Source organism: Leptidea sinapis, chromosome 17, assembly GCF_905404315.1.
Source record: "Leptidea sinapis chromosome 17, ilLepSina1.1, whole genome shotgun sequence".
Lineage (NCBI taxonomy): Eukaryota > Metazoa > Arthropoda > Insecta > Lepidoptera > Pieridae > Leptidea > Leptidea sinapis.
The window spans coordinates 11,146,779-11,387,297 of NC_066281.1; the positions used below are offsets into that span (position 1 = coordinate 11,146,779).

The window sequence follows — 240,519 nt, forward strand, 5'->3', positions numbered from 1 at the left end:
TTTTAAATGAATAATATAATATTACGTCTCATGTGCCTAGTTATTTCACTAGCTTCGACGCAATTCTTGCACATTACTTCTTGAAGTAAAAAATGCCGCTGTAACAGTTCTCCTTACCTCTCTCTATCGTAAATGGCTTATTACGATACTCTCAAATTTATGTATAGTATTATGATTGACAGACAGTCAATATCATTTACTTTGGAAAGTGTTTCCTATTGTAAAAAATAGTATATTATGCACCTAGGGAGAAAGTAGGTCATTGTCATCCGCGCAATATTGTCACCCGGGCTGAAGGCGAGGGTGCCAATCGCGGGTGGCAATGTCCTACTTATCGCATGTGGTGCGTATACGATTTTTGTTAATGTGCGTTATAATTTAAAACAGCTGTCATTGAAGAATTTTGTTTATAAAAATATCGACTCTTAGAATTAGAATTAGAATAATTTATTGCAGTACCATATTAGTTACATAGATTTACAAAATATCTGTTACAATGTATACGTTGGTTTAAAGTAAGTAACTTTAATTTTACAAGTATTCTGGCCTCACACTAGGATTCCCTGTGTCGTGAGTCTGTCAGTCTCTTACCCTATAATAGTACAAAATAAAAATAAAATAAATTTGCGTGTATGTGTGTGTATGGAAGCATGTGTGTGTATGGATTGACTCTCCCGGCAAGACGCCTTTTGTCCCTCGTACCAGGGACTTAAAGCGAGCTTTTATCCAGGTGGAAAAAAAATTGTATTTTATTTAAAATAATTTAAAAAACAGTCGATATTATAATAAACAAAATCCTTCAATATTAACAGCTGTTTTGAATTATAATGCACATTAACGGGCATATTGCAATATTTGTGCGCGATCTCACTTGCATCGTATTTGAAAGCGCTCGTAAATATCGTTGAGGGCGTATTCATAGTTAACATGAATTCGTTAAAATTTAATGATATTTTGGATTGTTATTTTTTTTTTCGTTGATTTATATTATAATAACTCAGATGTATATCTTAAGATACCACATTAGAACCACTGAATGAAGTAGAAGGTGCCTACCTTTGCACAGTTTGCCGGCAAGATTATGGGTACCACAACGGCGACTATTTCTTGCAGTAATGTGTAAGCATTACTGTTATTCGGTCTGAAGGGTACCGTAGCTAGTGAAATTACAAATGAGACTTAACATCTTATGTCTGAAGGTGACGAGCGCTGTTGTAGTGCTGCTCAGAATTTTCGGGTATATCAAGAATCCTGAGTGGCACTGCATTGTAATAGGCAGGGCGCATCAATTACCATCAGCTGAACGTTCTGCTCGTCCCATCCCTTATTGCCATAAAAAAGATACTTAATATACGTTTACTACAAAATCTCCTAAGTTTATGGCTGCTTAAATATAAGGCATTAAATGAGTATTTATGTGTTAATCGTTGGAGTTTTTTAATTACCCCAAAAATATTTGTGTTTAAACATAAGCTATTCACTGCATGGTTTCGATGATTTATTTTTTGTCACAATTCAAAACTTGTCTTTTATGCCATCATCATATTTTCTTCTATGAAATATCGACAAAATTGTATCGTGACCCACTTTAATATCATTTTTCCTACAGTCATAATAAACAAGTAGATCCAAATTCGCTTGAAAATACATCTTCTTAGTAACTGTTATCATTTTATCAGACACTGAGAGTCCACAAATTTTTCGTGCAAATATAAACCTGTTTTTATTATTTTAAAAATATTTTTAGCAAACTAAGCACTGACATCTACCACTATTTACCACTGGACTGGCGGCTATCAAAGTGACTTTGTGCCTGTTTGATATTCGCCATTTTGGCGCTGTTGGCGATGTAGCGAGAGTCAGCGGTAATAAAACTAATGATGACAACCTCAGCAAACATCGGTAGATGCTGGGAAACTATTTAAAAAAACTTGTGTACTTTATTACGTTGATTATTGAAGAAAATAACACGAAAAACGAATGAAATTAAGTCAAAATGCAAAAATACTTCAGAGTATTTGTACGGTCCTTCGCTGCCATTTGTATTGTACGTCAAAATTAGTTCTCTGGACGCTCGCTAGTGGTGCATTAAATAAGCACAATTTTTTTTTTGTAGTTTTAAAAGTGACAACAAAATCTGAATCTGCTTCAATATTCCAAAACCGATTCGACTCAGGGGCCTTCAAGTCTCATGAATCGTTTTAAATAAAACGTATTTACTTACTCCTAATATTACTGTATTACTACTTGCTTTGTGCGTCTCATTATAAACGTTGTAATAACATTATAGCTAGCTGCTATTTTTACCTACGATTCTGTTAGGTATACATCACTATTGTAATTGGACGTAATTCCAGAAAAACGTTCCAAACCAAAATCATGGCGAAATTGAGTTACGAACACAAAACTGATCACGTGATTCGTACTAACGGACTGGCAAAAGATGGCAGCCCTACTGTCACTCTTTAAATAACATCATGACTTAGTAGCCCAACCCACATGCATGGAATACACTAATATTTATTAAACTTTAAACTCGAATTTCTTAAAATGTGATGTTTGTGGCTTGGAACATTTTTCAGTTGTAAAAGTGTCCTTTTAAATTATTATATTTTTAATTAATCATTTTCAGGACATAATTCTTCGTTTTTTGCGTTATGAATGTTATACACATCAAATACGATTTTCTCAGACGTAAATGTTCACACAATAGGTGGTAAGTGCGTCATTAATGATAATTCAGGATTAATAGTTTATCACGAAACACTAAGCTAGATAAATTCAAAACACCAATCTGATCTAATAATATTCTGCAGGAACATGGCGTGTTAACGTCTCTCTAATTGGGCTATCTGTTTTACGAGGGCTATGTTACCCAACAATAATCATAAACACTCGAAATAATTATTGTTTACAAGCCATTCCCGTATCTCTAAGTGCCACAGGTCAAATTACATAACAAGATGTATCTTAGGTGAGTATATCAAAACTAGACTAGAGACTAGATTGTGATTATTTTATAGCAATAACAACGACAGAATAATATTTATTTATTTATGAACTACCAACAGAATTACATGTGATACATTAACATTAAACAAGTCTTAGGTGCTGGATACACATAATCTATACTAATATTATAAAGCTGCAGTGTTTGTTTGTTTGTTTGAACGCGCTAATCTCTGGTACTACTGGTCCGATTTGAATGATTCTTTCAGTGTTGGGTAGTCCATTTATCGAGGAAGGCTATAGGCTATGTTTTTTTTTCAAAATTATAAAATTGCTATTTTGTAACACAAGCTGTAAAATCGAAAACCTATTTTCGCGTGCGCTGCAAAAACTATTGACAATAGAACAAAATGATGTACAGGCTATAATATAGGCAATATTTTATTACTTATAAAACTATCGCGTGAATTATACTTTATATGGCAAAACAACGTTTGCCGGGTCAGCTAGTTATATTTATATGTAGTTACAGCGTGTACACAAATACAAGTCGTACAAAAAGTTGAAATTTATATTATAAGCAAAGGCTAAATAAAGATATGTAAATGTTAAATTTATATTATGAAAGATATATGAAAAATAGAAATACAAGAATAATAATAAAGAAATAAAATATTCACAATTTTAATATCTATGTTATATCTACCGCTGCAGAAACGAGTGTCTTAATTAATTTATCTTTAAATTTTCTTATATTATCGCTGAACAGATCACTTGACTTATCTCTACTAATGAATTCATTGTATAGTCTACTTAATTTTCGATTAGGGAATGATGACCGAGATTGGTCCTGTGGGTTGAGTGCGTAAAAAGTGAAATAGGATGCCGTGGAGTGCGGGTACCTTGATGCATATTTGACTCAAAAGATCAGTGTTATTTATGATGCCGTTGAGGCGCTTAAATAAAAATACCGTAATACCATTGTATATTTTATTAAAAAGAATGCTGGGAGAGTTTCTTGCGCTGCTTCAACTCAGAGCACCATTTGTTTCCGAAGCGGTGGTAGTCTTAGAAATGACATCAGAAAGAATTTAAGAATCAATTTTAAGAAAATAATTGCCTTTATGCCTTTAACAGAATACATATATTTAATTTAATAACAGCATGACTCTCGAACATGTCTGTTAATCAGAAAATCATGCATCCGTTGAGTTAATGCTGCCGCGTACAAAACTGATGAAGTTTTACGAGATACAAGATTAGCGTTCATTTGCATTGACACGAATTCTAGTATCGGCACAAATAACGATTGCGCCTCTAATGATGTACTTTGTTACCTCGGGTGAGTTAATTAAAGTGCTATCAATGGAAGTAACTTTGCTTACACGAAGTTAATAAGGCACTTTGTTCGTTCTAATGGGATATTAGAATCTGACGATGCAACTGTGTTGTTTCTTACGAAATGTTACCCTTGTACCGGCATTGTCTCTTATATTGTTGATTTTCTTTATTATACGAACGTTTTATTATTTTAGTTATCCTTTGTTTCCGAAGCGGTAGTAGTATCTAGTATATTAGAAATGAGATCAAAAAGAATTATAAAGGAATCAATTTTGAGAAAATAAATGCTTTTTATGCCTTTTATGAAGTCTACTAGAATTAGTTACAAGCAATCCCTTATTTCTAGTGTTGTTTTAATAAAAATCACTATTAAGAGCAAGAAGGTGACGATTTTTGTGAACGTATATTAAATTTTCATAAATGTACTGACAATATAGTCATTATATTTATTTCTTTAAATTTTTCAATGAGTTGTGAGTGAGTTTTTCTTTTGTTTATGGAATAGAAGGACAAACGAGCGTACGGGTCACCTGGTTAAGTTAAGTGATCAACGCCGCCCACATTCTCTTGCAACACCAGAGGAATCACAGGAGCGTTGCCGGCCTTTAAAGAAGGTGTACGTGCTTTTTTTGAAGGTGCCCATGTCGTATTGTCCCGAAAACACCGCACAAGGAAGCACATTCCACAGCTTCGTAGTACGTGGATGAAAGCTTCTTGAAAACTGCACTGTGAAGGACCGACACACATCCATGGGATGATATCCTATTAGTTTGTCAAACATAAGAACTACTATTAATATAGAGTATTATATAAATTTAGACTAGCAATTTGATATTAAGTAAGATAATTTTTTTTTGCCTATTACTAAGCATCATTTATTTTGATTATAATTTACCGGCTGACCTGACAGACGTTGTTCTATCCATAATAAAAAAAAGTTCATTAATCTCAACTCCCCAAATGGAATATTTCTATCAAATTTCAAGTCTCTGAGCTTTATAGTTCCGGAGATATCATGATGAATTAATACACAGGTACAATAGAATCTGAATTCAACATCACTATCAGAATTTCATGTAAATACCCTCAAATAAATTGAAATTTCTTATTTTTTGTTTCTTACAGTTGAACTTACAGCGCTAAATTAAAAACTGACACGAAAATAGTGAACTAAGGCCAAATACAATCTCACAAATTTTTTTTCTATGTGTCGGCCGTGTCGTTATGAGTATTTTTTTATGATAATAAAGGACGGGACGAGCAGGACGTTCAGCTGCCCATTACAATGCAGTGCCGCTCAGGATTCTTGATCAGCTCATAAATTCTAAGAAAAACTCTGATAATATTATATTAAAGAATAATTGATTACTTTTATAAAACTAAAAAGCGTAATATAGGCATTTGTGTGTGTGTATTGTATGATATATAATAGATTCTAGATCATAAAGCCGCTTAAATTCTTAGAAGTGTAATCGTTATATTTTTTGTCACTAAATCCTTGCTGATATTTGAGTGATTCCGGTGACGTCGAACTTGAGTGAATGCAAAAACATTAACCGCAAGCTTTCATTAACAAATATAAATGCATCTCATCAATCATTTACATTTGCAGATAAAAATGTTTTAAGATGTAATTGGCCGACTGCAAAATTATGAAACTCAAGCCGAGAATTCGGGTCGTTTTCGTACAGATAACTCGACCAAGGCAGTTTCGCTACACAAGCTGTAATTACGGATAGCATATTAATTTTTACGATGTATTCATTGGCAGAAAATAAGTTTTGAAAGAGTTTTAACACTTTTCAATCGGCGCTATAAATGTGATCTCGTTTTGTTATCGTCTACTTCACACCTTTCGATTAATAATATCATTTTGTACATTATTATATTTAAAAAAGTTGTTAGCCGTGAAGCTTACTGGTCTCTTGAAGATTTTTGATCGGTAACTAATGTGAAATTTATATTTATATCAAACTAATTGATGGGATTGGTAATATTTATATTTTTTTTATTTATTTATTTCATAAAATCTAGAGCACATTACATCTCTTATGAGATAGATAATAATATAGTACAAAACATTATCCAACAGTGATTTTATATTATTATAAGCAAAACAATAAAAAAAAATCATAAATGCATAAATAATCTATTCAAGATAAAACAAACATAGCAAAGAGAGGCCTCCAAAGCCCCCGCCCGGCTTCGTTATAAAAGCCTTTACGGCTATCAGCACAGAGGAGGTTTTTAGTCGGTAGGGGGTGTTTCACCCGAACCCGATATTCTTCAATACGTAAAAGTATTTTCCTCCTCTCTTAAAAAAAGCAAAGAGAGTAAGGAAAAAAATGTACGCATAATATCATGTTCTCTGTGTGTGTGTGATCGGGTGAGTGTGTTGTTATTAAGAGTGTTTTTAAATAATTAAGGTGGTTTGACAGGTGTCATTATTGTTTAATATTTAACATTCGGAATACATTTATTTTTGGTAATGTAGAAAATATCTAAGCCTGGGAAAAACGTTTTATATAAGACGTTTAATATAATTAATAATATGTAATAAAAGCCATTAAAAATGCGTTGGTGAAAAAATACAGATTGATTTTAAATAAATAAAAAAATACTTCTTTTTTCACTTCTTTACACTCACTGCCAATAACTTAAATTACAAAATTAACTTTGTTTATTATAAAACACTAGGTAATTATTAACTGGAAGGTTTTATTGTTAATTGGAATTAAATTCAAAAACGGTTTTTGCAGTGATATCAAAAGGGGTGGACCTATTTGAATATTAATTAAAGGTTCTTAAAAAAATCAATTGTTTTCAAAATATATTTCGTTTTAAGCTGAGTCATTCTTTCTGTGTCCTTATTGGTATTGATACTAACATACGCCGCAGTACTGCACGCATAAAAACCAAGGTCATTTGAAGAACAGAATTGGAAGCGAAAGCCAGTAATAATATTTTGAACGGGCAGACAGTCCAGACGGTATTAAACTGCATATATTTGCATTACTCGTAGAGCTGATTATTCCATTCCTTTAATATAGCAAATTTTTTTTTTGGATTGCTGATCTATGCGTCATGCTCGTGAACGGATGCTGCTTTTGAGTGACTGATTGATGATACCAGTGGGAGGCTCCGTTGCACAGGATGCCAGCTAGATTATGGATTGCCGTGAAACAATAATGTGTAAGCATTATTGTGTTTCGGTCTGAAGGGCGCCGTAGCTAGTGAAATTACTGGGCACTTGGGAGTTAACATCGTATGTCTCAAGGTGACGAGTGCAGTTGTAGTGCCACTCAGAATTTTTGGGTTTATCAAGAATTCTGAGCGGTACTGCATTGTCATGGGCAGGGCGTTAATTACCATCAGCTGAACGTCCTGCTCGACACATCCCTTATTTTCATAAAAAAAATCCTATCGTTGCTATACTTTAACAATGACAAAAATCTAACGTGGTACCTCATTTTTAAATATGGTTCCATATAATATACAGTTAAGATGTTTCTAGCAGGGCATCTCACCCACTCACTAGTGGGAGGCTCCTTTGCACAGGAAGCCGACTAGATTATACCATACCACAACGAACGGCGCCTATTTCTGCCGTAAAGCAGTAATGTGTAAACATTAGTACTGTGTTTCGGTGAGACTTAACATCTTATATCCCAAGGTGACGAGCGCAATTGTAGTGCCGCTCAGAATTTTTCCGTTTTTCAAGAATCCTGAGCGGCATTGCATTGTGATAGGTATCAATTACCATCTGCTGAACTTCCTGCTTGTCTCGTTCCTTATTTTCATTAAAAAAAAAAACAAATTTTTATCAATTAGCACAATCACACCATATTCCTACCACTATAAAAACTAACAGTCTCGATACTAAGACCTATCTAAATCTATCCCACAAATATAAAACAAACCAATTGTATTAGACACCTGCTTACTTTCACATGCGTCCACCTCGACCACAGAATCAATGGTGATAATAGTGTACCGGTCATTTGGTAAACCGAAACTCTTCGCTCCAGCACACGTGTTTAATAAGCATTAAAATAATTGTGAGGCGGTTTTATATAAAGTTAATTATCATAATAAGCGCTCGTTGTGGTCACCCGTTACGCCTCACTGACTTCCACTAATTTGTAATGTCCTGTTACTGAGTTCAGTTGGCTTTCTAGTATTTTTATGAAGTGGAAACTTCCTTAAGGGCGGTAGAGAGGGAAAAAACATTCGAATATGAATTCTATTTTTTTATGGAAATAAGGAACGAGATCTCGCTGAGCAGCATGTTCAGCTGATGGTCATTGATAAGCCCTGCCCATTACAATGCAGTGCTGCTCAGGGTTATTGAAAAGGCCAAAAAATTCTGAGCGGCGCTACAATTGCACTCGTCACCTTGAGACGTAAGATGTTAAGTCTCATTTGCCCAGTAATTTCACTTGCTACGGCGCTCTTCAGATCGAAAATAGTACTGTTTACACATCACTGCTTCACAGCAAAAATAGGCGCTGTTGTGGTACCTATAATCTAGCCGGCATCCTGTGTAAAGGAGCCTCCCATTGGTAAAATATGTATCTATTAATATGAAAGGCAATGAAATGAAATTTAAAAAAAAACACGTGTGTTATTTCACCTGGTAGAAGTAAAACCTTCAAAAGTTTTGGCATCAAGATAATGAGACGAATGTAAAATTTACAAATTTTAAAATAAACATTTTTATCATCTGTATATTCCTGAACTTTATAATAAGCTTTTTTTTTATTAAAATTTCCTATGTAGCTGAAATTTTTACTTCGGAAGTTCTGTAACATTACCGGGGAGTTTATTATATATTTTAATACATTTGTGACCCCATGAAATTAGTGACAAGTTTTATGAAGTCTGAAAGTTGCAACAGCAAGTCTATTGCACGCCATGTCAAAAAAGTCCTATTGTCGTCATAGGAAGATTGGGGATTTCTCAATGCCTGGTTCACCAGGAAGCGGTTATCTCGAGCTTCGGTGCATGGTTTTCTGCCAAGTTCTCTGGACGGTCGAAGGACAACATTTAGCCTTGACACACATAACATTGACTACACCCTTCCTCAAGTATCGTTATAATTTTGTTCGCTAAAGATAACAATCTTTCTATCAACAATTTTAGAGACCGCTAAATAATGGTATCAAGACTTAAAAATATCAAGGAAATAGGACAATTTGACATTAATTATCTAAAAATTATTTAGAGTTAATACGATATAATAATAATAATAAAGCCTTTATTAATGATTTTCCATTTGATTTCTACATTTTAGTGTTAGTATGTTAGTACGGTTAGTCGCCAAACATGATTATTTTATTATTAACTTTTATGTTAGTAAGTTATAATGCATGCACTATGTTAGTTTTCTTGATTATTTTCAAATGGGGGATCCAGTTGGGTAAAGGCCTCCTCCATTCCTTTCTATTTTTTCCTTTCTCGAGCCATTTAGTTCCGCCAATCTCTCTAATCTCACCGGTCCACCTTTTATGTGGTCTGCCCACATTTCTCTTTCCTACAGGTCCCTTCCATGTTGTGGTCTGAATGGTCCATCTAGCGTCTGTTAGTCTGGAAATGTGTCCGGCCCATTGCCACTTTAATTTTAATGCTTGATTTAAGGCATCAGTTAGTTTTGTTTTCTTCCTTATCTTCTGGCTATGTATCTTATTAATTTTTCTTAATTTAAGCATGCTTCTTTCCATTCCGCGCCGACATGTCCTAATTAAGTGTTGTATTTTTTTTTTATGGAATAGGAGGACAAACGAGCGTACGGGTCACCTGGTGTTAAGTGATCACCGTCGCCCACACTCTCCTGCAGCACCAGAGGAATCACAAGAGCGTTGCCGGCCTTTAAGGAAGGTGTACGCGCTTTTCTTGAAGGTACCCATGTCGTATCGTCCCGGAAACACCGCACACGGAAGCTCATTCCACAGCTTCGTGGTACGAGGAAGAAAGCTCCTTGAAAACCGCACTGTGGAGGACCGCCACACATCCAGATGGTGGGGATGAAATCCTAACTTGTGGCGTGTCGTGCGAAGGTGGAATTCGGCGGCAGGAATCAGGTTGAACAGCTCTTCGGAACACTCCCCGTGATAGATGCGGTAGAAAACACACAATGAAGCGACATCTCTACGCAACGCCAAATGATCCAGCCGTTCACAGAGTACTGGGTTCCCGACAATTCGAGCTGCTCTGCGTTGCACGCGGTCAAATGGATCGAGCTGATACTGGGGTGCGCCAGACCAGAGATGACAGCAATACTCCATGTGAGGCCGGACCTGCGCTTTGTAGAGCGCTAGAATGTGGGCCGGCTTGAAGTATTGCCGTGCTCTATTTATGACGCCCAGTTTCTTTGAAGCCAGTTTGGCTTTGCCCTCCAGATGGCCACGGAATTGGCAATTGCTCGAGATTTCGAGACCCAGTATACCCGATACTAGGCGAGGCTTTAAGGGAAGTGTTCTCGAAGAGCGGTGATATAGCGGTATTTTCTTCGTAAACACCCATGTTGGGCAGCCATATAACAAAGTTGGATGAACACAGGTTTCTATTACCGTTTTTTTGAATTCTAATCTGTAGTTTCCTTTTAAAATTTCCTTCTGGCTCCAATATTTTTTCCAGGCTAGATTTATTCGTCGGTTTATTTCCTCTTCATGACTTATTTTATTGAAGGATATTAGATTTCCTAGGTATATATATTCACAAAGTCAAGTGTTTGTGATCCGGCGCTTATTGGTACTGATAGACCATTTGTCATAATTTTTGTTTTCTCAAAATTCATTTCCAAGCCTACTATGGCACTTGCTTCATGTAACTGATTAACCATAGATTCCAGTTGCTTTGGGTTCTCATTAAAGATGACTATATCGTCGGCAAATCGAAGATGACTTAAGAAATCTTTTTTGATCATAATACCTCTATTCACCCAGTTTATGTTCTTAAAAACTTCTTCTAGTACGGCTATGAATAATTTAGGAGAGAGTGGGTCTCCTTGTCTGACTCCTCTTTCAATCCTGATGTCTTTTCCTTTAGTTTCTAATTTAACTTTGCAAACACTGTTCATATATATATTTTTTATTATCTTTATGTAGTTTGAGTTGACCTTTAGATTATTAAGAGTATTCCAGATGGCTGTGTGGCTAATGCTATCGAAAGCTTTGCTGTAGTCCACAAAGGCTATGTAGAGGGTTTTATTATATTCTTTGTACTTCTCAATTATTTGTTCGACCGAATGTATATGATCCATTGTTGAGAAACCGGATCGGAAGCCAGCCTGTTCTTTGGGTTGTGTGGCATCTATGCGTTCTGTGATCCGGCTTAGTATTATTGATGAAAACAGTTTATAAATACTAGACATAAGACTAATGGATCTATAGTTTGTTATATTATGAGGGTCTCCTTTTTTGTATAACAGTACTATTTCTGAAATAGTCCACTGCAAGGGTATGGTTTCTGTAGTTAATATTAAGTTGAAAAGTCGAGTGAGATGAGTTGTTATGGCGGGTATTCCTATTCTTATAGCTTCGGTCGTGATTCCATCCGGACCAGGACTTTTATTCAATTTCATTTGTTTTATGTGTTTTATATAGTTAATACGATAATTAATAATAATAATAATAATAACTAATCAAAGATAACCGCCACGATACGCAATTTTTGTTAAAATCCGACTATGTCTCAAATTTGAATTTGGAATAAACTTTTTTATGCACCGTAACACTTCATAAATGTGCCAGTAACATTCTCAAATGATTAAAACCTCTTTTGATATTGTATTTTCTTAAGGAACGGAAAAAATTAAGAACAGCCGTTTTTTTATACAAATGACTTCATATATTTCATTAACGCAACACCTGCATCTGTCGTATTTCTACCCTTAGTAAAACCAATAATATATTCTTATATTTCATATTGAATATGTAGACATATAGATAGTAGTAATATAAGGTTTATCTGATAGTATGACGCCCACCAAAGGATTCACAAAACCATTGCTGCACTTATAAAGCGTATGTATATGAATTGAACTGATATTGGTACGTGGCGGGCGAGGGTCAACTTCTTAGAATTGTAAATCTTATGTATTTTTATGTTTACCATTAATCTTTTTTTAATGTTCATTTTTATATCCTTAAATTCTGTTACACGACTTATATGTCTAAATTTGCATGTTGTAGCTACCTATAAATGGAATTATATATAAACTTAGTACCTAAGACTTAAATAATGTAAAATTTTTATATGTGTAATTCTGTGGGTGGTTTGAATAAAATAAAATAGAGGGTTGAACTGGTGGTAGCATAGTGAGAGACAACGGTTTTAATTATTGAGCCACGCCTAACGTCATTCTTTATATACTTTAGAGCCAGAGTAAGACTGTTTATTTCTCAGTTGTGGATTATTCTTTACTTTATATTTTATTTATATAACAATATATATGAAGCCGAGGTAGGTTTTATTAAACATAATCTTGCTCTGATTCACACAAGGCTAACGAAAGAGACAAATCATTCAGAGGACAATGCGTCCGTTTTTATAATAAAATCCCTGAAGAAATTTGCAAACTACAATTAAAAAAGTTTAAAATATTTGTTAAACAGAGACTTTTAAAAAAAGCTTATTATACAATTAAAGATTATATAACAGATAAAAGTGCATGGGATTAAAGCAATGTAAATAATTTAGCAGTAGGACTGTATTATTCTATTATTTGTATATTTTCTTGACTTCAAAAAGTGATGCGGTTATCCTATTTTGAGAAATAAACTATTTTAATTTGAATTTGAATTATGTTTGAGATGCTGTGCAATTTATAATGACTTAATTAAATGTAATTAATAATTAATAACACATTCAGATTTTATAATTAATACAAATTCAAACATGATAACATAAAACATATAAAAATAATCTAACTTTGTTTGTTTAATCTTACGTACGGAAAATGTTATTAACAAACAAGAAAATAGGATTAATACTCTCATTAAAAATGTCAAATAAAAAAAATTAGTATCGATCATAAATTCATCATTTGGACGCAGTAAATAATTGCCCACCACTCTCTAAAAGTAGCAAAACTTTCACTATAATTTTTTTTATCTATACACAAAAAAAGAAGAATCACGTTTTCAGAGGGACTGCGATTGACAGTAGTCGAGATAGTAGTTGTATATTTATTATTTTAGTGTATAGTATCCTTTAAACAGTATTTTATTTTAATAAACGTGTAACACTCCCCTTAATCGAAGAAAATACAATGCACAATAAATGTAAAAACAGACTATTTGAACACAACCACACCCAAACAGATAATAATCATAGACATAGCACTTAGCTTCTCTGCAATGATGATGCAAATTCGACGAAGTAATCGCCCCGTTTCACACACTTACATAACAATTCCGTGATTGATTACGTAAATTTGAATACAGACGCTTTTAAAACTAAATTAAATGCATTCGCGGCGTCGTTTAAAAGGATGAAATGTCTGATAAATTGCCGAAGTAATGATAAAATGAGTCTTGCACACGAATAACCCCAAACTTGCATTGGGATATAGTATGTTATTACGTGTTATAGGTATTTAATTGAATGAAGATTAATCTGCCCGAACCTAAATGATACAACCTCCGATAAAGAGACATATACAGCCTTATTGAGACACACTAATGTATATAAAAGTATTTTAATTGCAATTTCGTGTATAAATGAGATTCTTTACTTCCTCATTATGTACCCTTTTCACTTTGGATATTTATAAATTGCAGATAGTCTTAATCGTTGACGTTGAAAAAACGTGGCTTTTATTTATTAAAAATACCACAATTAAGTAATTCGGATATAATAGTGAAATAAGTAAAGGTAGAATCACTTAGCAAGAAATTACAGATAATAATTTAAACGTATTGTCCTTTTTATTGTGTTGTTTTTCTACATTTGTTTTTTATTTATTTTATTTAATTACTAGCTGACTCGGCAAACGTTGTTTTGCCATATAAAGTATAATTCACGCGATAGTTTTATAAGTAATAAAATATTGTAATTGTAATATTATTATAGCCTGTACATCATTTTGTTCTATTGTCAATAGTTTTTGCAGCGCACGCAAAAATAGGTTTTCGATTTTACACCTTGTGTTACAAAATAGCAATTTTATTACGGATCCCTAATTTTGAAAAAAAAAAACATTGCCTATAGCCTTCCTTGATAAATGGACTACCCAACACTGAAAGAATCATTCAAATCGGACCAGTAGTAAATTAAAGTTATTATGTATTTTATTTAATAGAAGGCTCGCATAATGCCTTTATTTATTTACGGTATGTATGGCTTGTTTTGTAAATTGCATTAAAAATAAGAAATTGTAATACTTATCTGTTTTGAACAGAGAAACCTTAGGTTCTTGCTTGTTCTTCTCCAGGGATGAGCTGTCTGAAAAAAAAGGACATACTTCAAATGTAATATGGTTAACCGATGAAATAAAACATTTTTGATCTGATTTGATTTGATTTACAAGAAACACCAGTACCTACAAGTATAAAAATGTGGTTAAGATTTTACCAATGATGTAGGTGTGAGAAATAAAACAAAAATATTTGAATGCCAATTGCCAATGCAAACCATTGTGGTGCGAACCACTACCAATTTTAAAAACATTGTAACCACGATTCATACAAATACATTTCATTTTAATTTCGTATTTCTGAATGTTCCGTATCTCAAAATCAGAAACTACCACCCATTAAAAAAAGTATGCCTCAGACCTGAGAAGAACGAGCGCAAGTAACTCAGCGAACTTCTTTTTTTTTTCATTAAAAAATCCTTACAATGTAACATCGTACAGTAAAATGTATTATTCTTTTATCTTTTTTATCTGAGGGCGTTCTCTGCATTCCCAATCTGTAGTATTATAATCAAAGATTAAAGACGAAAACTATTAAGATACGATATATCTGAATCGTTCTTAAAATAAAATTTTATTACTAGCCGAGCCAAAGCTTCATCAAAACCCCTCATAAATCATTTTCGTTCATAACTTGTACGAATAAGAATAAAACCAATAAAAGAAAGTTAGGGCGGTTTCCATTGTTTTTAATTACTGAATTCTGACGGGGCAACAAACCTGTTCAAAACCGGAAGCCGGAGCCTGTAAAACAAAAATTATTGAATCTTCAGGTGTGGAATTAACTATTGAAGAAGAATAAAAGATATTTCAGATTTGTAGTTTTGGCTGTTACAAGAAATTTGTGATAAGTCTAAGTAAGTATAATATTCTTTATTTAATTTAAAATATTTATCGGAAGTTGATCGATTTCATGATTTGTCTGTATTGTGTGGGCCTTTGCCTGTTTCATACGGAAGGGTGAAAAAAAAATTGTTATTACTTACCTATGATATGACACATTTATTTATAGACAAATATAGTTTCCGGTCTGAGACAGATCTTTAAATTTTCTAATGCTGCGGCTGCGCGATAAGGCGAATATTTCTGTTGTTGCGATACATCTACACAAGCAATTTGTCATAAATTCAATATGTCTAAGAGTTTTGAAATTATTTTTGTTTTGTTTTACTAAATAGATATCTAAACATCTATAAATTAACTTATATATACCTACATGCATTCGTAAATTTATTTGACCCTTCTACGGTAAGGTAAGAATTAATGGGCCGCTATGATCACACTCGGAGGCAAACGGGCAAGAGGCTCGCGGGATGGGGAGAGGTGAGGCAACCGCCCATGGATATCCACAACAACAGGTGTCAAGAGATGCGTTGCCGGCCTTTAAGGTGGGAGTACGCTCTTTTCTTGAAGGTCCCTAAGTCGTATCGGTTCGGGAAAACAGCAGCCGGTAATTGATTCCACAGAGTGGCTGTACGTAGCAAAAGTTTCTTGCAAAACGCGCGGTTGTGGAATGCAAGACGTCAACGTGATGCGTGATGGTATTTTGCATTTTGACGTAAATCTCGGTGGTGGAATTCGGTCGCTGGAATCAATTCGAACAGCTCCTCTGAGCACTCCCCGTGATAAATACGGTAGATTTTTAATACACTAAGCAATTAACAAGCATGTCCGGAGAGTGAGTTTAAAATTAGCTTTTATAATTATAATTTAGCCAATGTGTTATGTCCACAGAATATGCATCAGTCACCTTAATCTTATCTTAATATCGTGGGAGACTGTATTCGTGACGGCGACTCAAACCGCTAAAATGAATCTGTTACGGTCACTTCGATTAGTACATAAACATTCTAGGTATAGCTTTTAAAAGCCTTTGCGCTAGGCACTTTCGGTTATCTTGGAGCATTCCATTATAGTAAATATCAAGATATTATTATACTTGTAGGTTGAAAAACCTATTCGTGATATAGAAAAGGTATCGCTAGCACTTTATCTGGTCTTCTCACGTCTGAGGCATATATTTTTAACCGACTTCGATTAGGAGGAGGTTGTAGGTTGGAGGTATGTACACCGATTACGCTGAGATTTATGATCCGATTATCGTTATTCTTCTTTAGTTTAATGCGGAATGATTGCCATTTGGTCCCATAAAAATTTTATATAGTTTGGCCCAGTAGTTTTCATTTTATTAATATTTTAATAAATATTTTTGTTTATGTGGATAATGTTATTACAGTTTGTTTACTGCTTTTTTAGGATATTTCATCTAGTTTGATTATATATTTTTTTTATTTGACGACCTGTATAGCCGAGTGGTTAGCGATCCTACCTACTTAGCTAGAGGTCCCGGGTTCGAATCCCGGTAGGTGCAAGCATTTATATGATGAATATGGATGTTTGTTTCCGAGTCATGGATGTTTAAATATATTGATGTTTGTTTATATGAATATATGTATGTTTAAGTAAGTATATTGTATGAAATATATCATTGTCTTGTAACCCATAACACAGGCTATATATGGTTAACTTGAAGCAAGATAATTTGTGTAAAAAGTGTGTCACTATTATTATTATTATTATATATATTATTAACCCATTTGCAGCTCACAATTTGAAATGTGTTTAAGGCACGCGGAACCATTCGTAGGCCTACTCAAAGCTACTAAAAAAATTACTATTTAATATATGACAATAAAAAGCAACGAAATTATATAGTTTACTTGATAAATGACACTAAAACGTAAAAAAAACTACGTTTAAAAAAACCAACTTCAAAAACTCAATAGTATAAAATAACTTAATAGAGATTTAATTTATACATCTCTTATGCAAATCTTATTCTTACCTTGAATATTAATAAAATACTATTATTTGTATGTGATACCTATTAATAGGTTTGAAGTTGGTGCTAAGCCAATTAATGTAACAGCAGGTACCTACACTCGCCACGCGTGACTTTGAGCGGGATAGCTTCGCCTAGAACCAAGCAACCCAAGCACCGACTTAAACCCTATCAATAGCACATAATATAAAAATGGTGATTAAAATACAGGGGTTGACTGGAGAAGGGTGAAAAGTTGAAGTTGTATGTATTTTTAACGCTAAACCATTAAAAAATATATTCAGGGGTCGGTTATCATTCAGGGGTATGAAAAATAGCCGATTCTCAAACCTACCCGATATTCACACAAAATTTCATACAAATCGGTTACGCCATTTCGAAGGAGTTTAGTAACAAACACTATTAAATTAGACATTTTCATCTATGAACTAGTCATTTATTCTGTAAAACAGTTTATTTCAAAGACCATCGTGTAGTTTTCGATCGTAGTATGCTACTCGTAGGTGTGTATTTTTATTACTTTTGGAATATTGTTGTATGTTTTTATTGCTATGTAATATGCGCTTTTAGAAAAAAAGATTAATTCTATAAATAATATATTTTATACTCGTCTGTTCTCCTTTGTCTTGAAAAAAAAACACGAAATATCGGAGTGCAAAAAGTACAATCCTATCAAAATATGGAAAAACTGAAAACTGAAAACTGTGTGTGCTGCTGCATAGTGAGACAAGACTGTGTCACTGATAAACTGAGTCTGTGACCTATTTCCTGCGCTGCACAGGAACTCTCCAATCAAATAAACTTTTGAATGTAAAATATAGAGATAGAGATTATTTTTTTATGAAATATAAATCGTCATTTTTGTGTATGATAGCGCAATAAATGAATGTTGTAATTAGCCACATAAATGCTTATACTTTTATACTGATAAATAATGCAAGATTTGTTCCTGTTTCGCCCCGCAAAGTTTCGCCCCACACAAAAAATTCTTGTTTCGCCCCAGATATTATTCCTGTTTCGTCTCGAAAAGAAGAATAATGAATAATTTATTATTTTATTCTTGTTTTGACCCACTTTTTGTTATATATTCGCCCCGAGTAGTAATTTATGTGTTTTACAACATGTTTTGTACGGACAGCATACAAAATATTTTAAAAATCATATTTTTGACGATAAATATTATTAATGAACTCAACAAGTTAGTATTCAATACCAGAAATCAATTAATGGAAACAGGAGGACACCTTTTAACTAATTCAAATTGTTTTATGTGTGTAGTATATATAGTTAATAGACCTGTCTGTGATTCGAATTGTGATTTATTTATAAAATATATTCTTTATATTATGATGATTATACAATCTTATTTATCCTTAAAATCGTGCGAAATTATTCCCTAACCATTCCAAAATATTAAAAAACACACAACGTTAATGTTCAAGCTTTCCCTTCTGCCCGGCACTCCCGGAGTGCAACCCGGATTTTTTTTCCCATTTATTTCAGAAACAAAATTACATTGCGATACATACATAGTAATTCTGCCAAACTATAGTAGGTAGTTTGTTGGCAGTCGAACGTATTTTATAAATATTTGTCTTCAAACAAATAATATGTCTTAATGTGTGAAATATTATTAAATTTGTTGCTTGTTAATTTGTTCAATTTATTTATTATGTTAACATAACATATTGTTTCAAACATAACATATTTTTACGAAGTAGCGGTAAATTCAATAAGAAACAATATTTATATATTTTTTTTTGACATTCATAAGTGTCATTTTTGTGACATACATGAATAAAGTGTTTTTGAATTTGAATTTGAATTTGTTTAGATTTACAAGAGCGACATCTCAAGTCAATTTCCTAATATGCAAATATTGGGGTTTAGCGGGTTATCAACTGTAAAGTACATCCTGTAGATGAGGCCACAACCTGAGAGTTGAACAAAGCAAACAGAATTTTATAACGAGTCGGTACTCGAACGGTTAGCTCAGTTGGTTAGAGCACCGGCACGGAACGCCGGAGGTCGTGGGTTCGAATCCGGCATCGTTCATAAAATTTTGGTTTTAAAATTTTATTTGTGTATTATGGATATAGTGCTAGGTAAAACTTTCGCAATAAGTTCTTTAACTGAAGTTACCGGTTTTGATAGACAAGTCGTAAACAGTTAGCCACGCTTCGCAATAGTTTCTTAGTACTTTGATTATTAAACTAGTTTGCTATGCTAACGCATATATTGAAAGTAAAAATTTATCGCGCATTATTGTGTTGTAAGTTCAACTATAACCTAGTATATACTAAGTTTATTACCGAAAAAACACTACTTCTAAAAAAACGACTAGAAACTGGTCAAGATCGCCAGAATATGTTTGATGAGGGCAGCGCAGGACCGATCGCCGTGGAGATCTTTGGGGGAGGCCTTTGTCCAGCAGTGAACGTCTTCCGGTTGATGATGAATGAATGAATGAATACGTGTCACCTGATGGTAAGTGATCACCTCAACCCATACTCACTTGTAACACCACAGGAATTACAAGAGCGTTGCCAACCTTATAAAGTGGGCGAGGATATTCTCCGTGATGATAGTTAACGGTGCTTCTTTTGTTGGGCGATGTATATGCTTCTACAATATGATCCCAGAAAATGTACAACACAAATGTGTTACGAAATTTAAAAGAATTGTAAAAAAAGGTTTGTGTGGGAAAGGTTACTATAGCATAAACGATTTTCTTAATGACACCACGGACTGGGAATAAAGCTAACACCCTCAGGCTCTTTAATTATAAATGTTTATTGTACGATATCACATTGTAATCCATATTTTATATTTAAAAAAAAACCGCTAAGTTTCTTGCGCCCATTCTTGTCAGGTCTGAGGCAGTCTCTTTTGAATGGGTGGTAGTTTTTGACGTTCAGTAAGTGATTTTAAATCCTATTTTTATTAAAAATATTTGAATTTGAACTTCCTATTCCGCCACCGACGGAAATTGAGTATTAAAGTCGTAACTTCATTGCACCGAGTTTGACTAACTTTTCCGCAAAATTAGGCAATAAATGCATTGACGTACAATTATTAACAACACTCAAAATCAAGCTCAAAAATTGGCTGAAGCAAACCTTTTGCTACGCGTCTATTAGGCAGAGTTTTCATTCAGTTGTGTTTCGACCAAGCTTGGAATACAACGCCACGCAATCACAAATGTTTTCAGTGAAAAACTGTTCAAATAACAGCATATCCAAACTTTAAAAAGATGGAGTGTTGTATTTCAGGTAAGTATTCCTATTAAAAAACTTTATAACTAACTTGTGTAGCTAAATAATTACATTTCAGTTGCCAAAACAAAATGTTCTTGTCTCGTGTTTGCGTGCGAGCATCTGCCACGAAATAATTTGTTAATTTGAATGAATGTTTTAATGTTTTCTGTATAAGTAATTTTTGCATGCATAAGCTTGGACAGGAGAAAACTGAGAGCTCTCACGGGGTTCCTATCCAGCCATTGCAAGCTAAATGGGGACCTAGCCAGACTGAGTCTCAGTGAATCAAACCGGTGCAGATTCTGCTGCGAAGCCGCTGAAGACCACATACACCTCCTTCTGGAATGTGAAGCTATTGCCAGAATCAGGCTGCTTAGACCCTCTGAGGATCCTACGCCTTTTAAATGTAATAAGTCTCGAGGATATTATTTAAATCTCGGCACAGTAACACGTTTCCTAGTTAGTAGCCTCGATTCTCTTCCTTAACTTTTGAGTTGAGGGTAGGCGCGCTGGCGCAAGCAGGGGGCACAATAGATCCTAGGATTTAAGTGCATTTTTAATCCCCAAATCATAATAATAATAATAAGTAAATTTTATAAATTTATATTTTTATCTTATAATTAGTTTATTTCGAAATGTATCGCAAACTTTTTTTTGGTAATCAGTTTCCAAAATTTAATAATACCTACTTGTTAAAAAACATCTATTCTTAAACTATTATAATTTAAATAAATATATTAAATTTATATAAGATTTTAAAAATATTTAAATAATTTTTCGTCTCGTCCCTTATTTCCATTTGAAAAAATAAAAATATATGGGTATATTAAAAGACGATCGAATATTTTTTGGCGACCTTTTCATAGCTGATTGGGATTCTATTTGTTTATGGTACGTCAATTAATAAATATATTTCTTCCCACAATAACGCAAAGATCATCCGAGACTGAATTATATAGCAACAGATATAGCTACCGAAATAAAAAAATTAAATTTCGACACACAAATACGAAATATAACGGTCTTAATTGTGTCTAATTAATTACCAACAACTTAAAAATCTTGTTAAGAATACTTTTTTATTTTAAGTTAATTTGTTTTAAAGAATGTTCGAAGTCGGTATTTTTTGTGAAATGTTCAGTTATTTTACACATTTTAGTTAAGAATGTGGGTGCTGCGTTTTAAATACGTTTACATAACTTCGAACCGCAAATAATAAAAGCACTATAAATATCATGTTACGTAACATTTACATAAATAATTGAAATTTTTTTAAAGAGCCTGAGGGTGTTCGCTTTAATCCCAGTCCGTGGTGTCATTAAGAAAATCGTTTATGCTATAATAACCTTTCCCACACAAACGTTTTTTAACAATTCTTTTAAATTTCGTAAAACATTTGTTTTGTACATTTTCTGGGATCATATTGTAGAAGCATATACATCGCCCAACAAAAAAAGACTTACTAACTCGACCCAACCGAGTAGTAGGCATAACAAGTTTATGTTTGTTCCTCGTGTTAACATTATGAATGTCACAGTTTCTAGAAAATTCCTCAATGTGCTTATGAACATACAAAACATTATCAAAAATGTATTGAGAAGAAACAGTCAAAATGTTTATTTCTTTAAATTTTTCTCTTAATGATTCTTTAAGACCTAGGTTATAAATCGCGCGAATAGCCCTCTTCTGCAGCACAAAGATCGTATTAATATCGGCCGCACTGCCCCATAACAATATACCATAGGACATAATACTATGAAAATAACTAAAGTATAGTAATCTCGCCGTATCTATGTCAGTTAACCGTCTGATTTTCTTAACCGCATATGCTGCAGAACTAAGCCTATTCGCCAATCCTTCAATAAGGGGGCCCCACTGCAATTTGGAATCAAGAGTAATGCCAAGAAATATAGCAGATTCCACTGGTTTTACCACCTCTCCATTTAATAAAATATTCGCATCTACATTTTTGACATTTGGCGCGGTGAATTTAATATATTTGGTTTTATGATTATTTAACAATAAGTTATTAGCGCTAAACCAGTAGTTATTGGCGCTAAACCAGTACCATACCATCCATGACTCGGAAACAATCATCTTTATTTATCATATAAATGTTTGCAACCACCGGGATTCAAACCCGGGTCGTCTAGCTCAGTAGGCAGGGTCACTAACCACTGGGCTTTAAGGTCGTCTATACAATATAATAATATATAATATTAGTCTTTATAATGTATGTATTTATGTTGTAATCGATTGAGCAACATTCACCGTTAAGTGTTATTGAAACCGTGATTTTATTTATACTTAAAGGATTAGCGGACCACATCCTATCAGAGATGTCGTCTCGTTGACTTAATGCACCCTAATTTCACCTTCATCGTAAATGCACGGCAAAAAACACGCACGTCATTCCTTTCGCACGACTTGCCGATAAATTAATATGGTCCGTGCGAGTGCTTCTGTGAATGGAGCACGCACGAACCGACTCACCCTGTTGGTACCGAAATATGACACACATTAAGTGCTGGGAAATACGTTATTATCGACCAATAATAAACCTTGAAATGTCGGTTCCTACACTTAAGTACTTACTACACTTTGTTATTGAATTTATAGATCATTAGCGCGTTCGGGTAAAATTATCAGAGTGAATTTTTACGTAGTGCAAGTCTTTAGCGCAGCGCAGAGCTTTGTCGACAATTCGGACTTTATAAGAGCTGACTATAAACTATAAACTATCTTTGAATTTCTGTCCCAATAAACTTATCGACGGTAACTGACCTTTCCCGTACACGCTGTCTGTCAATGGGAGGTCGTATAGCTTACCAGCGATATAAAGTTTGTATGGAAATTGCAATTCACGCGTCCCAATATAAGGCGATAAGAATGACTTATCGGGTATATTAGGACAGCTTCAGATTATTGACAGCTAATTACTGACAGTAGAAGGTAGTAATTTATCTCTATCTGCGGATAGTATATTGGGAACGGCCGTTAGACTACAAATTATGGTCAGTTTTAGAAGACAAAAGATAAAGAAGAAGAAATCTCTAGAGCAAGCAGTGCCTAAATCTCCCACGGAAACGGTGAGTGAAAGATTTATGGCCAGATATATAAAATTCCTGTATTGCAGTCATTTTAAATAGAACTCTGTTTTATGAATAGCTGAGACTTCAATAATTAAATTATCATAGTGAATTTTTACATTGCGCGCGAACACCGTCACGCAATTTCGACACCCTGACGTTAGCTGGTCAACTAGACCTTCAGCTATTTGATTGAGAAGCTTGGGCCTCTTGTAGATCATATATTATTTGATCATATGATGATTGATCTCATAACCATTACTGTTATTTAGTTATATGTTTTTGGATTTTAATTTTATTAATTAACCAAACTGAGTGATGTGTACATCTCTAATAGTCTTTTTCTTATGAAAATAAGGGACGAGACGAGCAGGATGTTCAGCTAATGGTAATTGATACGCCCTACCCATTACAATGCAGTGCCGCTCAGGGTTCTTGAAAAATCCAAAAATTCTAAGCGGCACTACAATTGCACTCGTCACCTTGAGACACAAGATGTTAAGTCTCATTTGCCCAGTAATTTCACTAGCTACGGCGCCCTTCAGACCGAAACACAGTAATGTTTACACATTACTGCCTCACGGCAGAAATAGGCGCTGTTGTGGTTCCCGAAATCTAGCCGGCTTCCTGTGCAAAGCAGCCTCCCACTGGTAAACAGTCATATGTATCAGTGTTTGTTATTACATATTTACATACGTATTTATTTACTAAAACTCATTGATTGTTAAATGTACCATAATGTTGATGGCATATAAAAGGCACATGGACGGTAATTAAATTTCTGTTTATAAAGTTTTAAAATAATGATATTTAATAACAAGTTATTTAACTAAATTATGCGGTATTATAATATTTTCATTGGTTGTATTAAATACCTTATTTATTACATTATCGTTCTTTCTACAAACGAGGTATAATTTTTTTTAAGGATTTTTGTTTTGGTACCCCACATAATAATAACTCCTTGCGTGCGTACACATACGTTTTTTTTTGGTATTTTTGCATAGACATAAAATATATACCTAATATAAACCTTAACTAAACAGTAATATAAACCTTACTAGTGGGAGGCTCCTTTGCTGATGCCAGCTTGATTATTAATTAATTATTAAGCATTAGCTAGTGAAATTGCTGGACAAATGAGACTTAACATTTTATATCTCAAGGTGTCGAGCGCAACTGTAGTGCCGCTCAAAATTTTGGGGTTTTTCAAAAATCCTGTAACGTCATTCCATTGTGACGTCAACGTTACAATGTAAAACTATTACGAATTAATTTTCTTATAATATTTTATAACTAGTGAAGGCTCCTTTGCACAGGATGCCGGCTAGAGTATGGGTACCATAGCGGCGCCTATTTCTGCTGTGAAGCAGTAATGTGTAAGCATTACTGTGTTTCGGTCTGAAGAGCGCCGTAGCTAGTGAAATTACCGGGCAATAGAGACATTACATTTTATGTCTCAAGGTGACGAGTGCAAGTACCGCTCAGAGTTTTTGGGTTTTTCAAGAATCCTGAGCGGGACTGCATTGTAATGGGCAAGCCGTATCTATTACCTTCAGCTGAACGTTCTGCTCGTCTCGTGCCTTGATATCACAAAAATATATCATCCTACTGCTGGGTACAGGCCTCCCGCTTCTCCATAGACACGTTGACTTTAATTTTATCATAGCACAGATTGACACTGCCATCTACTGGTCAAGAAGTGGCGTCCGACCGCATCTATGCCATGTTTTATGTAAATGGATTGAGGTTTGATTAGCGAAAGCGATTGAATCTTAGGCCGAAGGGCAGATTGCAGATAAGTCGACGTTAGTGCATACATAATTAGAGATAAACTTAAAATAATTGGCCACAATCACTCGCTATAAGCGGCTGTTACAAACTACGATTTACAAATGATGTTTGATGGAAACTTATGCCTTATAACCAATTTATAAGTAATATTGTTGAAACTTTCGCACGCAGCTTTGGTCATGTCAATTAATATTATGTTTTGTTGTGCCTTCAGGCGATAGAATGTTGTAACATTGACAACTTTGGATGAAATCTCTCTTAGTAGGTATTCAAACAAAACAAATCTTGTAACTATATTTACAATACTATGATTATATTTATCTATTATTACGGGAAGTGTACCAAGAATATTGGCAAAAATTCCACGCTGGGTAGCTAGGCTGATCCGTTGACCGAAATAGCTACCAGCGCTTGGGTTGCCAGTTGCCCTATTGAGGTGAGAAGTTAATACACTGTCACCAACTTATCTGTGAACTGATGGGTGTCGCCATTTTCGTTTCATTGTTGCTAATTAATTCCAAGTTTAGTTAAGTTGCTAATTTTTCAGGCGCGAACTTTGTACATTCTCCGCGCCTCTGGGCCCCACGGGCCAAGTGTCTCGACACCAAACGGCAAAAAGATACTAACTGACTGAGACCGACATATTTACGACGTTAGCGTCTTCGGAATTCAAAGCCAGTATAAGCTGAAGTAACTTGAATATAAGAAGGAGCTTGAGTGTCGGTGCAAGTTGCGTCCCACACCAGAGACCTTTATTGATAAAATATTAGTATATTGATTTCAATATGACGAGCCGATGTTTGCCTGATCGCAAGTAGTACCCCTTGCGAATTGCATTTTAGTGCTGCCCAGGATTCATGATCAAGTCTCACTAACCGGCGCTAATTAAACCGAAACAATAATATTTTAATGTTACTGCTTCACGGGAGATTTCTATCCAGCATCGTATACAGAGAAGACTTCCACTTGTAGAATATGTGTTATAGAAGTGAAAACTTCTCTAGAAGCACCAAACACTTTCGGCAGAAGAAGAAATAGCATTCAAACTCACATACATGCGATTGTACACAATACACAATGTACTGGATAATAACAGAATATACATATTACATATATAATATATAGGTTCGATTCCCAGACGAGGCAAGTAATTTTTAGAAAATCTTTGAATGCAGAAGTACTAACTTTTAAAAATAACATAAAGTCTTATTTCAGTAAAATAGCCTATCTTCGATATTTTAAGTACTTTCCCTTCATGTCCGATAAGTTTGGGACACCCTGTATAATACTTACTTTAATATATCAATGGCTGGGGAAAACGTAGTATAGTACAAAGAACCAATGATTCATAAATAAGATTGTGAATTGAACAAAATTTATCAATTATTTCCTATCTTTCCTATCTAATTTTTTTTAAAGTTATTACTTCTTATGGGTAAACCGCTTTGGTACGTAACGCTATTACTTTCGTCAAAAAAAAAAACAATGGATTTTTTTATATTTAATGGCTTTTAAATAGTTATAAAAAAATTGTTTCAAACTGTTCAGTAATATTTTTTGAGGATCTCCAAGTGAATTTGTTAATTTATTACTACTTTTGTATAATATAAAAATTTTCATAAATTTTCCGAAGTTTTGCGACGTAACATTCGTCAGAAGAAAAAACAATTGAAACAATTTTCAACTGTTATTATTTAATGGCTTTAAAGTGGTTATAAAAAATTGTTTCAAATTGCTCAAGTGTATTTATTACGACTTTTGTAATAAATGGAAATTTCAGAAATTTTCTGACGTTTGCGACATTGTTTAATTTTTTTTTTTGGTTTCTTCGTCTACTATCAGGACAAGCAAAGGGTTCAAGCCAATACAGCCATACTCGTTAATATTCAATAATTAATTGTCAAAGCCGTCTATCATTAAATTTACTATATTTATAATATCCCCTCACTAGATTTTATAAACGCTCCTCAAACAAGACAACGACATGCCGTAGGTCAAGTAGAGTCAACCACGACATACGTAAATTAAACTTATCGATCAAATGCACATCAAATCAGCCATAAATCTGTCCGAGTTAGTGTGACGGGTCTAGAGGACATGTTTTGTATGTACTTACTAATGACTTAGAAAGGTTTAAACATATTTAAGTTATCTATTATATGAGATGTCGGTTGCAATTTTGTAATTCGTTGTTGAATAATTTTAATATGAAAATGTTCAACAAATTAAATTTGAATACAAAATTTATTAACGATGCGGGACTCGAACTCAGACCTCACGCGTTCCCTGCGTGCGCTCTTCCACTGAGCCAACCATTCTAATGACGAATCATTGATAAATCTTGTATGTCTTGTTTTTTTTTTTGTTTTTTTTTTTCTCTTATTTATGTTATGATATGTCTATTCTCTTAATTCTTTTTTAATTTATTTAACTTTAACTTCATTAACTAAAATAGATTGATTATTTAATATGTTGTTCATGTTAATGTTGATAAGTATGTTCCATATAAGTATATGATTAAAATACATCTGTAAGAGTGATAATGGTATGGAATCACGTGAATTTCATAATTTACTGTTGTGAGAAGTACCTTATCAACAATCATAATATATTATTTGACAACTCAAATCATTTATAGAGACTTACCAGTGGGAGGCTCCTTTGCACAGGAGGCTGGCTAGATTATGGGTACTACAACGGCGCCTATTTCTGCCGTGAAGCAGTAATGTGTAAGCATTACTGTGTTTCGGTCTGAAGGACGCCGTAGCTAGTGAAATTGCTGGGCAAATGAGGCTTAACATCTTATGTGTCAAGGTGACGAGCGCAATTGTAGTGCCGCTCAGAATTTCTGGGTTTTTCGAGAATCCTGAACGGCACTGCGTTTTAATGGACATGGCGTATCAATCCCTGCTCGTCGCGTCCCTTGTTATCATAAAAAAAATTATAGAGATTTGCTTTTCATTATCAATTTTCTACAGAATTAGCGTTCGAACGTTTCTCACATAAATCTATTGACCGCAAACCGTATTCTAAAACGTATCATTATATCGATACACAATTATGCGTCAGCGAATGCCAATTCATTAACATATTTATGTTTCAATCCACGACATTCAATGCTACCGGCATCAGTCTCCAAGATTTAATAGTTAAAATATAATTTATATCATACAAGGTCGGGAAACTTAATATTACATCATTATAAATTGTTTGATGAGCATGGTACTTTTATATATATTTATAATACAAAAACATATCTTATAACTATATTTACAATACTTTAATTACATTAAATTAAAACTATCATTACGGGGAAGCGTACCAAGAATCCACGTTGGATAGCTAGACGATCCGTTGACCGTAGCTGCGAGTGCTTGGGTTGCCAGTTGCCCTATTGAGGTGAGAAGTTAATACAGTGTCACCAACTTATCTGTGAACTGATGGGTGTCGCCATCTTCGTTTCATTGTTGCTAATTAATTCCAATGTGCACAAAAGCTTTCGGCATATTTAACGCTTAAAATTCAGATGTATCGCAATAAACACACGGAACAGAAAGTAGTAGACACTGACTGTCGAATAACATTTCAAAATGGCGACCGTAGCTCCTATTTTTGCCATTTCACGGATAAGTTGGTACTACTGTATTTTGTACATTCTCCGCACCTCTAAGCCCCTCGGGCCAAGTGTCTCGACGCCAAACGGCACAAAAATGATGACGCCGAGACCGACATATTTGCGACGTTTGCTGTCTTCGGTAAATGTGTTTACCGTGAAAAGATATAAAACAATTTGTAATAATAATTAATTTTATAAATTAATTAACTCTTTCCATTGCACACTTATATTTTTAAATAAATTACAATTTTATCATTCATAAATTTAGAATTGAAAAATCTTACAATATATTTATACCGCTATATAATACACCAAAACTACTATGCTAAGTACTTTAGCTATCAGCATACATTATTTGCGTCCTCTAAAAACAAAGAATTCAATCGTATTATTCACTGATTTTCTCCGTGGTGTATATGTCGGAGGTTGGGTACAAAATTGAATATGTTTGCAACATTTTAAAAATTAATATTACATTATGCATACTTAGTGTTTAAAAGCAAGGTTAGATTATCTTATAATACATCATAATTCAGCTATATAAATATAATTACTATTCATTAAGTCATTACCAAAGTATTATACACCTCTAATTTGTTTAGGTGCGGATCGCCGTTAGCAATCTGTGTTCAGTCATTAGCTATAAACGATTATTACGGTTATTTGTGATCGTTATCACACAAATACGTGCGCGGAATCATCCGATATAACCCACTCTCTAGTACAGTGATTCTCAAAGTTTGCGCCGTAGAGACTACAGACGAATATTTTTTGAAGGTCGATTGGACGTAGTTCCTGAAACATCACCTAACCTAACCTATCACATTTTAAGGAATTCGTGTTTAAAGTTTAATTAATACTATTGTATTCCTTACATGTGGGTTAGGCTACTAAGTCATGGTGTCATTTAAAGAGTGACAGTAGGGCTGCCATTTTTTGTCAGTCCGTTAATATGAATCCCGTGACCAGTTTTGTGTTCTTAACTCAATTTCGACATGATTGTGGTTTGGAACGTTTTTCTGGAATTACGTCCGATTGTCAATGTATGTGCTTATAGTAATCTAATCGATCAACGTATGTATGCCATGCTGAAATTTTCTGGAGTGGCCATTTGTAAAACAATTATTTAAAAAAGTAACTTTTATTGAAGATAGAACACTCCAAGAGTAGTTTACGTTTAAGTCTTGTGATAATCGTTTGTTTTTACATTGTGGAATCGTTTGGAAAATTGTGTGGCAGCAACGTAATGAATTTAACTCAAAAATAATATTAGCTCCACGATTTTTTTATTATTTTTGCTGTGGCGTTAGTCAACAAGATAGAAAGAGACTTCGATTTGCATTTGGTGAAGAAGCTCCTTCTGGTAGCTCTGTAATCCTGGTTCAGTGAATTTAGACTTGGATATAACCATCACTGTGAAAGCATTTCTTTTGCTGAAAGTAATATTGATACCACAAGACAATTGACTGAAACTGATTGATATTGGTGTGAGTAAAGTGTACAAGATTTTACATGTATATCTTCGGATGGTTTGGAAGCTTTGTATTCGATGGATATTGTATGAATTAACGAATGAGGACTGTCTGTGGAGTAGTGCAGTAAATTATAGTCAAAACATAATGGAGGACAGGCACTAGCTGAATATTATTGAACCTCAAAAATGCCTTGGAATTGAAAAGGCTAAAATCTTTCCTTTGGCAGCTTCATCATTGACCATTGTTGTTGGTTGCTTCTTTTATCGGAAACCAGGACCGTTTTTGTACTTTTTATTTTTTCAAATCACATATTGTAGTTTTAGAAAAAATTTGTAATCGGAATATTTATTTCAAAACGTAAACATTCGGCTAACATATTTTTGGATCCGAAAATGTAGAAAAGAAAATTACATCAGGTGGTACTTAATGTTTTTAGTCGTCAATAATTATTGTTAGTTAATAATTATTTTATGCTTTAAATGCGACTCGTACGCCCGGTCACCCGCTCTCGGACAATGAGCAAGGTCACTGGCATATATACCCAAAAATATCTTATTTTGTACATTCGAAAAGAGAGAAATAACAATAATATTGATATTGTATTTTTTTTAAGTTTTGTGTCTATCTACAATGTACAATGATTGCTGCCTATTTTAGAAGCTAGGGCGCTGAGACAGAATAAATGTATAAGTGGGCCGCGAACTGTAAAAGGTTGGGATCCACTGCTCTTGTGTATATGGAGAGGATCAATATTAACAACACGAAATCGATATTTGTACACGTACAACCTGTTACAATAGTGAATAAACTGTACAAATTAGCAGGTCAATTACAAATATTGCCGCTATTTGGGAAATAATGATGCAGCTCTGTATAATTCTATGGCTTTGTATATTGTATACAAATGAATAATTGTTTCTGGAGTCAGTGGCTTATTTCCTCTAGTGTATAATTGAATTTGTTTCAGGGGAAAGTCACAAATAAGTGGTAATAAGGCACGTCGCTTATAGTTATTTGGTCAGCTTCATTGATCAGTACATTAATATTAAAATACCCACTTTCACACAAACATTACCCTGTGCTTCCCCGGGAATAATATGAATAGGGAAGTCCCAGGCCACAAGGGTGTCGTAAGAGGTGATTAAGGGCATTTACCAGTGGAAGGTTTCTTTGTAAGGAATGCCAGTTTCGGTCTGAAGGGCGCCGTAGATAGTGAAATTACTGGGAAAATGAGACTTAACATCTTATGTCTCTAGATTTTTCAAGCATTCTGAGCGTCACTATATTGTAATGGGCAGGGCGTATCTGATTACCATCGGCTAAACGTCCTGTTTGTCTAGTCCCTTATAGTATAAAAAAAAACTATATGTCCTGTTCTATGGGTACCAGATAGTGATGGCCCAGCGCTGCTCTTATCCAACCTATTCCAGCGATCTTAACCAGTTCAACAGTCCATCTTGTGGGGGGGAATACCAACACTGCATCCTCCAGTACGTGGTTGCTATTTAACGAATTTACTGCACCAACAGCCATCTGTCCTTTCAGCTATCTACCCTGCTCACTGCCGCTTCGGTTTTGCAATCATCCGGGCAAAGTCGTTGACTTTGGTTCTTCTACGGATGTCCTCATTTTTGATTGGATATTTCAGGGAAACTCCAAGCATAGCTCTCTCAACTATAATAACACATATCAACAAACAATCATATTGATCATGTTATGTAAATCTTGATATAAAAGAGTGGCAATGAGTTTCTTGCTACTTCTTCTCATTAGCTCAACCCTTTACGAAGTAGCGGTAGATTCAATAAGAAAAATTTTTTTTTTGACATTCATAAGTGTCATTTCCGTGACCTACGTGAATAAACTGATTTTGATTTGATGATACTAATGCTTGCGACTATCGGGATTCAAACCCGGGATTAGAGATGAAGGCCACAAAACAAACAGTGTCAGATAAAAACGTTCCTCGAGAGCTGATTCAAATTCAAAATTTTCATTCAAAATAGGATTAAAAATTAATTATTGAACGTCAAAAACTATCACCCATTCGGAGTAATGTGCCTCACACTTGAGAAGAACGGGCGCAAGAAACTCAGCGGGCTTTTTTAGTTGTTGATGTTGATGTTTTTGAAGCATATACGTCGCCCCAAAAAAAGACTTACTAACTCGACTTAGCCGAGTAGTAGGCATAACAAATTTATTTTTGTTCCTCGTGTGAATTGGATACGGGTTGCGTTCTGGAAGTGCCGGCAGAAGTGAAAACTTGAACATTAACGTTGTACATTTTGAATATTTTAAAATAGTTAGGGCATAATTTCGTACGAATTGCTTTATTTATCAGTATAAAAGTACTAGCATTTATTTGGTTAGATACAATATAAATTTATTGCACAATTTTACACAAAAATGACAATTTATATTGCATAAAAATTTTTGCATTTCAGAACTATTACAATTATTTCACATTAAAAAGTTTATCACTCAGAAAATCAGCATTCATCCATAACTTAAGCGACTGTCTTTTGAATTTTCGATCAGGCCAGGTGTCCTCACGCGAGGTCAACATTTTATACCTATCAAAAGAAAAGTGCTCAATGCCGCAAACTTTTTAACTTCAAAAATTGGGACTTACAAAACTTAGAACTTATAAGTATAAAAATTTGAAATTTCATAATATTTAAAAACAATGAAATCATTAATTTCAATTTATTTTTAAAACTTATTTTCTTAATAAATAAATCAAACAAAAAACACTATTTCAACAATACACAGTATATAAACATTGAACTTTTCACTAAATCTATTCAATTTCACTTATAAGATATAAACACCGCACTAATATTGCACAATATGTCAGCTGTATAGCCACAGATATACTGCTATAAGTATTTCGGTGACGCGAACTGACGAGATTTCACCTATCCATAAAGTGTCTATCTATATATATTTATACATTTTTTAATTATTTATTTATTACGTGCGCCAGTCATGAAAATGTCAGTGACGCGAACCCATAAGGTTTTCCTCAAAATTTCCCAACGCGTCTATAGAAGTTTTCACTTCAAAAACTAGCTGCTATTACGTCTGTTATTGTAATTTATGTCGTTTATAGAATAATGAGATTCTTGTTTTGTTAAACAGCAAAATACTTATACATAATATCCCTAAACATAATTTGTTATTTTAAACCGACATTATCTCTACGTTGCCTTGAGTGCTAGATAAATAAAATTATAATCGAAAATTGTTTTGTATTGCCGTCTTGTTAATAACGTCTCGTGAATTATTATAATATCTTGATTGTTACTCTGTTGAAGCCTTTGGACAAATGATTAGTATACCTCACAGCCTAAACATGTTGCGAGTTCAATATTGCGGTAGTTATTTGAAGTAAAACTTTTTTAATCGCGACTAAGAGGTAACTGGACGACAATGCAATGGAATCGGAAGTCCGTTGCGTGAAGACGCCATCTTGCCGTAACGGAGTTCCGGTTTGTTTCTGCACCATCCGGTTTTTGGTTTCCTCGTCCATTATTAAGACAGGCAAAGGTTTCGAGCCCATTCAGCCATATTCATTAATGTTCAATATCAACGCCATATTGATATCTGGTAATTAATAACCTAACCTTCAATTACTTATTATCAAGTATTTTATTTATTGAGGGAAAATCTTAAAACGTACAAGTGGTATGAATGAATTATAAATAGAATATAAAATTAAAATAATAATCAGTTAAATTAAATGGCGGAATCCCAGGAATATTTAAATCTTTCTCTCTCTCTTTTTAATAAGAATAAAAGAGAAAATCAAGAACCTGATAATGAGTTGACCTGTAATAAAAGTAAGTGTTTATTTTCTAATGATATAAAATCAATTTAACTCTATGTCATTTTTTGTAAAATAAATAAAATCTGACTTGCTAAAATAATATAATTATAAAGATTTTTTTTATTCTTGGGTGAGAATGAAATACCAACTTTACTCAAAAGATACAAAAGAGGTTATATCGTCAGCATTTCCGAAAAAAAATAGCAAAAAAATATAACAATGCTCCTAAGTCCTAGCTCTTCAGCAATATGTGAGTGCTTAGTTGGCAACGCGGCTATAATTAATGAATATAATTATAATGTATTTATGTATCTATTAATTATTCCTAAAGTTAATTTTATTATTAAGTTTTCCTCCAATGGCGCGTAAAAATTACACGCAAAAACTTTTTTAATTTGTTTATTTTTTTGCGTTCAACTTCACTCCCTTTTATCAAATACAATCGGTTTTTGGAAAAAAATATCCAATCACGTCGACTCCACAGTTTTATATAGAACAGATTATTCGTAAGTAGAAATTATCATTGGATAAACAGAAGAAAAGCGACGATACGATAAATTACTGAAGTAACGGCAATTCGTCTCGCCCCATTCGAAGCAATGAATCAATCTGTGTAGCGGAGCGGCTCCACAGGCTTGTCCAAGCTCTCAATCTAGGCCTGCGGCTGGTAGGGCCTTAATTGACATGTGTCACTATACCCTGACCCCGGGTCGTGCGTGAACACTTTGATACATACTTTCGCTACACGGAGCGGGCTCTATCTAGATTTAAGTCTATTGTCGGTGTTTCGCTATTTTCTAGTTTCGAGAGAATAACTGTAAATTGGCCATATCTAATATCAGTCAATACTAGCTGTAACCGCGACTTCATTCACTCATTATTGATGTAAAGCATGCAAACAAAAATATAGCGTTTTTCTCCGGGCGTCGATTTTGATATGCCTAAATGTTACTCCAGGCTACGCTCAAGGTATTCGTGTAAATTAAATGATAATCTGTCCAGTAGTTTAAGAGATTCTAAAGAGATAAAGACAGAAGGACATTTTTTTTTAAATATTATTGATATCTTTTCTAAACAAAATTGGTTTTGAGAAAATAATCAAGTTTACAGTTACGTTGACTCTACAGTCTAAGGCATTGTTTTGAAATGGGTGGTAGTTTTTGACTTTCAATAAGTGATTTTATATCCTATTTTGAATAAAAATATTTGAATTTGAATAATACTGAATGTCGTTATATATGTCGCAGTTATATTGTCAAAGCCGTGATATTATAATTTCACGGCACACGGGTACACTATAGTGATATACAAATAAAATTTGATAAACAACAGAATTTTATGAACGATGCGGTACTCGAACCCACGACCTCCGGCGTTCCGTGCCTGTGCTATAACCAACTGTACTAACCGTTCGAGTGTCGCATCGCTATAAAATATTGTATGCTTTGTTGAACTCTCAGGTTGTGGCTTCATTTACAGGATCTGCTCAACCCCAATATTTGCATATTAGGAAATTGACTTGAGATGTCGCTTTTGTAAATCTAAACAATTTGTTATGTTTTTAAAGTGATGACCCTCACTTCTAGGATTAATACACAAATAAAATTTGAAAAACAACAAAATTTTATGAACGATGCGGGACTCGAACCCACGACCTCCGGCGTTCTGTGCCGGTGCTCTTACCAACTGAGCTAACCGTTCGAGTGTCGCATCGCTATAAAATATTGTATGCTTTGTTCAACTCTCAGGTTGAAGTGATATTGTAAGGGATCGGTAGTGGCAAGGAGTATCATCTCTTAAGGGAAAAAGTTGAAATAGTCTATTAGCTTATGCTGTAAATAACAGTTCACCAACCTTCCACATTGACGCTGGTGTGGGCATGGGTAGGGTATGAAGTATGGTGAATGTAGAAATTGTAAGCGCATTGAAGTATGCCGAGTTATACTATTGTCGGCTAAGGCCTAGTTAAATAGTGAAAATTTCAATGAGAAAACGTGTAGCTAGAGTGTTTAGTATTATTTTAAATTTTGTGCTTTTTTTAAGATTTTCCCTGATGCTACTGTGGCACCACCCTCATTTATTTTACCGGACACATTTTCATGTACACAGATGATTTTCCTCCCCTCTCTCTACCCTCCATAATTGTAAAGCAATGATATTTTGACATTTTTACTTGTCGTTAGATTATGAGGCCGTCCCTGATTGGTCTATTTCTTGTATTTATTGTATAGTCATTATTCTTAAGTTAAGAATTAGTGTAATGAACTAATTGTTATGTCAGCGAATCGGCCTTTGTTCACTAATAGGTCTCAAAAACAAATATAGACTGTTGACCACAATGCACGAGACGAGCGTAGCGTGCCACGGCAGCTAATATATTATGGCACTAGTGAAATTATAATATCACGGCTTTGACAATATACCTGCGACATATATATCAGCAACAATTTTAACCTATACGATACATACAGCATATTGCCATCTTGTCCTGTTGCCCTCCCACATACCAATCTTTGAGTCATTTGAATCATTACCATGGATTCGAAGATTCATTCATACAAATTAAATTTGTAACCAAAATGTATGCTAGTTAAATTATATTTATCGATGCGGGACTCGAACCTGCGCCTCTCGGGTTCCGTCCGAGCGCACTTACCATCTGAGCCAACCGTTCGAATGACGCATGGATCGTAACTCTTTATATGTCTTGTTCAACTCTCAGGCTGTGCCTCCATCTACAGGATCTACTTTACAGTTGATAACCTGCTCAACCCCAATAAAATATGCATATTAGGAAAATGATTTGAGATATCGCTCTTTCAGATCTAGACAATTTGTTTAGATTTGAAAGTGATATCGATATTGAAACATGAATCCCAGGAGTGATATCACTTTGAATAAATTGGTTGTATTCAACCATAAATCCCGAAACTGTATGCTGTAAGTTCGATATAAGATTACACCATCTTAACGAAATTGTATTGCATTTATAATAAGGGCTACTTAAATTGATAATGCATGGAGCTGTTATGTGGGTTAAGAGGTTTCGTAATACTCAAGAGTTCACAGTAATGTAGACCTTACGATTCACGGTGCCGCTCGATAACCACCTTAAGTGATCGATCTTTGCACCTTTTTAGCTTGTTATAATTAAGCTCACTAGTTAGTAGCCTTACCCATCAGCTGGTCATGATTTCTATTTATTTTAATTAACTACAAACAAATAACTTGGTATTGGTATTGGCAAAGGGCTCCTGTTTCCGCAATTAGACCGCTTAATTGGGTCCTTTTTGCGTGCAGTGTTGGCCAGTCATTCCAACCAGCCCAGCTCCTTCCAGAACTTCAGAACACTCTTGGATGGTTCACTTCCTGGAGCGACCTTGTATTTACTAAGGTTTGTGCCCGTTGGTTGGCCACCCCAGCACATTCCAGGATTACATAAGTGACCGTTTCATCTTCCGGTTAGACAGCCCCTGCAACTAGGACTGTCCGTAACGCCGATTGTAAATAGGTGCTTGTTCAGTGATGTGTGACCCGTTAGGGTGCCGACCATAATTCGGATGTCGTGTCTGTTTACGCTCGACTTATTAGTCGAGATGTCAGTTTGGGCGATAGTGCAGGAATCGCCTCTTTCAACTGTCTACAGCCTGAGACATATTTTGTCCATCGGGTTCTGTGTAGGTTGTTGCTGAGAGAGCGTATCCATGACCGCATTTGAAGGGTTGCGGCAGGATTGGCCCTGGGCCAGCCACTTGCGATTCCGACCCCCGCCTTGCAAGTTCATCCACTGCACCGTACCCCAACGAACCGCTGTGTCTTCCTAAAATATTACAGTTTCTTTAACACATACTACAATGGATTAGATTATTAAAGCTTTTGTGAGACATTGTTAATTTTATTTATTCATATCAATTTTACTCACGGTTCATCGGTGTTGGTACTAGTACTAGACGACCCCCCCCCCCCCTCCCCTTACTTTCTACTTTTCACAATAATTTTGACAATTTATACGAAACTAACGACATCTTTGAAGATAAAATCCATCGAGCCGTTCCGAATGAAGAGCGTGCCTCAAATTTTTAAGTGCCAAATATTTGAATTTGGCGCCAAAAATCCGCCATTTTGTCTGTATTCTATTTTGATATACCCAGTGTCACTTTATAATAACACCTCTCAAGCTAAAATACATCGAGCCGTTCAGGCTGCAGAGCGTGTTCAATATTTGAATTTGGCGCCAAAAATACACCGTTATAATTAATTATGTTTTTTTATTTTGATATGCCAAGTATCACTCTCAAAATAATACGAATCTAAAAACAACTCTCAAGCTAAAATACATCTACCCGTTTAGGCCGAAGTGCATGCCAGAAATGATATATACATACATACAATTGATAAACGTAACCCTCCTTCTAGCGCAGTTGGGTAATCAAATCCAACATGACGAATTTCAAAATGGCCGCCATGAAAATACTAAAAAACATCTCTTTAACTAAAGCAATTAAAAAGGACTCGAATTTATAATAAAGATATTATTTAACAATTTTTACTAAGTATATTTATATTATGGAATTGAATGTTTTTTTCAGAGTCATGAATATAAGTATTTAAGTATCTTTAAGCAAAAGTATTTTTAATTGTGAAAATAAGAGACGAGACGAGCAGGACGTTCAGCTGATGGTAACTGATACGCTCTGCCCATTTCAATGCACTGCCACTCAGGATTCTTGAAAAACCTCAAAAATTCTGAGCGGTACTACAATTGCGCTCGTTCCCTTGGGACATTAGATGTTAAGTCTCATTTGCCCAGTAATTTCACCAGCTACAGTGCCCTTCAGACCGAAACACAATAATGTTTACACATTAGTGTTGTGGTACCCATAATCTAGCCGGCATCCTGTGCAAAGGAGCCTCCCACTGGTAAACATATTGCTGTCATGTGCCCATAAAGTACAGGCTATGTCTAGTTTGGGGCAAGATTATTTGTGTAAAAGTGTGTCAATATTATCTTAATATATATAAATTACGTGACACATTGTTTGTCCGCGATGGACTCCTAAACTAAAGAACGGATTTTGCTGGGGACTACTTCATGGAGTGCAGTTTGGTCCAACTTGAGAGATAGGATAGTTTTTATATCGATTTGGGACCCATAATTATTTTTATTTCCAATATTTGTATTGTATGGACATATTTTCTGTGAGAGAATTTATTGACGCACGGTTTGACAGTTCTGCTGTGAAACAATTTCATTATAACAACAGGTGGCATATATTACGAAATTATTCTTGATGTTATGAAATGTCCAGTAAGCTAGTTATAATATAAAGCTTTAATCATTGAAGAACTAAATACAGCCGAAGCAGCATAAAAAAAAAACTAAATTTATATATTCTATAATCTATGGAATCGTCAATACTAAAGTACTTAATAGTCGTGATTACATACACAGTAAGAGCGCCTTGTTTGCTAATGTTCACCCAGTCAGTCGCGAGTGTCTCTCCGCGCCCGGCATTCTTGTGAAGTCCTGAACTAAGCTGAACTTTAATCTTATTGTCAATTCGTGCCCGATGGTACGTCTTAGTGCTAAATGTTTTGCTATAAGTAAATATTTGAAATAGCTATATTTACATATTGAATTTGAACCAAAATTGTATCCAACCGCTCTTAGCTCGACGGGTGCTAAGCGAATTGTCCAGCCTATTGAAACTCTCTAAGAAAAAAGCGATTTTATGAAACGTCCAGTCATTGATAGATTGACATATGCAACCACTGACCTGTAAATACCACTGGACAGGCTGTTCCATATGTTTGACAGCAAATTTTTTATGCCTATGCGAAGCGCCACTCGCGAGCGTCCAGAGAACTAATTTTGACGTATAATACAAATGGCTGCGAAAAAACGTACAATACTCTAAGATTTTTTTTCCATTTTGAATTAATTTCATTCGTTTTACGTGTTCATGAATAAACGTTATAAAGTACACATTTTTTTTTATAAATAGTTTCCCACAATCTATGTTGTCCACTAGGTTGTCATCACTAGTTTTAGTAGCGCAGACTCTCGCTACAGGGCCAACAGCACCAAAATGGCGAATATCAAACAGGCACAAAAGCACTTTGACAGCCGCCAGTCCAGTGCTATTTATGTATAGAGAATTTAGTAACGCACGGTTTGACAGTTCCGCTGAGAATCAATTTCATTATAACGACAGGGAGCATTTTTTACAAAATAATTCTTGATGATTTGAAATATTATTGGCAAATTCCTATAAAACAGGGTTTTTTTTATTATCTACAGAACAACGTCTGTCGGTGCAGCTAGTATTATATAAATTAATCAGGCAATAGTTGTAACAACAGCGCGGTACAAATTCAATTGTATGTAGCTTGAGGCAGACGATTTGCTGACGCAACATTAAACAATGGATCTTAGGTTCAACGACCTTTGAAATCTGTGATCGAGCCGCGAAAATGTTAACGGCGACGCCATTGTCTGCCCTTTGACAATCTGGGAACCTGAAAAATGATAATTACTGATAAGTCATCTAATTTTGAGGTGAATATTACAGAAAAATTTCTTATTCTAATTCTTAATAGATAAGGAAATTGAGTGCCCACAAATTGTAATGAAGTTAATAATAATTAATGTAAATATTCAGGAAGTATTAGGAAATTAGGAATAACACAACACAAATACAAAAAGAAAACAACAAAGAGAAGAAAAAACAAACATTAATTGAAAATTTATTGAATAAGGCGTTACTTTGCGGAAATCCATAATTATATAAATGATTTGAGTTTTATTTAGATTTAGTCCCATCACCTTTGTTACGTATCTCTTCCGGGAGTAATACGTCACAACAGCCGACCAATCACAGCGCGTCATTTCATGGGACGAGGGTATAAAACAGTGGCTTCCGGCTCATTTGATTCATTCTCGTGCCAGATTTTGGCGAGAAAACACGTCCTGAGGTTGCCTCGTGTAGAGGCGAAACACGTGTCGAATTGTTTAAAGACAAATATTGGCGGAATTAACACTAAAGAAAACTCAAATCATTTATATAAACAATAATTGCTTTTTGTAAACAAATCGTTAATTAATGATTTTTTGAAGGTTCTTGTATTAGTTGTAAACGGATCCAAGTGAGACATTTGATTATTGTATAGTTTCAAACAGCGGTGAAAGAAAGCATTTGAAGCAAAATTAGATTTAATTCTTTTGACAGCGAATAAATGTTATCCCATTGTCTTTCTTATTTCTTCTAGTATTATTTTTACCAAGTTTTACTACGCAACCCAACATTTTACTTTCAATTATTAGCAAAGTTTAACAGAATATGTGGCATGTGAACGTCACACATTGTTCGGGACAGGCTCGAGTAAGCCCACTTGGGCGTAGTATAAGTTGCCGCACTTTGCGACTACGCCTGCGGTATGTAGTTGGAGCTCAGAGGAGACCAATCCTTAATCTAAGTTTCTATATAATAAAGGTTTTGTACGAATAAGAGTGTTCTTGTTTGTTTTGTTTTTCTCATACATAGAGTGATTCAAGGGGAAGAATTTATGTATAATACATGCATAATATAGTTAGCTTGAGCTGGAGCTTTCAACAAAAGCGCAGTCTAAACCCTTTGAGATATAACAAAACAATGTATGGTGGAATTGTGTATTTTATATAGGTCTACAGAAAAGGTCCGCGATGGTATATGTCTACCTCTTAAGGATAACATACTATATCCATTTTAATACTTTAAAAGTTGTCAATTATAAAGCGGTACTGTAAAAACTGTTTACACAAATACGATATTAATCCTTATGAGTTTATGTCTTGAGTGGAAAACAGTTTATATGCTTACGATCCTCGTTATTCACTACTAATCTGAATAAATGAACCTACACAAAAAAGTACAAGCTATAAGAATAACTTTTCTGAGAGAAGTACCAAAAAAATGCGTCACGTCATGCCAAAAAACTTTTTTAACTTCAAAGAAAAGTGGTAGTTCAAAAAGTCTCGGCAATGTTAACTATAACCAACAGCAAGCATTAGCAACCTACAAATAAGACTTAAGGGTATGTGTAACAGGATTAAGTAGTGTTCATAGCTCGAAATGCTATATTCACCATAAAACTTGTCTAAAAACACCATGTTTGCGTGTTTTCTGCTTACTCTTGGCCTTAACATAAAATCATTAATTTTATATTATTCCCGAATACTTAGGTACATCATTTTTTTTTGACAGAACAGCGTCTGTCGGGTTAGCTAGTCTAATTGAGCGAAGCTGAGCAGAGCTTCGCTGTGACTGCAATTGATTTTTGTGTTAAATTGTTTCTCGGCAATTTCTGCACCGATTTTAAAAATTTTTGAACTCATAGAAAGCTTTCGAAATTTTCTAGGTTATTGTCGAGACAGAATTTTGAATTTCGACTTGATTCAATAATGTTAGATCAAAATGTCTCGCGTTTACCTGATTTTCTTATAATGTTGATATTGTTCAAAATGTTAAGTATGGCCTGATGTATGTTCCGGCAAAAATCCAGAGTGATTCGACTGCCAGGTTCTTAGTTATTGAATTTGCAAATCAGCAAGGCTCTCATGTGACCAAATAAGGCGCTAATTCCTCATGTTTAAATAAGGCGCCAAATTCCAAAAGATTCTTTTTTTTTTTTTTTATTAATATTGTTTTGTTTTTGTACTTAGACTTAGTTTCCCTCGCTTCGCTCAAATTTACGCCGCACTGAAGCAGTACGACGAGCGACTGCGGCATTCTAGTATAAGGTTTGAAGGATACATAAGTACTAGCTTATAATAATGTGTTTAAAAGCTCTACCTATGTAGAGTACCTTCCGATGTCGACACACTGAGCTCAGCTCGTGCTACGGAACGCCCAACTCAATAAGATATTGTTGTTGAATTTTAAATTAGGTTCTTAGAAAATGACACAGCACTGATAATACTTTAATTAAATTATGATGGCGTAATTGTGAGTCAGTGTTCTAAAATGACGTGAATGAATTAGAGGAGAATGTGTTTATGCTGTTTGCTATAATGACGTAAAAAACTGATTAAAAAACGACTAAGATAAAGTTTAAGGTACAGAGGTACGTTTAGAGATATTAATAATTAATTTGTTACGTTTTTTAAAGTGATAGCTAATAAAAATTTGAAAACAAAGTGAGAGTTGAACAAAGCATACTATATTTTATCAACGATACGTCACTCGAACGGTTAGCTCAGCTGGAAGAGCACTCGCAAGAGGCGCGAGAGACGCGGAGTCCCGCAAAGTTCATAAAATTTTGTTTTCAAATTTTATTTGGATATTAAAAGTATTTTTTTTTATATTATAAGGAAACGAGCAAGAGCAACGCTTAGCTGATGGTAATTGACACGCGCTGCCCATGACAATGCAGTGCCGCTCAGGATTCTTGAAAAATCTCAAAAATTCTTAGGGGCACTACAATTGCGCTCGCCACCTTGAGACATAAGATGTTAAGTCTCATTTGACCAGTAAATTCACTAGCTACGGTCTTCAGACCGAATCACAATATTGTTTACATATTACTGCTTCACGGCAAAAATAGGCGCTGTTGTGGTGCCCATAATCTAGCCGGCATCCTGTGCAGGGAAGCCTCCCACTGGTGAATTATTAAATAATACTCAACTTTATATCGATCAATAAAGTTCGCGACTGCAGGTGCCACGACACGCAAGGAATTGTTGAATTATCACAGAAGGCAACTCAACATCCAAGTTTAAGAACGAACAGATTAATTTTAAAACCGCACTGTTGAGAAACACCAGATGATGGGGATTCTATGCTAGTTACTGACGTGTCGTGTGGAGGTGAAATTCGGCGGCAGGAATCAGCAAAAACAGCGCTTTGGAACACTTGGATAAATGCGGTAAAAGACACACAATTAAGCGAAGTCTCTACGCAACGCTAAGAGATGTAGCCTTCCACAGAGAACTGGATCGAATTCGAGCAGCAATTAATGCCGGAGCTACGCTTTGTAGAGTGCTAGAATGTGGGCCGGCTTGAAGTATTGCCATGCTCTAGTTATGAAAACTTGCACGGAAGAAAAATCTAGAAAGGTCATAATATCAGTGTTTGGAATACGCCCTAACGTTTGCTGAGAACTTTCCTTTTTGCGAATCGCGCTGCTGCCTCGTTTGTTATGATATTTAGAATTATTTTAAATAATCCTTCCATATTTGTATATCATTAATATCTCTTTTTTTTTTAACTTTTGTATTAAAAATTTATTCAAGTAGGCGTTACTTAGCCGAAATCCATAATTATCCAAGTGATTTGAGTTTTCTTTAGTGTTAATTCCACAAATATTTGTCTTTAATCAATTCGACACGTGTTTCGCCTCTACACGAGGCATCCTCAGGACGTGTTGTCTCGCCAAAATCTGGCACGAGACTCAACATTTTTATTGTTACTTTTTCTTTTATTCACATAATGTTAATCGTTTACATCTATTATATTTGTAAAAAAAAATATGGCAGATTTCGCAAATAAAGGTCATTGTTATTTTTATTACGACACCAAGGTATTTCTAAGACAATTTGGGTTTTTATTCCAGACCACGGACTGACAATCGCTGGAGAGAGAGAGAGAGAGTTTGTGAATCAGTATTACCATACACATATAACTGATCGATCTTGACTTAAAATGTATGAAAATAAATCGCACGAACAGAGTAAATAATGTGTGGCCTCAGGCAAGTCCAGTATAATGTTACTCTTTAACTCTCAATAGAGCTCCGATAACAGGAGCGATACTTATTTACTAAGAACAGCATTTCAAATTGATGCCTTTATAACAATCTTTCGACACTTTTACGTTACCGAACGGTTTCTTATATAGTTCAGAATGGACCAACTCAATGATTAGTACAACATTGCATTTTAGCCTAGGGCACATACAGTGTACATACACAAAATGGCCCAACGAAAGACCAGCGTTTGTTTTCAAACCAGCAAACAAGCTGGGACCATTTTTTGAATATATAGTAGAAATGTTTCAGTCTTTTTGTTTTGAACTTGTTTATCAATCTTAAGTTTATATTTATTTTTATCTTTTGTATTTGTACAAACTACTTATACGTTTCAAAATAACAATTTTTTCTTTCTTTCTTTTTTTCTAATAGAACATTACTTTAACCTCACACTAGAGCGCCCGAATCGACGCACGCTCACATACACATAAGTAACACGGCCGCTAAGCAATCTTGGGAAGACCGATATGAAGAAGTGATAATATTAACTATGCATCACGTTTACGTGTACTTATAACTAATCTTATTTTCTCTGTGTGTATGGTCATATAATATTCTAATTTAGCTATATGTTAAAAGTTGTGTGATGGGCTTCTTGTTCGTAAAACATATTAATTTTATGATGGTGTACCAGTAGCAATTGATTTACACTGGCTTTCGTACATTTTATTTATTTTAATATGATAATTAAGATATTTTAAAATTGAATTAAATCTTAGGAAGTCAAAACTGTTGAGTGCCACATCGTACGCGGCAGAGAAATCGCGAGTGTAAGACGTAGCTTGTCAGGCACACTAAAGTAATAAAACTGGCCTGTTTTCATCGGTTGTCTAGCAGAGGCTCTATCTAGTCGTATAAATTACTTAAGATTAAGGCATGTTTAACCATTCTCCCACCCGAAAGGCCGGCAACGCATCTCTTGACCCCTGGTGTAGCGGATGTGATGTGTTGATAACTCCCCGTTATATAGGCGGTAGAAGATGCAAGGATAGCACATCTGTACACAACTCATTTGTTAGGAGTAGCACTGTCAAAGTGGTGATAGAACTGTTAAATTTAGATTCAGGTAATATCGTCACTATAATGGGGAGGTTAGGTTAGGTTAGTATTTTCCCTGAAGTGAGAGCGATTTTAGGCCCCGAAAATCCTCGTGTAGTAAATTTTACGGATCCATTACAAGAATCTGCAAGAATTGCTCGTATAAATAATACAAAGTCAAATTAACTTTAGTCCTCACTATAAATATTTCTTTTATATTACTGAATCTACCATATTCTTACCAGTGAGAGGCTCCTTTGCAAAGGATGCCGGCTAGATTAAAGGTACCACAACGGCGCCTATTTCTGCCGTGAAGCAGTAATGTGTGAGCATTATTGTATTTCGATCAGAAGGGCGCCGTAGCTAGTGAAATTACTGGGCAAATGAGACTTAACATCTTATGTCTCAAGGTGACGAGCGCAATTGTAGTGCCGCTCAGAATTTTTAGGTTTTTCAATATCAAGAATGCTAAGCGGGAAAACATTGTAATACGCAGGGCGTATCAATTACCATCAGCTGAACGTCCTGTTCGACTTGTCTCGTATTGGCATAAAAAATATCTATATCTTTCTAGAAACACAACGGCCACTCTTTTACAATGGCTGTAATGTACAAAATAAATTTGTTTGTTATGTGCTGCATACAAAATATGAATTGTGTTCACACAAATATAATATAAAACAAATTTACTCACTCAGAATAGAATAAATTTTCGCAATCGCGGATTGCTTATCGTTCCAACCCATTTAAGAACGATTCAATAGAATTATTCAATCATCTTATTCGATAGATGATCTAGAATTCCTCCCAATCTTTTATTGTTACTATTTAGCCTACAATTACCCCAGATTCGACGCGGGCGAAACGTGAATCTTATCTAAGTGTTTCACAAGAGCATTGTTCGAGGAAATTGGCACACAATGGAACACCAAGAGCGAACCTGCCATAGAAGTGGAACGCACGAGGGACCTCGCGGCTCGTGCTGGTGGTGAAATGTTAGAGGCGGGCCCGTGCACGCTGTCACGCCCCCCCTTTCACTGCTCCGCCCACTATTCCAACCCCTATCGACCCCCCATTACTTATTACGCAACCCTCACAATGCAAGCAACGGTCCTCTCTACAGTTATGTTTCCAGTAACTTAAGTCGAAATGATTACCAACCAAATAGGTTTTGAATTTAAACGTTTCTATGTTTTGTATAAGTTTTCATAACTTTTTGAATTCCTTATTAAACAGTAATGCTGATTTGTATTTGTGTAGTTTAGAGCTTTTTGTAAATTGAAAGTTGCATTTACGGAAATATTCAAGTTGAAATTTGAATTTCATTTCTGACTGGCCATACATATTCTTTTAACTAAAAAACTTCTAACTTTCAAATTCAAATTCTGAACGCGTTTATAATATCAGAAATTTGAACTATCAAATATTCTTTTTCAGGTTTGATATTAAATTACAATAATTGAATGACTTTAAAACTTAGTTGAAAACAGAAAGCAGTGATTGCCTTCCACAAAGGGTATCCACAAGAGAGCTGGTATCAAAAGTTACGCGTTTAGATTCAAAGACTTCGTTTGTTGCCATTGTATGATTTCAAACTTTAGCAATGAAAATAAACAAAAAAAAACGAAAACACTCATTAAAAGTCTGATTCTTCTAGGGATGAGAAATGCCTCAGACATGAGAATAACGGACAAAAAAACGTCAGGGGGATTTATTCCTTTTTTATCTGTAGCATAAATTAGTTTGAAATGATTGTGATCGCTTGAATTAACCAACTATATAGATCAATAGTTCCCAAAGTGGGGCCTACGCCCCACAGGGGGGCAATTTGATAGTTAAGGGAGGTAATTTAAAAAAGCACTCGACACGGCTTATATCGGTGACAAATTTGACACAAAAGGCAAATTCCAAGAATGTACTAGAAAACTTTTACAACCATTTCCATCTTGATATATAGTTGAAAGTGGATTTAGTGCTGTAAAGGATTTACTGATAAAAAAAATGATTTGATACAACACAATGCGGAGACTTGAGATTAAACCTAAGTTAATTGGAACTTATACAAAATCTCTGTGCAGCAAGCATCAAGTGCAATCACTAAATGAATAACGAAAAATTAATATTTTTTTGTTAATTTCAGTTTTTCATTTATGTTTTGTAATTTTACATTAAGATGTTTTGATAACAATTTTATAGTCGTTTCTTCCTAAAACTTACCATTTATTTCTTAAGGGAATAAAACAATTCTTAAAGGTTAAAAATTATGTATGGGGGCCAAAAAATTTTTTGAAATGTTAAGGTGGGGCATGGCCTAAAAAGCTTGAGAAACACTGATAAAGATAATCAATGAAATGCATTTATAGTTATAATATTAAATTCAAACTTAACAGATAAGTTCAAAGTTTATAAGGTCACCAATTACAGTGTATTCCAACGACACACGAGTGATTATCGCAATTAGAACGGATTACAACTATTATAACTTTAACTTTATTGTCTAATGCTGAGACCCTATAATAGATGAAAGGTTAAAAAGCTCAAATAAGCATGCATTAGGAAAGAAGCCGCCGTCGGGTCGCGGTTAGATTGCAAGCGGCCGCCCATACATTAAATCTGCTGCATTGGAATTGCAAAGTCGTGATTTGTCAAAGTATAATCTAAAGAACCGCGGTATTCGCACGTCGTAATTATTATCGTTCAAACGAATCCTGTTTTAGGCATCCCACTGCTTTGTAGTAGCTCCAATATGGTAGCAGTTGCAAAGTAGAAAAATAGCAGAATTATTAACTTATAATAATAATAATAATAATAATAAGCCTTTAATTATTAATTCCAACAACGTTCAAATACATAATAATATAATCTTAACACTACGCGTATAATATAAAAGTTGTGTTATTGGAACCCCACTGCGGGTATAGGCCTCCTCCAGCTTACTCCATGTATCCCTCCTCTGTGCTTTTCCTCTCCATTCTTTTCCTGCTATTTTTATTATGTCATCTACCCATCTGTTTCTTGGGTGGCCTCCTTTTCTTTTCCCAGATGGTCCTTTCCAAATTGGCGTTTCTACTGTCCATCTTTTGTCCATGAATCTCGATACATGACCTGCCCAGCGCCACTTTTGTATTGCAGCGTACTCAAGAGCATCTTTCAAATTTGTCCTTTTCCTGATGCTGAATTAGGAACTTATTTGTTGCTAATTAGTACCTAAGCTGGCCATTTTGTTGCTTGTGTTGTTTGCAAAAAATTGCGAATGCTGCCAGGTTGATATAAATGTAGCATAGAATATGGTGAATAGGTAGGACTATCTAGTTAACCCATACGCCAAAATGTTCTAGCGTTTTTGTTGTTGATTACTTCCTAAAACGGCCATTTTGTTGCTTGTGTTGTTTCCAAAAAATTGCGACAAATCTTAGTTTGATATAAATCTAGCATAGGACATGGTGAATCGGTGATTATCTATTTAACCGATACGCCAAAATTTTCTAGTGTTTTTGTTGCTAATTACTTCCTAAAACGGCCATTTCGTTGCTTGTGTTGTTTGCGAAAAATTGCGACTACTGTTAGTTTGATATAAAGCTAGCATAAAACATGGTGAATCGGTGACCATCTACTTAAAAAATATTTCAAAATATTTAGCTATTTTGTTGCTAGTTACTTCTTAAAGCGGCCATTTTGTTGTTGTGATATATGCGGTGGAAGACACACAAGTTTAATTTCGAACGATTCGTTTTAAAGTTGAATGTTGAGTTGCGTTCCGTGTCAATTCAACAACTGTTGTCTAGCGTGTCGTGGCACCTGCAGTCGCGAACTTTATTGATCGATATAAAGTTGAATATTGTTTATTAATTATTAATATCTCTAAACATACTTACCAACTCACGGCATTCGTGGCAGGCCTAGCAACGCACCTGTTACACCTATTAAGATTATCTAAATTGTAAATATTGTTTTCAATTTGAATTCAATATGTTTTATTTAATATTTATTCGAGATATAATATAAAGTATATTATTATTTAGTAGCACGCCCGACAATCATCCGTGCACATGTTTGGTTTGTACAGCTATGTGTCTGTATAACGAAGTATTTACATCATCTTTGTGTACCTGTATTCCAACTGCCTTTCTGAGACTGTCAAAGAGCATTAATATAATGCTCTTTGACAGTCTTGACATGTCAAGCACTGACATGTTTATATATTTTTTTATATTACATTTTATGTTGGATAAAGCGTACGTTAGTGTCGTGAGAGTGATATAATATAATATTGACACTCCTTTACACAAATTGTCTTGACCCAAACTAGGCATATCCTATACTATGGGTTCAAGACAACGATGTATTCAAATTCAAAGTCCAATATTTTTATTCAAAATAGGATTCTAAATCACTTATTGAACGTCAAAAACTACCACCCATTCAAAATAGACTGCCTCAGACCTGAAGAACGGGCGCAAGACTTAGCGGACTTTGTTTTATAAAAATATGTATTACAATATAATATCGTTCAATAAACATTTATAATTAATCTGTGGAATAATTAGTCTATGGTATCATAAAGGAAATCGTTTATGTTATAGTAACCTTTCCCACACAAACGTTTTTTAACAAATCTTTTAAATTTCTTAATATATTTGTTTTGTACATTTTCTGGGATCATATTTTAAAAGCATATACATCGCCTGAAAAAAGACTGACTAACTCGACTTAACCGAGTAAAAGGCATAACAAGGTTATGTTTGTTCCTCGTGCTAACATTATGATTGTGACAGTTTCTAGCAAATTCCTCAATGTGCCTATGAACATGTCGAACATTATCAAGAATATATTGAGAAGTAACAGTCAAAATGTTTATTTCTTTAAATTTTTCTCTTAATTATTATTTAGGACCTAGGTTGTATATAGCGCTAATAGCCCTGTTCTGCAGCACAAATATGGTATTAATATCGGCTGCACTGCCCCATAACAATATACCATAGGACATAATACTATGAAAACTTCTAAAGTTGACTTGTCGCGCCGTATCTATGTCAGTTAACTGTCTAATTTTTTTAACCGCATATGCTGCAGAACTAACCCTATTCGCCAATCCTTCAATATATTACAAAGCCACATTAACATTCATGACTCGGAAATAAACATCCATATAAATATTAGCACCTGCCGGGATTCGAACCCACAATAATTGGGAGGTACTTGTATTTCTATAAATTATTACATTACTTACTCAGAATTTCAAATCAAGTAATTATTGATTTCATTTATTTAAATATCCAATAAATTTGTTTACACTTCAAACTTAACATTCACAATTTATAACTATTACACGTAAATTGTACTTAGCATATCATTATTAATATGGTACTTCACAGTAAAATGTTAGCTATAAATAATTACAGAATGTAATAATGATTAAAGGACGTAATATTCATATTGTCATTACATTATCTTTTTTTAGTTATTTTTAAAAATGTCTATAACTTTATGTATCTTATTTTTCCTTTGTGTAACTTGGACTCACTGTCGATAATAATTGTTCCAAGATAACTAACTATGTATAATATCATTAATTAAAGACTAGCCCCCTTATTCATAATAGTTTGCTAACTTAAAGCATTGCTAATTCTAACTCTGTCTTCTTCTATTGACCTAAGTCAGAATGAGAAATAAAACTCTTTAGCAGCATTTTAAGTAAGCGGACCATTATGAATAAGGGGGTTAATCTACACTGTAAATAAATAAATAAATAAAAATTATATCTTTAAAGATCACTACGTATTTGCGACATAGGTAATTAACTATAATAAAATTAGGATATCATCCCCACCGATGTGTCGAGTGCGGTTTTCTTCCACGTGTTCAACCAAGCTGTGGAATGATCTTATTTGTGAGATGTTTCCAGAACGATACGATGTGGTTACCTTGAAAAAGTGCACGATACCTTTTGTAAAAGGCCAGTTACGCTCCTGTGATTCCTCTGGTGTTGCAAGAGAATGTGGCTGGCGGTGATCACATGACATCAGGTGACACGTACGCTCGTTTGTCATTGTCTTCCATAAAAAAATAAGATTATATGCTAACTTTCATTAGCAGCCCATTATAATAATACTTCACAGCTGATAAAGGCGCCTTTGTAAAAAAAACCTAAGTGTATTCTAATTTTAGAATTATTGTTTTGAAGGCAAATTGAATTATTTTAAAAGGCGCAACGAAAGTGAAGGCGCGTGCCTGCCGCACGCTCAAGGAGGAAGGAACGTCGATCGTTAAAAATAGATATCACGTACTCTTGAGACATCTCGTTTCCAATCACTGAATGCAAGCGCAGATTCTTACCAGCGGGAGGCTCCTCAGGATGCCGGCTAGATTATGGGTACCACAATGGCGCCTATTTCTGCCGTGAAGCAGTAATGTGTAAACATTACTGTCTTTCGGTGTGTAGGGCGCCGTAACTAGTGAAATTACTGAGCAAGTGAGACTTAACATCTTGTCTCAGAATTTTTGGGTTATTCAAGAATCAAGAGCGGCACCGCATTATAATGGGCATTGCGTATCAATTACCATCAGCTGAACGTCCTGCTCGTCTCGTCCATTATTTTCATAAAAAAAATGACTTAGAGACCTTCAAAAACAAAGGATACCCACCTTAAAGGCAACGCGTCTCTTGACCGCTGGTTTTGTGGATGGAAATGGGCCGTTGTTCACTCATCACGTTCCGTCACGTGATCTTCTTACATACGGTAAGAAGCCTCACCTTATATTAAAAAAAATCTGTGTTCGAAATGTCAAATATATATTTCAGCATATCTTACCAGCCTAGCGCAACTCTCCAAGAAAAAAAACGATTCACTCGATTGTATGAAACGTGCAGTCATTCATAGATTGACAGATGACAGTTATTATGTTATAAAAAAAATATTTTTTTATTTTCAAGGAGCTTTCTTCCACGTACTACAAAGCTGTGGAATGAGCTTCCTTGTGGGGTGTTTCCGGGACGATACGACATGGGCACCTTCAAAAAAAGCGCGTACACATTCCTTAAGGGCCGGCAACGCTCTTGTGATTCCTCTGGTGTTGCAAGAGAATGTGGGCGGCGGTGATCATTTAACACTAGGTGACCCGTACGCTCGTTTGTCCTCCTATTCCATTAAAAAAAAGGAGATTCAAATTCAAATTCGATTCGAAATTCACTATGTTTAAAGCAACTGTTCGCTTCCAAACTTAACCAGATTATTCTTCGTGGCCAATCAATATACTGTAATTTATATTTCACACTTATGTCAAATGACTGCATGACTTATGTCATATAACTGTTTCATACTATACTAAAATTCAATTTTTACTTAGGTAGTGTCGCCTCTTATTGCGTAGTATTTACATCCTCTTTGATTCTACTTGCGCGGAAGTTAAGCTAGAACTTGATAGTGGTCCTTTAAAAATCCTTTTTGAATGACAGTTTATTAATAATAAACGTATTTTTGTTCTTTGTATAATACTAGCTGACCCCGCAAACGCTGTATTGCCATATAAAGTAATAAGAAATTAAAATAATATCTAAAATTTTTGGGGTATATGAGAAATAGATGACGACTTAAGATAAAAACTTAAGATTTTTGCATGTACATAAAAATAATCTGATAGATAGTTAACAACTGTAGTTAATCTACCAACTATAGTTAGCTAAAATTAAGTTTATTTTTTACCTCCTGAGAAAGATATAAAGATTCTAATTAGTTATTCATTTTAAACAATTCTTTCAATTTGTATTCTGAACGACGACGGCACATCAAAGGAAATACATTTTTGTTTTTTTTTTTAATTCCGAGCATTTTCATATTTATTCACCTTTTAAACCTTCTCTGGACTTCCACAAATAATTCAAGACTAAAATTTGCCAGATCGGTCCAGCCGTTCTCGAGTTTTAGCGAGACTAACGAACAGCAATTCATTTTTATATATATATAGATAATAATAATAATAATATTGACACACTTTTTACACAAATTATTTTACCCCAAACTAGGCATAGCCTTTACTATGGGTACAAGACAACGATATATTTAATACAATATACTTACTTAAACATACATAAATACATTTAAACATCCATGACTCGGAAACAAACATCCATATTCATCATATAAATGCTTGCACCTACCGGGATTCGAACCCGGGACCTCTCGCTTAGTAGGATCGCTAACCACTCGGCTATACAGGTCATCGTATATAATCCCCACATCCATTGTTTCCATAACAATCTATAGAACAAACAGAACGCATCGCCCCTGTTCTGCATTTCGTAATATACACAATCGATATATCTAAATTATTTGTTGCAGCCTTCGCGCGATGTTACAATCACAACGTTCCAAGATAAAGCTTGATTTATTCCATGGAATATTTAATGACAATAGCACCTCGCATATATAGCAATGCTGGTTTAAGTATTATATGTTGGACGTACGTCTGCGTAGCGTAAAGATGCTTCGAGTGGTGATGAAATACTCATATGTTATAACGTGTTTATTAATTGAAGTATACGCTTGTTCAAACAAAACAAATCTAATAATTATATTTACAATAAAATGATTACATTTAAACAATATGTTATGTTTTTTTTTTTATAAAGTGATAACCCTCACTTCTGGGATTAATACACAAATAAGATTTGAATTTTTATATTATTATTACAAGAGCGAGATCCCAAGTCAATTTCCTAATAAGCAAATATTGGGGTTGAGCAGGTTATCAACTGTAAAGTAGATCCTGTAGAATGTAGATGAAGCCACAACCTGAGAGTTGAACAAAGCAAACTAGATTTTATAACGAGGCGTTACTCGAACGATTGGCTCAGTTGGTTAGAGCATCGGCACGGAACGCCGGAGGTCGTGGATTCGAGTCTCGCATCGTTCATAAAATTTTGTTTTTCAAATTTTATTTGATTACATTTAAATAACACTATCATTATGTGGCAGCATTTCCACGTTGGATAGCTAGACGATCCGTTGACCGTAGCTGCCAGCACTTGGGTTGCCAGTTGCCCTATTAAGGCGAGAAGATAATACTTTGTACATTCTCCGCGTCTCTGGGTCCCACGGGCCAAGTGTCTCGACGCCAAACGCCATAAAGTGACTCTTACTCACTGCGACTGACATATTTGCGACGCTTGCTGTCTTCGGCAGTCGAAGCAGCAGCCCCAGCACCAACTGATGTAACTTGGACATGAAAAGGAGCCAGAGTGTCGACGCAAGTCGCGTCCACATTTTTTTTTTTGTTATTGAAGTTATACTTCTTTTGGCGCATTAGGAAAAAAATTATCAGTGTGAATTTTTACGACACGTGCGTGGTTTCACTTTTACCAAATCCGAAGAGGCAGTGATAGCGTTCAATCAGCACGTAGAAAACATGCCTTCAGATCTATGGTTCTCCTGTTTTAAAAAATGGTTCGATGGCATGTAAAAATGTTTAAAATATAAAGGAGAGTATTTTGAAAAGCAATAAACAAAATATTTTAGTTATAACATGTTGTTTTTTTAAGTTACGCAAAACTATTAGTGTGACCTACGTAATTGTATCAAACATGTCTCCAAAATATTAGTAACTCATTTATGTACCAGTTTATCCGTGATTACAAAAACTCCCCGGTAATAACCAGGATCTATCAATAAACATGCATAATTTATACGTTTACATAGAACCTCTTGCTGTTAGGCAACGCATGACAACAGGCCATGTTTATTACTTTTGTGTGCTTGACAAGCTACGTCTTACACTCGCGCGTATTTTACTTTGTTTTACTGTGCGCGCATTGCTGAAAATGGAGGGTAACAGTTCACCGCAATTAGCCTGTCTAACCGTATAAATTATCTTAGTCATTAAAATTTAAAATATCGTCATTCGTATTGTACCTTCTGAAGCGCACGCTATATTTTTTTAATAAAATAGAGCCCATGTTTCTTTGATAATATGCCATTTTACTAGTAAAACAAATAAACTTTAAAATAATTTTAAAATTTAAAATAGGTGAAACAGTCGGCCGCTTCTCTACAATAGATATAGATTATAGCACAGTAATGCTTGATACAGTAAATCCACATATTGTTCCTGTTTACCGTTAGCGTGCGGCGCTCATGTTTCTTGCTATGCCCCGGGGCATGTCGAGCTCATGTCACGTGCCTTTTGCTATAAGCTTATAAGGGTCATTCAGTGCTCCCATAATACCTGGAATACATTATAGAAGGTAAACCAGATTAACATATCTTTTTCTTTTGTATCTTTCAAGTTCATCAAAGGTTTACTCAGTTCAAAATGAATATGTGTGTTAGTTTCACATACCTACTTATATATTACCTATATATTGCCCAAAATCGTAAATGACTTGCCACATTCTATTAGAGATGCCAGTATATATACAAATATTAGCGTTCCTGGCCTTTAAGGAAGGTGTTCGCGCTTTTTTTGAAGGTACCCATGTCGTATCGTCCCGGAAATACCGCACACCGAAGTTCATTCCACAACTTTGTAGTACGTGTGAGAAAGCTCCTTGAAAACCGCACTGTGGAGGACTGCCACACACGTGGCTGATACCCTAACTTGTGGCGTGTCGTGCGAAGGTGGAATTTGGCGGCAGGAATCAGGTCAAACAGTTCTTCGGAACACTCCCCATGATAAATGCGGTAGAGGACACACAGTGAAACGATGTCTCTACGCAACGTCAAGTGATCCAGCCGTTCACAGAGCACTGGGTGCCCGACAATTCAAGCTGCTCTGCGTTGCAAGCGGTCAAATGGATCGAGCTGATACTAGGGTGCGCCAGACCAGAGATGACAGCAATACTCCTTATGTGGTCGAACCTGCGCTTTGTACAGCCCTAGAATGTGGGCCGGCTTGAAGTATCGCCGTGCTCTATTGATGACACACAGTTTCTTCGAAGCTAAACGCTTTGCTATCCAGATGGCCGCGGAATTGGCAATCGCTTGAGATATCAAGCCATACCCAGAATTCCGATACCAGACGAGGCTGTAAGGGAAGTTTTGTGTTGGAAGGGAAGATATGCTACCTATTTGTTAGGTTTTAAGTCATTTTAAGTATTTTTTACTTTTTAGTATCAGTTCATAATAATAATACATAATCAACCTGAATGAAAACTCCTAAAAAAATTATACACAAAAAACAATTACATCATTCACGTTAACAAAAATTTTCATAAATGTTTATAAAATGAAACCTACTGGGCCTAACTATACGTAAGTTTTTTACGGAACTAAATGGCATCTATTCCACATCGAACAAAAGAAGAATTACGTAAATCGGATCATAAATCTCAGCGTAATAGGTGTACATACATAAAAAAATAGGTACCAATCGAATTGAGAACCTGCTCCTTTTTGAAGTCGGCTAAAAATCATTGTTTTTAGGGCGATATAAGAAACATTTCTTGGGAATGAGTGCCGCTGATCTTGGCCAGATACTCTAGGAAATGTCTATTACTAATAAGCATAGCCTGATTGTCTCATCGTCTCATTTTTTCATTATTTTCATTGTTTTTCTTTGTTTTTATTTGGCTTGTCTCCGTTTTGCTATTTAAGTCAGTCATGTTATGTTTTTATGTAATACTAGCTGACCCAGCAAACGTTGTATTGCCGATATTAAAATCGCGATACAAAAGTAACTGTGAAAATTTAAAGTTGTATGTATTTTTTAATGCTGACTCATAATCAAACAAATTTAAAAAAAATGTCAAAAAATAAAAATAAATTTGGCGAAGACCACCCTTACATTAAGGGGGATGAAAGATAGATGTTGTCCGATTCTCAGACCTACCCAATATGCACTCAAAATTTCATGAGAATCGGTCAAGCCGTTTCGAAGGAGTTTAACTACAAACACCGCGACATGAGAATTTTATATATTAGATTAGTGACTTTAATTGGATATTTTTTAGAATAATAATTATTAAACATATAATTAAACTCTCTTTAGTTTATTTCTTGTATATTTTGAACAATAAATATAAAAAAAAAAATTATAAAATTTAGCTTTTTTATGACTCATCCTTGAAACAATGAATTCCAAGTTCTAAAGGTTGATGTATTCATTAAAGGATAATTTATATTTATACAATTTATTACTTTTTATGAAATATTTGTTAAAACGCTTTTTCTTTGAACCCGATTCATATATTGGATGTAGCATCTTTCAAATTAATTTATTTTGTAACAGCCATTGTAAAATACTCTTTTGATTGAAAAGAGTGGCCGTTGAGTTCCTTGTATGTTCTTCTTACGAGCTCTACTTTTACCGAACGCATGCTAGAATCAGTAATTTAAAAAAAAAAAGTTTTAAGTGATGATTCAAAAGCGCTTATTTTAAGCCTAATTGAATGAAGTTTATTTGACTTTAACTTTGTATTATTTAAAACCTAAAGTAACTTTTTTTTATGAAAATAATAAGGGACAAGACGATTAGGGCCTTCAGCTGATGGTAATTGATACGCTCTGCCCATTACAATGTAATTCCGCAAAGGATTATTAAAAAACCCAAAATTCTGAGCGACACTACAACTGCGCTCGTCACCTTGAGACATAAGATGTGAAATCTCATAACTTCTGAGTTTGCCCGCATACGCTTGTTAACTAGTGATATGAAATTTTAATGACGGTAGTCTGATAATTTTTATCAACAAGTATGAAAAATATAGTGTTAAGTATGGTAGCTACTTAATATTGCAATAATTTGTAAGTTCGGATTTTAGACCGTGAGAGCCAACAACCCTCGCGGCCTATTTATAACAAAATTACAACAGGCACGAAGCACGAAACCACAATATCGCACGGTACAACGCAATACCCGCGCCCGCGTAGCACTGGGACTGTAGGGCGTTGTTTACATAACTCAGAGTAAACAACTAAATGGAGACGGTAATGCAAATTAGTTTACCGTGCCGGTAATTTGATAAAGTTAAAAAAACTTTATTCAATTAGGCTTAAACTAAGCGCTTTTGAATCGTTACTACAAATATTTCTTTTAAATTACTGAGTTTACCATATTTTCGAAAAAACTTGAGCTCGCGAGAAGAACATATAAGAAACTCAAAGGCCGCTCTTTTCAATCAAATAGAGTGTTTTACAATGGCTGTAATATACATAATAAATTAGTTTGTAAGGTACTGCATCCAATATATGAGTCGTGTTTAAATAATATAAATTATTTCATAAAAAGTAAGTAATAAATATTTAATTGTATAAATATAAATTATCGTATATTGGATGTATCAACCTGTAGAGCTTGAACTCATTGTTTGTGTAAGGATGCTTCGTGAACATAATGGTCGTGATTACTGTTACAATTAGTAATTCAAATCAAATTAAATTAAATCAAATCATCTTTATTTGCAAGATAAGGTTATAATAAGATGTTGTTGGCTTATAACTAATGCAAACTTATAGTGGAATACATAGTCAGTTCACGTTTTAATTTCTGTAACAATTATAATATACTGCACTATACTAAAAAAAGATATACATCCTAAGCAAACTTAGATTAACATCAATCATACAATAGTTACAATTTCATATATATAATAGTTACAATTGCATCCAACACAATTATTTATTTACGATAACAGGTCGACCTGTCACCACAAGCAGCACCCGTTCACGAGTTGACGAATGGACCAGCCATCGTTCCCTTCGCACGTACTTGTGGGAAGGAGAAGACCCACGGAGCCGCCGCAAGCAATACCATTTAGTGAGCATGATGAACTATGTTACAGCATACCAACTTATGATACCTTTTAGTGTATCCCACGTTCGAATGTTATTGGATCTTGTAATAAATATTAATAATCTTGCTGCAATACAAGTGTGTGAGTGATGTGTGAAAAGTAAAAACACTACTTGTTACCAAACATTGATATCTTACACTTATAAAATTATACACGGATCCTTAGAACCTAACATAATATCTAACTTAAATTTCTCCATTCCAAGATGTTTACCAAGACAACCGATTAATAAAATATTTTCAAATAATTACTCTAGAACGAATGTGAAACAATACGGTCCTTATAACAGAATATTTACAACATTCAATGATATCAACAATCATGACGTTGACATTTTTCACGACACGTTTAAGTCATTTAGAAATAAAGTTTTAGAAAAAATAACGACCACGGTAGATAATAGTTTGTATTAGATTGTTAAAGACTTATTATTCTTACTTTTATTTTTTGTAATTCCACACTTACCACTTTATAATTATTTACATTGTATAGTTTCTAGAATTAAGATTTATTACTAAGTTACTTAATTTTTTTCATAATTAAAATGCTGAATGTACCTAATTAGAATAACCAACCTAGAATTAGTATGCAAGTGTAAATCAATTGTTAATGTTAAGTTGAGTTATTGTTGGTACATCTTAAATAAATAAATCTTTTAAAAGGCCTGTACTCCTAAAAGGCATGCAATAGTTAAAAAGTATAAGAGTCATAGCATCAATGCTATATCTAGATAGAAAACCATTTTTTTTATAAATAAAAGGCCTAATTCTTCTGGTATTGCAAGAGGATAGGCAGAGGAGTTGATCACTTATAGAAGAAGACCCACAGCTTTTTACATCCAATTCCATTTTTCAAGTCGATATGTCATACCTTAAAAAAGGTGTACGTATCTAAGAAGTTCATAAAGCTCCTGTGTAATAAAAAATCCACAGTCAAAAATTCTTAGACAATGCGCTTAAGGCGAAGAGTAAGCAGAAAACACGCTAACATGGTGTTTTTAGACAAGTTTTGTGGTGAAAGTATAGCATTTCGAGCTATGAACACTATTTAATCCTGTTACACATATCCTTAAGTCTTATTTGTGGGTTGCTAATGCTTGCTGTTGGTTATAGTTAACACTGCCGAGCCTTTTTGAACTACCACTTTTATTTGAAGTTAAACAAGTTTTTTGGCATGGCGTGACGCATTTTTTTGGTGCTTCACTCAGAAAAGTTATTCTTATAGCTTGTACTTTTTTGTGTAGGTTCATTTATTCAAATTAGTGGTGAATAACGAGGATTGTAAGCATATAAACTGGTTTCCACCCAAGAAGTTTGAAAATATTGGCTTAGTTACATAGATGACGGGCCGGCAGCCGTGAACTCATATCGCTCAAAGTCGCTGGCATTTAGTGTCGCCTTAACTTTTTTTTAAAGACAGCCTAATCAACACCATCTCCACATAGTTACATACTCTAAACAATTTATTGATCGAATCGACCACCGCTCATTCAATTACAAACTATTTAATTACGCCCAGCCAACAGATAAATCTTAACCAATTATTTCTGAGTGCCCGCGACGCACGGCCGCTTAATAATTGAATTTCTTCAAGAGAACAATTGCTTCGATTACAGCACACTGCACAAGCCGACGATCGACGGCTAATGAATCTTCCGCCGTCTAGCTATTTACCAAGATAAACTCTATGTTTACTGGCAACAAGCGCATGATTGCACGAGCTCTTAATAAATTAGATTTATCGAATAGGAAGTTTTAACGGCCTGTATGTGGGACATCCACGTACAGTGAGTGGTATGTAATAATATTTGAAATATGCTTATCATATTGTAGTGCTCTTCCATTAGTGTTATGTGGTTCTAGATTACTTCTCATTATACCAGTGGGAGGCTCCTTTACACAGGATGCCGTGAAGCAGTAATGTGTAAGCATTATTGTATTTCGATCAGAAGGGTGCCATAGCTAGTGAAATTACTGGGCAAATGAGACTTAACATCTTATGTCTCAAGGTGACGAGCGCAGTTGTAGTGCCGCTCAGAATTTTTTGAGTTTTTTAAGAATCCTGAGCGGTACTGTATTGTAATGGACAGGGCGTATCAATTAACATCAGCTGAACGTCCTGCTCATCTCGTCCCTTAATTTTATAAAAAAAAATTGAATAATTCTGGAGTTCTCCGTTTTTACGCATTTTCTGTGCGTAAGTTATAAATATATCGTAATATATTATGTCGCTTTTGAAGTTATAATTTCATATGTGAGGGAAAACCGGTTCGTAACGTAACGCGTTACGGTGCCAGACTGTCTGGCTTCGCTTTCCCTCCTCTCTCACTCTAACCAATTGTTACTTTTATAGGATTAAATAATGATACCAAACTGTACATGTACATATTCAAGAATTGTAACGAAGAATAAAATATATTTTATTCTAATCAATAAAAGATTTTTTTAATAAATAACCTTTACTTATTACCATTATCACATTAATTTACATAAAATTTAAGTAATAATCTAAGCTTTTCTCAAGTTTAACAATTTCAATATTAAATAGTTCAACTTAGATTAATTTAGGATATCACTTCTGTCGGGCGTCCCAAGACTCATACGTTTATTTTAATAGTACCATTGGAAAGTTAATGTTGAGGTCAAAAGTAGATTTTTTGATTTATAAGATACGTCACTCGAACGGTTAGCTCAATTGGAAGAGCATTCGCACGTAAAGCGAGAGGCCGTGGGTTCGAGTCCCGTATCGTTCATAAAATTTTGATTTCAAATTTTATTTTAATCACTTAATATCACTTTAAGAACCTAACAAATTGTATAGAATAACATTTACAATAAAATTGTCTAAGTTAGTAATCAGTAAAGTTCCTAAAATTTCCGAGATGGCGCTGTGCCCAAAGGGTACATATAATTTTGTATTGTGTTCTGGTGTAATATCGACAGATTTTTATACCTAATTTTGCTGATTAGAAAGCTTATGGTGGCTCCAAGGGCAATGGAGAGGGCTATGCTCGGAGTTTCCTTGCGAGATCGAATCAGAAATGAGGAGATCCGTAGGAGAAGCAAAGCCATCAACATAGGTCAGATGATTGCGAAACTAAAGTGGCAGTGGGCAGGACACATAGCTCGGACAGTAGGCCGTTGGGGCAGTCCTCGAATGGCGACTACGTACCGGAAGACGCAGTGTATGTAGGCCCCCCACAAGATGGACATAGAGCTACATTGAATTTGGGCAACGCAGGACCGATCGTGGTGGAGATCTTTGAGTGAAGCCTTTGTCTAGCAGTGGATGGCTTCTGGCTGATATGATGATGACGTAAAATGAGTGGAAAATTATATTTCCAGTTAGCAAGCGTGTTATAAGAGAACTTTGACTCAGTCAGGCTGGTCCTAGATCTTAAAGCCAGAATTAAATTAAAAATTAGCGTTAAAATGGCGCATCCTGTCTTATATGCGCGCCTCAGCCGTGAGAAGATATACAATTGTAGCGGCTGATTAAGTACAAATAAAAATGAATCTTATTAACTTAAAAAGGTGTAACTAAGTAAAACTTCTGTACTTATACTATATTCTTTGGAAAGGTATTTGATTAAAATGTAGGTGAACCTTTATTACTGAATGTACCCAATACTGAACACAGAGATTGTTTCGTAAGATAATACAAATCAATATCTAATAGGTAGTGGCTGATGCACGCGCAAACGATCACAGGCCGTGCTATTTCAATCATTGCGATGAAGGCTTATTTCACGATTCCAATATAGTTTTAATGAAATGATAATAAATTATTACGTTAAACTTTGTTCATCATATTACAAAATTTGTTTCTAATATTACTATACTAGCTGACCCGGCAAACGTTGTTTTGCAATATAAAGTATAATTCACGCGATAGTTTTATAAGTAATAAAATATTGCCTATATTATAGCCTGTACATCATTTTGTTCTATTGTCAATAGTTTTTGCAGCGCACGCAAAATAGGTTTTCGATTTTACACATTGTGTTACAAAATAGCAATTTTATTACGGATCCCTAATTTTGAAAAAAAAAAAACATAGCCTATAGCCTTCCTCGATAAATGGACTACCCAACACTGAAAGAATCATTCAAATCGGACCAGTAGTACCAGAGATTAGCGCGTTCAAACAAACAAACAAACACTGCAGCTTTATAATATTAGTATAGATTAGGTTTACTGTTGATAATAAGTTATCAACAGTAAACCTACAACGGTCGTAGATATCTTTTAAGTGCTTACACTTATCTTACTTTTAAGTGCTATCATGTCACTATTTATAAAAGGCTGTTCTTCAAATTTTAAAATATATTAAAAAAATATTGTAAAGATTGTTTAAAAAAAATCTAATTTTGAACGATCAAATTTCGCGCCAAAAAGCGAGCCGCCATGATCGTGACGTCATAATAACATAAACAAAGAAACGTCAAATGTCCAGTTATTGATTTTTATAAATGTAAAAATAACCTTTCATAGTCCGTATCGTTGGTGTATTGCTAAAAATATATTGTTTCTGCTATAGTGACGTCACAAAATGGTGGTCGGCGTTTTCAATCACGTGACATACAGATAATGATAACCTAATATAACATAATATTGACACACTTTTACACAAATTAGGCATAGCCTGTATTCAAAGGTTCCAAGACAACGATATATTTAATACAATATACTTACTTAAACATACATAAATATATATAAACATTCACGACTCGGGAACAAACATCAATATTCATCATATAAATGCTTGCACCTACCGGGATTCGTACCCGGGATCTCTAGCTTAGTAGGTAGGATCGCTAACGACTCGGCTATACAGGTAATAAAAGTATGATTTTAATTTTGAAAATATAAATAATACTAATGTTTTCGTAACAAATTAGTATTGTAATCCGTATTTCTTAAGGTAAAAACTCTATAGGTATATATAAGTACCAATTTTTCACCTCAAGAAATAACAAGTGCATTCAATATTCGATGTTTTATTTACACACACACACACATTATATTCCTAGTAAGTGACAAGTTTAAAGTAATCTATTGCTATTCTTAATGCTTCTCTAGCTACTAGTGCAGATGTATAATATTTTAATAATTGTGATCCTTATATTTCGGTGTTAGGTTCTGGTGATCTGTAATACGGGATGAACCTACTTCAGACACCAGCTCCTCACAAAATACCAGCTGTTAAAAATGTAACACTATATATTTAGAAGCCAGATTCTAATATTATGTCATTTGTCAATTGATCATGAATCTGCATTTTATCATGGCCATATATCTACTAAAGGCAGGAAATGGATAATAATATGAATGTAATGAATGGATCACCGATTCTGTATTGCGATTAAATAATATAGAAATCGTCCGTAAAAGAAATTTTTGGTTGTAAAAAGACATGCTCTCGGCCACAATCATATTATAGTTAGCGCTGCCTCAAAGTGGTTATATAACATAGAAGTAGATGACTACGTTCTTATGAACATAATGAATTGCGTAAATCATAAGCGAAGAAGACATAATAATGGCCAATTTGAAATCGAATTGAAAGCATTGGGTGACTGAGGCTTCCTTTATATAAGTAGGTACCGTATGTTTAAGTATATGAATAAATATCGCGCATGCGCGGCACCGGCGCCGGACTACGCGGCCATTTTGTTTTTCGTGTAGGTATATTTTTGTGTATCGTTTGTGCTGTTAAGCTATTTAAATGAAAAATAATTAAAATAGAACATTTTGATTATGGGAAAGTGGTTAATAAGTAACGCCTTGTTGTTTTTTGTTAGTGTTTGCATCATAAATTTTACTAATGGGAGGCTCTTTTGCACAGGATTAGATTATTGGTACCACCACAACGGATACTATTTCTGCCATGAAGCAGTAATATGTAAGCATTAGTGTGTTTCGGTCGAGACGAGCGTAATTATAGTGCCACTCAGAATTTTTGGGTTTTTCAAGAATCCTGAGCGGCACTGCATTTTAAGGGGCGGGGTGTATCAATTCGTCATGAACGTCATGTTTGTCTCGTCCCTTATTGTCACTAAAAAAAGAAATGTATTAATATTAAAACTTTAAGCAGACATTTTTGTAGTTTCGTTAGCTATGATCTAAGCCAGTGTTTTTTACTCTGTGGATCGCAACCGCTAATGGGGTCGCGAAGCCTTATTTGCTCGCCGGCAGAAGGAAAAGGAAAACACAATTTTAGTAAGAAGCCTTGTTTAATATTCAAATTTTTGACGATTGTGTTGCTATTTTTGTTAACACTAACAATCCAATCATTTTCTAATTGGATTCTATTTCTACTTTCAGTTTTAATGGTCACCATTGAAGGGAATGTCTGTTCACACATGAAAGAAGTGGCAAATAGTACTAATCATTTTAGAGCTTCCCTTGCCAGCTCTGGATATTGATTCTTAAATTATGAATTATTCATCTAACTGACAAGATTGCCGTTAGAATTTTTCAACTAGTAATGGTGTCGCGAATTAAATAAGATTGACAAACACTGCTCTAAACTGAACTAAAGTATTTACTAAACATTTTGTATTATGTAAATAAGGGACGAGACGAGCAGGACATTCAGCTAATGGTAATTGATACGCCCTGCCCAGTACAATAAAGTGCCACTCAGTGAGTGACACTATAATTGCGCTCGACACCTTGAGACATAAGATGTTAAGTCTCATTTTCCCAGTTATTTCACTAGCTACGGCGCCCTTCAGGCCGAAACACAATAATGTTTACACATTATTGCTTCACGGCAGAAATAGGCGCTGTTGTGGTACCCATAATCTAACCGGTGCAAAGGAGCCTCCCACTGGTGTCGGTATATAGTCATGAACAAGAACCCTTAACGGTAGTTGTTGTTTTAAATGCTGAATTTCTATTACAAAGCGGTTTACAGCTGACATGGATATGGCCCAGTTCCGGAGCCGGTTTGACCACATCCTCGAGCATCCTTACGTAACAGCCGCCCACTTACAGAAGTGCATTATCTCACTAAAAACAACTCGAAACAAAGACCACACCGCACCCGATACGGTACATACCGACCGCAAATTTCAAATTGCAATTCACAATTTCACAACATGAACCGCTTTTCGACAGGGAAAACATATTAAATTGGAGTTTATTACGGCAAAAGTTAATATAAATCATGAAATTATAATTACGTATGAGTTTACCACGCCTTCGAATGACATGCAATTTGCCGTCGGAAATTATACAGCGTTCTCTCATTTATTGTGATTCTTTTGATCATTAGCATACTTACCTACCCGGTCGACAATAATTTAGGAAAGACGATGACCTTGAGTTCAGTTTTAGATGTTTTAACATAATTGTCAATCGTTTGATAAACTTTATTGAGATTTTTTTTATAACTAGCTGATGCCCGCGACTTCGTCCGCGTAGATAAAGGGTTTTTAAAAATAAAAAGCAAGTTGGAATTGAAGATTATCTCATGTTCTATTCCGGTTCCGGTTCCCGTTTTCGCTCCCGTTCCCAACATACTATCTGAATCTTATTTCGAGGAAGATTGCTATGGTAAATTAAACCAACTTTTGGTATAGTTATAGCGCATTGACGTGAATTAAGTTTTTCATATATCCCGCGGGGACCTAGAATTTTTCCGGGATAAAATGTAGCCTCTGTCCTTTCCCAAGCTCCACTCTATAACTGTTCCAAATTTCATCGAAATCGCTTCAGTAGCTCCGGTGTAAAAGCGTAACAAAGAAACTTACATTCATATTTAAAATATTATAAGTAGGGACTTGGGCTATTGCCAAATCTACAGATGCAAAAGTTTTTGTTGCACCCAAATGTAGACCACACCTAATTTCAAATTTACGCGTTTATAAGTCACTATAAATGAGCTAAGAACAGACGCCTGTATCTTTTGGTATCTACTTTATGTTACTTTCATAGTTTTATGATTAACACAACACTAAATCTACGTAAGTGCAACACTATCCCTCCTTTAACACAATTTATTTTGCCCCAAACAAGGATTTCCCGTCCTATGGGGTTACAAGAGAACGCTATATTTATTACAATATACTTCCTTATACACAGATACATAAATACAAACAAATGAATGTTTGTTCATTATGTAATTGTTTGCACCTACCGGGGACTCGAACCCAATCAATAGGCAGGATCACTAACCACTGGGCTAAATGTGTCTTCGATATTTATCGAGGTCGTGAGTATAATAAGCTTCTTTAATATATATATCTATGGATATATACATATTTATTTATTTATAATCGCTTATAAAATGTTCACAGAATACCTTTATTTATTTATGGTGTATGTGGATGATGCAGCTACTGTAGGTACCTACTCAATAACTTTTGTATTAATTTACATTTACTTTTTTGACTTACTCGTGTAAGATATTGACTATTTGACGTTTGAGTGTGTTTGTTGCATCATTTTACATTTTACATATTATATTGTAATTGAAATGATTTGTAAATCGAAGTAAATGTTAATCTTGATATAAAAGAGTGGCAATGAGTTTCTTGCTACTTCTTCTCATTAGCTCAACCCTTTACGAAGTAGCGGTAGATTCAATAAGAAAGATATTTATTTTATTTGACATTCATAAGTGTCATTTCCGTGTGCTTTTGATTTGATTTGATTTAAGTATTATCTCGAGGACTGAAATAGTTTGACATTAAATGAAGCCTTTATTGCAAGAAAACTAAATATATAGCTATATTAACTTATTTAATTAACGCGAGTGTTACACATTTGAATAAAATACTTTTTAAGAGATTAAAACGCGTGTAAATTTTTATTTATAATCTATGTAAGGTATATAAAAAACTACAAGATGACAATCGATCATGAATCTGAATTTCAAATATCAATTGGTCAATTTTAATTTTAAAATCCATTTGATAGATGTAGATTAAACTTCTCTAGTACACTCAAGATGGCGAATTTTGTAAATGTATTTTAAATAAGTGTATATATTTACAAAAATATTTAAGCACGTTGTAAAATATTATTTCATAAGATGGTACAGAAACGAATGACGGAGTCCAACTGGTACTCGACTGGATATTTTTATGTACGTAATACTCTGGGCGAAGCAGAGTTCGATTAATCGTACGAAAATATTAATATAAATTCAATAATAATGCTGTATCTACTCTGTGTAACGAGTGTTCTTCGTAACGAGTTTAGCAAAGTTCCCACATTTCACAGGGCCGTAAATTATCGGTTGAACTGGTAACATGATATTCGTGATAATTTTGTGCTGAAACAATACTCTAAGCTTAAGATTAGTTAGTCGTGGATAACTTACGCTTTCTTCGTGGTATTTCGTACTACAAAGCTGTGGAATGAATGTGCGGTGTTTCCGTTACGATACGACATGGGTACCTTCAAAAAAAGCGCGTACACTCCTGTAATTCCTCTGCTGTTGCAAGAGAATGTGGGCGGCGGTGATCACTTAACACCAGGTGACCCTCGTTTGTCCTCCTTTTCCATAAAAAATTCTAGAACGTTCAAAACGAGTTCTACCAAAGCGCTATTATGTATCTGGGTTTGGCAGTAAAATGAGTAAAAACAACTTATTTTTCTTTATGGATTAGGAAGATAAACAACACGGGCCATCTGATGTCAATTAATCACCGCCACCCACATTCTCCAGCAACACCAGAGAAACCACACGTGCCTTGAGCCTTTTAGGAAGGTGTACGCGCTTTTTTAAGTCGTCTTGGAAAAACCGTGCAAGGAAGCTTATTTCATAGACTGGCACGTACACGTGGTAGAAGTTGCCTCATTCTTTATGACAGTAAAGGACTAGAAGAGCTGAGTGCCACTCAGCATTCTTGAAACCCCAATAATTCTGAGTACAAAATTGCACTCGTCACCTTGAGACATAAGATGTTAAGTCTTATTTGCCCAGTATTTTTACTAGCTGCGGCGCCCTTCAGAACGAAACACAATAATGCATACACATTACTGCTTCACGGCAAAAAAAGGCGCCATTGTTGTACCCATAATCTAGCCGGCCCCCTATGCAAAGTACCCTCCCACTGATAAATGCCCTAAGTCGCTTCTTACGACACCCTTGGGGATGGGAATTCCCTATTCTATTAGAAGTGTGTGGGATATCGTACGAAGGTTGAATCTTGCGGCAAGAATCAGTTCAAACAGCTCTTCGGAACACTCCCCGTGATAAATGCGGTAGAAGACACACAATGAAGTATCTACGCAACGCCACGTGACTGAGCCGTTCATAGAGTATTCGATGCCGTTAACAGTTAACTTGGAGGTGGTATTGTCTTTTCCCAATCTCTAGTCTATCCAAATTTCATCAAAATCGGCTCAGTAGCTCCGGGAAAAAGCGTAACAGACAAACTTACATTCACATTTATAATATTAGTAAGGCATTAAAAGGCATTTATTTTCTCAAAATTGATTCCTTTGGAATTCTTTTTGATGTTATTTCTAATATACTAGACACTACTACCGCTTTGGAAACAAATGGAAACAAATGGCGCTCTGAGAGAGAAGAAGCAGCGCAAGAAACTAAGGATACTAATTCTAAATCTGAGCTATGAGCAACAATCATTTTTAACTATGAACATTTAGATAAATTAGAAGTAGCACACAGCTTAGAGGCTTATAAATAATCTGAAATAATTTATAAAACAATACTAGATTGAAAAAGATTTTCCTTACATATTCATCAAATATTTTACATTTACGAGAGGACCGATTGAGCCAGGCTAGACTTTAAAAGCTTAGCCAACTTAGTAATGATATATTAACTTTATTTATAATCTAGAAATAACATAAATAAAGCTGTCCGCAGCAAAAATAAATTACCCAACAAAATAGACGACTTAGGACATGAGTTCATCACATTCCGATTGTATGTCCCGTGAATTAAGCTTGCCTTCGCTACTAATCAAACAGTCGTGAGAGACTATTACAACTCAGCGAGCTGCTGAGAATCATTCTACATTATAATTTACGCTAGAAACATTGTAAATAGGTGCATAATATATGTATATTCTTCGTCTAGCTTAAGAAAAATAATCGCATTTCGTGAGTTTGATTTCAGTGCTGATAATAGCACACCACAAGAGGAATTAAAAAACTTCCTCAAGGTTTATATACAAAACTAACATTAAGCAATTTTAATATCTTTATAAAAATTCATGTCGATTTTAACCCGGAAAATACATGGTTCCCGTGGGATTTGTGAAAAACTGAAATTCACGTAGATGAGCTATAACTATACCAATAGTAGGTTTAGTTTGCCATCTTCCTCGAAATAAGATTCATATAATATGTTGGGAACGGGAGTGAAAACGGGAACCGGAACTAGAGTAGGAAATGATGAAACTTGCTTATTATTTTTAAAAACCCTTTATCTACGCGGACGAAGTCGCGGGCATCAGCTAGTATTTAAATAAAGCACTTTTTAATGGATTAAAATGCGTGTAATTGTAACTATGGAAACTACTACTACTTTACATTCGATTTTGGCGTAAAAGTTACACTTTTATTATTATTTTAGTTATCCCGACGTTTCAAGTCCTTTCCAGGGGGGCTACGGCTAAAGTGGGTTAATTGGAATAGGCATAAAAATATAATTCTTACGTAAAGCGAATGTAAAAACATAGTAACAATTACACGCGTTTTAATCCTTTAAAAAGTGTTTTTGCGTTCATTAAAGAAAATACTTTGAATTAGTATATTACAACCTTAAACTAATAACTAGAGTGATAAGCTAAATAATATAATAAGAAAATTAATAGAATAAGACGTAATTTTGCAGCTCGTCTTTGCCCTTGGCATGAGTGCTCCAGAAACTAGGAACGAAGCATCTTTAGGAGTTTTCTAAAATGATAAATATTGTAAACCTTTACGAAAACTCATCGCTCATCTCAGTGATGACTTACGGTACGCAGACTTGGTCTAACTATGGGCGTTATGAGTAAGCTCATGGACGCTCAGAGGACAATGGAGAGGACGATGCTCGGAGTTTCCCTGCGAGATCGAATCAGAAATAAGGAGATCCGTAGGAGGACCAAAGTAACCGACATAGTCCAAATGATTGCGAAACTGAAGTGGCAGTGGGCAGGGCACATAGTTCGACGGACAGATGGCTGTTGGGGCAGTAAAGTCCTGGTCAAAATCGCCGGAATACGTTGGATGAGGGCAGCACAGGACCGATCGTCGTGGAATCTTTGGGGGAGGCCTCTATCCAGGAGTCTTCCGGCTGATGATGACGAAAAACTCATCCATTAATTAAAATTTTAAATGGAGCACTAATTGATTTATCAAGACCATCAAATATTTCCTCCTTATGAAATTTTGAATTTTTATTAGGATTATGTTTAATTACTGAAATTATTACAGGATTATTCTTATCAATATATTATTGTGCTTATATTAAATTTGTATTCTCTAGAGTAAATTATATTTGCCCCTATAGTCCCCCTGAAAACGAGATAGAGATTGAGATTACGAGACCGAAAGGTCTCTGACCTTTCGGTCTTGAAACGTCGGGTTAACTGAAATAAAAATAAAAATGTAACTTTTACGCAAAAATCTAATATAAAAACACAGTTACAGTTACACGCGTTTTAATCCTTTAAAAGTGTTTTATTTAAATGTGTAACACTCGCGTTAATCAAAGAAAATACAAGTTGTTTCAAATTCAAATATTGGTTTTTAGTTAATAAATTCACAACAAAAGTAATATATAATAATAACGAATAAATAATACTTTTGTTTTAAAAGATCCAACCAATCCTTTCAATATCATAGTCCAGTATCTTAATAAAAATAATTTAAGATACCTGGATTTCAATTGACTCTATAAATATATCTCTTTTTTATGAAAATAAGGGACGAGACGAGCAGGATGTTCAGCTGATGGTAATGGATACGCCCTACCCATTACAATGCACTGCCGCTCAGGATTCTTGAAAAACCCAAAAATTCTGAGCGGCGCTACAATTGGACGTAATTCCAGAATGTCGAAATTGAGTTAAGAACACAAAACTGGTCATGTGATTCATATTATTGGACTGACAAAAAATGGCAGCCCTACTGTCACTCTTTAAGTGACATTTTGACTTAGTAGCACAACCCACATGTATGTATGAATGCATTAATATTTATTAAATTTTAACGACAAATTCCTTAAAATGTGATGTTTGTGGCTTGGGACGTTTTTCAGGAAACGGCGCCCTTCAGGCCGAAACACAGTAATTTTTACACATTACTGCTTCACGGCAGAAATAGGCTCCGTCGTGGTACCCATAATCTAGCCGGCTTCCTGTGGACCCTCCCACTGGTGAAAATATATTAATATATAATAATAACGAAAAAGTAATATTTTTGTTTTTAAATATCCAAGCAAGCCTTTCAATATCAAAGTCGAGTATCTTAATAAATATAATTGAGGACACCTGGATTTCGATTGGCTTACTATATATCTCAATAAATAATTGAACATCAACAAAGAGGAATAAACTAGACGCACCCACATATATATACTTGTGTTTAACAACAGTTTATCCGACCGCTATCCGTCATTGAGTAATTATTGGTTTAAATTATTATATTTTATGGTGTCTGCAATATATAGTGGTTGCTTCGCCTGTGATGACTGCACAGTAATCTTGAAGCATATATTTTATCACCACACACAATCACTATTAATATAAACTTTCATTTTTACAGCTGTGACGAATGATAAATGCTGTTGTTATAAAGAAAACACCGGGTGATTATTTTAACAATGTAAGTAATATTTAGCCTAGAATTCTTTGATTTATTATGTTATTGAATTGAAAACTTCTTTTCCCTCGTTGGTTTGGTAGGGGAAAAAAATAATAAATAATAAAAAAAAATATGCAAATATATAGTGAGACACTTTTTGGATGTGTTCTCTGTTATTAGTTCGCGTCACCGAAATGCTTTAGAGCAGTATACCTGTAGCTATACAGCTGACGTATTGTACAATATTAGTGCTGTGTATATCTTATAAGTGAAATTGAATGAATTTAGTGCAAAGTTAAATGTGTATAGAAAAAAATATTGAAGTAGGCGTTGGCGTTACTTTGCTGAAATCCATAATTATACAAATTATTTATGTCTCGTGCCAGATTTTGGTGAGACAACACGTCCTGAGGATGCCTCGTGTAGAGGCGAAACACGTGTCGAATTGTTTTAAAAACAAATATTGGCGGAATTAACACTAAAGAAAACTTAAATCATTTGTATAATTATGGATTTCCGCAAAGTAACGCCTAATTCAATAAATTTTCTCAAATTATTTAAGTTTTCTTTAGTGTTAATTCCGCCAATATTTGTTTTTAAACAACTCGACACGTGTTTCGCCTCTACACGAGGCATCCTCAGGACGTGTTGTCTCACCAAAAAGTCTCGTGTCAGATAATTAATAGCAGACCTCTATCAATTCATTACCAATACGTCAAGTAAGCAGCTTACCTACACATACAATACGCTCATACCCTTAGATCATTTATAGGACTAGATAGACTGTGACAGCTGTGAAAACTTCTTAAACAAATTGAGGTTCACAGTTAGCCTCTATTTTGAGTGACAAGGCCTTACAAATAGCGAGTGCAAGATGTACCTTGTAACGCACACTAAAGTAATAAACCTGGCCTGTTGTCATCGTTTGTGCTACACAAACGATGACAACAGGCCAGCAAGAGGCTCTATCTAGACGAAAAATTATATTCAAAAGTATCGGAAGTTTTAGTGTTGGGAGGCCCCCCACAAGATCGCCACCGACCGTCGAGATCGCCGGAGTAGGTTGGATGAGGGCAGCGCAGGACCGATCGTCATGGCGATCTTTGGGGGACGCCTTTGCCCAGCAGTGGACGTCTTCCGGCTGAAATGATGATGATAACTTCAAAAATTATTTACGCGAAAGATATGATCTTTGATTATTACAATGACTAAAACACCGGTTTAATTCATTATTCAATTAGTTGAAATCAATGATCTTTGCTTATTACAATGACTAAAACAACGGTTTAATTCATTATTCAATTAGTTGAATTCAATGATCTTTGCTTATTACAATGACTAAAACAACGGTTTAATTCATTATTCAATTAGTTGAATTCAATGATCTTTGCTTATTACAATGACTAAAACAACGGTTTAATTCATTATTCAATTAGTTGAATTCAATGATCTTTGATTATTACAATGACTAAAACAACGGTTTAATTCATTATTCAATTAGTTGAATTCAATGATCTTTAATTATTACAATGACTAAAACAACGGTTTAATTCATTATTCAATTAGTTGAATTCAATGATCTTTAATTATTACAATGACTAAAACAACGGTTTAATTCATTATTCAATTAGTTGAATTCAATGATCTTTGATTATTACAATGACTAAAACAACGGTTTAATTCATTATTCAATTAGTTGAATTCAATGATCTTTGATTATTACAATGACTAAAACAACGGTTTAATTCATTATTCAATTAGTTGAATTCAATGATCTTTGATTATTACAATGACTAAAACAACGGTTTAATTCATTATTCAATTACTTCAACAAAAATTATAATCCAACTTTAACACTAACAATATCAATTTATTGTAAACATTATGTAAACAAAATTCAACATTAATAATTTTCAAATGCGAACAGAAATTACAAGCACATTCAATTGCTGATTTTGTGGTTCCCAGGCGAGCAAGACTACCTTCACTTAAACGGTAATAAAATTACATTCAAGTAATATTCAAGAGGCATTACTTTAGCGCAACTTGTTAGGCTTGCATCTAACTTGCTCGAAAGTTTACTTATATAAATGTATGTAAAGCTCTTATTTATGCAGGATGTAAAACAACTACTTCCATCAAGGGGGGGGGGGGGGTTCCAATTGGACCATGATTATATAAAATGAAAATATCCAAAATAACAAAATTATGTCATGCAGATTATTTTTGAACTTTTTACAATTAAAATGTAATGTCTGTATGTGTATCATAGCTATCTAATTATCTCTAATAATAATTGCTAGAACTATAAAAAAAAAAAACAAAAACTGAAATGAATATCGCCGCAACGGCTGACAGCATTAGAAACGTTTTTTTATGACAAAAAGGGAACGTTCAGGTGATACGCCCTGCCCATTACAATGCAGAGACACTCAGGATTATTGAAAATCCCATAAAATTATGATCGGCACGATGAGCAACTTGTTAAGGCTTTTGATTGATTTTCCCAGTAATTTTACTAGCTACGGCGCCCGGAAGACTGAAACACAATAATGCTTACACATAACTGCTGTCATAAACTAGCCGGCATCCTGTGCAAAGGAGCCTCCCACTGGTAAACAAGCACAAGTGACATTGACAACTAATATTTAAAAGTTTAAATAAACATTAAAAAATTTTTACTCCACCGACTACAGAACTTTTTGCTAAAATGCCAATAGCTAAGACTCACTTATAGGGAGCTCTATGGAACCCTTCCGTATTCGCAGGTTGACAGGGGCACCCTGTCAAAACATACCGACATCTAAGCGGTAGCTCTCAAAATATTCAATCATACTTATCTCTAATCTTGCCATAAATACTGAAACAAAGAAAAAAAATGTCTATTGCAAAGAAAATTTATTACTTTTACAGTGTGTTAGTTTTAGACATAAATATAAAACAATTTAAAATATAAAAAGCTTACTCGAAGTGGTCTCCATTGGCTGCAAAACAAACCTTTAAACGTTGAGGCCAGTTAACAATAGAAGCACGCACTCATTCCCTTGGGATAATTATTCACTGCCAATCTTCCAGATTGTTTTAGGGACTCCAAATAATCATAATCCACTGGATTTAGATCGAGACGAGACGACGGCCAGTCTTCGGCTCTGATGAAGTCCTAAATGTTCGTTTTGAACCAATATTGCTTAGACCGAGCTTTATGACCCGGCGCCGAGTCTTGCCGGAAGGACTATTCATGGTTATTGAACATGGTGTTCTTAAGGGGGTTCACTACCTTCTCAAGAATGGTATCCTGATACACGTGTATAATCGATGATAATTAAAACACTTTTTTCTTTAAATGTGTAACACTCGCGTTTCCAGATCTCGCTTGCAGGGTGAGTGATCAGTCTTGATCGTCGGGTTAGCTAAAATAAAAATGTAACTTTTACGCAAAAATCTAATGTAAAAACACAGTTACAATTACACGCGTATTAATCATTTAAAATTTAAATTGTACCATAAATAAGACAAAAAACTCGCTGATTTTTGCTCGATTTCGAATGGGTGGTAGTTTGTAAATAAGTGATTTTAAACTCTACTTTGAAAACCAAATTTGAATTTGAATGGGCCAAAGCATACACCGTTGAAATAATAAGCTTTAAAAAGCATCTTGAGTAGAAAACCTCTGATATTGAGATATCCAAGTACCCATCTCAGCAGCTGTAACAAACACGACACGAGTTAATATTGCACAAGTAAATATGTTAGTGTCGAAGATTAGTTAGTGATGTATAACGGTACAGATAGCATAAGACAGTCGGGTTGCGAGACTGTAAGGAAAGCGGGCTGGTAGGGTCAGAGCGATTCGTGACTCCACTCCAGCGCGGAGAGGTTACCGTCACGACCGGGCCCTCGCCTCGTCGCCTCCAAATAACATGATATTACTTACTAACTGGCCATTTCACGCCACGTTTCGCATCACAACATCAAATCACATCAATGCATTGTGATTTGCAGCACTTTGTGATTCATTAATGCTGATGATATTGACGCTTCGTTATCGGTAATATTGTTACGATCTTAAGCTGCATTAATATCAAAAGATGACGGTATGGGATGGTTTATGGATTGAAGTGAAAACTTCTTTAAATACGACCCTATAGGCCAGTGGTTAGTGACTCTGACTTAATAAGGTTTGGTTTGGTTGAACATTTGCATAATGAATATGATTGTATCAGTTTAAAAGGCGCCGTAGCTATTAAATTCACCGGACTAATTAGACTTCTTATGTCTGAAAGAGAGGAGCAAATGCGATACAGCATAATTTTTGGTTCACGCAGAAACCTAATCGTCATTTTAGTTATTGTAATGGGCAGGGCGTATCACCTACCACCATCTGGTTAACAACTGGCGCGTACCTCACCTTTTTCCACGAAAACTATAGTTTTTATTCATTCAATATAGCTATTGTGGCTTTAATCTTCTAATATATAAAATTCTTGTGTCATGGTGTTAAACTTTGAACTCCTCCGAAACGGCTTGACCGATTCTCATGAAATTTTGAGTGCATATTGGGCACGTCTGAGAATCGGACAACATCTATTTTTCATCCCCCTTAAATGTTAAGGGTAGTCAACACGAATTTTTTTTTTAAATTTTTTTGACATTTTTTTTTAAATTGTTTGATTATGAGTCAGCAATAAAATACATACAACTGCAAATTTTCACCCATCTGCGGTGAACAGTTACTTTTGTATCGCGATTTTAATATCGGCAATACAACGTTTGCTGGGTTAGCTAGTAATGTATATATATATATATATACAATATAATGGAGAACACATTCAGAACATTTTGTATTAGATCTACATAAGATTTACATTATCTTCATAAATCATATTAACCTTAATCTAACCAGCGCTAGCGTAGGCCAATAAAATATCTAAGCGACGTAATTTTCTCAGACTTCGACTTGTAAGAACGTTCAAAAAAATGTTTCTCAATAAAATAGAGCCTTCACTCAGGAATAATATTGATTTCTAGCAGTGAAAGTTTTTGAATTTGGTTCTATAGTTCTGTAGATGACCCATGACTAACAGACTAATAAACTTTTACTATAGATAGATTTTATATATCTCGATGCTTTTGTAAGCCATAACAAAATATGTGCAAATTTCATCTGAGAGAATGAAATGCATTTCTCATAAGCGCAATATCATGCTCAGAAAATTTTATGATTTACCTGTGAATAGACGTGACAATATTAATGAAATTAATAGTGACATTATGATAAACTTAGTAATATCAATTACTAGCTGACCCGGCAAACGTTGTTTTGCCATATAAAGTATAATTCACGCGATAGTTTTATAAGTAATAAAATATTGCCTATATATACATCATTTAGTTCTATTGTCAATAGTTTTTGCAGCGCACGGAAAAATAGGTTTTCGATTTTACACCTTGTGTTACAAAATAGCAATTTTATTACGGATCCCTAATTTTGAAAAAAAACATAGCCTATAGCCTCGATAAATGGACTACCCAACACTGAAAGAATCATTCAAATCGGACCAGTAGTACCAGAGATTAGCGCGTTCAAACAAACAAACAAACAAACACTGCAGCTTTATAATATTAGTATAGATTACTAACACTTATACTAAGGCCAACGAAAAGAGATAAAGAATGTCAACAAACGGACTCTTACTGAGTTACATTATACTGAGTTATATTGTCAAAAATACGGCTGATGCAGTCTTTTCCAACGAATAATCTTTGTCTAATACAAACGACAGCGATAAGAATAGGATATCAATAAGTTGTATATAATTTATTTAAATAAAAATGTTTTGAAGCCCTGAAACTTTGGTTACATTCTTTATCTTGACTCGTTGGCCTTACAATAAATAAATACGGCTATGAGTCATGGCGTGCTTAAGGCTAAACTTACGAATTAAGAGAAGTCCTATGGGAATAAGTATATGGAATATGGAATATCCTAAAGGCCTGGTTCTTCCATAAGAAAAAAGTAATTCAATGGGTCACACTTCCGACACACGATTTCGTACCGGATTTGTCTGCTTTCCAGTTTTCTTGGTCAAGATTTGGGTTAGGAACAATTATTAATGTGAATATTATGTCCTCGAAGAGAGCATTCTCGAAGATTTTTTTTTACTCGTCCAAAATTGACCCTTAATATGACCTTTCTCCTTCCTTCCTTTCCCCAATGATATCTCTCGCCCCATTAGTCTTTCCTTCCTTCTATCTCTATGCCATTCCTCTTTCTACATTCTTTAAAAGTTTATCTCCCACAACAATATTAAGTTGAAGTTTTTATCCTCTTTATTTTCTCCCCTTCAACGTACCCCCTTCTCCCTCAGATTGTGCTTGTTTAGTAATAAGGTAGTTAATATATTATGTGTGCTCAAAACTAAATTAGCTCATTCTTGTGTTCCTAATTTTTCAGAACACAAAAAGGAAACCAGACCTTAATATGTTATTTGACCATACATCCTTTTCCTTTAAAAAAATCTCTCCACTCTGATGTTGGCACAATCGTGAAAGACGGAGCTATTTATTTTCAAAAAAATAATTATAATGCATCTATACAAATCTTAAGCTTTTATTACTGTACAAACTTCTCGAAATAATGTGTTCGTCCGAAGCAAAACTGGTTTGAAAATGATTGACTGTATAATGGCTTATTATAAAAATATTTTAATGTACTTATTTCAGTACAATATATTCATTAACTTTTAAAAATAATACAAGAATAAACACTCCCATACATTTAGTATCCTCAGATTCTTCGGACATATCACGCGACGTGGAGAGCATGCCATAGAGAGACTTGTTGTCCAGGGAAGGGTCAACGGCAGTAGGTCAAGAGGACGCTCCCCTATGCGCTGGACAGACCAGATCAAAGCCCTAAACAATACTCCCCTCAACACATGTGCCAGAGAAGCAATAGCCAGGGATAACTGGCGTAGAATCGTTCGTCGTTCGACGTGACCACGACTGCTCTGTCAAGAGTTATCCAACGAAGAAGAATAATATATTTAGTATGAGATTAGTGGAAAGATTTTAGTTTCCATATCTTAAAAAGTTATTTTAGGTTAGTACTCATATAAAGGACACTGTTTATTAACCTGACAAAGTAATATAACTACCTTTTCAATGAATAGTATATTTTCTAAGTACAAAAATTTTCTTTTTTTTTAATAATCCTCTACTTACTAAATTTTTCTACTAATCTCATATTAAATGTATGGGAGTGTTTTAAATCTCAATTTTGGATACTTCTCGTTTGGTTTTTAAAAAATTATTGATGTCATGTACTTAATTGATTAGGTAACGTTCTTTCGATAACAGTTTAAGGTAATAACCTTTTGATATCTATAATATTTACGGAATAATAGCCTGGTCATACTGAACGATTACATCCTGGAGCTCTGTTACCAAAATCGAAAGCCGAAGTTTCGCTCCGAAACGAAAGAACGACGAAGTTCTAAAAACCAAAGTACTTCGGAACCGAATAGTGCGGACGGATTTCATTTCGGAACCAAGTTGTATTTTCTATCATAATAATGTCAAACAACGAAAAAGTAAATTTCAAGTGAATTTGGGAGTTACGAGATATATTGTAACCCCAAATTATTTGAAATCCACCGTTTTGTTGAAGTTGGAGTGGTGTTGTACCTCGGTCACTGTTAATCATTTGTACCTTGGTCAGTGACCAAGGAATATATTTTTTTTACTTTGGCCAGGAGAATATTTTCTTAAATTATTTCACATTTACGTAATATAATATTCCTAACAACATATAAAAGATTTTGTCTCATTAGAAAAAAGAAACTGTGAATATAATTTTGATTTTATTATTTTTTGTTAAATATGTGTCAAATATAATTTAAATGAATTAAACGATTTTAGTTAAGAATAGTTATTTAAATTTTTAATATTTTCCATAAATACCCCTAACTCCTCAATGTGTCCTAAGTACACCATAGTACTGGTCTACGTACATAGGATATGTTGTACCTTGGCCATAAATCCCTTTTTTCGTTTTAATTATTAAAACACATGTAAGTATGAAATATATTTTTTTTTATATTTTGGTGGTGAATACTCAAATAATTGATCTTTCAAAATATGCAAAAATGGTTTTAGGAAAAATGAAAATAGATATCTAAAAAACTGTCCTAGGTACAACAACTCCCCTACTAATAGTGGCGTAGTAAGTTCAACTTTGACCCTTTTGTGTACATTACAAAAAAACAAAGCAGTCACGCAAATTACGGTCTTATTATGAGAGTATATAATTGGATATCATTCCGGAAGTGAGTAATAATTATTTCGTAATTTAAATCAGAACTTCGAATGACATTTACGAGTAAAAATTGGTCTTACCATTAAAACTATAAGTGAGCTGGAATCAATTTAATCAATATGAAATTCTTTCGATGTTTTCGATCGATGAATCACACATGTACATAAATAAAGTTAATGATGTGAAAATTAAGCCGTGGTTAAAAATCGGCAGTCATTCATCAATCATGTTCCTCTACGCATACTTTTAAGTTTTTTGTCAATCTGTAGTATTTCTGTAGACCTACTACATTTCGAACTGTGTCAACTGTAGGGTTGCCAACCATAATATAGTATCCTTTTTTTATGAAAATAAGGGACGCGACGAGCAGGACGTTCAGCTCATGGTAATTTATACGCTCAACCCATTACAATGCAGTGCCGCTGAGGATTCTTGTAAAACCCAAAAATTCTGAGCGGCACTACAATTGCGCCTTGAGACATAAGATGTTGTCTCTTTTGTGCAGTAATTTCACTAGCTATGGCGCCCTTTAGACCGAAACATGTTAACACATTACTTCTTCACAGTAGAAATAGGCGCCGTTGTGGTACCCATAATCTAGCCGGCTTCCTCTGCAAAGGAGCCTCCCACTGGTAAAAATCCTACTATTTAAGTGATCAACCTATTATTATTTTAAAAATATAATATAGTAGCCGAAACTGCTATATTTTATCAGATTTTCTGTGATGAAAAAAGTGGAAAGATGAGCGCAATAGAGCCTGAGTATCAGTCGGATAAAAGCAGACTAAATGGAACACCATTATAACGCACAATTAGATTGTAATGAAAGTTATGAAGGGTTCCTTAAATATAAAAACCTATTAATAAAAGCTCAATGTAGTACAAAAAATCATAGAAATTATTTAAAATATATTTTTCCCTATCTACTATATTTTTTTAAGTACTCAATCCAAAATGACTATATTCGGTCTAAAAAAAGTTGGCAGCCCTAGTGTCGTGGTGCTTACATTTTCTTATATTATACCTATACTTGCTCTTTTATGGAAGAAGAGGACAAATGAACATAGAGGTTTATGAGGTATGTAAAGCTATTCTCACAACCTGGAACTCCTGCAACACCAAAGGAATTACAATAGCGCTGCAGGCCTTTTTAGGAAGCTTATAATAACGGTGGTTTATTTAATTCTATGGAAAAAATAGTAACAATAAATTTATCTTTCTTCTAAATTACCTTGTACGGACCCCTTTTTGGTAGAAACCTCCTCAAAGGAATACCATTCAGTTCTGTTTATTGCTATTTCTAGCCAAATTTGCACCGCCATTGCGTGTGTGCCTATCCTGTCGTGTTGCAAGAGAGAATGGGTAGGGATCATTTACTTGAGATGGTCTGTAGGCCGGCTGTTCATGGCCTATTTCATAATAAAAAAAAACCTTTATAATAAATATTATCATCTATAATGACACGATTAATAGACCGCGGCTGTCATTATATTTTGTTCTCAATTGCCAGTCTAAGGCATAAGTCTAAGTATTCCTTACAACATGAGCCTTGTGCCAATGAAAGTCCTGTCAAAATTTCAGCCCTTTCAGTGATAATCGGAGACCAAAATATAGACAGACAATTTTTATTTATTGTTTTTCTAACAAAACTGAAATGATAAATACTGAGTCACTAAGATTTAACATCAAATGTCTGACGGTGAACGTCCATCAACGACAACAACTTCCTTAAAGGCATAAAAGGCATATTTTCTCAAAATTGATTCCTTTAGAATTCTTTTTGATGTCATTTCTAATAACTACTAGATACTACTACCGCTTCGGAAACAAATGGCGCTCTGAGAGAGAAGAAGCGGCGCAAGAAACTCTCCTAGCATTCTTTTTTTGCGCTCTTTTCAGTAAAAATATACAATAATGTACAGTCATTTCTATCGTCTAAAATAATCACAATCTAGTCCCAGGCTGTCAGATCATTTAGATATTCAGCAGTGGAGTAATAGGATTTACGACAGAGCAATCTTTTATAAAGGCTAGCAATTCTCCTGTGATTCCTCTGGTGTTGCAAGAAAACGTGGGCGTACGCTCGTTTGTCCTCCTCTCCCATAAAAATTAAAATTTTATTTTTCAAGAACCATGAGCGGCATGCATTGGCGTGGTCTCGTCACTTCTTACTAAAAAAAAATATTACTATGTAGCCTTATTAATTTCAGTTAAATATTCCCTAAAATTTTTCATCACAATGGCGCGTAGTTATAACACGATGAATAAATCTAAAAGGTAATATAATGTAAAATAATGCGGGATTAAGGAAGATATACGTTACATTTATGCTTATACCTTATGATTACAATATTATCTATTGTAATAACTCTTCTTGACATAATATGGTGGTAATAATAAGAAGGGTAGAGCTTCTTGTGATTAAAAGGAGGATGAAATTTTTTTGCATGTAGGGTATCATTAGATAGGTCTTTCTAAATCAAATTTTGAGAATTTTGAGAACGGAATGTGTTTTGTAAATATTGTGGGTGAAAAGTCGAAACGTAAATATTTATATATTACACATGTAAACTTGTGTTGGATCATTTACTTCAAGATACTTAGGAAGTATTTATAAATCCTTTCCGAATTGTACTCACGAGTGCTAACTACAGTCGATGACCACGATTAAAGCATTCAATGCTTCGCAGGTCCAATTAGACAGCGTTTTGTTTTGATCAAAGATAACTTCACGACCCATTGTTCCGTCCACCACCTGAAGATATTGTGGAGACACCACAGTGATCACTCAAACTGTCAATGGTAATGATGACTGCTTGCGGACGAAAATACTCCATCATTTAGCCTACGATGTATCATTAAGAGCGTTGTTAGATAAATACGCGCATATAACCTTCGTTTGTCTTACAACATATTGTTGACGATAAAACAACACGCCCAGAGCATGCCTTTACTTATGTGGGAGGATGTGGGGACTTGTTTGACAACGTGACAAATAAATTTAACATATATTGCTTGATCTAGAATTAAATTTGTTCTTGGAGGTCAGAACTGCAAAGAAATACTTGTTTCTTGCTTATATTATTATAGATATTATGTCTGTAAAATGTTTTACATGAAATATCGTAGATTTTAAGCACGTATATTATATTTGCAGGGCACATAGTTCAACGGACAGATGGCCGTTGGGGTAGTAAAGTCTTCGAATGGCGACTACATACCGGAAGACGCAGTGTTGGTACGGACAAGATGGACCGTCACTCTGTTCAAGACCACCGGAATACATTGGATGAGGGCAGCGCAGGACCGATCATCGTAGAGATCTTTGGGGTAGGCCTTTGTCCAGCAGTGGATGTCTTCCGGCTGATGATATTATATTTTAGAGTGACAGTCAAAACTACATTTCAATAATTAAGTATATAGAAAAAAATAATTAAAAGCTTTTGTCATAAAACTAATCTGTACTACTTTAGAAATTAGACTCTGTAATTACATTTTGTTTGTTCAATTTTATGATAAATTAACGTTTTATGACTCACTGACAACAATTATTTTGATGATAATTGGTGTGTAAGTGTGTAGTTAGATCATTTGTTATATATTTTAATATAATATTGACCCTTTGCGCCCTGTTAGTTCCGGCTAGTCTCTAAAACTGTTGGACGGATTCTGGCTTTCGACGGACGGAACTTTCATTTGGGACGGGAATTTTTCAAATAAGGCTTTCTTCAATAACTAGTTATTCACACAGCAAATGGTTTGATAAACGAAAACTACGCGTGCAGATTCGCAGATGGCCAATCATTTTGACATAACCATCAAAATAACAAACAAAGCCAGTAGTAAGACAAAGATAGTATTATTAGTTTATATAACCTTTAAATAACCGCTTGCCATAAATGTCTAACTGAAAATAATATCCCGCCGCAAGTCATACTGTGCGTCGTCTGAATATTTCCATCCATACTTGAACTACTTTTTGTGTATATTTTCGATATAATACGCAGAGCGCTCGCAATAATCACTCAACTGGGTCTGTTTTCTCTTTCGTCGAATCTCGCAAGTGCAAGACAATAAATCAGAAGTGTAAAGTCGCTTCAATTTACGCTCATTATTTTGGCCATGTGCAATTCGCCGTGAGCTAATTGTATTAATTAGTACCCATTAAATTCAGGCACATTGAATGCTTTGAGACCCTAAAAACATCACACTACGATAATATTATGCAACAATCTTGTTTATAATATTTTCATCAGCACTTAATCTTCCTATTTATGTTGCAAATTGCATTTTATGCAACTCGTTTGGACCCAAAAACCAGAATCCACTAAATTAATTTTGCTTATCATTGCTTAGATGCAAATTTCATTAGATTTCTGTTGAAATTAGGATCCTATGTATCCGTTGAGATATTAACGTTTATAAATGTAGATGTTTAAGCTACATAGCCTTCGAATACGTGTTTTGATATAACCATATGTGTTCATTATTTTATTTTTATACCAAAACCCCTTTCATTCAAATTCAAATATTTTTATTCAAAATAGGATCTGACGTCACTTATTGAAAGTCAAACACTACCAGCCATTCCAAAACGAATGCCTCAGTCCTGAGAAGAATGGGAGTAAGAAACTCAACGATCTTTTTTCTTTTTCATCAAAAAAATTTGCTTACAAAGTAATATTGTACAATTAAACTTATTATTTAATAGCCTGAGGGCGGTCGCTCCATTTCAATCTATGGTATCATTAAGAAGATTGGGATCTGCACTGTAGATAAACGCTCCAAATGGTGCGGTTTGTGTATTTGTGGGGCATGGGGCGAACCTGTAGTAACTCAGCAGGAATCGAATGAAATAGCTCTTCGGAACACTTCCCGTGATAGATGCGGTATGACGCAACTAACAATACCTATTTGTTTTATTATACTTATATTTTTATCAGACAACAAATCCCAGTAAAACAACGGCGCCTTTCTGCCATGAAGCATTAATGTGTAAGATTTATTGTGTTTCGGTCTGAAAGTAGTGTAGCTAAAGAAATTACTGGGCAAATGAGACTTAATTGTTGTGCGACTCAGAATGTTTGGGTTTTTCAAGAATCCTGAGCGGCACTACACTGTTAAGGGCAGGGCGTCACCATCAGCTGAACGTCCTGCTGGTCTCGTCCATTTTTATCATAAACAAAAGGCCGATCAGTTTGGATACTTCTGATCATCTAAAAGTAACATAATGACCCATGGGCAACAACAACCGACGAGAGAGGCGGTACCTGCAATATACCAGCGACTGACCAAAAGACTGCTCAGTCTTTCAACTTCCATTAACGAACCGACTTACGATCATCATCAATTTACCAGACAGCCCATTGAGCAGGGGCTGTCTGAATGCGGAAGAAAGCGCAGCTCACGTAATCCTACAATGTGTGGATGTAGGTCCTAGAAGCCTTTGAAGTCCCAGGAGACTTCGTAGTTCTTGGAAGAAGCTTGGTTGGCTGGTCTTGCCACCTCATACATAATAGACCGCTTATGAGTAAAGAGCTCAACGCAGAAAAAGTAGCTTACTAATTACCGATAACCAATCACGTTTTATATAAAAAAGGGTAGAATGAAGCACACATATGGGTCACCTGATGGCATGTGACGCGGCTCATACTCTCTTGTAACACTAGAGGAATCACAAGAGATGTTCCGACCTTGTAAAACGTCGAATGAATACCTCGAATATAAATTCGAAAACCGAAAACTCAATGATCCGTGGCAACCGAGGAACAAACGGTCAACGGTTCTACACCACCGACGCATTTCAGTTCCTAATAATACCACACTCGTATTAGAAGCATTCTACAAACTAGTGTTTCTAAAGAGTCTCCGATCACCTTAAATATTAAATTGATTGAAAATTAGCTAAACTTTAACACAGTTTTTTGCATTCACGTTTATAACCAAATTTATTAAATATTATGTTAATTATACAGAAATTTCTCCAACATGAGCTTCAGAAAGTTCAGTTTCATAAGCCATAAATGAGGAACATTGCTTATAAACTTTTTTCTCAGGTTTCTTCTGTTTCTCATTAAATACAAATGCGTGTGGATGCGTATTTCACTACTGTTATTGCTGTTAAATTTACCCATATATCGACTTAATAATAGTTCACATTATAGAATACTGAATGAACAGTGAATAAGGTGTCCATCACAACATTAATAAACTTTAAGCATACGACACACGACCCCTGATTCGGGTCACAGGTAGCAACTAACTTACTGCCGGTTGATCTGTTGCGACATCCATGTCATACTAAGGCTGGAGTTTCATTAGAATTTCTAATATCTAAATATATTGCCGGGTTAGCACTTATAAGATTGTGTGATGCACCAAGTATCATATCAAATGAATATTTAAAATATCAAGTTATACTCGACCAGTTACCTTTCAAATTCAAATATTTTTATTCCAAATACGATATGAAATTATTTTTATTCTTTGTTTTAGTTTGATATGAAGGTAAGAAAACAACAAATTACTCTGAATGCTGATATAAAATGTTTATTATTTTTATTAAGGTATAGAGACTAGAAGCAACAACAAATATGGACAAGCAATTTCATATTATTATTGCATTCGAATTTCAGGATTACTTTGCAGAAAACCTTACTCCTTTACCGTCGGTATATTGAAATGGTGCTTTAAGGCGGCCTGAAATGAAATGTGAAATATTTGTACAGCCTAGCGAAACTCACTAAGAAAAAGCAATGGTATAAAACGTGTGCAGTCATTAATAGATTGACAGGTGACGGCTATAATCTTGTAAAAAATGGAGATAGCCGAAATCCACTACGTTATAAGCGACTGCTCGCTTCCAAAGTTAGCCAGATATACTTCGTCGTCTTACTATTGTAAAACATTTCAAACTTATGTCAAATTCACTGTACGTTTCATAGGTACTCAAATAATTTAATTTCAATTTTTACGCAGTGCCGCCTCTTATTAAGTAGTATTTACATCCTCTTTGTATTCGTAGAATAGAGCGGATAATACTCCAATTTTATCTCTCACAACATGAAGAAGTGTTTTCAAATGTCATGCAATTGTAATTCACTAGAGTAATATATGAAACAGTAGGGCAGATCACAGAAGCAGTATTGCGCAGTTATTTATGCCGGGGCCTGGCTGCACGCCTGTCCCTCAAGGCGGAGCGGTTCTCAAGCATTGGTTACCAGCAGAGCGTGTCAACAATTTGATTGGACAATAAAACAATTTAGTGAAAGTGACGAGTTCACAAAACACCTTGGGCCAAATATTTTATTATTATATAATGCTAGGATATACTCAGTCAACTTCTTAATTTGTATTATATTATTAACTTAAATGTCATTTAGTATAAGTTAGGTAATTTAATGTCTAATAACTAATTAGTCTTACCCAACTAGTCTCATCCTTACTCAAATAAATCTATTCGAAATGAACTCGAAGATTAGCATCCTTGTGCGGTGTTTCCGGGACGACAACGCTCTTGTGATTCCTCTGGTGTTGCAAGAGAATGTGGGCGGCGGTGATCACTTAACACCAGGTGACCCGTACGCTCGGTTGTCCTCCTATAACATAAAAAAAAGCATGACATTTTTAGGTAGGTACCTAATGTATTAGGTACGTTAAAAAAATCAATCAATCAATATCATTTACGATATTATGTTTCTAAAAATAACGTTCAGTGCTGTTCAATTTATTAATAAAATACGGGTTTTAGTATGCAATTGCCATTTTGGTGTACTTACTTTGGAATAAAATAAAACTTGTTTCGAGATTCCGAATGAAGCTTGAATTATTTTTTCAATCGACATTGAAATTAAAGTAGGTACCTAATTGTTGAATAATCGTTTCGGAAATGCTCAATTTTTATATCCGGACCAAAACTGTTGATAATCATTAAGTTGTCAAACGTTGAGATGATTTATTAAGAGTAAACCAAAAGCTCCACTTTTTAAATCGTCTATTAGAATATTTTTACCCATACTTAACACTTGGTGACAATTAGATAGAGACTTTTAAAGAGCTTCACATTATTTTTCAATTGTGTTTCTTGTTCCAATTGATTTGTTGGTACCTTGTTCACAAGTTCAGCAATAATGTAACAAATTTTAATGTTTATTCTGTAAGTAGACCACAAAAATAGCACTCTAAGACGTTGTTAATTAAGATTTAGGGTAACTGCATGCAAAGGCACGTAAGAAGTTATATCGAAGTCATTAGTTCCGTTTCTATCGGTAGCAAAATTTTAAAGAAAATCTTTCTCCATCGATATTTTTTCTCACAAACCTCAATCTATGAACCTGAATTGAAATGTTTCCACCACTCGTGTTTACTGTAGTTGTTTCAAAATATTACTATGAATAGGCATAAATAGAGATTGGAATCAAAATTAAGATGCAAATTGGTACACGCATATCGAGAAAATTAGCATTGTAAGCGACAATAAGTAGGTACTAGAGAATGACTCAGCGTGTCAGTCAGTCCATCAAAGTTGACTGCATTGTGACGCAAGCAGCGCACAAGTTGACTAGAGCAAGCCCGCCCAAGCCCTCGATCGAGCCGTGAAATTCAATTATAAAAATTAGGTCATCGCTTTAGTACGCGCATTGACTAAATACCCATAGGTACTGTACAATTAACAATACCCACACATGACGTGACACTGCATTATGTTTTGTATTGTGATCGTTTGATATTGTAACTGTACCTGCCTAGGTACCTGTAATTAATTAAATGAAACTGGTCCGGTACAAGGTACTCAGGTGTTAAATGCTGATAGGGGACCTACATATAGGGTATTTTTAGATTTTACGAAAAATGTTTATTTAATTTACCAGTGGTAGGCTCCTTTGCACAGGATGCCGGCTAGATTATGGGTACCACAACGGCGCCTATTTCTGCTGTGAAGCAGTAATGTGTAAACATTACTGTGTTGCGGTCTGAAGGGCGCCGTAGCTAGTGGTATTACTGGGCAAATGAGACTTAACATCTATCGTCTCATGGTGACGAGCGCAACTATCGTCCCGCTCAGAATCTTTGGGTTTTTCAAGAATCCTCAGCGGCATTTCATTGTTATGGGCATGGTGTATCAATTATCATCAGCTGATCGTCCTGCTCGTCTCCTCCCTTATTTTCATTAAAAAAATTGTGTTATTGTGGTTATTGGCCTTAGTAGATGAACCTTACTGATGGCCTCCTAGCTAATACTCTAGGTAACTAAAATTGATTTAGCGCATGTTTAAAACATTTCAAAATTTTAAAATATCTACTCAATAAATATTTGAAAATTATAATTTCTAATATTATAATAAAGAATGCTAAATCGATTGGCTCTGCTATGCCTTTACGTTGAAACAATATCTGATAATATATTCTTCCAATTGATGGGACAGCATAGTTTATGATCTTTGCCTGGCCCGGACGGGATGTGTAAAAAACAATCAAATAAAAACTGGCAAGTGTCGACTGCCAAATTGACAAAGCGCCAAGCGGTAAGGCAAGTGCCAAGTGCGGCTTTTAGTAAATACGACTTGCAAATAATTACTATTTCGAAAAGAATTCCCTATTATTTTCTACTAGTGGTATCATGATTACAAATTTTGATAAACTGTGCGGTGAGCTTGAGAAACAAGAGCTAGAGGTATTTAATAGAAATAATAACAATAATTATGACTATCAACATAATGTACTTAAAATTTTATTTCATATAATATTATTAATATGTCTATTGATTGTTGTTGTTTCCTGCTTCTGGTGCTAGATACAAGATTATAATATTTATATGTGGATGAGGCTTCCTACAAACAGCTTTATTTAAAACAAAAATCATAAATCAAATCAAATAAAGAACCAAATGTAGTGATTTTTACACAAATTTTTAGACAAAGAATTTGTCACAAATTGGTTACACTTGCATGATCTTGATTTAATAATCAGTGTTGCTTATGCTATTTCAAAATCAAGACTGATCTTCCAGTGAGACTAACAAATTAAGCCACATACAGATAGAAGAAGGATGTGTCTACTTTATAATGCATCTTACATATTATTAATAAATCTTTTATTCAATTATTATTTGATTCCTACCGCCGAATTCCACCTTCGCACGACATGCCACAAATTAGGATATCATCTCCACCATCTGGATGTGTGGCGGTCCTCCACAGTGCGGTTTTCAAGGAGCTTTCTTCCACATACTACAAAGCTGTGGAATGAGTTTCCTTGTGTGGTGTTTCCGGGACGTTACGACATGGGTACCTTAAAAAAAAGCGCGTACACCTTCCTCAAAGGCCGGCAACGCTCTTGTGATTCCTCTGGTCTTGCAAGATAATGTGGGCGGCTGTTATCACTTAACACCAGGTGACCCGTATGCTCGTTTGTCCTCCTATACCATAAAAAAAAATCTTTTACTCAAGATCCAAACGGGCAATGCACAGTGCTTTAATCAACAGTTCCTTTGAACCATCATTGTTTTCATAGTTTTACTAAGGCATATAATTCCAAAATTTATTGCAGCATATATAAAACTCTTGTTAAATGCATCAGAGAAGTTACACTGTTTCTAGCTTCAACAAGCATGTCCCTTTGAAGCCTACTTGTTGTATCAAATGTTATCATGTGCCATTTAATAAGTAAGCTACAGTTAAAGGCTCCTTCATAATATCTTGGTGTTAAATTTTACAATAAAATACCAGACAGTATAATGATGCATGGTTCTTGTCTGGTCCACACAGGCCACCTAAAATTGCACAATATTATATTAAATAGCTTAAGTTGTTATTTGATTTAAAAGATGTGCTGGGAGTTTTTTATCAGTTCTACTCCCCAAGCCCGTAGCCCCCCCATAGCCCCTTTACAAACTAATGTAGCTTCATGATATTTATTGTCACTCCCTATGGTAAATAAATATAAATAAACTAGTGGACCCAACAGATGTTGTCCTGTGCACACATCTTAAATTTGAAAAAATCGGTCCATCCGTTAGGAGGAGTTCACTAACATACATATGAGCAGGAGAATTATATTATATGGACGGAATTGAGAATTTAAACCAATCTCAAATTCACTGAAACAAACAAAAAAATCATCAAAATCAATCCAGCCGTTTAGGAGGTCTCAAATCCATCACACACACCAATCTCAAATTCACTGGAACACACATAAATATCATCAAAATTGGTCCAGTCGTTTAGGAGTTAGTTCAATTGTGAATCTAAACCATCCTCGAATCCCCTTGAACTCACACTAAAAATTTCATCAAAAACGGTCATGCCGTCTAAGAAATATATATATATAAAGTTATCTATTATAATCACTAAGGTGGCTAAATCACAGTCATGAGTCCAGTAAACATCAACATTAATACAAAGAAGATGGCTTATGTTATGTTTTTATTTAAATTTTTATATATTATATTTATGTAGCTCTTTTATATATGTGTTTTTCTTTCTTTTAGGCTCCCAATGGTGTGGCACCAGCAGCAACATATGCTCAATTACTAGCAATTTATTTATATCAGAATGATTTGTAAGTAAATGAAATTTTTAAATAAATATTTACAATTTAAATTAACATACCATTATACACTAATAAAATTACAAATCTACCTAGTTGTTAATCAAAAATCATAATATTATATTTAATTGTATTTTCTTTGATCATATTCAAAAGTTCTATTCTATTCTTCCTACTATGGCTCCTGTGAAAGGTATACAAGTTTGTCAATGTCACATTAAAGTAGACCACCAAGCTTAGAGAATTTTTGTATTCTAATTTGATTGGTAGTGATCGGTGCTAAAGATTGAAACAAGTTTTATTTTCTTTTTTATAACTGAAACAATTATGCATGCAGTTAGACTAAAAAGGACATACACACATATAATTACATAAATTATTACAAGTATTTAATGATATTTAGAACTTAATCTTATTGTTTTTAATATATTTACACAAAATATTTACAAAAGGAGTGAAAACTAGGGAGAGGAGACATTTAAAGGAAGTTGGGCGGGGTTACTTCAGCAGGTATAAAATTGTGCAAAGAAGGTTGCATTAAGGGACAATTGAAGAACAGATGATCCATGTTACCCTCGTCTAGGCCACATTCACAAAGGGAATTGTCTCTATATTAAAAAGTTATTCTAGGATTTAATTTCCTGACAAATATATTTCAGGTGTAATGCTAAATTCCTATGGAAGAGAATACCTCAGAACATCACATCTAGTAATCCGGAGATTTCAGCAATTTGGGCAGTTGGACAAAAATTATGGAAGAAGGATTTACCAAGAATGTATCAAGCACTTGCTGCCTACCATTGGGTGGAGCCAGTTGCAACTATTATGAGGGCTCTTGAAGGTACTAACTTTTATCTTATGAAATAGTAAGATACTATATAGTAAGCTATCTTACTGTCTATCAAATCCAGAAGAATAGTTTTGCCGGCTTTTTAGGTGTTAAAATGGCTATTTTGGAGGTTATGCATGTTACATAGTAATAGCAGTATGGGATGGGGCTCCAAAATCTCATCTGTATTAGGTACTATGCACACTTATTCTGCTCTTTTCAGCTTTCGTCATAGAAAACAACAATTTTGTATGGAGACATGTACGCGTCGATTCAGCTTTCCGCGTCCATTCTGCTTTCGCGGCAAACCAGCATAAAATGAGGATAAATATGTTTTTATTATGCGAATGCTATAGAGAGCGTTCGGCGCGTTCCTTTAAAACACACACACACACATTGGTTCTGGGCTCTGTTTTTAGCTTATTTTTTCATGCAGTAATGCAGCTCAAATCTCTTAATACTTTGCAGTTGACCCGGCAATAGTTGTTTAGCAAAATATGTATTATATATGCTTACTACTTTTCAAAGGGATCTGTCTGGGAACATCGATTGTAGTACAGCTTGAATGTTTCATAAAATGAGTTGTAAGCTGTATTTGGGTCATTAGTTTCATATGTACATCAAAATTAATATTATTCAGACAAGATATGAATTTATTTCGGTTAGTTATTACATGAATTTATTTAGTTAGTTAGGTCGGATAGTTGTTCGCCAATGCTTTATACTGCAGGATACACACTGGATATTAAACTAGATGGTGTGATCAGAAAGATCCCGGCTAGATTATGGGTACCACAATGACGCCTATTTTTCTTCGGTCTGAAGGGTACCATAGCTAGTGAAATTACAGGGAAAATGAGACTTAACATCTTATCTATATTATCTTCAAGAATCCTGAGTGACAATGCATTGGCTTGTCTCTTATTTTCATAATAAAACAATCTACTTCCAAAATTGTGTGTGTGTGTCTCAACTAGTGATGGGCCGAATGTGGTTTGAACGAATACAAACTTCAACCGAGCATAGGGTTAAAATCAAAAATTCTACTGATAGCCGAAGTTCATTTAAACCGAATCTAAAATAAAGTTTGGCTCATCCTTAGTCTGTACTTTTATTATTATTGCATTTTGTTTTTACTTTAAAAAACTTTGTTGTAATTCTAAAAACTCTAAAAGTATATTATTAATATTTTATTTGTTCATTTCAGAAAGAGCACGAGAAAGAGCATTGAATCTAATAGGAAAATCATACAGTTCGATATCAATTGAATCAGTTCTGGCAGTGACAGGCCTGAGCAAGGAGGCTGTGCTGCAAATTTGCAGAGAACGAAAGTGGGAGCTTGATGATGACGGTGTAACAGTCCGACCAGTACCTCCAGTTCAGCCCACTCCGTTACATACATCTAGTGAAGACCAACTGTTCAAGCTGACCGACTTTGTAACATTCTTAGAGAGCTAAATAGGTCAGTTTTTAAATTTCATTATATTTTGCCATATCAAAGAATTGTTAATCTGTTCGGATCACTGCGCTAATCTGAAGTCCACTGGAAGTATTCACACATTTTTTTTATTGTTTTATAATTGATAATTTCCTCAGCATTAAAAATTTAATATAAATAATTTAACATAAATTTAACTGTCAGTGTTAAGATAAGTTAAGTTAACACAGTGTAAGGTTAACTGTCAACCTCAAATTTTTTCGACTTTTTCACAGCTGTCACAGTCTCTAGACGTATAAATAATCCAAGGTCCAGTTTTAAAAACTGCCCTTAAGAAACTTGTTGTGTGTGACATACCCGGCTTTTGAATTGTATAAGACTGTAAGTATATGAGTTTAAATAAAACCAGAAATTATTATAAAAAATTGTTTTACTTCGTCTTATCTTTCAAGTACAGAATCATAAAAAAAATTGGCAGTGAAAAAATTAAATCTAAGTCAACCTTGTAAAAATATGTAAAATATTTCAGAAAGACCATAATTAAACAATTAGGTCTTATATGTCATACAATAAAAATAGCAATTTATATAATATAATATGTAAAATATCACAAGTATTCGTAGTTTATTATAATTCTAAGATTATATATTGAGAATTTTATTAATAACTAAACTTAAATGAGTATCCACAATTTCGTTAGACGTTGAGTAATTCGTATTTTGGCATTTACTTCTAAAGTGACAGTAAACCTTGCTACACATGATTTACGGCCGTTCCCAATATACTATCTACAGATAGAGAAAAATTACTACCTTCTACTGTCAGTAATTAGCTGTCAATAATCTCAATCTGTCCCAATATACCCGATAAGTCATTCTTATCGCCTTATATTGGGAGGTGTGAATTGCAATTTCCATACAAACTTCTATCGCTGGTAAGCTATACGTCCTACCATTGACAGACAGCGTATACGGATAAGGTGAGTTACCGTCGATAAGTTTATCGGGACAGAAAAGTCAACGATAGTTACAATTTTTATCTCAAGCAGGAGATTGACTGAACATTGGGAACTGCCGTTAGAGAATACAATATTATTCTTTTAATAATGAGATTACTGTATGAGTATTTTTGTTTGAATATGGCATTACTTTTAAGTTTCACAATGCTGATCGTTGTTGTTTGTTTGTGTTGAAAGGTTTACTCTCATTGGTCACCAATATATTGATGGTTTTTACTGAAATCTGGTTGAAAATGACACTGTATTCTGTCTGGGTTGCATTCTCATTGAATTACTATCATCTTCGTCTCCCAGTGTTTGTTCGTATGCTCGGTTGACCATGCCTCCATTGGGTTCTCCAAATACGTCCTTTACTGATATGTTCGCTGTTGATGTTCGATGACGCGGTGCAACATTATGGTTATTGTTTAACTGAAACAAATATAATTCATTATTGGATATTTAGAAGTCGCACGAAATTCCAATTCAATTTAGTCCAATGGTTGAGTTTGTCGGTGGTCTACCAAGGGTTTATACCGACAGTTTCATTATCCGTTTAATAGTAATAGAATTTAACTTCCTTTTTTTTAATAAGAGGATAAACCATCATTCGAGTCTGATGGTATTCACCTTTTAAGATAGTTGTAGTTCAGTGTTATAACACAATAAATTCCTAATACCTAGCTATTACACATTGCAAACAATCTATTCAACCTATTGGAGTGAGTGGGGTAGGTACTGCACGCTCGTTGGTCAGGTAATAATCACATCATTTCGTAAACGATCGCTATTGGTTACTGTCTATTTATATAAAATTTCTTCTTAATGTGGTAGGTATTTCATTCGGCTATGGATAATAAGGTTCATGCTTGATGGGGATATGCTATCATCTCTGCTCATGGTCTGTTGCAACACCGAAGGTATCACAGGAGAATACGAGTCTTACGTGGAAGAGCTCTTTCGCTTCTCTTTCTAATCGCACTCGGATTGTACTCCATAAATTGTGAGGACGGTATGTAAGCTTGTGACAGTGGAGTATTACTAGCACCATACCGGTGCTAGTAATGCTATAAATTTGCGGCAGGAATTATATCAAATAGTTCTTTTTAAAAAAAACTCAGGCCGCCCATTTTATCACAAACGATTGTGTGTTGCGCTTGACGATTTGAACGATTGCGCTGTTAATGTAATGTTTGTATATCATTATGCTTGAAAATTTCCCTGCGAGATCGACAGCGACATAGCCCGGGTGATTGCGCAACTGAAGTGGCAGTGCAGCTCGAAGGACAGATGGCCGTTGGGGCAGTAAAGTCATCGTATGGCGACACATGAGTTTGCGCTACAACAATATAAAGGATAGTGGGGCAAGAAGGTCCCCGACCTTAAGGTATTTCATGAATAAATTCTACACCTATTTTGATTCCCCACCTTCCCATATAAATAAAATTGGAATTCTCCATCTACTCTGTCATAATTTCAGCGGTCTAACTAATTAAGGTTGACAATATACAGCCTTTGACGAACAGATAGCAAAGGCGTAATAATTCCTACGCTTGTTTAGAATACGAAAGAAACCCTATAAAAGTAATCAAGAACAAAAAAGAATTGCGTAGCAGTTATGAGAATGTCTGAACTACATAATTGATAGTATAAAAAAATATATATAATTACAATTCCTGCGACACCGTATTCATTATTTGCTCCCAAAGTTTGCATCTGTGACTTCCGCCTTTCTGCCATCACCGAATTCCTCCTAGTCTCCAAAGCCTTTAAGGTCTCTCTGCGTAATGTCATCTTTCTGTTCAATACAGGCGTTCCTATAAACATGAGGGATTGAGTTTTAAAAAAATCCTGGAATACTCATATTAAAAAGTTTAAGTCAAAATATGTATTTATTACCTGGACCGTCATTGGCATTCATGTTAAAGAATCGCTTTTTAAATGCAACATCAAGAGTGCCAATGTTTCGCTTCTTCTGTCTCGCTTTCTCTAAATTATGTATCGTCTTTCTTCTCCCCACGTTTTGTGGACCAGATCCAGAATCATTATCATAATCATCATCTAAACCATTTAGCTTTTGTAAGTCTTTTACTATTGCTATAGCATTTTTATCTAGCAGTGCATCTTGTGAAAGATCTTCTGACTGTTGGCAAAAGTTTAATTGTTAACATACTTTTTTAAAGTTATTATTAATTTTATTGAGTTCTTAATATAGATAATCTTTACCTTCTTATTGCAGAACCAATTTAGTTCTGTTGACGCTAAAATGTGCGCCAAAGTTCCGAATCTATGGAACAACATGGCCGAAAATTGAATTACCAGAATTAATGCAAAGAAGAATACAAACACAAGACCAATTGGTTCAAGTTGCAAATATTCCTTCGATATAAGAACCTGCAAATTTAAATTTTGTTAGTAAAATACACATTCATGAAATCACTAAGCCAATCCCAATATAGCATTTAAAGAAAGCAATGCAAATAAATATAAGCACAAAGATTAAAGATCAGAACAAAAGCATGCGTCACATAATTTACAAATACAAGTCATAATATGATTTGTAAAGTGCACTGATTACAAATACAAAGATATAGTGCAACAAATCGTGATCAGTGCTTGTTGGTGTATTAGTACGAAACAAGAAAATTTATAAAGTAAATGATAAGTGAAAAGAAGAAACCAAGAGTTGTTAGGCAAACCACCTGACGGGCGATGAGGATATCGGGGCTGATACATATCACACAAAGGAGAATGAACGGGGAAAATTCCGTCACCGTAAAACAGCAGGATTTCATGTAACAACGGGGCTAGGTATTGGGGAGTGCAATTAATATAGGTCTTCGACTTGGCCATTTTTTCATCAGAATGTTTTCTTTCATGTTTGTATTCTGTCGTCATTTCTAGGCCTATTTAGGAGGTATTATTAGAGTTACACTGAATTGTTTAGTTGAGGTGTAGAAGACATTGGAATCTCCATGCTGACCGTGCCATCCCAAGAGATACCGGTTAGAAAGAAGTCTTGTGTAGACACACAAATTATTGTAAAACTTGGCTGTACCTCGCCGGTTTCCTCGACGTATGTAATGTTTGTCTTAACACCCAAAGGCCAAATCACGTGGAGTTGATCTTTGTTGAGTTGTAATAAAAACACTATCAATATAAATAAAGCATTGAACATGACAAACGCAAATACTGACTTATTGCGAAGCTCTAATAAATCACGTGCAATTCGAGCCTGTAAAATTGTACATAAAATAAAGCATTAAATAGTATCAACTTTCAATGGTGACTAAGACATGTTAAAACATATAAAGAGAAACATATACAAGTAGTAATAGGCAGAGTTCTGGAACATTCGAAGTCATCATTGAAGGTCGATCACTCGTCGAACTGTGTCCCACGTTACCTCTTGAGTGGCCTCATCATACGTAATATTAGTTTTAACTCCAAATGGCCATTTTACGTGAAGATTATCCTTGTTCAATTGTAGTAAAAATACAATGAGAACAAAAAGAGCATTGATCATAAAAAATGAAAAAACTGAAGAGTCCCGCAATTCCTTCAAGTCCCTGGATATACGTGCCTAAAATTGTGTGGTGGTCAACATTATATTTTATACATACACATGTGGTTATTCAAATATATAAATCATTTCATGTAAATATACTATATCATATATTGGTAAAATATAATGTGAAAAGTAACGACATTTGAGAAAGGTATTCCTGTAAAAGATTTATTAAACACAATAAAATTACCATAATATAGTAAGTAGACTATTTAAATGAAACTTCTGTCATTTTTTGATACAAGTATTATGAAGATTGTGGTGGTCTACTGACCAAGAAGCAATAATGTCTCCATAGTATGTACAGGTTCAAGGGCTGTTTTATATTTTTACATACATTTATGAACTTACGAAGGCAATCCCATTGTAGGTTTTATGGGGCACCAGCCAAAATTTTACGTGAACAGCGTATTACCTACTTTGTTTCGATTCAACTTAATTTATTGTATATACTATTTTATTGAATTTATTAAGAGTCTGCTGGTGATATAAATTATACTTTGTAATTTTTTTTATATATTTCAGGCTTTTTGTGGCAGCCTGACAGAGTCTTATATATCCGTTAGGGATGCGAAAAAAATAAACATTCATAAATGTAAAATCCTTGAAGTGCGTACTGCAAGTATCTACGTCAGTTTTCAGTTAATTCTAAATCTATTCCCATCTATGGAATTTAAAAAATGTGAAGGATTTCAAAGGTCGTTTCAAAATACCTGTTCCTCTTTGTTAGCATCAATTGGATACAAATATTTGTCTATCAAGTCTTTCCAGAACGTTAACTCCGATTGGCTTAGGAAGTCCATTTCTCCTTTTTTCAATTCAGGATCTTCGATCCAGTACGGATTTATAAGATCGTCCCGTCTTTCCTGTGGAATTAATTTAACATTAAATTATTGATGAAGAGCCAATTTCTTCGTGCGGCAGTTGCCTTAAAGCAAACTATACATTAATTTCCACCATTCGATGTTGTTAATGACTTTCTTACTTCATAGATTTGGAAAAATATCGTAAGGATCACAATAGAGTGCAGATTTCTTAAGAGTTGTTGATAGTCATGAATATTCACTGTTTGATATAACAAAATCATCGAAGTCGAAATTCACTGACTAAGGACCAAGTTTCACACGTCCCATTATTATGACCGTGAAATGCTGTTTTTTTCATTTGATAGAGTCACGTACACATTTTTAATTTAAAGCCAATATCATTATGTTCCTTAGCTGTGTTGATCACATACATAACTGTACGTATTTATCTCTTCTCTGGGTAGTAAAAAACGTCAGTTGAGGCAGCGTGGTGTAGTTGCTAAGTATATTCTTGTATATTTTCCGAATTCTTTTACAATAGTATAATTACAAACGCAAAACTTACCCTTGGCTCAGTAGACATTGTTTCAGTTTCAGAATCAGACCCATGCTCTTCTTCACCCTCTGCTACAGTCACTAGGTCACCACTTGTACTTCCTCTAAGCCCTACTGATAGTTTACGACTCCTTGAATGGCCATGTGGATCGACAATCCTGAAAAGTACCAACTTGATTTATCAAATTCTTGCCACTGAAGAATTGAAAAAAGATAATGAAGAATTACATATAGGGGACCTGGCTCAAAGGCATAATTTCTGCTAAGCATGGATGCCATAGTTTGCCTACCATTAGGTAATACATGTGCTCATTAGGCTTCATCGACCTTAAAACTAATATTTCGTCAACAAAAAAGAATTAAGTTCATTGGGAGCTAACCTTTCTACATTTTCTAGTTTTTTCTCCAACTTCTCCAGAGTTGATGCAATGTGCAAAAGCTGAACTTTTTCCTCGGTTCCTTTAGGATGAGTACAAAGCAAACATTTAAAAAGTCCTGCGAATGAGAACTCTATAGACCCTTCCTCCTCATTGCTATTAACTCCTTGTAAGAATCCAAGTAGTGATTTCTGTTTAACCTTCTTCTTCGCTTCCTCTGCTTCTTTCTTTTCTTGTTCAATTTCCTGTGAAGTTATTCGAATATATAATTTTATTCTATCATCGCTACAATTATCAAACAAACAAGTGCTATTCGTCTTACCTTTTTCGTTTTCTTTGTCTGAACTTCTCGAGTACCCCATGAGACGACATTTAGATTAATAATAGAGTATAGAATTAAGAGTAAATACATAGAAGGTATAGATAGGAGATATATTAAGCCGGGCACAATGCACCAAAATTCTTGCGGATGTAAACAAGCTGCAATGAAGAAAGAGCTAGACAAGGATATCAAGAAAATAGCTGAAGGAGATCCTATGCCGTCCTCGCCTAATTGGAGCGCCGTACCAACGATCACAGCCATCATGATCATAGCATACGCTGTTGATAGAATCTGAGCCACCAGCAACTGAAACAAATATCCATGCTGAATCAATTTAGAATCCTCCAGTTAATTGGTTGGCTAGACCTATCGCAGCCACCTGGTTAAATCAGCAAGTTAATCGAATGATAGCCTGATTGTTACATGCTGGCATTTAATGACGTGGCTGGAAAACACGGAACCCAGTAGTTTAACTGAAGTTTTAAGTAAATGGTTGAAGGCCGTAAAGCCATTTCGTTAATATGGTGAATGTTTTGAATGGGGTTGATCTGTTTGATTTACACTAAACCAATTATTTTAATTAATTTAGTCAAAACAAAATTGAATACTAGCATTCAAATAAAGGGTGAGACATTTTTGTATGATGATAAGGGACGAGACGAGCAGGATGTTCACCTGTTGGTTATTGATACACCCTGCCCATTACAATGCAGTGCCGCACAGAATTCTTGAAGACCCAAAAATTCTGAGCGGCACTGCAATTGCGTTCGTCACTTTGAGACATAAAATGTTAAGTATAATTTGCCCAGTAATTTCACTAGCTACAGCGCCCTTCAGACCGAAACACGATAATGCTTACTGCTTCACGGCAAAAATAGACGCCATTGTGGTACCGATAATCTAGCCGACATCCTGGAAAAAGAGGAAGCAAAGGAGCCTCCGACAAAACATCATCAAATTAAATGGCATCATCAAATCACATCTAATTAATTGGCTAATTTAACCAGACGGCATGAATATAGCCGATTATTAAAAGCGCTAGGCTGAACAACTGAAAAGTCGTTGATAATTTTCAAAAGCCGTTCCCAATATGCAGTCTATCTTCGGTTGTGGCCTACCTGAGATAAATATCGTAACTATCGTTGACTTTTTTGTCCCAATAAACTTATCGACGGTAACTCACCTTATCCGTACACGCTCTGTCAATGGGAGGACGTATAGCTTACCAGCGATATAAGTTTGTATAGGAATTGCAATTCACGCGTCCCAATATAAGGCGATAAGAATAACTTATCGGGTATATTGGGACAGCTTCAGATCATTGACAGCAGAAGGCAGTAATGTATCTCTATCTGTAGACAGTATATAGGGAACGGCCGTAAGTAATACCTACATACCTGAATTTCTGATTTCATTGTGAAACAAACAAGCATGAACAATGCAATAGGGTACAAGTTGTACTCGAAGGAGGTCCAGTTGTCGATCCTGAACGCGGCCACGAAGGCCCCCACCAACATAAGGAATATAGTGCCAGGTCCCAAAATAGTACCGCCCATCAACATCATCTGAAAATTATTATATTGCATTAACTATATCATTATTATATATTTAGACAATTAACATCAAAACGTTAAGTTAGAAGCCTTGGAGATGAAATGCAGAGGCGCGAGTTCGAACTATGCATAGTGCTCAAGGTGACGAGCGCAATTGTAGTGCCGCTCAGAATTTTTGAGTTTTTCAATAATCTTGAGCAGCGCTGCATTGATATGGGCAGGGCGCATCAATTACCATCAGCTGAACGTCGTGCTCATCTCGTCCCTTATTTTCATAAAAAAAAAGTATGAGGAGAGTGACTTTTGACATGCCAAGATGTGTCGTGAAGAATTTTTAAAATGGTTTTATCTGATACTCCAACCATTTCTGCGAGCTGTTTCTTCTTTAGTCGGGCATCTAATTTTATTTTTTTCGACTGTTTTAGTTCTTTCCTCGATCGACCTTCCTGGCCGTGGGTCGTCTTCGAGTGACTCCCTGCATTGTTTAAAGAGGGCCATTCGTAAACCATAGTGTTACTTGGACAGGAGTCCCCGTAAACAGATGACATCTAGATAAAGAACTTTATAACAGCGCGAAACTAGATTTTCTCCATATTTCACAATTTCTTCCCGATTGACTTGTTTGGCCCATAATAGCTTAACGATTAATGACCTAACTATGACAAACCTGGTATTTATACCAATGATGAGTTGTTCAATTGGAACCTAATTTAGCGACACCCCCCACTCATCACTTATCTACCCATTCCGCGAACTTAAAATATTCCCCTCGTACATAAATAATAATACAAATTTAATTTGTACGCTTAACCCCAGTAGCGACGGACATAACTTTACAATAAGAAAGAAAGAAGTATAAAAACCGTAGATACCTGATACGCAATATAGGGTGAGGAAATGTTGTCATTGATTTTGATGGTGTGCTTGCAGTCCGCAAGTAAGTCCATAATATTAGCGATTGTTGAGGGCACCCAACGACGACGTTGATTGTAAAATTCGCTGAAACCTTCGGGACAGTGGGTGTACGCGTCGGATGCAGCCGAATATTCAACCCGGTATCCACGTTGCAATAGAAGAGTGCATAACCATCGATCTTCACCTAAAACGGAAACCGTAAGATAAATCAAACCCTTAAAAACAACTACAGGTAAGTATGTACAGTGCTATAGACATCTGTGTCTTCAGTAAGGTAACTGGGAATTATATAAGTCTACGTGACGTCAGAAATAGGTATGTGAACGGTACGTTTCAGTGTTTTTTTTTTCGCATTGTTATGTACTTTTATCTTACAGGTTCTTACGCTAAATGAAACAGGTGTTTGATTTAGCGAATTACCGAGGGGGTCAATGAGACACGGACTTCGTAAGGGTATTATTATATTATATTTAAGGGTAAGCCATATTATAAGTGACGCCTGACGGTGATCTTTGAAATATGTGCCGTGGCTTGACGTTACTTTATGATAAGATGGCGCATTGCCAATTCGCGCGAATTGGATCGTGATGAATTTTTACTTTAAGATAGCATTGAGCATTGTAAATTCAGCAATGTGAAGGGAAATACTGAATTAATTTAGCAGATGGTAAATTATATAATAAATTAGAAATAAAAGTGTTTCTTATTAAATATTCTTCCAAAACAAAAGAATTAAAAAGATATACCTTGATCATACTGTACGTAATGTCTTGCTTCATCTGATCTTAATGTATATTTCTTCATAACGTTGTCGTCCATCAAAGCTTTTCCTCTGAAGAGCGAGAAGCATCCAGGACTACAGAGCACACAGCCAATCATGTGTTCGGTAGCTTTCTGCAGCCAATGACCAATTGCGTATTCGAATAATTGGTACCACACCATAGGGCCTGCAAATAATATTTTGTAAATTACTCCAACTCCAAGAACGCTGTTGTTTGTGCTTTATATTATAATATCATTATTTTATTGTTCGTTTTTAGTCGATAATTTATCAAACTTTGTGAATATTTCTTTAGAAACAGATTATCAGCTTATAGTCTGTATGTATTTTTACTTTGAAATACTACTCAGAAATCATTAAGCAATCTTAATACCATTTATTCTTTGATTAGTTAATATTATCATCGTGACCATAAAGAGAACAGTAAAGGTAAAGCTGAATTATCTGTCTATATTTAAATATATCATTTGTAACTTAAAAACTAGGTATTATCATAATCATCAGCAGCCGGAAGACGTCCACTGCTGGACAAAGGCCTCCCCCAAAGATTGCCATGACGATCGGTGCTACGTCGCCTCATCCAACGTATTCCGGCGATCTTGACCAGATCGTGGGTCCATCTTGTCGACCAACAATGCGTCTTCGTGTACGTGGTCGCCATTCGAGAACTGCCCTAACGACCATCTGTCTGTCGAGCTTTGTGCACGGCCCACTGCCAGTTCAGTTTCGCAATCATTTCAACAAAAAACTAGGTTTTTCTTAAAGTATTTACTAACCCTCTTATTTATAATAGTCTGCTAACTTAAAGCATTGCTAATTCTCACTCTGTCTTCTTCTATTGACCTAAGTCAGAATGAGAAAAAACACTCCTAAGCGACTGTTTAAAGTTAGCGGACAATTATGAATAAGAGGGCTAATGTTTACCTGATCCAACTGGATGAATCCGACCGCAAGCCGCTCCTAAGTTTTTATTCTTCTTCATCAAATCGATAAGTAAACGGACCGCGTGTGGCTGGAAGTCGATATCTCCGTCAAGTGTCAAGAGGAACGTGTTCTCTGCCATCACTTCCTTGCGGTCTACTGATATCGGCAGCTCCATCAACCGATGTCCCAAAAGATAGTACATGTACATAACCTTAAACCAAAAATAATATGCTGCACACATCTTATAATGACGAAAGAAATACAGATATTATAAGAATTCCGTCTGTACCTTCTAACGGCCGGTCCCAATATACTATCTACAGATAGAGATAAATTACTACCTTCTACTGTCAGTAATTAGCTGTCAATAATCTGAAGCTGTCCTAATATACCTGATAAGCCATTCTTATCGCCAGTTCACTGTTGCAATTTCCATACAAACTTCTATCTCCGGTAAGCAATACGTCGTCCCATTGACAGACTGGGTGTACGGAACTCACCTTGAGTTACTGTCGATAGGTTTGTTGGGACAGAAAACTCAACTTTAGTTACCGGAGATAGACTGAATATTGGGAACGGCCGTAAATGAAATGAATTGGAATTTTTTTGGAGGAAAAAATATTAGCACACATTCATACAAAATGGACCTGACGTCGATGACGTCACATCGTCGCTTTGTTACGGTATGCAAAACAAGCATCACTAGGATAGTATTACTAATATATAAACAACGATTTATTTTTTCAGTTTTACAGATTGATGTGAAGGTTTCGTGTTGTGATGCTGATTATTTTTATTATAATGATGAAAAATCAAAGAATGTGGGTTAAGTAAAAAAGTATTAATTTTTCTGGCAGTACTATTATAGCGAAAGAACAGAAACTACAGAACTGTTAACAACAAGAGCCAAAACGTAACAATGAGAACTTCAAAAACATAGCAATCGTACGAGAACTACATCACTACTACTAAGGTACATCCTCACGATAATGAAACCGGGAGGCTTTACGTTCAAGCGAGGTCTAGAGACAATGTGGCCGTGCAGTAATAATCTCGGTAGTTGTCCCATCACTGAAAGGATACTTTCCGAGCAGGAGTATAAATGTTTTTACTTATCATGATATTCAATAGTTTTTGAAAACCATATCAGATATATTAAGGAAAATCGCGCCAAACAAAAATCGCTACGCTGTTAGAAAGGTTACCTTATAGGCTTTATCGTAATGCTTACCTGCGACCAACGCTTTCTGTGACGGATTTTGGCCTTGTCTTTTAAATGACATATCATTTTAGTCTTTCCTGGCAGAACCCATGTTAACCTTCCTCCGTATGGCGCTGGGTATTTCTTTGGTGGACGAATACGAATGATAGTCTGGTGGACTTCCGAAGCTGCTTCATCTATTGTATCCACGAGGAGTTTCACAAATCGATTTACTTGGGAATCATCGTCGCTATGATCGGATATTTCGAAAGCGTCGTCCAAGAATATATGAGCTGAAAATGTCAATATTCAAATTTGCTTAGTTTTCAGTTGTGAGTTACTCACGAAGGTATCACCGTCCGTAGCATTTGATTTGGATTTATTTCGAAATAAACTCTAATCTTATGGACTTCTTGAATATACCGTAGTGCGATACGGCCTTAATTACATCACAACTTAGAATGGTCTTTTTCGGGGCGATGTATATGCTTTTACAACAAGATCCCAGAAAATGTTCATAACAAATGTATTATGAAATTCAAAAAAATTGTTAAAAAATATTAGTGTGGTAAAAGTTACCTGCTATTTATAGACTTGCTTAATGATACCACAGATGGAAATGGACAGCCTGCTCTCAGGCTATTTGATAAAAAATTTTACTGTACGATTTTAAACAGCTCTAAATATATCCTGTAGCATACAACATAGTCATATCGCACCCCCAACTTGACTCCTAATCACGCCACATAAAAATGACATCTTTTTCAGGCGAGCTGGACGTTCACCTGATGGTGATTGATACGCCCTGCCCATTAGAATGCAATGCCGCTCAGGATTCTTTAAAATCCCACAAATCTGAGCGGCACTACAATTGCGCTCGTCGCCTTAAGACAAAGTGTTAAGTCTCATTTGCTCAGTAATTTTACCAGCTACGGCTCCCTTCAAACCAAAACACAATAATGCTTACACATTACTGCTTCACGGCAGAAAAAGGCGCCGTTGTGGTACCATAATCTACCCGGCATCCTGTGCAAGGGAGCCTCCCACCGGTAAATGCCCTTAGTCGTCTTACGACACCCTTGGGCCTGGGACTTCCCTATTCTTTCTAAGCCCCGGAGAAGCACGGGGCAAATAAGGATTACTGACTATTACTCACTTTCGAATTCGTAGTAATCAGGATCAACGACCCTCAAGTACTTCTGAGCAACTCGTCTGGCGCACTGATCCTCATCTAACCGAAGGATAGATTTCAAGAACTCAATCATCTCGTCTTTAGTTTCATGCCACATAGTAGCGCACGCATATATCCTTGTGATCGAATCCGACGACTTGACTGTTCTCGGTGACGACCCAGTGTTATCTGTGTGTACTGATATTGTTTCGTAATATTCATCGCCTTTCTCTTTTTCTATTTCTGCAAGATCCTGGAATGACAAATGGTCATAAACTTCACGTTTATTAATAGTGTAAGCATTAATTAATTGAGTATTGTTGGAGTTTACTCCAAAAGAATCGATTTTCAAGGCGCCCGGTATGAGAAAAATAGGGAGAGTAAAACCTACTCATCAAATGGGATAGTAACGTTTTTGGTGCGCATGATTTCTCGTGCACCTTTCACTTTTCAGTTGTGTATGTGTGTATATGTATATATACACACATGTATATGTGTGATAGCTTAGGCATGTAGTATAATATACCTATTAGGGTGTGCCAAAATGTAACTTCCTTGATGGAAATTGTAATTTTGATTTCCGCTTTTATCAGGAGTTGTGTTTGGGCATTTCCTGACATATTTTGAGCGTTAAGGATTTATTTGATTTTTTAATTAATACGCTTTTATTAGCTTCTGCTGTATGTCTGTTTGTAACCGACTCCATTGAACTTTGTTTAGTACCTGTTCAAAGAAATTCGTTCTTGAGGAGTAAACTCCAGTCGTGCGTCAGAGCTGACACACATTTTTTTTTAAATAAATTCTTCTACTTCATTTCGAATAACGTACAATTAAGAGTACCTATACTATATAAGTAAAAAATGTTACTGACTCTTTGGCTGATAAGATTTACTCATATTGAAACTGAGTTACATGGCAGCAAAGCAAAGTCGCCAAACGATTGGAGGTAGGTATTGTTGTAGTTGTAGTAGAGATGAAGTTCTGCTATTTTAACTACATACACTACTTCATTAAAAAACTGTAATTTTTTATTTAAATAAACAAGAATTTTCATTGTCTGGGTTGCAGTAACAAATATGTTAACGTACCAGGCAAAAAATGTGTTGCACCTTTTGACAATTTTAACATTCCGCAGTCTATGCTATAGTCAGCGTTACTGTTAAATATGGTTTAAATCTTAACTATAATCGCTAAATTATGATGCAAGCCTTATAGTCAGAATTATTAAATTTCATCATATCGAGAAGAAAAAACTAATTTAAATGAAATTCTCGACTTACTTCTGTTTTAACATCTTTATGATCGTCCCTTTTTCTATTGAGAGCCATACTTTGGTCGATGAGTAATCCATTGTACATTGGAAGTATGAACAATTTTTCAGTTGACGCTAAACGTTCTGCTTTCGGGGTCCATATATGAATAGTAATCCAGGTTTGAGACAGCAACCATAACAACCAAACCCAAGCCATTTGGCGCGATATGAAATCACTTAGCGAAAATACTGAAAAATTAAGAATGAAATATCAGTTAAAATATTGATTGGCAGAGATCTTTGTACCTATGTATACTGAAGAAGATATTATAGGTAATGAATTAAATTGTAAAACCAATACCAACCTGGTGGACTTTCGAAAAATAAATAGTCCGGAATTGTTCCATGGAATATACACGTGTTGCCATGTCTAAGTCCACAGGCAGCTATCAAGAAGTTAACCACCAGAGGAATTACTAAATTAATCGGAAAAGCATAACTGAATCCTTGAATGAGAATTTTGCAAGCGAATTTTCCAAAAATATAACAGAAGTACGCCGAAAATACTTGAATCAACAGCACATAGAAAGCTGATTTGTAAACTGCGGCCACTTCAACAGAATCTCCTGTCAATGTGGCATTTGCTAAATCCGGAATAATAGTACCGCCCAATTGTGTTTGAACCTGCAATGAAATAAGATAATATGTATTTAGAGAACATTTAATTATCAACTGCTGAATAGGCCTCCCCCAAAGATTTCCCTTGATTTCTCTCGTCATGGATATCTTTGAGGGAGAGATCATTTATCATTATATTATTTATGGTCCCTTGCGTGTGATTTATTAAATCAGCTGTAATTGGCTGCACCTTTACTGTTCATACTTTTTATCTTTTGATCTTTTTACCAAAAAATATTACCTATTTATAAGAAATCAAATTCATACATAACAATAAAACCACTTATTTTATAAATGACTAGTTAGCAGCCATTTGTGCCGAACCAACAAAATATCAAACATAAGTTGGACATCACGAAATGACAAAAAGAACACACAAAGAATTTCTTCTTCGGGCCGACACCTTTTTTTTATGGAAAAAGGAGGACAAACGAACCTACGGGTCAACTGGTGTTAAGTGATAATCGCCGCCCACATTATCTTGTAACACCACTGGAGCGTTGCCGGCCTTTAAGGAAGGTGTACGCGCTTTTTTTGAAGGTACCCATGTCACAAGAAATGAAACCATTAAACACCTCACAAGGAAGCTCATTCCACAGCTTTTTAGTACGTGGAAGAAAGCTCCTTGAAAAGCGCACAGTGGAGGACCGCCACACATCCAGGTGTTGGGGATGATATTTTCATAAAACCTTATTGATGCATGATTCTACAAATAACATAGATGTTTCTTTAAATAACAAAGAATCACTGAAATATTTACCTCTTCAACAACGATGCTGTGTGGTCCAAATCCTTCATTAAATAATTGGAAAAACATAGCTGGTTCATCTCCATCCATCCAAATGCTCGTCAAAATACACATCGTGAACAAAATTATCTTCCAAACAGACATAAACCGATATGTGTAATATCTCGACATATTTAATTCCTCCTTTAGTCTTCCCAAGCTTTTGATAATACCTTGAAATAACCGTAATATTGTAAGTGTTACCACATGTTGTTTTGAAACAATTTAATAGAATAATTGCTTGCTTAATCTTACCAATTGGGCTTTGTCGTGTTACGTAGTTTTCCCACCATCCGAGCGATATACATAAAGAAGAAATCGGAATCAGCCATAGCACTGGTTTGTTCTCGAGCAATGGCCAAACAATGAAGCCAGTTACTTGCGCGACAATGGCGGCGATGTCAGCGATCACTTTCACGAACCGTTTGGAGTCTCGAGAGTTCCGAGACAACAGCCCGAGGATAGCTGGGACTAGACACATGCAATTTGTAATCATTGCTCCTTTCACGACGTCGATTTCGGGAAGTATTTTGAAAAACAGTAAAGCCAATCCGATCGTATGCAATGATTCCATTATAAATACCTGAAAGGACGCAAATTTTAAATTTAGAGATCTTATTTAAAACGGGCGTTTGTGTTAGATTTTTGTGTTTAACTGCTAATAATAATCTCCTTTGGTTAGCCATATTTTGAATGTATAAAGGTTAAATAGCAATTCATAGAATTATTACTCAAGCATAATATAGATTGTCACTTTGCAATATATAACTTACAAATTTCTTATAGACTTTTGCAGTTGGAAGATAACGTTAATTTAAATCGCCTTAAATATTAGTTTGTTATACAATAAAGTCTGGAATAATAAAAATTATAGTACTCACCACTGCGAATTGAATACTTTTAGGTTTCTTAGATGTTTTGAAGAAACAAATTCTGACTGATCGTATAAGAGTGCCTATTTCTGGGATAGCAAATGCGGCAAGAATAACCCACATCCACGCAACGCGTTCTTCATCTGGTAAACTTACTAAAAATTGTTTATCTCTACCTACAAAAATAAAAACAAATTAATTGCAATGGCCAGCGTGAATAATTTTAGCATATATTTTTATTATCTAATTCATTACCTAAATTTCTATTACAATACGCTATTCTTCTGTCTTTTTTTAATTGGGATGTCATAAACAATACTGTTCCTTTTGCTACAACTCCGGCAGCTAGAACCACTATAAATACTAGAGCGTAAGTGACAACTTTGCACATGCGGACAGTAAACTCTAAACATTTTTGACTTTCCATGGAGCCACTGTCCTGTTTTGGTGGAAATTCCCTGAAGACGTCCCATCCTTTTGTTTCTTGTACCGTTCTTTGGCTGCAAAGGAAGAACATAAAAATTAGTTATATTTTAATGTAACAAATATGGACAAAAGTTACATGAAAATATAGTTTATTTGGTATTCGTTTCTTAAGCAAAATAGTATACGAAATATATCTTGGAAAATTGATAATATTTTTTTTTGAGACTTATTGAAGGATAGAAGTGACATAACTGGTTAATGCTATAACAGATAATTAATTCCACAATGTGGTTGTACCAGAATAATAGATTTCTGAAGATACAGTGTTTGTACAACCCTACAAGATAAATCGACGATCTGGTCAAGATCTTATGAAAACGCTAGATGAGCGCAGCGTAGGACCCATCGTCATGGAGATTTTTGGGGGAGGACTTTGTCCAGCAGTGGACGTCTTCCGGCTGATGATGATGCTATCTAGATTCATCTGATTGTAGTATTGTTTCTGCACGTTCAAATTAAGTTCATACTATGTGATCGCCACGGTTTCGTAATGGCAAGTCTTGCGTCGGTACGCCATGCATTGCGTCTTATGTAAGCTTGAGACCAATAGGCGTCATAACTTGCTGTGAATATTACGACAAGATAACAATGCATTTTGAGTAGTAGCTCTCGTTTGCCGAAACCAATTGAAAATATTAACTCGGTCACACAGAGGCCGAGAATTACTGAAGTTTGAGATTATAAACCATTGAGTTTACAGTAAGAGTTATTTATTCGCGGGGTATATGTTCCGTAAATATGCCGCTAATACAAAAACCGTGAATGTAGAATGTTAAATTATATGGGGTTTATTTGGTATACGATCCTAGGTGACAAAATAAAAAACAAATATATATAAAAAAAACAATTAACTATATTTAAGTTTTTGACCATATTGATTATAGAATATTTAGGAATGATATTTTACTAATATCGACGTCATAACCACTGAATAAGAAAGAAAAACATGGCAACACAGCTATAATAGCTGTACGTCTGACCTCATCAAAATTTATTAATGGCAGTGACGAACGAGACGCGCAGGGCGTTCAGCTGGTGGTAATTGATACGCCCTGCCCATTACCATATAGTGCCGTTCAGGATTCATGAAAAACCCAAAAATCCTGAGCGGCACTACAACTGCGCTCGTCACCTCAAGGTCTCAAGACATAAGATGAAATAAAAATAAAACTAAGTTAATGAAAATATCCCGAGAGTTAAAGAGCGGCAATTCAAATTTTTTGACGAAAATAGATAAAATCTCAGTTGAAGCTACAAACTTAATGTTTTTAATTTATATTAAATAAAAGATTCAGTAACATAAAGGATCATTGTCACTAGATTCCTATAAATATTTATGTACAGAAAACTCATTTGCATCTCTTATTATCAGCTTCGAATTAGTATTACTGAGATTCTGTTTAAAAGACAGTGATTGGTTAACGAACTTAAGTGTGACAATAGAAAGTTGGTGACACTTTTTTAAATGGACACTTATAAGCAACGGCATTCTGTCCAACATTTAAATTATAATTTTAATAAAAACCACTACTTTTTCGATTATATTTCAGTTGTTTTTTTTAATCAAAATTTAAGGGGAAAATAATTTTTAGATCTTACAAAATCAAATTCAAATATTTTACATAAAAACTATATTTAAAATGAATTAATGAATGTCAGAATCTACAACTAGGCTTAATAATTACGGGCGCAAGAAACTCTGTGACTGTTTCTTATTTTTTTTTTTATTCAAAATCTAAATTGTGTTAGGTTTTTGACTTTGAAATTGATTAAGGTTTAATCCTAAGTTTTTTTATAAGTTACGATATTAAGTGTATATTAAAACCAATTAAAAGTACCTGTATATACTGCAGTAATTACTATAAACAGAATTGTTTGCCAAATACGGAGGCTCCTCTAGATCCTGTCGTTCGTAATAAACTTTTCTATCACACATCTTTTAAACATCACTCACTTCACAACACATATAAATTTACTGATTGTTCTTATTGTTAAATTATTTTTCTATTATTAATAACTGGTAATGATCACGGACAGTAATCTACGTGGAGAAATAGAGAGTACTGAAAGGCAGCCGACTCGAGCGGCGGTACTGTCGCGGCGTCGAACCATTCTTGAATATTAATTTTTCATATTTGTAACGTAACTGCTTCTACACGTGCTAAGTCAAACGCATAAATAAATAAACTTAAATTTTGTCTATTTGATCGGCATTGAAAAACTATAATTTTAATAATTTTTAATGTATTTTTAAAAAGCGTAAGATTATAAGCCCTTTAGAGAACTATTAAAGCGTAAGGCTCATCACACACGGCAGCTATAGTATAAAGATGTACATTATGCCACGATACATCTCATTACATCTTATCTTTGAAATCACTTATGCAATAAAGAAAAAAAAATGGGGCGGACGGTTCCTAGTACAAATAAATGGAGTAAATCCGTCACAGGCTGGTTGGTGTCCTAAAAACCTAAAAAGAATACGAGCAGGAGAATACAGCATATGGTCATATGAACTAAGAAGAAAGACAAATATGGTGTAGAATAGCTAAATATAGAAAGGAGAGGAGGATTTGTCATATACAGGTTGTAGTCTATCGACCGTTTTCAATAACGTATCTCTAGTTACATTGCTGTCACCGTTTAATGACAAGATCTTATCTATCCATAGTTATGTCTAATATAGTTTTAGTCCAATGCTTTATGTCGATAGGTTATTGAAATAGTAATAACTTAAACTACAGATAGATAGGTTATTGAAAACGGCCATAAATCTGTTATCAATGGATCGTAGGTATTTAGATAATGATTTGTGTTTTATTTTTACTAGCTGTAAAACGGCTTATAGTATAATTTTTATACGGAACTCTTAGAGCATCGTCGTCATACAGAGATGAGCAGTCAGCGCAGTGGTCTCAGATTTCTTCGTTCTGCGGCACTGCGCATGAGAAATTATATGTTACAGCCGCGGCCGTATCGCTCACTATAAACACGAATAACTGACATAATATATAATCAATGACGTTCTATACATATAGACAAATCACGTCGTATAAAAACAAAGCCGAAATATGGAACATGCTACAAATTACACCATGATAAGCTTTAACTGGAAGACGTAGTGTTTTTTTTTATTTCAATACGGGACAAGACGAGCAGGACGTTCAACTGATGGTAATTGATACGCACTGCCCCTTACAATGCAGTCCCCCTCCGTATTCTTGAAAAGCCTAAGAAATTCTGAGCGGTACTATAATTGCGCTGGTCACCTTGAGACATAAGATGTTAAGTCCCATTTGCCCAGTAATTTCACTAGCTACGGGCGCCCTTCAGACCGAAACACAGTAATGTTTCGACATTACTGCTTCACGGCAGAAATAAGCGCCGTTGTGGTATCCATAATGTAGCCGGCATCCTGTGCAAAGGAGACTCCCAGTGGTAAAACTGTTGGTAGGCCACAAGATGGACCGACGATCTGGTTAAGATCGCCGGAATAGGTTGGATGAGGGCAGCGCAAAACCGATTGTCATGGCGATCTTTGGGGGAGACCTTTGTCCAGTAGTGGACGTGGCTGAAATGATGATGATCAAGCTTCGACTGGAATATACATTGCCGCCAGTTGCTCAAAATATACTTGGCAATAAGCAGTAATGTATAACATTTCTTCAGTTCTGGTTATGTATCTTAAATTTAGAACCCGGTTCGGACAGTGACAGTTAACAAACGACTAAGGAGAAAAGTGTGCTTATGTTGTCTTTAAGCACACTTTTGCCGTTCCGCAATCAGACTGTGAATGATTTTTGTGTCCTTATTTGTATATAGAACGTTACTGTAATATATATAGTATATACTCCAATAAGTGTTTACCATCAACTGAGGTATATACGTTGTATTTTGATACTCAAGAGACAGTTATAAAAAAAATAATAAAAAAAAAACAACCGACTTCACAAAAACTATTCCAAAAAAATAAATATAATATGCAATTAAAAGTAAAAAAATAATTGCGTATTTTTATACAGACTAATTCTTGTGCAATTATTGTTATTTTTGGAATCGGTGTCCTCCCGCCTCGGTCCCACTCGCGCCTCTCGCCTCTTCACGTCTCGTCACGTTGGCTGACACCGTCTTAACACGAATTTAAGGCTTTTATGGTTTTTTCAGGAATTTCAATGTCAGAAGCTTTCAAATAAAAAAAGAATCATCAAAATCGGTTTACAGAGTCGAAAGTTCTGTGGTAAGAAACAGTAAAAAATACAGACGTAGGTATTGAGAACTTGAAAAGAAGTAGGTTCGAATGTGGCAACACAATATAAAGCGGCAGGATAGGCATGACTACGAAATCGCTAATAACAGATTGGAAGAAATACAGAATATCTTTACCAATTTTGTGTAAACAGAGCAAGTTGTTGACGTTTTAATGTTTTTTAACTATATTATGTTAATAGGTTTCAATTCCCTGAAGGTCAGGTGGACTTGCGACCAGCTAAAAAATATGTGTCGAATTTTACGAGAAGACGTTGATGCTCCAGATCTTCATGAGCAATTGTGTCGTAAACGTGTCCCTAAATTCAATAATCTTCGCCCACGAAAACACTTTTCGTGGTTCCGCTTCATCGCACCGTTGCCCGAGCCATGGCACCTATATTGGCATTCATTGCCATCTTTCAACGCGCTCTTGGACAAGAATGCTCAATGGGATCCATTCAATGAATTGAAATTGTATAATAAATTCAATTATTCTTTAATATTCCTCTTTTGTTTATAATTTTTCCTTATTGTGTTTGGTCTAATTAGTGTTAGTGGCACTGCTGTACTAATTGGACTCGGCATAATATGTGCGAGGCCTATGAAACATTACTAGAATTTATAACTTTATAGAATTTATTATATTTTCGTTGCTATTAAAGTGGATTTTTTTACTATTATTTATTTTTGCTTTAGTCGACTTTTCAATTGACCTGAAAATCACTTTCTAAGATTCCGTTACAGAGATACATATCTACCATGCTAATAAAAACGTGTTAATAAGTAAGTAACACATCTACAAATCGTATCTTGTTATTTTTAATTTTGTAGGAAACTTAGGTAACACTCGATTGCCTTCAAACAGCTTTATAAATGAAGAAGTAACCAAACAAACCGCTTCATAATATGCAAATGCCGCTCATCATATCAAGTCTATCAATATGAATAAAAAGAGAGCCGTTTTTTTCTTTGGTTATGCGTAGATAAAGGGTTTTTAAAAGTAATACGCAAGTTTGGAATTGAAGATTACCTTTCCAGTTCCAGTTCCCGTTTTCGCTCCCGTTCCCAACATATTATATGAATCGTATTTCGAGGAAGATTGTCATGACCACCTACAACCTACTATTATAGGCATAGATATAGCTCATCGACGTGAATAGCAGTTTTTCGCAAATCCCGCGCGAACCATAGATTTTACCGGGATAAAATGTAGCACGTCCTTTCCCAAGCTCTAGTCTATCGCTGTACCATATTTCATCCAAATCAGTTCAGTAGCTCCGGCGTAAAAGCGTAACAAACAAACTTACATTAACATTTATAATATTAGTAGGGATTTTTCTTTTTTTTGCACTTTAAAATGAAATTGCGTAAATGATTTATGCTTCATCAATACCTTCTTCGTCATCTAACGTAATAATAGACATGTTCAGGTCCTTAACTTTGTGATTTATGAACTGTGGGTCGTTAGCTCGTTACCCTGTCACTATGAGATTCAATAAATGATACCTGTGCCCTATAATCACGTATGGTCTTCTAATAGATTTGCCAATATCCTGTTATTCTCCCAATTGATGCCTTTCGAGCTCTTTGTGCTTCTAATCTGACTCGTTTTGAGTGAATCCCTTATTTTTTCCAGGAATGCATGCCTACGTTGACTTCTACTAATAATTTAATTCAAATTCACCTATCCATACATATTTGTATTTAATCTATGTTATTGCATTCTGAATAAATTTTATGACAAAACATAGCCATATTGAACGGTTTCATGGAGTCTAATTTAAAATCTAGGTCCAGTACGATATTCTTATACAAATTATATACTTAGTCTAAATTATTTTATACTGAAATACTTAGTTCCGTACACACGTTTGACCTCAGGCATCTCACGATCTAGCGCTTGGCAACTAAATATCTAAATAGCTTCAAAAGCTACGCAAGAGTAAGTTTAATCTTATAACACGCGAACAATAGATTACTCAACTCCAATTCGGTGTTAGCAAATGTCCATACCCTGTCACAAGTGAATGAGGTTGTATCCAATTTATTTTATATATCTGACAAAAGATGTCCCACATACTACCTTATTTTGTAATGGCTATCGATTCAATTTAGCAGAGACTTACAACCTGAAAATAATTAATTCGTATTTAATAAATATTAGCTTTATAAGGGGAAGGCATTTAGTTAATAAATTCCGATACAGCAACGAAGCTAACTATACAAAATGACATCATGGCCAACAAAATAAAATAAAAATCGTCGAGAAAGATATAAAAGCGAACACCAAGATAATGTTTCCATATTTGTCGCCTCTTCATGGTTTTTATTAAGCCTTCAAAGGACTAAGGATTATTACAGGATGGTAAAGTCCTCAAATGGCGACCACGCACCGGATGACGTAGTGTTATTCCTCACAAGATGGTCAAGATCGCTGGAATATTTATTGAATTAGGCGTTACTTTGCGGAAATCCATAATTATACAAATGATTTAAGGTTTCCTTAGTGTTAATTCCGCCAATATTTACTTATGCCATCGTGCCAGATTTTGGCGTGACAACACGTCCTGAGGATGCCTCGTGTAGAGGCGAAACACGTGTCGAATTGTTTTAAAAACAAATATTGGCGGAATTAACACTAAAGAAAACTTAAATTATTTGTATCGCTGGAATACGTTGGATGAGGGCAGCGCAGTATCGATCGTCATGGCGATCTTTGGGGGAGTTCTTTGTCCAGCAGTGGACGTCTTCCGGCTGATGATGATGATGCTGAGCCCCATTTCCGTGTAGTTTTGAACAGAATGTTGTATTTGACGGCTTTTATTCCAAAATCATTCCACTACACCAATGCAACGTGCTCATCACATGTTATACATAACATATTATATTATAACTAGCTGACCCAGCAAACGTTGTAATGCCGATATTAAAATCGCGATACAAAAGTAACTGTTGATCGTAGATGGGTGAAAATTTGAAGTTGATTGTATTTTTTAATGCTGACTCAAAATCAAACAAATTTAAAAAAAAATAAAAAAAATCGTGTAGACCACCCTTAACATTTACGGGGATGAAAAATAGATGTTGTCCGATTCTCAGACCTACCCAATATGCACTGAAAATTTCATGAGAATCGGTCAAGCCGTTTCGGAGGAGTTCAAAGTTTAACACCATGACACGAGAATTTTATATATTAGATTTTATGCATTAAGAAGTCTACGTTCTAAAGTTACGCTAATTTATGGATCTTTTATTTGCAAATGGAAGTAAGTTACCTCACCGGAATTGAATAATTATAAATTCATAAAAACTCTGTTGTGTTAAAATATATCTTGTAATAATTATATGGGCCCCAACTCTTTCTGCACAGGTTTCAAGTCAAAATACTTTTTTTAATAAACAAAAACATTCATAATATATTAATAATTAATTCGATAGTAGGTACCGTTTTAAGCATAAACTTAGTTTGATGTGCAATGGGTACATAAGATCCGATAGGGTCGTATAGTCTGTTTCGTGTCAACCATCCAAAAGAAATAAAAAATCGACATATATGAACTATTTTCAATATCCTCTATGTTGTCTATTGTAGAAGTAATCTTGTTTTTTTATTTATATTTAATTTAAACCGGTTGGTTGTTATTCTATTCCGCCACCAATCTACCTCACAACATTGGCATCCATATTATTCAACAACTTCCTCTACATTTTGCAAGCTTAATGATTCACAAGTTTTCTCGAGAGCAAAATTAATACTTTTGTCCATCGTGTAATAGTAAATAACCTTTTTTGTTACTGCGAAGTATATTTTAAGGCAATACTAAATGAGGTGCAAATAAATTATAAATATTCAGATATTGACAAACTAGATAGAACTGGTTTGAATTAGATACCAATTTACTTTAAAGCTAAAGAATCTCAACCGCACCTACAACGATGGCTTCAGTATACATTTCGTTATCAATATTATTTTATATCCTTGCGTGTATCTTAGTTACAATTGCACCCTACAAATGTTTCCCCTATTAACTTCCAGTATATTGCACCTAGATAAATCATTATTTTTAATAAAATCAAGGCCTTTTTTAGGCAGGCCTCGGTCATTGAATATTATTAATTATCGAAACCCTTTAAAATTTTACTCATTTTACCACGGCAAATTGACCATTATCAGTTAAAAAATGACATTATAATGTCACTAAAACCAGAGCGAGCGATTTCGATTGACAATCTACCGGTAAATTATAATATCACGGCTTTGACTATATACCTATGACATATATACTAACACGCGACGAAAATATTTTCTTCAAATACAGTTTTCTTAATTCAATTCTCCAATTCCACAGTTAAATTGAGTAGGTATGGTAGTTACGAATCAGTTATATTCTTTTAATACATTGATAAATGAGCTCTAAATCGACAAACTCCATACTTTTATTTTCATAAGTTTATCTTAAATCTTTTTTTTTCACATACTACATAATATTATTATATCCCTGTCCCTTTCTAAGCAGTACTGAATACTCTTGACGTTACATGTCTGCTTCGTTTATGTAATCAAAATCAGTTAAAACTCAGATAACAACGCGAGTAAAACCTAGTTATTCTATAACAATGATATTAAGAGCCGAAGTAAATCAAATGATATTTGTTAAAACAGTTTATAAGTATTTTATGTTGCCTAACGTTTTCAACTCAAGGTAATTACAAAAAATTTGCATTTTGGTAATATTTAGAACTTTACCAATAAGAAAACAAATAGATTTGTAAATGCAAAAAGTATAACAAATTCAATAAATATAAAACTAGAGGTCAGACCGACGATCGGTCTCTGTCCAACAGTGAGCCAGCTAGCAGTTGTCCGGAACCGCTCAAATGCCAAGGTTGTCCACTCTGGCGGTGACGACACAACTTTCCAACGAACCAGTGAGCCACATAACTCGCCCCACTTGTATTGCAAGAAATAGTTACAATTACAATGCTATTTCGTAGTTTTTTCTTTGTCAGTATTTTTTTTTAGTCATGTTAATACTCGATTTTTTTTTTCATAAAATAGGCCAATATGGCCAGAGGCTAAAGTAATGGGGAATGTTTCAAGTAACTTATAATATAAAGCTTTAAAAATTTTAATAAAACACTTTTAAAGTATTAAAACGCGTGTAATTGTAACAGTTCTCACATTAGATTTTTGGGGTAAAATTTACTATTTTATTTTATTATTATTAGTTTTAATTTTATTTTAATTAACCCGAAGTCAAGACCTTTCCAGATCTCGTTTTCAGGGGGACTGCAGATGAAATGAATCAAAGATAGTATTTGTCATAGTTGTCAATATGAAGTTTAGCGCCATTTATTGCCTTGGAGGTGGTATTTGCTGTAGACAGACATCTAATGTAAAAACAGTTAAATTCTTTATTTATTTTTTAGGTTTAATTATTTGTGTTTTTTATTTAAATGTGTAACACTCGCGTTAATCAAAGAAAATACAACCTTTAAAAAATATAACCTTTTCACGATACTTAATATCATGCATATCATATTTATTTTCTGTAGGTTGCTTACCCTACTCTAGATATAGCCTCTTTCTGTTAGGTTAGGTTTTAGGCTGAGCCCTATAGAGCTTAATTAGACTTTAATTAGGTTAAACTTAACTGAGTGTGATCAAACGCGAACTTGACTTTTGCATTGGACTGTCTCAATTTAAACTTAGCATAATTTCAATATTGTTCAACTCTCAGGCTGTGGCTTCATCTACAGGATCTACTTTACAGTTGATCACCTGCTCAACCCCAATATTTGCATATTAGGAAATTGACTTGAGATGTCGCCCTTGTAAATCTATACAATTTGTTATGTTTTAAAGTGATAACCCTCACTTCTAGGATTAATACACATATAAAATTTCAAACAAAATTTTAAGTTTAAGAGAGATGATTAAAGCATACAAGATTTTATACGTCACTCGAACGGTTAGCACAGTTGGCAGAGCACTCGCACGGAATACGAGAGGTCGTGGGTTCGAGTCCCGCATCGTTCATAAAATTTTGTTTTCATATTTTATTTGTGTTTAATCCTAGAAGTGAGGGTATAGAAATTGTAACGAAAACAAAGATAATGTTAAGCTTACACTCTGCTAAGTTTTACGTAAGTAAAGATGGACCCCGAGAGGCGCGGGTTCGAGTCCCAATCGTCCATAAATTTTGGTACAAATTAAATTCGTATATTTAATAATCTTGCAGTGAGTCCTTGATGCTTTTTCTCATTATACAATAAAAAGGTAAAATGGTATAACTCTGGCTCACAAGGGTAATTTTTTGACTTGTAAATATGTTTCAAAATTTAATAAATATTTGATACTGTTTCATTCCTCGTACTTTCAAACACTTTACTCTCAAATTAAATATGGCCTTACAAATATACTTGGTATAAAGTTATACCTAAGAATATACCAAGTATATGCAAATGACTATATCGCTGACAGCACTACAAAGACAATTTTGAAGTTTTCCGAATATCAAGGAGCCTTTCGAATCACAGAACAATCATAAGCAAAATGTCTATTTCTTAACATTTTGCATATTCTTAATTTATTCTCAAGTATAAGTTTATACAAAGTATATTTGTATGGCCGATATGAGGATTTTGTGAGACGATTAATTTACAAACATTTTAATTCAATAATGTTTATATGTATAAAATATACAATGGTCATAATTGCTAAATCATTGAGAAAACAATATGTCTATTTCACATTTTTAAATAAACCTAAACGTATGGTCTCATGTCCACAAATTATGAGTCGGACCACGGCTATGGGGCCGCTCGTGTCATGAATATTTAAAACACTATAGTCCATCTACCCATTGATATGTTTTATTACTGATTGGAGTTTTTGAAACACACCATGTACCGAATTTTATGAAATAAAACATGATTAGAATGAAGCTAAGCATTAAATCTGTCTTTAATTTGGTGTGAAGTTATATTCATAATATTAATTCTGCTATTTCTATAAATAAAACACGTTTGTGATATTGTTAAAATAGCAAACATTGATAAATATTTGATATCTTAAAAAACTCATAAAATTTGTTATTGTAAGTTCTTCAAAGTATTTATTTTGTATTTCTGATGTTGGATGAGGTATGCATTATTATTAAATAAACACTTATCAATTGTATTTAAAATCTCATTATTTTTGTTGTATTGGTTAGTATTATAAAATTTTTGGAGGTATTTTGAAAATATATACGTAAATTTTTAGTGTCTCACAATAAACCATTTATTTTAAATAAATTTGCCGCGTATAGGGCTAAAGTCAATAATATATCGATCAAAAGCTTCCTTACAGTTAGATATGGAAATAAAGGTCGTTAGAAGCAAAGAACGCACATTTCGTAGGGCCTGGTCAATGACCTTAAAATGATGGTGAATTCACCGTGTGTAAATAAGCAAAGTCATACATCACTTAAAACTTAAAATTTCGAGTCTGTTTCACTCCCGATAACACCATGATAATAAGCTATTGCGTTTTTTTGTAATAACTAGTCAAGGTATAATGGCACAATTACCAGTGGGAGGCTCCATTGCACAGGATGCCGACTAGATTATGGGTACCACAACGGTGCCTATTTCTGCCGTGAAGCAGCAATGTGTATATTACTGTGTTTCGGTCTGAAGGGCGCTGTAGCTAGTGAAATTTCTGGGCAAATGAGACTTAACATCTTATGTCTCAAGGTGACGACCGCAATTCTAGTGCCACTCAGAATTTTTGGGTTTTTTAAGAATCCTGAGCGACACTGCATTGTAATGAGCAGGGCGTATTAATTACTATCAGCTGAACGTCCTGCTCGTCTCGTCCCTTATTGTCATAAAAAAAATATAAGCGTTACAAAAAATGGATTTTCGATAAAATTAATTTAGAAGTAAGTAATCGTTTTCGTCTCCGAGTTTATTAAAGCATTCAATGAATTGTGATTCGATAAAATTAAAATTACACATTATTTGTTTATTTATGTAAATAGTATGAATATTACTTATATTTTCATAATTTTCTACGTGGTAAAAAGTGTTTCTTATAGCTAAGTTTAGATATTTTTTTCTATGTTATAACTAATTCTCACACTTGGTGTAATTAAAAAATTCGGGTAAATCGTAGAAGCATTTTGAAACTAAAAAAATTTAAGATCTCTTTTAAATAGAGAAGGCTTCTCTTTATTTTTAATTTCATTTGGGATGTGATTTTAAATTTTTATTGCCATGTGGTGTAGGCTCGATGACATGCTTGTTTGGGATATTTTTAATTTGTTTGAATTTCTATTATTTCGCTTGTTATTTGGCAGTGTTGAGTATAAGTCCGAATGTCCTTTAAAAAATTTACATGCTTCTAGGATGTAAATTGAAGTAAGAGTTAAAATTTTGTGGTTAATATAATAAAGTCTACATGAATCCATCTGCTGAATATTTTCTAAATATTGTTGGCCCATCTGATTAAAATATAAAAAACGAGATTTTATTAATCGCGGAGCACGAGACATGGCCAAAAATGTATTAGACATGTGTGTTCAATTAAAACAGAATATAAAATTGAGAGTTAAAAATTGCAAAAATATAAAATGGTAAACTTAAAGCACAGTTCCCTGTGCAGGGCTTGCATGGAGACGGCCACTCACTTCAGTGTGCCGTAGTGTGGCCACATACCGGTCCAAACACCTGGGGTCTCTCCGAGGTCATGGGTGACATCAGGGGTTTGAGTAACTTCCTTGAGGAGTTGGGATGGCAAGATTAGCAACCCAACCCTACCACGCAAAATAAGCGCATAGCAGACGTCGAGTTGTTGAAAGTAGCTCGTCAATACCCCCATACCCAGCATTTACTTACCGACACACTCATGAAGGTCATCAATTATAATTAGGTCACAGTACTATCGCTCTGCATTCAACTCACGCGATTGTTGTATGTATATCGGTATAATATGGTATTTACCTTCCGCCGTATGTGTCGTTAGCGAGCGGTAGGAGTTCATCGTCTGAGTTGTCGCTGGTCTCTTCCCTTCTCGCCTTTCCCCCAGACGCCGCCATTTTGTTTATCTGTAATCAATCGACATATTTTTAAAACACTTGCTTTGATTAATGACGCCCTATTTCATTTCACTATTTGCGTCTTGCATTTTTATTTCAAATATTACCGCAATCCGCATATTTTAGCAAATCTATTTATATTATATTTAAATAAATTCAAATTAATTATAGTATTTCGTCAAAATATTTATACTCATATAGGACTACTTGCTTTTATTAAATATATTTCCTTTATTCTGTCAAATATGAATTATTATTCAAAGTAAACTTTCAATATCATAAGTAGCTGTCATTATTTTATTTATTTACCCTATCTTTTCGCACTAGTAAATACTTTATCTGACATATTAGTAGCAAGTATCCATCCCTAATCTGTGGTAGTAGTATATTCAAAGTGGAAGTCAAATATACTTTATTCAATAAGGCTTAAATTAAGCGCTGTTGAATCGCCACTATAAACATTTCTTTAAAAAAACTCACTATAAATATGTTCGGAAAAAGTAGAGCTCGTGAGAAGAACATACAAGAAACTCTACGGCCACTCTTTTCAATCAATAGAGTATTTTACAATGGCAAATTAATTTACAAAACATATTAGTGTGTAAGATGCTGCGTCCAATATATATGAATTTTGTTAGTTAAAAGCGTATAAAATACCAAATATTTAATAAAAAGTAATACAGAATAAATATAAGTTATCCTATATTGGATGCTTAAATATTTAGAGCTTGAATTCATTGTTCGTGTTAGGATACTTCGTGAAGATAATGGTCGCAATGCCTGTCATAATTAGTAATCGCATCCAACAAATAAGGTAAGTAATCAGACGTATCCAGACATGTAAGTAAAATATTCTTGTAGGCTTGATGGAGATATTAATAGTGTGAATCATTTCTTCACGAGAACTTCGAGATAGTGCATATTGCATACCTCACAGGTCATTTATCTCTGTGTATTATATACTCTTTTATATTGCATGCCCTATGTATCCTAGATATTAACAAAAACCTTTATACATTGTTTTATGGATGTAGTTAGAGGTAAACATTGCGCTTTAAGTATATTATTATCAAACTTATAAAGATATTAAATAACAGAATATTATATAAATATATACTTTATCTTATTATTTTTGTGGTTGTTAAATCCTTTTTTTTTCTCTTTTCTCCTCTTTCGTGTGTATATCTAACAATACAAATAAATGTAAATGTAAGTGTGTTTATGTGTGTCAATATATCTATACTATGTTTATGTATAAATATTTTTTTTTGAAGTTGTAGAAAATAAATTCTACACCTTTAGTGTAACTGGAAGGATCGCTGTGTAGCAATAAGGTCGCTAAACCGTGCTACCATAACCCAAATAAATGTAAAAGTTGTAACCTTATTTTTATTGCAATAAAAGTTATTGTATAACTTTTTTTATAAAAAAAAACTGAAAGTGGTCTACAAATCAGCGATAAATTTGCAAAGAGAGATATCCTCTGTCACCTTAAGACATAAGATGTTGTGAATGAAAATCAAAACATTTAAGTAATTTTGGTGTATCACTTTACATACATTGTATAAGATATAGTGTAAAATTCTAAAACTGTTAATATAGATTAAAAAGTCAATAAATTACCACTTTTTCTAATTAAAGCTCAACTTTTCCGAAGCTTTAATAATATCTCTGACATGCATGAGTGTCATTTCACCTAAATTAATAAATAGATTTTTTCAAACTTCCAGGTTTTGTTACAAACCAACATGTTCAGCTGCGGAAAGTTATTCACACAAACATACAGAACTAAATTTGATAATATGATACTTTTACGACGTGATATATCACGTCTCTGATATATTTAATATATTTTAAAGGTTGGGGGCTGCGGCCGAGGTGACCACAAGGTCAGCGACTTGCGCGCCCAGTTCTAACAAAGAAATAGTCTCGCTATAAAGCTTACTCAAGTGAAATATAGAAGTACTACTATGAATAGAATATCGAAACATTATTATAATTATTTGTATTAAGCTGAGCGTGGAGGTTCATTAGTATCAACATCGCAGTACGCCGAGTACATATTACTGATATACATTTACAACTACGGTACTGGCATACTCAAAAACTCCTTAATTATTGTTACCTTTAGAACATCACTGATGCCTCACACGACTTGGTCTACATTCCATAATTTGAATATTCAATATACAGGTCTCTCCCAAAGATCGCCATTACAATCGATCGTTGCCCTCATCCGATGTATTCCGGCGATCTTGACCAGCTCGTCGGTCCATCTTGTGGGAGGGCCTACCAACACTACGTCTTCCGGTACGTGATAGCCATTCGAGGACTTTACTGCCCTAACGGCCATCTGTCCGTCGAGCTATGTGCCCTGCCCACTGCCACTTCTGTCGCAACCATTTGGGCTATGTCGGTGACTATGTTTCTCCTACGGATCTCCTTATTTCTGATTCGGTTTCGCAGGGAAACTCCGAGCATAGCCTCTCCATTGCCCTCTGAGCGACAATGAGCTTCCTCATAAGGCCTCAAACACAAATTGGTTATTTTTTTTAACCAGTAGGAGGCTCCTTTGCACAGGATGCCGGCTAGATTTTGGGTACCACAACGGCGCCTATTTTTGCCGTGAAGCAGAAATGTGTAAACATTACTGTGTTTCTGTCTGAAGGGCACCCTAGCTAGTGAAATTCATTTTCAAATGAGACTTAACATCTTATGTATCCAGATGACGAGTGGAATCGTAGGTGTGTTGGTAGGTAATTTTTGGGTTTTTCAAGAATCCTAAGCGGCACTGCATAGTAATGGCCAGGGCGTATCAATTACCATGTGTTGAACGTCCTGCTCGTCTGACCGACGAGACGCCCTTATTTTCATAAAAAAATCATATAAAGATCTATTACACATTTAAATTGTGTTTGTAACTCCCAAATAGCATTACAAACACCCAAACGTAGATTAAATGAAGCGATTGGAACACGAACCAAGATAAGTATTAGGTTCATATTATACTTGAGCAACGCGTATTTGATTGCGGTTAGACCCGTGCTAACTTCACGTATAATGTTACTTTCACTTCTCGGTCCATTCCCCTCCATCTTGCTACTCGAAGTACGTAACACTTACATTAAATTATTTTGGCCAACGGTAAACGATTTTATAACAGCTGCCTTGGATAAGGTCACTTTATGTTGATTTATTAAATTTAATTAAAAGCATGATTTGATTTGTATTAGGAACATCTTTTGCATAATTATATTTTTTTTAATTAATTTATATGTCATGGCTTGTAAGTTCAATATTTTATTATTATCTAGAATTACAGCAAATAAAAAATGTATGAATTAATTTGTAACAACTTTACTTGTGAATGTTTCTGGCAAATAAAGAACTTTGACTTACAAAAGTTACTTGAAAGTTACATTTTTATTTTTATCAACCCGACGTTTCAAGACCTTCCCAGATCTCATTTTCAGAGGGACTGGGATATCGAATGTAAAAACAGTTACAATTAATTAATGTATGAAATACAAACATAATGTATGTATACGTGTTCACACCTTGTTAGTGCTCTAACTGACCTGATAAAACATATTACTATCGTCTAATATTTCAGCGTAATTGGTTACAAAATATATATATATATATATATTTATGTAAATAATAGACGAGCAGGACGTAAAGCTGCTGGTAATTGATATGCCTTGCCCATTACAATGCAGTGCCGCTCAGGATTCTTGAAAAAGCCAAAAATTCTGAGCGGCACTACAATTGCGCTCGTCAACTTGAGACGTAAGATGTTAAGTCTCATTTGCCCAGTAATTTGACTAGCTACGGCGCGCTTCAGACCGAAATACAATATTATGACTGTTATTATGTACTAAAAAGAGAAGACACCGTAATATGCTTCACGGCAGAAATAGGCGCCGTTGTGGTACCCATAATCTAGCCGCCATCCTGTCTAGCCGGAGCCTCCCACTGGTACATATATATTGTGTGAAAAAAATTTAGAATTAAAACGATAACTGCATACCTACTTATTTTATTATTTTATCACGGTCAGCGTTTAATTTTTTAAATAATAAATTAATTAATTAAATAATAAATTTACCACGTAATTATCTGTAATATAATTTTGAAACTTAAACGTGAATGTTAAGTTTAATTTTAAGGTACACTTCATATATTTAATCTTTTAAGGATATCAAAGTGAACTGATACACAAAAGTGTAATATTTATAAATAAACAAGTACCGTTCATTCGAACAGTTGCAACATTACGTGCGTTGAAGTCTTTTGTATGAAGTAAACAACAAAGTCGACACACACACAACGAAATCTTGTTTGTTGCTTACTGTACTGCTTACTTACATATTCTATCGCTACATTTTTATATATCTAAACTAATACCTCAGGTATGTACTTAATTCAATATCAAATAATTTTAATTAGATTAGTAGTCATAAGTATTTAGACCGTTCTTAAAACATTTTTTAAAACGATAAAAGGTGACCGATATAATTATTACTCTCTGATTTAAATTTATATATTTTGATTTGTAAATTGGTAAGAAAGCTGTATTTACACAACAACCGATTAATAAAAATGAATTAAATAAAAATATTATTTTTATAAATTTCTTGTAAACAGTGTAATAATGCCAAAAATTTATTTCTATTTAAAGATAACCATGTACATAAAACTCAGTCAGTTACTCGTGAACTTTCATAATCACTCGATTTGATTAGCATTACCTATTTGATCGCGATATCCAACACGCAAAGTTGCAACATCCTGTGAATGCCGCCGTAGTTTCTGATTTTAGATTTCTTTCGTAATTTAATTCACTCTCGTAACTTGTGGTTTTATTAATTCATTTAAAACTTAACTTATCTACTCATAGATAAAATTAAACATTTTGATTATTATGTACAAAATTTATTTTGTATTAATTATATGGACATACGTATATTCAGCAGTTACATTCTGACATTTTTCAAATGTATTGAGTTACTTTGGTGAATAATTAACAACTGCGATAGTTAATAATAATAAATTCGGGCTAAAAGCGTTGGGGCGTAGTCTCCAAAGATGTGGGTTTGAAAATCGCGTCGTCCATAAATTTTGGTACAAATTAAATTTATATAATTTGTTATTTTTAAGTGATATCCCTCACAAATTAAATTTTAAAACAAGATTTATTAACGATACGTCACTCTAACAGTTGCCTCAGTGGAAGAGCACTCGCATGGAACGCGAGAGATTGTGAGTTCGAGTCCTGCATCGTTCATAAATTTTGTTTTCTAATTTAATTTGTGTAATAAATCCCAGAAGTGATGGTTATCACTTAAAAAAATAAGAAATTGTTTATAAGTGAAAGGGCGACATCTCAAGTAAATATCCTAATATGCAAATATTGGGGTTGAGTAGGTTATCAAATGTAAAGTAGATCCTGTAGATGAAGCCACAACCTGAGAGTTGAACAAGACATACAAAATATATTTTTTTTTTTTTTATGAAAGAAGAGGACAGACGAGGGTACGGGTCTCCTGTTGTGCAGTGATCACTGCCAACACCAGAGGAATCACAGGAGCGTTGCCGGTCTTTAAGGAATTATTATCTCTTTCGTTTGTTATCTTTGTTTTGTTCATCAGCTAGCGTACACACCTATGGATTGCCATAATCATGCGGGATATAGGTAGCCAGATCCTAAATGTTGCTTTTTTTGAGATCGGATGGAAAAGGAATGACTCAACTGACTACAGAACTACCTTTTGACTTATCTTAAGGCACAAGTTCTTTCTCGAAAATTTCTTAATGTCCGCTTGTTTTTTGCAGAGTAGGAGAGTTTTTATAAAATCACTTAATTTCGCAACTTCTCAACAAATTCTAATTCAAATATTTATATTCAAAATAGGATTTAAAAACACTTATTGAACGTCAATAACCACCACCCATTCGAAATAGTATGCCACAGACCTGAGAGAAAGAGCCCAAGAAACTCAGTGGGCTTTTTTTAAATTAAATTACAATATTGTGTAATAGCGTACAATTAAAAAAATATATAATTAAATAGCCTGAGGGCGTTGCTCTATTCCCAGTCTATATTACTATAAAGACTTAAATTTATTTATGTTATAGTAACCTTTACCACACAAACGTTTGTTAACAATTCTTTTGAAATTCGTAACACATTTGTTTTGTATATATTCTGGGATCATGTTGTAAAAGCATATACATCGCCCAATAAAATACTTATTAACTCGACTTAACCGAGTTGTAGGCTTAATAAGTTTGTTTGTTCCTCGTGTTGACGTTATGAAGCGCTCAGTTTATAACTTGTTAACATTTAAATATATTTTACAGTTTAGACATTTACAACTGAATACGTAGATATGAAACCACACTAGGAAGACATTTTACGTGGCACATAACAAATCTCAAATACCTGTTTGTCTACGTAAATAGTTGATATGTATAATTTATACAACGGCGTATATATTGAATTATTTTTTGTTGATAACAAAGTCTGACTCATAAAATCGAATTGTTTCACCGAAAAAAACCCATCGATGTCCTAACTCCTAAGTATACTAATAAATCACGATTTTATCGTTAGTTTTAGTTGTTGTAAATAGACCTGACCATTGATGGCATCCAAACTCAAAATCTGTCAAGTAAGTAGGTAATGCACAAAGTGTTCCAAAATAATACATGATAAATACTTTTTTTTATTTTGATGTGTCTGCTTCATGGCAATCTGTTTTCCAACAATAAGCCACTTTTTTGATTTTCGTTTGAGTGCACAGATTATGTTTTTCTCAAGAGCCATACTTGCATGAAAATTATTTTCACACGAGTCTCTTGATTTCATGTGGTAAATCTTTTATGTAGGCTCGATATATCACTTCTATTTAGACAATTTGCTGAAGAGCGCCTTATCTACGCAGCGCGTATGCCAATTTGTATGATAAATATTATCGATTTGTAGGGTTTCATAATTTTATTATATTTGTTACTATAACGCGAATTTCAAAAGGAACTTTTGTGATACAGTAGTAGAAAATATGTAAGGAATAAGAAGTAATCTTATTCTTGTAGATACATACCTTCCAATTCTATGCACACTCTAAGCTATTTTTAAGTTCTTATAGGATTCTTTAAGTCAGTTTATACTTTATTACTATGAAATGGAATGTCAGGGGAATACCTATGTGTATAGGAATAATTACACAATAAAGCGTGTTTTAATAAATATTTATAATTATTAATTTAGTGTTTACAAGTGTGTTTATGTATATTAACAGGAAAAGCTTTGAGGTTTGCATTTTGACGCACACCTACATGTTATTTATTGACCCATATGTCATTAAATGCTTTAAATAATAATATAAGAGCAGAATGTATAATTTAATAATAATATTCACACGTGTGAAAGTTCGCACAAATTATCATGCCCCAAACTAGGCATAGCCTGTACTATTGGTACAAGACAACGATATATTTAATACGATATATATACTTAAACATACATAAATACATATAAAGATCCATGACTCGAAAACAGACATCCTTATTCATCATAATAATTATAATTTTTGCACCTACCGGGATTCGAACCCGGGAACTCTAAGTGAGCAGGGTCACAAACCTCTGGGCTATAGGTGTCTTCTACAATATATAATGATATCGTTTATTGTACTTTCTACACTTAACAGGATTCAAACTTGTAACTCTTTTAACTCCACCATTAACACGGCACGCCACAAATTTACTTTCATCCTTACTTTCTGAATGTAAGTTCCTCCAGTGTGGATTAATACCAGGAACAAACTTTTTTTTGTTATGCCTACTATTCGCCTTCGTCAAGTCAGTAAATATTTTGTTGGGCGATGTGTATGCATTTACGACATAATCCCAAAAAATATTCAAAACAAATGTGTTACAAATTTACGTTTACGTTACTATAACATAAATGTTTTGCACAGATTGGAAATGGAGCGACCGCACTATTTTAATAATTGATTTTATTATAACTTATAAAATAACCTGCTGAGTTATTTCCGCCCCTTCTTCAGGTCTGAGGCATACATTTCTGAATAGATTGAAGTTTTGACGTTCAAATAAGTGATTTAAAATCATATTTTAAATAAAAATATTTGAATTTGTATTTCAAGGAACTCTCTTTCGCCTACTATGGGATGAAATTCCTCGCGCGGTCTTTCCAGGACAATTTAAAACATATAATATAACATACTTACCTATATATCATATAAGGAATATACAAAACTTGTCCTTTTCCTCTTCCTTGCTCATAGTATGACAATATGATTAGGATCTAGGAAACACGTGAAAGTATATAAACATAGCATAAGAGTTAGTCTATTAAAATTAACAATTATTGTGTCATAGCTTACTGTTACTTTTTTAATTACCACTTTCTTAATAACTACACTAATTATTATACTAATTGTTGTTATAAAATTACGAAACTGTCTTAATGTAACGAACGCTATAAGCATAATTAATGGTTAATATGTTCTTGAAATTTTATTCAGTATTAATTACATAATAGTAGCCATTTTATCATACAAAATCTTGGAAGTATGACCCTCTAAAAGAACCGGATGTAGATGAAGGTCTTAGGTAAGCCAACTCACCACGAAAGCCCTCTAAGTTTTAAGTAATATGTGTCTTGTTTCCAGTTTATTACTAGTTCTTTCTTCGTTTCATATACACAGTTATAATTGGACGTAGTTCCTGAAAAACGTTCCAAGCCACAAACGTCACATTTTAAGGAATTTGTGTTAAAAGTTTAATAAATATTATTGTATTCCATACGTGTGGGTTGGGCTACTAAGTCATGATGTCACTTAAAGAGTGCCAGTAGGGCTGTCATTTTTTGTTAGTCCGTTAATATGAATCACGTGACGAGTTTTGTGTTTTTAACTCAACTTCGACATGATTGTGGTTGACTGGAATATCGTCGAATTAACATGTATAATACCCACCTATTACAAATTCATTTCATTTTTCATTTATTTTTATTGATACTTCATATAATTGACTCTAAAATTACGCTGATAATAATTCCTATTATTACATTAGTCATTAAAACAATGATTTTATTTTCAGGTTTATCGAAGACATTAGAGCTGCCAAGTCATTTTAATACTTAAATAACATTGCACATAATGTATAGGTTCTACATACAAATTCTTTGTTAGTTTCTTTGAGAAAAACTTACTATTTTTAACTCAATTTACATGATTGTATTACTACTATGTAATAGGCTGTTTTTTAAAGATAATGGAATACTTATTATTATAAATTATTTGTTTAATTATATGATTATTTGGTAGTTAAGGACTAAAGCTGTCAACGCTTGCTTTTACAAGGTTTTTACTCTTACTAACGTACATAGCAAACAAGTCAAGACTTGGGTCGCCTACATTCACTTTTGTTTGAATATAAATGTAACTACATTGATATAAGGACTTAAGAATGTAACTCGTTTTAAATATCCTCAAATGGTACCACTTTGCGACGTATACAAATAATATATCACAGTTTTGTTTGTTAGTCTATTTCTTTTAAATATTAAGTCTATTGTATTTACGTATGTTTTTCAAATGAACATTTTCTTTCGTCTTATTTTAAATATTGCTTATAAAAAATACTATATATTCTCAATACGTTCTTATTGAGTTATAAATTTGAATGAAATTCTACACATTATGATTATATAATATGGATATGTAACAAATTTCGTACATAAAAGATACGCGTTCACACTTTCGAAAGCGAAATTTAAGCAAGAAATGTTTACGTATGAATTAAACTTTTCATTTCTTAGCAACATATTAAGTGGTTGTATCGTACTTTCGCAGCTGATCACCTAGCCTCGCAGAAAGGTCAGGTTTGCGAATATATATTTACTAAGTTTTTGTTATAACTTTGTGAGAATAAGACTTACGTTTCTCGATGGTGGTGATGAGGTAAATCCGTTCTGTATGTCACTTGTTTATAAGGTGGTTGTACACACGCGAAGGAATGTGGGTGCGCATTGTGCGCCGGGTCTGTTCTGTCGGGTCGTTGCGCGCTCACTGCTGACTGCACGAACTGCGAACGGAGACCCGTCACCCGACCCGTTACCGTGGCAGTTGGCATGCGGCCGACCCGTCACTTGGCGAACTTTATTGAGTCATTAGTCATTACTTATCTTAATACTTTACATAGTAAATTATTAAGATAAGCACGATTGGTCTTTTTGAAGCGTCGTTAGACTGTAAAAGGAGGAAATATTGTTGAAACATTTTTTGCGCCTCGGCAATGGAGTTACCTCTGGTATAACGATGGGAGGCAGGTTGTAAATACTCGTGAGATGATGATGTGGGACTCACAAGAACCTACGTGCCTACCAACTAAACAGAAATTTGCTATTTTTCAAAGTGATAACTTACTGATAAAGTGATTAATTACACAAATAAAACTGAAAACAAAATTTTATGAACGGTGCGGGACTCCAACCCGACTCCCGTGCGAGTTTTTATTTCCAACTGAGCCGACCGTTCGAGTGACGTATCGTTTATAAAATCTTGTATGCTGTGTTTCTTAACTCTCAGGTTGTGGCTTCATCTACAGGAGCTACTTTACAGTTGATAACCTGCTTAACCCCAATATTTGCATATAAGGAAATTGACTTGAGAAATCGCGTTTGCAAATTTAAACAATTTGTTATGTTTTAAAGTGATAACCCTCACTTCTGGGATTAATTAGACAAATAAAACTCAAAACAAAATGACCAACAAGTACAAGTTGACCTGAGAGTTCTACAAAGCATACAAGATTCTATCAACGCTACATCACTCGAACAGTTGGCTCAGCTGGAAAGAGCGCTCGCACGGAACGCAAGAGGTTGCGGGTTCGAGTCCCGCATCGTTCATAAAATTTTGTTTTCAGTTTTATTTGTGTAACTAAATAGCACCTGAGGTTGTCTTTGGGCAAGTGCCTGCTAAGCCCTTATCAGAGGCGACCTCTCTTGAGAGTATCGGCTGGTAAATACCAGAGCAAGAGCTATCAAATTGGGACTAGTGACATGAGAAGGATGGTCACAAACGGGGAATATTTTTGAAGTGAAAACTTTTTAAGGTGCTACGTAACGTTCGTTCTAATAAAGTCTGCTTGAGTTGACTTAGGAAGGGCTTCGAGGTTCCTGATGAATAACTGTTATTTATTTAATGTATTTTTAAATAAACACTCGATTTCTTATTATCTGTTATGTGTTTTGATATTTTTAATTACTATAATGGATATCGGACGTTTTGAAAATAAGGTGCACAGGTTTCTTTAAATATACGGAGCTGGATTTAGCGGAGGGCAATCAAGGCTACGGCCCGAGGCCCCCCGGGCCCCAAAGAAGAGACTTTGGAAAAACACATTTCAAAGTAGTAAAGATTTTTATGGTATCATATTGCACTAGAGAGCGCTTATATTCAAAAGTGAAAATTATAAGAAATAGGCTTCGATGGGAAAAACCGTTTATCAAAGCCTTCACTCCTGAGCAGAGAAAGTAATTTACTTTTGGAATTGGATTTCAGCGAAAACATCAACGATTTTCTGGCAAAAAATGCTCGGAAGGTTCCATTTGTTGTAACACTGAAATTAGATTTCAGATATTGTTAATTCCGATTTTATTTATGTTTGTTAAATAATAAAAGTATCTATACTTGGTTTCACAATTAATTATTTAATGAAAAAGTCGACTGAAAACAATTGTACATTTTATTTGGAAAATGATTTGGGGCCACGCGGCCGCCACTTCTTTATTGCCCCGGGGCCTCAAGCTTTCTAAATTCAGCATTGCCTACATAGACACAATATAGATACATATAGCTAGACAAAGCTAATTTATAGCTTAAAAAAGCAGACACAAGCGGAGCGGACATAATTTGTTTTTAATTATCATGGCTTATTTTATGGTAATTTAACGGGTTATTTTTTTTTATGACATAGGAGGACAAACGAGCGTATGGGTCACCTGGTGTTAAGTGATCACCGCCGCCCACTTTCTCTTGCAATACCAGAGGAATCACAAGAGCGTTGCCGGCCTTTAAGGAAGGTGAACGCGCTTTTTTTGAAGGTACCCATGTCGTGTTGTCCCGGAAACACCGCACAAGGAAGCTCATTTCATAGCTTTGTAGTACGAGGGAGAAAGCTCCTCGAAAACCGCACTGGAGGACCGCCACACATCCAGATGGTGGGGATGAAATCCTAACTTGTGGCGTGTCGTGCGAAGGTAGAATTCGGCGGCAGGAATCAGGTTAAACAGCTCTTCGGAACACTCCCCGTGATAAATGCGGTAGAAGACACACAATGAAGCGACGTCTCTACGCAACGCCAAGAGATCCAGCCGTTCACAGAGCACTGAGTCCCCGACAATTCGAGCTGCTCTACGTTGCACGCGGTCAAATTGATCGAGCAGATACTGGGGTGCGCCAGCCCAGAGATGACAGCAATACTCCATGTGTGGCCGGACCTGCGCTTTGTGGAGCACTAGAATGTGGGCCGGCTTGACGTATTGCCGTGCTCTATTGATGACGCCCAGCTTCTTCGAAGCCAATTTGGCTTTGCCCTCCAGATGGCCACGAAATTGGCAATCGCTCGAGATTTCGAGACCCAGTATTCCGATACTAGGCGCGGCTTTAAGAGAAGTGTTCTCGAAGAGCGGTGATACGACAAATGGGGTTTTTTTAGTGGTAAACGCGCAAACTTGAGTCTTCTGGGGGTTAAATTGGACAAGGTTCAATTTACCCCATTCCGCTACCATCTCGAGAGAGGACTCGATAGAAGACACAAGTTTCTCCCGGCACTGGTCGACGATTTCCCGAGAGAGACCTGCATGGCCCGTGTATACGGCAGCACCAGTGCTGTCGTCCGCATAGCAATGTATGTTGGAGGTGTCCAACATATCATTGATATGCAGAAGAAACAGCGTAGGAGATAGCACACAGCCTTGGGGCACTCCAGCATTCACGGGCTTCGGGTTCGAGCAATATCCGTCGACAACGACCTGTATGCTACGCCCAGTGAGGAAGCTGGAGGTCCACTTGCACAAGCTCTCGGGAAGCCCAAACGATGGAAGTTTTGAGAGGAGCGCCTTGTGCCATACACGATCAAAGGCCTTCGCTATATCCAGGCTAACTGCCAGGCCTTCCCCCTTGCTTTCAATAGCCGCTGCCCATCTATGTGTTAGGTATACCAGAAGATCACCTGCCGACCGTCCATGGCGAAAGCCGTACTGTCGGTCGTTGATCAACTGGTGACCCTCTAGGTATACTAAAAGCTGGCGGCTAATTATGCTCTCCATGATTTTAGAGAGCAGGGAGGTGATAGCAATAGGCCTGTAATTCGCCGGATCCGAACTGTCTCCTTTTTTTTGGATCGGATGGACAAGGGCTGACTTCCATGAGTCAGGGACTACGCCTTTGGAATAAGAGTGCCGGAATAAACGCGTTAGCACCGGCGTCAACTCAGGGGCACACGTTCTAAGCACGATTGGAGAAATGCCATCCGGCCCGCTCGACTTCCTGACATCCAACGAAAACAGAGCTCGCCTAACAGTTTTCTGTCTGAACTGTACTTCAGGCATAGAGCTCTGACACCGCGGGATGGTCGGCGGTGTTTTTCCGTTGTCGTCAAGTGTCGAGTTGGAGGCGAAAAGAGCGCACAGGAGCTCGGCTTTCTCTTTTGCCGTATGGGCCAGGGTGTCATTCCTCATGTGCAACCGGTCGGGTAGCTGGAAAGCTGCTCACCAATTTTGACGACGTGCTTCGATTTCACACGGGCGATTTGCCGCTTAAGAAATCTGGAGGCACGGTTATATTTCCTCTTAAGAACTTTGCAGTTCGGATCCTTTGTGCCCCGCGCCGCAACCCAAGTTCGATAAGCCTGTTTTTTGCAGTCAGATGCTGCTTTAACTGACGCATCGAACCAGGGCTGTGATCTGCCACCGATCGGTACTACAGAGCTTGGTATAAAAATATCCATGCCCTGCAGTATCACATCGGCTACTGCAACGGCGCAGGCACTAGGATCATCCGAAGGGAAACAAACCTTGCCCCAAGGGTTGGATGCAAAAAAGGAACGCATCCTATCCCAATCTGCTGACTTGTAGTGCCAAACGCGGCGGGTCGCTGGTGGTCTGCGACGTTGGCGTCGGATAGGCACTACACTCCTGACCAGGCAACGGTCGGACGTTCTGAGAGGGGCGTCGACACAGACCTGGTAACCATCGGGATGTGTAGTCAGCAGAAGATCCAATAAGGACGGCATGTGGCTATCCACATCCGGGAGCCGCGTTGGCGACTCAACCAATTGGGACAGACCATACGCCCGTAAGGAAACACAAGGCCGGCTGCGCCGTCTCAAGGTGGTGGTGGACGGCGTTTAAATTGGAGTGAATTCCCCTGATATTGCAAAAGTCCACGTTGAGCGTGGAGCGGGGTGCCGTGGTGTTTCTGCCTCGTTTATCTTCGGTCATGCGCGGTTCTGTGCCCACCCCAGAATACGAAGGGCAGCCCGAGCGAGAGTGCTCGGGGAGGGATTCTCCGGCTCTGGTAGAGCCGGTACCCTCCTGGGGTAATATCTCTTTATGGACCGCTCTCATATTTTTTGGGGGGAGGGGATGGGGGTAATGGATGGCCTCCGGTCCTCGACACTAACCTATGCGAAAGATAGCGGCACTAGGCCGCCACTTCACGCCGGTATTCTGTGCGAGTGTGGTAATTAACCCGGACGAGTCTGGCCCGATTGTGCGTCATAAGACGGCAGTGTGACTCTAAAAAGCCCTTAGTCGCCTCTTACGACACCCATGGGCCTGGGACTCCCCTATTCTTTTTACGCCCCGGGGAAAGTACAGGGTGAACAGTATTTACCTTAATTCAAGGATTTATCAGCCTTTAAACGATAAATTATAGAAAATAAATATAAACTTTGCCATCTTTATAACTACAGGCGTTATAGATTCCGTTGACGCAATATAAATAAGTATTGTCCTATTTTTACCTCAGTGCATTCCAATTCAGTATAGATGAACAATCTTTTAAAAGCTTACCAGCCGAAACGCTCCCATTTGCTACCACTTTTTTATCGGAAAACGTAATCATGGCCAATAAGTGCCATATATAATACTGTTTTGGTTATTATAATAAAAAAATTTAGCTTCCATATTTAATAGGAGCCTGTATTTTTGTATTATGTCCGTCTAGTGCTCCTTAGCACAAAGCAAAGTTGCAGTTCTTACGAAACCCTTTTTTTACCATTCTTTTTGTACCTATATGGTAAGAAATAGTTATTTTGTAATTATTTTGATTTCAGGAAAATACTGGCATTACTGATACTATATTTGGAAACCAATCTGAGGGTCCTACGTTCTCATTTGATGGTCGATTTAAACGTAACTCTTTTTTATACATCCCCACAGTTGTATACCGAAGGCCCATCCTGATATAAGGACCTGTTGGTATAAGATTATTTCATCGTGCACAGCTAAAGAAGACTGTCTTCTTTTCTTTTATACCGGAATCCCAGCTAATTTCTTCTTAACGTGAGCTTTCCAGCGAAACTTCTCGTCGAGCGTCATGCCTTAATATTTAACCGTATTTGGTCTTATCTTTATATTTACAATTCTTCTTTGGACCGATTTGAATGATTTTTCCTGAGTGTGTTCAAGTGGATTCGAGGATGGTTTAAATCCACAATTGAACTACCTCCTAAATGGCTGGACCAGTTTTGATGTTTTATTGGAGTGTTCCAGTGAATTTGAGATTGGTTTAGATTCTCAATACAGTCGACTTATAATTATCCTAGGTATTTTAGTGATCTCCTATTGGCTGGACCGGTTTTTCAAATTTAAAACGTGTGTACAGGTTAACGTCTGTCGGGTCCGCTAGTCATTCATAAATATCGGATGGTATTCTTCCTATTTCTTGGTGAAATTTGTGTGGATCGAGTTTGATTCAACTTGAATCTAAATCTCCAATGTGTTGTCCAGTCTTAGATTTTATTAACAGTTGTCTAGAACTTTTGAGCTGATTTTTCATGAAGTTCCCTACTATAATTATGGCAGGATCATCAGCAAAGGTACCTATGGAGTCCCAATATGCTTCCAGCATTATGGCTTATTATATTTTTATATAATATAACAATATATTAGACAGTTTTTTGAATTGTAACAGTTGCTATCTTTCTTAAATACCTTTTTTGTTCAGAATAGGATTTAATATCACTTATTGAACGTCAAAATCTACAACAAATTTGAAATATACCTCAGACTTGTGAAAAAGGGGCGTAATAAACTCAGCGGGATTTTTTAAATTAAGTTACAATATATGTATGTTATATATACATATGTTGTGTTAATTTTCTGGGATCATATTATAAAAGCATATATATCGCTCAATAAAAGACTTACTAACTCGACTTAACCGAGTAGTAGGCATAACAAGTTAATGTTTGTTTCCTCGTGTAAACATTATAATTGTCGCAGTTTCCAGTAAATTCGCTAATATGCTAATGAACATAAATAACATTATCAAGAATATATTGAGAAGCAACAATGTTTATTTCTTTAAAATATTTCTTTAGGTCCCGAAGGTTATAAATTGTGTAAATAGCTCTTCTGTAACTTTCTGAGAGATGTCTTGTTTACCTATTGGAACACTAATTGGAACACATTAACCGCATTTCTCTTTATAAAAAAATAATAAAAAGTATACGCTTATTAAAATGTATATGCTTTATTTAAGATACACATTTTCATCATCAACCGGACGACCGCGACGTCCACTGCTCGACAAAGGCATCCCCCGAAGATTTCCACGACGATCGGTCCTGCGCTGCCCGCATCCAACGTACTCCGGCGATCTTAACCAGATTGTCGGTCCATCTTGGGGGGCCTACCAACACTTCGTCTTCCGGTACGTGGTCGCCATTCGAGGACTTTACTGCCCCAACGGCCATCTGTCCGTCGAACTATGTGCCCTGCCCACTGCCACTTCATTATCGCAATCATTTGGACTATGTCGGTAACTTTGGTTCTCCTACGGATCTCTTCATTTCTCATTCGATCTCGCAAGGAAACTCCGAGCATAGCCCTCTCCATTGCCCTCTGAGCAACCATGAGCTTTCTCATAAGGCCCATAGTTAGCGACCAAGTCTGCGTACCGTAAGGCATCACTGACAACACACATTGGTTGAAAACCTTCGTCTTCAGACACTGTGGTATTTGGGACGAGAACATTTTACGGAGTGTCCCGAACGGTGCCCATCCGAGTTGGATTCGACGAGTGACCTCTTTCGCGAAATTGGACCTGCCTAACTGGATTGTCTGTCCGAGGTAGACGTACTCGTCGACAATTTCGAGAGTATAATTCCCAATTGTTATGTACAAGGTCACACATGCTGGTCGTAAAATCGGTGAGCAGCTTTGAAAGCGTCTGGAACTTTAAAAGTTCTGGGCGCTGTCGAAAGCTGCTCTTGGCAACAGAAGTTGCAGAAGCCAAACGTCCCTGCCGACGCTGCAGATAAAAAGCGCACCCCGGCCCATACATCATAAGAAAAAATCGATCTTCAGAGCACTCTATTTGTCTCCAACTCGACTTTAAACGACAACGGAATAACACCGCCAACCACCATGCAGTGTCAGAGCTCTATGCGGGAAGCACAGTTCAGACACAAAGCTGGTCGGCAAACTTTGTTTTCCTTGGATTTTAAAAAGTCGAGTGGGCCGGATGGCATTTTATTTATCGTGCTCAGAACGTGTGCCCCTGAGTGCATGCCTATGTTAAGGTGTTTATTCCCGCACTCATACTCAAAAGGCGTACTCCCGGACTCATGGAAGTCATCCCTTTCCATCCGATCCCAAAAAAGGTGACAGACAGCTAAGATCCGGTTCGTTGCAGCTATAGCTTTTACCTCCCTGCTGTCCAAATTCATGGAAAGGATCATACCTACCTAGAGGGTCACCAGTTGATCAACGACCGACTGTACTGCTTTTGCCATGGCCTTTTGGCTGACGATCTTTTGGTATACCTAGCACACAGATAGATAGACACTTTATGGCATACCATACAGACTTAAAAATAAAAATTTATATAATAATAAAAGATCTTAAGCTAATTACTGTCACAGGTACGCAATGGGCGGTCTTATCGCTTGAAGCGATCTCTTCCAGGCAACACTATGCGTTGCAATTCAGATGACAGTAGTGGAGATGCCATACATGCATGTCTCCCTCGGGAAATCGTCGAGCTATATTCAAATTCAAATATTTTTATTCAAAATAGGATTTATAATCACTTATTGAACGTCAAAATCTACCACCCATTCAAGAGACTGCCTCAGACCTGCCTCAGACCTCAGACCCCAGAAGAATGGGCGCAAGAAACTCAGCGGGCTTTTTTTTATATAAAATATGGATTACAATGTAATATCGTACAATAAACATTTATAATTAAAGAGCCTGAGGGTGTTCGCTTTAGTCCCAGTTTGTGGTGTCACTAAGAAAATCGTTTATGCTATAATAACCTTCCCCACACAAACGTTTTTTAACAATTCTTTTAAATTTCGTAACACATTTGTTTTGTACATTTTCTGGGATCATATTGTAGAAGCATATACATCGCCCAACAAAAGACTTACTAACACGACCCAACCGAGCAGTAGGCATAACAAGTTTATGTTTGTTCCTCGTGTTAACATTATGAATGTTACAGTTTCTAGAAAATTCCTCAATGTGCTTATGAACATACAAAACATTATCAAAAATGTATTGAGAAGCAACAGTCAAAATGTTTATTTCTTTAAATTTTTCTCTTAATGATTCTTTAGGACCTAGGTTATAAATCGCGCGAATAGCCCTCTTCTGCAGCACAAAGATAGTATTAATATCGGCCGCACTGCCCCATAACAATATACCATAGGACATAATACTATGAAAATAACTAAAGTATACTAATCTCGCCGTATCTATGTCAGTTAACTACTGTTACTAGTTACTGGAAAAATCTTGTATCCTCTATACAGACCTCTCTAAAGATAGGTCGTGGAATGGGGTAAAAAGAAACGTAAGCGAAATTTAACCCACATAAAACTCAAGTTTGCGCTAAATTACTACTTGAAAACAAGTTTTCATATTCTTGAGCTTTTGCCAATTCTGCGGTCATATGGAAGGCCAAATTGGCTTAGATGAAACTTGGAGTCAATTTTAATTAACACAAATTTATTTGTGTAAATAAAACCAATTTAATACTAAACTATTTTAATAAAACAATTGAGATCACATAAAAATAATTTATTATCACAATAATTGGACGAAATCACTGGTCAGAGAACATACGATCACATATAGCTCTCTCGCTCTCGGAAACGAACGGTACTGCGTCGCATCGGGGGCGTGACTTCCTCTTCGCTGTCTAAAGCGGGTTCATAGCCTCTATTCCCGTATGCCAACATACTGGACCGACTAGACAAATCGTTCAACTGAAAAAATACAGATAGTTTATTAGATATGTATAATTTGAAATCGATAGATCACCTTCTTTGCGGCCACAAATTTTAAAATTTAAGAGATAATCTTCAAAATGTACCGACATGGACCATAGATAAACACGCTCAAACATTGTCCGAAGCTAAAATTTGGTATGTTTTGACCGCGCTTTGAATATAGCGCCACGCAATGACGTTTTCACATTTCGCACCATTATCAATGAGCGTAACCAATATACTTTGAACATTACTGCCACGAAATAAGGTGTTAATTTAAATGAATATTTTAAATTTATTTATAATTATATACAACGCCGCTCAGACATTTTTAACGACCTTTTAATAGGCAATTGGGAGTCTAGTTCTTTATAGTACGTCAATGAATTATAGTCAATAATTTGCGGACCACGTAATGAGAAAAACCCTTACGGCGGAGTATTAACCATGAGTACGCATAATAATATGCAAATAAACATTTTGTTTATGATTTTCTTAATGATACCACAGACTGGGAATGAAGCGAACAGTCTCAGGCTCTTTAATTATAAATGTTTATTGTACGATATTACATTGTAATCCACATTGTTATAAAAAAAAAGCACGCTGAGTTTCTTGCGCCCATTCTTCTCATGTCTGAGGCAGTCTATTTTGAATGGGTGGTAGTTTTAAACGTTCAATAAGTGATTTTGAATCCTATTTTTAATAAAAAAAAATTATTTCAAATTGAATTGGTTTATTCGGACATATAACGTTTCCCGCGTTTATTTGCAAGGCTGCTTGACAATTAGGAAACTTCACAATTATCATTGTATCGACAGTGTTCTCAGCGATATAGTCAACATTTGGCATATTCTTGGTTTATTCTGACAACCTGTATAGCCGAGTGGTTAGCGATCCTACCTACTAAGCTAGACGTCCCGGGTTCGAATCCTGGTAGGTGCAAGCATTTATATGATGAATATGGATGTTTGTTTCCGAGTCATGGATGTTTAAATGTATTTATGTATGTTTAAGTAAGTATATTGTATTAAATATATCATTGTCTTGTAACCCATAACACAGGCTATATATACTTAACTTGGGGCAAGATAATTTGTGTAAAAAGTGTGTCAATATTATTGTCAATATCAATATCAATATTCTCAGGAATCAATTTATACAAAGTTCATTTCTAAGGCTGTTAACGAGTAAAATATTAGTACTTGTCATATCACCAACTGTCGTCCTCGCTTAGCATATGAGTATTAAGTTTCGTCATTGCCTAACTGGCCTCGATGAAACCGAGTCTGTTCAAGCTGGCGTGACCAAGTCTTACGTTTACATTACACACGTTTACGTCAATTTGTACTTGTCTTACTATAGGTATATTCACTGAAATACCTTTTTTAACTATAGAAGCCTATTAGAAATATTTTGAGTGCTAATTCATTGCGTGACAATTGTGCCCAATTCTAATTTAATAATATATAATAATAATGACACACTCTTACACAAATTATCTTACCCCAAACTAGGCATAGCCTTTACTATGGGCACAAGACAACGATATATTTAATACAATATACTTACTTAAACATATATAAATACAAAAAAACATACATGACTCGGAAACAAACATTCATATTCATCAGATAAATGATTGCACCTACCGGGATTCGAACCCAGGACCTCTAGCTCAGTAGGCAGGGTCACTAACCACTCGACTATAGGGGTCGTCGATACGTCTATTTATACGCATATAATATTATTTTGAATTTGAAGCCTAGCGAAACAATCTAAGAAAAAAGCGATTCACTCGATTGTATGAAACGTGCAGTCATTGATAGATTGACAGATGACGGCTATAATCTTGTAACGGAGATAGACGAAATCCACTACGTTTTAAGCAACTGTTTGCTTTCAAACTTAGCCGGATCATACTACGTCGCCAATCGCCATACTGTAATTTTTACTATTTCAAACTTATGTCGAATCACTGTACGTTTCATACTAAAAAAAATTCAATTTTTACTAAGGCCATCCCCTTTGTTGAATACGTATAAGTATTTTTATAAAAAAACATAAGTAAGACTTACTGATTAAAATTTAATATTTGTATAGATGGAGGTTAGGGGACAGTTTCCGCAGTTAGATACACTACATAATACTACATATTATGGTGAAATACACAATCTTTATTACGCGGTGTTTCACGTCCGCCGTTCGGAATAATACTAAATCACTACTACACGCTGGCGCTCAGAATTTTTGGGTTTCTCAAGAATCCTGAGCGGCACTGCATTGTAATGGGCAGGCAGTATCAATTACCATCAGCTGAACGTCCTGCTCGTCTCGTCTCTTACTGTCATAAAAAAAAGATAATAATCTCTGAGGATTGTGGTAAACATTGTAAAAGTTGATGTACTGTAACTCCATCTAGTGGCACTTACCAACAAACTGGAAAGTATAGAAACTATCTTTATATTCAAATGCAATATTTCTTTGCGGCCATAAATTTTAATATTTAAGACATGATTGTCAAAATATATCGACATGGACCACTGACTCACAATCACGCTCAAAAATTGTCCGAAGCAAAACTCTGTCTGTTTTGACCGCGCTTTGAATACAACGCCACGCAATGACAAAGTGTTCGGTGAAAAACTGTGGAAATAACAGCATATCCAAACTTAAAAAGGATGGAGAGTCGTATTTCAGTTGAGTGCCCCTTTATATTAAACAAATTATGTCTAACTTGGGCCATTTAATCATTTTGGAATTGCTGAAACAAAATATATCACCTACGAAATGTGTTGGCACTATATTCAATGAGCTTCTTATGAGCGCATACAATAGACTTTAATCATTACTACCATCAAATAAGGTGTTAATTTGAATGAATGTTTTAATGTTATTTCTATAAGTTAATATATACGTATATACAACGCCGCTCGGACATTTTCGACGATATTTTAATATGCCATTGGGAGTCTAGTTGTTTAAAGTACAATTTGTTATGTTTTTAAAGTGATAACCCTCACTTCTAGGATTAATACACAAATAAAATTTGAAAACAAAAATTATTTGAACGATACGGGACTCGAACCCACGACCTCTCGCGTTCCGTGCGAGTGCTCTTCCAACTGAGCTAACCGGTCGAGTGACGTATCATCATAAAATCTTGTATGCTTTGTTCAACTCTTAGGTTGTGGCTTAATCTGCAGGATCTACTTAACAGTTGATCACGAGAGATCGTGGATTCGAGTCCCGTTCACAAATTTTGTTTTCATATTTTATTTGTGTTTATGGTACGTCAATTGCATGGACTCACAGGGTTGATTGGTTCATCGTAGAGATAGCCGGATGTGTTCAGTTGTGATCGCCGTCGTTCAGCGAGCACTGAGTCTCGTCGCGTCATCAGCGCGCGCAGTGTCGCGCGACGGGTCGCCGTGTCGCCACCCAACGACGGCAGACGAGTTATTTCATCTGTAACACAAAGTTTAATATTTATTCAAACAAAACAAATCCTCTAACTATATTTACAATACTATGATTACATTTAAACTATGGTTACGGGGAAGTGTACCAAGAATACTGGCAGCATTATCACGTTGGATAGCTAGGCTGGTCCGTTGACCAAAATATATGCCATATTTATTACATAAGTGAGGGATATTACTTTAAAAAGAACAAATTGTTATTAAATCAATTTCCTAATATGCAATTATTGGGGTAGAGCAGGTTATTGATTCCACAAAGTGGCAGTGCGAGGCAGGAAATTTCTTGCAAGACTTCACTTTTTCTCTGCCATAAAAGCCATGACGTGTTTTGCTTCTTAGTTCGGATCCAGTCATTACCAAGATGTACCTAAATACAATAAACTTACTCGAATCGCCATTCTGCAGTATTGTCAGGCGTCGTTTGAAGTTTGAGTCCAGATTGACGACACTCTGTCTCTGGTCACGTGACCGCTCCAGGTTGTGCAGCGTCTTCCGCCTGGACACGTTCGACTCGTCGACGCCTCGCTTCTCCAGGTCGTCCACGTTCAACTTCTGCAAGTCTTTTGCGATGTCCACCGCTCGCTTCTCGAACATCGCATCGCCTGTCATGTCTTCGGACTGAAAAATTTACAGAAAATAGTAAGCATTCCACTAATTTAATTTAGCAGGTCTTAGTAAACCTAAAATGGACAGTTTGTACATGAGATATATTTGCCTTTTATTATAGCATACACGTAACTTGAGAGGTCGCAACGAATTAGTGGAAAGTTTACCTGTGGGAGGCTCCTTTGCACAGTATGCCAGCTAGATTGTGGGTAACACAATAGTATCTAATTCTGTCGTGAAGTATTAATTTGTAAGCATGATTGATTTTCTTTTTGTAGTTCGAAGGGCGCCGTAGTTAGTGAAATTACTGGGAGAGAGACTTGAACTGAGACTTAACATCTTATGTCTCAAGGTGATAAGCAGGATTATTATGAGTATTTTTGGGTATTTCAAGAATCAGCTGAACGTCCTGCTCGGCTCGTCCCTTTATTTAAAATATTTAGGCGACGGTCAACTGGGAGTCATCAATAAAGAGAGACTTTAGTTCAACCTGGCATACAAACTACCGCATTTATCAATTCATTATTATTATCATGTTCAGGTCTCACCTTCGCACCACACAACACAAACATAATCATCATCACCATTTGGATTATGAAAATATTTTATGAAAATAAGGGACGAGACGAGCAGGTCGTTCAGTTGACGGTAACTGATACGCCTTGCCGATTGCAATGCAGTGCCGCTCTGCATTTTTGAAAAACCCAAAAATTCTGAGCGGCACTACAATTGCGCACAATCCTTGAGACATAAGATGTTATATAAGTCTCATTTGCCCAGTAATTTAACTGGCTACGGCGCCCTTCAGACCGAAACACAGTAATGTTTACACATTACTGCTTCACGCTAGAAATAGGCGCCGTTGTGGTACCCATAATCTAGCCGACATCCCGTGCAAAGGAGCCTCCCACTGGTGAAAATCTGGATGTCTGGTGTTCCTTCAAAGTGCGGTTTTCAAGGAACTTTCTACTACCACTCACCAAACTTTCTGATGAACTTAGTGCTCCCAGGACGATACGATGTGGGTACCTTCAAAAAAGCTGACCAAAAGGCCAACAAAAGGTAATGGGATTTCTCTGGTGGTGCAAGAGGGTTTGGGCGGCGGTGAATAACTCCCATCACGTGAATGTTACTCAATCATACAACACCATTGAACTGGTGAATTTTTTGAATCTGTCAAGTAAGTTTTGAGTTTATTTGTAGTACATACAAAAATATTTCCTGTTTCTACCTATTACAATTTTTTACAAGGAGATCCGTAGGAGAACCAAAGTTACCGACATATCCCAGACGGTTGTGAAACTAAAGTGGCAGTGGGCAGGAAACATAGCTCGACGCACAGATGGCCGTTGGGGAAGCAAAGTTCTCGAATGACGATCACGTACCGGAAGACGTACTGTTGGTAGGCCCCCCACAAGATGGAACGACGATCTGGTCAAGATCGAAATACGTTGGATGAGGGCAGCGCAGGAGCAATCGTCGTGGACATCTTTGAGAGATGCCTTTGTCTAGCAGTGGACGTCTTCCAGCTGCTGATGATGAATAATACAATTTTGCGATAAATTTAATGCGAAAAATAGTTTAAATAGTACCTACATTCTTAGCAAAGTACCAGTTGAGCTGTACAGTCGATAACAGATGCGTCAGTGTTCCCATTCGGTGAAACAGCATCCCCAGAAACTGAATGACCATCACGACACCGAAGAATATAATAAACATTGAACCGATGGGTTCCAGCATCAAGTATTCTCCATCGATTTTAATCTGAATTTGAAAAAGAACGTGAATGAAAACCAACCAATCAATATATTATGAGATACACGAAATAAATACAGACAATATTATTTGTAGCTTAGAAGATAAACATCTTGACTTGAACGTCTCAGAATTAAAAAAAAATATCATTTTTGAGACATGACTGACCACCGATCCACCTAATCAGATAAATTTAAAAACTAAATAATAATCATTATTGAAGTGAAGTTCTAAAGCGACTTCCAACAAGGTTGTGTTAAATGTTTACCGCTACCATGGAGGGGGGTATGAAAGCACTGTTGCGTTAAACGTTCAACGCTCCTGGGGAGGGGGAATAGAAACAGACAGGGCGAGAGAATATTTCTCCACTCGAAAATGATAACTAAAAGATTCGGGCAATATTGTGTTAATGAAACAATATAATTTCACTAACAATCAAATTTCTACCCCTTTTCATTTTCATTTCCAAATTACGAAGTTTTACTTCTTCCGCGCGTAGGGACTCCACTCGCTATTTTTTATATTGTGATATTCTAACCGGAACTATTCACTATTTTGTTGTTGTGACGTCCTACGCAGGCGGACAAATCTAGCAATAGTACAAACCTCAAAGGGTTCTATTGCTTTAAAACCATAATGTAGATTTATATTTTATTAATACACATCTTAAAAAAAAAAAACGATTTAAGCAAGCGATTTAAGTAAGCCTATGTGTGTATGCCTAGAAATACACTAGCTTTTAATTCAATGAAAGCGATGAGTTTTAAAGTAACATGACGTCATAACATCGCGCATTGCTATCAGAGCGTGCAGTGTAGTGACGCAATAGTGCACAGTGTGCGCGCTCAGCGCAGATTAACTTAACTAAGGAACTTAATATTTCGGAAACAACTTATTGTTTCCGAAATATTATTATATAATATATAATATTATATAATAATATATAGCATAAAAAGTAATGTTCACCTCTTTCTTATATCTTTAAACAAGCAATTCTTGTATATATATAAGCTGAATCTCGGAAACTGCTCCAATGATTTTAATGAAATTTAGTGTACAGGTAGTTTCGGGTGCGAGAAATCGATCTAGCTAGGTTACAGTTTCGCCACTATATACAAGACTATAATAGCTCAGATGGGACACTGGGTGATCCGGAAAGCAGAAAAACCCGGTTAGAATCCAGATATCCTATTAGTTGTTTTTTTGTTCAAGTTTTGTACCTACTTAATAATCCGAGCAAGGCTCGGTCTTCCAGGTACTTACATTTAAATATAGCAAGTAATTTTTACGAGACTTACCACATTATGCTCTCTATCGTACTTGATGTCGACTTTCTGTCCGAAGGGCCATCGCACGTGGAGTTGATCTTGATTAAGCTGCAGAAGAAATACCACCAGTACAAACAACGCGTTCAACATGAGGAATGCGAAAACAATCATGTCGCGGAGGTTCTTCAGGTCTGTTGTTATACGGTCCTGTGAAATTAATATAGTGAACACACATACACGCTAACAGACACTTGCAAGGGTAATCAGAACACTCTTTTGTTTTAAATATTACATTTTACAAAAAAAGATAGCTTAAGTAGGTAATCGGGGAGCCACAACACATCCACTCCCACTCAACACCTTAGAGAGGAGGGGATGGCTGAAAACCAGCGCTGCATGGAAACATAAATCCACGGATTTATTTTCCATGTCACGTGAAGCTGAGCCTTTTCCTTTTGCCTTTTGTTTCATCGCGTATCCTAATTATTCATTTTACATTTATAATGTTTTGTATGGCAATAAAGAATTTATTATTATTATTCTTATTATTATTAACATTTATAGGAACATAAATTCTAGATAGGATCACCGGCTACACAATAATACTAGAGAATAAGGTAAACAGAGTTCTGTTAATTGACCATGTCAAATTAATTTAATACAAACTTGTCTTGAAAGAACGGCTAAATAAAAAAAACTACGTTTAAAAAAACCGACTTCATAAACTCAAAAGTATAAAATAACTTAATACAGATTTAATTTAATACACTTCTTATGCAAATCTTATACCTTTAAAATTAATAAAACACTATTATTTGTATGTGGTACCTATTGATAGGGCTTAAGTCGGTGCTTACCCGCTTGTGTTATTTGGTTCTAGACGAAGCTATACCGCTCAAAGTCACGTACGTACGAGTGTAGGTACCTGCTATGACATTTGGCTTGGCTAATGAAAAATACAGTTACAATAATAACATGCGTTTTAATTCTTTTAAAAGTATTTTATTTAGTTGTGTAACACTCGCTTTAATCAAAGAAAATAATAAACACAAAATTCTGACCAGCATCGCAATTGAGCTCGTCACCTTAAGACATAAATTCCAATTTCTAAATTGGGGCACAAACTTCTAAAATGCCGGCAACGCTCCTGTATTTCCTCTGGTGCTGCAAGAGAATGTGGGCGGCGGTGATCACTTAACATCAGGTGACCCGTACTCTTGTCTGTCCATCTTCCATAAAAAAAACTAGCTTACATATATAGGGAAACCTACCTTTTCTTCCTTATTGTCGTCAAGTGGTCTCAAATAAGTATCGATAAGATCTTTCCAAAACTCTGTCTCAGCAGTAGTGAGAAAATCCACTTCGCCTTTCTGAAGATTTGGGTCTTCTATCCAATATGGATTTATTAAGTCATCTCTCTCTTCCTATAAAATTTAGATAGCTATCATTAAATGACAAAACAGTAATATATAGTCGCTATTGTCACCCATCGTAAAAATTATTTACTTATTTTAAAGTTTTAAATTATCTTCAATCAATCAAAGTGTTAATTTGACATTATGTCAAAATGCTAAATACCACCCGCACCAGGTCTGGCATTCCGGTACATCTAAGTCATCCCCACCTCAATCAATGACTCTTCACAGCATGGATAGTGCTGAGCTGGAAAACATTGTCTTTAGCCTTAATGTAAAAATTGTGCAGTTGAATTTGAAGGTATATCCCCCGCAATCGTATAGGCGACTCGGCACACTCTTATTTCGATTCTTGTTTTCATCTTTAATCTGAATTTTTCATTAGGAATTTTTCCTGATGTTTTCCAAACCGCAGTTATCCACTGCGGTTTATTATATCTATAAGTCGAGAAATAAGTAAATGTCGCTAATTACAAAACCGATTTCAGTGTGTACCCTCTCAAAGATATTCGAAAAAGTGGTAAACCATAGACTCACCGAATCATCTTTCTAATAATCAGTATGGATTTAGGAGTGGAAAGTCCACCGAAGATGCTGCACTTTCAAATACGATTATTAGACACTAGGAACATAAATATAAAACACTTGCCATCTTTTTAGAACTATGCAAAGCCTTCGACACTTTTTCAATTCCCATTCTTCTTTCAAAGGTAGAACATCTTGGTATTCGTGGAACGGCTCACAGTATCTTCAGGAATTACCTTACAGGTCGTAAACAAATAACAAAGCTTGAAAGTTACCTCAGCAACCAGGAGACTCTCATTTTTGGTGTACCCCAGGGCAGTGTCTTGGGTCCCCATTTTTTGTTATCAATTAACCTACTTTGTTTACTATTTTGATGTTTGATTCAACATCATTCCATACTGTATTTGGAGAAGGTCGTTATTAGCTGTGCTGCAGTTTATACTTTTGCAGCTATCATCGTTTTCACTTGTTTGTTTAGCCTTTAGCCTTAGTAAATTAGCCTTGTCAAATTGTTCTAAATAAATTTTATATAAATAAATAATTATTATTCCACAACCGTGCGTTTTGCACGAAATATCTGGCCTCGCACACTTTATGGAATCAATTACTGGCTGCTGTTTTCCCGAATCAACACAACTAAAGGACCCACAAGAAAAGATCATACTCCCACCTTTAAGAGCAGCAACGCATCTCTTGACCCCTGTCCCCCCATCACGAGAGCATCTTGCCCGATAGCTCCCTCTTTTATAAAATAAAATTGAAGATCAATGATTGAAACATACTCTTGGTATCTCCACCGAGGCCTCGCTGTCCTCGTACTCCGGCAACAGAGACAGAGTGTCTGCTCGCATACCGATGGAAGATCTGCGGCGCGGCCTGCTATTTTCTATATCAGGCGGTGCACCACTGGAATTATAAGTGTTATTTAAAATGAAGCTCATAATTTTGCCTTGCGAAAATAATTAAAGATGTTAATTTTTTTCAAACTCGCAGTGAGTAACATAAGGTGACAAAAACTATATTATCTATAATTTATTTGGTGTCTTGTCAAAAATTTAAATTACTGCATTTATTAAGTACATAAAAGAAAAATAATAAACTTCAATATACTGCATATTTTTTTTAATTTTCATTTTAATTGTAATAAATAACTATGACTGTTCATTGTCAGTACATTTATGAAAATTTAAAAATTTATATTATATAAAATTATATAAAATTGAAAATTAAGAAATAATGGATTGCTTGTAACTAAGTTGGCTTTATAACATAACATTATAATAGATATAAGGGTAATAGTTATTTATGCAACTGTTGTGTAATGAGGGGTATTAAAATACGAATGTGGGTGATAATAGTATCACATGAGTGTTTTAATACCTAATTATCAACAGCTGCATAAAATACTTTATCTACACCCATAATATGAATCCTCTATAAAAGATTCTGAAACAGTTAGCTTATTGCTAACAATTATTAAACATTTAACTTATTAAACAGCCAGTTCACTTAATATCATCCATTACTGATTATATACAAATAAATTAAGTATTATTGAAAGAATTATTTATTTTAGTAGTAACTTACATTTTGTATAGTGCAATAATTATTAAAACTCACTGGAATAATATGTTTTTTTGCAGCGTTTAAAATATCCGGCGGTGTGCTGTCAAAACTTGAATCGCTCATTTTTTCAAGAAAAATGGCGGGGTCTCGAATAACCTACTTTTTTTTACGGCGCGAAACGTTCTGGTAGTGTGGAACGCGCGTAAACGAATAAGTTCTTTTTTTGAAATTCATACAGATACCACGCTCGATGCTCGATGCAAAAATAATGTGGCTGTCTGTTGAAACTCTTTGCGCATGAAGGGATCGAAAAAAACATAGGAGTGTTGTTATGAAATTCAGTACAACATTACAACACTCGTTTGGATGATATAATGGTTATTAGGACATTGGGTGTTTTAATGTTGGCAATAAGCTAACTGTTTCAGAATCATTAATAGAGGATTTAAAGCATGGGTGTAGATAAATGTATTATACACTTCTATCACATAAATAAATTTCAATGTTATTTTAAAAAATGGCTCTGTCGTAAATACTACTACTCCATCACAAAGAGATTATTATTATTTTATAGCAATAGCAATGACAGTACAATATTGTATATATTATTTAAAAAAAGAATGCTGGGAGAGTTTGTCGCGTCGTTTCCTCTCTCTAAGAGCACCATTTCTTCAGAAAGGTGGTAGGTACCTAGTGTTTAAACTGACATCAAAAAGAATTCTATAGGAATCATTAACACCTATACTTAATCCAACACTTAAAATTTATTATTTGTTGTAAGATTATCATGCTTTTGTTAGTGTATGCCTTGTTGGTGTTAAATTAATAAATAAAAATCAATTTTGAGAAAATAAATGCCTTTTATGCCTTTATGGCTCCATAGTCATAAAGTTATACATAACCGTAGGGTTATGACGGAAAAAACTTTTTTCCCCTATCTGACCTGCCTGTTGGGGCCCGCGATGACGAATTTCGTTCCAATAATAAAACATGGAGAAAATCGCTTAACATGATTTATAAATCTATATAAACTCACCTCTGCAAGGAAGGGCATTACAAAACCTCTCACACTTACGTATCACTTGTTGACTTAAATAAGTTGGAATGTAAAGTACATTTTAAATTAACTAACCACGCTCACAGCTGTCCAGAAAACTTTCATGGGGCAAATATGGCAAGGACTTTTGAATTTAAATTATTTTAATGATCAAAATGGGCAATAAAAGAAAGAAGAATATGTCAAGATTTGAGACCCGCTAAACATTTGCTAAATAGGCATGCGCTTTTTATAGTTCTGCACATTTAGTTTCATCGCTCAAGATAGCACCGAAGATCTAGTCAATGCATACTTACAGAGCTTCCAATCTCTTCTCAATCTTGTCAAGGGAGTTAGAAATTTGCAGCAAATGTAGGTCGTCCTTGTGATCCTTGGGGTTCGTACAGCACATACAACGGAACAACCCTGATATACTGAACTCTAGAGAACCGCTCGTCTCCTCCGATTTACCGAACCAACTCATCAAGCTCTGGTTACTCATTTTATTCTTCGCTTCCTCCATCGCCTTTTTCTCTAACTCCATTTCCTATTTTAAAAAAAAAAACATAATAATCACCATTCATTAAATTACTATACGACTCTCTAAGTACACACGCCATTCACAGCCATTTTCGCATAAAAACATCCGCCATTTTGATTCATACCAAGTACCACAAATCAAAATGGCGAAAATAAAATTACAATTAATCCCAAAGTCTATTCAATTCTAAAATCTGAATTATATTATATTATGTAATGGAATTTTCCTTAACACCATACGTCAAAAATAATTATTATTCGAATCCACGGAACAGTTAAAAGAAGTGGGACTGCCCTTAAGGCTATATTTCACTGCGTCCACCACGGTGGCGTAACCAGTCGCCGCTTCGAACAAAATGTATACAGTTCTATAGAGAGTTACTCACCTGGTGTCCGACCAGCTCGGACGTGTCATGACTCTGGTGTCTAGTTTGGTATACCACTTAGACTTAGCCAAAACTCACACATATATAAATTAAGCCTATATTTTTTTATAATTGTATTAAATCAAGACTTTTACAACTCGTGCAAGTAGATGCTATATTAAATTTCAAAATCAGTAAAGGTTTTTTCAAGCACAGGCAACAGATATACGATGATGTAGATTACTCTACAATAAACATATTTAAAATGATTGAACTAGATTTTATATTCGCATGCGACTTTTATGTATTTTTCTAATAATAGTAATAATATATGTAATATTTTCCTTACGACTGCAACTGTTATCTATTTTTCTAATAAAAATTACAATGGTTATAACATTTTTCCTAAAAATCGAGACGTCATGTTCAAGATAACAGCCAACCGCGACTGAGCCAATGTTGCGGAGCTCCGCATAATTGTACACATTCGCGATAGCTGCGGGTACTTGTATTTTACGTTTCGTGTGAGAATCAGAAAATGTTAAACTACGGAAAAAAACTCACCTTCAATGTTTTCTTTTGGGCAACTTCCCGAGTACCCCACGACACGTTATTGAGATTGCAGAGCGAATAGATAATCAGCAACATATACATGCTAGGTATTGTGATATAGTATATGGCGATGTACAGCAAACACTTGATCTCTTGCGGATGAAGGATGCCAGTTGCGAAGAACATTCCGAAGGTGGCCACGAAGAATATGCTGGTGGGAGCCAACCAGCCGTCTTCCACTATTTGCAAGGTGATGCCAACAATTACCAGCATCATCACCATCGCGTACAGGCATGTTATTACGTTTGCCAACTTCAACTGAAAGGCATAAAAGGCATTTATTTTCTCAAAATTGATTCCTTTAGAATTCTTTTTGATGTCATTTCTAATATACTAGATACTACCACCGCTTCGGAAACAAATGGCGCTCTGAGAGAGAAGAATCGGCGCATGAAATTTCGAATATCTTAATATATATAAAAACAGTGTCCTGATTTTGTGTTTCCAGTGAACTCCCTAAACTAATTAACTGATTTTGATGGGGATTTCTTCATGGAATGCAGTTTAGTCCAACTTGAAGGATAGGATAGTTTTTATCTCGATTTGGGACCCATAATTACATTTATTTCCATTTTTTTTTTGTATGGACATATTTTCTATGAGAGAATTTATTGACGGACGGTTTGACAGTTCTACTGATATGCTGATATAATGAAATTATAACAACAGGGAGCATATTTTACGAACGAATTCTTGATGTTGTGAAATTTTATTGACAAATTTATGACAAATAGTATTTTATTTATTATATACAGTTAATAAATTGATTTCGTTGGTAAACCTTTTTGAATTAATAAATAAATAATCTTAGGATATCTACTATAATAATGACACGCTAACAGGCTAAAGATTATGTTTGACAGCATGTACCTGCAGCAAATAGTTATATTCATTTTAATTTAATTTTAAATAATCACTTAAAAATACGTAATTATTAGAGAGGTCACCGATACAATAGAAAAAAAATTCGCGTCACGAGAGAATAATTAACGGGTATAACATCAACAAAAAATTTCTCCTACAATAAACAATATAAATGTAAAAAAAAATATACCTTAGATTAAGGATTGGTCTCCGCTGCGCTCCAACTAGATACCGCACTACCTAAGAACACTAGCATTTTTATATCGGCAACTATTAGATGTTTGTTTGCGTGGCATCTTGACAGTCAATGGCATATATCAAATTTTGTAACATACGCTTCGTGTTATTTTACATTGAAATTTATAAAATATAAAACATTTACTAATGATATGTGAACCCAGTGTCTTTCTTATTTCTTGTAGTATTATTTTTACAAAGTTTTACTACGCAACCATTTTAGTTTCAATTATTAGCAAAGTTTAACAGAACATGTGGCACGTCAACGTCACACATTATTAGAAACTGGCTCGAACGGGCCTCACTTGGGCGTAGTATTAGTTGGCGCACTTTGCGATTACGCCTGCGGTATCTAGTTGGAGCACAGTAGAGTCCGATCGTTAATCTACGAATTATATTGAGACTTACCTGTATATCAGATTTACAAGTCATGCAGACTACTATGAATATAAATATAGGAACAGCGTTCCACAGGAGCGCGTGTAAGTTGCTCAGGCCAGTTATCGCGTTGATGGCTCCAATCATCATCAGGAATATAGTGCCTGGCCCCAGAATTGTACCCAACATCAACATACTCTGAAAATAATTGGAATCTTCATAAATAAATGATTTGAAATACTCTTAATATATTCTTGATGGTGTAGTTGATACGCCCTGCGCATTAAAATGTAGTGCCGCTCAGGATTCTTAAAAACCCATATATTCTGAGCGGCACTACGATTGTGCTCGTCAAACAAACAAAAAAATATTTTATTTCGTAGGTAAATTGCATAACACTTGAAATGTGTAATTTTTTTCATACAGCTCGTTGAGAAGGCAGATTTCCTTTGATAAGAACGAGCAAGACACTCTAAAACACCTTGAGACATAGAAGATATTAAGTCTCATTTGCGCAGTTATTTCACTAGCTACGGCGCCCTTTAGACCGAAACACAATAACGTTTACACATTACTGCTTCACGGCAGAAATAGGCGAATACTCTGAAAACAATAGGAATCTTCATAAATAAATGAAATGAAATACTTTCAATATATTCTTGATAATAACATAAGACTTAAGTGAATTTTCTAGAAACTGTCATAAGCATAATGTTAACACCAGCAACTGACATAAACTTATTATGCCCACTACTCGGCTAAGTCTCACTTTGTCTCTGTTGACATTGATATAGATTTTAATATAATTAATTTAGCACAATTTAATAAACAAGAGAATTACTGCAATACATAATCTAAAATGAAGCTCATAAATTCTGTAACATTAGTCTTTTTTTTATGTTCTTTTTCAGTAATATTTAGTAATTAAACTGTCCTTGTCGTATTAGAAACTTTAAGTCTTATTGAGAAATTTCTAAGGAACAATTGTTTTAGCATCATATATTATAAGCCAATTATTTGTACCTAGATTTTAGATAATTGTTCTGTTTTTTCTCCAAATAAATAAAAAAAAAGTCGAGTTGGTAGGTTCTTGCTGGGGCGATGTATATGCCTTTACAACAAAATCCCAGACAATGTTCAGAACAAATATATTACGGAATTCATAAAGATTGTTAAAAAATGTTAATGTGATTGAGATTACTATAACATAAATGACTTTCTTAATGATACTACAGATTAGGAATGGATCGACCGCCCTCGGACTATTAAATGATAAATTTTAGCGTACAATCTTGCATTGTAACCCTATTTTTATGGAAAAAAAGAACACTGATTTTCTTGTTCGTTGTCATGTTTCGCTGCCCGTTCTTGTAAGGTCTGAGGTGTACTTTTTCGAATGGGTGGTGGTAGTTTTTGACTTTCATTGAATATCTATATATAATATATAAAAATGAATTGATGTTCATTAGTCTCGCTAAAACTCGAGAACGGCTGGACCGATTTGGCTAATTTTGGTCTTGAATTATTTGTGCAAGTCCAGAGAAGGTTTAAAAGGTGAATAAATAGGAAAATGCTGCTAAATTAAATACAAACAACAAATTTGTTTTTCCTTTGATGTGTCCATACATAATTTCTATGAGAGAATTTATTGACGCACGGTTTGACAGTTCTGCTGTGAAACAATTTCATTACGACAAGCAGGGTGCATATTTTACGAAGTAATTTTTGATGTTATGATATATTGTTGACAAATTCATATAAAAACATAATTTTATTTATTATATACAGAATAACGTCTGTGGGGTCAGCTAGTTTTGAATAAAAATTAATTTAAATTTTAATATATTTGAAGATTGGATAAAGCCTCAGATCATTTGTACGTCTAGACAGACTGTGACAGTTTTTTCAAATTCAAATATTTTTATTCAAAATTCAAATTCAAAAAAATTCAAAAATTCATCACTTATTGAAAGTCAAAAAACTACCACCCATTCCAAAATGAATGCCTCAGGCCTGAGATGAATGGCCGCAAGAAACTCAGCGGGCTTTTTTTTTTCATCAAAAATATGTTTTACGATTAAATTAACATTTACAAAGTAATATTGTACAATAAAACTTATTATTTAATAGCCTGAGAGCGGTCGCTCCATTCCCAATCTGTGGTATCTTTAAGAAAGTCATTTATGTTATAGTAACCTTACCACACAAACGTTTTTTAACAATTCTTTTGAATAACGTAATACTTTTGTTTTGAACATTTTCTGGGATCTTGTTGTAAAAGCATATACATCGCCCCACAAAAGACTTACTAACTCGACTTAGCCGAGTAGTAGGTATTATAAGCTTATGTCTGTTCCTGGTGTTAACATTATGGTTATGATAGTTTCTCGCAAATTCACTTATGTGCCAATGAACATACATTACATTATCAAGAATATATTGAGCAGCAACAGTTATGTTAATTTCATTGAATTTTGCTCGCAATGATTCCTTAGGACCTAGGTTATAAATAGCGCGAACAGTCCTCTTCTGCAGCACAAATATTGTATTAATATCGGCAGCGCTGCCCCATAGCAATATACCATAGGACATAATACTATGGAAGTAACTATAGTATACAAGTCGCGCTGTATAGTCTATGTCGTATATTTAGTTGTGAAAGCGTGGAAAAATATCCACTTTAGAGATAACCTCTATTTCGAGCAATTCACGCACACTAACACAAAGTGTCATACTAATCGCAAATGTAAGACGTACCTTGTCACGCACACTAAACTAATATTGCTGGCCTGTTTTTATCGGTTGTCTAACAGCAAAACTCTATTTAGGCGTATAAATTACCTAAGGATAAAGCTTTGTGGAAAAAGTTTTTTTATTAATAAACCGCTTTGTCTGACTTATTAGGTCAAGTATCGGAATGGTTTATCTATGGTGACATCTTAGATCATTAATACATCTAGATAGACTATAACAGCTTTTAAAACGAACGGAAAAAAAAGCGTTCAACATTCAAACTCCATTTTGTGTAATGCACGCACACTAACACAAAGTGACCTACAAATCGCGAGGGTAAGACATAGCTTGTCACGCACACTAAAGTAATAAACGTGGCCTGTTTTTTTGCGGTTGCCTAACAGCAGAGACTCTATCTAGACGTATAAATTATCTAAAGGCACAAAAACTAAAAGCACATATTATAATAAACAACACAATAAGTAAAAAGTAAATCTGATAAATAGTGTCTGGTAACGCCAATTGTCCAAATAACACACAACCTTTTCCTCGACCCCTTACTCCTTTATCCTAGCAACTTAGCCGGTACAAGTTAAGAATAAAACGCGAGCCGCGACACCTATGGTCGTATGGCGTAACACATTCCGTCAAGTAACCGCACGCGAAGGTTGAGCTCCCGCAACATTTAAGTATAAATCCAGGAAATCCTCGTATTCCTGTTGATTTGCCGCCGTGAGATCGTAGTGATTTCTTCGTTAAGTGTCCCGCGATATATATATTGTGGTTCGCCAGCACACTCAGGCGAATATAGAAGAACCCAGGATCTTGCAGAAGACGTGAGTACCGGCTATTCCCTTTACTTCAATGATTCCTGTTCTGTTCACCTGAGTACCCCTTTTATTAATACAGTCCACTTTAAATTCCCTGGCGCAACCAGTGTTAATTTTATAGTTATAAGTATTTTTTAATCTTAACTTTGATACGAATAAAATAATTAATATAGTTTAAAAAAATTACTCGACTGCATAATCACTCATATAAACATGTATATATTTGTTTTTAGTTTTCTTATTTGTACTATTATTCAAACCGTAGGTATTATTTTAGTTTACTTCAACTGTTATCTATTAGGTCGTTAGCCACATCCAGTCCCTCTTATTCCGTATAAATATAAAATATATCAATGTTGTTTTGTTGAGCAATTTTTATGTATTACCTTAATTTTTTGTAATTGTTCACTTTGTTTGTTTTGCATGCTTAGTCATAGAAACCTAAAGTAATATTATATTGTATATTTATGTAAAATTCTCAGTTAAGTGATTTTATGTTAATAAATGTCTTTAAACCGAAACCGAAAGGTGTCATAGAATGACGGCCCATATAGCCCAGTGGTTAGTGATCCTGCCTACTGAGCTAGAGGTCCCGGGTTCGAATCCCGGTAGGTGCACACATTTATATGTGAATATGGATGTTTGTTTCCGAGTCATGGAGGTTTATATGTATTTATGCATGTTTAAGTAAGCATGTCGTATTAAATATATCGTTGTCTTGTACCCATAGTACAGGCTATGCCTAGTTTGGGGTAAAATAATTTGTGTATAAATGCAAATTATCTTGCCCCAAGTTAAGCATATATAGCCTGTGTTATGGGTTACAAGACAATGATATATTAAATACACTATACTTACTTAAACATACATAATTTCATATAAACATACATAAATACATTTAAACATCCATGACTCGGAAACAAACATCCATATTCATCATATAAATGCTTGCACCTACCGGGATTCGAACCCGGGACCTCTAGCTTAGTAGGTAGGATCGCTAACCACTCGGCAATACAGGCTATACATATTATATTAATATTATATAGCTTCGGGCTGTACTTACTTGATAAACAATATACAGCATGGATATGTTATCGTTGACCTTCACCGTGTGTTTGGAGTCACCCAGCAGATCCAAGATGTTGGCCATGGTGGAGGGCACCCAGCGACGCCGCTGATTGAAAAACTCGTCGAAGCGCTCGGGGCAGTGTGTGTACGCGTCCGAAGCCGCGGAGTACTCCACACGATATCCTCGTTGGAGGAGTAGTGTACAGAGCCATCTGTCCTCACCTAACCGTAACTAATTTATTAATGTGTAACAAGTGAAGTGAGAGGCGGGTGTCGGAGAGGTGGCGCTACTGTAGCGGTATGAGGCGAGTAGAGAAGGGGCGGGGAAAGAAGAGAGAGAGAGAAAGAGAGGGGATGGCGAAGGGTATATTAATTTCTATCTTAGGATTTAATTAATTATTAAATAAATAAACCCTTAATTTTGCTAGAAAACATGTAACAATGGGTGTACATAGTTTTAATGTATCAATGTTATCGGCCATTTCTGGCATGCAAAATTATTATTAACAAAATTGTAGTTATTATTATAATTATTGATTTAACATTAATAATCTCTATAATTTAAGCACTTAGGTCAATTTAAACTATAATTATTATTTTTAAATGTCATTATTTAAAGACTAGAATTAATATATTTTTAAAAGTCATAATTTAATCTAATGTGTCAACATTTCATTTATGGACTAAAATCATTTATCTATAAGCCATGTAAAAAGATCCTTTTTAAATCGTTGGACGGGTAATACTACGCGTATTACCCGTCCAACCAGTCCAGCTTGGAGGGAGTTTTTATTTTACAGTGTCAAATTGTTTTTACATAATTATTACCAAATGAACGTTAAAAATTGTAAAATCTGCAATATAAAGTGATTTGTTATTAAATACTATTTTTTATTTTCCCAGAGTCTTACAAATGTTATCAGATAATTGACGTACATTAAACGTCGTCAAAAAACGTCCAAGTAGCCTTGAATATACTTGTACATGAATTTACACAGATAACATTAAAACAATTCATTCAAATTAGTACCTTATTTCGTGGCAGTAATGTTCAAAGTTTATTTTATACGCTCATTTCAAGTGTTCGCACAAGGCAAGAACATTTAAAACGTCAAGTTAGTTACACAATTTTGTTAATTTAAAGGAGCACTTGCCTGACTTGAATTGCGGGCCTACGAACGACAATCCATATTATGTTAGGCCAGTGGTGTGGAAACGCGTTTAGGCATCAATTAATATACAAATGATTTAAGTTTTCTTTAGTGTCAATTCCGCCAATATTTGTTTTAAAAACAATTCGACACGTGTTTCGCCTCTACACGAGGCATCCTCAGGACGTGTTGTCTCGCCAAAATCTGGCACGAGACTCTCGTGCCTCTCTCTTTTAGTCTCGTGAAAACTTAAATCATTTGTATAATTATGGATTTCCGCAAAGTAACGCCTAATTCAATAAATTTTCTCAATTAATATATTATAGCCTTACATGAACAGGTTGGTTTTCAAGAGAATTTCTTTCACATACAGCCAAACTGTGGAATGAGATTCCTTGCCGTTTGTGATACGGCTTGAGTACCTTCAAACAAAAGCGCGTACACTCCCTTTATCCAGTTTTGCAAAAGAGCATAAGCGGTGCTACTATTAAAATAGCCCATAAGCTAGTATAAAATAGGCTCGATTTTTTATGACTGACAAATATATTAATGATTGACAAATCTAATATTGATTAAAAATGTATGGTAAATGACTGACATATCTATTAATGATAAAAGATGTGTTGTTAATGGCCTACATATCTAGTAATTATCAAATGTGTATTGTTAATGACTGAAATACCTAATAATGATTCAAAATATATTGTTATTGGCTGACATATCTAATAATGATTTAAAATTATTGTTAATGACTGACATATCTAATAATGATTCAAAATGTATTGTTATTGGCTGACATATCTAATAATGATTTAAAATTATTGTTAATGACTGACATATCTAATTATGATTCAAAATGTATTGTTATTGGCTGACATATCTAATAATGATTTAAAATTATTGTTAATGACTGACATATCTAATTATGATTCAAAATGTATTGTTATTGGCTGACATATCTAATAATGATTCAAAATTATAGTTAATGACTGACATATTATCTAATAATGATTAAAAATGTATAACATACCCTGATCGTACTGCACGTAATGGCGTGCCTCGCTAGACGTCAGTGTATACTTCCTCATCACGTTGTCGTCCATGAGACCCTTCCCTCGGAACAGAGAGAAGCACCCTGGACTACATAGGACGCAGCCGATCATATGTTCCGTGGCCTTTTGTAGCCAATGACCAATCGCATACTCGAAGACTTGATACCATGCCATGAAACCTGGATAGTGAAAAATATTGAGATTGTAGTTCCGCTCAGGATTATTTAAAATTTTCTAACAACACAGTAAGTTAACTAGATACAGCGCCTTTAAAGTCGAAACTTATATAGTGGTGCTTGGTGGCAGAAGAATGCGCCGCTGTGGTGTCGACCCATCTGGCCAGCCTTGTTCAAAGAAGCCTCCCACTTGGTGTTACCCACCTTGTTTATAATTGATTATAACAATAATTCGATCGTTCACTTATGTTCTATTTCTGCAGATTGTACCATTTAGCATCCAAAAGAATTCTATGTCATAATTGGCAATCCAAACATTGATAAATAACTAAGCAGCAATTACAAATACACTCAGAACTTATTTACCCAAATTATAACTGAACATCATAAAAAGCATACTCTTATACTAACTAGACGGGACAGACGGGGGATTTGCTCAAATATACCAGAGAGGTCAAGAGATGTATTGCCGGCCTTTGTGGGAGTATTATTATTATTATTTGCAGAGTGTGGCTATATGGCTAGTCCTGATGGGGTCCTAGTAACACCGCGTCCAGAATTGAACTATCGTGTTCGCCTCTCATAATTATAGCTCGTCGTCAAGCCCTGCCGCGTATACGAACCGCAGTATCTTCTTGACGCGTGTATTGCAAACAGCATCTGGGAGAAGAGTGTAGTCACCAAGGATGGTGTTACGCTTATGCATTAGTGGCGTTTCATCGGCCTCAAGGTAAAATCTGCAAGTGCTTTCGTTTTTTGTGTGTGAGAGTATGCTGTCATCTTAAAAGTTTAGCTTTAAGTCTGGTATAACTTACTAACGAGTAATCGTGTTCATTTTAAGTAGATGAGAGGCTTAATATCTCACTCTAAAATAAGGTCATAGTAAGAAAACACATACCAGAGCCAACTGGGTGAATACGACCGCAAGCAGCCCCTAGGTTCTTATCCTTCTTCATCAGATCAATAAGCAGAGTGACAGCGCTCGGCTTAAAATCAATATCTCCGTCCAACGCAAGCAGATACGTGTTCTCCGCTATCACTTCCTTGCGATCTACCGATATCGGCAAGTCCATGAGGCGATGGCCCAGCAGATAATACATATACATCACCTACAAGTTAAATATTTAAATGAATGAACAATCAATTTTTGTCTCTTCACCGTTGTTACGTATTTTTTCTGGGGGTAATACGTCAAAGCAGCGATATGACAAATCACAGCGGGCTCATTCGACGAGTGTCTATAAGGGTGGTGTTATGCTAGTATAATTCACTCTCGTTCCAGAGTTCAGCAAGTCAACTGCTCCTGATGATGGCTCGTGTAAAGACGAATTCGAATTGATGTCAGCAGTCTATAATATTGCCGACTAACTGAATTACCACTAAAATATCGTCTCATTTAGTGAAATTCTTTTTAAAAGATTAAAACGAGTGTAATTTTAAGTGATTTTTTAAATTAATTACTTAAATATTAAGTAAAATTTGCATTAGTCATGGTTTTTATGCAACTTTTCTACCCAAATAGCAAAACCTCTTTTGCAGCACTGTTTGTATCTCGTTGGTATTTATGACATTAAAAAGGTTACATTAAAAAAAAAGAAATGTTAACACCCAATATGATTATTCTAGACAAATAATATCTACTACAAAACAGACCTGTGACCATCTCTTCTTGTGTCTTATCTTCATTTTATCCTTCAAGTGGCAAATCATTTTGTTCTTTCCTGGTAGCGTCCACACAAGTCTTCCGCCGTAGGGCGTTGGATATTTTTTCGGTGGTCTGAGTCTAACATTAGTCAAGTGTACTTCCGAGGCGGCCTCGTCGACAGTGTCTACGAGACATTTCACGAAACGATTCACTTGCGAATCTTCGGCGCTGTGGTCCGAAACTTCAAATCCATCGTCTAGGAAAATGTGAGCTAAAAATTAAAGTAGTAATATCTATCAAGCTTCCGTATGTGGCCAAAAATCTCAGAGAGTACGTAATGAATTGATTTCAAATTATGCATATCGGAGTGGTTTCCGATGGAGTTGGTTTCTAAGCTCTCCGCTTTGTTGTAGCTCGCCTGTAGATGTTTACAAACACAACTCTCACATCATTGACAAACATAGTCCATTTTCAATGTATTTATTTCCCACGAAATGGCACAACTTTACTTTTACACATGAAACACAGTGACGTAGCACGGGATTCAAGAAAGGAAAAGAAGTTGCGGTCCGAGACACGAAATCTGTTTAAGCGTTTTGTCACCCGTAAATTGCATAAAAAGTTAAATTTCAGTTCAAATAACCACACAAACACACAGAGTTGGTTAAAAATCTAAGTAAAATTGATGTTATACACAAATTACCTAAATTTAATATAGTGAATATTAAATTCTCTTCTCTTTAACTACACAGACAATTGAACGACTCAATTGAGAAATAGACGGTCATACCGTTTAACACTGTCTATACAAGGGACTGGAAAAGGAAAAAGGAAGACCAAGAACAAAAATTGAAGAGACGGGATCGGTCAAAGATCAAGATGTTGTTGATATCAATATTCAATATGCAAACAGTACGGAATAGAGCTCATAATAGTATAAAAAGATTTAGGAGACAAAACTTCCAACATAGACTAATTTATTTAGCTAGAGATAAATAATTAATGTAGGTTTATACAAGATATTTTACGTGTTGGTTATTTCTTTTGTAATATTAGTTTAGTAGGAAGTTTTAGTAGTAGTAGTTAGTAATTTTATAGTTGAAACTTATGTTCTCTTATCGTGTTATCTACTATTGATGCTTACAGGCTTACCTTCGAGTTCATAGTAATCTGGATCAACAATGCCCAGATATTTTTGTGCAACTCGACGCGCACTCTGATCTTCGTCCAACCGAAGGATAGATTTCAAGAAGTCCATCATTTCATCTTTAGTCTCGTGCCACATGGTCGCGCATATGTAAACTCTAAAATACAAATATTTTATGTACAATTTTCGAAGAGCCTTAGTTCTATCCTTTAGGTTTCTTAGGTCACTTTTTAACAAAAGCTTTAAAAATGTGTTAAGAAGGTAATAGAAATGCTATTAGCGTTAATTCCTTGCAGGACGTAAGTTAAAAGAAGCCAAGTTTTATACGATGTAGTGATGATGAAGTAATCAATGCTCTATCTGATATTGTGTACTGGATTAGTGCCTATTGCTATATAGTCATAAAACTAAGTATTATATTCAAATTCAAATATTTTCATTTAAAATAGGATGTGAAATCACTTATTGAACGTCAAAAAAAATACCACCCATTCCAATATGAATGCCTCAGGCCTGAGAAGAATGGGCGCAACAAACTCAGCGGGCTCTTTTTTTTCATCATAAATATGTTTACAATTAAAGTAACATTGTACAATTAAACTTATTATTTAAATAATAGCCTGAGGGCGGTCGCTCCATTCCCAATCTGTGGTATCATTAAGAAAGTAATTTATGTTATAGTAACCTTTACCACACAAACGTTTTTTAACAATTCTTTTGAATAACGTAATACTTTTGTTTTAAACATATTACATACTTCTTCGACTCAGATAATTTTAATAAAACCTCCTTCAATACTCTTTCAAATAATTCATATATTGCATCTGGGGGTCTGTATATACTAACAACAATGGCGCGCTGGAACTCTGCACAGGCTATTTCAATTGTACGTTCAACAGAGAGGCTCACAATATCTTCTCGTTCTTTGAATTTAAATAATTTACTTACAAGAAAAAGAGAGCCACCACGTGTAGCTTTTTCACTGCTGAACGCACTTGCCACCTGATGACCACTGAAGTTAAAGATTAGCTCATATTTTCTGAGCCAGTGCTCTGTTAAACATAAAATATGTATATCTTTATGATTCATAAATAACTCCAGTTTAAGTTCTTTACCTAACAAACCTTGCATGTTTTGGTGCATCATGTTCAAAATGTCCAAAATGTAAGTGCGAATGTTTTGTTAAACGGTGAGGTGGTTAAACTTCTGATTCGATATTCTTGATTCCAATTGTAATGGGCCCCCAATATTGAAATCGGCAATAGACTTACTTCTGCAGCATAGACATAAGACTATGTAAAAATAATACTACAAGAAATAAGAAAGATACTGGCATCACATATCATCAGTAAGTACCTTGTGATTTATTAATTTCAATATAAAATAACACGAAGCGTATGTTACAAAATTTGATAGATGTCATTAATTGCCAAGATTTCACGCACACAAGCATAATATAAAATATCGAACAATGTGTGACGTTGGCGTTATTGTTCTTATGTAGTGCGGTACCTATTTGAAGCGCAGGGGAGAGAAATCCTTAATCTAAGGTACCATGAAAATTGCTTAATAATAATAATGTAAATGCTCAAAACAACACAATAATAAGTAATAACACTATTCCTGTATAAGTAGGTTTTTAGTTTTATGGACATATAAATGTAATCAACGACATGTTCCATATAATACAGATTATTGCCGTTTTTTATTGGTTATGATACGCAAAAAATATCTTTATTTATATAATATATTCTAATATCAATTTTTCAATTATATGGTAGTAGGTTCGTTAAAATAAGACGCAGGAAAACCAACAAATACTTACTTTAATATTAGTTGTTTGACAATGTACACGACAACGCAAATATCTAGTGCAATAACATACAAAATGGCTTCAAAAATTGTCAAGTAATGTCCCCATTGAATTTCTTTTTATTTTCAATGTTGAAATGAATTAAAATATATCTTTATTGCACACCACAAAATAATTAAACATAACAAAAATCGAGACTACAAAAAGCAATAGGCGGCCTTATCGCTTAAGAGCGATTTCTACCAGGCAACCTGTAATGAATTAGTTATAGTTGAAAAGATAACAGAAGGTGGTATCGGTATGCATATAATTTAAAAATACACATACAGTAAATAATTCCAAGAAAAGAACTAGTAATGAATTTGTCACAGTAATATATAATAATTATAGAGCATTGTTTTTAAAGATTGGAGAGTTTGAGCCTTTCTGATTTCAGTTTGTAGTAATAGCGCCATGAATATTCAACAATTCAACTGTTACAGACAAACAGATATGCAGATTGCGGGGGCTTTAGTATTAGGATCACGTTGGACTGTTTAGAGCGGTATTACCAATGTCGCGCGTTACTCGCACACACATCATTAATCGCAATTTTTTATGGTACATAGTATACATATTTTTTTAACATTTAGACTATTTGATATACTCAGAAAAGACTTTTAATTACAGTTACATAACACATTAACTCCGCCGTTGCCAGTCCCAAGCCCGGATCTCTTATATAAAAAAATCATTGAACTTGTTTTTGAGTTTGTCGACCTATCGATTAAGGACATTCTTTCTCCACGGTTCTAAAATATTTGCCTGACTTCTTCCTCCTACATCATACATTATTGGTACTCTTGACCAGTGATCAGTTATTTTTTTTTGTTACGCCAAAGAAGTACTTATATCTTGTTCCATGCGTACCTACATAAGTACACACACTCACACTTTTTTTATAAAGATACGAGCCGTTCCCGACCGCTTCGTTGGGCGAAATTAAAAAAAATAAAAAATTATTCATCTTATCACAAATACAATAAAAAAATAAGAATCCATAAACCATCTAGCACAAAATTCGCATCGAATGGTGGTAGTTTCATGTCGATACGATCAGTGGTTTAGGTTTGAAAGAGCCTCAAACAAAGACCATTTTCATTATATATATATATATATTTTTTATCCTCACCTCGTTACAGAATCTGAAGGTCGAATATCTCTCGGGTTGCTAATAGAACTGCACAGGGACGCGTCATCTCTCAGATCTTTTAAATCCTAGAAGAGTTAAAACTATTATAATAAAAGTATAAGATAAGACGTAAATAACGCTTGAGTTATTTGTCGTCATCAATTTTATATATTTTAATAATCTTTTCGTTTCTTATCGCGCTAGCCTTTGTGTGATATCATCTTCTATCACTTCAAGATCAATTACCTACTGGACGATAACACTATTTCCGATACAAATTAATTACTTTTAAATTTGCATTCATTGACAATTCATAGCATTTAATTTAGAACTTCCTAATTCAATTATGTTTAAAGGGTATGATGGTACATAATTTTCAAATCATTGTTTCGGTGGTTTGGTATAAAATATTATATATTTTTTATTTATACATACATACTTTCGGAGTAGTTTGGTTAGATAGAGATTTAGGCCACGTTCAGATGACAAGCGATCAACGCGCGCTTATATCTACATATATTTTATTCAGGCCGTACACATGCTAACGTGCGTTTTAATAAAGCGCGCGTTGAACGCTGCGCCAGCGCTCGATTGTTGTCAGCGCGCATTGAAATCATTGATTTTCTGTTTCCGTTCAATTGAGCGCGCGCTTTCGACGCGGATAGACATATTTTAGGGTTCATCTAGTTCGTCCGGAAATCGTCCGAAATGAAAACCGAAGCATTTAATACGGAATTATTAATTGATGAAATAGAGAAACATCCAGCGATTTAGGACATGACAAGTAACGAGTATTCAGATAAGAATTTAAGAAAACGGGCTTGGAAAGAACTCCTCCTTGTATTCTGTAAAGAACATGAAGAAAAGAAGAAATAAATTGATTCTACCTCCATCTTCGACAAATGTAGAACTCAAACTGAAGCAGGGCGGCACGTATTTAACGCCTGACAAACGCGTACTATGTGAACACTACATATACGTACGTATACAAAAATTCAACGTTGAGCGCTTGTCATCTGAACGTAGCCTTAGGATACGTGAATGAATTTGTCTGCAAAGATTTGAAGACCTAATCTAGAATAAGGTTGGATCGACCTAGGCGTATAATCCACCTTAAAGGATGATTGACTCTCTTACCTACTTATCCCACAGCTGAACGATTAGGTGATAAAAAGTTTTTATAATGGCTTTGAGCCATCCGTTGATAAAAATAAATAAGATGTCTTAACAAAAGGAACCATACTTCTACGGGTATTTCCATATCATCATCTCTCGTTCTGTTCATAAGGAGTGACTGGTCGATCAAAACGCCGCTGTACCAAGGCTTCGCGAATAGCTTGTCGGTAGCAGCGAGTCGTTCACAGCGCGGGGCCCAAGTGTGGATCGTAATCCAGGCTTGCGACATCAACCAAAGAATCCAAATCCACGTCATCTCTCGGCTTATATAATGCTTTAAAAAGTACACTGAAAGGAAATATAAAAACTATTATGTGATGTTACACTCCTTAAGAGGGCCCTTCCCGGACTCTGTCTGTCGCGAACATTGTCGATAGCATGCATCAAACAACATCGCATCCTGTTGACTTGTCGTCAACAGGATGCGATGCAAGAGAAAAACAGAAAGATGCGATAGAATTAAAAGAAAATTAGTGTGCAGAAATTTCACAAAACTTCTTCAAGAAAATACGTGTTTTTAAATCTCCATTTCATGCGCGAGGTTTCTATCGCAATATCTTTAGGTTTACAATTTATGAGTGCATGATGAACGGCCAAATTTCAGGCAAAATACTGTTAAAAAGCAGATATTTGGACAGTTATACTGAATTATTTTCTAAATTTGAAAATTCTGCTTCGATACAAAGTTAGATTTTTGTATGAAAATACGGGACGAGACGAGCAGGACGTTCAGATGATGGTAATTGATACGCCCTGCCCATAACAATGCAGTGCCGCTCAGGATTCTTAAAAGCCCAAAAATTCTGAGCGGCACTACAATTGCACTCGTCACCTTGAGACATAAGATGATAAGTCTCATTTGCCCAGTTATTTCACTAGCTACGGCGCCCTACAGAACGAGATGCAGTAATGTTTACACATTACTGCTTCACGGCAGAAATTGGCGCCGTTGGGGTACCCATAATCTAGCCGGCATCCTGTGCAAATAAGCCTCCCACTGGTAAACGATATACAAGATACCTATCAGTATAAATAATTACCTAGATGGTCTAGGTGATTATTTTTACTGATAGGTAGTTTTAGTTATATTTAGATCCATAATCCAGATTTCTGGCAATATTTTCCCCTAATTTCTTACATAAATTACGTTTTTCCAAATTTCTAGCCTTAATATGCTTTTCAATATTTCGCGCAAATTCATCCTGGAAGTCGGGACCTACCTCTCATACTTATATCTATACTATTGCCCTGTGCTGCCCCGGGGCGTAAAAAGAATAGGGTAGCCCCAGGTCCAAGGGTGTCGTAAGAGGCGACTACGGGCTTTTTGAAAGTGGGAGTCTCACGCTGCCATCTTATGACGTCAGCACAATCGGGCCAGACTCCGGGTTACTTACCACACTCGCACAGAATACCGGCGTGAAGTAGCGGCCTAGTGCTGCTATGTTTCGCATAGGTTAGTGTCGAGGACCGGAGGCCATTCCCCCCCCCCCCCCCCCCCCTCCAACAAAATATGAGAGCGGTATTGAAAGAAAAACTACCCCAGGAGGGTACCGGATCCTGTAGAGCCGGAGAATCCCTCCCCGAGCATTCGCGCTCGGGCTGCCCCTCGTATTCTGGGGAGGGCACAGTACCGCGTATGTCACAGGACAAACAGGGCAGCAACACCACGGCACCCCGCTCCACGCTTAACGTGGACTTTTGTAACATCCGGGGAATTCACTTCAACTTAAACGCCATCCACCACCACCTTGAGACGGCGCAGCCGGCCTTGTGTTTCCTTATGGAGACGCAGATATCTCGACCTAGCGATACGTCATATTTAACGTACCCCGGGTACAAAATTGAGCATAATATCATGCCTCATGCCGGGGTATGTGTGTACGTTAGGGAGGATATCTGCTGTCGCCGTCTCGGCAATTTTGAGTGTAGGGACCTGTCTACTCTCTGGCTCCGCGTAGATTTAGAGGACCGCGTCCGCATCTATGCGTGTGTCTACAGGTCCCATAGTGGTAACGCAGAAACGGATCACCTCATGGGCTGCGTTCAAGCGGCATTTGATGACGTGCTTGCTCAGATCCCCTCCGCTGAAATCGTAGTCTTGGGTGATTTCAACGGGCACAATGCCGAATGGCTTGAATCACGTACTACAGACTACGCAGGGCGATCTGTGCATAATTTTGCATTGGCGTATGGTCTGTCCCAATTGGTTGAGTCGCCAACGCGGCTCCCGGATGTGGATAGCCACATTCCGTCCTTATTGGATCTTCTGCTGACTACACATCCCGATGGTTACCAGGTCTTTGTCGACGCCCCTCTCGGAACGTCCGACCATTGCCTGGTCAAGAGTGTAGTGCCTATCCGACGCCAACGTCGCAGACCACCAGCGACCCGCCGCGTTTGGAACTACAAGTCAGCAGATTGGGATAGGATGCGTTCCTTTTTTGCATCCTACCCTTGGGGCAGGGTTTGTTTCCCTTCGGATGATCCTAGTGCCTGCGCCGTTGCAGTAGCCGATGTGATACTGCAGGGCATGGATATTTTTATACCAAGCTCTGTAGTACCCATCGGTGGCAGATCACAGCCCTGGTTCGATGCGCCAGTTAAAGCAGCATCTGACTGCAAAAAACAGGCGTATCGAGCTTGGGTTGCGGCGCTGGGCGCAAAGGATCCGAACTGCACAGTTCTTAAGAGGAAATACAACCGTGCCTCCAGATTTTTTAAGCGGCAAATCGCCCGTGCAAAGTCAAAACACGTCGTCATAATCGGCGAGCAGCTTTCCAGTTACCCGACCGGAACACGCAAGTTCTGGTCGTTGTCGAAAGCTGCTCTTGGTAACTTCAGCCAGCCGTCCATGCCGCCATTGCACATGAGGAACGACACCCTGGCCCATACGGCAAAAGAGAAAGCCGATCTCTTGTGCACTTTTTTCGCCTCCAACTCGAATCTTGACGACAACGGAAAAACACCGCCGACCATCCCGCGGTGTCAGAGCTCTATGCCTGAAGTACAGTTCAGACAGAAAATTGTTAGGCGAGCTCTGTTTTCGTTGGACGTCAGGAAGTCGTGCGGGCCGGATGGCATTTCTCCAATCGTGCTTAGAACGTGTGCCCCTGAGTTGACGCCGGTGCTAACGCGTTTATTCCGGCACTCTTATTCAAAAGGCGTAGTCCCTGATTCATGGAAGTCAGCCCTTGTCCATCCGATCCCAAAAAAAGGAGACAGTTCGGATCCGGCAAACTACAGGCCTATTCCTATTACCTCCCTACTCTCCAAAATCATGGAGAGCATAATTAACCGCCAGCTCTTGGTATACCTTGAGGGTCACCAGTTGATCAACGACCGGCAGTACGGCTTTCGCCATGGTCGGTCGACTGGCAATCTTCTGGTATACCTAACACATAGATGGGCGGCGGCTATGGAAAGCAAGGGGGAAGGCCTGGCAGTTGGTCTGGATATAGCGAAGGCCTTTGATCGTGTATGGCACAAGGCGCTCCTCGCAAAACTTCCATCATTAGGGCTTCCCGAGAGCTTATGCAAGTGGAACTCCAGCTTCCTCACTGGGCGCAGCATACAGGTCGTTGTCGACGGTTATTGCTCGAATCCCAAGCCCGTGAACGCTGGAGTGCCCCAAGGCTGTGTGCTATCTCCCACGCTGTTTCTTCTGCATATCAATGATATGTTGGACACCGACAACATGCATTGTTATGCAGACGACAGCACTGGTGATGCCGTATACACGGGCAGGTCTCTCTCGGGAAAACGTCGAGCAGTGCCGGGAGAAAATTGTGTCTTCTATCGAGTCCTCTCTTGACAAGGTCGCGGAATGGGGTAAGTAGAACCTTGTCCAATTTAACCCCCAGAAGTTTGCGCGTTTACCACTAAAAAAACCCCATTTGCCGTATCACCGCTCTTCGACAACACTTCCCTTAAAGCCTCGCCTAGTATCGGAATACTAGGTGTCGAAATCTCGAGCGATTGCCAATTCCGTGGCCATCTGGAGGGCAAAGCCAAATTGGCTTCGAAGAAGCTGGGCGTCATAAATAGAGCACGGCAATACTTCAAGCCGGCTCACATTCTAGCGCTCTACAAAGCGCAGGTCCGGCCTCACATGGAGTATTGATGTCATCTCTGGTCTGGTGCACCCCAGTATCAGCTCGATCCATTTGACCGCGTGCAACGCAGAGCAGCTCGAATTGCCGGGGACACAGTGCTCTGTGAACGGCTGGATCACTTGGCGTTGCGTAGAGACGTCGCTTCATTGTGTGTCTTCTACCGCATTTATCACGGGGAGTGTTCCGAAGAGCTGTTAAACCTGATTCCTGCCGCCGAATTTCACCTTCGCACGACACGCCACAAGTTACGATATCATCCCCACCATCTGGATGTGTGGCGGTCCTCCACAGTGCGGTTTTCAAGGAGCTTTCTTCCTCGCACTACGAAGCTGTGGAATGAGCTTCCTTGTGCGGTGTTTCCGGGACGATACGACATGGGTACCTTCAAGAAAAGCGCGTACACCTACCTTAAAGGCCGACAACGCTCCTGTGATTCCTCTGGTGTTGCAAGAGAGTGTGGGCGGCGGTGATCACTTAACACCAGGTGACCCGTACGCTCGTTTGTCCTCCTATTCCATAAAATATATATATATATATATATATATAAAACCAACAAACCAGTAGGTAGTCTTCAAAGTAGGTAGGTTTATATAATGGTGGTTTATCATAACTCCATGAAAGCTTTAATTCATGTAGCTAATAATAAAAAGAGCAAAGGAATATTTCGGTTCATCGAGTTTTATAACTAACTCGGAGATACAATAAAAAATATACCACTTAAATGTTATCCTAAATATGTGTGTTATTTACCTGGAGGTATTGTATAGCCCAAATATTCGGGAACAATTCCATAAAACGCACATGGATTTGCATTCCGAAGTCCACAGATGTAAATCAATAGATTTATAGTCACAGGTCCAACAAGGCTCAACGCAAATGTGAAACTGAACTTCTGAATAAGAATCTTGCAGGCGAACTTGGCGCAAATAAAGCAGAGATATGCAGCAAGCACTTGGATCAGCGCGATCCATAGAGATGTATCCCATTTAGCTAATAATTTAAAACTACCTTCAATTGTAGTATGGTCTAGTTCATTTATGCCATGTTCCATAATTGCTTGAATCTGTAAACGAATTATCCTACTTTTAAGTGGTATCGATATTTCTATTGTTAGCAATAAACTTAATTATTACGAATTAATAAATAGTTATCGTGTTAAATATGTAGTGAATTTTGAGATTGCATGGTCATGCAGCGATGAGTGTTGGGAAAGATCGAACTAGGCATACGATCCACGATCAGGGAGGCGATTTTCTAGTTCCAAACGCTCGAATTTCACTAACCAACTAATAACTAGTGATACACATACGATAATTAGTGACAGAAATTATTTTCGCATTTCGTGTGCGTCAAACTATTCTCGCCCATTCATCATTAAATTCAAGCTCTCGAAACTCATCAATCGTCCTATAGATCAGAGATAAGATATGAATGGTAATTTAGAGGAAGCTAAGGGGCAAGTGGTTAACCTGATGGAAATAAAAAAAACAACCGTCCATGAAAATCCGCAATACCTGAAGTAAACGGTGCTGCCATTTGTCTCTGCTGAAGAAATTATTCCTCCAAATAGCCCATAGACTGAACGACAGTGGCTAAGCTGCTATTTAACGTCAGTTTTAGATACTTCCCAAATAAATAATAATAATAATAAATGAGCTTGAAAGTTGAGTCGATGCGATTTGAAGAAGCCAGGGACGTACGCCTGTCTGAAGTAGAATTACGCCTCTGGGAGACAGGCGTGTTTAATTTTGTATGTATTCTAATAATATATGAAAAAACTAAGATGTGCCGGTTCCGTTTAGATAATCTAACTTAAATCTTAAGTGTTTTGTTATGACTTGCGTGCGCGAAGAAATTCGGCAAGAGGATGTGTGTTAAAATTGGCGTGAATAAGTGAACTATATCGATATTTTTATCGAAACATCTGATAGAGTTTTCAGCCACAGCCACGTTTCGGATAGTTCTATCAATCAAAGAGCGTAAAATAATTAGTCTGGCGGTTAATTTTGTTATAACTTAAAAACTTGTCATGTTTTTTTTTTATTCAAATTTGGATCGCGTTTATTATGTTAGAAACCAGCATAGCGAAACTCTCTAAGAAAAAAGCGATTCACTCGATTGTATGAAACGTGCAATCATTGATAGATTGACAGATGACGGCTATAAACTTCTAAAAAACGGAGATAGCAGAAATCGACTACGTTAAAAGCAACTGTTCGCTTTCAAACTTAACCGGATTATACTTCGTCGCCAATCGCCGTACTGTAAATAATACTATTTCAAACTTATGTCAAATCACTGCACATTTCATACTAAACTAAATTTCTTTTTTTACTTATGCACTCCCGCCTCTTATTAGGTAGCATTTACATCCTTTTTGTTAGAAACTTCTATCATTTCCCGCCATTTCACGTGCTTTTGCGGGGTTTTTATTAAAATACAATAATGGAATATGTTTTAGGAAATAACAGTGATTGCCTTGCAAAAAGTGGGTATGCAGCCGTCGGTGATTTCAATACACTTTAAAAGCCAGCTATCAGCAGCGTATTCATATAATATAGTACTATTAATAGAGACACCAACGCGTCCTCTGTCGACGACCAAAAAAGATCGAGGCGATAATGTGACATTATGACTATATATATATATATATATATATTTAACACAATCGGTGTCATTGAGTCAAACCCTTTAGGAGCTATATATATATATATATAGCTCCTAAAGGGTTTGCCTCAATATATATATATATAACCCTTTTTTTGACTATATATATATATATATATATATATATATATAACCCTTTAGGAGCTATATATATAAATATTTGTTTGTTGTTTTAAGTTGTTTCCTTTTTCTTTTATAATTAATTAAGTATTACACTTTAAATTTAAATAATATTATGTATTCCGACGACCTTTTGTACACGGTAAAACTCGTATGAGTTTAGGTATGTATGTACAAGAATTTGGATATTTATAATATGTAATTTGTTAATAAGAAATAAATAAATTAAATAAATAAATACCTCATGTACGTAGTATTCCCTCTCTCCGAAGGCGTCAGTGACAGAGAGGAGAAATTGCAAAGGATCGTCGCCTTGAAAGCTCATTGATACCATAATACAAATAATAAATACAATTATCTTCCAAATTGAGAGAATCCTTTGCGTATAGTATCGAGACTTTTTCAATCTAGTTCGTATTTCAGAAAGATACAAAAGTAGCACTAAAAATGATAGAACAACATTAATAATAAATTTAGTTTATTACATTTACATTTAATTATTACATTTTAGGCACATAACATGAAATACATTACTTACCAGAACTATGTCGATCGACACAGCCAATAAAATTTTCCCACCATCCTATTGAAATGAATATACTAGCCATTGCTATCGACCAGAGAACAACAGTTCCATCTAGCAATGGCCAAACAACAAATGCAGTAACTTGCGCTGATACTGCCAGTACATCCAAAAGTATTATTAAGAAATATCGTGGGCTCGTAGAATCCCTTGTGAAAGCATTTAGAAACCCCGGTATGATACATAGAGCATTCATCAACATTGCTCCTTTTACTACGTCCAGTTCTGGCAAAATTAAAAGCACCAGCGTTGCAATTCCAATGGTTTGCAAAGTCTCGATCAAGAAAGCCTAGAAATTACACAAGTTTTTAACCATAAAATTAATGTAATAAAATCTTGAATTAAATGTGTGTGTTACTCACCAAAATGAAAATCCAAATTGATGGTTTCGAAGCGGTTTTGAAAAAGCATACCCTCACTGATCTTAAAAATACTCCGATCTCCGGGACTGAGAAAACTATTAAAGCTGCCCAAAGCCAAGTTATCCGTTCCTCTAATGTCAAGACCGTTACAAATTGTTTATCAAGAGCTAAAAGGAAAACAAGATAGTGATAGCATTACAGTTTTTTTTTTAAATTTGATGTAAAGTGCATGCATTAACGAAACGGGGGACCAGCATTGCCTATATTGAGCTCTCGCTCGCACGTATAGGTCTTAAAGAAGCCGTAGGTACACGCCTTGTGACCGTCGATCATTCAAATACCAAACCTAATTTGGAAACGTATTTCCAATCAAAAGTAATAAAATCGGCTTGATATATTATATAACAGATTATAACACAATAGGGTTGACATTTAATCACCGTTCTTTCCATCAGAGGAATCAAAAGACTTATGATTCTTGAAATGTTTAATACATTAACGTACTTTTTTTATATTACTTTATTTGATAAACCAACAATATTGCTTACACATTACTGCTTTACGGCAGAAATAGACGCCGTTGTGGTACCCATAACCTAGCCGGCATTCTGTGCAAAGGAGCCTCTCCCTGGTAAATGCTTTTAGTCACATCTTACGACACCCTTGGGCCTGGAACTTTCCTATTATTTTTATGCCAGGGGAAGCCCATGGCAAACTTATCCTCATGAGTATCTTCTGATAACTACATGTATAGTTAAAATAAGATATACTTACCTAATGCTTTGTTGCAATGTGTAATCCTGCGTCCTTTCCGTAGTTGCGAAGTAATAAAAAGCAACGATCCTTTCGCTACCACTGCACTCAGGATTACTAACCCAAATACGATTATATATGCTAGAAGTTTAAGGACTTTCACGCTTTTATCAATCCATGCAACTGTGGCCATAGATCCACTCTCTTTCTTGACTGGTACTTCCCGGAAAAGGTTCCATCCTTTGGTTTCTTGGGCAGTTCTCTGGCTGGTAATAAATTGTTGTTATGACTATAAGAATCAATTTACAGTTTACAACACTTTAGCCTTAGCGTATTTTAGTGCTCTCGCGCTTGCACTCCCGGCTGAATAATTTTGTGTTTAGGGGATGTTTGGTCACTCGAATTTGTCTGACTGATGAAATACAACTTTGTAATAGCTATTTTAAGTAAGCCTCGCCTACTATCGGAATACTGGGTCTCGAAATCTCGAGCGATTGCCAATTTCGTGGTCATCTGGAGGGCAAAGACAAATTGGCTTCAAAGAAACTGGGCGTCATTAATAGGGCACGGCAATACTTCAAGCCGGCCCACATTCTAGCGCTCTACAAAGCGCAGGTCCGGCCACACATGGAGTATTGCTGTCATCTCTGGTCTTACGCACCCCAGTATCAGCTCGATCCATTTGACCGCGTGCAACGTAGAGCAGCTCGAATTGTGGGGGACCCAGTGCTCTGTGAACGGCTGGATCACTTGGCGTTGCGTAGAGAAGTCGCTTCATTGTGTGTCTTCTACCGCATTTAACACGGGGAGTGTTCCGAAGAGCTGTTTAACCTGATTCCTGCCGCCGAATTCCACCTTTTTCTTCTGAGCTTTCTTCCACGTACTACAATGCTGTGGAATGAACTTCTTTGTGCGGTGTTTCCGGGATGATACGACATGGGTACCTTCATAAAAAGCGCGTACACCTTCCTTAAAGGCCAAAGGCAAAGCTGCTGTGATTCCTCTGGTGTTGCAGATTGTGGGCGGCGGCGATCACTTAGCAACAGGTGACCCGTACGCTCGTTTGTCCTCCTATTCTATATAAAAAAAAGAAAAGTTCATTAATTATTTGTCGAGCTTTAAAGCCGCTGACAAAAGCTCTGGTACTAGAGTTATAAAGTGTCTGACACTTTATAATTCTAGTTTAGAATAATATTCTACAAAATAGATATAAAAATCTGCCATACAAATTTAAGTTAGATAACTCATCTTTTTAGTTACCTTTCTCACATGGTACCTGCCCAGGTGTCACAGGGCAAGCTCCACAAGTAGGCAGGTATTAAAAGTACACTAGCCGCTACTAAGTCGTGAAGGTGTCATCCACGTGAAAATAATTTATGTCAGATAGCTCGGGATCTTACTCTAAAAGCCCGCGCAGACAGAGAGCGGTCAGGAGTTCCGAGCTCCGAGTTCCGCTTTCGGCGTTCATTACAATATACTGATAACTGAGTCTATAACAACAACGCACACAGCGGGCAGTCTGACCGCGGCGGTCAAAGCGGAACGTTACGTTCCAAGAGTTCTTTTCCCGCCAAGACAGAGACCTTGTTCTTCTCGCGTTGTGTTAATTGGGTGCACCCAATACTTCCTTTTCTTCTTAGAAGCTGCTGAGCTCCACAAGATCAATAATTCTTCATCGGATGACGAACTTTCTAGTGACATGTGTAAAGACCCAAACGAAACTAGAACGCGAGAATTTGCACGCCGCTTGTGTGCGTTGGAACTCTTGGGCGGTCAACGGTCACTAGAACGCAGAACTCTGACCGCTCTCTGTCTGCGCGGGCTCTAATACATTGTAGTTATAACTTACTCTTCGTCATTGTCTTCATATAACGGTTGAAACTCAGTATCTGATTGGTCGCTATCGTCTGAAAGTCCCTTGAAGGTTCTTCTTTTTGAAGCCATAACCTATTTTCTGGAATAAATTTTAAAATTAGTTTTATTTTCACATTAGAAGTTTCATAATAATAATTCATAATAGAAGTTATATTAATATTTCAATATTATTATAAATTCTTACTTATTACTAGTAATATATAATAATAATGATATGGTATAGGCGAGGGCATTTTTCGCCTTATATGCGAAAGGTTAAGGTCATAATATGAACTTTTTTTGAAGAGAGTTCCTTCCAGTTTAGTTAATATATCGAAGAAAGTTCATTGAAAATTAACGGCCGTTTTCAATAACGTATCTCTAGTTACGGATACCGTGCTGTCACCGTAGCCGTAAGTAAGGGTAAAATGAAAGATTTGTCTACCTCTAGTTAGTTAAACTAAGGATAGATAGGTTATTGAAAACGGGCGTAAAACTGTAACATGAACCACATTTTTACACACATTTTTAAATTAAGAATAAGTAGGTATGTTATATCACTGCTATAATCTTGTAAAAAACGGAGATAGCCGAAATCCATCACGCTTTAAGCAACTGATCGCTTTCAAACTTAGCCGGATTTTACTTTGTCGCCATTCGCCATACTGTATCTTATTGCGTAGTATTTACATCCTCTTTGCCTACCTTCCTTTCCATTGACTGTATAGAATGTATCTAGAGTAGAATCTACAACAACCAAATAGTTTCTTTTGTATCGTCCACGACATATTCGGACCTAACTATTGCTAGGAGTTCGCTCAAACGATAACAAAATGATCACAAAGTAAATATAAAAGAAAATAAAATAATATCAAAATAACTTTATTCGCTTATTCATCACATATCTATGCAAAATTCTATAATTCAAATGTTAGATAGGAATGCGAATTTAATCTATTGATAAAAAATAACCTACAGATAAGTTTGTGAACAATATCAAGTTCGTTTAACAGAATATCAAAACATACTAGCTCAGTCGCTACTTCGTCAGCACGGACTTCTTCAGTGAAATTTTTTTTTTAGGAAAAATAAAATATTTTTTCGAAAGAAATCATAAGATCATCTTATAACGTGTGCACTATAGTAAAAATAATACAAAGAATACAATTGCAATATTTTTATTATGACGCGTTTAGCAAAATAATCACTATTTATCGTACAACTCTGAAAGTGCGGCGATATCACAGCATTTATCAATCTATCACAAATCACGTTTTTTGTGTAAAATAACCAAGCTTGTTTATCTAGTAACCCTTAACATAAACCGCATAATGGCTAATGTAAGCACAAGTGGCTATAGCATCTCAAGTGGTCGCGCCGGGTTTGTCGCCAAAACAAGAAAACCAAGACGTTTCACCACTACCAGCTGAAAGACCTATTGTGGATTACTTTGCACTTGATTCGGTACAGCAATTACTCTTGATGAGTCGGGTAAAGTTACTATAAATGCAGAAGGATTATTAACACCACCTATCGAACTTCGACAGGTACAAATACCTTTCCAGGCAAGAAAGGCATAAAATAAATTTATTTTCTCAAAATTTATTCCTTTAGAATTCTTTTTGAAATAATTTCTAACACTACCACCGCCCGCTTCGGAACAAATGGCGCTCTGAGAGAGAGGAAGCTGCGCAAGAAACTCTCCCAGCATTCTTTACTGTAATACTGTCGTAGGCTCAAGTATTTGTTACATCAGCCCGATGGCGCGAACCACGGCCAAAAATGAAACCAGGCTTCAATCAAACTTGTCGAAGAAAAAAATAGCGGGAAAAATTTTTGACAAGTACCTCTTCAAGCAAAAAGTTGACAAAAAACATAAACAAGTTGCTAACCAAGAGAAAAGAGTAGTAAAGAACAACAACAACACAAGAATGCGAAGTCATCTGGAATGCAAGCGCATTAGACCAGCACGTTTCCCGGGCCATCAAAATAAAATACCGGTTTACAACATTCCCGCCTTGTTTTAAAAAATAAGATATAAAACTTTCTTCATTTTAAGCGAAATTAGATTCTTTAGTAAAAATAGGCAGCAGCTCCATAGGTACTTCACAATATTTTTTTTATGGAAATGGAGGAAAATCCAGCGTACGGGCCACCTGGATTTAAGTGATCACCGCTGCCCACATTCTCTTGCAACGCCAGAGGAATCACAGAAGCGTCGTATAATGTCGTATCGTCCCGGAAACACCGCACAATTTTGTATCTAAATAGGCGATACTAAAGAATGCATGTTTTTTAGTACCTACTGTACTAAAAAACATGCATGTACCAGCTTGGGTTTAAAAGTATTAAGTGGGTCTCGAAGGGGCCTTGTAATATTACCGTTGCAGAGAAATGTATGGGAAACACTGCTTTAGACAATTTTTGTTTTTGCTAATTGTTTATGGATAGGATGTCCTACCAGGATGTCATAGATAGATAAATACCAGATATAAAAACACTATCAGGTCAGTAACCTGCAACCTGTCAAAATCTCTGTTTCACTTGACTTTAAATCTGACATGCTGTGCTGAAAGTGGACTCGCTATATATAAATTTTGAACTGCTTATCGATATTATACCTACTTGGTGGTAGATTAAAACGATATTTTAATTTTAAGAAATGATATTACGGTGACGTCAACTATTTTTTTTTTTGTTTTATTTATTAGGGTAAACAAACAGTGAAACATTAGATCTTACTAACTAAAGTACATTATGAGGTAATACTAAATGTGCCACCAGCAACGTTAACCACATATTAAAAAAAATTGAGAAAGGTAAACATTAGGTTAAAATTTTATAGATACAAAAAAAAGAGTGAAAATCGTATAACAAACTATAAGTAAATTGTAAACAATATATACCTAAGGTACATATTTGTTATGATTTCAATGCTTGTACTATTTGATTTTTAAACATTCCAACTGACGTGCACAAAATATCCATAGTGTTACAAATATTAAAACCATAGGTCTACTTTACTTTAATTCCATAGACAATGTTGGTTCTCTCTAAAGTTGCCTCCTGACAACTTAACCTCCTCTTTGTTCAGTAAGTTGTCAATCGGTTACTATTCACTTACTAACGTCTATAACACAAACGATCAGCAAGCCAGTCGATCTACAACAGTCGCCTGGTATAGTTGCTTTCTAATACTATAAGAAATAAAGTGAAGTAACATGAGAAGTAATTGTAAATTCTAATAAAGCGCTTATTGTGAAGACGACGTTTTTGTTTTATTAGACGTAAAAATAGGTATGATTAAAATTTACTTTATAAGCTTTGCCTGCGTTTGTACGACGTATAATGTGGTGGCAAAAAGTTGATGAGCTCTACGACAGCTGTTAGAACTTTGTACATAATCTTATTTGTAAGTGCGATACAATCCTATTCTAAGTAAGAACTAGTCGAAAACCCAGTTTATCGTGTACTAAACGGACAGACAGACAAAAGTTTGAAAGAACATAGAGTTATTGGTGTCAGTTAGTCACAAAACGTTTATTTAGAACAAAATTTCACATATTATAATTAAATTACATACAGGAGCTACAGAATTATATAGAAGTATAGATATCTACAATATCATTGATTCGGAATGACATACTTAATTTACATTAATCCCATTTGAAGAACAGGGTCGTTGATTTCATTCAATTATTTTCATTATCTAGTAGGTATAATATGTAATACATACTATATACCTACCTATAATCCTTTACGTCTTTACACTGACAGAAAAGTAACAAAAAAGAAAGGGAGCGTGACTAAAGAAGGGTATGCAATAGAATACAAATCAGCGATTTTTTTAATTATTTTCTGTCTGTATGTTTGTTTTTTGTCAGGTACCGCACATATCAGGCTCCTTTGAACAGGATGCCGGCTAGATTATATGTATCACAGCGGCGCCTATTTCTGCCGTAAAGCAGCAATGTATAAACATTACTGTGTTTCGGTCTGAAAGGCGCGTAGCTAGTGAAATTACTGGGCAAACGAGACTTAACATCATATGTCTCAAGGAGATGTGCGCAATTGTAGTGCCGCTCAGAATTTTTGGGTTTTTCAATAATCTTGAGCGGCACTTCATTGTAATGGGCATGGCGTATCAATTACCATCAGATGAACGTCCTGCTCGTCTCGTCACTTAAAAAAAAGATATCAAATCTATCTAACATATTTTCATGTAGTTTTCACAAATAGAGTGAGTATAATTGCAAACAGAATTTGATTAGACTATTTTAGCGTATATAGTTATAATTTTAATTTAATGAAAAATTTAAATCTGTAAACAACATCTTAAATGCAGTCAAAATTGCTCATCAGAAGTTTTCCACGCAGGCAGTCACTGACAAAAACTAGTTCTAACAATTATAAGCACAGAGTAGGGACGGATTACGTATTTAATATTAATGAATTGAAAGCTCACTGAATGATTACACCATCCAATAAGTGTTGCTACTAAGGATCAAGGCCTAGAAAGTTATGAAATGGCAGATTTAAGAAAAGACAATAATTTACTTTTCTTTGAAATTGGGCCCTTAAGGTAGGCAACCTTGCGTATTTTTGCCGTATATTCTCACATATTCATAATGGTCCGCTAACTTTAAACAGCCGCTAAGGAGTGTTTTTTCTCATTCTGACTTAGGTCAATAGAAGAAGACAGAGTGAGAATTAGCAATGCTGTAAGTTAGCAGACTATTATGAATAAGGGGGTCATAGTTTACCAAATATTTGGTCAAAAAATGGCAGATGCTCGTATTGATGTTATTATTGGCGCTAATTTAATGCATTGTATCCATTGAATGCAATATATAACCGGCAGATAGCTATCATAGCTCCTTAACTGGAAAGAGGGAATGAAATTATGATAAGTTATGACGATCTGTGTAGCCGAGTGGTAAGCGATCCTACCTACTAAGCTAGAGGTTCCGGGTTCGAATCCCGGTAGGTGCAAGCATTTATATGATAAATATGGATGTTTGTTGCCGAGTCATGGATGTTTAAATGTATTTATGTATATTTATATGAATATATCTTATATCTTTTAACGAGCAATTCTTGTATATATATATAATCTGAATCTCGGAAACGGCTCCAACGATTTTCATAAAATTAAGTATGCAGGGGATTTCGGGGGTGATAAATCGATCTAGCTAGGTTTCAATTTAAAAAAAATGGTTTTATCCATGTTTGAATGAGAAACAGCTACAATAACATTAGAATACAAAGGTAAATTTCGCCACTGTATACAAGACTATTATAGCTCAGATGGGACATTGGGTGATCCGGAAAGCAGAAGACCCCGGTTCGAATCCAGATGTTCTATTAGTTTTTTTTTTTTGTTCAAGTTTTGTACATTCTTAAAAATCCGAGCAAGGCTCGGTCGTCCGGATATTGTATGTTTAAGTAAGTATATTGTATTAAATATATCATTGTCTTGTAACCAGGCTATATATGCTTAACTTGGGGCAAGATAATTTGTGTAAAAAGTGTGACAATATTATTATTAAAAAGAATTACGTTTATTGAGCTGCATAATAAGCTGACCCAGTGGTCGGCAAAGTGCGACTTCAGAGACACATGTGGCTCTTTGGTTCCTCAAGTGCGGCTCTGGTGCTACAGTAGCTTTGAACAACAGTTGCTGGATAAGAGCTTTCTGCAATGTCAGTCCTCTAGAATCGTGTAGACCATTATTCAAAAAGCACCGTCTGTTAACGCTTACTGATCTATATATATTAGAAATTTGTATGTTCATTAAAAAACATGGTGAACTTTTTAAACCAGCAAAGGACTATTCCATATTAGGATTAAGAGATCCAACTCGCCTTCTGATGCCATAATGTAGAACAGCGCATCATCAAAATAACGCAAATGTTATGTGTATTAGGGTCTTTAACCACCTCCCAAAGAATATTAGAGAGATGCCTAAAACATTAATGCATAAAAAATTAAAATTATGGCTAATAGATAAATGCTTTTATAGTTTAAAAGAATTCTTTAGCCAAAAATAATAGTATTAAATGTAATTTTTAAGAGGTACCTACAAACTAATGTTTATTTAATATTATATTATAATTAAAACTATGTAATGTTTATTAGTGACGTATAAATATAAAAATTCCAATATTGACAATCAAATATTTGTATGCCGATATATTGGCGAATTGTGCTGTACACCAATTAATTGTTAACAACTATGTTACCACGATTCATACAAATAAATCATTTCATTTCATTTCAAAAAACAAGGAGATATGGCACTTTAAATTCGAACGTCTTTATGTTGAATAGGAAATATTGAAGACGAAAAAATGTGATCTTAGTTACAACACAAGTGTTCTGCTTTGAATGACTTGAAGAAGGAAGACATGATCAATTTCAAAGCTTGGAATAGTATAACTGACTCTTACTATCAGCTGAAAAATTTTTGCTGTTCTTTCCCTTTTCGGTTCTACATGTATGTATATGCGAACAATCTTTTTCAAGCATTAACATTATCAAGAGTTAACTGAGAAGTCGTCTTATTGATGAGAACTCGGAATCATGCTTACCTATCATTAAAAACAACAACATACAAAGCTACTCTCATACTTTCCAAGTAGATGCAAGCACATTACTACTTGTTTAGTGACAAAAAATTACCCAACAACAATGTTTTTATAATTGTTGTACTGTGAGGCCAAGAGCCAACTATGAGGCTCTTTGGCTAATAAGTTTGCCGACCACTTAGCTAACCACATGAAACGTGACTCACATGTCAAATCCAGGAATTACTAAACTATTTTGGGCAGGAGTCCCCTTTTTCAAAACGTCATACATACATCAGATCCACATAGCCAAATTACTAAATGCTTTACTTGCAGAGTTTTTCATTTTGCACGATTTTGTGCGCTGTTATCGATTGTCGAGTTTTTGATAGTTCCTACAAAAAATATTAAAACATTGACTTTATAACAATTAAAAGTTAGTACACGTATAAGGAAGTATGAGTTGTGTTAACTTATACTTTAATTAATAGGGGTCGGTTTTTAGACATCGTAGACCCCTTAAATCATTTTTTCGACCCACTGGTAGATAGTAGTCCCTAAATTCTGAACGATAACATAACGAAATAGAACATCTACAATACGATTTCAAATTTTAGTATTATTATTATTTATGAAAATAGGGGACGAGACGAGCAGGACGTTCAGCTAATGGTAATTGATACGCCCTGCCCATTACAATGCAGTGTCGCTCAGGATACTTGAAAAACCTCAAAAATTCTAAGAGGCACTACAATTGCGCTCATCACCTTGAGACATAAGATGTTAAGTTTCATTTGCCCAGTAATTTCACTAGCTACGGCGCCCTTCAGACCGAAACACAATAATGCTTACACATTATTGTTTCACGGCAGAAATAGGCGCCGATGTGGTACCCATAATTAGTAATAATAATCATCGTTTTATGTTTATATAAAGTAACTTACCAATTCGTAAATCGTGTATTAAATTACTTCATTTACATTTGAACACAAAAACAAAACCCACAATTTATAATCCAAGTAAAAAGCATCACTTCACAAACTCTGTATTTATTTTCAGCGAAATATTTATCACACACACAAAGGCCGAATAATATAGAATAAACAACTAAGTGTCCGTTCTCTGGTTCAACTGAAGTGATCATATCTATTCACTATTAGAATAATAATCATTATCAATTGATAACGTGTTTGTTTATCACCAATTAAAGGAGATTACTTGACGTGATTTTGCATTCGCTGGAAGTCCTTTTGAAATGCCTTATCGATGTTTTTGTTTAAAATTCAAGTTTAAAATGGACTTGAGATAAGATTAGCTATATTATGAATAATTATAACGAGACATTGGATCCGCAATGTCTTGGTATTTATAGCGTCATCACACTTATACTATCATCATCACGACTTATATTAACAGCACTGATCAGAACCTGCCTCAAGAGGTATCTGAAATTGAAACCTAGGTACCTATTTCAAATTATGTGCAGTACAATAAATAGAGGGAGTACAGAGAGTAGGAAATACCAGTGGGAGCTCCTTTGCACAGGATGCCGGCTAGATTATGGGTACCACAACGGCGCCTATTTCTGCCTTGCCTCAATGTGTAAACATTACTGTGTGAGACTTAACATCTTATGTCTCAATGGGACGAGCGTAATTGTAGAGCCGCTCAGAATTTTTGGGTTTTTCAAGAATCCTGAGCGTCACTGCATTGTAATGGGCAGGGCGTATCAATTACCATCAGCTGAACGTCCTGCTCGTCTCGTCCCTTATTTTCATAAATAAAAATAGTAGCGTCTTATATTGTCCAAAAATTATGTGGAAATTGGAATTGTATATTTTATGTCTAATGACAAAATTTAATTCTTGATTAGGATCGGAAAAGGATAAAAGAATTTATTTAATTTTCCAATGCCAAATTACCTCCTTAAAATATCTTCACATGTTTTTATTCACTCGATAATTCAGAAATAAAAAAAAATCAAAATTAGTTTGTTTATTTTATGGGTTCAGTCCAGTTAATTACAATAGTAATAATTAAATATGTTTAAATAAAAAACCGTATGAAACACACAATGTTATGTAGTTTATTACATACAAATTGGCTTATAAATAAAACTAGTGCACATAATATAAATATGTAGTTGCTTAACAATAATGCAATACTACCCGCAAATAAATATATGTATAATAATTACGGGATGAAATTTGAACTATGGCCGATACTTATTAGATAGAATATTAATTAATTATAAAATGCTGCCTGGTATTGTATTGTTAAGGCATTATAAACAATGCCATAATTAAATAACACTTCTTGAAATCAAACAATAAAATAATGAGATTCGAGCGTTGTTCAATGATCACATAAAATTCGAAACAAAACCGAAGAAATGAAACTATTGTCCTTTTCAGGGGCGTAGCTACCGCCGTATCAATCATTCGGGGCCTCCGGGCCACGGGGGCCCCCGACGTGCGTAAGAAAAATTAATAAAAACTTGCTGCTTGCCGAAAATGAGGCAAGGAAAGTGTATATTTAATTTGAATTGATAGTAAAAATTGTGGAAAATAAATATTTCTTTTAATTTTATGCAAACATTTTATTTCTTTTGTGAGAAATCTTCACCCTTCAAAAGGGAACCTAATTAAATTATTGTACGGGGCCCCGCCAAGGCACGCTACGCCACCGATCCTTTCTTTATAATACCCTCCCGATAAGATGGGGACTGGCCGCCATCTTAGTGACGTGAAAATGACGTAAAGTTAAGGCCAAGTATACTTCAAAAATCACCAATCAATACTACGCTTCGCAAAAGTGACTTCACGGATGCTTAAATAAAAAGGCAAGATTCCTTACCGTTCCAATGGGGGAATAGTATATTACGCACCTAGGGAGAAAAGTTGGTCATTCTCATCCGCGGAATATTGACATGACAATCGCGGGTGGCAATGTCCCACGTATCTCACGTGGTGCGTATACGATTTTTTTCCCATCTGGATGAAAGGCTCGCTTTCATTCCCTGGTACGAGGGATAAAAGCCATCTTGCCTGGAGAGAATCGGCCACTTTTGTCCCCCGTACCAAGGCATCAAGGTGGGAAAACATATAATATTATCTATTTATTTTAATTACTGTTTATATTGGATCTATCTGTTTCTCATCATCTGGCACTCACATCGAAAATTTGATTTTTTGGAAAACTTTAGATACCTAATATGTTCTCTTGAAAATGTTATCTAAAGTTGTTCTTATATTTTTAAATCCCTTCATAGTAAATTTTATCCAAGTCGTTAGATCCTAGATACGCAAAATATACACACAATAAGTAACTACATGAGTTGCTCATTTAAATATTTAGGATACATATAAAAAAAACTACCAGTGAAAAAGATAACAATTATTTAAATAATGCGAACGAATACGCGACGCAAATACATATTTCTTTTAATATCGCACATAAACATACATTATTATATTTGATATTACCCGCACGAATAAAGAAGCAATCTAAAATGGCAAATTATCACGCTATCTCGTACAGCGCACAAAAATATTCATCAGGATCAGCATTCACGGTGTCACGATGCGCTCCATCAGATTCAATTATTTCGATTACAATTATCAACGTGTTCATAACCAAACCATAAAAAGCTTTCTTGTGTGTGTGATGAGTATCGTAAGACGGAGAGGTCCAGCCTGGTTTTAGTAGTTCGTAACGTGAAAAAAAGCGACTGTTCCTCATTGTTCTATCACAAGTCAACTTGCAGAGCAGACACACAAAAATACGTACACCAATCAAGAAGAGATTAGGACTAATTAATGCCCGTGTTCCATTCAACAATTTTATAATAACGTTAGAGAAATCATGCATCAATATATGATGTGCGTAAAGAAGACCCGCTTTAAATAAAGTAGGTACTCGCTAATGCTAAAAACTATTTAAAAATCAAAGGGAGCAACAACCAACAAATGGGTTCAAGTCCAAAAATGCCTTCAAAACAGATTTCTTCTAATACAAAGACACAACATTAAGACGTTAAGAGCACGTTATGACATTGAGAGACATCGAATGCGAGCTAATAATACACTAGGAGTAGACAAAAAGCCCTTAGAGTTTATGACCGAATCATAGATCCATGCAAACTATACGGTCAGCGAGTCAAAAGTCCAAAATCGACAGTCCCGAACAAAGATGGGTGATGGATATCACATCATACCACTCTCTTCTCACTTCTACTTCAACCCCATTGAAAACATCTTCTGAAAAAACATCGTGTAGCTGTCAAAAATGTGTACCAATATGAGAGCAAAACAGAGGGACTGACTAAGGCAGCGATGGCCTCGATAACGCCCGATGATTGGAAGAAGTAAGTTAATCATATCAAAAAAGTCGAGCAAAAATACTGGTCCCGCTAAGTGACTCACGAAAATCAAATAGAGTACTTTGTAATTCAAGGGAGTTCTGACGTGTGACAGTGACGACCATGATGACAGTAAATCTGCCTGAAGATGACATATGCGAAGGGACAAATGAGTGTGGTAAGGGCGAACTTTTTCTACTGGTTTTTTGTAATATCTACTCAATGAAAGGTATATAATATTTTTAACATTCACTTGAACTTTTTGCTGACGCTACTATAAGTACCGGCCGCCATTAAATTTTATTTCTTTATCCGCGCAGCTTATATACCTACGACACACGATTCACAATCCTCTTATGCTTGAATTAGTTTAAATTTAACTACTACAGCTACATTGAACGAATACACACACTGACGCACATAAATAAAAAAAAAGAAATGATTATGTATTAAGAACATTGACATAAATGCAGATGGAATCATTAATCTCACTCTATACAAATAATTCAATAATACTTTTATTAAAATCAGCGAATAATCAATACAAAATTATCTTTAGAGAAATAGATATAGGAATCTAATACTCTCCACGCGAGATATTGTGAAATAAAATGACAAACACAAGCACAAAGAATATGTTCCATTCTTAAACTAATTTTGGGGTTCATTCATATTCTGACTCATACTGTAATCTTGAGTTTTACAAAAGTCGATAGGATCGTTCATACTAGCATAGTTGGCCAAATTGACTTGGCCCATGCTTTCTGCCATACTTGCACTTGTATATGGGTGGGTCGATGGTGGCAACAACTGTTTATCATCTTCCGTGTGCTTTCTCATTTGACTATAATCAGACGCGAAATCTGGCAGAGTGGTTTTTTTTGTAAGCTCGAGCATTTGACTTAGATACGAATCGGCACTCGTTCTTGACATATTGTAGTCCACTGGCGCAGTGTCAGAACTCATCGATTTTGCGGTGACTTTTGACGATGAACTATCACTTTGCTTTTTATGATCCAATAAAGTATTACTATCTTTTCCTTTATTCACAGAACCAAAGTCAGGGGGTAAGTAAAGATCTTTATTGCCTTTCAATAAGTCGTGTGGGGATTTCATAAGGGGATTTTGATCAAGCCCCACTTTGGTAGATATAGGACTGCTACTTGAGAGTGGTTTGAGCAAAGATTCTTGCATTTTTAATAAAGATGGCGACAAAAACATATTATTCGCAGCTAAGGTGGATTTAGACATTGGATCGGGTATTCCTAAAATACCAGCGCTCGAATATTTACTGGCAGATAATAAAGCATTTGCAATGTCAGCAGAACTCATCATTAAATTAGAAGCAACACTAGCTGGAATGGGAGTAGCCGATGATGTACAAGTTGTTGAAGTGCTTGTGGATGTCTTTTCATAACCCATGCCACTTGAGATATTTTGTAATGATGCCGCGTATGACGGAAGATCTGGCAATTTACTGCTTGATAGACCTGATGACAATCCTGGCGTTAAACTTGTCAACATGCTATTCGCTGCAGCTAAACTGTCCAAGCTACTGCTGCCTAGAGACATCGGTATATTTGATGAGCCTAATCCAAGCGCCATATTCGTCAACATGTCTAAGCCGGTATGATATGTTGGAGGTAGAGGAGTTGATGACTTTGATGGTTTAGAAGCTGTTGGAATAGGAATATTCAGTGGCGATTCAAATTTATGCGGCGAGCCAATACCAGAGGATACATTAATTGGCGGTACACCTGCGGGCCGGCTGACCATTTGTTGCAGAGTACTAACAGAAGGAAAATTGGGTACCGAAGTTGACTGACTGGATTTGGATACGGGAATCGCCTGTGGCACAGCCAACAGAGCATCCAGATCCATTTTTTCATCACTTTCAGAGGAACATCCTAATTCATCTCTTATAAATTGCCACAATAATCCATCACTTTGCTCACGTGGAAATTTAGGTGTTAGTGTAGATTTCAGCTTATCCAAGTAGGTTATATCAGACTTGAACATTTCCTTGAAATTTACCGAAGTCTCATCAGCATAAGTGGCATAGTATTTTATGCTTTTCTTTATGACTTCCATTGCATGAGTTGATAGGTGGCTATCATGTACCACATTATGTTGTAACAACAAGGGTCTAGGATATTCCGTTGGTCTCTGCTCTGAAGGTGGCACTACCCAGAAGAATGTTAAAGATGATTCCATCACTGGACTTTCTGGGTTGTATGGAGCTAGAAAATCAAGAAAATGTGTTAGATAGTTGCGGGATTCTACAAATACTTTAACTGACAAATCTAACAAACATAACTTACAACAAATAACACCAATGCATGGCGTATATGACATTTCTGATGGTCCTCTCATTTTAATCTGGTAGTTTAATTGACTATCACAATCCCTCAAACTTGGCATAGCTGGATTCATTGGATGAGAATGATACCATCCTAATAGTGTGAGGCCAAGTTTCTCAATCGATGTCTGAATTTCGTATTCCACCAAAACGCGTGGCCTCTTGTCATGTTTACTAATCAAACAGGGAAAAGTGTGAGTTATTACCATATCTGTAATATAATGTAATGTATGTTTAATGTAGGAAGTATTTATTTATTTATTAGGTTTGTTTACAATCACTTACGATAATACACACAAATATAAAAAGTAGAACTAAAATCTAAGAACTAAATGTAGTGATTACTTACAATTAAACACACCATGCACAGAAATAATTAATTTTAGGTATTATATATAGAATAAGTTAAGAATTATACAAATCTTTTTTAATTATTAAATGAGTTGGTTACATAGTTATACACGGTGCAAATGGTCTTGCGGAATTTGGCTAAGGAATCAGCAAATATGTCAATATCAGCTACGCTTTAAAAATTTAAAATTTTACATAACTGTGGATCTGGGGAATTGGTACCTAGTAACGTTCGACGAAGTGGAGGACAAAGTGAAGTAATAGGCTTACGTTGAATTATTACTGGTACTCCTAGACTAAATTTATTTAGCAATTCGGGGCAGTCGATAAAACCGTTCAATAGTTTATGAGTAAACAGAAGATCCAGAAGGTCTCCACGTTCATCCAATGTGGTCATTTTAAAGAAGGCCAGCCTTTCTTTGTAAGAAGAAATTTTCTTGGCTTTACCGCCACTAAAAGCCACATGCCACAGAAATCGTTTCTGAATGGGTTCTAGTCTCAGGCATATCCTAAGACTAGATAGTGACGTAGCATAGTGAGGACGCCAGACAACTGAACCATACTCCAAGATAACCTCTAGACTCACATAAAGGGGTTTCATTATTTTTAAACTTTTAAAAACTTTTGTGTTACGTATAACAAACCCGAGCATTTTAGCAGCACGTTTTCTAAATGGTGAAGAAAAGTCATTTTCTTATCGAAAGTCACACCAAGATCCTTAATAACTTCCAAAGTCTCTAAAGTATGTTCTTTAATTATGGTATTTGTACGTAGCATAGCTCGATTTTCGAGTAAATTTTACTTGGTAACATTTTTTCCTTATTTAAGTTTACACCATTAATTTCACACCATTGCATAAGTCTTTCTAAGTCGTCCTGAAGAAGCCTACAATCACTCAGGGAATCAATAGTCTTTGCAAATTTCAAGTCATAAGCATATATGTACAGAGAAGATGTCAAAAAACCGATTGAATATATCATTAATAAAAATATTAAACAATATGGGACCTAAATGTGAGCCCTGAGGAACGCCAGATGTAATTTGACATACATTAGATTGAGAACCATTAACAACACCAAAAGAACGAGCGGGCCTGTAAATATGATTTCAACCAAGTAAGAAGAGAGCGAGTAAATCCGTAATATGCTCGTAATTTATATAAGAGAATATCATGTGTCAAAGTCAAAGTTATTTATTTGCCAGAAACATTCACAAGTAAAGCTGTTACAAATGCAAATATTTTTGTGGTTTCACTTCACCAGATTATAAACCTAACACAATCAATGATTACTGCTACATTTAATTTGATCAACGTAAAGCCTACTAAAAGACCCTACAATATACAATTAGAATAATAAATGAAATGCTTAGAGATAATGTAGTAAAAATAATCACAACAAAATATAATATTATTAGTAAAAATAGTATTGGTGCCAGTTACCACTTTGTTTAATAATATTCGTTTATTGAGTTAAAACAATATTTTTTTAATAGTGTTAATAATTTAAATCTATTTTACACTGTCTCCTCTCTTATTTCTTTTGTTAATTTATTAAATTGTGTGGGACAGTATTAAACGCCTTACTAAAATCGGAATAATGTAATATATTATATTACACCCACTCCCATACTTTTATCTATTGCATTGATTATAGTTTCAGTAAAAGATACCAGATTTGAGTATGTAGATCTCGAACAAGAAAATCCATGATCGGAGGAAAGATAATCCTTCATATGGTTCTGAATGAAAGTATAAACAGCGCATTCAAAAACCTCAGCCAAGTATAATCAAAACAAGTTGTTCCGAAAAGCTGTTCAACCTGATTCCTGCCGCCGAATTTCACCTTCGCACGACACGCCACAATTTACGATATCATCCCCAGCATCTGGATGTGTGGCGGTCCTCCACAGTGCGGTTTTCAAGGAGCTTTCTTCCTCGTACCACGAAGCTGTGGAATGAGCTTCCTTGTGCGGTGCTTCCGGGACGATACGACATGGGTACCTTCAAGAAAAGCGCGTACACCTTCCTTAAAGGCCGGCAACGCTCTTGTGATTCCTCTGGTGTTGCAGGAGAGTGTGGGCGGCGGTGATCACTTAACACCAGGTGACCCGTACGCTCGTTTGTCCTCCTATTCCATAAAAAAAAAAAATATTAAGATTTATTGATAACTGAAAAGAAATCATAGCGATAGTGCATGAGGAAGTGTGTGTAGAATCTAAATAAGTATAGAACTAACATAGAAAAAGTGTCAACTTTGTTTGGACCAAAAACAATGCAGTAAATGCTCTATCAAATATAATATATACACTATGTTAAAAAAAAACCTGTACGATAAGTGACACGAATATGAAATATTATGCGGAGATACCTCTAAAAAAAAATCAAAACCCCTTAGATAAAATGCTACAGTAAAAAGAACATTTCATATTAAATGGTTTCAAAATCTTAAGAGCCCCTCACTTATTTATTATACCAGTAAACTAAGGTCATCCCTGAACTCGGTCCAATGGCGTAGAGCTAAAATCAGCTGAGCGGTCGGCCGGCGTGTCAAACTAAGTTTGTACGATATAAAAACCAATATTATATTATTTTACAATTTTCATACATTTTAATTTTACTAACATTACTGTAATCTATACTAATATTATAAAGCTGCAGTGTTTGTTTGTTTGTTTGAACGCGCTAATCTCTGGTACTACTGGTCCGATTTAAATGATTCTTTCAGTGTTGGGTAGTCCATTTATCGAGGAAGGCTATAGGCTTTTAAATTAGGGATCCGTAATAAAATTGCTATTTTGTAACACAAGGTGTAAAATCGAAAACCTATTTTTGCGTGCGCTGCAAAAACTATTGACAATAGAACAAAATGATGTACAGGCTATAATATAGGCAATATTTTATTACTTATAAAACTATCGCGTGAATTATACTTTATATGGCAAAACAACGTTTGCCGGGTCAGCTAGTTATGTATAAAACTACTTACTGTGAGTGTTCAAGTCCCAAGTGCCGGCAAGATATCCGTACACTTCTTCTTTTTTCAGATGGCAATGAATATCAAGAACAAGGCTGGAGTTAGAAGTAACTGATACTAGAAACGGTTGTACTTTCCCAGCTGATGAAAATGATACAGCTTCAATCAACATATTTGCGTCACTAAAACATTTATTTAAATTTAATTATGAATACAGTTTGAACTAGATTTTTAGTATATAACTTTTGCATAAAATATGGTGTTGAGTTAATGCACTTTCTATACGCGCCTCTGGGGTTCCGTCCGAGCGCTCTTACCAAATTGTGCCAACCGTCCAGAGTGACGCATCGACCGTAAATCTTGGTCTGTCTTGTTCAACTCTCAGGTTGTGTTAAGCCACAACCTGAGAGTTGAACAAAGCATACAAGATTTTGTAACGATACGTCACTCGGACGGTTAGCTCAGTTGGTAAGAGCGCTCGGATAGGAGCCGAGAAGCGCGGGTTCGAGACTCCCACTGTCCAAAAATTTCGTCTGTTGTTATTATTTAACCTGTTACTCGTTCATTCAATGTCACTAAACTATATTTTGCTAGCAAAATGTCATTCCCACTATTTGTACTTTCATTAATGTAAGTTCGAGAAAATTTTAGTGTTGTTGAATATAATATATGCATAGAACTGTAGTACTGCTCAATAATTTAGCTCATCACATCATCAGACTTGAGGAATATTACTCTTAGGTGATAATTCCACCTTCGCACGACACGCCACAAGTTAGGATATCATCCCCACCATCTGGATGTGTGGCGGTCCTCCACAGTGCGGTTTTCAAGGAGCTTTCTTCCGCGTACTACAAAGCTGTGGAATGAGCTTCCTTGTGCGGTGTTTCCGGGACGATACGACATGGGTACCTTCAAAAAAAGCGCGTACACCTTCCTTAAAGGCCGGCAACGCTCCTGTGATTCCTCCGGTGTTGCAAGAGATTGTGGGCGGCGGTGATCACTTAACAACAGGTGACCCGTACGCTCGTTTGTCCTCCTATTCCATAAAAAAAAAGCCAAAAAACGTAGTGTTGTTTAAAGGATTACTTTACACATATAAGTATACAATATGGCTACACAATAAAAATAGAATTACATACTGCTGCATCATTCTGTTTGGCACTGTATTATGTTTCATCACAACTCTCTGTGGTGGAGGTTCAGGAGGGCTTTCGACTTCCATCTCAGTTTCCTCTACAAAAAAAATACAAACATACGTAATAATAAAAATTATTGAATTTGGCGTTACTTTGCTTTGATCCATAAATTAAACAAATGTTGTCTTCAAATTCTGGCATGAGACACAGAATTTGGCGAGTCAACATCTCCTGAGGATGCCTCGTGTAGAAGCGAAACACGTGTCGAATTATTTAAAGACAAAACTGAGCGGAATTTACACTCAGTAAAAATCACGACATTTGGCTATACATAATAATCATAATTTTAATCAATTTAATAATAGATAATTCATAGTTTTTCAATCTTATAATAATTAATAATTATTATGCACAAACTATATAGTCTTGAGTACTCAATGCTCAAATTTAATTAGGCGTAAGAAAGTGAATACAATGAGTTATAGAAAATATTTTTCAAAATCAATCATTTGTTAGTAATTTGTTATGTTGTTGTTTCTTCTAGGATTAATACACAAATAAAATTTGAAAAACAAAATTTTATGAACGATGCGGGACTCGAACCCACGACCTCCGGTGTTCCGTGCCGGTGCTCTAACCAACTGAGCTAACCGTTCGAGTGACGTATCGTTACAAAATCTTGTATGCTTTGTTCAACTCTCGGGTTGTGGCTTCATCTACAGGATCTACTTTACAGTTGATAACTTTAAAAACATAACATATTGCTTAGATTTACAAGAGCGAGATCTAAAGTCAATTTCCTAATATGCAAATATTGGGGTTGAGCAGTTTATTAACTGTAAAGTAGATTTTGTAGATTAAGCCACAACCTGAGAGTTGAACAAAGCATACAAGATTTTGTAACGATACGTCACTCGAACGGTTAGCTCAGTTGGTTAGAGCACCGGCACGGAACGCCGGAGGTTGTGGGTTCGTGTATCGCATCGTTCATAAAATTTTGTTTTTCAAATTTTATTTCCGCATTTGTTAGTATTATTTTCTCTTGAAGCCAATAATAAATACTTATTATATTATGATACAAATTTAGTATAGGGTACAAGTGAAAGTAATAGTGACAATTACTCTCAAACACTCATGAATTTCTAGCACACAACATTAATTAATTCTCAAGAAAATAACTTCCACGTAACTTTGGATTGAAGTACTCCGATACTTTTTCTAGGATGATGTGACAAAGTACGCCCACATTCCCTCAAAGACCAACAACACTTGGGAAATCTCTGGGTTTGCAAGACCTATTGGTCTCACTAATATTACAGCCAACAACATTTCACTCAAAATCAAGTGTGTATGTTTTTCTTATATTGGACGAGACGAGCAGGACGTACAGCTAATAGTGATTTATACGCCCTGGATTCTTGGAAAACCATAAAATTTTGAGTGGCACTACAATTGCGCTCGTCACCTTGAGACGTAAGATGTTAAGTCTCATTTGCCCAGTAATTTCACTAGGTACGACGCCGTTCAGACCGAAACACAGCAATGTTTACACATTACTGCTTCACGGAAAAAATAGGCGCCGCCCATAATCTGGCCGGCATCCTGTGCAAAGGAGCCTCCTACTGGTAAAGCTAAATGTATGTGCGGGCAATTCGCCTAGAGTCCTACGAGTTAGAATGGTGCTGACATGATCACTAAACGAGGGTATTTTTGATTTTTATGCATTCAATTAAAAAGAAAATTACCATCTGTGTGCATATTTTCCCGCTGCAGTTGTTTTTTCGCCAGATATGTTGCTTTTATAGTGTCAAGTTTTTTTCCTCTATACTTCACGGACGCCCAGCCGCAACCCGATCTTTTATCTGGATTAATAATTCTTTTGCAGTGTATGGCCCATGCTGATGGCGATGAAAATATAGTCTCTGTTTCATGTGATTTTATCTTGCCATCTGCTTGCAAATCACCAACGAACTTTTGACCCTAAAATAATTTAAAAAAACTGCATTGGTTCTCATTTCTAAAGATCAACTGTTTTATGGGAAGGTGCTTTGGTATGCATTTAAAAAACAATAATAATAATGAGAGTCGTGTCACTTTATGCTTTAGGTAAAAAACGAGCACGCGGAATCCTCGAGACAGATATCTACCTATGTACCTCGTAGGTCAATCGCTCACCGCAACTCGGGTGCCGGTTTTTTCCTGTCATAGGTACATATTTTTCTTTCCCTGTTTATTTGATCGGAGTAAAAGTCCTCTCAAACACGAAAAAGCATAAAAAAGTTTTAGATAAACAAAACAAGCGTATACACATTACACCTAAAAACAAATTTATATATTTATTTGTTGCTTTACTTATTCATAAAAAGATGACAAGACAAGACAAGGACCTACGATCAGCTGATCAAGATCGTAAGTATTCGTTGAATGAGGGCAGCTCAGGACCGATCATCGTAGAAAACATTGTAGTAGGCTTTGTGGAGTATTGGACGTCTTCCGGCTGATATGATGATGGTGATGATTACTAAAATGATATAATGGAATTAAAAATCTTTGTTAGGTGTGGGGTTCAACAACCAAGTTCTACGTACGCTACGAAAATGGAATTAAGTCGAAAACATTTTAGAGCGATGTTTTTTATGATTTTAAAGTTCTCTGTGTCCGCAAGACTGTGCCGCTAGTCTTCAAAATGCTTTTGGGAGAGAAACACCTTGCTTGAGTACTGTGAGATTTGTTGAATTTGAAAGAGGTCGGGTTTCTTTACATAACGAATTTCGTGAGGCAGCCTTCAACTGCCGTCAACGAAAATAATGTGGCTACTGTTAAGCGGCTAATTGAAGAAAAGTGGATTAGCTATGAGACAATTCGAGGACTATTGGGGATTGGTATGAGCCAAATTCAGAAAATTTTATACGAAGAATTGAAACTTCGGAAACTTTGTTGTCGTTGGATCTCTCATGAACTGACAGCGGAGCAGATGCGGGCTCGCGTGGAATGGTGCTCACAGATGCTAATGAAGTACGACCACGGACCTTCTAATGCTTATGACATTGTCACAGGAGACAAAACGTGAATTTATTGTTTTGAACCCGAAAAAAAACAGCTATCTTGTGAATGGGTGTTTGAAAATGAGAACAGGCTAACAAAAGTGAGGCAGGCGGGAAACGTTGGTAAAAAAATGATCGCTTTTTTTTCTCAGCTACGGATCCCATCTGCACAATTCCACTTAAAGATCAAAAGAGTTTTAATGTCGGTATTCTACCATTTGTTTACCCAGGGTGTTAAAAAAAATCGCAAAAGACGACCAAAAAGTCGCGTTCTCCTACATCATGACAACGCTTCTTCACACATGGCCAACAAAACTAAGTCATTTTTCCGAAAAAGTACAACTCGTGCACATAGCCCTGACCTAGCATCCTGCGATTTCTGTATTTTCCCCAAAATCAAAGATTTTATGAAAGGTTTCACTTTTACCAATTCCGAAGAGGCAGTGATAGAGTTAAATCAGCACGTTGAAAACATGCCTTCAGATCTGTGGTCCTCCTGTTTTAAAAAATGTTTCGATCACATGAAAAAATATTTAAAATGTAAAAGAGAGTATTTTGAAAAGCAATAAACATTATATTTTGTTTAAAACATGTTGTTTTTTTTAAGTAACGCAAAACTTTTAGTGTGACCTATGTATTGCAAATACACATTTTTTATTTCATCAATTCACAAAAACTTCAGAGGGCACATAGGAAACCAATGGAATTATTTCCTTATATATTTGATTATCTGATTAGTAATTTTGACAATGTTGGTTCTTCACCTAAAACTGTTGGGTGTATGGAATAACAAGGACAAACTCCTTGGAAAAGAGTAAAGAAAGAACATCCACCTTTAGCCTAGATCCCTCAGCTCAATTGTGCAGATATTGATTTTTTTTAATTTTAAATGAATGATGAAGGAGTATACAAAATACTAGTGATAGGTTGTTACTCTAATTATTTCTAGTATAATCAATTTGCTGATATTAATTGCAACTATATGTTTTATTAATCAATTTTTTGTAATTTTATAGGGAATGGTGTCAAGATTAAAACAACTGGTTGCCATAGTTGCAGCAAAAGAATTAGCACATATAACTATAGAAAGAAAATGCAGACCTGTCAGATGAAAATGAATTTAAAATATACACAAGCAGTTCCAAAATCTGATATGGAACTGAGGCTGGCATCTTCTCACAGGAACTTAACATGCACATACTAAACACTTGGACACACACAGCTCCATCTTCCATTTTAAGTGTTTAGCCATCAACAGGAAGTTGCAAACACTATACTAAGAAGGAAAGTAAGTACATGGGTATTTCAAAATTTTCTCCAATAGTATGGTGGTGCTAACTGCACTGAAAAATAACATATCTTTCAAATCAGTGCTTATATTCAAGCATCATTTATCTCTGGAATGAGTTGCCTCCGACAATGGGGTGACTGCAATTGATAAGAGACAAAGCACTTCACTGGATAATGATGCAGTAGATGAACTTGCAAGGTAGAACTCAGTGACTATGGTGGCTAGCCCAGTGCCACTTTAGCCACTCCCTTTCAGCAAGATGCGCTCATGGATACATTCTGTGATAGGCAAACATCAAAAGCAGCAGACAGTTAAAAGAAGCGAAACCTGCACTATAACCCAATCTGACAAGTTGCCTCATCAGCTTTAATATACATGAGATACATAATATCATGGTGGGCATGTCCTGCCAGTAACACACTTTTTCACAATTTAATTGTTGAGGATGGCTGGTTGATGATAAATTGGGGTAGCAAATGGCAAAAACAAAAGTTAATACAAAATTCCCAAGACCAAACATCCCAGGAATGTTCTGAACTTGAACTCAAAAGAGCTGGTTGAGCAACCGGCGAAAAACACAAAAAATGGGTTCCAAGGCTGTCACATATGGACAGGCCCACTGCTAATTGGGTATGGGTAGCCCCATGCCTCAAGCCTAAATTAAAAATGTGGTTGTGCAGAAAAATGGAAGTAGACCACCTAACAGAATTGAGAAAGATTGAAGGATGCTGGCAAACAAAGAATGCAGTTCTGGTGTCATCAAAGAGGTTTGCCAGCAATATGATTAGAGTAAACAGGGATAGTACTTGCAAAATTGTAGGTGTTGTCACCGGCCACTGTCCCTTAAACAAACATTCTTAACATAGGAGTGACAGATAGCACTTTATGCAGAGGATGCATGAAGGCAGAAAAAACAACACATGCTTAAAAAGTGCATCAGTGTGGTCTAAGAACAGGCACAAATACTCTGATGTCCACCATCACCTTAATTTGTTTCATTTCAATTTCATTACATTTTTTTTTTTATGGGATAGGAGGACAAACGAGCGTACGGGTCAGCTGGTGTTAAGTGATCACCGCCGCCCACATTCTCTTGCAACACCAGAGGAATCACAAGAGTGTTGCCGGCCTTTAAGGAAGGTGTACGCGCTTTTTTTGAAGGTACCCATGTCGTATCGTCCCGGAAACACTGCACAAGGAAGCTCATTCCACAGCTTAGTAGTACGAGGAAGAAAGCTCCTTGAAAACCGCACTGTGGAGGACCGGACCGCCACACATCCAGATGGTGGGGATGATATCCTAATTTGTGGCGTGTCGTGCGATGGGGAATTCGGCGGCAGGTATAAGGTTAAACAGCTCTTCGGAACACTCCTGGTGATAAATGTGGTAGAAGACACACAATGATTCGACGTCTCTACGCAACGCCAAGTGATCCAGCCGTTCAGAGCACGCGGTCAAATGGATCAAGCAGATACTGGGCTGCGCCAGACCAGAGATGACAGCAATACTCCATGTGTGGCGGGACTTGCACTTTGTAGATTGCTAGAATGTTGAAGTATTGCCGTGCTCTATTAATAATGACCCGCAGCTTCTTCAAAGCCAATTTGGCTTTGCCCTCCAGATGGCCACGGAATTAGCAATCGCTCAAGATTTCGAGACCCAGTATTCCGATACTAGGAGAGGCTTTAAGGGAAGTGTTATCGAAGAGTGGTCATACAGCAAATGTGGTTTTTTTAGTGGTAAACGAACAAACTTGAGTCGTCTGGGGGTTAAATTGGACAAGGTTTAATTTACCCCATTCCGCGACCTTCTCGAGAGAGGACTCGATAGAAGACACAAGTTTCTCCCGGCACTGGTCGATGATTTCCCAAGAGAGACCTGCATGGCCCGTGTATATGGCATCACCAGTGCTGTCGTCTGCATAGCAATGTATGTTAGAGGTGTCCAACATATCATTTCAAAGATTACTAACCAATAACATTAGCTAAAATGTCATTAATTATGGAAATAGATGAGTATAAAAGACCCGAAATAAGCAACTACATTATTACAGGATTGCATTAGCAATCCCTAATTCACTGAGATTTGAGTGCTGTGGTTAGTGCCACAACACTAAAACAATTCCCTTTTACCATATTCAAAATCTAATGAAAACTTTAAAGTGTATTGTAGAACAAAATATTTTGTCAATTTAGTTTTGCCAATGTTTTCTTATCCAATTTTTTTTAACATAGATGTCATTTACTTACTAAATATTCAATTGTCATTGCAGCTATGCCTGGTTCTAGCATTTTTTCTTCTAACAGCATTTGTAATGTTACACCTCTTCCAGGCAATGATTTGCTGCCATGTTGTGTATCAGACTCCTACAGTTAGATAAAAGAATATGTAAATATTTTAACAGTGAATATTTTCAACAATATACAGGTAACAGTTGCTTTTCTGCATTGTATATTTTAAATGGAAAAGCAATTAATTATACATACTACAACATAACAATTAAATTTTGAAGTTGTACCTCATCAGTAAATTCATCACCACTTCCCACTTCATCTTTTTCTCTTTCTTCAATTGAATGTTCCTTTTCAATTTCATTTTTGCTTTTAGTCTGGCAATCTACAACGGTATCAGCTGCTGGGCTATTATACGTATTATTTCCATTATTGGACATAAGTGCAGCAGCAAGGTGAGATGTTTGCAACTGCAAATCATCCATTATTAATGTTTGATTGTGTTTTTTATGAAGTGAAACATTTATAGTTTATACTCGATTATGAAAAGATCTAAATAATTTCAAACTTAAACTATACGCTAAAGACTATAGTACTAATGTAAATAAACAAAGAAAATGCTATTCACTAGGTACGTTCTATTAAATATTAAAGAAAGTATTATTAGTTGTTCCTTGTAATGTTTTAAATTGTTTGTGTAATGTGTGTACAATTTTTGTGTACCCACTAGATACTACCTATGCATTTTTTTATGACCTGGTAGCTGAGACCTTTAGCTCCCTACTGTAATACAAAAAAAATATGTTTTTCTTTATCTCGACTGCCGCCACTTGATCAAAAATTTACGTTTTAGCATTCCACCAGTCCATATGTACCAATTCGAGGAACATAACATGATAGCACCGGTAAATATGGCCCAAAGACGAAATCCACACGGCCTCATACGATGTCTCGCCTTATTTTGATAAAAGGAATTGCTATTTTCCTTTGAAATCATATTAGAATAAAAATCCGTTAAATCCGCTACATATAAGAACAAAGAAAATTGGAAGTTGGCATACAAAAGTTAACGGAAAAAGTGTGTGGGGACTGCAGTCGTTATCGGCCGCCGACGTGATAGTAAAGTGTGCAGAATTATTGTCTTTTTTTTCGAAGTTTACCAAATATGGGGTACGTAACAATATTTGGTAAGTTGCTATTTTTAATATATATCTAGACTATATTTCCAAGACACTTGAATAATTATAATAGTACGATACAAAGTTTTTTGTTGATATATGAGTGCAACTTTAAATAGTTACTTTACTTGAAAAACAATGTATGATAGTTAGCGGTCACTGGTCGCCATCTCACGATTGCGTAACGTAAGTTATCAAGCTTATAGTAATAAATTGGCCTATAGACTTGCATCCCGTGGCGCTAAATAAATAATAAAAACCTTTTAAAAAAATAATCTTGCCTTGACATTTTTAAAATATCTGTCATGGTGCCGAGTTCTGACTTGTATTTTGTTATTAAAAATTGTATTTTGAAAATTTTCACCTACTAATATTATTAATTTAATATTTTTTTACATAATATGTATATCTACAGATTATATTATTAAAGATACTAACGAATAAGTGTGATATGGCTATAGTGAAAACCCCAGTTTTAAAAGTAATCTTGTGTGGTGAATATGGAGTAGGCAAAAGCTCAATTTTCCGAAGGTTTATTAATAATACTTTTGTTCATAATTGTGACCGTAGGTCCACATTAGGACTGGATCACTTTGAGAAAACGTATCAAATCGGTGACAAAGAAGTCAAGGTAAAATCCAACTTTAATTTAATTAAATAAAGTTTATATCGATTTTGTACGGTTTATATTTTTTTGTTTTAGTTACAACTATGGGATACTGGTGGAATGGAGAGAATTGCATCTGTAACCTCAAGCTATTATAAATTTGCAGAAGCAGCAGTATTAGTGTTTTCTTTGGACAATATTTCGTCATTCCATGTACTTAGCCAACATTTATTGGATATAGTTACTTATGCAGAAAACGCGAAAATCTTTTTGTGTGGTAATAAGTCTGATCTGGAAGGTACTTCACCTCAAGTAACAGATGCTGATATTGAGACTTTTTGGTAAGAGTTGTTTTAAGCTTCTATTATAATTAATATCTATGTCTCCGCTATTAATTCTAATGTAATTTAATATGTTTTTGATAATTTTTCTAATGTACTAATATTCATTGCAGTGAACAATGTCATAATCTGATAAGCACCACTTACAAGGTATCATGTAAATCGGGAAAGGGGCTTGAAGAAATGTTCCATGATATTGCTTTACAGCTTGTTGAATGTAACAGATCTAGAATAGAGCTGCAAGCATTAGATCATAATAGCTTTAAGATATCTCCCCCTGCGGAACCCGAAGAACCACCTTGCAGCTGTTGACCTACTTATATTTATATCTTGAATATTATACTGAATCTCATGTACTTTTTTTTAGTGCTTTGTGTCAAAGTGTTAATATTATCTTTGAATGTATAGCTTTATCTAATTATTGTTATTTATGTGCCTTTGTTATGTTACCAATTAAAACATGGTCCCACTCTTTTGCAAAAAAATAAAATAGTTGGGAAAGCAGCAAACATATACATACATTTTAGACATTGAATAATTGGAACATTATTTTTTATGGAATAGGAGGCCAAATTATCTTACAACACCATCACAGGAGTGTTGCCTGCCTTTTAAAAATGTACACACTTTGAATTCCCAAGAATAGTCTTTAATTAATTTAAACAAATGATAATGCATGTACTATGTAGATTAAGGCCAGTTCTTTTTTATATATTTATTATTTATAAATTATTTCAATATTATAATATGTATAAACAAAATGAGAGTCATGTATTAATCATATGACAATTGTTTGTATTATTTCTTAATTATAAAATTTGTTGTACATACCTATTATAGTATAATGTAGATAACTCTTTAAAAAATTACATCTTTCTTAACCTGTATCTAAAGTCTAGATGGCATTTATATGTATTTTATAATCAGTGCAATGTATTATGAATGAACAATGTATTAAAATATCTAATATCATAATATGAGTTGAGCCTGTATTTTATGTTCTGACAGTACAGAGGGTTTTTTTATGCATTAGAGAGGCAGCTTCTGCACTTGGTGCTTCATAAAGGCACGACATCACTCCGAACGGCTCCTGAACTCTCAAAAATCCACTTGTGAATGTCAAAACGATCGAACCTCTTCGCGCGGCTCATCCGGTCGGTGCAGCATGCTCGTGAGTGTGAAAACCAGGCGGTACAACGCGGCATGCCATCGCGCCGAGCCGTTTGTCCCGCTCGTGAATGAGAAAACCCGCGCGCCACATGTCTTGTACCACTTCGAGTTGTTGGATAATACGCACGGTTGCACACTGCATCATCAGAGTGTATTATATTCTTTGCTGCATAGTGATGAGTAATCGGGAATTCGTAATTAAGTTTATTTCGAAATTTAGGGAATTACATTGTTTGTCGCAAAATGTTGTTCTGTATATAATAAATTAAATGTCTTTTATGAATTTCTCAATAATATATCATAACATCAAGAATTATTTCGTAAAATATGCACCTTGTTGGTCTAATGAAAATTGGAAATAAAAATAATTGTTTGAACGAAATCTGGCCGTATAAAGTGGATAAAATTTGCGCCCAAATGAGTCGATTACAAACAAACTTAAGATTTATCAATCTACATAAATAATATTATCTATCTAATATTATAATCTGATATAGTTAACAACTGTAGTAAATCTACCAATTATAGTTAGTTAAGATTTAGTTTAAGTTAATTTTGACCTCCTAAGAAAGTTAGAAAGAAATGTAAAAATTCTAATTAGTTATTTCATTTGAAACTATTCTTTCAATTTGATTTCTGAACGACGGGGGACACATCAAAGGAAAAACAAAATCGTTGTTTTTGTTTAATTCCGAGCATTTTCATATTTATTCACCTTTTAAACCTTCTCTGGACTTATACAAATAATTCAAGACGAAAATTAGCTAAATCGGTCAAGCCGTTCTCGAGTTTTAGGGAAACTAACGAACAGCAATTCATTTTTAAATATATACAAGGTGAAACTAAATGGGTATACTATGCTTTGAACCAGACATTCCTTAGGTCATCTCTAATGACTATGTGAAGTCAAAAATGAATTAGGATTATAATTTAATACAATATTTAAAGTGCTAAGTTTTCGCAAAAACTATGATTCCCTCAACCCTAATCAGCTGTTTTTTTGAACTCTCTTTGACCTTAAACAGATGAAAAACGTAGATGTGACATAATAGTAAAATGCCTACGATTCATTGTAGCTGTGAAGCAATTTGTGTTCTCATTTTGCCATGAAGACAAAGTTATTTTGTATGTGCATTTGCTTTAGCTGACATTGAAATACTTCTAAATTTGTATTTACTGTAGTTATGTACTACCCAATAAAGATTTTTTTAATTCTAATCTTATTATGAGACTTTGTTATGTTATTATTTACTCTGATTTCCGCGAGTGTTACAAATTTAAATAAAACACGTTTAAAAGATAAAAACTAGTGTAAATGTAACTGTGTTTTTATATTTTGTGTTTTTTTAAATATCTTAGGTTGAAAAGATCGGCCTGTCTGCGTTAATACTCTTTGAATTGTGCTTTGAAACACGATATTTACTGCTCTGTGTGTGTGTGTAAATGTCTATTCTAAAGGCATATACACATACTTCAATGTAGAATTATTTGAAGTTTCCTTCAAGTTACATTGAAAATAATTCCAAATTTGTAATTGTAGATTATGGGTACCACAACGGCACCTTTTTCTGCCGTGAAGCAAAAATGTGTAAGCATTATTATGGTTTGGTCTGAATGGCACTGTAGCTGTTCTTATTACTGGGCAAATGAGTCTTGACATTTTAATTCAAAAATGTTTTATCCAATAAAGATAATTCTAATAGACTCCTATTAAGAAATTGTTCTTCACGGATTTTTTTTGTCAAATATGGATATCTTTGACCATCCTCATATTAATAATATGTACTCCATTCCCGGACCGGGTTTTGTACCCGGCCTGGGTATGGAATGGGGCAGTTATTGAGTTTTTCGTAGGAAATTTCTCACTAGCAGCCCATAGTTCAGAAATGTAGATGCTCGCCCCCTATTACGCGGGAATTAAACATAGTGAAACGTGGGTGGAAAAAATACACCTCTAACCCTTCAGGAATACAGACGTGAAACTGTGTTAATGTTATGCAATTTCTTATTTTGTTTATTTGTTTCAATAACAGGAAGTAAAAAAAGGAATGAATAATAACATAGACACAAGCCACATTTCATGTAGTGTGCATACTCCTTAATCATAGATTATTGTTTATATTTAAGTCTATAGGTAGGTGACCTCATTCTGTTTATAAACAAAGGCCCCGCCTAAAACTGGCAGTCTCTTTAAATTTAGGGTTGTCTAAGAAAAGAAATTGAAAAATAATATTTTTATTTCGTAGGGAAGTCTTTCTTTTATTTTTATTTATTTATTAAAACTTAAACATCACCATACTATTGCATATGACCCAAATAACGTACCATTGAAGGGATGTTATACCCTTTCTGGTTCACGTTGTATAGATATATATATTATATGAGTTATTGGAAATTTGTGTGTGTATAGTTCGGTATCTTCAACAGCCAGTCTTTACACCATTTTTTTCTTTATTAAGTATATACAAACAACTATGGCAGTTGTATAAAACTCATCATCCGAATCAAAACTCATTTTTCAAAAGGGAAATTATTGATACGAAAGCACCGACCGCTAGTGTTGATGTATATACGAATTGGCATGGCGCGATGGCGCGCCCGTGAGTGTGGTAATTTTTTATACAACGCTCCAAATAATAATAATATTGACACACTTTTTACACAAATTATCTTGCCCCAAGTTAAGCACATATAGCCTGTGTTATGGGCTACAAGACAATGATATATTTAATACATACTTAATCATACATATATTCATATAAATATACATAAATACATTTAAACATCCATGACTCGGAAACAAACATCTATATTCATCATATAAATGCTTGCACCTACCGGGATTCGAACCCGGGAGCTCTAGCTACTACCTACTGGTAGGGTCGCTAACCACTCGGCTATACAGGTTGTCGTGGCGTGCCCGTGAATGGGGGGCTAAGTCTGCATACAGACTTTCTATCTCCAAATGTTCGATGTCTAACATCATGCAGTCCATGCTGCGGGAAATCTTATAATAAGAATTCTCCTTGAAAGATGTAAAGTATACACAATTTTACTTTTTAAGAGAAAACTCAATAGAATAAACAAAGTTCTTCTTGCACTGGTCAAAAATTTCAAACATCTCAAGTTCTTTACCGCATAGCAGAAAAGCTATATAGTTATTGAGTCTCACTTAAATTTCACTGATTATGGCGGCAACATAGGGCGGGTCGTTGCCTTCCCTTTTTTTCTGGAATAGGAGGACAAACGAGCGTACGGGTCACCTGGTGTTAAGTGATCACCGCCGCCCACATTATCACTATCAATCACAAGAGCGTTGCCGGCCTTTAAGGAAGGTGTACGCGCTTTTTTTGAAGGTACCCATGTCGTATCGTCCCGGAAACACCGCACAAGGAAGCTAATTCCACAGCTTTGTAGTACCTGCAAGAAAGCTCCTTGAAAACTGCACTTTGGAGGACCGCCACACATCCAGATGGTGGGGATGATATCCTAACTTGTGGCGTGTCGTGCGAAGGTGAAATTCGGCGGCAGGAATCAGGTAAAACAGTCTTCGGAACACTCCCCGTGATAAATGCGGTAGTAGACACACAATGAAGCGACGTCTCTACGCAACGCCAAATGATCCAGCCGTTCACAGAGCACTGGGTCCCCGACAATTCGAGCACGCTGCACGCTGTCAAAAGGATGGAGCTTATACTGGGTGCGCCAGACCAGAGTTGGCTGCAATACTCCATGTGAGGCCGGACCTGCGCTAGAATGTGGGCCGGCTTGAAGTATTGCCGTGCTCTATTGATGAAGCCCAGCTTCTTCGAAGTGAAATTGGCTTTTCACTCCAAATGGCCACGGAATAGGCAACCGCTCGAGATTTCGAGACCCAGTATTCCGATACTAGGCGAGGCTTTAAGGGAAGTGTTGCCGAAGAGCGGTGATACGAAAAATGTTTTTTCTTTTAGTGGTAAACGCGCAAACTTGAGTCTTCTGGGGGTTACAAGTTTCTCCCGGCACTGGTCGACGTTTTCCCGAGAGACCTGCATGGCCCGTGTATACGGCATCACCAGTGCTGTCGTCTGCATAGCAATGTTATGTTGGAGGTGACCAACATGTCATTGATATGCAGAAGAAACAGCGTGGGAGATAGCACACAGCCTTGGGGCACTCCAGCGTTCACGGGCTTGGGATTCGAGCAAAAATCGTCGACAACGACTTGTATGCTGCGCCCAGTGAGGAAGCTGGAGGTCCACTGCATAAGCTCTCGGGAAGCCCAAATGATGGAAGTTTTGAGAAGAGCGCCCTGTGCCATACACGATCAAAGGCCTTCGCTATATCCAGGCTAACTGCCAGGCCTTCCCCCTTGCTTTCAATAGCCGCCGCCCATCTATGTGTTCCAGGTACGAGGGCGGAACTGAAAGTTTCGGGAATCAAGGAAGTGACACAACATTACTATTTAAAAATGTATTTATTGCTTTTCGAAGTATTCTCCGCGAAATTTGACACATTTTTCCATACGATGGAACCAATAGTTGAAGCAACCATTCCATTCGGAAGTTGGGGCTTCTTCAGGTGATGAAAATCTCTGACCACGCAATTTATTCTTTATTTTAGGGAAAGTATAGAAATCATTAGGGCTTAGGTCGGGGCTGTACGGCGGATGGTCTAATAATTCTATGTTTTCTTACTCTAAAAACTCTTTTGTTCTGTGCGCGGTGTGAGAACTCGCATTGTCGCGATGGAGGATAATGCGGCGGTTGCAGTTCTCTTTACGGAGTTCAGAAACGACCTGTGGCAAACAAATGCTAGCATACCAGTCTGCATTAACCGTTCTTTGTCCCTCAAGATGAATAGTCGCAACATGGCCGGGTTTGAGACAAACGTGGCCACCATTTTTTTTGCAATACTCCATGAACGAACAATTTTTGTTGGCTTTAACTCGTGGCAGTTTCGGGTTCGTACGCGTATATCCAGGATTCGTCACCTGATACGATGTTGGAATCCTGCGTGGAATCTTTCGAGAGTTCTGGCGCACCAAGTAACGCGAGCCGCTTTTTGCTCTTCACAGAGCAAATGCGGTATCCATCGGGAAAACAACTTTTTTAAACCTAACTGTTCATGCAAGATTATTTGTATTTGACTCATGCCAATGTCTAAAGTTGCCTGAATTTCGCGGTATGTCACATGTCGATCTTCCTCAATCAGCTTACGCACAGCATCAACGTTTTCTTTGGTTACTGCAGTTTTTGGACAACCTTGACGGGGATCATCACTGAGCTTGACACGTCCACGTTGAAATTCAGCAAACCAGCGATAAATTGTGATTTTGGATGGGGCTTCATCACCAAATGCAGAAATCATCCGATCAACACACTGTTTTTGTGTTAAACCACTTCGAAAGTCATAATAAATCATCGCTGTAGAATTTTCTTGAGTCAATTCCATTTTCTCAACGAATAAACAAGTTTGAAGAGACCTTGTGACAAGACCGAACAAATACCGACCGAAAACCTGGAAACACCGCACAAGGAAGCCCATTCCACAGCTTGGTCGTATATGGAAGAAAGTCTTTGAAAACCACACCGGAGAAACGGTTACTATGTTAAAGACTACCAGAATAGCTAGTTGGTTCTCTTCTATAAAGAAGACAAAAATATCAAAGTTAGCATTCAGTGCTCAATAAGTGTTTGCCCAATTGAAATAATAATGAATAAGTTGGATATTAAAACCACGTTAATAATGTTTAATAGTTTAATGTAGCTATATAATTACACAAAGAAAATTGATCCGTTATTTTACATATTCAATATGCAGATAGCTTCTATTAAGAATATCACATTTTATAAATGACATTTAACATTACATCAGCTACACTTAAGATCTGCTATAGGTGCAATTAGCCAAGACAATATAGAAAATAATTTAATGATGTGTTCTTGATCATTCTTTCTCACTCACACCTTATTGCTATCTACAGTATGACTGATGAGACACAATATTTATCTGTATATTATATATACTGAAAATGGTATTTGTTTGAGGCTCTTTCAAACCTAAACCACTGATCGTATCGACATGAAACCACCACCATTCGATGCGAAACTTTCGAATTCCAACGTTCCTTCATTAATTTATTTCCTTTTAAAATTCACCCAGCGAAGCGGGCACAGCTAGTATCTTATATAAGAACAACACTAAGGAGAGTTATACTTGATTCTCTTTCTTATTATGTAATAAACAATGGTAAGGCCAACAAGACGGAATAAAGAATGTAAACAAAGTTTCAGGGGTTCAAAACATATTTAAATGAATAAATTATATACAAATTATGGATTCCCTATTCTAATCGCTGTTATTAGATAAAGATGATTTGCCGAAAGAGACTGAATCAGCCGTATTTATGGCAATATAACTCAGTAACAGTCCGTTTGTTTACACATCTTGTCTCGATGGCCTTAATATAGTTATTAAATTTCCCTATAAAAGTAAATTAAACATCCCCATATTTTTTCGTTAGGCGCAAGCCTTCCAGTTCTCTACTTTCGCTCGCGCCGCGAAATGTGAACATGCGTTTCGTAATTTACTTAACTTTTGTTTAAGTTTACTAAGTGTTCAATTTATATTTAATTTAATGTAATTTTTTCTTTACATATGACCGCCAAATATCATGTTCTCAATTATGATTATTATCTCACCAAACATGCTGTATGTTCACACACGCAATCTGTACTAAATTAATAACATTCGATTGAGGTGCGGAATCGCAGGCGAAAGCTAGTGTTACTTTTTTGCTAACTGTACTGCTGTAATTGCAAATACTAATCGCAATTTAAAGTTATTTTCGCTATTGAATAGGCTTATATAGTGGTGTTTAATGTTGAGACCATTGTATATTTTTTATATCGATTCCTTCTTGTACCATTTCCCACAGTGGACTCATCTCCCTCAACCGTATGACATGTTTTATTGTTTTATCAGATGTGTAATCCACTTCTTCAATTGTTGTAAATCTTCCAAGGCCAAATCTGTAACAAAAAAAAATATCACAGAACGACATCATTTGTATGAGACCTTATTAAAACAATGCAATTTCTTTTATGTTCGAAGAATCTTCAGTTTGGCATATTGTTGATTTGCTTATGGTATGTTTATTTTGCGGGGTAGCAAGAGTTTGTGCATTTACTGTTCATTCTTTTGCTTGTATAAGTTCAACGGACAAACACAGAACCTTGACTTTTTTAGTTTTCGGCCAATGCAGTAAAGCAATTTCATTACTAACCGAAATTTTAATTCTAAAGTTTTTATTCAAAATAAGATTCCCTATTGAACTTCAAAATAATCACTTATTGGAAAAATATTACCCTCATCCTTTCTAGCAGCAACAAATATCTGGAAATATTGCTATTAAAGTTCTGTCCATAATAGCCACTTAAATTTTTTATGAGAAAATGATCGAAACTGTCAATCCCGTCAGTTTCAGGTATAAGTTGCCACTTCTCATTAGCCAGGAACTTCAAACGACGGCATCGTTCAAGCCTTGCACATAATCTCTCACTCACGGCAGATAAACACGCTGCTGTGGTTCCAACCTAACGTTCATCATGTACACAGTAATCTTCCACTGTCCTTAATCACCTTGATAAAATATGAATGTAAAATGCTCAAAGATTGTGAGGATTATATAAAATAAAGCTAAATAACCTTATTGAGCTGTGAGCCAAGTCTTCATCCGCACCAATAGCTCGTAATACATAGGATGGTTCCAACGAGGCAGATGTGCAGGCAGATCCACTCGACAAAGCAACATCTTTGAGTGCCATTAGTAGAGATTCACCTTAAAATAAAATATTAGGTGTTAAGGTTTGTTTGGCTAGCTAACATTAGCTAATAAAAATGGAAACCTACTTTGGTCATTACTAAAGTTTTTTAAGTCGAATAAAATTATTTTTTTCATATACGAGGTGGATGTGGTGCAACCGCCTATGGAAATCCGCAACATAAAGGCCGAGGCGTTTTTTCTATCATTTCGATGCTTCCTACGGAATAGCTGAGATTAACTCAAGCCTCCCTAAATATATAGAAACACCTTCCATCCCTTTCGCTCCTATTGAAAAGATGTTTCTATCTCTTTCAGGGAGAAATTGTATATATACGGAGAAAGTCTCTTAGGAGGACATGCAAACAATATGCTCCTGACCACCAGTCCGAAAGGTGCTCCACAAATCGGCGTTTATTTTCAAGAACCTTCCGTCCGCAGTCTCTACGGGACACTACCGCTCCGTTCAATAATCCCCGGGTTAGGCGGGAATAGGTATTTACAGTAGATAAACTTTGACTTTTACACTACATCAATTGGACAAATATTTGAATAGTTATGATGATGACGATAAACAACCGAGTGCGCGATATTATGGTGCGGTATAACTACTAAATAGAGTTAAGTAACTCAAAGGAGATTGAAACGCTTCCATACATTCCTGGGCCCAGGTGATAATAAGATAAATGTAGCAGCATTTAAAAGATAATATTTAAGTAATCCATCATTGAAAATTTTGCAAGATTTGTCAATCTAGGAGCAGAGTAATCGAAGATATAAAAATGAGGTTGTCTTAAACTACCTTTAGGTTGACAGCTCATCTATAGTAGGTTTATTCAATGCCTAGCTGCTAAGGATTTATCACATACTTATATTAGATGTATACCAACCTTGGTTTTTTTTTAGATAAAAAATACCTACCTATCTACTACTGTAACGACACTTTTTTGCACTATAATATAAGACAATTGGTAATTAGATATAATAAAGTATACCTAAATTAAAAGATAGTTTTATTTGCACAGATAAGAATAATATATAGTCATTAGCTCATACATGAACTGTAAAACAGACTGCTAGAGACAACTTTCCTTGGAATTCAATTGGGTAGGTAGTTAAAAAGTCGGTAACACGACGAATACAACAAGAAACGAAGTGACAATGACGAAGAAACGAAATGATCGGTCAGACTGTCATTGTCAAAGTGGAGTTAGCGTTGAGGAACAAGGATTTCACTAGTATCGTGTGATTATTATGTGAATCGATTTATTGATCAATTTTTTTGATAGTATAATAATTGCTCAGTTCTGTTTTTCCTGAGTAAATAATATATTTTATTCATATTAATATGGTCATTCGAACTTAAACTATGCAGCTAACTAATATAATTGAAATAAAACTACTGGATCTTAATATTATTTTAATCAATTAAATATTCATTCGATTACATTTTAATCTATTTTCTTTATTTTAATGTTTTTTCGGTTTGTAGATTGCAAAATGAGCTAGTTTTTTTTTTATTTTACATCAGAAAAATATACCCTTTTTTTTTAAAGTATATTTCAACTTGTTAACCATCAGCCCAAAAGTCCTATTCTCCTTTTGCAATTTTAACAAGAGGTTAGGTCAACAAATAGGTTCCATATTGTCATACTAGATGCAGACATATATACATATATTTGCTGCCTGAAAGCGTCCACGTGGACGTGATTGGTATTAATAATAGTTTTATAATAGAAGTGTAGTTGTTATTTGCATAATAATTGTACATACCTTCAACGTAAGCAAAAGATAAATTAATGCAGCCATGATAACTTTGTTCTGGATCACCATTTCGTATAACATGCGTCAATTTTGAATATATTCTGTCTAGGAATCTTTTCGATAACTTTTCCATCCATGCAAGATCGTATTCCATCTCTCGGTTTGATAATTCACAAGCTGCACCTGTCGAATTGTAATTGAAATAAGGTTAGATTTTTTTTATTGATAATAAGGGACGAGACGAGCAGGACGTTCAGCTGATGGTAATTGATACGCCCTGCTCATTAAAATGCAGTGCCGCTCAGGATTGTTGAAAACCCCAAAAACTCTGAGCACTACTGCAATTGCGCTCGTCAAGTTGGAGACATAAAGTGTTAAGTCTCATTTGCCCACTAATTTCTATCTATGGTGCCCTTCAGACCGAAACACAGTAATGCTTATAAATTACTGCCTCGCGGCAGAATTAGGCACGGTTGTGGTACCTACCTAGATAATCTAGCCGGCATCCTGTGCGATGGTGCCTCCCACTGGTAAAAATAAACTATTCAATGGAAGACTTCTTGTAATGAGCTTTAAGCAATACCAGGTTGTGGCTAACTTTTCTCATTTTTTCAATTATTAACCTAAGCAATTAGTTCGAAAAAATATTACTGAATTCAAGAAAAATATACAGAGTTAGTGCTTGTTGATAGGCGGACGCGGTTATGAAATGTCAAGCGCAGAGCATATTTTTTTTTTATGGAATAAGAGGACAAACGAGCGTACGGGTCACCTGGTGTTATGTGATCACCGCCGCCCACATTCTCTTGCAACAACAGGAATCACAAGAGCGTTGCCGGCCTTTAAGGAAGGTGTACGCGCTTTTTTTGAAGGTACCCATGTCGTATCGTCCCGGAAACACCGCACAAGAATTCCACAGCTTAGTAGAACGAGGAAGAAAGCTCCTTGAAAACCGCGCTGTGGAGGACCGCCACACATCCAGATGGTGGGGATGATATCCTAATTTGTGACGTGTCGTGCGAAAGTGGAATTCGGCGGCAGGAATCAGGTTAAACAGCTCTTCGGAACACTCCCCGTGATAAATGCGGTAGAAGACACAAAATAATATGCGAGTGTTGGTGCGGTGAAAGTAGCCGCCAAACTTCCGACTGGCTCTTACGGCACGCTCGCGGTTATAACACACTAGCTGACCCGGCAAACGTTGTTTTGCCATATAAAGTATAATTCACGCGATAGTTTTATAAGTAATAAAATATTGCCTATATTATAGCATGTACATCATTTTGTTCTATTGTCAATAGTTTTTGCAGCGCACGCAAAAATAGGTTTTCGATTTTACACCTTGTGTTACAAAATAGCAATTTTATTACGGATGCCTAATTTTATAGCCTTCCTCGATAAATGGACTACCCAACACTGAAAGAATCATTCAAATCGGACCAGTAGTACCAGAGATTAGCGCGTTCAAACAAACACTGCAGCTTTATAATATTAGTATAGATAGGTATACAAACAACATCATTGTTTGTCAATTTTCGATTAAAAATAAAATTAAGAACTTATTAATGATTAATACCGGGTCGTACCTATATTATGGTTTACATTGTAAATATTAGAGAAGTGATTTTATTAACCTCTATTTAGGTTAATTTGTTAACTGAAACAACATGACCATACCTACCAAATGGTACCACCATACGCTAGTTTAATAATATTTTTAATAGTTTAACTTCGGTCAAGAGGTGAGTAAATTAATATCAAATAACCTAAAGAAAATTAGTACCAAATAACCGAATACCGTACAATAGTGATTAAAGGTAAAACAAAACCAATTAATGTACTTAAACATTATCCGATTTCCAAGCCCTGGTTAAAACTACACCTGATATAAAATAGCAGTTAGGTGAAGTCGATTTATACTTATAGTTATAATGAATCTGCTGATTATTATACCTAATCCAACAACTAAAGGAGTAGGAACTGTCCCACTCCGTATGCCTCTCTCCTGCCCTCCTCCACTTTGTATTGGTTCAACACGAACCCTTGGTCTACGTCTGATATACAGTGCTCCGACACCTTTGGGCCCATACACCTTATGTCCAGATATCGACATCAGATCAATATTCATTTTATTTACATCCAAAGGTATTTTTCCAACTGCCTGGGCTGCATCAGTATGGAAGAACACTTTATGTTTCTTGCATATAGCTCCAATATCAGCTATTGGTTGCTTGACACCTGTAAAAATCATTTAAAACTGTAAAACTTAAATATGTATATTTCATTAATTATTATAAGAACTTAATAGTTGTTATGATTTTTATTCAATAAAAAGGTAAAATAAATCTTTTTGGGATCCTTGCAATACATGGAAAACACTTCTCTTTTCCCATCCAGGGACCCCACCAAACTACAAGTACCTTGCTGTAGATCTACATTATTTCAGAGAAACTGTTTTGTGCGTAGTGTGCATAAAAATCTATAATCACATCTCAAAAATAATAAGAGAGGTATCGTCAAATAGGAATTTCTCATCTAAATTGAAAATATACCTTAGTAAAAACTGCTTATATTCATTAGATGAATATTTTCAACTAAAAACTTGACTATATATTATATAATACTGCTTATAATCTTTCGTTAAATTGATATTATAGTTACTAATGATTTAGAAATGTATTTTATAAAATTTGCACGTCATAAATGTGGCAAACATGTACTTTATAATATTTATGTAACATCAATCTAACATGTTTATGCAATATATTAAGTCAAAGTTTTTAACTTTGACTTTGACTACACTTATTGTACATAAAAATCAAATGCTAGTGTTACTAAAGCTAAAAAACGGCTGGGTCAATTTGATTTTTTTTTATGTTTTGTTCACTCTTATACAGGGTTTAAAAGAAGGGAAGGGGTAGAATAGGGTAAGCCCTTTAAACAAATTGAAAAGTCCAAACTAGTATGTAATTGTTATGGAAATGGGAATAGATTTGAGTGATTGAATTTTAACACCATGTTCTGTTGCCATGGTCGCCGTTGCTAGTAAAATTATTGCGGGACATAGTGATGTCACTCAGAATTAAGAGATCCACCAAGAAGCTTGAGCGGTAATACATTGTGCAATGCGCAGGTCGTAAAATTTACCATCAGGTCATGGTATGCTTGTTTGCTTGCGCTTCTTCCTAAAAAAATAACTTCTTTGATGACATTTGAGGAAAATATATGGGTCACCTACAGATAAATAAAAATCACCTCTTTCAAAGCTCATTTATAAAATCATAAGAGCTCTGCTAACTTATGAATTTGTCAATGCCAAATTTATAATGAAGGTATTATATAGAATGTATATTAAACAGTATAAAATACATACTCATGTTTGGGTCACCTATAGATAATTAAAAATCACTGCTTCCAAAATACAAGAATCATAAGAGCACTGCCGAACTTTTCTTATATTGACAATATGGCACTGACATTTATATGTAATATACAATAGTATTAATTTTTAATATTAGTACAACATACATATTCATGTACAGAAAAATATTCTAAAACAACATACCTATTTCATTATTAACAGTCATTATTGACACCAAACTTGTTTCGGTCGTAATTGCTTTTTCTAAATCTTCCAAACTTATAATTCCATTCTGCCCCACTGGAAGATAAGTCACTTTAAATCCTTCCCCTTCTAATACACGACATGAGTCCAAAACACATTTATGTTCCTGAAATGATGATAATCATAATATAATTATTTATATATTTTAAATAAATATGATGTCAATAATACAAAGTCCTATCAGCACATGGGTAACAAATGGTACTCAGAAAAAAACTTATAAAGCTAATAATTATATCAATACTAATTGACTATAATCATCTCTCATTGGAGTATCTAATATATTAAAATCATAAATTCAAGTTAAATAATTGAGTGGTTATTAATAAAAATTATAAGAGTTTTTATTCTGAAGATGATTTTTCACTAGGCACTTTTAAATTGTAAATTATCCTAATTAGAATTAGGTTGTATAAAAATATGCAATAATTTTTAGTGCATACTGCATATTTGTTTTATTGTTTTTTTTTTTTTTGAATTATAAGAAGACATAAAGACTAATATAAAATTTTATTACTGGTGTCAAAGACATAGCCTACAAATTTATAGCATAGACACCACAAGGAAAGTCACAGACAAAACATAGTAAGACACATCAATAACTTAATCAGAACATAATGTGTATTAAGGTCAAAGTAATGTTTGCTTATATAATATTTCAAATTCTCATGTCATGGTGTTAAACATTGTACTCCTCCGAAAGGGCTTGACCGATTCTCATGAAAATTTGAGTGCATATTAGGTAGGTCTGAGTATCGGACAACATCTACTGTTCATCCACCTAAATGTTAAGGGTGATCCATACGATTTTTTTTTTTAAATTTGTTTGATTATGAGTCAGCATTAAAAAATACATACAACTTCAAATTTTCACCCACAGTTACTTTTGTATCGCAATTTTAATATTGGCAATACCATGTTTGCTGGGTCAGCTAGTAATATTATAATATGCTTGGTTCCTCATGACTATATATAAAACTTTGGCACCAACAGGATCTATTAATATTTAAATATTATTTGCAATTTCATTTGATTTAAATAGACTTACAATTTGTGTTGTTATTATATGTTTCTTCCTCGGTGAGTAGAATCTTGCAACACCTTTTACAGAAATATTATTCGACTCAGTGGCACCAGATGTGAATATAATTTCTTTTGCATCTGCCCCAATTAAGTTTGCTACTTGCTCCCTTGCCATTTCTACAGCAGCTTCACTTTCCCATCCATATGGATGGGTTCTTGAATGTGGATTGCCATGATAACTCACCAGATATGGCAGCATAGCATCTAAAACTCTTGGATCCTGTAATTGTTTATTGAAATAATAATTAAATTTTTGAAGATTTAGTTATGGAAAAAATATATGCAATGAATTGCACATCAACTTCTGTAGCATATCATCTAAAACTCTTGGATCCTGTAATTGTTTATTGAAATAATAATTAAATTTTTGAAGATTTAGTTATGGAAAAAATATATGCAATGAATTGCACATCAACTTCTGTAGCATATCATCTGAAACTCTTGGATCCTGTAATTGTTTATTGAAATGATAATTCAATTTTTGAAGATTTAGTTATGGGAAAAATATATTCAATACTCTAAATTGCATAACAACTTTTGTAGCATATCAGCTAAAACTCTTGGATCCTGTACTTAAATGTTTATTGAAAGTATAATTCAATTTTTGAAGATAGGGAAAAAACATATTCAATGCTATGAATTGCATAACAAATTCTGTAGTAAAGCATCTAAAACTCTTGGATCCTGTAATCATTGCTTATTGAAGGGATAATTTATTATATGAAGATTTAGATATGGAAAAAATATATTCAATGCTATGAATTGCATAACAATTACGAAGGACAAACAAATTAGCACATAACATATAATAGTTTAGTATTTGTATGCTATTGTTTGTGTAGCAGGATTCATTTAAGGTTACAACTTACCATAGGAGTTGTAGCTTGAGCATCAAAATATATAGGCCTTCCGACTTCTTCATGTTTTAAAGAGAACTTATCTGCAAATTAGACGAAACATAAGAAACAACTTTAAATATTATAAAAAAGAAAATATCGTCAATTTATTTTGTTTACCTGAGTCGGAAAATAATTTAGCTCCTTGAAATATTGTTCGAATAGTATTTTCCTGTTGTGTACCTAAAGCTGATTTTGATATATTTGGAGTAACAAAAGATCTAATAAAAACTCGAAACATCTTGATCTCTATTTGCTTTCCAATTTACATGTTATATTATATATTTAATTTCAACTTACAATGTCGTTTACGACACGGTCTAACCCAGAGTACAGAAAATAAAATAAATGAATGTTCCAACTTCAATTTTATTCATCAAATTTATTTACAAAATCACAATTATTGGCAGACAGGAGACTGTGCCCTGTGGTCTGTGACAGCTATACACAGTGACAGTGACAAATACATATATTTTTATACGCTTTATTTTAAAGATCTTATGACTTGGTAGCAAAACTTTTAAGCAGTCTTATTTTCGAGCATTACTTTTTTACCTTAGAACGATTTGAATGCCAAGTCAAATTCATCGTCTCGTCCCTTTATATTCGACTAGTAAGTGTATTCGATAACTTCTTTACAATATATTCAATGCAATAATTGTTCTCCAGCTTTGAAAAATTACTTCAATATAATAATATTATAAAATATACAATGTTTTAAGTCTTGTATGCATGGGAAGTCGAAGCTCTAAAAAAAGAATTAAGAACTGTCAAATTCCGTCACTTGTAAAATTTGACAACACCATAATATGTAGCTCGCTAGCGAGTTAAAACAAAACATAATATTCTTTGGAAAATAATTCTTATGTTATAATCTTACTATTTGTTGCAATTGGAAAGTAAAATATAAACAATTGATAATTATTATCTTTTAACGTAATAAAGTAATAGTTTGTGTTTTACATTTATTATTTAAATTCCGTAATTCACTGTTTTATTTGAATTATTCCTGTAACAAATATAAATATTATATTAAATACTTGCAAATAATGGTCTACCTACACTTTCCCTCCAATTTAACTGAAGAAGAGTTAATGTTACAAGCTAAATATCAAAAATTAAAAAAAAAGAAGAAGGCAGTACATGCATTAAAAGCACCGAAGCAGGAACCTGAAAAACCTGTATTACCTAAAAGACCAACAGAAGCTAGAGATGCTCGTGAAATAGCTCGTAAATTAATAAAAAGTGGTGCAATTCCTGCTATAAAAAGCCCACCTCCTCAACCTCAAAATGCAACATTCAAAAGACCTCGTGCAGGTATTTTTGAAACTTAAATTTTATTTTATTCTCATTACACAATTAAATGGGACCTATTTAATAATAGTATATCCTATTATGTGAATTTAATGGTGTTGGGGGAACATGGGCTTTGTTGATCACTTACTTACCACCATCAAAGTGATCTGCAAGCTCATTCATTTTACATTTCGTATATTAATATCTTTTTTGAGTGAATGTTCATTGGGAATTTTCAGGAAGGGAGCGAAAGCTAAGTGGTTCCACTGGAACCACAGGTGGTGTGGCTTCTTACCAACCCTTCAGTGCTTCTCAGGAACCACCTCCACCTGAAGAGAAACCAAGTCCTAGAGTTAAATATCTTTATGATTCCTTTGTAACAGCTAGAGATAAGTATGTATTCACTTTTTCCTAATAAGAGATAATATACTGACATAGTTTGTAGTCTGGTCACATTACCCTACTTCTATTCAGCCTGCATGAATGAATGCTTGATTAGTATTTTGCTTTATACAAAATTTAATCAAAATTAATCTTAAGCAAGTACTAGTCACATTATAGTAATTATGTTTATAATAAAGAAGGGACAATTAAGGAAGCTCTTTTACCTAATGAAGTGAAATCACCACCACCATAAATTACAATGAGAAACTCAAACCGTAACTTGTTTACTAAGGGTAAATAATGGGTGCAGAAACATGAACAGGTAGAAGTTGATGTTGGAAGGAGATTTCTGAGTCTCTTAAGGCCCATAACAAAAGAAAAACAATCCTTATTTATGTTATTATACATATTGAAAAAAGAGAATTGAAATTATAAATGTTTTTGAAATATTTTAGAGAAGAGAAAGTTCCTCGAGCACCAGGTACTGCAAATGCAGGGAGTGATGCCCCTGCCACTGTAAATAAAACAAATTCATTGCAATTAATTGGACCAAATTTAACTGAAGAATCAGTCCGTCGGCGTTTAGCTTCATTTGAACCATTTTCATTCACTCATGAACCTGATGAAGACATGTAAGTTAAAAAGGAGATTAATTGTGTTTTAATGCTATTTTTTATAGAATCTAATATTATTGTATAGTTATTTGGTTAGTTAATATTAGGTACTCTTGAATGTACTCAATATTTTAAATTTGTAAACTTTTTATGAAATTCTGATAAAATTCACTTTATTTTTTTATTTGTGAAGTTAATTCTTATTTTGTTCAAATCTTGTCATTTGACCAGCTCACTCTTTGACTGACAATTATCTTTTTAATGTCTGTTTCTGCTCTTTCTTTGATTAAAAATTTATGATTCGAAATATGCTAATATCATTGACAAAATATGGAGTATCTAATATTTAATCAATTTATTTGTTTGATTCAGGGTATATCTGTCTTTTGACACAATTGAAATAGCAACTCAGGCTCACACATCCCTGGAGGGCTGCGAAGAAGGTTGGAGAGCAACATTTGCCAAGAGAATTTCTCCACAGAAAGGAACTTGGACACCATCTGGACCACGTAATCCTCCACCTCCCAAAGATGCGAAAAGGAATATTGTTACTTATGATGACATATTTGATTAAACAATGAAATGCATATAGAGTTGTGTTTAATGTTAAACTGACCTCATTTATTCTTATACAATTGTTTAATACACAACTGTACAAATGAGTGGAAAAAAACCAACAGTATGTATCACCAGGATCAGTTTACCGTTACTTACATTTAGGTTATTAACCATTATGAAGCTGGTCTTTGGGGGCTAAGTACAATATGTTTTTTTCCTAGTTGTTCATTAGCAGCTGTGAGTATTTGGTGATTTTGTATGAAATTAGTGAAAGTAATTTAGAATTCATCAATTATCTAATATTATGTTATCGTAAAAATTCATGTTCAACCAGGCAGCTAAGCATGGCCGCACACAATACATTTTACGATCTTATATACCGAAAAGAAATTCACAAAACAACTAGAGTAGTTTTTTGCGAGTATGTTTCGTTGTTTTTCAGCTCGGAAAAAATAGGAAGGTTAGTTGTGCCTTACCTATAGGTATTATTTACTATTACGGGAGAACTCTTGGGACATGGACTCGACAATTCTTTGAACTTAGATTTCTTCTCCCTTACTTGTCATGCGTAGATCAACTGGTGGCTCACAAGGTATAGGTACTTTCTAAGTTTAAAATTATGCTTTCATGATTTTGGAGAGCAGAGAGGTAATAGACGAGTAAGCATCGGCTCCAACTTGTGAAAATTAATTGTCATTCCTTTATGGGCTAATGGCTAGGTACATTTGCCGTATTTCAGGTATTCTGTGCAAAACCTACCTACCTACTTTTTATAATAATAATAATCCTAAAAAAACAGTTAACAAACAGTAAGATGATAAATAAATAACCGTAATGAGTCCGGGTTCAGTAATCGTCGAAATAATTAAGGCTTCAATGAGGATAACCTATCGCTTAAACATGAAATATGTCCTACATCTTATCAATGGGCAGCAACTCTCCATTATGTTAAGACATGGTCATACTGTAAGTTTCTCGATTATAATTAATAATGCCACATATAATGTTTATGATATAGGTTCACACTTTTGCATTCATGAGAACCATTGCTTAAAGTAGTTGCTCATGTCTTAAATGGCTACTTGTATCGTATTCACCGCCTTATTAGGGTTTGTATATTGTATAAGTACCTCATAGCCTATATTAAATTTTTCGAAATAAAAAAGTTGCAGTGCATGGTCCGTAAACGTAAAGTATACCTAATGGATGCATCATCAGCCCTAAAATTGAAGCCTTCAAAAACAAATGTTATATCCGAAAACTTTTTAAAAATTCTAGGAAAGCAGGTGTTTACAAAACATTCTGCAGAAACTGTATTTGGTTTTCAAACGTTACCGAAAAAAGCATTTCTAACCAACGCAGTTAATGACAGTCTTAATGACTTTTCTCAACTTTCGAAGGCCAATCTTCAAAAGGAAGGCTGTTGATTGGCTTTCGACACCAGTGACAATTATTATATACAGGTACAGCCAAAAACTGTATTTTTTTCCATTTTACGGCACCACTCTGAAAGCAGTAGTTTCGTTACCGATAAATCATGCGGTTTTCATCGTGTGCAAAGCTTCCGAAACTTCTGGTGTACTACAGTACGAATTTGCTGACATGAATTTTTTTATAAGTTTCAATCAAACGACAACACGTTTGGTATCAATATTAGTTTCGGTCTGTGGTTTGGGTAACATCTGTCGCCGGGCGACCTTCATGAAAATCAGCACAGAGATGATCACGTTCACGTCTGAAATCACTGAATCAGGAATACACAGACCTAAGAGATAGAGGGTATGTTCCGATTTGCACTGCGAGCACTGCACAGTGCTATCACTGTGGAAAAATTCGTTCCGTTAGGGACTGCCAGTATACTGCTGCAGTACCCTAGGGAAATATATGAAGTCATAAATCGCCGCCATACTCTACTGTGAGCACTGGCGTTTTCGAGGTAAGGTACTCGCAGTTCTTTGATCACGTGATCAGTCAAACCACTCGAGTGCCTAAAATATTTTTAATCTGACAGTAGTTACTCCAAGTTTTTTTAATGAACTAGAAAACTTTAATACACTCATTTGAATGCTGCGTCAAAAATGCGGCTGACAGTATACGGGAATGCGTTCCGATTTACATAGTAACTATAAAGGAACGGCTTCACAGTATACTAAATTGGCGTCACACTGTAGTAGCTTTTTGACCAAATGCCAATTGAAGTATCTAGAAATTTTCTTGTTGACAAGCCACAGCAAAATGGCGCGAATACAAACTAAAACGTAACATTTTCTCGGGGTGTTCCATTTTCAATTACATACTGTAATTGTTTTTGAAATAATAATTGTATTACTGGTAAGTGTTAGCTAGATACGTATTTCAAGTGGATTGTGTGGTAATAATTAATATTACTATAGCATCGATGACTTTCTTAATTCTTAGTGCTATCACACCCACATGGAGTGACCGCCCCCAGACTATTAAAAATTTAACTGCAATAAAATTCTATTAAAAAATATGAGGCGTACTGAGTTTGCGCTCTGACTCAATTTCTTCGAATGTAGTTGGGACGTTCAACACGTGATTTAAACTTATATTTTGATTTCGAAATATATTTCGATCGGATTTCATGTCCCCAAAGATCCTTGTTTTGCACTTAATTTATGTTGTTAATACTTAATATAACGATACAACTAAAATGTACAAATTATGATTAAGTAACTAATAGTCATAAAAACTAATTGCACCGTAAAACGTTTTACTGCTTTACATCTAGAATTTTGTTTAACTGCGTATAATTATAAAGCGTTTATGAATAATTTTGTAGTTAATGCACATCTTATTGTTTGCAATAATAAAATTATTATAATAATAATAATTTAGGTACCACCAAATAATTAAAATGGAAAAGATTGAGCTTTAATGAGAACAAGTACCAACTAACTCATCGCTACTCTTTTAAATCAACATTTACAGTTTTATCGTGTTACAAATGTTTTACCGATGGGAGGCTCCTTTGCACAGGATGCCGGCTAGATTATGGGCACCACAACGGCGACTATTTCTGCCGTGAAGCAGTAATGTGTAAGCATTACTGTGTTTCGGTCTGAAGGGCGCTAGCGAAATTACTGGACGAATGAGATTTAACATCTTATGTCTCAAGGAGACGAGCGCAGTTGTGGTGCCGGTTTGGTTTTTTCAAGAATCCTGAGCGGCACTACATTGTAATCGGCAGGGCGTATCAATTACCATCATCTGAACGTCCTGCTCGTCTCGTCCCTTATTGTCATATAAAAACAAATAATTTCAATTACATCATAATATTATGTAAAGTGATGCAACAAAAAAAAATTTGCACCTATTACTCATTGAGTATTAAGTACTTATTTATCCTTATTTCTTGAATCTAAGTTGAATTGTGCTGATTCATGTTCGAAGTTACAAAGTTTACCTACTCATAAACGTTTCCCAGTATTCTGTAGATTCATAATGTAGAGTGTAGACACTAAGTATGTGAACACGACGTGATTTTCAACAATAGAATGACTAATATATTTGTTTACATTCATTGAACAGTAAAATTATAATTACCTTCACTTATTATTCTTATAATATAGACACAATGTTTGCTTGCTTGACCTTAAATAAAAGGCACAAACTCATTATGTATTCGTCATTAATAATAATTATTAAAAGTACTTAAACAGTTAATGCATTGTATGATGTATCGCTTGCGGGAGTTCAATTTCAAACCAGTCTGCGTAGTGGTCAGTTGTACGTAAAGTTTACGTCAGAATGTACAAGGAAATTTTTGTTATTTTGTCTGCGTTCATTTTGATGCATACGAATGCATTACCAAGAGATAGCAGCGTCGTGATAACGGAGACTGTGTCGCCAATTGCAGATACAATTTCGTCGAAAGTAAAAGAACCTTCGAATGAAAGTTTTTCGGAAACTGGTAAGTAGAAATATTATAACTAAGTAATTTATGTGCATAACAATAAAGAGTACCTATAAACAAGATACTTTTATGTGTTAACTGTTATAATATTAACGAGAATGAAGTGTACGCTGTTTTTAATCGTTCGGAGTTTTTAATGAGAGCAGTTAAGGATTGAAGTGTTAATTTTTTATGTCAGCTCTCTCTCACGCTAATGAAAATTAAACAAATTATTCTTACATAGGTATTTAATTGCCAATATGAGTTGCTTTGTTCTAGCTAGACTGCTTGATAAAGGGGGATAATTTAAAGACGTTTTGTTATTTTTCACTATTATTTTCGCTTGATAATTAAAAGTGTCTGTCATAATAAATAAATTAAATTCAAATCAAGAATTATTTATTCATGTAGATAAAAAAAATGACCATTATGAATGTAAATGAATGTATAAATATACATTTAAACATTTACCACTTCTACAACATAAATAACAATATAAATAGAAATTATACTAAATTAATTTATTAAATTATTTTTTATTATATTATTTATTATCTAATTTCCGTTCAGTACGGCTTTTGCAGTCTACTTTATAACTTATAACCATGTTTCGTAAGATGAGCTATCTTCTTCTTAGTCGGACACTTGTCAGAGTGGTCGTGGTCGTGGACGTTCGATATCCTTTCTGAGGGTAGATCTCCTGGCGATGTGCTTCCATTCCTGACGGTTAGAGGCGTTGCGACACTGGACTACGGTGGACTCAGTAGCCTTTGTCTATCTGGCCCTGAATTACCAGTCTCTCCATCGAGTTCTCATTTCTAGAGATGTGACCAAATGGAACTTCAGTATTTTTAGTTGCACAATTGACGATAGTCTGTCTTTAATACGAAGCACATTGGTGCGAAATGCCGTCCACGGGATCTTTAGGAGGCGTCTCCAGCACCACATCTCTAATGCATCGATTTTACGGCGGTCCTGCAGTCTCAGATACCAAGTTTCGGTCCATAGAGAAATATTGGAAACACAAGGCATTTCATCAATCTGACTAGTCTTCTTGGTAATCCTCCTGTCCCTCCAAATCTTTCCCAGTTGTTCCACTGTAGACCTGGTGATGACGCACCGTCGTCTGATCTCGTCGCCATATCCTCCAGTACTTGATATAGTAGAACCAAGATAAATATAGTTCTGTACCACTTCAAAGTTGGCTATATGAGCTATATGCAACACTAAATTACCATTTAACTTCATCACAAAATATAAATCTCGATCACATTCGACGACAAGTGAAGGTTGCGATCATCAGACAAAACAAAAACTCTAATAAGGACACAAAGTTTTGATTTGGTCATATTTATTCCTTCCTTTTTTGTATGAACGAGTATGCAAAGTAATATTATTAGTCACATCCGTGTATACACTTCATCCTAGATCACAAAGCATTTGTCTTTTTTATAATATCCGACTGATTAGTAACTCACACATTGGCAATAATACCATTCCCAAGCTAAACGATTTTTATGAGTTTGACCATAGGTACTTTTTTATTTATTTATTTTAGATGTACCAATAATGGCTCAACTTAACATTAACATGTGATTTGCACTTACATACTAATTCTAGGTTAGTTATTCTAATTTGGTACATTCAACATTTTAAATAAGAAAAAATTAAGTAACTTAATAATAAATCTTAATTCTAGAACCTATCCAATGTTAATAATTATAATGTGATAAGTGTGAAATTACAAAAATTAAAGTAAGAATTAATATGTAGTTAACAAGATAATACAAACTATTATCTGCGGTGGTCGTTATTTTTTTTTAAGTTTATTTCTATATGACATACACGTGTCGTGAAAAATGTCAACGTCATGATTGTTGATTTTTTTTTAATTTATTTAGTGGCTCGGGATGCAAGTCCATAGGCCAAATGATTGTTGATATCGCTGAATGTTGTAGATATTCAAATAAAAGGACCGTATTGTTTCACATTCGTTCTAGAGTAATTATTTGAAAATATTTTATTAATCGGTTGTCTTGGTAAACATCTTGGAATGGAGAAATTTAAGTTAGATATTATGTTAGGTTCTAAGGATCCGTGTATAATTTTAAAAAGTATTAACTTATGTGATGATTTGTACTAACTATATTTTAATATGTTTCAGGTTTCTACGCTCACCAGGTTATTTGCAAATACGATGCATCAACAGATGAACCCTTAGAAGACTCGGTGTGTCAAGACCATTGCTTACCAAAGGGATATTCTTTTGGGCTATGTGTCCGCGGAAAATGTAGCTGTGTTTAGTTTTGTATAATCTGTGTATAATTTTCAACATAAGCTGTAAAAATACTAAAATACAAAATTTAAAATATTAGATGCACACTGTCACTAGCGTTAGAACTGAATTCTTAAGATAAAATAGTTCCTACGACTTTTCGTCTGCAATTCTACGTCTGCACAGATGAAAAATATATCAACAAAAATAACATTTAAATAAATTGGTTTGTTGGATTAGCAGGAGTTAACACAAACAGAAAAATTCACTAAACGTTATTGGGATTTCTAGCACTAATAAAAACATCCTTAAATAGTTTTCTCAAATATTTTCCACATACAGTAATTTGTTATTTTGTAATAGCATTTACTTATTAGGCCTTACTTCTACTAGATTTCAACGTTTTATTTCCATTTAATGTTTGATTTACTGACTTTCCGTTAGTCATGCTTTTTTATGAAAATAAGGGAAGAGACGAGCAGGATGTTCAGCAGATGGTATTTGATACGGCCTGCCCATTACAATGCAGTGCCGCTCAGGATTATTGAAAAACTCAGAAATTCTGAGCGGCGGTACAACTGTGCTCGTCACCTTGAGACATACGATGTTAAGTCTCAATTGCACAGTAATTTCACTAGTTCAGGCGCCCTTCAGAGCGAAACACAGTAGTAATACTTACACATTACTCCTTCGCGGCAGAAATAGGCGCCGTTGTGGTAACCATAATCAAGCCGGCATCATGTACAAAGAAGCCTCTCACAGTAAATAATGTTTATTAATTATTATGTATCGATATTAAATCTTTTTTCTAATTTTGTTAAAAAAAATAATCACAATATAGTGAAATTAAAATAAAGCAGCTCTAAGTAGGAGATTTTATAAAGTGAAAAGTAATTAAACTCTTGTTGTAAGAAGAAAATATCATACTAAATAAATGCTAAATAAAAATTATCATGACATAGTAAGTATATTATATAGAGTAAAAATATGTATTTCATTTTATTGCAGATTTAAAATTATTTTTATTTTAATGTTATCTGGGCCCGTGACTGTCTGTTAAGCCAATGTGCAGATAAGATACCTTTATGCTTTCCTAATACCCACGTCTAAACCACTGTGTTTATAGCTCTTCCTGCTATCCTAAGAACGCAAACGTAAACTAAACCTTCAAAACACACTTAACAGCGAAACATTTCCATCGCAGTATGGTGTTGTTAACTATGTATACGAGTACTTACTACCCAAAGAATATACTCATTTGTAAAAAAACGAGTGGTTTTTATTTTTTTTTCGTCCCTTTAGAGAATACAATACCAAAAGAGGTTTTAATTATTGTCCTATTTTCTTTATATTTTTATATCCTGATACCATTATTTAGCGGTCTCTAAAATGGTTGATAGAAAGATCGAGATAAACAGCGAGCAAAATTATAGCGATACTTGAGAAACGGTGTAGTCAATGTTATCTGTCCTAGAGGCTAAATGTGAGAATAATCCTTCGACTGTCCAGAGGACTTGGCAACGATATCAAAAGACTGGTTCCGTCAGTTCCTCTTCAGTCTCAGAAGCTCGAGATGACCGCTTCCTGGTGAACCAGGCATTGAGAAATCGCAAATATATTTATGTCAACCTCAAAAAAACTCTAGAGGAAGTGAGAGGTGCGCAAACCAGCTTATGGACTGTCAGGAGGAGGCTTCTCGCTGCCAATATATGCAGTGTATCCAGCCCGTTGCCCAAAATTACTCCGCGAGCACAGACCTGCTAGGCTTGCTTCACTCGACATTGTGCGACGTGGACTGAAGAGGACTGAGGTAGTATAGTATTATTCTCGGATAAAGCCAGCGTATCACTATATGATGAGAAACGAAGTCGGCGAGTACTACGAGTAAGGCAATGGAACATTTCACAGAAGTTTGCTTTGAAGAAATAACCCCTCATGGTGGAGAGGTAAGACAGCACTTTGAATGCACACCGGTACATATCAGAAGTCCTAATTCCTATAAATACACACATCAAAAAAGTCTAAGCAACATGCATGATATTACAAATTTACCATTTATATTAATTAACTAGTTGACCCGACAGACGTTGTCTGTATATAATAAATAAAATAATGTTTTTTTATGAATTTGTCAATAATATATCATAACATCAAGAATTATTTCGTAAAATATGCTCCCTGTTGTTGTAATGAAATTGTTTTACAGCAGAACTGTCAAACCGTGCGTCAATAAATTCTCTCATAGAAATTATGTATGGACACATCAAAGGAAAAACAAATTTGTTGTTTTTATTTAATTTAGCAGCATTTTCCTATTTATTCACCTTTTAAACCTTTTCTGGACTTCCACAAATAATTCAAGACCTAAATTAGCCAAATCGGTGCAGCCGTTCTCGAGTTTTAGCGAGACTAACGAACAGCAATTCATTTTTTTATATATAGATTAATAGATTAATTTCTAAGTCTTTATTCACTCAATGTGCATAGGTATCGTCGTTTTAATTGGCCACCTTGAAGTCCCGACCTCAATCCAATCATAGAATACATTTGGAATGTTCTAAAACAAAGAGTAAGATCGGTGCAGCCCGCTCCACAAAACATCAGGGAGCTAAGTAATGTAATTGCTGCGCAGTGAGAGCATATTCCACAAGAAGCAATTAATAATAGCATCGATAGCATGCCCGGACGTATACAAGCTGTCATTTTAGCAAGAGGGGGATACAGTCGATATTAAACATTTACTTTTTATTAAACCAAACTTAAGTTTTTAGCCTACTTTTTATATATTGAACAGAAACACAACGGGCTGTTTAGACTCTGGGATAATTTTTCATTAATTTCATCGAAATTCAAAGTATTATGATGATACAAGCTGCTTAGAATAGTGAAATAATCTGATGATGCCATTGAAACAGGTTATTTACCCAGGTGTCCGTTTTTTCGTAAATGAGTGTAGTTAGTAGTGATATTTAAAATCGCCCTGTGCTGCCCCGGGGCGTAAAAAGAATAGGGTAGTCCCAGGTCCAAGGGTGTCGTAAGAGGCGACTACGGGCTTTTTGAAAGTGGGAGAGTCACGCTGCTGTCTCATGACGTAAGCACAATCGGGCCAGACTCGTCCGGGCTACTTACCACACTCGCACAGAATACCGGCGTGAAGTAGCGGCCTAGTGCCGCTATGTTTCGCATAGGTTAGTGTCGAGGACCGGAGGCCATTCCCCCCCCCCCCCCACAAAATATGAGAGCGGTATTTAAAGAGAAATTACCCCAGGAGGGTACCGGCTCTTGTAGAGCCAGAGAATCCCTCCCCGAGCATTCGCGCTCGGGCTGCCCTTCGTATTCTGGGGAGGGCACAGTACCGTGTATGTCACAGGACAAACAGGGC

General features: G+C 35.4%; 8 protein-coding genes and 2 non-coding genes across 14 annotated transcripts; 5 read left to right on the forward strand and 5 right to left on the reverse strand.

The window, feature by feature from the left end:
* Positions 1-36,236: 36,236 nt before the first annotated feature.
* Trnas-aga (transfer RNA serine (anticodon AGA)) lies at positions 36,237-36,310 on the reverse strand. Its single transcript has one exon. It is a non-coding gene; the product is annotated as a tRNA-Ser (tRNA).
* A 26,587-nt stretch (positions 36,311-62,897) lies between these two features.
* Trnay-gua (transfer RNA tyrosine (anticodon GUA)) lies at positions 62,898-62,970 on the forward strand. Its single transcript has one exon. It is a non-coding gene; the product is annotated as a tRNA-Tyr (tRNA).
* Positions 62,971-91,830: 28,860 nt separating this feature from the next.
* Positions 91,831-96,552, forward strand: LOC126969013 (COP9 signalosome complex subunit 8). Of its 2 annotated transcripts, XM_050814282.1 has the most exons (5): positions 91,831-91,986; positions 93,802-93,872; positions 94,520-94,701; positions 95,897-96,151; positions 96,403-96,552. In XM_050814282.1, the coding sequence occupies exons 1-4, from the start codon at positions 91,933-91,935 to the stop codon at positions 96,145-96,147; spliced, it is 558 nt and encodes a 185-aa protein (XP_050670239.1). In that variant the 5' UTR covers positions 91,831-91,932; the 3' UTR covers positions 96,148-96,151; positions 96,403-96,552. The 2 variants fall into 2 exon arrangements, with proteins under 2 accessions (XP_050670239.1, XP_050670237.1); XM_050814280.1 differs by having other exon boundaries at positions 95,897-96,552.
* LOC126968886 (chitin synthase chs-2) lies at positions 96,540-136,826 on the reverse strand. 2 transcript variants are annotated; one of them, XM_050814021.1, is made up of 23 exons: positions 136,677-136,826; positions 126,609-126,712; positions 113,142-113,386; positions 112,896-113,062; positions 112,270-112,597; positions 111,988-112,187; positions 110,915-111,233; positions 110,578-110,798; positions 109,283-109,550; positions 108,157-108,419; positions 106,926-107,136; positions 105,967-106,167; positions 105,178-105,404; positions 104,150-104,317; positions 102,753-103,058; positions 102,434-102,675; positions 102,064-102,211; positions 101,406-101,558; positions 100,183-100,359; positions 99,351-99,518; positions 99,024-99,267; positions 98,796-98,941; positions 96,540-97,556 (listed from the first exon to the last, which is right to left on the reverse strand). In XM_050814021.1, the coding sequence occupies exons 2-23, from the start codon at positions 126,701-126,703 to the stop codon at positions 97,359-97,361; spliced, it is 4,695 nt and encodes a 1,564-aa protein (XP_050669978.1). In that variant the 5' UTR covers positions 126,704-126,712; positions 136,677-136,826; the 3' UTR covers positions 96,540-97,358. The 2 variants fall into 2 exon arrangements, with proteins under 2 accessions (XP_050669978.1, XP_050669977.1); XM_050814020.1 differs by lacking the exon at positions 100,183-100,359 and adding an exon at positions 100,531-100,707.
* Positions 136,827-146,039: 9,213 nt separating this feature from the next.
* LOC126968888 (chitin synthase chs-2-like) lies at positions 146,040-192,971 on the reverse strand. 3 transcript variants are annotated; one of them, XM_050814022.1, is made up of 24 exons: positions 192,821-192,963; positions 185,306-185,410; positions 183,478-183,722; positions 182,704-182,870; positions 182,297-182,630; positions 182,000-182,199; positions 179,722-180,034; positions 174,927-175,147; positions 173,684-173,769; positions 170,705-170,856; positions 169,561-169,823; positions 168,806-169,016; positions 167,710-167,910; positions 165,524-165,750; positions 160,925-161,092; positions 159,368-159,673; positions 158,216-158,445; positions 156,079-156,202; positions 154,628-154,780; positions 153,387-153,563; positions 151,930-152,097; positions 150,114-150,345; positions 149,559-149,713; positions 146,040-146,242 (listed from the first exon to the last, which is right to left on the reverse strand). In XM_050814022.1, exons 2-24 carry the CDS (start codon positions 185,398-185,400, stop codon positions 146,102-146,104), a joined length of 4,569 nt encoding a protein of 1,522 aa, XP_050669979.1. In that variant the 5' UTR covers positions 185,401-185,410; positions 192,821-192,963; the 3' UTR covers positions 146,040-146,101. The 3 variants fall into 3 exon arrangements, with proteins under 3 accessions (XP_050669979.1, XP_050669980.1, XP_050669981.1); XM_050814023.1 differs by lacking the exon at positions 192,821-192,963 and having other exon boundaries at positions 183,478-183,718; positions 185,306-185,399; XM_050814024.1 differs by lacking the exons at positions 146,040-146,242; positions 149,559-149,713; positions 150,114-150,345; ... (2 more) ...; positions 154,628-154,780; positions 156,079-156,202 and having other exon boundaries at positions 158,212-158,445; positions 192,821-192,971.
* A 968-nt stretch (positions 192,972-193,939) lies between these two features.
* LOC126968902 (MPN domain-containing protein CG4751-like) lies at positions 193,940-210,310 on the reverse strand. Its single transcript, XM_050814061.1, has 7 exons — positions 209,914-210,310; positions 209,645-209,761; positions 204,806-205,040; positions 203,064-203,157; positions 201,934-202,103; positions 198,558-198,806; positions 193,940-198,476 (listed from the first exon to the last, which is right to left on the reverse strand). The coding sequence occupies exons 1-7, from the start codon at positions 210,109-210,111 to the stop codon at positions 196,888-196,890; spliced, it is 2,652 nt and encodes an 883-aa protein (XP_050670018.1). The 5' UTR covers positions 210,112-210,310; the 3' UTR covers positions 193,940-196,887.
* A 788-nt stretch (positions 210,311-211,098) lies between these two features.
* LOC126969008 (ras-related protein Rab-12) lies at positions 211,099-213,519 on the forward strand. Its single transcript, XM_050814273.1, has 3 exons — positions 211,099-211,435; positions 211,508-211,752; positions 211,866-213,519. The coding sequence occupies exons 1-3, from the start codon at positions 211,256-211,258 to the stop codon at positions 212,062-212,064; spliced, it is 624 nt and encodes a 207-aa protein (XP_050670230.1). The 5' UTR covers positions 211,099-211,255; the 3' UTR covers positions 212,065-213,519.
* A 5,128-nt stretch (positions 213,520-218,647) lies between these two features.
* Positions 218,648-228,515, reverse strand: LOC126968943 (cysteine desulfurase, mitochondrial). Its single transcript, XM_050814173.1, has 8 exons — positions 228,215-228,515; positions 228,068-228,138; positions 227,164-227,418; positions 226,056-226,221; positions 224,444-224,728; positions 222,500-222,673; positions 220,612-220,744; positions 218,648-219,935 (listed from the first exon to the last, which is right to left on the reverse strand). Exons 1-8 carry the CDS (start codon positions 228,333-228,335, stop codon positions 219,782-219,784), a joined length of 1,359 nt encoding a protein of 452 aa, XP_050670130.1. The 5' UTR covers positions 228,336-228,515; the 3' UTR covers positions 218,648-219,781.
* A 387-nt stretch (positions 228,516-228,902) lies between these two features.
* LOC126968991 (negative elongation factor E) lies at positions 228,903-230,975 on the forward strand. The gene is made up of 4 exons (XM_050814255.1): positions 228,903-229,411; positions 229,630-229,783; positions 230,230-230,406; positions 230,761-230,975. Exons 1-4 carry the CDS (start codon positions 229,144-229,146, stop codon positions 230,960-230,962), a joined length of 801 nt encoding a protein of 266 aa, XP_050670212.1. The 5' UTR covers positions 228,903-229,143; the 3' UTR covers positions 230,963-230,975.
* A 3,505-nt stretch (positions 230,976-234,480) lies between these two features.
* Positions 234,481-238,123, forward strand: LOC126969180 (uncharacterized). The gene is made up of 2 exons (XM_050814498.1): positions 234,481-234,880; positions 237,027-238,123. Exons 1-2 carry the CDS (start codon positions 234,718-234,720, stop codon positions 237,164-237,166), a joined length of 303 nt encoding a protein of 100 aa, XP_050670455.1. The 5' UTR covers positions 234,481-234,717; the 3' UTR covers positions 237,167-238,123.
* Positions 238,124-240,519: the final 2,396 nt, after the last annotated feature.

Bases quoted from the DNA above. Each gene is read 5' to 3' on its own strand.
- LOC126968886 (XM_050814021.1), bottom strand. From the start codon at position 126,703: ATGGCGGCGTCTGGGGGAAAGGCGAGAAGGGAAGAGACCAGCGACAAC. The intron at 109,551-110,577 runs GTAAGTCGAGAA...TTGTCATTCCAG, and splicing joins ATAAAGATGTTAAAACAGAA to GATCTTGCAGAAATAGAAAA. The intron at 102,212-102,433 runs GTTAGCTCCCAA...GGTACTTTTCAG, and splicing joins AAACTAGAAAATGTAGAAAG to GATTGTCGATCCACATGGCC.
- LOC126968943 (XM_050814173.1), bottom strand. From the start codon at position 228,335: ATGTTTCGAGTTTTTATTAGATCTTTTGTTACTCCAAATATATCAAAA. The intron at 224,729-226,055 runs GTATGTTGTTTT...TGATTTTTACAG, and splicing joins GACTGTTAATAATGAAATAG to GTGTCAAGCAACCAATAGCT. The intron at 222,674-224,443 runs GTATAATAATCA...ACAATTCGACAG, and splicing joins TCCTTTAGTTGTTGGATTAG to GTGCAGCTTGTGAATTATCA.
- LOC126968902 (XM_050814061.1), bottom strand. From the start codon at position 210,111: ATGGATGATTTGCAGTTGCAAACATCTCACCTTGCTGCTGCACTTATG. The intron at 198,807-201,933 runs GTAAGTAGTTTT...ATTATATTACAG, and splicing joins TTGGGACTTGAACACTCACA to ATATGGTAATAACTCACACT. The intron at 198,477-198,557 runs GTAAGTTATGTT...TTGATTTTCTAG, and splicing joins ATGCATTGGTGTTATTTGTT to CTCCATACAACCCAGAAAGT.
- LOC126968888 (XM_050814022.1), bottom strand. From the start codon at position 185,400: ATGGCTTCAAAAAGAAGAACCTTCAAGGGACTTTCAGACGATAGCGAC. The intron at 183,723-185,305 runs GTAAGTTATAAC...ATTTATTACCAG, and splicing joins TATGAAGACAATGACGAAGA to CCAGAGAACTGCCCAAGAAA. The intron at 153,564-154,627 runs GTAGGTTTCCCT...TTAATTTCACAG, and splicing joins ACGACAATAAGGAAGAAAAG to GACCGTATAACAACAGACCT.
- LOC126969008 (XM_050814273.1), top strand. From the start codon at position 211,256: ATGGCTATAGTGAAAACCCCAGTTTTAAAAGTAATCTTGTGTGGTGAA. The intron at 211,436-211,507 runs GTAAAATCCAAC...TTTTTGTTTTAG, and splicing joins TCGGTGACAAAGAAGTCAAG to TTACAACTATGGGATACTGG. The intron at 211,753-211,865 runs GTAAGAGTTGTT...TATTCATTGCAG, and splicing joins GCTGATATTGAGACTTTTTG to TGAACAATGTCATAATCTGA.
- LOC126969013 (XM_050814280.1), top strand. From the start codon at position 91,933: ATGATTACAAATTTTGATAAACTGTGCGGTGAGCTTGAGAAACAAGAG. The intron at 91,987-93,801 runs GTATTTAATAGA...TCTTTCTTTTAG, and splicing joins TTGAGAAACAAGAGCTAGAG to GCTCCCAATGGTGTGGCACC. The intron at 93,873-94,519 runs GTAAGTAAATGA...AATATATTTCAG, and splicing joins TATTTATATCAGAATGATTT to GTGTAATGCTAAATTCCTAT.
- LOC126968991 (XM_050814255.1), top strand. From the start codon at position 229,144: ATGGTCTACCTACACTTTCCCTCCAATTTAACTGAAGAAGAGTTAATG. The intron at 229,412-229,629 runs GTATTTTTGAAA...GGGAATTTTCAG, and splicing joins ATTCAAAAGACCTCGTGCAG to GAAGGGAGCGAAAGCTAAGT. The intron at 229,784-230,229 runs GTATGTATTCAC...GAAATATTTTAG, and splicing joins TTTGTAACAGCTAGAGATAA to AGAAGAGAAAGTTCCTCGAG.
- LOC126969180 (XM_050814498.1), top strand. From the start codon at position 234,718: ATGTACAAGGAAATTTTTGTTATTTTGTCTGCGTTCATTTTGATGCAT. The intron at 234,881-237,026 runs GTAAGTAGAAAT...AATATGTTTCAG, and splicing joins TGAAAGTTTTTCGGAAACTG to GTTTCTACGCTCACCAGGTT.